Source organism: Melozone crissalis, unplaced genomic scaffold, assembly GCF_028551555.1.
Source record: "Melozone crissalis strain CALT ecotype California unplaced genomic scaffold, PUWL_Pcris_2 ptg000027l_1, whole genome shotgun sequence".
Lineage (NCBI taxonomy): Eukaryota > Metazoa > Chordata > Aves > Passeriformes > Passerellidae > Melozone > Melozone crissalis.
The window spans coordinates 86,817,761-87,106,118 of NW_026535805.1; the positions used below are offsets into that span (position 1 = coordinate 86,817,761).

General features: G+C 41.3%; 7 protein-coding genes across 15 annotated transcripts in view; 2 read left to right on the plus strand and 5 right to left on the minus strand.

The window, feature by feature from the left end:
• Positions 1-8,197, minus strand: part of FAXC (failed axon connections homolog, metaxin like GST domain containing) — a 20,792-nt gene extending 12,595 nt beyond the window's left edge. Inside the window, exons 1-3 of the mRNA XM_054279730.1 lie at positions 7,917-8,197; positions 7,378-7,513; positions 2,043-2,239 (exon numbers count right to left, since the gene is read on the minus strand). Of these exons, the coding sequence (XP_054135705.1) occupies positions 2,043-2,239; positions 7,378-7,513; positions 7,917-8,185 (602 nt within the window). The 5' untranslated portion in view covers positions 8,186-8,197. The remainder of the gene's footprint in view (positions 1-2,042; positions 2,240-7,377; positions 7,514-7,916) is intronic.
• Positions 8,198-20,032: 11,835 nt separating this feature from the next.
• COQ3 (coenzyme Q3, methyltransferase) lies at positions 20,033-26,861 on the minus strand. 3 transcript variants are annotated; one of them, XM_054279731.1, is made up of 7 exons: positions 26,771-26,861; positions 25,740-25,863; positions 25,210-25,362; positions 24,952-25,051; positions 23,129-23,371; positions 21,754-21,913; positions 20,033-20,359 (listed from the first exon to the last, which is right to left on the minus strand). In XM_054279731.1, the coding sequence occupies exons 1-7, from the start codon at positions 26,859-26,861 to the stop codon at positions 20,142-20,144; spliced, it is 1,089 nt and encodes a 362-aa protein (XP_054135706.1). In that variant the 3' UTR covers positions 20,033-20,141. The 3 variants fall into 3 exon arrangements, with proteins under 3 accessions (XP_054135706.1, XP_054135707.1, XP_054135708.1); XM_054279732.1 differs by having other exon boundaries at positions 25,740-25,837; positions 26,771-26,817; XM_054279733.1 differs by having other exon boundaries at positions 25,740-25,833; positions 26,771-26,789.
• Positions 26,862-29,116: 2,255 nt separating this feature from the next.
• PNISR (PNN interacting serine and arginine rich protein) lies at positions 29,117-56,046 on the minus strand. The gene is made up of 12 exons (XM_054279728.1): positions 55,955-56,046; positions 43,702-43,820; positions 42,286-42,471; positions 40,276-40,502; positions 38,433-38,619; positions 37,978-38,168; positions 37,240-37,377; positions 36,133-36,232; positions 35,373-35,426; positions 33,935-34,105; positions 31,311-32,412; positions 29,117-31,072 (listed from the first exon to the last, which is right to left on the minus strand). The coding sequence occupies exons 2-12, from the start codon at positions 43,787-43,789 to the stop codon at positions 31,042-31,044; spliced, it is 2,475 nt and encodes an 824-aa protein (XP_054135703.1). The 5' UTR covers positions 43,790-43,820; positions 55,955-56,046; the 3' UTR covers positions 29,117-31,041.
• A 6,047-nt stretch (positions 56,047-62,093) lies between these two features.
• On the minus strand, positions 62,094-112,319 carry USP45 (ubiquitin specific peptidase 45). 6 transcript variants are annotated; one of them, XM_054279151.1, is made up of 18 exons: positions 112,240-112,319; positions 103,460-103,569; positions 101,221-101,390; positions 98,959-99,062; positions 98,468-98,568; positions 89,699-89,844; positions 88,357-88,452; positions 86,122-86,252; positions 77,390-77,477; positions 74,006-74,087; positions 72,934-73,025; positions 70,897-70,953; positions 69,431-69,574; positions 67,496-68,162; positions 65,709-65,806; positions 65,227-65,313; positions 64,635-64,788; positions 62,094-63,258 (listed from the first exon to the last, which is right to left on the minus strand). In XM_054279151.1, exons 2-18 carry the CDS (start codon positions 103,557-103,559, stop codon positions 63,125-63,127), a joined length of 2,451 nt encoding a protein of 816 aa, XP_054135126.1. In that variant the 5' UTR covers positions 103,560-103,569; positions 112,240-112,319; the 3' UTR covers positions 62,094-63,124. The 6 variants fall into 6 exon arrangements, with proteins under 6 accessions (XP_054135126.1, XP_054135125.1, XP_054135127.1 ...); XM_054279150.1 differs by lacking the exon at positions 112,240-112,319 and adding an exon at positions 109,420-109,565; XM_054279153.1 differs by lacking the exons at positions 62,094-63,258; positions 64,635-64,788; positions 65,227-65,313; ... (2 more) ...; positions 72,934-73,025; positions 112,240-112,319 and adding an exon at positions 109,420-109,567 and having other exon boundaries at positions 69,489-69,574.
• Positions 112,320-114,604: 2,285 nt separating this feature from the next.
• Positions 114,605-117,117, plus strand: TSTD3 (thiosulfate sulfurtransferase like domain containing 3). The gene is made up of 4 exons (XM_054279071.1): positions 114,605-114,683; positions 114,791-114,946; positions 115,178-115,337; positions 116,700-117,117. The coding sequence occupies exons 1-4, from the start codon at positions 114,605-114,607 to the stop codon at positions 116,761-116,763; spliced, it is 459 nt and encodes a 152-aa protein (XP_054135046.1). The 3' UTR covers positions 116,764-117,117.
• Positions 117,118-119,137: 2,020 nt separating this feature from the next.
• CCNC (cyclin C) lies at positions 119,138-135,618 on the minus strand. Of its 2 annotated transcripts, XM_054279579.1 has the most exons (12): positions 135,514-135,618; positions 134,502-134,608; positions 130,902-130,986; positions 130,587-130,656; positions 129,085-129,136; positions 126,473-126,528; positions 125,157-125,192; positions 123,657-123,748; positions 122,460-122,527; positions 122,099-122,178; positions 121,064-121,182; positions 119,138-120,407 (listed from the first exon to the last, which is right to left on the minus strand). In XM_054279579.1, the coding sequence occupies exons 1-12, from the start codon at positions 135,543-135,545 to the stop codon at positions 120,353-120,355; spliced, it is 852 nt and encodes a 283-aa protein (XP_054135554.1). In that variant the 5' UTR covers positions 135,546-135,618; the 3' UTR covers positions 119,138-120,352. The 2 variants fall into 2 exon arrangements, with proteins under 2 accessions (XP_054135554.1, XP_054135555.1); XM_054279580.1 differs by lacking the exons at positions 130,902-130,986; positions 135,514-135,618 and having other exon boundaries at positions 134,502-134,586.
• Positions 135,619-153,705: 18,087 nt separating this feature from the next.
• PRDM13 (PR/SET domain 13) lies at positions 153,706-160,618 on the plus strand. The gene is made up of 4 exons (XM_054280504.1): positions 153,706-153,846; positions 155,508-155,639; positions 155,738-155,858; positions 159,153-160,618. Exons 1-4 carry the CDS (start codon positions 153,706-153,708, stop codon positions 160,616-160,618), a joined length of 1,860 nt encoding a protein of 619 aa, XP_054136479.1.
• The last annotated feature ends 127,740 nt before the right edge of the window (positions 160,619-288,358 follow it).

Below are 288,358 nucleotides of genomic sequence, written 5' to 3' on the forward strand. Positions count from 1 at the left end.
GCTGGGTGTCCCAGCCTGGGGCAGAGAGAAGGTGTCCAGAGGCTGAGGCTCTCCACAACCCCACACTGCTCCCAACTCCAGCCACAGCAGTCACTTCCACATGTAAGAGGCACTAACTGCTGAGGATCAGCCACTGCTTGGCAAAACTAAACACTTCTGGAGGAAATGCTGAGCATCCACCAGGGTTAGCTCCACCCAGAGACAGCACACCACAGGATGTACTTTTCTTCTTTGTCCAATAAATGTACTACAGTATTACTAATTTATGATGAAGCTACTTTACATGCCGCTGGCACAAAACAGCAGGAATCACATTATGTATCACTGCTTTGGAGGCTTGGTTTTATGTACCTCATTCTGCAGAAAGGCAGTCACTGTTTCACATTCCTCACCATGGGACATGAGGACACCAAGAAAAAACCCTAAGCCTTTAGTTGGAAGGTTCAGGGACAGATGTGAAGGGATCCCACAACCACAGATGCAATGCTGTCAAGGAGAAGTATGTCCTACACAGTGAAAGCCTGATTTTACTTTGGTGTATGTACAGGATGGGCAAAGTTTTTCTCCAGGAATTACAGCAGTACAACTGCAACACTTCATGGCTCAGGCTTTGCCTGCTACAGGAATCTGCAAGGTTTAACCTCACCAACACATCAAGCCTCTGGTACAGCCACAGGGACATACAGTAAGACTCACAGTTGGACTTTTTACTGCACTGCAGCAAAAATATATGCCTTGGAGGAACTCAGCTGTGTGTGACTACACAGGAAAGGCAACAGGGATACACAGCCAGGCATGCCCATCTCTGATCCTGATGTGACTTTGTCCACCTGTTAAAACAGGTGCCCCCTCTCTGGACCAGTGCCTGATTTTGCAATACCTGTCTTCCATATCTGCCTAGGTCATGGCCAGCCAGCTCCAGGGAAGCCTGGATGGATGGACAACAGCTTCACAGAGGAAAGCACTGTGTAGCTATGACACTGCAGATGGGTATAACTGATTAAAGCCACACTTCTTGGAAGGCAAAGATCTAATTTCTAAACCAAATCACTTCAATATGCTAACTGAGTGCTAAAATTGTTCTCTCAGGAGACATTAAAAATTATTTGAAGAGCTATATGTGCACATATTGCTGCTGATCTTCAATCAAAATGTGAAAGAAAAAGCAGGCGAATGCATTCAATTAAAAAATCACACACTGTTTTCAAGAAAAAACGTGCAACATAAATGCAAAACTTACTGTAGCAAGGACTTAAATGCATACTAGAAAGTAAACTATTGGGAGAAAGCCTTGTGCCTGCTAAGGGAGCAAATGCAGTATCCAAGGTGCATGTCCAGCTGATGCCTCTATGCCCAAACTGGAAAGGGCACTTAAGGACAGAAATGTAAAGCACAGAGGAAATCACAGGAATTATTTTCAAAGGTGTCAGTAAAATGCATAAAGTCCCAGAAAGGTTCTATTTCTGTTTTCCATTCATGTAAATATTTCAGCTTCTCAGGACACTGTGACTAATACTGGACATTATCAATGGGCAGTGCTGTTAACAATCCATATCAACAATCCATATCCTGTGTTACAGGAAAGGCAATGAGCCATACTGCAATCACTCACACATAATTCAAACCAGTAAAAGTAAGAAAACAATATTCTGGATTCACCACAAACACTGGATTCATTCCTCTACACCCCTCAAACCACAAATACATTCAGCCACCTTGATCTTTTGGTCTTTACTAACACAAGGCTGCTCCTGTACTGAAATCACACTGAACAGAGGAGCATCCCACTGCTGCTTCCTTCTACAAAGCTGCAGTCAAAGGCCTGACTTTACACTGCTTGCACAGCACAGCTTTTCAAGGGAATTATCCCTGGCTCATACCACTGCACACATAAAGGAGCAGCAGTTTCCTAGGATGAAGAGAGTTGTGAAGTTAATAATTGGGTACCCAAGATTTCTGCAAGAGAAAAGAAGCATTTGAGCCCAAGCTCAGGGACACATCTGACAGCACAGAACACAGAAAGCTTTGCCATGCAAGCTTACCAGTACAGGTGCTCCTCCACCATCTTGGTCACAGCTCTGGAAACAGCTCTTTCATGTGGACCAAGGTGTTTATTTAAATTCACTCCAAGTTTCTCTTCCAAAAAGTCAATAATGAACTCGGTGCCAGATACTTTCTTGTGATTGTATTCAATCCAAGGCATTTTCCCTTGAGGGGAAAGTTTTCCATCAAAATAGTTCTAAGGAAAAAAAAAATCAAGTAAACAAACAAATATACAGGCAAGAAAAGCCTTCAGGTTCTGTTTTAATGAGATAAGTATTTTTAAATAATTTTCTGTGTTCTTAAAGAAACAAACCCACAAATCTTTTTTTTTTTTAATAATACTCTAGAATAGCAATGGCTACTCAATCAGAGCAGCAGCTTTACCCTACATAAAATTCAGACAGAATTATTTCCAGGCCCTGCACAGTGTTACATGCTTCTACGCTGAATGTCATGTGATATAATATTATTTAAATAATATTATTTATTATTTAAATACCTGGGTTATTTAAGGGTTGGAGATGCTCAGATCTCCCAGAAGATAGTGCCCGTTATCCTAAAGAAGTTGTAAATCAGGGGACTCACAACTAAATTCAGTACCTGCATGCATCTGCACTTTCCATGTTAAAAGTACCTTAAAAAAATAAATTCACTACCCAACTCAGATGGCTGCATTACCTCCAAGGACAAAACACACAGAGTCACAAACATACATGAAAGGTATATCATTCCAGAAGGCATATCATTCCATGAGCAAAAGGGAAATCTGCTTTTCTGCTTTCTGCAACTTCAAAACGTAGAAATCTCAGACATTTACAGACATACTCATTACAACTGGGTCTCCCAAGAGCCCAGCACAGCAGAGCACAGCACCACTGCATACTGCTATACCTGCTCAGCACAGCACTCACACAGAAGCTGCAATGTGTTTTCCTATGACAAGGCAAAACAGAGATTAGAGAATTTCTGTCTCATGTAACAAGCATGAGAGGAAATGCTGGCTGCCAAAACATGATCAGATATTTGTCCCCAATTCTCTTACTCCTGAAGGCAGAGACACAAGGCACAACCTTTTTCCTTTCTTGTGATTCCCATCCTCACATCCTGTTATTTAGTGAATGAAAACTCCTAGCACAGAAAGCTGAGCAGTAAAGGCTCTGCACTCAATCTCTGGCAGTCACCCCAAGAATTTCAGGACCTAGCTCCTAATTGCTGGAGGTTTAGGGCTTGCAGTTCTGGATTGATGTTTGGGTGTCGAGTATTTACCCTTCCTGAATCCATTTAAAACAGATTAAGGTGCTCTGGCAGCAAGGAGCATACACCAGAACACACCTCCAGCTCAGTCTGAGAGCACCAGCATCCTGGCTGCCCCAAATGCCAATGTGCAATGCACTGGGACCATGCAGCCGTTCCCAAAGGCTCTTCCTTCCGGATGGAAACAAACAGGAACAACTCTGGGAAACAATGCCTTCTGGCTGCAGCCTTTCCTGGGCTTGTGCCCAACAAACAGCATGGCAGGGACACTGGATGATATCATGTCTCACCCACCTCACCCCTGTGTGGGTGAACAAAGCAGCTGAATCCCTCCCACAGAGGCCAATCCCATGGCACAAGCTCTAAATCTGCTGAACGTCTGAAACTGAAAGGAGAGCACTGCCCTGTCCTTCCACCTTCCAAGACCTCTCCTTCATCAAAAATGGCCATTCAGCACTGAAACTGACACATTTCCATAATTTTTCATTGTGACTTTACAAGAGAAAGGTTTTCCTGGAACTAAAAAGCATGTTTAGAAGATCCTAAGCATTGCTGGCTTAATCTTCATTAAGCCCTTCCATTAAGACATTTCCCTTCTTGTGCACAAACACTGGCGGCTTGCAGAAGCTGCTGGACTTGAAGATGTGTTCATTACATCTTCCAATTACTGCAGTCCATACCATTTGCAACCCAGAAAAAAGCAAGTTATTACTCAGCTGCACATTTCTTCAAGCACATATATCTAATACATATAAATACATTCCCTAAAAAGATTTTTGTGTTTCATTACATACGGTTTATCAAACAAAACAGGAAATATCTTTCACTGACCTGAGAAAAATCTTAGTCTCTTGAGAAGTCTGTTGTACTGTTTTTGTATCCACTGTTCTCAAACAGACATTTTTAGGCTTGAAACCTCTGCATCCTTATGGCTGATACTAATTGTTATCAAATATTTATCAATTTTCCACTTGAAAATTGTTCCAGCTGCTAAGCAGGAAAACGCTACAGTATTATTAAAAACCAAAAACAAACCAAAATAATATCCCTTTTCATTCACAGTACATTAAGTGCCTGCAGAGCAACAATAACAATAGCTCTACAAAACCTCATTCATAAGGAATTTACAAAAAGAATGACACAAGGTATTTCTAGGGTAATTTTACAGTACTATGCAGAAGAAATTAGATTTCACATTTTCCATTACTCCCGTTTATGATTTTACATTCACTCATGTCTTTTCCTGAGGAGGCTGCCATTTCCACAGACCTGGCATGAAAACAGCACATTCCTGCTGTGCTAATTATTTATCAGATTACATAAAGGCTCAGCTCTTCATATTCTTGAGGAAATCAAGGAATACCCAAAAGATCTTGATGAGCACACAGACAGGGCTCTTTCAAAGCAAGCTTTACCAAGAAAACCATCAAATGTTTTGAAAACACAGCTAGGGATTATGACAGCCCAGCTGGGGTGGGGCTGCCCAAGCCATTTTTCATGGAAACTCACACATAGATAGGCAGATTCCAGAAAACATAAGCACATGACAATAGTGCACATTTTGGGAGAAATTCAGGTGATAGTAAGGTAGGAATATGTCACTCTACTCCAACCCTCACGTGCCATTAAAGCACGTTGCATAACACAAAGCACAATACTCGACAGTCTGATGCACCAAGGAATCAAAAGTGTAAAAGCTGTTTGAGCACCTCACTGTCCTCTGTTCACCCCGTTTCAGAACCCTCCCTTCAAAGCAGTCCCTCCCCAGCAAGGTGATGACCACTGCAGGTCTCCTGGGACGAGCACCAGCTGCCACCTGCAGCACCTCTCCATCATGGCCCCTGACAGTGTGCAGGGAATCAAGGTGTTTCCTTCAGGATCCTGCTGATCCCCCTTCACACCCACCCTGCTGCCTGCCAGGCAGCCTTGGATCACCTACAGCATCCTAAGGGTAGCACAGTCATGAGGGAACAAGACCAAAGTCTACAGGAAGAGTGTAATAGACTCCAGTCAAGAACAGTGCCCTCTTCAGCTCCCCTCCCACCCAATCCCACAGCAGCAGCCATACTTTCCTCCACTCAACAGAGCCCAATGCAGCACCACACTCCTAACACAAGGACAGAAACCATATCTGCTGCTTCCAGAAAAAAAGAGCTGTGTCCTCAGCTCCACCAAACTTACCTCTAAAACCCTTCAGAGGGTCAGTGACCCCACAAAAACCTTAAGCCCATGTAAGCCGGCACAGCTCAAAGCGCCATCCTGGTGTTCCCAGCACCCACAGGACCCATTCCTGCTCCCACAAAATGGCACACAGAGCATGTGGGGAATCAAGCTGAGTTAAAACCAAATAAACTAAATGTCATGGCTCTAGCTAGGCCAGCTCTGATCAGCCTGAGCTGCCACAGAACAGCATGTGCAGGAAGGGACAAGGGCTGAAGGTAGGCATGTTGCTTTTAATGGTCTCGACAGTTTCGTGTATTCACAGATAGTGAGAGACATGCAACACCAAAAAGTAATGCTGACCTTCAGTACAAAAACTGAAGAGGGGAGGATAACCCTCTAGAAATTCCTCTCCCCAAAAAGCTGTGTGATTTCTGACTGGCATGAGCTCTCCAAACAACTCCATCCTGAATCACACAAATGCTGTGTTATCTTTCAGAAGTGACCATCTACAGCCACAACCATCTTTTATAATGCAGTTTTATTTACCTACTCTGCACCAGAGCAAACCTGACCATCACAAACCTTTGAACTGCATCAGCCATTAGAAAGAAAACAGATCTCACCAAGAGAGTCACCCCCTCAAACGTGCAATTTCTACCCAAATTATTTTGAGAAAAGCAATGTGCACAACGCCCTCCTGCTCCAAGGACATGTTCGAGCTTCAGAATCTTGCAAGTTCTCTAAACCTAAATGAGGAAAATACATCCCACAGGATGGAAGTCTTCCCCTTTAGTACTCCCAAGCATCTGATTCAAATCCCACTGAATTGTAAGAAAACATTAAACTCAGACTTTTAAAGAATTAAGCAAAATGTACTAATTAGACTTTCTTTCTCTTCCAATGTAAAGGAGTTTAGCTGCATATGAAGCTAAATATCAATGGCAAATGTGTTAAAAAAGGTGCAATAGGGTTCGTTTTCCGTTGTACAACATTTGACTTACACAAAACATTCTTCCTAACACCTTGGTATGGAATAAAATGCCAAATTTATATTAATGAGGAAAAAACAGAGGGAGAAGAAAAAAGGAAAAGAAGTCCAGACATTTCTTCTACCTAAGATCTTAGTTATATATATATCATCATTATTTTATCATCTTAAAGGCATTCAGTGCTTAACACACACAGAAAAGGAAAACCATCTCATGTCTCAAAAAGCCTGTGTGCTGCACAGCTTGCCAACACCACAAGATGTGTGCCACACTTGCAGTGTCCCAACTCAACCTCGATGCTAACGGGCAGGACCATGAGATTCAAGTGTCCACTCTCACAGCTTTCTTTGACTGGAGTAGCTTAAGGCTCATTCTCTGCAGGAAGATGGCATGGGATGCATCCAACCACAATTAAGGAGCAGTATTCATGACCTCTAAAAGCAATCCTATCTCACTTCACTGGGGAGGAAGCATTAGCCATGGGAGGTGAAGCAAAAGGTAAGCACTTCTTCCCAGACAGCTTTAGAGATAAGGCCTCCACAAAAAACAAGAACCTGCAGCTGTCTAATTGTGGTGTCTTTAGCATGGTGAAATTCAAGGATCAAATAGTCTTCTGCTTTAGTTTTGGGGTGCTATTTAGTGTTATATAAATTCCAGACTATTCTCCCACTTCAGCATTTTAACATTGATTTAGCTTCGCCAGTTAAGTCTACAGCTGTTCCAGATAATCTTATTCAAGTCATATCTTTAAAGGTTATACACTAAATTTAATTGGAGACATAAAAACGTTGGCAAACCCACCTAGCTGTAGGTGTATGTTTACATCTCCCTGGGTGAGACAGACTGGGGGAAGGAGAGGCAGGACGCCTATGTGCCATTTCACGCAATTACAGAGAGCTGCAAAGCAAAGGCAAACTGCACGACGTACCTGGTAGGGTAAATCAGCCATCCTCAAGTACGTTTCCATCTTCAGGCAGAACGGGGATAAACTCGGAACGCCATTCCTAGGCCTTGAAAACTGATGCAGTATGATAGCATCCTTCGAATCGAGCTCTTCCTCTTTCCTGTCAAAAGAAAAAATTAAAAATATAAAAAACACCAACAAACAAACAAGAAAACCAAGCCAAACCGGACAGGCGCACGATACATCAGTACATTGAACAGACAAAGGAGAAACCGCGGCTCTCGTCAGCCCTCGAGGGGTTTCGCTGCAGGTTTTGGTTGCCGGGTCCGGAGGCAGCGAGGGCCCAGCCCGGGCCACCTGTGGGGGCGAGCGCAGGGCTCGCTGCGGAGCCGCCTCCTGCGCTGCTGCAAAGGGCGAGTGGGGGGGAAAGGAAGGTAAATGGCAGAAGCACGGTGAAGGAGAGACCCCGACCCGCCGGCCCTCGCCATCCTGACCCCTCAGGTGTAAGCGGCTCCGAGCGCCGCCCCGGCCCCGCGGGAAGCGCTGCAGCCCCGCAGCCTCACCGTATGGCCAGCAGCTCGTGGAGCAGGTACGCGGCGGCGGCCAGCAGGGCTCCGCCCGTCAGGTACAGCGTCTTCTTCCACCAGGAGTCGGAGCCCAGCGCCGCCATGGTGCCGCCGCCGCCCGACAGCGGGAAGGCGACGATCTCGCCCCCATAGAAGGCGGGCGGCGGCTCCTCGGGCCCCGCGTACCAGCCCAGCGACAGGCTGCGGTTGCGGCTCAGGTCCGCCACGCAGGAGCGCGGCGCCGCCAGGCCCACCCCCCACAGCATCCTGCGCCCGGCACCCGCATCCCCCGCCCGGAGCCGCCGAGCCCCCCGCCCTGCCCTGCCCGGCCCCCGGGCCCAGCCCGGCCCCGCGGCGGGGAAGGGCCGCGCCGCGCTGGGCGGCTCCGGCGGCTCCCGCGGCTCCCGGGGCCGGCGCTGCGCGGCTGCGCGACCGCCCTGGGAAAGGAGGGGTTGGGATGGGAGGAGAAGGAGAAGGAGGGGATGGGGTGGACCCGGCCGGGTGTGTCCTGTCCTGCCCTTGCGGAGTCCCCGGGCCCGGCAGCCGGTGTGCAGAGCTGAGGGCGAGGATGCTCGGGACCCTGGCTTGTCAGACTGGCCGCGGTCCGAGCATCGCCCTGCTGCTCCTGGAGGAGCAGAAGCCTCGCATTCACCCGGTATTTGGGACAAAAAGAGCCACCCCCCTACGCCTCCGCCCCCGGCCGCAGCTGAGCATTGCCGCTCTGTGTCTGCAAACACCGCCGCGATTTTCTTCTTATTATTCTGGTGCTCGATGAGGTGGCTGAGGAAAACATCCCTGTGAGCAGAAAGGGAAGCAAAATGGCTTCAGAGCAAATCCCTTGTCCCACAAGGTCATGAGATGTTACTGGCACTGAGGGGCCCAGCGTTCCCTGGCCTCCCTGCTGCAGTAGGATCTTTGGGTATCCCATGATGGCATGAGCAAAACTTCACCTGCATTCTGCCAAATATTCTCAGCTCTGCATATCACACCAACCCCAAAACAGCACCCTTTGTGTTTTGGATGATACCACTGCCTAAACAGCCCCTTGTCAAATGCTGTGGTGTGTATAACTCCATAGCCGCTCCAAAATGCTCACACAAGTTGGATATTTTATTACGGCATCAGGCAAGAGAAATTTCCTTATCCTTAACATAAATGCACCAGTTTACAGCATACAGGAAGGATGGACAAAGTCTGTGACCAAGACTTTGTAGATGCTTTACCTCAGGATATGGGACAGGTGGGACAAAGGAGTCAAATGAGGAAGAGGAGGTCCCTGAGCAAACTCATGAAGTTCAGATCCATATTGTGACTTCTCCTAGTGCCAGCAGTAGCCGGTTTTGCGTTTAATTTTTCTGTGCAACATCAATGAGAGCAACTTGAAGCTGTTAGGAGAGGTTTAGGTTGGATGGTAGGGAAAGGTTATTCACCCAGAGGGTGTTCGGACACTGGAACAGGCCCCCCAGGGAAGTCACAGCACCAAGCCTAGCAGAGACCAAGAAGGTCTTAAGTGTGATTCTTGAGGTTGTCCTCTGCAGGGCCAGGAGCTGATCTTCTGTACCCTTGTGGTCCTTTCCATCTCAGGACAGTGTGTGATTCTGTGATTCTATGAACTGTCCCTGCCTCCTACCTGCACTCACCAGGGAAGGCTGCTGTGCCCTGCAACCTTCCTGCAGCAGCTCCTTGCAGCATTTTGTTTTGTTCCTCACTTTGAGCTTGTTGTTTACACATACTCAGTAGCCACAGGCTGCCATGCAAGTATGTGTTCAATACTGTGCTGATACTCTGCTCTCAGGAGTCAGTGGGATCAGAGAGGTCCTCACAGTAAATCTCATTCCACATACAGGTTGTGCCCTCCACTCATCCTTAGCAAGGTGCTGGCTGAGCAGCTTCTGCACAGCTTTTGAGCTATCCCACATGACAGGTGATGCACAGGTAATGAAACAGGAGTGGAAAGTGAGAGCAGCAGCCTTTTCCTGCCACAGCTGATCATTTGCAGCATCCAGTTTTGTTAAATTCTTATGGCAGGGCAATGAAGAGACAGAGAAGAAAAGTGCTCTTTCTCTGCTACAGCACCTGCAAATCTCAGGCCAAAGATTTCTTTCAAGTGGCAGATAGCCTAATAAATCTGGACTGCCACAGCCTGGTTGCTGGTCTCAGCTTTTGTTCCTGCATGGGAATTGCTTGCTGTGTTACTGATAAGAGGGATCCAGTTACAGCTGGGATCTAAGTTTCTGTGAGGGCAGGGAGAGGTCCTGGGCATCCACATCCCAGCTGCTGCCACTGCTTGACTTTCAGAGACAAATGAGTTATCCTGAAATCTGTGTTTTTATCAATGGCCAGCACAAGTGAGACCTGTGGGGGAGAGCAGAGAGGGAAGGTCCTGGTGCAGACCCAGAAAAGTTAGGCAAACCTGGATGCACTGCTGCAGTTTGTGCTCTGAAGATCGAAGCTGTGTTTTGGTGATCCAGCTTATGCCTGGTTGCCCCAGGACTCCTAGAGCAGCACTTCAGCCAGGTGCTTGGCACTTGCTCAGTAAGGGCACTGCTACCCTTCTTTCAGAGGAGAGTTTTATGCTGTGTTAATCCCATTCTGGCTGCAGTGTTGCCTGGCAGCTGCAAGAGCCCAGAGCACAACAATGCCTTCTAGAACAGTGTGGAAGCCTCAGCAACAGCACATGTACCTCATGGTTTGTCAGATACTGATCTGCATGGAAACCCCAGCAGCCCTGCTGTCCTGCTCATAAACAGGATTTTTAGAGGTTGATTATGATCTGCATGGTGGTGACCAGACCTGGCCATTTAAAATGTGCAGGTCCCAATGTCACATCTTGTTTGCCAGAGTTTAACAGCACATAAAGAGCATGGGTAGAACACAAGTATCCTCATACCTGTCCCACACTAGGTTGTCCTGCTAGTGGTGCTCTTCCTTCAGGTTTCAAAGATTTCTGCCAGCAGGTATTGAATCCATTTGGTCTGGCAGTCTGGTAGTCAAGCTTATCACCAGGAAAAACAGCAAAAAGTGTGTGCTTAGCCTGCTTTTTCCCTGGCTGTGGAAGAATGCAATGTCCCTCCCTTCAGGCACTGTTGCCTGTGGCAAATGACTTGTATTACGGAGGATTATTAGCTGGTAGCAATGCCCACAAACCCAAGTATTGTTTTCGGCTCCTGTGCATTGCAGGTGCCACAGTCTGGGTGGTTCCTGAGACATGGTCTGATTTTCCCTCAGAGAGGGAAATTTGCCTCAGAGAGGCTCACAAGAGATGCCCACTGCACTGGCAGCTGCCTCGCTGTCTCACTTAGGGAGGGTGGAAATCCAGCTAATTTAGCATGTTTGCTTAATTGTCACTGTTCACTTTTTTGAGTGGGGAAAATGAGAGCTAAGAGTGATGCACTCAAAATCTGTCTGGCTGCAAACACACACCGAGTGCAGCACAGACTGCAACAGTCATCCCTCAAATACATCACACAGAGCAAAAGACCCAATACATTAAAGTACACTTCTATCTGTAATCTGTTCTGGTCCAGCTGCCTAAAGGAAGAGAGAGTAACAGAATAAAATAAGTAGATTTTTCTAGTTAACATAAATCTGACTTTGTTACATAGCAAGTCAGATTTTTCTTCTGAAGCCTGCAATTTGATTTGGGGGCAGGAAGGCACTTAGAATGTTACTAGATTCTCTGCATTGGCATAAAGACTCTTGATCTTCATTACCTTTTTTTTTCCCTGTAATGTCCTTGAGTTCATTGCACATCTTTAAAAAAGCCTGAGGTTACCATGGCAGGCTGCCCATGAAGGTGGCATCGGGTGGAAACCACAGTCTGAACCCAGTGGTTTGTGATGGGACTTTGTGGAGTGCCAGTGCACAAGCTGTCCCAGCTGTGTTTTAGCTCAGAACTAAGTCAGCTTTTTAAAAATCAGAGCTCATGCTCTGAGCTCATGCTTACCACAGGTTTTAATTCCATGTACTGCTGGGTTTGAAGAGCAGAGTTTCACTCACTAGATCTCCCCTGGGGTTTTAAGAAGTAGGGCCACCCATTTTTCACTTCCCGCGCTGGTGTCATCCGTGGCTCCTACTCACTGTCTCTCTCATTTCCAAGTGCTCAAAGGCAGGGCAGCACAGAGCTTTGGGCAGCTCCATGAGTCAGGGTGGGTTGGTTGTACAGGCTGTTCTGCCTGAAGTGAAAGCACCTTGCTGTGCCCTTGCACAGGGACTGGCTGTCCCCAGCTCAGGCTGGGCTCTCAAGTCATCCCATGGTATGGGAGTGCTTTCCTTCTCTTTGAAGTAGCCCAGACTTACTGAGCCAATGACATAATTTAATGGGTTTTGTGGTGAGGTCTGAGTTTATGAGAGGGTGAAAAAAAGGTTTTTCATCACCAGCAGGCTTCCAGGATCTTTCTGAAACAATCCCTGACTGCTGCCAGGATTGGTTTTGTTGTAATATTAATGATTTCTCAGGGCAGCTTGAGTTTCATAAACATGTCTTTTTAATTATTCAGATAAGAATAGCCAAGGTATAGATGCAAAACAGTAATGCTGTGTTTCAGTTTGGATTTAGAAAAGGAATTAATGATACTTTAATGACATATAAAGGTCCAAATGCATAGAAAATGCAGAACATCAAGAATCTAAACTACTTCAGTGCTATATGGAAGTGTCTGTATGTAAGTCCACATTAAGTGCAATTCCAGCAGTTCTCCAGAGTTTACTTTGCACTTGCTGGGAAACAAAGCCACTTTCTATTGCAACACATACCCTGAGTCTACCCTGAATAATGTAATCCAAGTTCCTTGCTTTCACGGGGGGAAACAAAAAGAAAAAGCTTTGCATGGAACCTCCTGCTTTCTGCAGGTGGAAGTACTCAGGCTGGTAGCTGAGTATAGCTGACTGCTCCTCAGCTATACTGACAGACCCACAGTCTCAAAAATCTTTAGTTGTTTTTAATTTTATTACTCTGTTTTACATAATAGAGTAATAAAATTAAAAAGTAATTTTATTACTCTATTTTATTACTCTGTTTTTTGGACAGCTGGCAACCCTCCCAATGTCATGGGGGTAGTTACATGATTTATAGTCAGGTCTTTCATATAAAACTTTCTCAATAGAAGAATAATGTTGGGAACCTGCTACAGATTGCTTGCCATAGCCTGGTGCAGTGGTTCCCAGTCTTTGTCCATTTATAGGTGCTGTCTGATTTATAGCATCCTTAGAAGTAAGTAAGTATGATTTGCAATACATACTGCCATGACCTGGTTGGCATCTCAGTTCATTTTTAACTAATAATAGAGATGTATGAAGTTTTTGCAGATTTTCTTACACAGATTTCCTTTCCTTACCATATTTACTTTTTTCAAGAGGTCTATATGGTCTTCAGATTTTCAGGGAAAATGAGTTGGTTCAATTCATCTGCCTTAGATTTGCTTGTAAGCGCTAAGGTGGTAAGAGAGGTAAAAGCACTGGCTGCTGCAGACACTGCAAAATGGAGCAGTGTACCATTAGGGAAAACAAACCCTGCCAATCCAGAGCAATCGGGCCACAAAATGGGAAGAGGAGATCATTCCAGCATGACACATTCATCTGCAAATAAACTGTCAGCTGAAAGCAGTGGGATGGGAATGAGAAGGGATGGGAACAGGAGGAGGAGAGACCTTTCCAGAAGCCATATTCCTGAGGCCAAGGCTGTGCTTTCATCTCCCAAGAGCTCTGGGAATAAAGACAGATTGGAGAGACAGTGGCAGAGCCAAAGGCCTGCAGTCTGCATCCTCCAAGAGGGTGAACTGTTGAGCACTGTAGAACCTAGGGGGATTTTGGTTTATTATGAATTTGGTTCTGGAAAAAAATGCTTGTTAAGTAATCCTGTAGACAGAAGCTTTTTCCTTATCTACAGCTGAGATTCGATAAGGGAGAGATGCTGCACAACCCACATGGGAATGCTGCCCTGCCCTCACAGGCCAGGTAAAGTTTCTTTCATTACCTGCCCTGAAGTTTTTCAGCCTGTGTAGCTTCCTCCCTTAGTTATCCTTTCAAGGGACATCATCTCATCTAACAACACCTTCAGAAACTTCACTGTCTTCATCTGGGGCCTCATACTTCTTCTGGAGAAGGCAAAAATAATGTTTCTCCAGAGCACCATCTTCAGCCATAGCAGTGTGACCCAAACCCCACCCTACACACACGTATTTCTTCTTAGCAGACACCTTTGCTTGGCAGCTTTGGCAGGACTTTTCTTACTATGGTGTACTGAGAAATGCTGTTCTGGTGATTTTAAATTCAAGGAATTGTTTTTCCTGGCTGCAGAACAGAGACCTTTGGACAAGTCCATGGTCAGAGAATCACCTCAGTATTCCAAAACTTTGTGCTCTTGAGAGCTTAGATGGTCTTGCTGTTGGGATTGGGAGGGCTGAGAGGAGGATAATGAACACATACGTCTCTTTCACATCAAAAGGCAATCTGGTAGTGCTTTGTTAAGAAAGAACAGCATAGTGGTTTACTGGTTTTTAACATCCCTGAGTGTGGCAGAGACACAGTGCTCAGTGTTCCTGCAGCAGCAGTGAGCACTGGGTGGCTGTGGATGTGCCCATCCAGGTCAGGACCTTCCCTACAGCTGGGACCAAGGCAGGGAGCATCCCAAAGGGTCCCCAGGGATAGCCAGGTCCTGTCAGTTCTGTAGAGCATAGCTTGGAGGTGGAGCAAGGAGGGCAAGGTGCTGAGCTGCCACCTCAGCCTCAGCTGGAAGGCAAAGCCCCGTGTGTCAGTGCTGAGGCTGTGCTCCATCACAGGGCATTTGAGGTACATCTGCTGTTTTACATTTGAGTTGGATACATCCTTCTGAGCTATCCTTTATTGTATGCTTTGTTTATTTATTTTATGTCTGCAGGTTGTGTGTGCATATTCTAACTCAGGAAAATAAACACCATGTCATTTTCTCTATCTTCTACTATTGTAAGTTTTTATAATACAGCTACCATACAAGGCAATGTTAGCAATTCAATCTCCCAGTTATTTTGGGATTGTTTCTGGTGTGGGTTTTTTTTTTTTTTGTTTTTTTTTTTTTTTTTTTGGGGGGGGGGGGTGTTGCTTTGCTGGGGGTTTTTTGGGTTTTGGTTTTTGGGGGTTTTTTTGGGTTTGTTTTGGGGTTTTTTTTGGGTGGGAGGTTCAACATACCTCATGAGAGTCAACAGATTTTTCAGATTTTTTAATGGAACACTAATGGTCTTCACAATCCCTTCAGGAAGAAAAAAATGTTATATCTTTTTAGAACAAGTAAGTGAATATTGATCATATCACTGGAGTGACTCCATGGGGGAGTACAAGCACAATAAAATGGAGATCAAAGTAGATATCCTGAATTCCTAATGCACTGAGAGGTGGCTGTGCAATTAATGCTTGTTTGAGCCCAGACAGGTCAGGTGATTTTACAGTCTAGGTGAAATCCCAACCCTTCTAGCCCTATATTCTAATATAACATGACAGTTTATATTGCTTCATTGGAACACGTGTCAATAAAAATAAAGTTTACCATCAGCACAAACTTTAAGTTATTAGAATTTTGTCATATGACCTGGAGAACATTGTGAATGAGAAATCTGTCTGCAACTCATGATTAGTATGTCACCACCTTTCCTTCTAGGAGCTCAGCAAGGGTATAGGCATTTGGAATGAGGCACTGGAGGTTAATGTGCAAGAGCAAGTGGGAGGCTGTGAACTCCGGAACTTTTATGCTTCAGCCTGACACAGAGCCCCTCTCCATCATCAGCATTTCCATCAGTAGTTCCCCTTCAAAGGCTCACCAGAACCAGACTGCCCTCTCTACACCTCTGCTTCAATTTCTCCTCTCCATCAGAATCATACTTATCTTCCTGACATTGCTCATACTCCTTCTGTTTCTGACTTTTCAATGCTCTCTCCCATTCCAGGCACCACTCCTGGGCACCTCTCAAACCCCTGCAAATGCAGTATCAGCCCCCACGTAGTAATTCATGTTCTGTCTCACTTTTCCTCCGGTCTGCTACATCAGGCTAATTACAGACACTGAGTCTTCTGACTTCTGAACTTCTAGACTGCATGGCATTATTCCTTTCAAGCATTTATAAAAAGTGTATGGAAAATAAGTTTATTTGTTTGTTGCCTTTCTTTTTAATTAAAGCTGAGATTTCAACAGAGTGAAAAACTTCAGAAGCCATTTTCAGAAAAACTTCCTACAAGATATTCATTATTCTTATCTCAGCTCACAGCCACTGCACAATTCCTTTCCCACTCCTTTCTCTCTCTTTTTTTCCATCCCCAAGGAACCTGACACAGGGTTTTAGTGGAAATGTAGAGGAAAGAAATTGTCAAGTCCTGCAAAAATGGTCATGAAATGTCACTGGACCACAAAGGAACAATAGGCAATAAGATGGCATAATGGGAACCATGGAAACTTCAAATTGTATTTTTATTTAAAAAGGGGATTAAATGCAGATCTCCTCTGAGGCTCTCATACTACTCCAGTTGGGCTTGAGCACAATTATTGTGTCAATTATTATCTGAATGTGATGTTCCACACACAGGCTGAGCCAACCTAAAAGCTTACTGCCCCTCAAGGGACTCTTCTGTCCCATTTTCTCCCTCCATTTACTCCCAGTGCTGACCCCCCAAATGGCACTAGTCCTCCACAGTGGGAAAATTCAGCTCCCTGAACAGCCCAACCACCGGCAGCATCCCAGGGAAACACAATAAAATAGGAAAGAAAGCAGAAAAAAAATTACACCTCAGACAAGAATCAGTCTGAGCAAAGAGCTGGGACTGTGACCACATGGAGCAATGTGGGAGAGATGAAACACAACAAGCCAAACCACAGCTGAATAGCCAAGACCACCCAGAACACCATTGTTTGCTCTGCTGAATTTTATTTTTTTTTCCAGGATCAGCTTCTTACTCTGATTTGTTTTGTTGCAGGAATAAATGTCTAGTAATAGAAGAGTCAAGGGTATACAACCAGAAATAAACACAGAGGCTGAAAAAGACCAAGTTCCAAATATTGTTTTTTCCCTATCCCAAGGCAAGAAACACCTCTTGCCTCACCCCTAGTCCTGGGTGCATGCCTGCTGCAATGACATTGCTTTTTTCACCTCCTACCACCACTATTCCTGTAAGCATTCAAGCTATGGCTCCATAAACATGAATAGGCTGCAAAATAAAAGACAAAACATTTGAAAATTCATTTTATTTAAATTCTGTCCATTTCAATAGCATCTATGAAATTTCTGCAGCAGCTGGGCTAAGAGAAGTGTGAAAATGTCATTGGTGTTCTGGGCACAGATTTTAAGAAAAAAGTTTCTGGAGCACAAGTGCATAGTACGTATTCACAGCACAGTACTGACTTAGATTACTCTGTGCCAGTTTGACATGTATGAAAAAGGTAGGGATGCAAAACACAAAAACCAGTTCACAAGTGTAGGATATTTTTGTACTGTTTGTTAGCTCATTAAAATGATTTCTACTGCATTCTATCATTTTTGCATTTAAACAAGGTTGTTTTAAACAGTGGGGTGAAATATAGCCAGAGTAGTTAGGATAATCCCCAGGAGAAGAAAACTGAGGGGTAAGGACTGGGGATGGAGCATATCAGGACATCTGGAAACATACTAAAGGTACAAGGAGTTGTTCAAGCAGTCCCAACTCATTTGTTCACACTGCTCTCAAAACTCTCCCAGTTTGACAGGGCTCCAACACACATGTAGGAGCAGATTAGATGCTTGTGGTAAGGTTTTTGTCAAAACCAGAGGTATCCATGGATAACCAGGTCCATGTGCTTGTGGTTTAAATGCCAGCCATTGTTCATTAGGTACAGGATCCCTCTTGTCAGCTTGGACAGAGAACCCAGGAAGCATCAAAGGGTTTTTTTTCCTATGTGCAATAGAAATAACAGTGAAAAAAGGAAAACACAACACCCTTTCCCTAGGTGTTCACAGTTTAATGAAAAACTAAAGAAAGTAACAAGTAATTCACTTTAGAATTGGACTTAATCCATGTGTGTCCCTCTCAAGTCAGAATATTCTGTGAATCTATGAAGTGAGGAAAACCAGAAAGAATGAGAAAGCCAGGATAACAGCTAATCACACAAGCATCTGGACTGAGGGCTCCTAAATAAAACAAAAATCAGCTCTTTCTGTGACAGTTTTATAACATTATTTTTATTTCACTTGACAAGTATCAAAACAAATCAGTGGAGGAGGGACTGCCTCATGGGGGATGTTTCTTGTCGGCTACATCAGGAACCTGTCCAGGTCTCAGTGCTTTTCAGAGCTGCTGGCAAAATTTGAAACAGGAGTCATACATTGTAGTAACTTAAGTTGATGTTGTTAATTTGGTTAGGGGAACTCACTGGAGCACATGGTTTAACACACCCGAACACAGTCAGGAGCAAAGACTACTGGTTATTTCTTTTGACTCATTTTCTCCCAGCATCACTCCTCTCCTGAAAGCCATGCACCACGCTGCATGCATGACCAATGGAGCAGAGACTCCTTTGCAGGAGAAAGGCAGACAGGGAATGATGTGTTCCTCCTGTGGACAGCATTAGTGAAACCATTAATGAATTGTTGCTGCCAGTTCCACCGCCCTGCTCAGAAACAATGTTTAACACAAAACTTCATGTGAACTCGGAAACTCACATGTAGTGGTAAGAGCTGTACAGATATTCTCAGACCACTTACCTAAGAGAAAATTAAGGGGTGACAATTCAAAACTGCAGCTTATAGAGGTACTTAAGTGTAAAATGAGGATGTTAGGACATCACTGGTGAGGTTCCAAGGTTAAACCACTTCAACTGATGAACCTTTGGAACAATTTCTTTACTGGTGTAGTGGCTTCTCCATCACTAAACTTAAAATGATGATCAATCTTCTTCTCAAAGCCAAGCTATAGCCCACAGAAATATTATGAAGCAGAACTTATTGTCATGGAAGCAATGACAAGAGATGCTACTTCTTAATCTTTATTAGCTATGAATAACTGTTATTTTCATTATAAATTAACTATATTCTTCTGGGCACCATCAAATCCATCAGGAAACTTGGATCTGAAGGCAACATGCAGATACAGCAAAGCAGGAAGAATGCAAATGTGTAAAAAAATCAATGTAGCCCATCACACCTCTACAGCAGGAAAAACGCACAAGCAACTAGAACAGGGAGAAAAAAAAGAGGGGGAAAAAAAGTTTGATTTTCATCCCTGCAAACAAAAACAAGACACCTTTCCAGCAGTGTACAAACTTTGTACACAAACAGTGTACAAAGACAAAGGAGAAGGAAGGAAGGAAGGAAGGAAGGAAGGAAGGAAGGAAGGAAGGAAGGAAGGAAAGAAGGAAGGAAGGAAGGAAGGAAGGAAGGAAGATGCAGTCATAGACAACACATGAAACTTTATTTAGAAAGTTGTTTCATTGTAAATGACTTTTCCTTACCCCAGCTCTAAAACATTAAGAACAGGTATGGCACCTGTTATAGGACAGACTGCTAATGTGTCATCATTCTAGCATGGAGCTCTGGTTGCTTAGTAAAATTTTCCCTGCAGATTCTCTTTATTTGGGCAGAGGGAGAAGTTGAAAAATAGGCACAGATACAACTATCTTTATGGTGAAGGGGCTTTCACAACTGAGGAGCTCTGGTCTCAGAGACTCTTCTTCCATTTCACAATTACAGAAAGAGCAGAAACAGCAGGACTCAACAGTAAAGGTTTGCTATTTTGTTTCCCCTGCTCAGGGAGAAAGGTGTATTACAGAAAAAAGTCTTTGTAGATCTTGAGTGTTTCATATATTTTTACAGAATTAAGGATCTTAAATACTTAAGGCATTTTATTTATTGTACAGCATTGTGGTTTTTAACTCACTCTACATCTATGCCATTATTCTGTGGAGAACTGAGTCCCAGCAGGACTGAAAACACCACCACATAATAAAGTTCCCTCCAAGCTACCAACAGAATAATTTGCATTTCCCTGTCCAACAATTTAAAACTAGTTTCTCATGAAAATACTTATTCTTTAAAAGCTTTGCTCATTGCAATCTTAAAACATTCCTGAGATAGCGGGCACTTGATTTTTTTGAGACCACCGTAAGTATTTGGCCAAAAACAGCACGTGTATTATTGATGCAAACAGGACGCTTGTTGTTGGCAAAGGTTTTATTGTGTCCATCTGAGTAAAAGCTCACTTTCTGTTCTGTGACAGTCCATCAGCACACAGTCAGACAGTGCTGTCTGGGACAGTGCCAGCTGTGCCAGCTGTGCCTGAGCTCTGTTGAACATCTGTCTGAGGCAGGGTGTCTGAGGCGTGTGGCTGTGGGGCAGCCCCGGCCCTGACGGCGTGCAGCGCGTAGTTCAGGCTCGTGCTCTGCACCCAGCTCCAGGAGCCCGAGAGCGGATTGTACAGCATCCCCTGCACGCTCCTCACGGAAAAGCCAGCTGGGAAAGAAAGAAGCCACACAATGCAACAGATGTTCTTAAATATTTTAGGTCACTGCAACATCAAAGCTCTTTAGAACAGCAAGTCTGAAACATGCTTCTTCCTCTGGGCTGGGGGGGACACTGGCCTTTGTCAGACACCCCCACATGCAGTGCCACTGGCATCACTGGTGACAGCAGGTCCTGGCAGTGGCTCTGTGCCAGGCCCTGCCCCAGCAGCAGCTACAGGGCTCTGCTGAAACCCCAGCCTCACACCTCCCCATCTGGCTGACTGGTAACGTTTTCTGGAGGTGGAGACATGCTTCAGATTGACATCACACACCCCAAAATCAAAATCTGAGCACATCTTTGCAAGGATTCTTCAGATTCCCTTTAGGAATGGAAAATGTAAGAAAAAGGCAGATGAATGTCATCAAGGACTCAGTGCAAAGAAAGAGTTATTTATCACTCCCAGCTGAGCAGCACTCAGTTCACTGCATGGATCTGCTGTGCCCAGCAGGATACAGGATGGAAGGCAGAAAACAAACACCCTACCAAAACAAATCACTCCACTGCACCTGCTTCTCCTTTCTAAGGAAGAACTGAAAAAAACCACCGGTATGTGAACTAGTATTAGTCATATTTCTTATGGCATCACTGCAAAGTGCCAGGAAAAGGCCTTGCCAAGAGAATAGCTCCACTCATACTTCAGCTTCTTTGCAGTCAACTAGAGCAAAGTGAAATATTTGGTGAGAGGGTTTTAAAACATCTGTGGTGAAGGAGGGCAATAGGCAATAGGCTCATTGCTTTGTCTATTTTAAAAGCAATCAGACCAGGCTAACTTAATTAGAAATAATTAAAATCAGTATCACAGAGTTTCTCAAGAACTGACTAATGAATTTGTGGTAGGTTTCATCTTCACATTTTAGAAGAAATCTTTTAGTAACATAATATGAATAGAGAACACAGAGCAGCAAACCAAAAATAAAAATGCCTCCTCCCAAAGGAAAGGCAACAAACAATGCAGTGGCAGCAGTGCAGCCAGAGTGCCAACACAGTTAATTCCTCAAACCTGACCTAGAGCTTATGAACCACTTCAGAGCACACATTCTGTCACCAGAACACAATGGAAAACATTGGAGTTTTTTATTTAGGCTATTAAACAGAGGGCAGCTGCAACAGTGATTTTGTTCAAGTAATCACTGCATTCTTAGGATTCAATTTAATTTATTTTATGCAAAACCCAGTAAGCAGCAGTGTCTTTAAACCAGGAACCACACTCTTAATATATGACTCAAGCAGGAAAAGCTGTGTATTGTTGCTAGCACTCACCCCACCTAACTTATCCCTTTGCCATTTCTACAGGGACCTTTTGGAATTCTCTCTCCATTCCCACCATCTGGCCTGAAACTTACTTGATTCCAGGAGACGCTCCAGCTCTTCAGGGGGAACAAATTTCTCCCATTCATGTGTTCCTTCTGGTACAATCCCCATTATTTTTTCTGCAACCACAATTCCCAGGACATAGGACAATTGCGTTTTATTGATTGTCGTAATGAATAAAGAACCTTCAGGCTAATTAAAATATTAAAATGTTCAATTAGAAGAATTTTTTGTGTCTTTTTAAATGGTAAATTTAATCACATTAAGACAAATAATTTGTCTATGTCAAAGTCTACACAATGCAAGACTAAGAAGTAATTTCATCCCAGGATAGATATTTATAACATTTTAATACAAGAAAGAATATAACTTTTCCTAACAGTATGTCTCAGGAATCTTCAAAGAATCAACATAATCAGGTCTTGGGTGGCCTAAAAACTATTCCCTAGCCCAAAGAACACCTAGAAAAGTCACTTATAATATTTTCTGCTCAGGAAATGGATAAATAAAAGGTACTAAAGCATATACAATATCTATTGTTAAAAAAAAAAACAAAAAAAAAAATCCAACAAAGCAAAAAACCAAAATAAAACCACAAAGCGCTTTTTAACTGAAACCAAAGTAAAATGTGAAATACTTCCTTAATTTCTGAGACTGCTGAATGCCATGCCATGCTTGTTTTAATAATTACATGGGCAAAGAAACAAAGCCAGAAACAAATTCTAAGTCCTTAAAGGACTGTTTGTTAGAAATAAGGGATAATTTCTTTGTCCCTAGAAGGCTAAAAGTTACTAGTGTATTCAACTGAAATAATTAATATTTCTTCTGATGACCAGAAAGATAAAGAGATCAAAGAAAAGCTCCCACTTGTGTGCTGAGTTACCACCCTTCTTTTGCAAATGAACTAGTATCAAGATGAACAACAACCTGACTATCTCCAAAGCCTAACTAGGAACCTTTAAAAGCAATCCAGGATCTCTCTCATGTGATGTGATGCTAGTGCTGGAATAAAATCTTGCCTCAGAAACATCATTACAGAGCTCCCATGCAGTCTGAGCCACAGCAGTCCATCAACAGCAGCACTGCCACATTTTCTCTCACCTGTGTGAAATCAGATGCACCCAGATTCCTTAGGGTCCTGATGCAATGCAAACCTGCAATGCTAGGTAATGCCTTAGCACTTTTCTGAGGCTGAGCTGGAGAAATAAATTTCCCCTAACTGTGGTTACTGAATTTGGGAAGATGTATTTGCATCATGGAGAAGAATGGAAGGCACTTCTAGAACATACTTCTGACTTAGTGGATAAATGTATGTACAGTGCAGATGTGTTTTCACACTCTTTTTAAAAAACCACAATAATAAAAGAGAATAAATATTCCCAATAATGAAAGCAAAAACTCTCTTACCTTTAACACCTGAGAGCAACACTTGATAAACATTTCAAGGTCAGCCACATGCTCCACTACTTCAGAAGCTACAATTACATCAAAGGTTTCCATAGACTCTTCCACAATCTCCTCCAGTGAACTGGACTTGTACTGTATTCTCTCAGCCAGGACTGGATCAAATGACTTGTGCTGATCTGCTGTTCTAATGTTGTCCTCCACAGGATCAATTCCAGTAACTGAAGCTCCCAGTCTACCTAAAGGCTAATAAAAAAGAGTGTAATTTATTCTCTGCATGAAAACAATTTACTTAAAGGTTTCTGAAACTTTGCAATGTACATACAAGATGCAGAATTCATCAACACAAGACAAACAACAGTAAATTATGAGCTCTGATCCAGCAGTTTTATTTTAAATGTTTATAAAAGCAAAAACACCTTTCCATTTGGGAAAGGTAGTGTTAATTTTCTTACAAAATTATATAGTGGACTATACACACATCTAAATTGTATTTTAGAATAATTTGTTCTCAATTCATTTTGTTACAGCAAATAAAGATTTCTTCCACTACTACTCTCTGATACAGGAAAAACAAAGAGGGAAAATCAACACAGTAATTAAAGGGGAGAAAGCAATGCCCTATTTAATTACTGTCATTACTTTCTTCAACATCCACCTGTAATGGTAAATCCTCATATCTTTTTAATGGTTACTTAATATGTGATTATCTCTGGGACTTTCTCACTGCTGAGAACTAAACACTGATGTTTACTAGGATAGCATCAGCCTTGGCTGTCACTCAGGTTTCTCCAGTGTCTTCTTACTCCAAGGTTAGCACCTCAGTCATCACCTCTTCTGAAACTGACACAGGCTGTAGAACATGACCACATGTATGATATTCCAACCTGAAATTCACCAGCTGCTCAGCCTGAGAAGGTGATGCAGCACACCAGTTTTGCCAGCATTGCTGGAAGGACCCCTCTCACAAGACTACAAGATTTTGCTCCAAAGAGGAGAAAAAAACAAAGAAAGAAAACATGGGAGAGATTCAGGTCCCTTTGTAACACCTCACTTCAGATGCTGATGAAGTTCCCAGAGTAAGGCAGCCAGATGTGTAACCCTAAATTCACAAACCATCCCCATCCCTAGTTCATTGATGGGACACAGCACTGTTCAGAGCCTGTGGGGACAGTGTTCCACCACAAACAGCAACTTCTCAGTCCCAAGTTTGTGCAGACTTCTCTGGAAGCCACTGTAACATCAGCCCCTTTACCACAGCAATCTCTACTGACACAGGACAGGTATGATTTGGGTGCTTGATGTTATTCCATGCATTTCCCATGAGACCAAATCAAAGGTGACAATCCCCATACCCATGTAAAACACTGAAGATAAGCAGTTCAAATAAATGAATGTGTAAGAACAAGTTTATAATAAAAATTGTTTCTTTGGTAATGAGGATGTCATGATTCCAAGTATTCCTGCCTAGACTTATAAGGTAAAAAAAGAAAAACAAAAGAAGAAATATTCAAGGACTTTTTCATCATTCTTCCCCTCTCCTTTACTTTACAGTGCTTGAAATCTTATTTTCCTGATTTAGAATCTCAATTTTAGAATTTCTCACTACCAACTCCCTCATTCTCTGTAAACTACCACCACTATGCTAACTAAATACTCTATGGGGTTTTTTTTGTATGAGTGCACTGCACTCTACTCAGTAACTAACACATCATAGAAGAGAAAAAGTCCTCCTTGGAGGACTAGAAATTAAGCAGTGTAATTTGTACAATTCAAATACCTTGCACGCCTTTTTAGAAGAAAACTCAGAGCTCACTGTTTCTTACCTCACTCAGCAGTCCTCCTCCACAGCCCACATCAAGAATCTTGACTCCTGAAAGTGGATTTCCCAGATGATAATTACCACTCATGCTCAACAGAGTATCTCTGAAAGAAAAGGGATGTGATTAAGGTCGAACCCACAAGGTGCTTCAATAAATGCTGTGGCTATCTTAAGCACTGGTAATTAGCTTTTTTTACAGTATTTTCTGAGGTCATACAGAAGTAGTACATATAAAAGAAAAAATTTGTCTTCAAAACCATACCTAATAAATGGCACTCTAATATCATTCATAGAATGAAGGGCTGCATATTCTCCTTCTTCATCCCACCACTTATGTGCAAGGAGCTGGAATTTTTTCATTTCCTTTGAATCCACTGATGAGTGTGAAGTGCTGAAAGGTCTCTTCACAGTGAATCTAAATAATGAAAGCTGAATGTCATTAAACCAATACTAATATTTCCTGTCAGCTGAAATATGGGAAAAACAAATACTGCATCAGAAAATGCAAAAAGGTAAAACTCATGTTTCTTTAGAGATTCGAGTTCCACTTGTTTACCAGCATACAGATATTATACATGTATGGGTAACATATCTTCCCAAACAGATGGCTGCATGCTTGTCATTTTTAAGCTGGCAATTAGTAAAACAAGAACAGGCCACATCAAACATTCAAACGTGTGAGATATAAAAACGACTCCACGTGACACTGGCACAAAGTCACGAAGTCAAATTAAATTGTTACAGAAAAGAGCAGCCCTCATCACACACGGTTATTTTAGCTACAATACTTACATGTTGCTTTTCATTTCAGTCAGAGAGACAGGCAAGGTACTACCAAATTTCAGTTGTCTTTTCCTGTTGTAGTTCTGAAGGATATCTCTCAGACCTGTCTGAAAAGACAGATCAGCATGGTCATCTGCATAAATAAAAGACATCCAAATGCAAAGCATCAGCTTTACAAGAAGTCAGAGACAAAACACCTACTTGTAAGAGTGCTGCTATAGCAGAATACTAACCATGCAAATCTTTGCACATTTGCTCACTATTGTACTTAGGGAATTGGGAATTAAATAAATGAATGTATGCTAGTTCACCACCCCTGTACTCCTGAAATGATGTACAATAATTTGTACATAATTTCCACGTTAGGAGACTGAACGGAAAGAGCTTTTTTGCAACTGAAATGTTTCAGTTAGTGTAAATTTCCCCAAAATGTTTACCCTGACCGTGAGCTGTGCACACACACACACACTCAGCAGTGCTGGGTTTATTATGTGTTGGAAAGAGATATACACAGCTGCACACTCATTTTGCATTGTATGAACAGGTAAGGAAACCTAAGCAAAAAGCCGCCACGGACGGAGCACAGACAGGCCAGGAACAACACGCTGCAATTGTTCTCCGCTCCTGCTCAGCCCACGCAGGGCTCTCCCTAGCACGGCGAACACTCACTCACACCCAGCTGCTGCCTGGTCACCAACAGCCCCGAATCACAGCGATGCCTCGCTGTACCCAGAGTAAACCACCCCTGAAGACGATTTTAGGCCGCAGTGAGCGATGGAGCGATCTAGACACCTCCGGACCATAAGGGGCAGGGGAACAACACCTTCCCGTCCGGCCGGCGCCGGGCTGGGAGTGCCGTGGGACGCGGCCGGCAGCTGCCAGACACGCCCGGGGCCGCCGCCAGCCGGAGGCTTGCGGGGCCCGGCTGTGAGGGAGCCGGCGAAGCGAAGCCCCGTTTCACCGCCCCTGCCCCCGGCCGCGCCGGGGCCTCCCTCCATCCATCCCTCCCGCTCTGCCGCGCCCGCCCAGCGCCCGCTCACCGCCTGCAGCCCCCGGCAGCGCGGCCGCGGCCCGCCGGCGCCGCAGGGCGCGGGTGAGCGCTCGGGCCGCCCCGCCGCCCCACACGGCCATGGCCACCGCCGCTGCCGCTCTCGCCCCGCCCCGGTCCGCGGCCGGCGGTGCCGGCTGCCTCGCCGGGCGGGCGCCGGGAAGGTTCCGCCCGGTGCTGGGGCCGGCGCGAATGCCAGCCCCTACCGTGGCACTTGTCTGGACCAACTCTGCTTAAATGTGTGCCCCGTCCTTGCCTTGTCTTGGGACACGAAAAGACCCGCAAGCAGAGGCTCGTTCGGATGACACAGCGACGAGCCCACAGCTTTCAGCCCCCTGCATTACCAAGAAACACACCGGGCTTTCAGGGCACAGCTCAAAGTACAAGAGTCCTCGCTTCGGGGCAGGCTCAGAGGGAAGCGATCCCAGCAGCTGGGAGCAGAACCCCTGAGCCCCAGCGTGGCTGGGCCTGGAGCAGCCCCCTCAGGGGACCCATCAGAGCTGGCCTGGGGCAGCCCCCTCATGGAACCCATCCGAGCTGGCCTGGGGCAGCCCCCTCAGGGAACCCATCCTAGCCGGCCTGGGGCAGCCCCCTGACAGGACCTATCCCAGCTGGCCTGGGCAGCCCCCTCACGGGACCCATCCGAGCTGGCCTGGGCAGCCCCCTCACGGGACCCATCCGAGCTGGCATGCCGCTGCCTCTGTGAGAGGCTGCCGTGTCACGGTTTGCACATCAAGTCCAGGCTGTGGCCCAGGAACAAGAAGGGTTTCTACTTTCCCTGTTCCCTCGCAGGCACTGCTGCACAGGGCGCCGAACTGAGGTGAGTGGCCCTGGCAGTTCAGGGCTGATACACACAAATGGAAAAGAATTAAGCGAGTTTTTTTAAAGATTCGTTTTCTGACACTTTATTGAGCTGCAGGTCCAACAAGAACGCCCAGTGAAAACCAGAGGTGTCTGGAAGGCAGCAGTGCAGACCAAGGCAAAGGTAAGCTAGGAAGCAGCGCTCCGTGCCTGCCAGGCAGATGATCCCAGCCGTGTTCCTGCCTGGCTGTGCAGATGCTGGCATCCACAGGCAGGAGGCACGGCCCGCACAGTGCCAAGGGCAGGAGCATCCTCTGGGCTGCAGGAAATCTGGAGTGCAACCAGTCCTGGCTTGACTTCCCTCTAGTGCCAGCCTGCTTTATGAACTGACCTTGCTTGGTAATACAACCCTCACTCCTTGAAATCTGCCTGTTTACAGGTCTCCTGTAAATACAGTATAATTCATGTAGTAGTTAAAGTCTGGATTATTTTCTTTTTAAAGCTAAATAAGGACTGCTGAAAAGGCTCAAAAAAGCTTGTCTTGACAGCAATTAAACATATGGCAAACCTGCTTAGTATGCACCTGCCTCACTTTTCTACTCACTTGCCTTCTATCCAACAAAGCTCACAGTGCAGTGGAGTTACGAGTCATTAATAACATCTCAGAGCTACTGAAAGTAACAGAGCTCCAACAAATCCCTTATGGACAGTCTCCTTAAGAGACAAAACTAAGCCTTCCTTCAGGGCATGCATCCACATATTTTCAACTTTATTGCTTGTCATTCATTTAGCAAAGCAAACGCAAAATCTGAGCAAGAGAGCCAAACCTTACATTGCCATTGCTTTTGTATTTTTGATTTTACAAATGCTTACAAGCAAGTAAATCCATGCACACTGGCCATGTATTCTACTTAACAGGACAAGCTTGTTTGAAAGTGGCTATTCCATGAGACAGAGCCTCAAATACAGAACAGAGTTTTTGTTATTGTGCCATATTTCAAAGCACATGTAGTTGCTCAATCTTTAAAGTCAGAATATTTACTCAGCTACTCTTTTTGGCCTCTCCATGGCCACAGCTGATTCTTGTTCTTACATGGTGTAGCAGGCTCCTTGGGGCACATATAGACATTGGCTTGGTTGTATTCACCTTCAGAACAATTTGCATGGAAATCATTATTCATTTGATTCCACACCATCCCTCAATTTTTAAAAAAGTTTTCAAGGGAAATGCCTTCAAATGTCACGTCCTGCATGACATTCAAAATCCTATGTATTGCTTTCCTGTAGTGCACTGAAATGTTTTTGCAGCATTCATTTTAAAACGATACATTCCCATTTTTGTATGTATTTGCACATTTTAGGATAACTTCAGGTGTATGGAATTAAAAGAGCAGTTGTTATTTTAGCTTTTTCTGGTGAAAGACATTTCTAAGGGGAGTTTCCAAAGCCCAAAGGAATTTAATGTATGTGATGCTGACAAGAGTACCAAGGTGTATGTAATTACTGAGTGATGAGTAAGATTTCTGAAACAGTTAAATACAGAGATCGTATGCTCTTTTTATTGGCATACAGTCACTACCCATAGAAGTGCATTTGTGTCAAAAAAATAATTTTCATATTTACAGGAAGTGACAGAATTCCAGTTGTTGGCAGAGTATATAAAGCTTTTCATACACAATTTTTTTTTTTATTAGACAGAGAATATAAAATCTGAACTGAAAAATCAAATTCAATGCATCCTGGAAACTGTATTCCTCAACAGCTTTTCTTAAGCTTATTTCTAGTTTCTTTCTGTCTCTCACAAGATGTCCGTCTAGGACATCTGAACTGTTATGCTACCTACTTGCCAAAATTCCTCACTCTTACCCAGAGCCAAGAGTGTAGTGAGATTGGATCAATACATCACTATTTATATTCCTACCAATGCAAGCAAAAGTTGTGTGTTGTAAATTATGCCTTATTTTGCTAATAAATATGACTGCTTCCTCTATGTGAAAGATATAATTGAGGGGGGTGTTATAATTTATAACTGATTATTTATCTGAGACAGTGTTTTGATAAACATGCATGTATTCACTAGCAATTCGCTTGCTTATTAAACACATAGTTAAAATGCATTTCTTTGCCCTGAAGCAGTTCATTTCTGCATCTTATTTATGAAAAAAATTACAGTGGAAAAAAGCTGCATAGCTAAATTTTTATTTAGTTAAATGGATTTATCTATTCATGAAGACATGCTTTCCAAGCTGCCTGTACCAGTACCATTTTTTCTTAAAAGACTGAGCCAGTCAAAGAGAACTTACTTCGATGTTAAGCCTTTTACCTTTTTCACAACTGGTGTCATACCAGACATTTTAGGCACAGATCTCTCCCTGAATTTATGTTCTTCTGTAACAGTCACTGGCCTAGAGTTGGGTATTGTTGATTTGTTTTTTAACTTCTATTATTTCACACTCTCGTTTCTAATAGCAATAGTCAATTTCCTTAAGCAGGTAATCAGTGACCTCTTTCATTTTATGGTAATATTAAAATCAAAAATTTAGTGGCATTGCTAATACATCAGTGTATCAGCTTTACATGAGTCATAATTCTTGTGAACTAAGAACCAGCTTTAATATTCACTATGCATCTAATGCATGTGCCAAAATGTAAAGTTAACCTATTGTCAGTTTCCCATGTGCACTGAGTGATGTTTATAAACATGCTCCATAAAAACATCTACAATTGTGAGATGTGTGTAATATGCCTGAACATCCAAAGATCTCTCTGAAAACTGGGTGAGGAATATAGTTCCAGAGCTCAACACTGCCACATGAGATCAGTTAATTGCACATATTCCTAATGGGGTTCAGTCTGTTTAAGTATAGTTTGTATTACAGTGACCCATATTTTACACAAACAGCATATATATATAACCAGCTAGACCAAAAAAAAAAAAGGGTTATTAAAAAATCTATTACACATAACTAAAGAAAAATAAGATGTCTTTTCTCTGTTCTTCCACACCCCCAATAAAGTAATCTTATAATGTCCATGGATTACAAGTGTTTCATCTTTTTCAAGTACTTTAAAAATCTGTTATACCAAAAAAGCTGCCGTTTTCTTTTTCTTTTAAGTACTTTCTACCATATACCACAAAATTCAGGTGCAAGAATTTTAAACAAAAAAATGAACTAAAGAGCTTTATTGACATCACAGTACATTCAATAGTAATTTTAAGAACATTACAGCTGAAAGAGAATGGCCTGTTTTATAGTCTTAATAAGCACTACCGTTCTTGAAAAAATGTAATACAAAGAAATCCTGTTATTCTGAGCAGCATTTGGAAAAAATACACCTATTTACAAATAAAAAAAAGGATTCTGGTTTCACCTACATAGCCACAATGTGCCTCTATAATGAGACAAGCCTTTTATAACTCATGGAATTTTTAAACATCATAGCACTGGTGCCATAAATTCCTCAGCGTTTACGACGAAGAGGAGTTGTTGATCTGAAAAATAAAGGAAAAGGGGGAAAAAGTTAATTGGAAAAAATAAAAGATCCCCAAACCCACACACACTTTAGGCTTAGTAATTAATAGTTTTAAAAGATTTTCCAAAGTTACTTTTGCCTAAGACAAAGTTTAATAAATACCATACTTGATTAAAAAGGTTCATATGCCGTACACATGAAGACGAATATAAAAAAACTTTTTAAAAGTCAGACAAAGTACTTAAAAAGTATACTACCTTGATCGTGACTTAGACTTGTGTTTGCGGCTTGCCTTCTTACCAGACCTTTGAGATTTCTCCATGGAGCATGACCGAATATGCTTCGATTTCTTAGACTTCTTTTCTTTACTGCTTCCTGGTGATTCAGAACTACTCCTTGCACTAGATTCAGAGCCTGATCGTTTTTTGCTATCTTTGGTAGTAACTTTTTTGCTTTCTTGTCTGGAATCCTGTCTTATTATTTTCACACATATTGAATCACTGCGAGAGAAAGTTCTTTCGCTGTCTCTTTTTCTCTTTAATCTACTGTCATCGTGATTGCCAGCCTTACTTTCTTTTTCCTCTTTTTTGGGCTTATCTTTCCTTTTTTCCTGATCTCTCTCCCTTTCTCTGTTCTTTTTTTTGTCTTTATCTACACCTCCACCCTGCTCCTTCTTCCTTTCTTGATCTTTACCCTCACTCTTATGTTTGTGCCTATTTCCAGTAGGGCTCCTACGCTGCTCCTCGGCTTTACGCTGGTCCCTGCTCCTGCTGCGGCTCGCACGGTTGGCTCGCCGGTCTCTGGAGCGGCTGCCGCTCCTGCGCCTATCCCAGCTTCTCTCTCTCGAAGGACTGCGATTTCTCCGCCTCTCCCCCCTTTCAGCACTGTGATTTCTACTAGATCTTCTCCTTTCCCTTATTTTCTCCCTGCTCCTACTCCTCTCTCTCCTGTTCCTGTGGGAGTAACTCCTGCTCCTACTGCGCCTAACTTTGTGTGACGGCGTCCTACTGCGGCTGTGTCTCTTCTTCCTCTTGGGAGAGGAAGAGCGTGAAGTGCTGCGGCTGCTACCTGAGCTAGTGCTGTACGAAGAACTGGACACTGTGCTGCTACTGCTGCTGCTCCTGCTATTGCTGCTGCTGCTACCACTGCTAGAGCTCCTTGACCCACTCCTTCCTGTCCTCTCTTTACCCTCTTTCTTGAGTTCTACATCAGGAGCGACTGCATTTGGAGATCTCTTCTTTTCATGAACCATATCTGCTTCAATTTCTTTTGCCTCCTGTGATGCTAAGTTACTATTCTGTTCTTTGTTGGTAAATTCATTCATCTCTTTTGAAACTTTTTCATTTTGTAGCTTTTCTTCTAAAAAAGAAGTACACAGGAAATAAAATGCAATTAATTTTGAGCAGTATGTCAGTAATTTCCACACTATTACATTGACAAAACCAAGTTTCCAAGCACCTCTCTAATACTTATAATTAAAATACTGCCACTATACCAACTACTTAACAAACCACTCTCTTTTCTTATAATTCTAGAAAAGTTGTCCTCTTGGTTTAGAAGTAGAGCCCAGTCATTTTAGAAGTATTGATGTTATTCCATGTTTTAATGGCTTCAGATGAAGTTCTCAAACAAACATCCTAGAACACCAGAATTCCCAAATTTATCTACACAAAAGACTTTTTCCTTTTGCAACCTTTCTGCACACCTGATTCTCCCTTTCTGCTTCCTACAAGACTCCTCATCAATACAGCAGAAAGTACTGATGCTTCTTGCCTTTCTTAGAGCCCCATTCATCTGGGTTTGAGGATTACTGTCTGGTCTGCAGAAGCTGTATTTCTCACATAGTGAGACCCTCAGAGTATTTCTCAGAGGTTTCCAAAATAAAAATTATTTTTATTCAATCTAGGATTCTTTGCATCACTGCCAACTTTATCTCCCCATTTTAAATTGAATCCAGAAAAAAATAACTGACATATATTTTTTGCCTAAAAATGGGCTTTTGATGTGGGCCATCATTTCCTGAATTAATTTAGGGAATAAAACTGCATCCAGAAACCCAGAGTGGTCCAAATGGCAGCTAATGGTCAAATTTAACCCAGAAAACAATTCCAGCTGGTCTCTAAGTTATTAGGCAATACAGGCTGAAGCCGGTGTATATTAGATAATGCTGTATTGTCCATTAGAAATCTTTTACCTTTCCAAAACACTGCTACAAATGAGACTCTGCACTAGTATTCTTCAGTATTATGGATATACAGAATCAGCTGCTTTACACCCTGGTTCTGCATTTCTGCAAACAGTCCCATGGAGATGTCTCCACACTGACATCTGGCTTCCTGCACTAGGAGACAGAGGTCACAGGCACCACTCAGACACTCTCCATATGGCTGTGCTTTTATGCATACATCTTCCAACACTCAAAGAGAGACAGGACTATTAAGAAAACCAAAAGTTTGGCTAGTCTAGCCTTTCATTAAGGGCTCCATATGTCCTATTTTCAGGCTTTTAAATAAAAAGTTAAAGGAGGAAACCATCAATTTGAAGTTCTATCATAACAGCACTTTCTCCTCCAGCCTGTGAACTTGGTTCATGACTTCTTAACACTGCATCCATCCTGAGACAGCTCTTCAGCACTGGGATCAAATGTGCTACCACTTTGGCCTACATTGCTTGTACAAAAGGACAAACCTTACCGTGTATGGAGAAGCAGAAGTAAATCACAGGGGTCTGGGTTTTTTAATTTGAATTTAAAATCCATTATTTAAAATTTTAGTTTCAGATTTTTTTTTGCTTAAAACGTGTTTCTTTGTCATCAATTTACATATACTAAGTAGTAAACTCCCTATACAGTGGCACAGTAAGAAGACATCCTATGGTTTACCTTCTAGCTGTTTTTCTAGTAGTAGTTGCTGTTCTTTCTCTTTTCTCCAAAACGCTTCCTGTTTTTGCCTTATTCTGTGCCGTAATTCCTCATCATCAGTATCAGATGATTCAGAGCCTCTGTCACTCCTCTCATCTTCACTGTCTCCTGATCCATAACCACCCAGTCCACCTGCGTGCATAAAGTCCAGTCTATCACGAGGAAAGATTAAGCTTTGTTCTTAATACTTCTGTGAGGCAAAGAGGAGAGTAACACTGCCCTTCCTTCACTTCCTTGTCTCTGAAGAAGTCACTTTATTCTGGTAAGTGCCAGTGCTGTTTGCCAGTGTGTTCAAGGCCCCCGTATCTGCTTTGATGGTCACTGTCTGCTTCTACTCCTTCTGGAACAGCTTGTTTATTTTCAGCAAGCAACCACTGTGACCATGGTACTTTTTCCATTGTATGGAAAGGCAAAAAAGCTGCCTGTGGAGACTGTAACAGTGCCTGCCTCTGTATCAGCAACGGGACAGAAAATGCCTGGGATCTTTCCCAGAAGACATCTCAGCTGCCTCCATAGTCCAAGGCTACAGAAATTCTGAATGCCATATCAATTTTTTCCATATGATTTAGAAAACATTGCACTTTGACAGGTATGGAGATGGAATAGAAACAGACTTTCTTCTCCCCCAGAGATATTTAACTACTGGACTGATAAGGATAAAGTCAGTTTAAACATGACATGGATTTCTTTCAGTCTGAGGTCCTTAGGATCTTTACTGAGTTAGTTCTGAAACATGAATACTTGTGATGACAACATTTTATCTAATTCATCAATATTCCATGTAATGAACACATAACTGATCACTGACACTGCTGTAGTACATTTTAGATGATAAAAGTCATGTTGGAAATCTCTTGCAGTTGTGTCTCAAGCTGGAATTTCAATCTCTCTTTCCTGTGTTGTTTCTGGCAGTATATGATATGGGAGCCTTTGTGTTTATGTAGCTTCTCAATAAGATAATAATTACAAAGATTATAATATTTTTATTTATAGACTTTCACATTACTCTTCTATCAACCTTCCCCTCTGGTTCATATGGATCAAAACAGAAGAAAAGTATGAAATAGTATTCCTTTCTTTGAAGGCTGCAGTGTGCTTCTGAAACTATCGTATTTTGACAAGTAAATTTATCTAAAATTTTTACATATTTTCAAAATTAGGGCAAGATTCTCATAAACTAAATCACACTGCCTAGTCCTTTACTCCAGCAACTATCCCACTTATATATCAGTGGGACCACCTGTGGAACAAACAAAGGTGCTGATAATGATAAAGTTATCAGAAAGTGACCCATACTCCCAGGCAATTAAAGTCTAGTTTCAAAATGCAATTTCTAGAAATGCAAGGCAAAAGTGAAACTCCCCCTTTAAGCCCTCTCAAAAATAAGGAACATACTTACCGAGTCCAGTGAGGGAAGCCAGTGCACTGGACTGTGCCAGCTGTTTTGCAGGAGCTTTGTATCACATCAACAACAGGAACAACATGTTAACACAAATAGCCACGATTTCATAGTCATGAGTCTATGGTATTGTTAAATCTACTACTATTGCTGTTCTTTGGAGGGAGAGAAGAAACATTAAAAACGCATCATCCATTTAAAACCACTTCTAGATTTTCTGACCATGAAGATTTAGAATTTAACTGCAAATTAACAGTGAACAGAAAAAACCCAAATATATACTCATAAATCACTTTCCAAGTTACAGCATCTGCACATAATTTTCAACTTCAGTAGTTACATACTTAGATTAACTCTGTTATGTTAAAATAATCTCTTCTGTAAGTACAATACATGTTAATAGCAAAAGCAAATTAATTACTAATTGAGGACTCAAAGTTCATCTCTTTTCACTTCTGAACAGCTTTGAGATAAAGATGATAGTAGTAAGGAACAGCTACAACTCAAGAGTCATTGACACACAGGTACCATTTTAACTGAAATGAATTGTATGAAAAAAATGGAATAACTCAAGTAACTCACAATACACTGCACAGGACAACAGTACATGATTACTGGATTTGAACTCTACCAAGTTGGATGCATTATACTGGAATTGTTCTTGAGGGAGAACTATGGAGGTTAAATGTTCTAAAGACATGCAAATACAGAATTTTTGCAGAAGAAACTAAAAAGAAAAAACCTCCCAAACCCGGCATACCTTTAGTTGCTTTACGGTGGACATCTTTGGCCACATAATAGATTTCTTCATTTGTGACATCTAAGAGAATCTCTGTCAGCAGCATTTTTGTCAGCATCATCTGAAGAAAATTGCACATACAATTAAAGGCCAAAACATCTTGAACAAATTCTGCATTCAAATTATATCCATACAGCTTCACTTCTTTTGATGACTATGAAAGTCATCTCCTGCACATTTTATTTAATAACTTCTTTCAAAAGACATGACTAAAAAACCAAGAAAAAATTGAAGCTGTTTAAATGTGACCTGATTTCACAACTCTAAAGTTTCTATTTTGACTGTGAACTGTGTCTGCATGTATTGCACACAGCTACCCAGGCACTGATCTTAATGTTTAAAATTATTATAACAATGAATATCTAAATCAGCAATGTACTTAGACTGATTCCAATTATTCTCTCAAAAAATAAAGAGCACTTTTCTGACTGGTATGCTGCCTGTAAAGACCATCAGAGGTTCCTTATGCAGCATTTTATTATTACATATTTTCTACAAAAATTGGAAAAAAATTGAGGTGGTAGCTAGTTCTCCAAGTCGTTTATGTCTGGCTACATGCTCTACAAAAATATATTCATCAAACTTAGTAGAATTCAGGGCCTTAATTAACAAGAATTCACAAGTGTGAAGGTTGTGCAGACACAGTGAAACTGTTGGTGATCTAGGATTTAGGGTTGTAGCACTTCCTTGCAAGAATACATTTCTTAAATACCCTTTCATAGGAACAGAGGCTGAAACACAGATTTGAAATGGGTGCACTTAATCACTAAAAGTCTTCAGAAATTTGTGAAGTGAAACAAAACCTAGAATTAGTAAAGATCAATGTAAAGATTTTAGTCATTACATTCTTTCACTATTGTGCTAAATATGAGTTACATAACTGATATCCTTGTTTCTATAGGAAAGACAGCATTATGAACAGATGCAAATATAACCCTGCTTTACTGCACAATGCATACTGCACCTCTGTTGACAGCATTGGGCATAGAACAAGTGATTTATTTTGATATGCCCGAAAAGTATGAGCAGTTAAACAGAAATACTTAGTGTGAACTACATTATTAATACCATTTGATACTCCTTTTCTTCTTCTGTCATTTCTGGTTCACTTTGCTCCTCTTGAGGAGCTGGGGATGGACTCCTGCTGATTTTCCCAACACTTACAGCTTCTGTGTTTTCAGCATCTTCATCTTCCTCATCGCTGTCCTACAAGTACAGTATCATACACTTCAGGAAAAATTTAAATATCAAGCTCCTTAGTTTCTATTTTTAATAGTCATTTACTTTGTACTGAAATCTGTATTACAAGTTATCATAAAACCATTTATTTTCTCCTTTCCTAAAAGACATGCAGGTACATGTACCTACACAAGCTAAGAAAATACTTAGTTGTCAGTTCCCTGCCAGACATATACTTTGGACTACAGAAAATATAACTGCTAAAATGAAGGCAATGCAAGGTTGCCTAAATTGGCTCAGTTTAGCAAATACAGGTATCTGAATATTTTCAGCTGCTGACTTGGAATTCTGATTTTCAAAGGCTCTGTACATTCCAAAAGGGAAAAAAAAAGTCCAATTTCATCCTTGTTTCTTTGCTATTACAGAACAAATTATATACTTCTACCTCTTAGCCATTAAAATCTTCAAAACATCAAGTAATTATCAACAGAGCAGCAGCGTAACCTTACTTTAAAAAACAAAACCAATGAGGTAATCAGAAACACAGAGTCTCTCCTTCTAAGAGACTAAAAAGTTGATACCTTTCAGGAAATACAAATCTGAGCAAAAAAAGGCCCTTATACTTACAAATTTACTTCTCTGAGGTAACCGTGGGCCATCCCCTTCTTCAGCCTCCTCACTTTCCTTTTTCTCTTTTTTAGACATCTGTGAACGTTGCTGCTCCATTCTCTCTTTTTCTAATTTTTTCTGTTTTTCTCTTTCCATCTTTTCCAGGCCCTCACGAATCCAGGCAGGCAGAGTTCTACGCTTCACAGCATCTACATAAAGCAAGGTTTACAGTTTTGCAAGATGAAAAAACTTCCCCCCACAAAAAGGAATAAAAATATGCCCCAAAATAAAGAAGCAAACCCCCTATCCCCATCAAAACAAGTCCCACATCTGATTGTGGGGAAAAACATTTATAATTGCTTTTTCTTTCCCTGCTCTTTTACTTGCTATTAAAAAGAAAAAGGTCTTCAAATTTTGCAATTCCTTATAAAATACAGCTTTTAATTTTTCATTGAGGAGTGGTTAACATGTACCAATCTGGGGAGGCTCCTGCTTCACAGGCATCGCAATAGGTGACCGCTGTCGATCTCTGAATGAGGGTCTTTCCCTTCGATTCTGAGTAGGTGCAGGAGGTGCTGGAGGACCTGGTGGCCCTGGTGGTCCTGGCTGCCAATAAGGTGGGTGAAATCCACCTTGAGGTGGACCAAAAGCAGCCCCATGCTGAAAGAGTAATGCAGTTTATTTTTCTTCACATGGTAACACTAAATGCAACATGTGAGCAAGTCGGTCTACAAAAATCCATGCAAGTAGGAATCCATGATTTCTATGCTACTGACATCTCTCAATCTCTTTTACTGTGGTCCCCAAGAAACAAGTTTCTTTTAAATATTTAAAGACTAAACTTAGACTTAAGCAAGGATACTTAACAAACCTGAAAGAGCTTCAACCAATCTCCTTTCACATTGTGCTAAACATTAAGCTCTATAATCACCATCTATCTCCATCAGTTCCATGCCAGCTTAGCATCAGAGCATGCAGTTAAATAAGGAGTGTACAAAACTAAGATTTAAAAGTCTAGCTATGTTAGCAGTCTTTTAACTACAGCATGAGAACAAAAAAAGACCAGCCTTTTATTACATAAGAATTTTGCACTATGTACTTTCCAGTAATCCTTCACAGGTCTTATTAATATGATTAAAATATTAAATGCATAATATGCAATTTTAGTACAGATTATGGGTTCTGGGCAATCTCTACACAACCCAAAAATCACAAGTCTTGAGGAATATGTGAGGAGCTTTTTATTTTAATATTTACTGCCCAGAAATGCTAAATGAAACTATTTAAGAAGAGAGTGTTCAGGAAAAAGGGTACACTATCAAATATTCCACTGAGTATTTAAGTGACTAGCACTAAGGCACTACAATTTCAGGCTAAGCATCCCTCTTTCATTCAATGCCAAACAAGTTTTCTGTAGTATTTAGAGAAGCTAATTTTAAGAGTTTGTCCCATGACAATAAACAAAAATTACAATAAACTCACGTATTGGAAAATTATTAGTTCCCTATTTAACAGTGCTGTTCAACAAGAGAATTGTAAGAGGAAAAATAATCTAGAAGATAAAAAATAGCCTAGAAGATAACAAAAAATTTTCTGCCCATCTTCCCATGTATTTGTTTATGAATAGGAGGTAGGTTTTTAGACAGCTAGTTTGTCATTTACATCAGGAGTTCCGAGGAAAAATATTGAAAATAGAGGGAAGATACAAAACTTCTTTGTGTTTAAAGGTCTGTCTAACGTACCCTGCTATTATTAGCAACAAAACCACCTACATGTTTATTATACTATACAACTTATATGCCAGAATGAAGAAAAAAGTGGATGTGGATTTTTTATTTTAGAAATACCATTGTTTATTCAAAGAATCACAGTAGATAGATATGGAAAAGATCAATGGATCATCCAGTCTATCTCCCTGTAAATACAGGACTGTTTCCTGTGGTACATTATCTAGCATATTTAAGCATATATTTCTAAATTTATTTTTTTTCCTTCTCCTCTTTTTTGTTTTTTTTTTAAACACAAAGCTACATAATGTTAATTTATATACTGGAACACAGTGATTCATTTTAATACTGCAGACAACAGCCATGTCTTATTAATACTGTAGAAAAATAAAACCCTTTGGCCTCTGAAGAGAACTGAGAACTTTAAAGTATCTTCTGCCAAGTGTTTGGTTAACATGTATCTTAGCAGATAACAGATCCTCTAGATGTTGGCAGAACTGAAGGAAAGTCGCCGCTAGATGATATTAGAGGAACACATCCACGGGAGGGACTCTGCACGCCTACACTACTAAAGCAACAAATGTTTCACCTGATAGTCAAACTGGTTCACTGGCCCCATTGCAAAGTTATCGGGAGGTGCCCCAAAGTTGTGATTGTTCTGGTTAAACATGTGCCTGTTGTCAGGAGTGAATTCCCCACTGTCCTGGCTGTTGCTGTCTTCCGACGGAGGAACAATTTCCATTTGACCTGGGGGGGTTGGAGCCATCCACTGCTGATCTGGAGGGGGGTGAGGGGGCTGGTGAGGCATTCCCCATTCTGTTCAGGAGTCAGAATACAATTCAATACCAAGTTAGTATCATTTATATGAGTCACCAATCACTCAGTGTTCTTGCATTTATCACAAGGTTCCTCAAAGCATCACAGATGATAAAGCAAGGAAGAATCATCCATCTGCAGACTATATTATACTGTCTCAATAATTTCTTCAACTAAACAAAGGAAATACAAATAGCTATAGCTGAACTAAAACATGCAGTTGGGGGACAGAATTGGACAGGTACAGACATCCTCTAAATTTGTTTTTATAAATTTCTAGTAATACTGAGTTCACCACAAGACTTACAAATTGCTTGAACTTAAAAAACTGCTCCTCCTTCTCTACATCAATTTTGAAAGGAAGGAGCAATTTTACTATTTTGCATAATAGATCTGAAATACCTACTATGGAAGGAAAATGGTGTTGTAAGCAGCACAACCACTGAAACCAGTGAAACCTGTGCTCCAAAGTCTTGAGTCCTGATAATGGATGATTTCTTGGATTGCCCAATATCTAGCACAGGTCCCAGAATAAGCTACAGTCATAAGCCCTCAAACATAGGTTACAATTGGCTAACAGAGTGAAAAGGAATGAATTAATAGCTTGTGTGGCCATAATTTTTGACTGACTCCTTAAAAAGACAAAAATTATGTGCACTATACAGATACTTATAGACCGTGACAGAGCTGCCTTATAACTCTCACCAGTAACAGAATTAGGATTCAGCCTCTCAGGTTAATTCCTACCTTCCTTCCAGTCCTTCAGTACATTTTTCTAATTTTTACTGTCCTTCCCATCTGCATCATAATTGCATCTATTACTGTAGCAACTAAAAAGTGCTATTATAGCTTTTCTATTTCTGTGAAAATTTCTCCTTACTGTACAAAAATACAGCTAGAATACACTCTGCCATGTAGAAAAGTTAAAAATTCTCACATGTGCCTACAGTAACTTGTAGCCTAGTGCAGGTAGGTGAAACCTGATGGCTACCTCCCTTTTATTACACACATATAAGAGCTACCAATAACATATTAAGCCTACTTATATTAAATGTTGCATTTCAATACATTTGGACACTGAAAACTGGGAGTGTTATTCTCTCAACCATTAACAAAATCAAGTATGAAGTGCAGTTTTCCCCAAAACAACTTGGCTCATGCACATAGGCTTACTCTGCTGCTCATACACTTCAAATTGCATTACAGTATAGTGGCATAACCCAGCTTTCAGAAAACCATTTCAGAAAAATTCTTAGCAGAAAATAACCCATTTCTATCCCATTCTTATTACCAGTGGTATCTTGTGAAATTTTAAAAAGAAAATTAATTTTTGGGAAAAAATAAAGCTTGGAGAAAGTAAAAAATACAGAAAATAATCAATACCAACAGAAGAGCATAATCACCTCTAACTTACAATGACTGAAAAATGCTGACAATCAGATACCTAAGTTAAAAAGGGTAAATCCTAAGTATATGAAACGCAATAAACCCATATTTTTCACACGGACTTTTGCTGATCTTCCTTTTTAAAGATTTTTTGACATCTAAAGCCAGCATCAGTTATACTGTGACCTCATTCTACACTTCAAGATCATGCCAGAAGCAGGTATTACACTCCAGAAGAGGCAACAGTAGCTCTCTGAGTAGGAGCTGTGATTAATAAATCAACTGGTAGTTTCGCATTTTGAAGCCTGAGGGACGAGGCATGTTCACACCAAAAAAATCTGACAAGAATAAAATGAAAAAACATGAAAAAAAGGAATGAACAGCAAGGGAAACAAACCTGGCTGCCACATTCTGTTGAAATTGGGATCCCCCTGAAAATTATTATGGTTGTTTGGACCAGACTCTATTCCTGAAATATCCTGTCCGTTTGGCATCATTCCTTGTTGTTCCACCACGTTCTGTTGCCCTGAGGCTTCTCGCTGAGCAATCCATGCTTGAGCTAATGCAGCCCAGTCAATCTGGCCTAAAACAAACAGAGGAAGTTAAAGAGGTTAGAACTCACACGTCTGAAGTTCAACACTGTTTCTCAATTACATGTCTTATTGCTCAAGATAAATGGGCAATATTTACCTTCAGCAAGCACTGTGAGCACCATTTAAACTTATTCACAGTGTACAGTAAAAGAAACAAAGCAAATGTCAGTGTACACACTTGCTGAAGTACAGTTTCTCTGCATATGTTCAAAATGTCACAAGGCAGATTATTTTACATTTACATTAGCACTGAATGGGTGGTAGTAATGCACTTTTTTATATGTGAGCTAATTTTGACATCAGAAATTATTATACATATCCTTATATTATAAATTCATGAAGATTTGAGAGTAAAAAAGATTTAGTTGGAAAATTAGTCTTCAATGTACCCTCTTCATACAATCCTTGTTATAACCCTTGTATTATGTTACAGTTCTCTCTCCCATTCTTTTTCTTTATTGCCATTCCTATCAGTAAATAAATTGCACTCTCAAATAAGACCACTAGTACGTCTTCTCTGCTTATTATCAAATTAGGAAAACCTTCCAGTGAATTTAACAGAAATTAAAGTGACAGTAAAAACTGTGTTCCTGATCACTTTGCCTTAGTATTAAATACACACCTGCACTTTCATCCATTTCTCTATTTCTCTTGATATTATGAATTGTTGCCATCACATTCTCAATTTAAGGTATATTATGTTCTACTCTTTAAAGCACTTGGTGGTTTTGGTGGGGGAAAAAAAATTCAAACAAGAGATCATGATTATCACTGCTGTAACCTAAATCAAGAACTGCATTGGTCTTCCAGTGAGACTTCTTTCTGTATATACAATCTGCATTAATACTTCTGCCACACAGGTACTGAATAAAAAAGCATATTCTCTCAAACAAAGGATTTAGCTTGGCTAAAGAACTGACAGGGATACATGCCTAGTAACAGAGGTCTAAATGTCGATCTGTATGATAAAATGGTGGTAAATTCTGTAGGATAACTCAGGTTTCGTGCTTGTATTTGCGTATTATATATTAACTGTGTGAAAACATTTGTATGAACCTTTGTACGTTTTCTATGTTTTCTAGTTCAGAAAAGCATCATAAATGTATTCTCTTGAGAGCAGCTACAAAGGCAACTATGAGTCATACTCTGTCATGAAGATTCAAAAATTTAAATGACAACACATTAAAAGAATGAATCCACAAAGCTTTCTATATACTTACTTGGATCTTGCTGGTGCTGAAATGACTGCATCCACTGCTGTTGGTTCAAAGGCCATTGCTGCCAAGGTTGTCCACCTTGATCCCACATCTTTTAAGTCTTTATATAGTCTATATTTCAACTAAAAATAATAGTTGTATGTTTAAATAGATGCCCATGAAATATCACATAACTGAAACTTACATAACTGCAGATATAGTTAAGCCTTGCAAAGCAAGCTGAAGCAATGCTGGCTTAATATTTTAAGCTGGAGGAAATGGTTCATCCTTTTGGAGTAATATCTGAAATATTACTGTAAGATTTCAAGAGTCTAGTATGATTTCTCTGTATTTTCACAAAGAAATTAACTACCAAATGATGTTCAAGGAGAGATATGACAAGTTTGTACGACAAGATCTCAACTGGCAATAAATACAATTTAAAGCAAGTCAAAATATAAAAGGCATGATTGGTATCTTTGCCTGCTTCTTAGGGAAAAGATGTGTATTTCTTCAAACAAGTGTCATGCAAGGCTGTTAAGCAAGACAAAAGTCACCAAATGGTAAAACACATTGTTAATGATTGCACAGGAGAACTGCACAGGTACAAGACAGTGCCCGCATGCACGTTATGCATTGTACAGACTCTTTTTAGCTTCTAAATATAACCTTCAAATCTGAGAAAGATAAATAAATATGACCACACAATTACCACATTGCCCCTTAAAATCATGAGAAACAATTTTTGCTGTGCTGTATGTGTCCTCACTGAGCAGGCAGCAGAGCCCCACAGCCTGCCTGCAGTGCAGCTCCAGGGCCAGCTCTGGGTGAACGTGTGAGGCACAGCAGTGCAGGCAGGCGCGCCCCAATGGCACACAGCTCCTCCCAGCATTGGTACCTCCAGCACACACCTAACCTGCCACACATGGAAGACCTGAGAGCAGCCACCTGCACTGCTCCAAACAGCTCCTCTAAAGGCAAAGACTAGGCACAGTTCTGGGAACACTTCTCTCCAGAAGCTGTTCCCAAAAACCAGTACAGTAGGAATGCACTGAGTGTGACCCCCTCTGCCCTTCCCAATCTGTCAAGAACTTCTCAACAGGCTTTTCACTCAATGAATATATCCTCATGGAATTTAACATACAACCCCTGAGTTCACACTGTTCAAACATCAAGCATGTAGGTAGTTTCAAACACTCCAAACTTAAAAGAAAGAGAAAAATTCATTCCCTGAGGTCACAAGAGCAGCGTACAGGACCCAGCCGTGGCTCACAGCCAAGTGCAATACAGAAGAGATGAATAGAGCCTCTCTGCTTCAGAGCAAACCAGCTCAAAGCAGGCAGTGCCACTTGGGTGGCCAGCCAGGAGCAGCCCCAGTGGCCCTGAGGGAGCAGGACACACACACCCCACAGACAGAGCCTGCTCTCTGGAGTGGAACCTGCTCACAAAGGCATCCTGAGCTCGCCAGCTCACACAGGGACTGCGTGACTGCATGGGCAGAGCATCACTCCACAAAAGTGCACCACAAAGAGCTGCACTCAACATCAGAGGCACTGGGCCAAGCAGAGATGAACACAAACTTGTATTTTGCATACTTCTGTCAAGTGAAATCCTTTATCTGAAAAGCTGTAGATCGCCTTTGTTTTGAAACCACTTACTGTCAACACTGTACAAAAATTACACCTGTGGCTCTGAAACCTTCAGCTGCATTTTGGGGGCGGGGGCTTCAAACAAGACCATATCAACTTTGGCAACGGGAGAGCATTGGGCAAAACCTATCTAATACTTTATTATTTTCACTACCTTTTCTTGCCAAACTAAGTATGGAGGATTTTTCCCATTTCATGAATACTTTTATGCTATCCAAACCTTTAATAAGTGAAGACACCGACCTTTCTCTTGTCTCTTTCTTTTCACAATTTTATCTGTACCTAGGAAATTAACTTTTTTATACCAGCTGAGTGTATGGGTGGCTACTAATGCACTTATTGCAACATTTTAGCTGATGCCTTAAATTAGCTCTCCAGGTATTCCTAGACACATATTTCATACACTAGATATGAGGAAATAACTGCAAATACTATTTTCACACTGAAGGAAACTGTAAGTAAATGTTTTTTCCTTCCCTCAGTTCATCTTTTCATCGAGAATAAAGATTCTTTCAAATGTCAAAATAAATTTGTTTACATATTAAAAGTTTTAAGAATTGGGGTTTCAGACTACCACTGCAGTGCACAGCCTCATGGTACTGCTCCCTTTGTTTGCAGCCGTTAAATCCCACTAGCAATAATCAACATGGATTTCACTAACTCCGGTAGCATTTTTTTACCTCAATACATAGTATGTTGCAACAAGTGTGTGGAATTACACTAAAACTCAGCAAAAGGTTGGTTTTTTTCACTAATAAGACTGCTTTGCATATAATTGAATGCAAAAACAATTACACATTTAAATACCAATTTCTCTCATCAAAATGTAACAATATTAAGACCACTTCTACAAATGCAACTAAATTGGAACCTCCTACACACAGTTTTTACGTGGTAGGATTAGATGAGATTTATTTTTACTGGACTTGTTCTATCTCTGTCCTAAAATTTTCAGCATTACAGATTTTTTTAAACATGTTCCAGCTAACACAATTATATATTTATTTCTCAATTGAAATGGACACTTAGTATTCTGCCTTTTTTTTTCTTTACTCTCAGGCCTTGATCCTCACTATGGACAAACTGAAGCACTTCTTTAGATCATTAATAAGGTCTAAGACAACAAATGCCTCCACATCTCAGTAAAACCTGCCCTTAAGACAATAACTGCCTTATTATTTTACAGGGTATTCAAATAAATCTTGTAGGAAAGATACATTACCTTGCATCCTGAAATGGTGACCAAGGGATAGAGCAGTCAGGCAGTGACCTGAGAGAGCAGCAGCATTCATTCCCTCCTGGCTGCCCCATCATGCTCCAGGACAGCGAGGCCAAGGCCACACTCCTGCAGGAAGGGGTGCTGCAGGACCCCCCTGTCCCACTGCAGACCAGCCCTGGCCAGGCCCCCTCACACTCCCTGGGTGCTCCCAGGCACGCCCCAGGTGCTGCACGGAGCTGGGACCCCACAGGCAGTGCCAGCTGTCCAGCCCACTTTGGAAGGTCACAGGCTCTCCCTCAGCGCCAGCTGGCTGCAGGGCAGAATAAAAAGCACTGTTGGGTTTTAGCTGTTAGCACTGATCTGCTGATCCACTGCTCTGCAACATAATATGGCCCACTCTTCTACTTGCCCTACAGAGATTATTTCATCTTATTACTTCTATTCTGGGGAGAGAAATCAGGTGGGGAAGTGCAAAGCAATAGGTCAAGGCATGGAGCTGGGTTCTATTTTGATGCACAACATTATGACAAGACAGCAACAACAGTGCCAAACCCTGAAGAACTTCAACATTTGATTAATTCAATTTATGCCACTCAGAACAAACTAATTTAAAATCACTGCTATTTGAAGCAGCTAATTTTAGTTTGTGAACTGTATTTGAAAGCTTGGTTTCAACCAGAAAGTCCTGGTTTGTAACATCTTAATTCTGTATTGCATTTGTACTTCTACGATTTTCCTGAAGAAATGTCGATTTTCATAGGTTGGTAATTATAAAATATGCTGGCTTCCAAGCACACAGCTTTATTACCAAATTCAGTGTAAAAACACTCATTACTAATCAGAACTATGTACTACAGAAACACTTAAGCAATGACATCACTTTTTTTATGCAACCATACATGTAGAAGCCCTTTTCCAAATATGATGTGAAAACTGTCCAAAATGATTTTTTATTTATTTCAATACATTTTCCTTATTAAGCAATGTTTGCTTTACAGAAACACAAATTGGATACGGAATGAATAAAATTTGCACCTTAAAATGTTTATAAAAGTAATATTATCATACACAGGCTAAAAGAGAAGGCCATATTCAAAATTTTTAATATTGAAGACTAAATGTGTGGCTCAGAGCCATTGAACAGAAGAGGTTACTTGTATAACCTCTCTTTTTATGGTCACCTGCAACAGCAGGACATTGTCATTTTCTGGGAAACAGACTCCCCTGCTTTTTAGTTCTCCATTTATTTTCCTGCATTTTCTCCTAGTTTTCACTAACTGGTACAAGGTAAACATGAAAAAGACATTTGATATAATTTTTTTATCTACTACAGGGAGTCTACAAGCACTTAAAAATGGTTCATTGTCTTCAAAAATTATTTTGCTAAGCACTTCAGTGTCTAATAATTCCATCTGCTTTTAAATTTCAGAGGCTAACCCCAACCTGTTTTTAGCTCCTCATTTGCAGCTGTCATGTTCTAAGAGGTAACTAAACAAGCACTTGTGCTATTTGATGCTACTCTTTTTTACATAAAGGCATTGAAACTTTGTATTCTGCTTGTGAAACTTTACCGAGTATGAAAGGACTCTTCAACAGAATCTCAAGATTGTCCTGTCAGACATCACTGACAGTTTCCTTCCCAATGATATTTTAAAGGTGTCAAAAATCAAACCAGATCAAGTCAAGTCATACAGTAATGAACAAACGAGATGTGAGTTACCAAAACAACACTTTTGAACCTGAGTCCATAAACAGAAAAGGGCACAAACTACTTCACAAAGAACTCACAAAACACAGTGGAGAAAATGTAGCAGTAATTTTAAAAGTACTGCAAGGAATTCAACTTCTATACCAAGGCAGGGGAGGAGGAAAGAAACCCAAAATCAACAAACAATGCCTCTCACCCACTAAACCAGGAACTTACAGGCTTGAAACAACTGGAACCTCTTGTACTAATTAATGTATATGGCAAAAAACAACCTGGGACACAAGTAGTAATTAATAATGGAGACTCAAAATCCTGTCCTACTAACTAAAATCTGCACTGACAAAATTAACTTTGGATGCTGCCACACAAATAATAAACAAGTTTTTATTTCTTACAAGTTCCCAAATCAGCATCACCTGAAAGAAAGGCTTCACCTAATACAATGGACAGCTGAATTTCCCACCAGTGACCTAAGGCCAAACATACAGCAGAGCATCCAAATGACAGTGAAACAAACTTTATTTCCTACTGAAGTTGGAGGGGAGGGAGATGAATACTGGCTAAAATTAACTCAGTTCAAAGGTTAGCAAGACAGTAACAGAGGGGTGCTTCAACTGAGCAGTCTCATTAAGACATACTGGTTCTGACATCACTAGTGCAGGTGCCCATTTTGTAGGCACTTACTTACAAAGGAAAATGCAGATACTATGCCTCCTTCACAATGATGGGTTAAGGTTCTCTTAGCTGTTCTACCCTCCAATTCAATTGGACACAGCCTTTTTTTCTCTCCTTCTCTCTCTCTAGCATACACACACAAATAAACAAAAGAACATCTATTGGTGCTTCAAGAGCTGTTCCCTGATGTCAGATCACAGAACAGGAACCTGAATCTATTAAAAATCTGTTTACCAAGGAAGAAACAGAAGCCAATTCAGGATTCCTTTTGTTTTATACAGAAGCACAATCACATGAGCAAAGCACCCCATCAGCTCACATTTAATCTCAGTTACACGTATTTAACAGATTATGGAAAGTTCACAAGATACCTGAAAATGCTGCAGGAGTTCTTAAGAGCAAACATGTTCTGAAATACATTCTTTCACATGTTGGAGTTTTTTCTTTTTAAATTTCTATTCAAAGGTTGGACTAGAATCTGCTGAAGTCTTATTAAAGCAAATTACTGGTATGAAAATGTGCAACCCTTGACAGGACTGCTGGTGAGGGCTCCACTGCTGATGACGAAAGCTGAGACAGCAATACAGACAGGACTTACCTCGACCACCATCAACCTCTGAGAGCCAACAGCACTCAGAAACATTCAAATGTGGGGTCAAACTCTCTACCACTGTATTTAAACTAACTTCTCTTTGTGTAAAGACAAAGAGCATATTTTTAAAGGCACCTTTCCACTCCCATGCTTGATTGTAACATGCATCTCAAGAACAAATTACACCTCAATGTTAACCTGTTCTTTCAGGGAAAAAAGGCATCTCCTTCACCCTATTTGTCAGCATAATAAGGTATTTTCCAACATAGCTGTATGATGTGTCCAGACACACCACACACTGAAAGCACACATTTAGAAGGTACTTACCAGTAAACAGTCTTGAGTGTTAATTCACAAGCTCACCTTTAACTCTGGGAGACTCCCCAAGCACTTCCCACAAAACACAGCTATCCTGAAGCAAATTACACATTTCCACACCAACAGGAAGCAGAGCACGGTTTCCTGAGAACTTGCCAATGGCACAGTGCTGAGTGAAGGCCCTTGATGTCAAAGGTGGGGCCATCTTTTAGACAAGGCCACCAACAGAACTTGAGCAGTAACAGGCTCACTCATGTTCCTTGGACAACCCTACCTAGGCAGTTTCATGATGTAAACTCCTAAAATCCACTCCCAGTTCAACAGCACTTGTGCAGAGCTAACTGTGCTCTGACCTCTCACCACTGGAGGAGTCTTATGGAGCAAGGCGCAGTCTTGGAAATGTCAAAAGACAAAGCCTGCTTGTCACCCTGGAGATACAATCTTCCTTAAATGCCTTATGACATTGGCTGCACCAGAACTGAAAAATATCAAGAAACTTCCCCTGAAAGATAAGCAGGATCTGTCCCCATACAAAATTTAATACAGCTAATGCATAAACTGAATTGCTCCAATTCATGCAGCCAGTCCAAGATGAGAAGCACAGAGAGCTAGGAAGTTAGCTCAGCTCCAGAAAGGCATCAGGAAGATAACTAACCACACCAAGCTGTCCTGATGAGTGCATCTTGTACACACTTTCTTGCTCCTTCTAAGTAACTCCCATCACTCTGCCAATCTGCTTCTTCCTAATACCAATGTTACACACCATCCTAACCACGCAGAATACCTTAGAGCTCAACAGCTTCTGCAGCAGATACTGAATGGCTTGCCAGGAAATCCATGAAAGTGAAATGTCTTACAAATGAGGGAAGAAGTCATCTTTGGAATAAAATCAAGGATTTGTTAGAGGCTAGACTATCTCAACTCCAAGAAATCAGGAGACAACCTAGGAGTCAAGCTGTCACTAGAAGGAGAGTGGCACACACCTTCTGCTGTGTCCTGAGCTGAAGAGATCAAGGTAAGAAATCCCTACACTACATGAGACATCAGTATCATTGGACCTGATCTTCAGGGCACACCCTGGTGGTTTATTCAACCCTGTAGACAGGCAGACTAAGGATTCTGGAACCTACAGAACCCACAGCAGAAATCAAGACCCTTCTGATGCTGAGGGGAGGCTGTTGCATCAGTTTTCTGATCATGCTACTCATCTTTCCTGAAGAGCAGGTCAATATAAGACACAAGATGGCCTGACAAGTTTTACTCGCAAATTAAACTCTTAACACACAGCTGCAGGAGTTTTTCTGGTGACTAAAGATTTGTCTTGCAGGCATTTCAAACAGGCATGGCATTTAGCAAAGAAATATCCATCATCTAATTGAACAGGGAAGCTGAAAGAGCAGGCCATCATGCATACTTGGAGAATCCCTACACAGCTGCTCTTTGTACCTCAGGGTTCAGAGATGTTCCACATCCTCTGAGGTAACCTGACAGTGCAGCCATGACTTTTTCACTATATTTAGGTCTACACAGTTGAAAGGAAAAACCCCAAGAGGTAGGAGTCCTGGTTTGTAACAAACTGCAATTACTGGTTTTGAAACAGATAAAGGCACATTAGTCTCTGATGTTCCCTGTAGAACCTGGGCTACAGAAGTCATCCACAACACATCTTGAGAAGAATCTCAAAAGCATCACATACTCTGTGGGCAGAGTTTCTTTATCTCATATAGATTTAGGCTCTGAAGGTGAACCTAAAGGAAACTGGAGATGTTTCAGGAGCAGAGCTCCTTGAAATCGATAGTCTGATTTCTTGATCTTTCATGTGGGTGCCTTATTCTAATGTAAGGCTTTTACCTTTCATTCAAGGTAGCTGACACTGACTCTGTGAAGTTTTAGCAATGACTGAAAGCTCATGATCAGTTTCCATGATGAATTCTGTGGAACTGTTCAGTTGCAAGCAGGATAAACCTAATCCTACATTCACCACACCAGGCTCAGGGCAGTTAGTAGAAAGACAGGAACAAGGCCAATTCCTCCAAGAGTTCAAACTGAGCAAGTGTTGCTGCAGAGCTGTTTCTGCCCTCACTTTCCTCCCACTGTGCTACTGCTTCAACAGGGCCATGGTAGCAAAGACATCACCAATGCAGTTGAACTAGGGGATAAATCCTCTGGGGACACAACACCAACAGCTTACATGGCTCTCTCAAGGAATTAGAAAGAGCAGCTCATCCATGGTATTATCAATATCCAACCACACTGGAATCCAAAGTCAATAATGGACACACATGGTACAAACTCCAGAGACATCTGTTTCAAAGTGCTCCCAACTGGAAGGAAATGTAAACTGAGCACTTCTTCCATGACTGTGTCACTGGAATAAAAGATACTTTTCTGTGAGAATTTGTACAAAAGAGGTGCAACTGAAAAGAATTGCAAATGAAAAATAGCTTTGCATACCCAAAGGAGTCCCCCTACCAAGAAAAATTTAATGCAGAAAGAGTGTCAAAAGAATTATCATTATGTGGAGGTCTTAGCATAGGAGACCCAGGTAAGACAGCACACTTCTGCAGGTAAAAGGATGTGGGAGTCTGGAAAAGTGCTGTATCCTGTGCACCCACATAGGAATGAACCCTGAAATTCATTACAGAGGGCCTCAGACACATTCACTCAGAGTCAGAACAAATGCATTCCATCACTCAGACAAACACATACCAGCTTTCATTTTACTTGGGAGAATTAATATTTACTACTATATTAATATTTACTACTGCATTATACTCAGCTGTTGATTAGAAAATCAAGTATTTATGGTGTGTTTTAAGTCTGCAATAAATCAGAAAAGTTACAGTAACTGTCTTGCCTACTACTCTGTTTCACTCACTACACTTTCACTTGGCCAAAGACTTCCATCCATCAGGTAGGGCAGCACCCTAAGCTGCTCCCAGCATTTCATGCCCAGACACCATGCATCTTTCCTCCTCTTGAGAACCAGAAGCTATCTATACCTTTGTGCCTGCTGGGATCTGTTAGCATGATAAGTCAAAAAAAATGTAAAATCTTCCAGCTCACTTACAGTTGTGTATCACTAAAATTTGCTCCACTGCATTTTTTAACATAGAACTGTTCTTTCTCAGACTGAAGAACAGAGGCTTTTCAAATGTGTAACCGAGATCCAAAACACAGAACCAGAAAAAGAACTGATGAAAACACCTTGCTCAGGATCCATGAAGTTTTCCCAGAACTTGGTGGTTCACACATCAGTATGTCTGACTAATATTTACAATGCTAACAAGATGAAGCAGCCTGAACAAAGGTCAAATTAAAAAAAAAAAAGAAACTAAAAGAAAAAAAAAGTACTGTGAAATCTTCTTCAGGGAGTTGCTCCAGCAGTACAGCTTCCAAGGTCTGTCAATCCAAACTTACATCCACATATGCACTGAGCTGAACACAACTCTTTTTTAAAAGAGCAAAAGGACCAGATATTGGCATCCAGGTATCATTTACTTTTTTCTATTTCTAAGGCATAAAGACAAATACATTATTTGATTATCATACAGTACCAAAACAAAATCACTGCTAGAACATTTACTACCACAGAAACATTATCATAACTTCAGCAGTTTAAGACAAAATTGTGCTGGGTTTCGGGGGAAAAAATGTCCAATCTGATTATTTTTTTCATGTATCATTCCACTGAAAATCCTGATGCAGGATTTTCAATTAGCCCTGTAACACAGCATTATTTTTTTTCTGAAGTGAATGGTCCGTCTACAACTTGCTCTGCAATGAACATGCTGTACACAAAAATTAACAATGCAAATAACTAAATAAACAACTACTCCTCACTAGTCATGAGCAGATATTAACCTCAATGATACAGTTATCACTTAATAAGGGATCAGCTAGTGATGAAAGCAAGAAGACTTTAATAAAACCTACCCAAAATATTATTTGTCACCAAAAACAGAATCACCACATACCTCAGTCACAAAAAGAAACGAGACTGGACACTCCTGTTCCCATTGAATCTTTACATAATCCTGCACTTAACTAAAAATCAAACATGGTTATAACTCCACTCTACCACTACACCTTATAAGGTGAGCTAACCACTAAAAAATTGTGGAACTGTGCTAAATTTGTGGACTCTTAAGCCCTACAAGACCCTTGAGCCCAAAGTGTAGAAAGCATTCTTATCAGAGCAGGAGTTTGTATGTGATATGGGACAAAGGAAGCCTTGTCATGGCTAACAGCAGAGATGACACAAGGTTTGCTGCTGCACCAAACAAATTAAAACCAGGAGCTTGTCTGTCAGCAGTCCCAGCAGCTTGTGCCTGGACAAAGCAGAGACTTTCAGTTCCCCTCTGTTCTACAGTCAGGGGAGCTGCAGCTGCATCTGTCACCCCCATCAGAGCCATCTTTTGTGCAGCTGCACTCCAGAAAGAGGTTTCTTACTCCTGCCAACAGTACAGGTGTTGGCTGAATTGCACTGGTATGTGAAACCCTGCCTTTGGAAAATGATGTTGGAATACTGTCTGCTGGCAGACAAGCTTTATGCTTGAAGACCACCATTCCCCCTCTCTGAAAGGTGGCTGACTGTGCCTCAAAACAAAGGGCAACCCTTTAGGGCAACCCTTGTTTCCTGTACCCCACACCTTCCAACAGATTGTTTGCTTGAAAACATTTACATGTGTCAACTACAAGAGAAGAAATAAACAACAACCAAGGTGGCTGAACAATCTCCATTATCATTTGTTACAGAAACTTAGGAAATTTCTGCTGGGGTAGCATATCACAGAATTATCCAATGGTTTGGGTTGGAAGGGACCTTTCAAGACCATCTAGTTCAACATCCTGCATGAAATTATGTTGCTGAAGGTTCTGTCCAACCTAATCTTGGACACTTCCAATCATACAGCTTCCCTAGGAAATGTATTCCACAGCTTCTCCATCCTTATCATTAAAAAATTCTTCCTGATGTTCAGTCTAAATCTATATTTCAGTTTAATACTGTTGTCCCTCACCCAGAGCCCTGGTAACAAACCTTTTACCATCTTTTTCATGCACAAAAGTACCTTTGATTCCTTTTAGGTACTGAAAGCCCACAACAAGGGTCTCCCTGGAGCCTTCTCTTTTCCAGGCTGAACAATCCCAGCTCTCTTTGCCTGTCTTCACAGAAGAGTGGTTCCTGCCCTCGAACCACTTTTGTGCCTCCATCCTTAACCATAAAGCCTAGTACATCCCATTAAAATTCACTTCAACAACTTTGTGGGATTACCTAATGAAGTACAGAGAAACTGCAGCGATAAGTGCTGAAAGCAAAAAGACTCAAACCCATGATCTGCTTGAGAATCCATTTAAAAACACCCTGCGTTTGCCAAGCTACTGGCGCAGGTATCTCGCAAATGCCGCTGTGTGAATTTCAGTTCTCTGGAGCCCTCCAGTGGAACGAACTCATAGGAGCGGCCCCGAAAGCCATGAAACAGCACAAACACCCCAGGAATACATTTCATGTGCGGGAGCCAGGCTGCTGACACAACCAAGCACGGAATCCCAGCGCACACGTCGCTTCCCTAACTGGGTTACGGGCCAGCCCGGGCACACACCGCGCCCCGCGGAGCCACGGGCGCTGCCTCCCCGGCAGTCCCGGCTGCAGCATCCCGGCCCCGCCGGCCCGCGCCCGGCACCGGCCTCTCCCGGGGCAGCGGCAGCGGCGCGGGGCGGCCCCGGGGCATGCGCACTGCCGGCACCGGGCCCGTCCCCACCGGGGATCCCGCGGGGGGGGCGGGCGGGACGGGGGGGGGGGTCCCGGGGGTCCCCAACGCCCCCCCCCAACGCCCTCACCACGCATGCGCGGCGCGCCGCCCCCCCCCCTCCCCCCCCCGGACGGGCAGCGGGGGAGGGCGAGCGGCTCTCGGCTCGTCCCTTCTCGTCTTGGCCGCTGGTTTCCGCTGTGGGCGCCGCCGGTTCCTCACGCCCGGCGAGCAGCTGCTGCTGCCGCCGCCACCGCGGCGCGCAGCGCCCTCCCGGTTCGACTCGGAGCGAAGGGGAAGAGCGGGTCAGCGACACCCGCCGGCCCCCCGGGAGCGCTGGCGAGCGCAGCCCGCCCCGCTACTTACGCGCTCCCCCGCCTCCCGCCGCCGGTGCCGCCGCTCCGCGGCCGCGCTGCCCCCGCTATCACTCCTCGTCTTCACGGACAAGACAATATGGCGCCCGCTAGCGCTCACCCGGAAGTGAAAGGCGTCACGGTGCAGACCCTCGCCTGGCACACTAGGGCGCTGCCTCCGCCATCTTTGCTGAGGGCGGCGCTTCCCGCTCCCCTGGGCGCGGCCGCAGCGCCAGCGCCCCCCCCTCCCCCCCCCCCCCCCCCGCCGCCATCTTTGCTGCGGGCAGCCCCGGCGGCGGGACGGGGAGGCGGGGACGGCTCCGGGCCGGGAACGAGCGGGATGAACCGAGCGGGATTCACATTCCCGCCTGCGACTGTCAGCAGGCCCGTGGGAGGCGCATTAGCTCCGCGGCTCCACGGGAAACTTGTAGTCGGAGTGTGATCCGTGCTTCCAGTACGGAGTCGGCATGAAGTTCATAAAGCTGCATGGAGAAGTTTCTAATGCTGGTAGCTACACCTGTAAGTGGTGTAAGTGCGTAAGTGGACAGGCTCTGGGCAGTGGCCTACACTGAAATACACAATAACTTCTGTGCTGCACAGCTGCAGAGTGTGAGCGTTCAAAGCCAGGCCAGGGTATGGCTATAAGGACAATTCTCCAAGTAGCTTATTCTGAATATCCACATTAACTTCTGTGACTTCTACCTGGAAATTTTCCTTTTATTTTAAGGCATGAAGAAAAAAAAAAATCATCTACAGTAACCAGCTCTTCTTGTATCGACCCTGGGATGATTCCGCAGGCAGGGACTGGGTAATTCCGTTCCTTTGTGTGGAGCAGAGGTTTCCATTAGCTGGCACATTACTTACGGCTGGGATCGCTGCTTCCCTCCCTCAGCGTCACGGATGTAAATGCCTGAAACATCCACAGTCTCTGATCATTGCATAAAGTTATATTAATATTCACACCGAGTAACAAAATCGACTCTTATAAATCTAGAGAAAATTCAAGCAACTTTTGTTATGATTGTCAGTGCCAGTTAGGCTACATATTAGTGTTGGCTGAAGCCTTCTAGATTTTCCCGTTTTTGTCACAGGATTGAGCATGCTTTCCATGGACAGAAATGCTGTAGAAGTTTTAAGTCTCTCCAGTGTTGACTCACAGCTGGAACTCTGGAGCGATGCTTATGGATGGACAAACTTGCAGCTGCCACTGAAACGGCGTGTGAGGGAGTCCCACTCTTGGTCCTGGTTTTATCACAGAATTACAGAACTCAGTTCTCATAAAAGGAACAAACTTTATCCGTGCCCTTTGCCACAGAGGGTAAGGCAGGGGAAACAAGAGGTGCACCTGAAGTGTTCAAGGATATGGATTCATCTCTGGGGAGCTCTTCCACAGGCACTGGTGGTGTGAGACACGACACAAGCAAAATACATTAACTCAGGTGTAAAACATACAGCTTGTTTAAATAACACAGCTTTCCAAATGGCTGGATGTTTTATTTACACATTTTTCTAACAATATATAACAGATGAAAAGACAAAATGAATAGATGACAAATGCAGCTATTCTCTCAGAAATTGTTAAAGCACCTTGGGTAGACTGAAAAACTGATCAGACTTGTGTTTGTTTTGTAAATACAGTCTGCTTACTTAGTAATATTTGGAATTAGAAATCTACAAATGAAATGTACCATGTATCAGCACTGTAGTCAAATTCTAAAAATACTATTTGTTATTTAAATATCAATTTAAATTTGAGAGTAGAGTCAGACTATTAGTTCAAATAGATGAAAAAAGGAAATTAATGAAAACTAGATGAAAGTTTTAACATGCTTGATTTATTGCTCACAAGTATTTTGAACTTAGCAACAAGATTTTTGATTATTGGATTGCCTTTTGTGTAAGTGCAAGCACACATGAACATACCAGGGATTATCTCCATGTATAAATGTCAGTAGAATTAGAACTCAGCTTTGTGGAATGGCTAAATAGGGAATGGTGACCATTGGCAGGGTGGCTTCACTACAGAATACATTAAAACAATTCCTATGTTACACAGCTCAAAAGCAAAAAAACCCTAAACTAGCAAAGCAGTGAGGTAATTTAATTGCTAAGAGGTCACAAACTCACTGAAAATAAACGCTCTTGTTTTCTTTTAAAAGCAACTCTGCACCTTTACATTTTGTGCTAGAAAAATGCTGGAAGCTGCCATAGATGTAAGAAACATTCTTGACACTTAAAAGTTAGTATTTTCTGCTGCTATAAATGATGATGGAAGTATTTATAACTTTATATAAGTGAAATGTACACACAAAGTAGTTTTGAAGTGGCTGCAGTGCATTGCAATGGTTTTATTATAACATAAAAATTAACTTAGATTTCTTATGTAATGTTGTACATAGAAAGTGTTTGACTTGCACAAACAGACATCCATCTGAAAATATATTTTATAATCCATTTACAAAAAAATAGATTACGAATCATTTTGAATAATCACTTTTCCACCATTTCTACAATTTGTTTATACACCAACAGGAGAGGTACAACAGCTAGAACAGCTGGCAAAATAACAGCCTAAGACATGGTAAAAAGACAGAAGCAACAATAATCTAAAATAATTAGACTGAAATGGTTCTACCAAAGAATAGTGGCATTTCTTTCCAATAGATATACAAATCTTTGTACAAATGTATAAATGTGTACAGGGTACAGCAAAATAGAGTCCAGATATTGAAAACTAAGGAGTATCAAATCTTTGTTTAATCAGGGTTGTTGTAACAACTCCCATCTAAACATTATCTTCCTTTCTTACTTAGTGTAGACTTAGGTTATGATGTTGTTAGCTGGAATACAGATAGCTAAAGCTGAGGTATGCTTTTTCATGAAAATTGAATTTGTTAATTATTGTTAACAGAAGAGTTGTATTTAAATGCTTTCTTTGTTCCCATCTAATTCGATTCCTTTTTAATACATCTTAGATTTTCTGCTAAAGAAATTACTTCTTTCTTAGTTTGTTACCAATATGTTCAAATAAGATTTTTATAATGGGTTGAGAATATAGAGGCATTAATTTCATGTCCCTTTATGATTCAGTTTGTGTTAGTATAAAAAAGAAGGGTCCAGAGAAGCAAATGGTGAAGTTAAGACATTTCAGCCTTTTAATGGATTTATAAACCACTCTCACCTGCTACCACTTGAAATGCACAGGCAAGAGCACTTCACTGATGCACACAGAGGGTGCAGATGGGCAAGGGAGGAAGGTTTGGCAGACTGCATGGATTTAATTTTCTAAACAAAGGCGATTACAGCATGTACATTTTGGGCAGCAAAGTTCAGGGTTTGTTTTTCCTTCCCCTCCATTTGTAGCCATCTCTTAGGAGAACAGACTAATGCAAACATGATGTCTGTACACATATTGTAGACAGGTTAGTATAGTAAATCTCCACATCCTTTTTTGCCACTTTTGGTGTAAATGATATATAAATCCAAAGATAACAAAGCTCTTTCTTATAATCTGTGCTAACTCCTTAGCTGATGGAGCAGTCTTCGTTGAGGCCTCTGTTCTGAGGAAACTTGTAGGGGGGTCCAGTTGTCCATATATGTAAATCAGGTACTTCCCATAGGGTGAGGTTTACTTACAGATGAGTGAGGAACTATTTAATTTGAATCCTTTGTAGTTGTTTTACAGGCACTGTCTTGTGACTGCTCAGCAGAGCTGCTCAGGAGTCACAGCTTTGCTCAGGGGTTGTTATTGCAGCCTGTAGGCAGAGCCAGTGGGTGCTGGGGACAGACCAGACTGCAGCTGCAGCAGCTCTTCCTGCCAGAGCCTTGCAGCTCACAGAATAAGGGATGAGATTGGGAACCACTGTATCATGCTTAAGGATCAATGAAAGCAAAGACATTGACACAGAGGCTTATGGAGACCCCAAAAACATAAAGAACAAATGGAGCTGATGAAGAAAGCCGTGGTGCCCTTGTGAGAAGAGAAGGGTGGGATGAGGGGAAAGCCATTTTGAAGCTCTGCCACATGAAGAGCCAGGCTACTGCACTTTCTCAGGGTGGGGGACCACAAAAGTGTGGTGAAGCTCTGTAAAGAGTACATGCTGTCAGCCTGAAGAGATTTTTGGTTGGTAACATAAGACATTTTAAGGAGAGTCTTAAACTTTCAAGCCCTTCACTAAAATTCTGAAAACATACAGCTTTTCAATAGCATTCACACATCTGGTAGTTGCAGGGAACTGCCAGTTCCTTGACTCTAGAATCATATTTAACATTCAGGATATACATATAGGATGTATATCTCTTATAGAGAGATGTATAGATATAGATCTCTTGTTTTCTCAGAATGCTCTGAGCTTCTTTTCCAATTCCTGATAAAGAATTATAAGAAGTCTTCAGTATACACATTTATGTAGTTTCTTTAGAGCCAAACTTTACACAAAATAACTTAGCTCTGTGTAAAGGATGCTGTGACTTGCATCTAAAATTGTGTGTGAAATCTTGCACTTGTGTTGTCATCACAATTGTGATGACCACAAATTGGTCATCAATTTGTTCATTTTGAAAGCATAACTTCACCTATTTCCTTCATTTTTAGAGAATGCTTCCTTCTATCATATTTTCATACCTGTTCCTGACTCAAGGCTTACAGAGTTCCTGCCAACACAGATTTTTATTTCAGCTCAGCACACCTCCTCCAGGAGCAACAGTGATGGCTATCCTGAATAAAGGCATTGACTCTTTTTCATGGCACTTTCTCTCCATGTTCTATAAAATACCTGTAAATAAAAGTAAATGTTCCCTGGCTGTTAATGAGAAAATAATCCTGCCAACATCTTTTATGACATTCTAGGCAGTTACGTCCACTTGGAAAAATTTCAGAAACAGCTTGTAAACTCCAGTTAAAAAGGAGTTTAAAGATTAAACTAGTTAAACAGTTAAAAAGATCACCTCAGGAATTTCCTGAAAGTAGCATTAAAAGTAGGAAGTGACAGGTTAAGAACCTCGTTCTGTTTCTCTCCTAGCTGTGCGGTCTAGGCTAAAAAGTAGAGTCATGCAGGTACCAAAATTCAGTAATTTTCCAAAGTCAGCAAAGAGAGCAAGGTCAGGTGCCAGCTGCTCACTGTGTGCTTCAGGGTGAGGATTCACTCCCCGTGCCCTCCTAGCAAGGTTGTGTCACACAAGTGATACTTAGTTGCCATTTGCTACCACTGTTGCCTGGAACTAATTCTGAGTTTTGATCAGTTACACACAAAGAGGATAAAGTGTGTGTAGGTGGATGAATGGTATGGGAAGATAAGGAGCTGGAAGAGAATTATGGTATTTTAACCAACTCTCATCTAAACATTATCTTGCTTTCTTACTTAGTGTAGACTTGGGTTAAGATGTTGTTAGCTGGAATACAGATAGCTAAACCTGGCTGCTTGGTTTCTGATTTTTACTACTTTTGGATAGACTGAGACAGTTTTAATTTGTACAAGGAAAAAACATGGTTTTGCCCAAAACACATAGCCTAATTTTTATCTAAATAGAGGAGTTTTCCTTTTGAAAATAAAATGCTGTGCAACCAGAGGTTCTCTCCATTATGCCTATCAGTTTTATGGCCTAACAATCCCTAGTGCCTGCACAAGAATGTGCAAGTCATGTGGCTGTAAGATACACCTCAGCAGTTTGAGCAAATGCAATTCTAGCAGGTGGTGCCATTTGCTTATGCAAAAGAGGGAATGCAAGTGGATGAAGCTCTGAAACAGAAGTAGAGAACAGGAGAGTCAGGCAGGTAGGTATGACAACATGTGGTACAGACAGTAATAGGGACAGCATGTCTTTTCATTTAAAAAACATTACCATAAATGACAACAGTAAGCATATATTAACATTTTTTCTCTACCAAAGAGCAAGTCATACAGGATGGAACTGTTACAGAAGTAATTTGTATTTAAGTAACTGCTTATTAAATAATTTAATTACCACATAACTTCAAGCAGTCATCAGGTCTTGACCTTAGAATGTATCTGTTACTCTCTGGGATGGAAATGAGAAATTACCAAAGGAAGTAACACCTCAAAACAGGGCAGTCACCCAGTCTACAGAAACCAGTTCTGCCACTAGCACTCCTGCTGTCCCCCACTGCTGACAAAAGGAAGTCCAGACATGTATCAGAGGGCAAAAGTCATCATTTACTGTCCAACTCACACACACAGTGCAAAAATAATTTATAGTTTATTACTCCTGTGAGAAAAGTATTCAGGAACAGATAAACAAGTTCATGTTTGGAACCAAAAGTTACAGAATTTACTGAATTACGATTTAAACTCTGTACATACACAAGCTTATATGCTGTACATTGTCATAATTGTGAAGTTGAAAAATTACTAAATACAGAAGTTATTTGCAATTCTCTTCCCTAGAAAGTAAAATGACAATATCTATTGATGGATTTATGGTGTGTGCATATAGCTCAGAGGACACAGTTATGCACACCAAGTACATATTTCTATTGAAACAGGAGTACATTGCTATACCAGTGCCAGTTGGAGACAACTGGAAGGGTACTGGGTATCTGAGGATTCACTGTCACTATTCAGAAGCCATGTTCTCCCAATCTATTCCCAGCTCTTATCAGAAAGTGCACTGCAGCACTGCCCAGAGACAGCTGCTGTCACTCCCTTCTGGAGGACTCTGCCTTCCAATTACTACACATGGAAGTGACACAATTTGACAGGCTCTCGTTTGCAGAAATCTTAACAGCTGACACCCAGCCCAGTGATAGGAAGGGTCTGGACTGGATCAGGAGAAGCTGAACACTTTGTATTGTTACTGTACACCAGCAAATCCAGGCACTTAGCTCTATCAGTATTTCTATTCTTCACTGTTCTAGAACTATGGGCAAAAGCTTATCTTTATTATAATCAAAAACAATCTCCCTAGACCTCAGTAGGATAGGACATCATCTTACATTCTAACGGTACAGCATTTTAATGAATCCAGGAATTTTACATGTTTGGCAAAGTGCATACTTTAAGAGAATCATTCAGATATTTATAATAGTTTAACTGAACTTCAGAGTCAAAATATGATAAATTCTCTACAAGATAAAGGCACAATATTTACAGGTACTCTTACCACTGCAGCTTTAAATAAGATAAACTAAATAACACTATCTTCTTTGAAATTAAACTGTTAAGAATTATAGTAATAATCTTTCATAAAAAAGTAGATATGCTTGTGCATTTAGTACTCTTGATTCTGGAACCATCTGAACATGGGCATCACTAACATACACCCACTGTCCTCCTGATGCTCCCATGGCTTCTTTCAAACCTGAAATGCAGAAGCAAAAGAAATATTTTTATTGTCTTTCACAACATCATCAAGCAAATACAGTGGCTATTTCAAAAAGCAAGAGAAGCTTCTCATGTACCAGAGTAATTAATTACTTAGATACAGTCTGCTACTCAGTTTAAAACTTACATATCAAAGAGCACTGTAAGAGAAATTGGTGGAAGACAATGCCTAGGAATGAATGCTGCCATGGCTTTTTTCATATTTTTTTAGAAAGCCTAAGACATTTCCAGTACAGCTTCCAACAGGAAGTTTTACTAGAACACAACCAGTTCTGACATAGAACAAAAGTCTTACTTTAAAAGCTGACCAGTCTGAAATTAAGAACATGAAAAGATCTAATCTGTTCTAATAATCATTGCAAGATAAACATAAGACTGAAGGAAATTTTGATTTCATGAATAATGTAAAAGATTGTCATTCTGAGAAATAAGCTTCAAATGCAAAGTGATACTACACAGCATGGAAAGGATAATGCTTGGTTCCCACTTTCTCCCAAGAAGGGAAACAGTAAATATATTTACCTAACTTTGACAGCTTAACATATTATTGCTGCTGCAAATTTTTCACTAACAGATTCTGTCCTGGAAACTTATTTCACTCTTGTCCTAGGGTGACTTTATGATGCTTGTATCCCCAATCATCTGTTTGCATATCCATCAAGTATTAATCAGAAAGAACTAGTGTGCTGTTCTCAAAATGCCAACAGAAACCCTACACCAAACCTTGCATCTTCCATGAAAAATATTCTTGCTGTCCACATTAAACCAGAGTATTCCAGATTTTTAAGTATTAAAAAATTCCCATCCTAAAATATCTAAGAGACACAAAATGCTCAAATATTCATGAAATGTAATTTAATTTAATGTAATGGATTTGATTGGTGTACTAAAGCATTTTCAGATACCAAATATGCCAAATAATTAAATTTTACCAGGCACAACTTTTCAACAGGATGTATTATTTTGAGTAGGAAAGAGAGGAAAGTTTTCCCTCAATTATCTGTTTAATAGCTGAATCAAAATTCTATTATTCAGTTCTATATGGTATTAACAGCAGAACTAGGATATACAACAACAAAAAAGAATAATTAATAGAATCATAGGTTGGTTTGGGTTGAAAGAAACTTCAAAGACCATCTAGTTCTAACAGCTGTGCCATGGGCAGGGACACCTCCCTTAGCCCAGGTTGCTCAGAGCTCCATCCAGCCTGGCCTGGAGCACATCCTGGGACGGGGTTCTACAACTTGTCTAAAAACCACAGTTATTCTCAGCTAAAAAACTATTTGCTATAAATCCCTGTAGACAGTTACTTTTGGTTTACAGTAAAGGAAAGGAAGCTCTGTTTGTACGTACCCAGAACAGATTTAGTGGCAGAAATGTGCTCCAGCAGTTTCTTGGAGGATGTCCTGACTTTCACATACGCTGCATAATGACCCCCTCTCATTGAGCCACTGTGCTCCACTATTCCATACAGACTGTACAGCACTCTTGCACCATCCATAACATTCTGCATTCCCAGAAACACAAAACAAAGGTGAATTATTTCACAGTAAATTTTACTGGCATGTTAAGCAGCTAGCAGCAGTATGGTTCCAAAAGAGGCAAACAGCCATCCACAGCATTTCCAACAGCAAAACACCTCTATTACAACTCAGTAGTCTTAATAATTTAGTTACCATAGAGGCAGTAATACTTGTCCTTAATGCTGTTATATACACCAACACCACCAGGGCACCACAGCTTAACTAACATCAGCTAACATCTATGATATTCTTGATATGAATGGGATTGTACACAGTTACAGTTCTGATATCAAGACATTATCTGAAAAATTCACTCTACAATTTAATTAAAAATCATCATTATCATCATCATCAATCCAATTTAACTTTGGTCAGGACACCAACTGCTGAAGTACAACAAAAATAAAGACTTGAAATTGTACCTTGCAAGATGCAGCACAGAACGGTGCTAAGTCTAAAATCAGTGGGAAATCCACGTGCCTGTTTACTTTCCGTAGACTCAAACCAGCCTTCAAAAGAAAAAAAAAAAAAGAAAAAAAGAAAAACTGTAAAATGAATATTTTTACGAGGTAGCTTTTTTAAGCTAAGGTGTATCATTATACTGTTAAAATTAACCAAATCCAAGAGTAAGATTTTAACTGATTTAAACCTTCTTTGTTATGTTTCCAATACAGTGCTACATGTAACATGATGGACACACAAGGGGTTTCCCTGGATACATCAGGATGGCTAAATGTAGTCTGAAGGTGTTAGAATAATCACAACAAACACAAGATGTTTCAAACAGTGCTTCTACCAGGTCTCCATCTAAAAAGGCAGTATTGGGACCTACAATGACACTTGAAGAACCACCAGTTATCCACCTGTGGGGCAGAGGAATATACAGGAAGGGTCTGGTTCTTACCTGGTGGAATCTTTTCAGGTGGAGAATAAGAATAGCAGGAACTGAAGAAATCAGCAGCTGTTTCCGAGCATTTGTGTAGACACCTTCCATCTTCTTTTCTGTATTTATGAATATCAAAATAATATGTAAAGTGAAGGCAGTCATATGGAATTTTTAAAGTACTTTCTAAACGTCTGACAGAACAGACCTATGCTGTGATGGTGTTGTACTTGTTAAATAAAACACAAGGGAAATTTTGTGGAGTAACAAAAATATTTTCTCATTTTTCTAGTTATTAATAAACATAATCTGTGAAATCTAAACATTATTTTAGCCATTCTTGTGCAAATCAGATCAGAAGCTGGAAGCCTGTCCACTATCTAGGTCAGCTTGCACACTGAGATAACTACATCTTCTGTTACTATAGCAGCCAACTTTCCTGTTAAAACCTAAAATAAATGGATGATCCCTGCATAAAAACTGGAAGGCACAAGTCTCTTTATCTGTTTTAATGTCCTAATCACTAAGAGTTGAGTTTTCCATTCTTCAACTCTTTCTGCATGACTACATACTTTACACTTTTTAAGAGAAAGGTCTGAGGAGGGCTGTCTGCTTCAGGAAGCTTCAGAACCTGCTGGCTTCAGCATTCAGGATTGGGATATGTGGCCTCCAAACCCCCTATGGTGCAGAGGCACAGAACACAGGGTGCTTACCAAAAGTAGCACAGTGAAAACTCCACAGAAAAGCTCCACAGTAAAAGAGAACCTACCACTAGAATTTGGTTTTGCCAAAAAAATTAATATACTGCTTTTACATATGTTCAAAAGAAAATAGTTCATTTGAGGTATAATGGAGCACTTAATGGTTGATTGGGTGACCTCTTATGTCTTTTGTTTCAGAAGGAAAAAATAAATAATGAGTACTTGTGAATTGATTTTGCTTTTCCATGGTGCCCATGGAACCAAAGTGTTATTTATACGGCACTTATAGTCCAATGATGATTAAAGGTATGACTATAAAATACAAATAATTTTTCTGAATTTACTCATGCTTAAATTTTATCTCTCCAGGTATCTATAAGTGCACAGCAAACAGGCAATTTTTTGTTATTATATGAACTCCCTTTATTGTATTGACAAATTATCAGAAGAGCTTAATTTTTTTATTCTTCTGAAATTCTATATATAAAGAAAGCCCCAATTCTCCAGTCCTTCTAAAGTGTTAAGTTTTCATTAAATTTAAGTTGTTTTTCTTATTCAGTGAACTCTAATGGTCTGCTTGGGCTATACAAGCATTGAGGAAAACACTGTCATAAGAAGGTGCTTCTCTCTCATCTCCATTCTTACAAATTTTTGGAATTTTATTTCTCTCTTCATTGCAACTCTCTTTTTTTGCCTCTTTTTCATACATAATTACATTACTTTCCTGAGTATGTAAGCTACAGGAGCGGAAATCTTACAGCATATATGTCAAAGCTTTGAGGATTGTAAGGAACAGAAACAGCAGCAAACATTAGTATTGAGCAATGCACATACTTGGTTTACAGTCATCTTTAAATTCTTTATCTTGGACAGAATAAAGATGCAAAATGAATTCTATGTTACATCTACCATTATGTTCTAATATAAAAATTAGTCCTGTTGCCATTGCCTGGTGAAGTTTTAAGTTGTTACAATTTTTGTTTGGAGAGACATTTTCTATTTTCTATTTAACAGCAGGGAGGCCCATGCTGGAGCAATGGAAGAGAAGCCAGCACACAGACTTTGGGAAGCAATGCTGGAAATTGTCCAGAGGTACAAGCACTTTACCTGTGGAGTTGGTTTTCTTCTGATACTTCTGTTTCCTTTCTGTGCAGCTCTCACATAAAAGCTTGTTGTTCCCCATCAAGAGCTCTACAGAGGTGAACTGGTAAAGGCAGGACTGAACAGAACATTCCTTTGAGCTAGTTATGTAGCTTTGGGAAAGTGTCTGGAAAGCATTTTGAGGGTTTTGGGATAGTGAGGATTTGCCTACTGAGAACATGGAATTATGTGATAAACCCAATGCTGGATCTCCACAACTTGATTTTTTGTCTTCAGTAATAGGCTCACAGAAGCTAAGCTTGGATATGGAACTGGAAATCATCTCTTCGGTGCTGTCGCTCGGCTTGTGCGGTGATTTAGGGTTTAAGGGGTTCCCACGCCCACCAGGCACGCTGCTGGGGGGGCTCAGAGCTGTTTGCCTGGAAGCACTTTCGCTTTCTGAGGCCTCACTGTCGGCATCAAAGCTGCTCTCGGAGCGGCTGGCTTCCTTCTCACTGCCCTCCGTCTGGCTCCCATTGACAGCCGCCTCTGCACAGGGCTCCTTGGAGAACAGGACACCAGAGCCACCCTCCAGCTCCAGCTTTCTGGCTTTTTCCTGCATGATAACAGGACTTCTTTCTTCTGCCTTTGAGGAAGCTTTTCTGGCAAGCCGTCTCTCATGGTTCAATTGATTCTGTAAATGATGGCATTATTATTTCAGTAACAGAGGGGAGAAACAGGAAGCAGATTTGTAAGCGAACAAATCTTTCACAACACGACAAATGCAAAGCAAATTATTGGGGGTTTATATTGTTCTATATTCTCCATCTCTGTTTAAGATAGCTGATTTCCTTAAGAAGTTTTTAAACTAACTTAGGATTAGAAACCTACATCCCAGTCAGCTAAGTCAGCTTATACTTACTGTGAGATCAATACTTCTCACAACGAATTAATTTCACTTTGTGACAGCTGTACATGGCACATTTGAAGTGGTATTCACTTAATCCAATTTAAGCTTCTAAAAGGTCCTCAAGTTTAAGTTACTCCCCTGACCTCCCACGAGAGGCCTTAGTTGATGAGCAGCTCCAGAAAAAACTCAACCTGCCTAATGGGCATTTGTCATAGAATTAACTGAGGCATCCCTAGGAAGATGTTTGCTGATTTCAATATCATCTGAAGTTGACTTTGTTTTCAATCAAGATTGCAAGAAGAAGTAAAAGATTGCTTCCACAGAAAACTACTCCTATAGATTTAGAAAACCGAACCCACAAAGCTGCTATAATTTTAGGTGATTTGCAAATGTTCATGATTCTTTTCTTGCCTTCTTTTGTTTGGCTACTTCCCAAAGGAAACTAACAACTTTCCTTCCCCTTTTTTTTTCCTTATTTGAATTGGATCAAAATTCCAGTGGTACCAATGGGAATCCTTCCATTAATCTCAATGGTTTGAGTTTGAGGCATTTTCTTCTATAACAATCAGTCTCTGCACTACTTCTTTCCATCCTTTCTTTTGTTTCTACCTCATGACTATTTTCTACTTCTGTGTCTTTCTCTTCTCCTATCATTCTTTTATATTTTGTGTTTTATATGTTGTATTTTATACATTGTATTTTTTCCTCACATGTGTTTAATGTGTTAGGACTTGATGCAGGAGGGTTTTTATGGCATGGAACAGAGCACAGACCCTTGCAACAGTCCCAAAAGCAACATGAACTGAAACTAGCCTGCAGATTCTTTTTCCTTATAAATGAAACCCTGTAACTGAAAGCTAAATGGTTACCAATGACTGTCATTTCTCATGCTTCTAATGATGACCTAAATATTTTAAAACAAGTCCATGTCAGCTATATGTATACTAGAAAATCCCACTGACATGTATGAAAATTCCTTAGAAGTTCTCAGTCACCCTAGAAACCTGAGTTAACTCAGGATGACTGGTAAGTGTGAGTAGTTAAGTTCTTACCTTATCTTTTGTTAAAGTGTGTTTCTTGACAATTTTGGGTTGATTATTCAGAGTACTGATAGAAGAACAATTATACTGACCAAGATCTGCCTCCTGTACACTTTTACTTTTACCTGTTCTTCCCAAGGGCACAGGTTTTGCAACCTAAGAAATTAGACAGGAAATTAGGAAAGGCAAAATGTCCATTTTGTATTCCTTTGCAACCTACAGAAAAGATGAATGCATGTGGATTTTTTCCTTTATATTGGAAGTGTGACCTACATAAAACCAATTAAATGGCCCCCTGAATTGTGATATAGGGCTACTTTCTAATTTTTTTTTAATCATGAACTCACTGTCAGTGTCTCTGAAGGTTCAACTGAAAGCCACAAGAAATAGGAATGATACAGAATTTCTGTATGTAATACAACACAAAATAATCTATTCTACTATTGTGTAAGCACATCCATAGCTGTACAAGATGTGACTTTATCAAAAGGGACACGGTCAGTCCCTGGTGCAGCCTGTGACAACAGAGCTGCCACATCCCCCCCATCACGTTACTGGCAGCAGCACAGTCACCTGTGAAGGAAAGTGCTGGCTGTAAAGTAATGCCCACCCTCAAGCAAGTGCAGCCACTGCTACACAGCCACAGAAATCACCCTCAAACAGAACCCACGAACCTCCCTTGTTACACACGGGAGCCAGGAAGCACAAGGGCCCAGATACTCAAAATGCTCTTAAAGCCTAAACTCCCACAGGCATCTGTGCTCAGGGCACCAACAAAGATGAAGAATTGGTTATGAAAGAAACTGGTGTTTGGAGAAAAACACATTTTGTACAGAAATAAATATTACATTAATTACTCTCCCTTAAATGTAGATGAATATACGCAGGATGGAGGAAGAACCACTCCCAACCCACACCCACTACTCTCAAATGAAAAGCCCAAATCCTGAAAAAATAGCTTATGCCTTCAAAGGAACACAGTTCCTCTGCAGCTAATGGAGGTGATCCATAAAATGCTGAGAACTCCAGAATAAATAAATTCAAATATCTATTTTTAAAGTGTCTCATCCTGTAGGTAAACATCAGCCCAAGGGACTCAGGTTCTCTAGATACAAACCAATAGGTTAGAATCTGACTCTCTGGACCTCCAAAAAGGAAAAAAAGGCTTATAATCATTCTATTTATATAAGTACATACTATTAAATTAAGCTAATATAAGATCTATATATTCTGTGGGTTACTATAGGCATTTGATGCAAGTTTGGACTAATTTAAAGATATATGAACTTATGACATTGTACGCATATATATATAAAATCATATAATGAATAGATGGATAACAGTACATGTCTTTATGGATAAGGTTACATTGTTAGGCTTAAATCAAAACTTTGTATATATGGATAAGTATCTTCATAAGGCTATTAAAAACAATCCACTGGAAGCAATAGGTACTTATTACATATTCTGTTTCTTACCCTCTCCTCTATTATAGGAAGTGAAAGATCAATGAAAGGTTCTTTTACTGTTGAAATCTTGAAGAAAAAGAGAAAATGCACTTAAACACAAAGAAGAGTATATGGGTTTAGTACATAGCTCCCTTTATTTAATCAATTTGTTATCAAAAACTATACAACAAGCTAATTACTTACAAGATGTATGAAACTACAATGAAGAACTTCCCACTAACTTTAAAAAAAAAATATTAAGTCTAATTTTCTTTCTAACACCACACAAAACTTCAGCATGTAAGGTAAAGGGCAAGGCCATCAGTCTGGGCATGAACTGACTTGAAGCAGTGTGGTGCTCACTTTCTCTGAGCTCCAGGTGGAGTTTCAAGTGGGCCCCCGTGGTACCCTTTTGCAGAAAGCTACCTTCTAGTGTCTCCTGATTCTGGACACTTCTGCACAGGTGTTTGAGCTGTTATGCAGCAAGGACTGGTTAATGACAGTTAAGTGACAGGTTCTAACCTCATGCTCTCAGTTAAGATTAAGTCAGCCTTATTGGTTACAGTCAAAAGCTTTGTTAGATTTTTTGACACCATGTACTAATTGGTAAAATAAATCCAATTACAGAGGAAAAGGGACTTGAAAGAAAACCAACCTCTTTTTTTGTACTGAGGTTTCATTTTGCCATATATGAGCTGGAAACATCTTACAAAGCATACCTAAGGACAATCTCTTCCAGCACTTTCCATCTGCCTTTATCACTAAGTTCCTCAGGCTCTCTCCCTTGCTGTTCTTGAATTCCTTCCAAAACTGACTTATCTTACCTCTGAAAAGACTGTGAAAAACAAAACCTTAAAAAAGGAAGTAAAAATAATGTTTTACATTTAAGTCACAGCCATGCCATCAATTACTGTCACCATGTCTCTTCTCTTGTACTTGTGACCCCATCTTCCACCTGTGACACTTGGTATGGACTGCAAGCTTAATTTACCTGTTGTGCCAGGGACTGAGGAATGTTTAGGTTCCAGAAAAGCAATAAATGGGATCAAAAGCAGGCAGCTCTGGTGCCTGCCTGCCTGCCTGGTGAGCGATGTCCAAACAGGGGCTCCTCTAAAGTGTCGCTTTGCATGAACAAACACGTATCAAAAATACCTTGCCAGTGCAGGCAAAGGAAAATGAATGCTAAACTCTTCCTCAAAGGGCTACAGCTAGCATATTCTCAAGTCCTGTGCAGGCAGAATATAAGAAGCCAGCAAAAATAGATGAGACATGCAAAATACATACAACCTCTATTTTTTATATGGTCAAAGTTCTTCATTGGTACTAGTAGCACATTGAAGAGTAATCTGCACATCACACACAGGGAAGTTTACCTGGCACTGCAGGACTGTGCTTACTTTTTCAGATTGATTAATTTACTTAATCTCTATAATATGAAATAGAATGTTTTAAACCAAACACAAATGTAACATTCAATTTAAAAAGTCATGCAATTAAGATTTTTCTCTGTCAAACTTAAAAGAAAATTATAAGGATCATGGAAAGCATTTATGATGGAATGTCAGTAATATTAATTATGAAAGGAATATACTGTTCATTAGGGTTATTATGTTAATTATAAAAAAGATTTCAAAGAAAAAGAAGTCATTTTAGCATTTTCCCACTCATTCTAATTCAAAGTAAGTAATTTCCAATTTTCAGGTGTATCCCAACAGAGCAGGCAGGAGGATTTATGTTTTAAAATAAGTGTTTCAAAAATATCAAATAACATTGGCGTGTAACACATATGATTATAGAATTTGGAACCTCCAGCCTTAAGTCAGATGTAAAATCAAGCCCAGTACTTGAATCCTTTTTGAATTCAAAGGATCCCTCTTCTTAGGTCAGGGAGGATAATGCTTTAAAGAAGGAATAAATAATTTCAAATGAGAAACTTCCAATAAAGTCTTGTTTTTACAAACAAACAAACAAGTATAAAATTGGCAGCACAATTTTATACTTTCAAGACAATGTAATCAAACCAGTATGTGATCTATTCCACATCAAACCAAATTCCAGAATACCTACATTTTCACATTCCTCACACATGACAGTGCTAGTCAATTCACCAACAAAGATCCTATCTATGAAGTTCATCTTCACACCCTCTCTTCCATATGCTGAAAAAACATTGCTTTTTTTAAATGTGAAAAATAATACATCCAATGCCACACTATAAGTACAACAAAATTCTTCCCAAGATATATTATGAAAGCACAATTTTAAACATATTCAAAATGTTTTGAACACAATACAGTAACCAATACATCATATACTGTGTTATCTCAACATTTAAAAATATTTTAGTGAGAAGGTTCCCTTTTATCCTTCCCTTCCCCACCTTCTGTAACAGAGTAATAATATTGCGTCTCTTAAGAAAAAGCTTTTTATATCTCAGTTTTCTTTTGAGTAAATAATATTGCATTGCTTTGATATAGACACTGGGGTAAGCAGAGAGATTCTCACCCTTTCAAAATGGTTTTTGCAACTATAAAGCTCTAAAATATAACAAAATCCTTTTCTAATACATCTTTATGCCTTAACTTTTGCAGATTTGGGAAGGATAACTTACAAAAGATCTTAATCATTAGGACTTTAATTAAAACAAAATCCCCCAAATTAGAACTACTGAATAAACAAACATGAAAAAAACCACAAAAACCTCTTCTTTTGAAAAAAAAAAAGCCTTCTTTAGAAACAGCTGTCTATCTTGACTTTGTAATTGTATTTAGAGTGCTCACAGTACCAGTCAACTGAGAGGAATCAGTTTAATTTATGGAAAGTGGCCTCTCTGAGTATAAAGTAATGATGACTATGTAACAAATATAGAGCAGGCTATTTTAGAAAACAAAATTAAATTCTACTTATTATAAAGAGTTGGATTAACTCTGGGGAGCCTTTCTCCTGGATAAATAGACGCAAGCCAGCACACACTAAGCTCTCAGACCTTTAGGTACGCACTAGGCGGCACTAGAGTAACACAGAATAAAGCCTGGCCATTACAGCACTGCAGATCTCCTGCTCCCAACAGGCAGTTCAGAAAAAAATGGTATTTAAAGACTAGTGCAGTTTTAGAAGTTTTCAATAAAGAGTTGCATACCTTTGACTTTTCTTCTAGTTTCTTCATCTGCTGTCTTAGTAGTTGGGTTATTGAATGCCTTTAAGATACCAGTTTGTATACGCTAGAAGTAAAAATAAACCCAAGTATTTTAAGTGTAAACATTCTAAAAACTAGTCATATTTGATCAGACTTTATCTTGTCTTATTTCCATAAAATAAATGTCATGTAATATTATAAAACTATTGTTGTTATTCACTAACAATGTCAAAACTCCATGAGCTTAACTTTTGTAGATAATCACCCAAAAATTTCCTTCCCTTAAAAGGGAACCACCATAGGGCACCTCACAGGTTACCAAGAAACTAAGAGATTTTCAGTGAACTAATGCTATCAATCTCTCCCACTGCAAATGGACTTACACTGATTAACTAGGATACAAAATACTCAGAAGGCAGCTAAGAGCCTTTCACTAGACAAACTTCAGTGACTGTGTTTGGGCAGTATTTTTATCACTTCTGTTTATTTTCTAACACTGCCAATTCCAGAGGTATGTAAGAAAACCTTAGAAGAGAAAGAAAACTTCTTATGAATTCATGTAAATGTTACCAACTTTTGTTTAAAAAAAAAACTCCTAAAAACTACAGTTTTGAAAGAAGGATGAGAAAGAAGCAAATTCATCAATTAGTTGTAGCTGCCCCTCCAGACAGGAGGTGCTTCTCCCTGTTATTTCTCAACTGCCTGGAAGTGAAGAGGCATTGTATTCCTGGCAGCAGAACTGCATGGGCGGGTAGAAAAGCCCAACCTCTGACATGCTGCAGAGAGGGAAGCAGGAGGATGAATCAGGTCCCCTGACTCCAGCTACTATGCTTTCCCTTTTCCTGGCACATGTCCTGTCTCTCTGATCCACAGACTCTAGTGATATGTACAAGACTCCCTTGTCGGTGCGCAAATGACATTTGTAATTAGATACTGAAGTCACACTTAGGGCAAAGTACCATTCTAAGAGACAAACACCAAACCTTCTGCAAGCAACTCAAACCCTCTGTCCTAACAGGAAAAGATTAATAGATGGCTCTAGTTTCCAGGCAGCAAAGCACACTTCCAAGCCACATATCACTGCAGTGTGAGGATGACAGACAGTGTCAGAGGTTTGGTTTCCAGTTCAGGCACCCATCAGACCAAGTCATACTCCGACCTTATGAGTATGTGACCTGGCTTGTGAATTAACTCCCGCTGCCCCGAGCTCAGCTTTGTTCATCTTAAAGCCAACAATATACTAAAAGGATTAATCAATAGGTAATTCATGAAGTTGAGCACCATAAATGGGTTTAGGGCCATAAGCAACCCTTTTGTTGGGATTAGCGCGTTGAACCATTTATTTAGGTCAAAGAAAGACATAGTCTTTGAATGGGCAGGGTGCTGTGGACAATGGCAGCAGACATTAATCAATTAGCAGCAGGGTTCAGCCACTTCAGGCCCCGGTGTGAAACCATCTCCAGCCCACATTGCTGGGGACGCAGACACTATGTCATCTTTATTGTTACATGGCCAAGTTTTTAGCTGAAAATCCACTTGTGTACACTTCCTAACTTTTTCCTCAGCAATATGAAAAAGTTCGGCGCTGGTGTCAGATACAAACACAAAGTCACACACAAGAGGCAAAAGTATAACAGGATTTTGGTTAGCTCCTATAACTAGTGTTATGTTATGTATTGTATGTATTTCTCATCAAAGCTAAGGGTTTAAAAACAACTAATCCTGGCAGGGATAGGGGAGCAGGGATGGCCGGGCTGCTGCCTGTGCCCAGCTGGTTGTCTGCCATCTACAGACCTGAAACATGGGATAATTAAAAAACAACAGAGAGAGGGAGGGGGAGAGAGCTTTTCCCAGTACTGTCGGTGGCAGAGCACCCCGAGGTGATAAAGATGTGTTTGCAGTCATGCACCATTAGGGCAGCAGTGGGATGTAATTGCAGGGCAGGGTGGCACCCACGGCTCTCTGCCTGTTGATGGAGTGGCAGAAATACTACCCAAAAATCACTGTAAACTCTTACCATCTTCCACCACTCTTTTGAGGTAGGTACTGTAGCTGTCACTGCTCTCTAATAATAAATGATTTAAAAGGCAAATGCTAATGCAGGTTATTGCAATGATGGCACATCCACTGGTGAAGCTGACAGGGGACTGACTTGACGGGAAAGCACAAGCACCTTCTGGAGAAGCAGCTTAGTTGTTGCAATAATCCTGCTTTCTGTGATCCCTCCTTTGTCAAGAAAACATAGTTTTAACCTTTTGTTACATGAAATAAAAAAATAATAAAGTTTCTCTCTGCTGCAAAAATGTAGCAACTGTTTTCCAACAAGTCAGCTGCTTCTGCTGTGTGCTGTGTTCACGACATGATTTTCTAAGCATGAGTGTCAAGGTTTGACTGTTTCTTCTTGCAGTTCAGTTCTGTTTATAGTCAAGAAAGCTGACAAGACCAGTAAATATTCATATTCTGGCAGGATGGGGATTTGTTCAGCTCTACTGTAGTGTCAGGAACCAGGCTCAGACACAGCTTTACATCTTATCTGTGAGATAATTCAGCTCAGGATCACAACATTCACTGGGTTACTAAATGAAAGGGAAGAGGAAGTACTCTGGTACTCTGGTCAGTACAAGATTTAAGGCCTTCCTTTAGGGGAGACCTAGAAAAGGCTATTTACCACAAAATATCATCTGAAAACAAGGGTCCAAGACTAAGTCAGACAGATTAAATCTGAAATGGTCAAAATAGCAACCAAACACTCCCTTTCTTGCATGAACAATGCAGGAAGCACAAATAATTAAGGAAAATAAATAAACAAACAAAAAAACCTATACAGGGACATTTCCAACATAACAAACTGCTTCCATACTTCACATATTTGGATGTAGATTTTAAGAAATGAAAAGCAGAACCTTATTGACAAAGCAAGGAATTCTTCACACTTTCAAGAGACACAAGAAACTTTGCAAGATTTTCCCCTCTCCCCCCACAATTTTCAGTGAAAATTTTTGGTTAAAATTATGGGCAGGCCCTTAGCTAAAAACTGCTAATTTCTGATACATAGCTTTAAAAATTCACTTTGTCAGCTAATGCAGAAGTCCTGCCTTTATTTTCTTCATGTCTCAGATGTCCTTTTTTTCATTTTTTAAAAGGCAAACAACTTGGATTCCTAAAGTTGTCATGTTCCTCCTACTAACTGAAACTTTGATTCCAATCAACTATTTTAACAAATCAACATGAACATAAATAAATATCTTTCAAAAAAAAAAGTTTTTTCTCAAGATAATGAAAATAGACACTCCTGCTTCAGGAATACATCTTTAAAACTCTGGGAACATGAAGAACATTGAAGCAATCACTAGTAGTTCACTTTTAAAAGGCACACAAAGACATTACTTTTGTCTCCTCGATCCTGATTGCATCCAACAGATAGTGCAGAAGCTCCTGGCTGTCCTGCTGCTGGAACCCCTTAAATCGAGGAGCCCTGTGAAAGAAACAGTGAAGAATTTTTAATTATCTTGGGAGATTCTTCACAAGACAATGTCAACAGCAGACACTTTGCTGGGATACAAATAGGTACAATCCCTGCAGAACCTCATGGGGCTTTAGGAAGCTCCTGGTGCAGTAGGCAATTGCTCAGCAAGGTTGCACTTTGACCTGGGTTGCAGTTTGATTCTATGGAGTATGGCCTGACTAAAATACAGATTTGCCAGTAGTCTCATCCATGCTAGCAGCCCTTTCCTGACAGACTACACCAGTACTTCTGTACCACTACTCATTCATGACATTCCCAATGACATGGAAGAGAGAGAAAAAAAGATTTTCCAAGTGCTTAACCTCCTTTGTTATCTCACCCTTTTCTCAATCAAGGAGAAATCTCAAATGTGCATGAACAGTCCTTTTAGACCACCAGCAGCATCCACATCACCCTCAGAAGCGAGAAGAGGAAAAACATCCGTTTCTGACTATGCTCCCATTTACACTGGTGATCTTCTTGGCAACTGCACAGGAGTAATACTGCATCAGTTCTGAGACTGCCACTCAGTAATATCAACCACTACTATTCAAGCACTGTTGAATTCTTTTTTACTATTCACAGCAGCTAAATGTACTCTAAATATCACATTTTTCAGGTGTAGATTACATAGAAATAAGAAAAAATAAACTTATGAGTACATGGACAGATCCTTCAGGTGATCCTTAAAGATAGATCCTTCTTACCCCAGCCAGAAGGCTCCTAATTAACAGTTTGAATCTTCAGGATCGTGCAACCCCAAAAGAATGAATAGTATTCACTATTAACACATCTCTGTTCACACTGTGTAACTGACTGGCCAAACTACACCTGGCCTTCCAGGCAGGTTACCCTTTAGATGTTTAATTACAGTCTTGAACTACTTAATCTAAAATGAGATTCCACAGAACCACAAGGGGTTGGAAGAGACCTAACCCAGCCTCCCTGCCCAAGCAGGGTCCTCTAGAGCAAGTTACTTAGGACTGCAATGGGTAGGTTCCTGAATTTCCAGTAATGCCACCAAAAGGCAGCTGTGACTCTTGCTGCAGTCTGAGGTAAGCACACACAGGTGTAACCACGTGCACCCCTTCCCAAACCTAGCACAGGGGACAAGGGGATTAGCACAGCTCAAACAGGAATTTTATCAAACTGGTAGAGCCAGCCAGAAAAACCAACCACTCACTCAGCTCCTCAATTTCATTAAACACACATTGAACCAGTTTTCACTCTGAGCTGTGGATTGCATGCTGTGGCTAGCCAGTACACAGAGCTGCAAATACCTATTGCTATTTCCCCTGGCACAATGATCTCCCTTGCCCAGCAGAGCTCTTCAGCTGCTCAGGGTTTTGAGGGTTGGTTAGTGAGGCTTCCATCCCACTCATACACTAAAGCTGCTCAGATCTGCCTTAGAAGTTTGTGCTGACAGGAGAAATTACAGAAAACACCCCAGGTGTGCAATGTGCCCACAACAGCAAAATGTAAAGCAGGGCAAGGTGTTGGGGCACACCTTGTTAGGGCACAGCAGACATGGGCATGGCAGGAGGTGATACAGGGTCTCTGCTCTGAACTGCTCCCTGCAGGCACTGTGGGGTGTAACTGGAGAAGGACTGAAGGTGACAACTCAGATAGCTAAGGTCAATGCCTAAAATTAAGTGGAACAAATCTGGAGCTGCATATGCAAAACAACACGTTCACATTTACAAATAAGATACTTTCACATTTCACTTCATGTCTAGTTTTTGATACAAAGTTGACAATATCCCTAGTTAAAAATTATTTAATGATGCTACTGTACTGTGCGGCTCACTATAAAATCTGGATTCAGTAGAGTGGGTGACTTTTTTAAGCATTCATTTGAAATTAAATTTTTTCATGAGCAAGTCAACATCAAAAATTAATTTCAAATTTAAGAAATTGAAATAATCTTTAAAATTAAATAATTTGCTTAATATCCCTAAAATATCATCTTTTCTTCTATTAAAATCACATGTTTAATTTCTAATAAATTTGATTATAAATTGCAAATACATTCTGAAAAGCACTGAACCTTTATTTTGCTTCCAATAAAACACTCAATATACATTAAAAAAATAAATAACATATGTAGCTGCATGCACATTTGCATGCATGCACAGTTTCACTTTTCAATTTGCCTAAACAGTTTTCTCTCATTGAATGTCCAGGAATCTAAAAAACCCCAGATGCCAAAATCGGTTCAATTCTGAGAAATCTGGTTATTTAGCCACAGTATTATCATTAATTTATGAGAAATTTCATGTTTTCCTGAGGCAGTGAGAACCACTGAGTATATTCAGCCCATCTCCTCCAGGACAGGCGCATTAATAGCTCCACTATAGCAAGAAAACCTTCCACATATACATTTTCTGGATCCTGGTACTAATAGGGATTTTGTTATTTTTTGGCACAAAAGCAGGACCTCTTTCAAGAGACACTATAATAAAATGGAAGAAAAATTAATTATTACTTGACAAAGGAGCAAGCAAAAAATCCATCACTGTTACAGGAGGGGTATTTTTTCACTGCACAGACACCTCACAGAACTAAATCTTCAATGCAAATCAGGATAAGGCCCCACACACACTGCAGTGGGAGGTTACAGCAGTGTAACCTCCCACTGATGAGTATACAAAAATCATTTCAGGTGCAAATTAATTTACTAATTTCTATTTCAAAGTAAAATAATTTGCCTGCATGTTTCACACAGTTTTATTATCTTAAATTAGAGAGGAGAAAATTAACTCAGCCATGGAAGTTTTTAATTTTGTTTGGTTTAAGTTTTTTTCATTTTGTTAGAACACAGTGCATTTACAAGTACAAGATTATTTAGGCTTCTCAGGGCCTGTACTAAATTTATATGCCTGATTTTAATGGATGATGGGAATGTAAGAGCTACCTCTTTAAAGGTGAATTGGCAGGTAAAGTGACTTGTAAAGATTCCCTGTAAGGCTGAGTCATTTACTTGGACTGACAAATTATGTCATTTTTAACACTGCTTAAAATATATTTAATCTGTCACTCATGTACAAAGCATGCTATGTAATGTTGCATATAACTCTAAATATCTCATGTTTTGGGTAAAAATATTTGAAATTAGTGCATTTGTTTGGGGGGGGGGGGGAACCACAAGAGGAAACCAAAAAATGACAATAAAAAGAAAGGAGGGAATTTTACACTTCACAATGCATTTACTGAAAACTCCCTACACTTATAAACCAGCATGAAAGAAGAAAAAGGAATTAAACCATGCTGATACATAGAAATCTGACAACTAAAAGATGTGTGCTCTCGTCTCCTTGAAAATGTGCTCCAAGCAATATCCTTGGCGAAACTGGGGACTTGGAGATGGTTGGTTGAGTTGACCGCTCACAGATGTGCTGACATATGGAAGCCAGTGCCAATGCAGTACAACCTGTTGTACAGTGTCAGCAGGATAATGACAGAACAGGTTGAACTCCTGCTAATGGCCAGAAGTGGTGAAGGACAACTGTGACATCTCATCTACTAGCCTCTCGTTGCTCATCTGGAGACCAGTTAGAATTGCTTGACTGTCAGTTAAAGAAATGCTTTTCATGATGATCTACTTCCTAGAATGCTGTAATAGCAAAAACTACATAGTAACATAGTATTTTAAAGAGAAAAGCTAATAGTTATGATTCCTATATTATATTCATTTGAGGGAAAATAAGCTATGCTTAAAAAAGCAGAACTGGGATACAATTAAAGTCATTCAATCATACTGCACAGAGCTGACATACTTTTACTGTTTTTAATAAAAATTTTCTCCAAACTCATCCTTTCAAGAATTACTTTGTGCAGAAGATAGCCTAATACCTTGGATAAATTTAGAAACAACAATAAGCACTTGGAAGCAGAAAACAGCAGATACTATTTGATTTTTTTCCATAAGGCAACATGCACAGGAATCCTGTAATGCAGTACACACACTACAGAGGTCTGCTGGGTAGGAGGTGCCTGGGAGGAGCCCAGTCAAACTTGGGCTTGCCTCCACATGTATGAAACAGATAACACCAGGCACAACTGTGCTATCTCAAGGGCATGGAGAGACAGCACTTTGCTCTCCTATGGATGCACTGGATGATTCATTTCATCTTTTTTGTCTCATCTTCCCCCAAAAGGGAAAACGAGACACCTCTACTTGCACCAGATCTATTCTTTCTTCCTTTAAGTCCTGCTAAGATTTCCAACAGCGCTCTGCTCTGACAGCAAGTTCCATAGGTTAGCTCTATAAAATGCTCAAAAACTCTTTTTTTTTCCCCTGGTTCTAAATCTGTTGCCTTTCAGTTTCACAGACAGCTCCCTGAACTCTTCTGAGGGCAATTAAAGAAGCACAGCTAATTTATCATTCATAGTCTTCTCTTGCTGTCATGTCTTCTTTTCATGTTCTCTCCTGCCTGAACTCCCAATGTTCCCAATGTCCCTGTTGGCATGAATGTTTCCTATTTTTGTTATCCCTCCCTAAGTTCTGGTTAACCCAAATGGAGAATACACTGCCAATGTACCTAATAAAATTACTGGTCTTCTTCTTCATTTTGTCCATAAACTCTGCTTACAGAGTTCACCAGTACCACACATTGAAAATACTTGTGTTCTCCAAAATGCTGCACAGGTCTTCCTTCTAAACAGAAGTGAACATAAAGCTCAGAAACATGTACAGATGATTGCTGCCAACACACACTTCTACATGCAATTTGTCTATTTTGCACTCATAAACTTGTTCCTAAATTAAGAAAACTCTGACAAAGTTTACTGAAAAAAAAAAGCCATACAATCTCTCAACTGCTGCTGCCCAGAGAAGCTGTAATCTCCTCTGTCAGAGCTCCTCAACATGACACAGCACCACCAGCAAGGCACATGGAGGGCATGACAAGGACACAAAATAATCCACAACTACTGGTAAAGGAAACAAAATGTGTGTTCTGCTGCTATTATACTTACATGATAAAAGTCAAATGGGAAAAATAAACAAGCAAAAAAATCTTTTCTAAGAAGATTATTTTTCGGTATCTTCTTAGTTATACAGTATTATTTAAAAAGAAAAGGCTCAAAAAGACTCCTTAATGAGAAAAATCCTGTTTTATTTATCTCTTATATCTTGTATAACATTACCTTAGTTTTCCTTAGCATTTCCTCTCAGAAGTGATAAATGTGGAATTGTTTAGGCTTCCCCTCTGAAACTATCGTTCTGTTAATATCAACAGTCCTAACCACACATGACCTCCATTCTGCCAGTCCCACCTCTGCCTTCAGTTCTACTTTCTGCACATGGGAAGGAAGGATGAATAATGGTCTTAGGAGAATGAAGACCTATGTAGATTTTGTGAACACCAATAAAATCTTTGTTAGGGAAGTATTTTTTCCTGCATGGTAATGTAGCAATAAAATACTACTATTAATAATTTTTTAATGGAGGTTTGAAGCAGCTAAATTCTTGAACTCCTTTCTGGACTTATCACTTACATGCTTCAGCATTTACTTGCTACACAAACCTAAGAGTTCTTCCACCAATAAAATTACTCAATCATAAAAAATAAAGGAAATAAAATTTATGTCCTCTTAATATATCAGTGTTGTGTTAGTCACTAAGTCTCCAGATAAGTCAGAAGTCTGCAGCCCTGATATTCAGCACAGTGGAAAACCAACAGAAGGGCCCTGTAGCTATGCTCACAATCTGTCCTTGCAAAACATCTGACAGCTGCAACACTAACAAAATTAACAGTGGATGAATTAGTACCAGACGCTAAACAGTTGCTATAGAAAGACTCATCCACTTCTTTCTTCTTCTCCCCTTCTTCAACCTGGCTAGTCCACCACTTGATAAAATTAACACTTGGTATCATTTTTTTCTTTTATTATTTAATAAAAAAAAAGAGCACCACAAATATCCTTTCCTACACAAGATTATGACCATCAAGCCATGATCTCTTCAGACACTTAAAGAAGCAGTTTGCAGCTGAAAATGACCGTGCTCCAGTTCTCTTACTGCTCTTGAGCAGTGAACATGAATCCACTTGCATATTTTGGGATCCCACTCAGGGACAAGCTAGAGCTGCAGCTGAACAAGGCAGTGTCTGCACCCTTTTCTATCCTATACTATCTGTACAATCTCCTTCATAAATTCTTTACTGAAGAAAGGTATGGTGACATACTGTATACTTGCACTGAGACAGCAAGATCTGTGATGGGGAAAGAATGAATTAAAAAAAATAAAAAGAGGTTGCAACTGGAGTCAGCAAACCTTTATGTAATATATATAAACCCAAAATATTACTATCAGAATAATAATGCCCTTCCCCATGTTCCTCTCCCTGGTAGCTGTGTCAGTGTAGTTCTTTTTACACATTCATCCTGTCATCTCTTTAGGAAACTTGTTGTTTGCATTTTGCTGGTTGAATAAAGAGTTTGTGCTAATGCAATATGAAGACCATGGGTAGTGCCTGCCTCTAGGATTACTTCATTAACACAACCTCTTGGCAGCAGTCAAGAAGCAGTTTTACAGAGAAAGCTGCAATAACACAGACTTCTTCCTAGCTGAAACTCCTGCAGTCTTGCCCTGCTCTCTCTTGCATTTCAACTTTGATGAAAAATAGAAAGCCAACTTTAAAACAAAAGAAAGAAAAAGGCTTTGTAAAAATGACATGACAGAACACTGCATTCATACTGTTAAAGCTAATAAATAGTAAATGTATTCAGTTTGCAAAGATAAAGATTTCCCATTCTCCTACTTTCACCACTGCACACTGCTGAATATTCTGAAACCCTCCCTTTCTTACTTGTGTCACAAACAATAAGAAAACAATCTAAAGACCAAAACCTTCTGTCATACCTGTCCAGCCCGTTACTGCCCTTGAACATCTAACTTCTCACTAACAGGATGTGGCTGACACTTTTGCTGTTGATAGCAGAGCTATCCTAGAGCTAGTAAAGGATTTGTATCTAAGTAGTGTTCTGCAGAGATAACAAAAGTAAGAAGCAGGGATGAAGGCAAGCGATGGTAGGAGCTAGCAGATACCTGTCTAAATAGCAAAAGTGTGCTGACCACATTAAAATGCTTCAATTTTAGCTGCTAGTTAAAGTGTATGCACATCTTAATGATCAAAAGACAACAACAACAGGACAACCAGATAGCTGAGATTTAATATTGACATTGCTCAATGACTACAGACACACAGAGCAGACACAAAATGCCTGTCACTTCTAAAAATAGCATCCCATCTGAACTGCACTGCATTGTGATTATTTCACAATCAATTTGCTAAGGTGGGCTTCAAAACATGTTTTATATAATTTTTTCCTTTCAATCCTTAATACTAACTGGGAAAAAACTACTAGTGTTATTTAATAATTTTCCTCCCATTTCTCAGCCAAATTTAATTCTTACACTCACATTTTTTGAGAGAGCCTTGAAACACAAAGAGGAGTGAGAAAACAATATAGTTTTCTTCCCTATATAGTTTTCTTCCAGGTAGATAATGCTAAACAAAGAACACTGCTGTTTGACTCAAAAATGCTCTAAGGTAACTTTATACACATTTCCTTTTACAGCTCAAAGAATCAAAAGGAAGACAAGTATAATAGAAAAAATATAATATTAAATTTCTGGAGCTGAATTTTGAGGATAAATAAAAAGCAATGACTTGTTTCCTTACAGAATTAAATTGTCCCTGCTCTATTCTAAAAGCTTTTGTTTTTTTCTACCATATTTTAAATCCATTCCTGCTCACTAAGGTTGTCCTGGAACTCCATGGTAGGAGGCTGCAACTTTCTTCCTAACTCTCATGGTGCAGAATGCTTTAAGTTCCATGCAGCAATACTGTAGCAAATAAATTATCATGCAACATTACTCTTTTTTAAATATGAGATTCATATATACCATCCTCCAGCTACTCTGCTTCTACAGATTCTGTTACTAGTAAGTCAACATTTAAATACTTGTATCAACTTTTAAGTAGGTCTTCTACAGGTGTTTTTAAAAGCAAGGTTGTTTGCATCATAATTGAAAGTACCTACAAAGCACCACTGTAAACATTTTCCACACCAAGAAACAGGAGTTTCTTTAGGGCTTGTAAGCTCTTTGCAATCTGGAGCCATATGCCATTTCAGTACTGCTTCAAGTCCTTACTTGTTAGACCCTTTTTAATTTTGAATTAATGCCAAGGTTAGACATCATAGCAGAAGTTCCCCATTTAAAATCTTATTCTTTTTTACAAAATACCCACATACACTTTGTAGTGTTAGCACAGCTTTATGCTAACAAACAACAAAACCAGGAAGGTAGTCCATTTTCTTCAGTTTTACCATGCCCTCTTCTGCCCCCTCACACTCAGTTTGGAGCCCACTGAATGCCCATGGTTATGAACTGGGCCACACATTACACAAAGAGCAGGTACAACCCTGGTGTGCAACAAGGAGTCCTTCAACTTTAAAACATGAAGGAGCTGCTTTCTGGACTGCCTGGTTAAAATCTAACAGTTTCTTTAGAAAGGACAACAGACATTGCACGCTTAGGAACACATCACTGGAAACTAAAATTAAAAAAATAAGTGAAAGATGAGCTTGAGGACACAATACATACTTTTGACAAAGCTGGCTGAAGAGCACTTTGGGAGACAGAGGACCTTTTCCAGCCTCTCTCATGCTGTGAAGGAACAAGAACATTGCTGAAGTCAAAGGACCCGGGCTGGACAGGTTCACCACCAAAGGATCCTTCAAAGACAAAGGTAAATTATACATCAGATTTCAAAAGTAATGACACAAGACTTCTTTCAAGGTACTTGATACATGATAAAGAGCAATGTAACTTTCCGTCTTAAGAGTGTTTCAGGGTGGTTTTTTTAAATGTTGATGTCAACTATTTGACTGAAATAATTTAAGAGCAGGCTTATTATTTAATGAGTAATAGTTACAAAACCAAACAATTCTTGGTGGTAACCAGTAACTTTGGTAACAAGCATGCCAATGAGCTGGTCTGGCTCTCACAAAAACAAGCAACCTTTGTATTATCTGCTTTACTCCAACCTCCACATGCACTGAAATTCATCTGGAGAGACAACCCAGGTGACCACCTCCATGGGCCAGTGTAAGATCGTGCTCAGTGGCTCTCTGCTACCCAGCCTTAGGAATGGGGCATCCAGCTTCTCTGATCTGTGGGCCACACACTGCCATTTCCACACATCAGGTAGCCACAGAGACACAACCTGTTCCTCCACAAACCAGGTGCTGTGAAAGTGCCAGCAGTGCTTCAGAGCAAGAGCTAATGGCAGATCCCACAGCGCCCTGTGGCACTAGGAGCCAGGCACAGGCTGCATCCTGCACAGCCCCTCTTGGTATGATGTTCAGCCCAGCCAGCAGGTTCTGGGTCTGGAAGGATTAAGCCAATCAAGCCAATTTTAAAGCAGAATTTTAAAATCCTGCACTGCTTACACACCACTTGTTACAATGCCCACAGACCCCAGCTCTCCCTAACATGCTCCAAGGTTCCATGTGCCCCCAGTGCCCCCTACTAGCTGGCCTGACTCTCAGAAAAACAGATTACAAATGCCAGATAAACACTTGGAAAGGGCACCTTGTCCAGAAAGCAGATCCACACAAAACATAAGCAATATGGATACACACAAATATAAAGTATTTGCTTTATATGCACTATCAAAAGGTGGGAAAAGGCCCATTACCAAACAAGAAGCTGCAGGTTTCTGCATTACTATTAATTAGACTACTGCAGCCCTCTTATTCAATGCCAAGTTCTGCACTGGCATACAAAGACCAGAAAACACAGTCTTTGCTCCAAAGACCTTATTTACATTGTAAGCATTGAAATTAAAAATAAATCTTTCAACCTTATGGCTGTGCAAGTTACACATCAAGCATAAGCCAACACCCCACTGGCTCACTAAGCCTTTGGGCAAAAACAAGCTCCAGACCTCTGCTGTGGCTCAGGATAACTTTGTGAAGCATGTTGCTGCTCTGAACTGCCACTGGAGGAAATAAAGACGGCAATGCAGTGAATTGCACACTGTTCTTGCCTGGAGGAGCTATGAACATCACCTACAGCAACACAGTGAAATCATCATCATTTCAGAGGTATCTGAAACAGAATACCACTCCTCTACCCTCACTGCCACCAGAAAGCTCACAGCAAGCAGCAGGGAAAAGAAAGGAAAAAACTAAGAAAAAATCCTCTGTAAACTGTTTGCTTCAGCTAGCTAGAGGGAAAGGAGTATTATCTTTATTGCCAACAACATATAATGAAACCCCAAGTCTCTAAGACATGACCAGGACAGCAGAATATTCTTTGGATAATAGCCACCGGAGACACTTTCCCATATGCCTGCAATGAGTTTGAGGACAAATTTGTTCCTCACTGAAATTTCAATTCTCTCATTTTAATCCCCTGGCCTGTGAAGCATGTAATAAACTTTACAGACCTTATCAATGAAGGGCAGGGATGGACTGGAATAAAACATTTCACAGACACTTTCTGGAGCCAAACAAACTATTTCCTGTATCATACATTCATACTGAAGAAATTAAACGGCAAGTAAAAATAAGCCAGCTGCTCTTTCTTAAGGTAAAGCATTATTTGATACTTCAATATCAAAAAATGTGAAAGGAAGTAATTCCTCCTGCTTCTCTAGGGATGAGTAATGACTTCTGTAAAAGAAACCAGTTCACAGGTAACGTAAACCCACTGAACAATTAAAATGTGAAAGAAATGGGAGAGTAACAGTGTGCTTTTAATGGAGATGTGATTTCCTATCCTTCAGCTTCTTCCCACATTTTCTCAAATTTGTATTTCTCAGTGCACACTTACTAATTGAGAATCTGAAGTATGACAGATTTTTAACTTTGTTCCTTTCTCCTTTATCTCATACATCAGTTCATTTAGTACGTGAGTCTGTGCCAAGTTCTTAAAGAAAGAAAAACACAAAAAAATATGAGAAACATGCTGATCATTCAATTACAGAGTTTCTTTAGTTATATATTCTAGATTCAGGGGTGGACCAAACCAGATACACTTCATAACATGTAGCCCAGGTTTAGATACAACCACTAGAAAGAGCACTAAAAAAATTCACTAACTTGACTGCTTCTAAAATTTTATTTAGTTCCTTTTCTGTAATTTCAAAACAGTTCACTAGTAACAACTTTTTAATTTATATTGAATAACAAGTTTTTTTGGGGTTTTTTTTTTTTGATGAGGACATTATTATCAGAAACCATTTGCTTCTTTTAAACACTGCAGTCCCTGTCATCATGCCCCATGAAGCACAAAGGCTTTGGCACAATGAAAAGTATTATCCTTCAGAATTTAGGAAAGAAATCAACTCAACATATCTCATCTTTGTTTCTTTATTTTTCATCAACTCTGACAGCGGATCACTTAGGCTTCTGTGATGCCATAAGTATGGACAGATAACAATTTGCAGTTTTACTCTCTGTTTGATGAGTTTTGCAATCAACATCATAAACACAAGCTGAGGTGTGCCAGTGTAGAACACCTTTGTAGCAGCTTTCTTTCACTTGCTCACTCCTGCCTGCAGACATAGAGATGTCTCTGCTCAGCTGACAAGCAACAGGATGGTGCAATATAAAACCCACTAAGGCTGCTGCTTTTTTTGAGGATGTTGGATTGGTTGTGCACTAAACATCAATAGATGTGTATTTGTATAGCTCATTCCTCTTATTGTAGTCAGAAAAAAAACCATAATCGATAAAAATAATTTTATAACTGCATCCATAGCAGGGGTTTAAAATCATGCCAATGAATAGTGCAGACATTTACATTATGCACACAGTGCCACTATTCACATCACCAGGATGGTAGATACCCTGCATTAGTCATGACTAACAATGCTGAAGTTCAAATAAAACCATATGCTACAGTACAACCCACACACATATGCAGTGTGTAAAATACTTGGCATTTTCACTTGTTTCATTACTGTGCAAAATGCTAGTGATCCAAGAATTCTTTTTTATTATAACAGGAAACACTCCTTGGATAGCAAGGAGTAAAAACAATTTGAAAAGGACTTTCAGAAAGCAGAATGAAGACCTGTAATACTCAAAACCTTTTCAGAAGCCCATAGATTATACAGACTTAGTATTTTTGAAATCTATTAAGAGAAAGTGGCATGATCTTTCCATCTTACCTGCATGACAGCATTAAAAAAGCAGGTGTTTCCTAAATTATTTATTCCTTTAACTGGAACTGATGCACCATTACCAGAACTTTTTCCTTTCAGTATTTCACTTGTTTCACTGTTTTCTTCACGAAGACGTATGATTTTTGATGAACCTATAATTAAATTATAGATTAATATGACCACAGAACTGCATAGTTTAATCAATTAAGTCCTTTCATTATTATGTTTATTAATTTTAACATATGTGGAAGATACCTTGATAATACTCCAAGTTGCTGTACGCAGTCTTAAAAACACCAAAAACCCAAAAAACTAGACATAACAGATAAAGGCCTGGGGAGTAAAAAATGCCCTCAACAACTACATATATCCAACAAAACCTTCCATAATAATCATACTGTATAAGACTCTAATTTCCACAATTAGACAAGCAATAAATAAAGTAAAATGAGTTATTTATCAACAATAGGCAGCTGAGATATATGTTCATTATAACCATCAGAAACACCACCAAAAGTCTGCTTTTTGGTGCATTTTAAAGGAGGTAGCCCAAAGTTACCACTGAATGCTGCAAGTCTTTATCAACTCTAGTGTTCTGTTCCAACTGCCTTGTCAACAGCCCAAGGCTCATTATCCCTACATGTGCTCCTCAACTCACCTCTCTTTGTCACAGCCTGAGGAATTACTAATGCAATCCATGTACATACAATGCTAGTGTTTTAATTTCAAGTAACAAAAAAATTGATAATACTATGCTATAACATCCACATAATTCCTTGTTTCCCTTATTATTTAAATAGATGAGGGACAGCAAAGTTAGACAGTCATTAACTTGTAGCCTAGAGGTAATGGAAAGACTTGAGATAACAATATTTAGCCTTGAATTCTAATAGCAACTTTCATACTGTCATGGTTGCAGGACTAAATGTGAACATTACTGACATCTGCAGTGTCTTAAATATTGATTAACAATGCACGTCAATGTAAACGAGTTATGGACTTAATAGATGCCAAGAACTGTGATGCTACAATCTCTGTCTTGACATATGAATTCATGTATTTGTTCTAATGAGTTTCACATTGAAGTCTCATTAAAGTGTTCTTGAGAAATAACTAACAGACCTATTTACGTTAATGAAATTCTCATGCCAAAAGGTTCTTTTATGTACACTCCTAAATACCTTCTTGCTTAGAAAAATGAAAAAAAAATATAATTAAATTAAAAAGAAGTCATTAAAATATCTATTGTATCTGGCAACAAGGTTCTGACACAGTCTGCCTGCACCCTACAGAGCCATTGAGGCACAACTATTCTACCAAATTGTATCAGAGTTTTTCAAAACAGAGTTAGAGGTGCTTTGCTGTTTAAAAACATTTTAAAATGTTCTTGTTACCAGTGCTTACACAGCTTTAAATTACTCTCCTTTCCACTCAGGTACAAGGGCAAAGTAAAATATGGAATTCTCCTTGAAAAAGCAGACAAAGTGGTTTTGAATATAATAAACAACAAGCAAGCTGCTCACACCCTTAAAGAGTCACTGTTTTATGGGCTACATGAAGCAACACCTTTTAGCTGGCATGATTAGAAGGGGAATGCTACAGTGTCAGCAGCTCATCCACCCACAGAGCTTCAGAACAGCCACAGCATGGGAATGGGAGCTCCAAGTTATCTGCAATTCAAAGGCACTGCTCTCTCTCAGAAGTTTAATATTATCACTGGAGATGTTTTCCCCTCAGAGAAGTGGGCCATCCAGAGCAGTGCTGGGGAAAAGAGATGGTTAAAAAGAGAAAAAAAAAAGATGGAAAAAAAAGTCAAAATTGTGGAAATAATTTGTGTATTAGTATACCACAGTTGTTGCATTTATCCATCGGCATTCAAAAACATCTGGGACAGCATCTTAAAGTAAACAATGTTCACAGGGCCATCTGGACAAAACTGCAGGCAAAAATTAAAGCATAAGCATATGGAAAAGCAGATTTTTCTCTTCCCTTTAGCAGTACAGGATGACAAATGTCAAACCTAGATCTGTCCACGCTTCACTGTGCTATGCTTTGCAGCACCACCTGGCTCTCCTTGCACAGCCACCAAATATGGACAGCACTGCCACAGCGGACCATATCTGCAGGGCAAACTCGATAAAAGCATTTCACTTCATGGTTAAATGGCAGCTTCACACAAGTAGCAAGGTTCCATTTGCTGAACCTTACATACAAATTATTTAAGGGAGGGAAAACAAAGCCAAGGCATCCAGCTTTGTGATGAGAGCTGGATGAATACGCAATTACAAAACACAAGAAATGAGAACCAGACATCCGATTGCCATGAAGCTGGATAATTAGGAGGATATATATAGGGATAAAGATATATGTATAGGGATAAGGAGAAGTAGTAGCAAATTGGAAAAATGTCTGGATATTGGTATCAAAGTTAGGAACCTCATTTCATTCAGAAGGTTTTAATTACTGCCTTTTGATTTGTTAATAATTTTAAAAACACAATCCACATGACGTTTTACTATGTTCTTTGTACCTGTGAAAAAGTCCTGACAGAAATGTGCTGCTTTGCCATTACAAACATTACCTGCTGCCTTGCTTATAACACACAGATATTTTTAAGTACATATACAGAGCCAGAGGAAGGACAGAAGTTTTTAATTTAACTCTGCTCAATGTCCCTAACTCAGTGATAAATGACAGACAGGCCTGAAGCTGAATGTTTACTTGACATGTGAAGAGTTGGTCAGTCTTAATAGAACATGCTGGTAATGACTGTGATAGCTAATACTTCTACAGATTGGGGCTGGAGGGTCCTTCTGCAAGATTAACCCAAGGCTACAAGCATGTTATTAATCAAAAAGCTAATATGCAATTTTTTAAAGTGAATTTGCAATGAACAACTGTTTCATGGACCCTTGGTGACTCAATCTTGCAATCCTGTAATTCAACGGGCGTGCTTTTGGGTATGAAAAGTGACTTTTAAGCCAGTATATACACAAGGATCCCAGCTGAAGGATTCCATCAAAATCTATGTCATCTACAGCTGCCCACAAGGACCTTCAGCTCCTGGCCTAACAGAATAAAAGAAGTAGTCCAAGTCATTTGTCCACATGCAGTAATATTTGTTATAAAGGACCTTGTTCATATTAATGAGAGCAGGTTGGGTGAAAAGCACAGAAGTAATTAAATTCAGACAGATTTCTGTCATTAGTTAACTCATCTTTTAGAGAATTGACATGGTAACCCTTAAGCTCTCTGCCTTTCCCAGGTCATGTGGACATCAGCCCTAGGCAGGCTGTCCTTCCCCAGCAGGGACAGACACTGTGCTTGGGACTCACATTCAGGCCCTGCCCCTCTGTCAGACTCACCTGCTGTTCTGCTGCAGAGGTGACCTTTCCATACAAGGAAAACTCTCACCTAAGCTGTGCCTTGATCACCAGAACCTTCTCTTCCTTTGACAAAGTGCATCTGGCTGCACAGACACTCTGCCTGAGCACTTCGCCAAAACTCTTTGCCCAGCTCTTCATCTAAATCATCAAACCCTACTGACCATCTCTCCATAGGCACCAGGTCAGTGCCCACCTCTGGTCCCACCATGATATCCACCTCCAACCCTCAGACAGCTGCTTCTGTACATAGACACAGCCTCATGCTTCTGTACATAGACACAGCCTCATGCCTCTGTACATAGACACAGCCTCAAGTTTCTGTACATAGACACAGCCTCAAGTTTCTGTACACAGACACAGCCTCAAGCCTGGCAAAGCTTCCCAACACCACCCTGTTCTCCCCCATGCCAGAAAGCTCCCCTCCCACCAGAGCCCTGGGAAGAAGGGCAGCAGAAGCTGCTCCTCTGCTACAGCTCCTGCCCACAAAGCACCCCTTTCTTGCTGCTCTTCAGCTTTTCTTGTGCCTGCTCCACTCACCTGTGGTCCTGTCCCAAAAGCTCTCTGGAGGCAGAGAACACTGCTCTGTCCCACAGCTGCTCAGCACCAGCCTCTGAGCAGTGACTGAGACTCCTAAGCCAAACATTCGCATGGACAATGATTCATTCCACAAAGCAGAGCCACTTACTGCACCAGGTGTACAAAAACACACGGTGCTGACACATCCACTTGCAAAGGGAAACTTATTGTGGGTTCCCTATCAATTTGTTTTGCCAGCATTTCCAACATTTGCAGCACACATGGACTTCTGCACCGCCTTTGCTGAAACTGAGCTCTGCCTGGGGGTGCAGATGGCATGAAAGCAAGAAGATAAATGACATCAAGGTTTTTTTTCAGCCAGGGGAGTAAGCACGATTGCTCATCTTTTCAATGCAACTTTTTTTTTTAATTAAAAATAAGGGTTCCAGGAATACACACTTTCATTCCAAGGTCAAGCCTTTTCTATTGAATACAACTCTGGTACTTCAGCTGAAGGTCTTCACAGTAAAAGCAAGGTTAACAGACTGTCTTTCTTTTACCAAGTTCTCATCACGCTGTATTATGAAACGCTACTAAATTGTCTGGCACTCTTTTTTTATCTAAAAAATTTAGATTTTTTTTCAACACTGTACCACAATTAGAATCCAACCTTTAGAAAAACAGCTTGGTTTTCTTCTGAAATGGTCACTAGCTTTACATTTTAAAAGTCAAATTTCGCTACTAGTGTTACAACCCTACAAATCAAAGATTCTAAACTGTACTTTCATTTCTCTGAGCCTTGCCACAATGTTATAAACTAGAAAAGACATCTACACAGTGTGGAAGAGCAACCTATTCAAGTAGTGCTTTTGATCCTCTATGCTCAGATGCCTTGTGTTACACCTGACAAGCAAATAAGTACATGGGCAGAAAAGGTGAGAATCTGTGGTTAAAAATGACAGAATGCCGAAAAAAAATTTTTGTCAATGATTCGATTTTCCTTCCTTTGCAAGGAGCTTACTAGCAAGTAAGCAGATTTGAAAGAAAATTTCTGACCAATAACAAAAATGTCTTTTTGCCAAAGTGTATTTTCAGATTCAGAGAATCAATACAATCTGTTTTATTTTGCTACTTAATTTCAAGTAGACAGAATGGTCTTCTATGACTCCAAACTACTTGTAAAAGTCACTTAAGAAAGAACACGATTTTTTTCAATATGATAATTTGTCAATTGCTAATATCCACAACAGAATGCAAATCTGCAAAGTTATTCACCCCACTACCAGTTTTTCCATACAAGTCTACAACTCTCACATGTACTGTAAAATTGTATCTATTTTTATACATTAGTTACAGCCATCAAAACAAAAATCAAGCTGCTAACTTTCACTCACTGGCAAATCCAGGCAGCTGAACTTACTAGAAAAACACCCTTTCCTCTGCTTGCCCCTCCCAACAATAAATTTAACTACAACATTTGAGAATATATCTTCTTCCTTTCCATTCTATTGCCACACAAACCAATTTAATTAACTGCTCTATAAAAAGTATGTGATCTTATGTTTCCACCAACATATAATTTGGCTTTTGTAAAGGAAAATATGCATAAGATTCACCTTTAAGACAGCAAAACAATTTGTTTTCTCCAGTAAATGAGCAGACACACAGATTGCAATGTCTCAGCATGGTTCCTGTGTACTACATGTGCATTATGTCCATGTGAAGCTCACAAGTGTGCCACACAGACAATACTGCACCTGCCTTTCTGTGGCAATCATCACGGCCTGCTAACCTTCTCCACAAAACAAATTTCTGGGTGGTACACCCTAGAAAGCAATCTTGCTTTTTTCTTCCAGCTTGTGCCCAACATGACCTCTTAACCAAACAGACTCCTCCAAAAAAAAAGGGGGAAAAAAAAGAAAAGAGCAGGCATTGCTGGGTACAACAAACCATAGGATCAGATGTGAAAATCACACAGCTGCAAGCATTCTTTTGGGAACCCAGCACTGGGATTTATCTCAATCGCTTAATGTAATTACAAAAGTCAGTCATGTAGTAGTAATGTAATTTGCACATTTTTACAGCTGAAGTGAAGTTGAATCTTTATGAGAGGCTGAGTGAAAAGCAGGGATCCTGCTGCCACACTATTCCACCACATTAGTACCAAATGACAGGCATTTTGCTTTTGTTTATTTTCCAAGATGCATTAATTAGGAAATCTATATAACCCTCTCTCACATGTTTCAACCGATCATTTTATCTTTAAATGAATCCTGCACTTTTGAGAACTGAAAAAAAAAATCCTAGCAGCCCTCATTTGCTACTTAATCCATGTTCATACTGCATTTCTACAGAAATTTCTACGCAATGCTATTTGAATTTTAATGATGCACCATGCCAACCAGTTGTTACAACAGAAAGAAATCCAGACGTAAGATGAATTCTTGTTACAGTGCCACATTCCGCTATGAGAACTGTCTACACTTTGACTGCTTTTTTAGAAAGAAATGGAAAAGCAATGGGGAAAAAAGCACAAGATTGAATTAACTGTCAGTTTTACACTACTTTTTTTTTACAAGTTATTTTTCATTTTTTAAAATTAGCTTATGTTTTTAAGGTGTGAATACACAAAATGAATTTTAAAAATCTACACCTACTAATAATTTAAAGAATGATAACTACACTGAAAATATCAATGGAACATGAAATAAAATGTTACACTAAAAAAAATTTAACCAAAACAAAAGTAGAGTTAATTTTCACAGTAATATATCATGTCCTTTTGTATTCTGGACAACAGCATGAACTACATTTCAATTTCAGATTTTATTTTTTCAGAATACCTAAAGGTAGCCTAATTTAAAGAAAAGAAAAAACCTTAGATTTCTGTAGGGGAAGTACCAAGTCTGTCATTTATCAAAATGAACCAAGAGTGCCAATTCTGGTTGGGAGTTTCCTGTCATGCACACCAGTCATTTATAAACACACGGCTGTTTTCCAGCCTCTCTCAGCAAAGAGCCTGGCCTAAAGCAACGGTCCTGGGCAAAGAGATTTTCTGTCCTTTCCTTGACACTCAGGAAAACCCAACAAATCATCTCTGGCCCAACATTCCCAGAGCTTTCAGGAATGCAATCCAAACTGCTCAACACAGACAGAGTGGAGAGGGTGACAGACTTCCACCTTTAAAACATCACTGGAAGTACACAACACACTTAATGGATTAATCCAAGCCTGCACTGGAGCCTCAACCCTTTCCCAGAATGGAGCAGGAGACGCGGCTGCCCTGCAGGAGCGACCCTGGCACTCTCAGACCTCCTGCTGCCAAGGCAGGCACCCTGCAAGGCTATGTCTAAGACCTGAACAGATTTAAAAAATACAATTTTGGTTCCAGTTACAGCAAAGTTTCCAGTTATATCCACAAACATTTACATGAAATGTAAGCATCTTCGAAACAGAGCACCAAAATTAAACACAAATGCATATACAGCAGAAACACATGCTGCTCTGCTCTGCTATAAATATGCTTAGCTTTCCTGAGTTAGTTTGGAATTTTAGTTGCTTAATTTAAGACATTTCACAGAGAACTTCTAAACTTCTTCATCTGAAAGCTTTAGATGCTTTGAAGTTTCACAAATTTAGAATCTAAACCATGAGGCACAGAGTTGTATCACTCAGAAAGCCTTATCCAGCAGTACAATAATGGAATAAAATAGCTTTCATTACATTAACTGAAAAAAAAACACCACAGCATTTTCATCTGCAGGAAAGCTGCAACACATATTAATCACACATAAATTTGAAACTAAAGCTGTGAATAAAAGTGAAACCACATGCTGTATATTCACTGCTCCAAGAAAAAAAGATGCAAAAGGCAGCAATGTTTCAATTCATTAAAATTGAATAATTCAATATACAACCCGTGACTAGATCAAAATATTGTATTTTTAAACAGACCTTCATTTTTTCCCTCAAAAAATATGTAACATCTCTTAAAACTGGTAGGTGCACATTTAGCTAGAAGAGTACTTAGTGTAATTCTGTTACACTTAGTGTAATTCTATTATCCTTTCTCACTTCTAATTGGTTGATTATCTCTGTTAAAGGATGCAACCAATTGTTTTAAAAGTTTACTTAAGGTGGGTTTTGAGAATCAAATGTGGAATTCAATGCACTTTCCAAGTCACAAGCCAGAAATGCTGCCAAGTGTGTTACAGCAGGGATGAATAACACCAACATTATCAAGAGTAGAGGGCCACACATATGAAGTTCTATCCACTGTCGCATATATTGAGAAGGTGTAGAATGCTCCTAATATAAGAAAATAATTTAATACTATCTTATTTTAATAGGAATGACAATTCTATCAATTAAAACCAAACAGTAAAAATGGACATTGCATCCAACAGCAGAGTACAACAGAAAATCCACTTGCATCTAGAAAACTGTGGAGAACAAGTTTAAATCAGAAAATTTTAAGCTGTTATACATCCATACCAAGAAAATTAAATTCATTTATAGTGGATGTAAAATGTACACTTTGATATATTATTATGTGTTAATTTGTGATTAATTTATTAATTTATATGGCCTTATCATATTTAAGGAAACAACTCCTCTAAGGTAAACTTTCTTTGTTAAATACAAAATTCAGAAAAACTACCCTATAGCATCCAAAATATTTTTAAAATGTAATCATACTGTAGAAAAAAAGGTGACATTATGTCTTGATAGGCATTACTTCCCCAAGAAGTTCTGCAGTTATAAATTACATCATGGTCACATTGTACACAATTTTTCAGCTGTATTTTTAACATGACTCCAAATCTGAAATGCTTATTATAATCTCCAGATAAAACTAATTGTGCAAACTTACTTGGTTCAGCCCTGGCACCATGTTTTTGAAGGAAGTCAACTATCTGAGCCAGAACCTTTTTGTTGCAATGCGTTGACAGCTCTTCATCACACTCATAACACCTAAACAAAAGAAGAAACAAACTGGAATTCAGGGTTATCTGCATGCATGCACATCCCAGCTCTAGCAAATCTCCCAAACAACCTTACACAAATTACTTAAGCTCTCAGTTTCAATTTTTCACACCAAAAAAATGGAATAGAATTGAATTCTCTCATCTCATATATGCTCTTCTATGGATCAGTCCCAATTCACTGTGGTCCTTATAGATTTAAATAATTTCAGAGAATACAAAGGACAAACACATGTTGCCTCCAGAAAGCCTACCTTTCTTCTATAGAAAGCATTCATTTTATCTGTCAGAATCATTCTTTGTCATGAGAAGACACTGCTTTCAGTTATGTGAAGTCCTAGGAACAGGCACACACAAACACCTGCACACTGATTCTTACCATATGATCCATGTGCTGAGGTTGATAACGATGCAATGAGGCTCTGTGCGTGCAGTTTGGAAGTGTTTCAGAGAATGTTGGCCTTCTGAATTCTTACTACATCCCTAAAAATGGACACATCAACCCAGTAAGGAAAGGGAAAAAGAAAAGATGTATTATTAGTAAATACACTACAAAAACTCCACTTTTCAAAACTAGACAAGAAGCTATTCTGCTCTACTTATTTATCATTTGTAAGGATTGAGAGGATTTAACATTCTCATCTTTTCTACTTGGAAAATCACTTAAAAATACAGAGAATTACTACGTTTGCTCTAACTAAACAGAAATAATTCCTAGCTTTTGGATAAGTACTGATTAAATATCAACGTACAAAACCTATAACATTCACAAAAGAAAGAATGTTCTAGTAATTGTGAATGAAACAACTGTGTAGCATATTTGGTCCAGAATATCAAGGAAGACAACAGCATAGGCAACCCTCGCTGCTCAAGAATGTCAAATGCATTCCAGACAGCAAATGAAAAAGGTACATAAAGTGCTTTGTACTACAAAGCTGCTCAGAACAGCTTTGTACAGTATGTACAGAATTGCTGTACATACTACTTATGTACAGCAATTTCAGGAGAAAGCATTTGCAATGGTTCAAGTATGAAGAGAGTGGGACTTATATTCAAGACTGGTCTCTGAATAGGCATTAAGTTTTAGAAGCTGTTAACAGCATGAACATGAAGAAGCACACAGCATTAACCCCTTTTAAAAGAAGCCCTCCTTAACAGAAGTTTTTCAAGCAAGATATATGAGTCTTCCTCATATAGATCTAGTTAACTATCTTCTGAACCCTGTGAATAGCATGTTTCTTTGCAAAATCAAATCTGTTCATATTATACTGGTAGGAGCTGGTTTTCTATACTAAAACCTACTGAAAGTAGTTTTCTATAGTGAATCCTACTGAAATTCCAAGAAAATCATGACATGTTTTGTTCAGGCAACTACTGGCTGAACTAAGCCTGATACTGCCCATAAATTGAATTTTGCTGCATCAAGCAAATTTTTTTATTTACTTCACTCCCAGGGCAGAAATCTGTGAAAGCCCTTGGGGTCAGGACCTGCCATTTTGAACTCTGAGGCCATGATCTGACATTATAACTGATCCATTCTAATGGTTAGTAGCCACAGGAGCAGCATTCTCACTCCAGCACAGTCCTTTCTCCCTGGCTTCAGTCAAATCTAGCAACTGAGTGTCCACAGCACAAGTTCATTCAGCAATATACATGTTTGGTTTCTCATTCATTCCTATTTATGGGAATTCCTGCCAGAGCAGCCAGCTGAACAGATGCATTTTGCAGCCACACAGCTCCCAGAGCCAATTCTCTGTAAGTGGCAAGAGGATGCAGATAAGAACAGAGAAAAGGCAGGGCCATCACTAATTGTGATGCCACACTGCACTGTTGTGGGAACCCAGAACATCCCTCTGGCTGTCCAGAATGGCCAGGACCCCTGCCAGGGGGCTCAGAAGCCCTGGCACAGAGCCCCAAACACCTGTGGCTTTGATTATGACCCATGGAGCGAACTACCAACCTTATGTGAAGATCAGCAAGCCATAACAGTTTAAGTAGAATATTAGTGAAGTTATCACGGGGTGGAAAATTAGATTTTAGATTTTTGGTATGGGGGTTCAGGAGGCAAGATGGAGGGAACTGGGCATGTCCAGCCTTTCTCCTTCTTCTTCTTGGCGTTCATCTTCTGCTGTGATGTTGGTACTTACAGTCTACTCACTGTCTAACACAGGTGATAGGTATTGGAAAGTAATTGTAAACATTGTATATGTAATTTTTAGTATAAAGACATAACACTGCCCCAGGGGCAGGCAGTGTGCCTGGAACTGTCCTGCTGGACAGACCCCAGCAGGGCAGGAGAAAATTTTTTATAGATAAGACGCAATAAACAACCTTGAGACCAAGAAATGAAGAACTCCAACTCATTTGTCAAGCACTCAGGATGGGAAAAGAGATTTTTAACGACTTGGGGTCACAGTGACCCAGAAAGGCCCCGTGTGACACATAAAGCTAACCCTAAACAGTGCCAAAAATTAACAGGAACATGAGGCCACACCCCACTTCCCGAGGAAGCTGAAGCAGGGACTCTCACAACCAAGCACTTGCGTCACACTGTTCCTCTGTAATGAGAAGCCAAACAGACAAGGATCCCCAACACATCCTTCAGAAACTGCCCCTGTGCACACTGAGCACACAGGCTCACCTGGAAGCCACATTTGAGACACAGCCAGATGTCTGAGGGCGCCCCGGGCTCGGCGTCGCTCAGCCTCCTCTCCCTGAGGCACTCGGCGCACACGGACCACACGCTCTGAGCCACCGCTCTCTTCACGTGGGGCACGTCCACGGCCTGGCTCACGTGCTGGCAGGTGAGCCCTGCAGGGAACAACACACGCTCGCTTTTAGACATCCGAAATAATGGCTAGGGAAGAGAGCACGTGGACACTGAAAGACCGTGATCTTCAATTAATTCAGCACCAGGAAAAAAAAACAGCAAAGAATTAAAGTAGGAAAGATCAGCCAGCTGCGCCCCACATACTGAATTTTATGAAGGAATCTCTTTTAGGCTTTCTGTAATGGAAATTCTTTTCAAGTCAATAAATGCCACCTCTTAAAACCAGATAAACTAGTTCGTACAAAAGTACAAGGATTACTTTTGTACAAAACTAATTTCCCTGGTTTTTGACAATAAAATAATAGATAAATCTATTTTTGCATATAACAACACAGACCATTGACCTTTTTCCAACCCATAAAGGAAGATTTTTCAAACACCCATGCATCCGTACTACAACTGCTCATTCTGAATGTGAATATCAACCATTCTTCTCTGTCATAATTTTTTGCAAAAATTTCACTATATCACAGAATAAGCTAAGTTTGAAGTAACCTCTGAAGGCCATCTTGTCCAAGCCTTCACTTAAAGCACTGCCAAATATTAATTTAGATCTGTTTGCTCATGGTTTTGTTCAGCTGAATGCTGAATATCATCAAGGACTGAGGCTTCACCAACTCACAAGAAAATCAGGTTTCTGTCTGACCACCCTCAGAGTGAATATAAAATAAATTTCCTCACACCTGGTCAAATTTTCCGTGCTCTAAATTTGATCTGTTGCCTTTAGTCCTCTCATTGTGGACTTCCTGCAAGAATCTGGTTCTGCCTTCTCTGTAACTACCATCAGGCAATCAACGAAAGAAATTATATTTTCACTCCTTTGGCTAAGGAAAGACATTCCCTTCAGCCCCTCTTCCCACATCATGTTCTCAATCTCCTCAAAAATCTGGAGGGGGTGAACCACTGGCCTCACTGACAAGCCAGCCTTTCTTGTAAGAGAGCCCACAACCGGGCACGGCTCTCCCAAGGAAGTCCCACAAGCGCTGAAAAGATGGAAAGAATCACCCACCTGCCCTGCACTCTCATTAATACAATCCTGCCTACAGCAGGCACAAACAGCACAGCTTGGTTTTATCCAGTGTGTGCACTTGGACCTTGAGGACCTTTTCTGCAAAGCTGCCTTAATCCCCACCCTGTAATGGCATGTGGTTATGCCCAGGTGCCAAACTCTCCACTTGCCATTGCTGAACCCTGAGAAGTTTCTGCCTGCCCATTTCTCCAGCCAGTCTAAGTCACTCTGAATGGCAGACCTATCCTCCTGCTTATCAGCCGGCCTCCTCAATTTGCTGCCATGAAGAGAAGGCACAGCACAGCTTCACAATGACATCAACCAGTTTTCTCAGCAGTTCAGATGCATTCCATCTGACCCCACGGACTTGTGTGCATTCAGTTTGTTGAACAGTTCTCAATCTTCTGCTCTGGACAGTGTTTATATCCCAGAGTCTGCCACTAAGGTCAGGAGCCAGGGAGGATCAGGTGCAGAGCTCACATGTGAAGACAGATGCAAAGGAAGAATTGAGTTCCTCAGCCTTTTCCCACATCCTGCGTCCCTAGAACCCCTGCCCCCTCATACAGCAGGTTTGCACTCACCCTAGTCTTCATTTTACTGCCACTGTATCCATAAAGGCTCATCTTACTTTTTACACCCCTCACCAGACCCAATTCTAACTGAAGTTGCTTTACCTAATCCCTAATCCTGCACACTCCAGACCTCTGCAAAGGCAGCCCAAACCTGCCTCCACCCACTCTGCCATTCCTTCTTCCCTGTGAGCTCAGCTGGAAGCTCCCTGTTCAGCCACACAGCCTCCTGCCACACGTGCCTGACCTCACATGGAGAGGTTGTCATTGAAGATCAAACAACTCTCCAGCCCTTCAGGGAAGTCATGTAGTGTAACAACTGATCATGTCATAAACACTTGACTGGGGATATTTCTGTTATAAATTCAAGCAAGAAAAGTATTTCATGGTACCAATGATTTGTGGCTTTCCTCAGTCAACATGGAAGCTATTAGCCCTCAACCTCAGGACAAACATCCCCTTACATACTTACCTGAAATATCATCTGAAGAGTCCTCATCCTGGGGCCTGTTGGGCCTTTTGCTTCTCTTCGGCTTCTCAGGGTTGGTTCTTGATGGATCTTTCACCCGCATCTGTTGCTTACTAAGAAAGACAAACAGAGGCAATGTTATTGGTTATTGAAATGTTTCACTGAATGCAGCAAGTTTGAACTCCAAAAGCACAAGATCCAATCACACATTCAAACACCACAAACACAGTTTTAGGCTTGGTCTAATTTCAGCTATTGTGTAACAAGGAGTGTTATGAATGTGTCAGGGATGAAGTCTTAGAAATGTCACAACACCAGTTAGACTACAGGACACACTGAACTGTAGCTGTAGGAAAAGGGGACACTCACTTCTAGGCAGAGGTGTTAAATATTTGAGATATTGAGATTTTCTTTATTTTTGTTATTGCAAAGTAAGTTATTACAACTACAACATACCAGGAAAACTTCATCAAAATAAATGTTTCTCCTCCTTAACATATATCCCTCATGAAAGGTTTCAGTCATTATTTACACTTGCAGATTCCCTAAAGGTTTTTGAGCGATTTCACACAGTGTAAGAAAATAAAAGTCTTCCAAATCTGATTAAAGTGTTCTATCCTACAATGGATGACTGACTAGAGAGCAAACTGATCCTTCTGTTAAACACTGGAGAATCCATAAAGATGAAGTCTCCCATAGGAAATTTGTGCCATTAATCAAGAAGTCCTATGAGGAACAGAATTAAAGCAAAGATATTTGCCAGTAAACGTTAAAAAAAATCATTAGACATTTCAGCACACCAGTCATTTAATCAAAATCCATATTGAATCCACTGAAGGACTGTAGCTGTGCACCACAGAGACAGCTGCTGGGGCTTAGTTTACAGTTTGTCTTTTAATGGTGGGGTTCATAAAAACAGATTTTTGTTTCCACATACAAAGCATATGAATTAAAATAGTCAAATACTCATACATTGCAAACATGTGAGCCATTCTGTTCAGAAATAAAATGACATCTTGTTGTGTACCAGAAACAGGCCAGTAATGTCACCAGAGCCACCAGGACCAAAGATTTTTAACTGTGCTACTGCATTTAGGTATAGGAAACTTCTAAAATGCCCTATATTTGGGAATTGCAAAAGGTGTATTCTTACTACAGATCAATCAGTTACTTTTGCCAAAGTTTAACAAGTTTGTCTATTTAAGATTTTTTAATCCTTTCTGTATATGTATTTAGACCTTTGTATTACTCAAGCTCTGAGAAACACAGGAAACAACTAGTATGTTGAATTCAATATTCCCTCTCCTTACTTATCCACTAAGCCAATCACCAGAACAGTCATCAATACTGATATTAGAGCACCACCACCACTGACACCTGAACAGCCTTCCCTGAAGGAAAGCAGGCAACCTGTACCACCAAGCTCCTGTTTCAAGTTCTACACACTAGGATAGACATCCCTGCATCTGCCCTACATCCCTACATACTGTCAGTGCTAGAGGTTTTCTGCATGAACCTACCAGTGAGAGATTTGCTTTGGACAAGTCACATTTTTATATAGTATAAAAGAAATCTTTTTTTCTTTGGAAAAGAATCACTGCTTCCTTGCATCAACAGCTTCATGTTTCCTCAAGCCTTCAAAACACAGCGCATTTTTTTTTTTTACAAAATGCTACATTTACACAGAAATTAGCTTATACTAAATACCATGATGTTCTTAAATTACAGATTTCAAATTTTCCTATAATTATAAAGCCTAGACATGCAAGTAAAAGGCACCACTGAATTCAGCTTTGCTGATTTCATGGGTTCACGATTCCTGTTCATACAGTAAGAAAGGTCTAAATATTCCAGCTCCTGACTATGTATGTTCAACAGATGTTAGCACACCCAATGTCCATCAACAGCCATGCAACCTGGCATCCCTAGAACATGAGGCGGCTCAAACTTCAGCTGTGTCTTTCTGCCTTGGCAGCTTCTCATATATAACCAAGTTTCATGTGAAACTACCCATCACCTCTTGTCACACTGCCACTTAACTGAGCACAAGATTCATCAAGACATTCATCAAACAGTAGGGCCAACAGAGCTGCTGTGAGAAAACACAAGACCTTACACTAAATTATGCAAAGAGTCAATAGCAAAGACAGCAAAAATGTCCTCCCTAAAGGAACATAGCTGTGTTTAGGTGATTCAACATTGACATAAACAATCTATGAGTTCCTTTCAGCATAACAATTTTGATCTCTTTGGGCAGATTATGTAAGACTGTCCAAAGCACAGACTTCACCCCAATGAAAGTCATCTTCATGTCAGTACACTTAGAGAGCTCCAATAAATAATTGTGGGCCCAACCAGCTAAAATACAAACAAGTCTTCCCCTTGTGTGAAATCCTGTGATAGATACAGGTGATACAACCTGGATCAGGGCAAGCACAGCCCACTGCTGGACCCATCTCCTGGGGACCCTGAGGACATGGGGAACAAACAGTGCCAGCTGATAGCCACAGTGACTGAAAGCATGGCACTTCAAGCCCAGCCTAATCAACATGGCATTAGAAATGAACTCTGCATAAGGAGCTGCACTCCCACTGCACAGCCCAGACACTTTCCAGTCTCCTTTCACTAAGAGCAGGCAGAGGAAAAGACAACACGGACCATTAGATAAATTACCCTCTATGGACATACCCACAGACGGACACCCATCAGACAATGGTTACTGACCTGTGAGCTCTTGGAAAAACCAGAGCACATCAAGGACTCAGACAGCCAGGGTTTGTGCCTGATTTTGAAAAGCACAGGAGTGTGATGGAAAGGTAACAGCAATTAGCTACTCCACGTGATCTACGATGCAAGTGTATGTGGAGTACTGCCTGCCCTTTTCCAGCACATTCAGGGACTCAAAACATTACAAATTAAAGAGCCTATTTAATAAAAACAATCAACTTCAAAATCAGAATGCTTATGACAGGAATTTGATTATTATATTTAATTAAGTTAAACAAGGAAAAAACTTAGGATGCTTCAGAAATATTTCAGTTTGTGGGAAATAAAAGATTTGAGTTTTTGTTGGAATGGAAATCCTGAACAAACAGACTCAAGAAAGCATAAAATACAGCTAAGAAAAAAAAAAAAGGGATGATCCATAGCTTATTGTTGGCCACAGGCATAGGCCACTCAGGACAATCAGGCAAAAGAGAAAAGAACAATTCAGACAAAATTAACTTGACACACTGAAGATTAAAAACCATGGTAGTATTCCCATGCTTTGCCTCTTTCCAACCCATTCTCATATTTGTTTTAATATGTCCAATGAGAATTTTCTGTCTACAGCCACCAACTATCCCAAAGGGGAAAGACTCTCCTCCTTTTCCTATGCAGAAAGAGGTCACCACAAATCTTCCCTTGAAGTTTTCTTTTGTGATGGAAAAACAAATACATTTAAGCTTTTCATTTTGTACACATAAAATCAAGTCATGGTGCACATGATATTTGACTAATGAATCTGACAAATAAAAAGAAACTGATTTTTGTAATAGAAAAACCTGAGTTTAGAGGGTATGTTAGCTCTACTCTCATCTCTACTTGGCACACAGTAAAAATCTTAAGTAGAAATTATGCAGTTTCCTTGGGGAAAAAAAACCAAAAAATAGAACAAGTTAGATTTAAAAACTCTAAACCTTTTCTTTTTAAAAAATAATTTTGTACAAAACTAAGAACTAATCCTTCCAAACATGTTCAGATTCTTTGAGCTCAGCATACAAGAGTTTGGAGTGCAATCATCACCATCACTAGCTATTCTCAGTTGACTTCTACTTCTTAAAAGACTCCTAATGTCAATCTTGCTACAAAAAGCTGATTAAGATCAAAACCTCCTCACTCAACTGCTCATTTCCACCATTCTAGAAAGAACAAACCACTTCAAAAGCAGCAGAATGATCTGCCTATCTAATTTTAAAAGCTTCAGATTTGACAGAGTGCCAAAAATCAATCTGCTGAATTTGTTAAGTTAAATCTATGGTGTGCCTAGACTATTTTAAATTTAAGTTATGCTTGCTATAGTCTATATTTAACAGCATTAATATTCCTATATTTAGAAATTTACCCTCTTCATGAAGTATATATTTAGATACTTACAAGAGCTGAATGTTGTTCCTAAAATAAGAAACTGCTATTTTTAAAAGAAATTACATTTTACAGTAATTCAGTAGAACTAAGACCAATAAAAGTTACAAGGCTAGCATGAACTAAAAATCACTTTTCCTTGGGAAACCAAACCAACCCAACCAACCAACCAACCAACCAACCAACCAGGTTATTCCTCTTCACAACATTTTTATGCATGAGAGTTGGAGAAGAAAACTGCCTTCACTGTCTGCACTTCCCAAAACCTTTTCCCATCTTGCACTTCTGACTTGGAAGATGAGTCTCTCCTCGTAGAATGTCTACAGTTCACTTACTAAATGCTGAAATGTGTCACCTTAGTGAGTCTTCCCATGGTGCACCTTCACCATGATGCTTATAAGAAACACAGACCAGACCACCAGTATGTTAGAGAAATAACCTGCTGCACTGATTAATATCATATCACTGCTTCCATCTGCCCAGATCCACTTTTCCCCTCCTCTTATAATTAGGGTGAGAGCTCTTTCAGACATGTGCCACATTTTTGTTCTTGTCTGTGCAATACCTATTACAATGTTTTTCTGATTCTTGATTAACTAGGAGGATCCCAGTTGCATTACTAGAATGCAAACAAGATAAAAATTATGCAAAACCCACCAGCCTATCTAAGCATACTGACCCTATGAAATGTAGCCCAGTGAGTCTACAGAGAATCCCCAGGTACTACTTTGGATATGGGCAATACTCTCCCAGTAGAACTGCCCACTAGCTGTGAAACCAGTATTGTTAATTATTTCATCAGCGAGCTGGAATTCAAAGAAGCTGGGGCAAATACATTTACCTCAATCCCTTGATTCATCTGAGGTAGCCTAAATTCCAGCAGTGTCACTACTTGTCAAACTTTCAAGTTAAAATTGTATCATTTTACATTGCAAATGCAAAGAAAAACCTGGGCAGAGCACACACTGAATACTGGGGGAAATCAGCATTTTCATATGTGTCCTAGGGTGATGTTATGATGCTTGTATCCCAGTCATCTGTTCTGTTTCTGCTGGATATTACGTTCTGTGCCTTCAAGACTGGCTCTGAAGAGTGAATGTTTTGTTTTGGTTTTGCTATCAGCTGCTCCCCCATGGCTGGTGGCAGTACATGGTGCTGCTTTTGCTTTTTGCTTTGCTCTTGCTCCTGCTTTGCTCTTGCTTTTTGATTCTGCTCATTAGTTAGTTTAGCTAATCAGTACAAATTTTTCCCTGGACTGTTTTTACTTTCCCTTTTTTGGAACCACTCGAACCTGCTCCGGACTGGGACCTGGGAACACCGAGAGCTTGCACCTTGTGGCTGCAGCAGCTGCCCCAGCACTGGGGGAACTGATACAGAGCGACCACCCCCAAGAGAGACTTTCTGAATTTGTCATCTTTTTCAGAGCGGTGAAAGAGTGGTGTCACCTGGTATTGTTCATTTTGTGTGCTTGGAGGTGCTGTGCCTGGTAAATAAACGGGTTCCTTCCATTTCTCTCTGAGGAATCCTTCCCAAACTGGTTGTGGGGAGGGGCCATGTGGGTTTGCTTTCTGGAGGGGCTCCCTTTGGAGGTTTTCTCCCAAATTTGCCCTAAACCAGGACAGTATGACTTAACAGAACTGCCCAGCTGTAAACAGCAGCCTTGCACCAAAGGGGAGAAGGAACAGCACAGATGTGCAGATTAAGTCCAAAGATGCTTCGAAACACATCTGTGAAAGGTCCTTGTATGGATCAGTAATGCCAGACCCTCTGCAGAACTGCTACATGTTTTGATGTACACTGCAAATTGATACATTTCGGACATCTGTTCCGAGCATTACCTGTGGCATTTTGCCTTGCTGGCCACTAGACCAAGCGTCAGGCAATCAAAAGAGGCACCACATCCATCACGGTGAGCAGCTGGGCAGTGTCACCCATCAGCAGGCCAGGCGGCTCAGCGCTCTGACAGCCACCGAAACCTCTGCAGAAAACAGGCCCCCGCTGCCTGTGAGAGCAGTAAAAGGACCAGAACTGCTGACTGGTAGTGGCAGCAAAGCTCCTTCCCCTGGAAAATGTCATCTGAAATTCTGAAAGCATCATCTCCAAGATGTCCTAGCCCAAAGGCACATAACATATCCTACTCTGTCAATGGAGCTCCAACGCCAATCCTGACGTATTACGGTCCTAAAAAGGGTGAGACGCTGATGTACTTCTGGAGCAAGGAGTGAGATGGAGGCTTTGGACTGCTAGACACAACTTTCCAAGTGACAGTAAAAATCTCACTTTCAATAATCCACTTCAGCCAGCTGCTCCTGCTAAGCATGTTCTATCAACTTTCATGTTCATATCATCTACAATCCCCCTCGATTTCCTTCTAAAACCACCTGCCACAGAAAAATTACCTCTAAGGATGAACAGAAGCCAGATATGTCCAGAAGCAAAACTGAAAAGACTCTGTAACTGGGTTTATGACTAGAGTATTTTAAAGCTCTAAGTGGGTAAATAGAGTAGCACTTTGATGACATATTTTTTGCTAGTATCTTACAACAAAGTTTTATGGAAAATTTCAGATATACCTGGCAATATCCAGCCCCATAAAGCAAACTCCAACTTTTGTTTATGTTCTTTATCCCACATTAAATGTTTGGGGTTTTTTTATAACATACCAAAAGGGAAAAACATCTGGAAAAATGCATGTGTGGTCCAACATAGGTCTTTCTAGAAAATTAATCCTTTATTAAAAAACCCACCTAAGTACCATTAAAAGAGCCATAGCTTATAACTAATGATGTTGGCTTGCAAGGTAAAACTTTGTATGCAAAAAGGCAGTCAGATGACAGACTGTGCACTCCCATAATATAAACAACAACATTACTGCACCATCACCACAGAAAATCCGAGGGCATAAGAACTGAAACAGCTGGAAAGTAACCAGGGAACTCACAGTACCTTGCTAGGATAACCATGTGGGCAAAAACTAGGGAAAAAGCACTCCAGAAAATAAAGGGCAATATGAGCAAAGGATGAACTTTGGAGAAATGCTCATTCTGTGAATTCAAAGAAATAAAAAAAGAATTGTGGTTGAAGCATGTGTGTGAGACAGAAGGCTGAAACCCACACAATACAATACTTTAAGCTTAGGCTCCTGCTGTACCTCCGCCTAAAGGGCCAAGCTGGAGAAAATAAAGGAAAACGAAGTTATGGCTGCCCATAACTTCCCATCTATTCTGGAAGGGTGTTGTGGCAGCTGGTTGATCAGTAAGAGATAAAACAGTAAGTTACTACTAGTCTGAGCTCTTTGAAAGTCCAAGTCTTGCCATCAAGAACTAAAAATTTAATTCCATTTTCTTCCTCCACACAGACTGCCCCAGTTTGCTTTGATGGCATGTGTGAAGCAGAACAACTTGTCCTCGATCTACAACTGATGCTCAAAACAGAACCCCTGAGACACTAGCTGCAGTTCTGTGAATCTCACAGAAATAAAGCTACAGAACACCAGTTCTTCAATATTTCATGAAGAAATCTGACAAAATATTTACAAATGTAGTAAACATGAGAACAATTTCACAAAGGCATAGTCTGCTTCAAGCTTGCACGTGCTCGTGTCATTACTGTTTATTTTAAAAGCCAGAAAACGAGAGCAGAAAGAATCCTTTAAATACAAGTCTGTTCTTTATGCCTGTATGAGAGGATTATTTCATGGAATTGGGAAATACCTGTAGTTAAAGATGACATACAACTAGAATACAGTGCTACACCTGCAGCTATTGCCATATGCTTCTACGTTCTTGCTATCATCATTCTACTGCACCTACGTTTAATATGATGTTGTGCATATCCTGTTTAATAGTGCAAGCAGCAACACAGGTACAGCAAGGGCAGGACAACGTCCTGAAGTAAAGGACAAATGACAGCAAAATAAAGAAAGAAAGGGAAAAAAACCCCACAGGAATAAAAACAGAGAATCCCAATAATAAACAAAACGTGGACAGTCGCAGCTATGGGTATAGAATGCCACGTCTCAGGCTAAGCGCGAGGACCGGCACCGGGCTGTCCTTTACTCCTCGGGCACGGGCTTGAGGCCGCGGCGGCTGCAGGCCGGCACACGCAGCGCGGAGCCGGGCGGGCACGGCAGCCCCGCGCCCAGGGACCGGGCCGTGTGCTCAGCCCGGCCACAGGCGCTGCCACCGACCGCCCGTGCTCAGTCCGACACACCGAGGGACGCGCTGCGGCGCACGGAGGCGGCCCGGCGCTGCCGCTCTCCTGTCTCGGCAGGGTTAACCCGCTCCACACCGACAGCGGGCGGTCGCCACCAGCAGCTCCTCGCCGGCGACCCAACACGAGCCGCACGCACTTGGCCATCAGCCCGGCGGGAGAAGCGCCGGACAGCGCTGCCGGCAGCGGGGAGGGGCGGCCCGCCCGGCCCGGGGCCACGGCGGGGCAGAGCCCCCTCCCACCGTCCCCAGCCCGCGCCCCGCGCCCGCCCGGTCCCCCGGGACGCGGCTCCGCAGGCCGCGGGCCCGGCCGCCGCCATGGCGGGGCCGATCGGCCCGGCCCGACCCTCGGAACGCGGCGGAGGCCCCGCGACCCCCCCGGCTGCGCAGGACGGGCCCGGCGCCCCCCGCCCGTGCCGCCCGCCCCTCCCCGCGCCCCGCACTCACGGAGCGGCGGGCAGCGGCGACGGGCGCGGCGGCGGCAGGAAGCGGCGGAGGAAGCTCCGCTCCGCTCCGCCCCCGGCCTCGCCGCGCCGCTCCCCGCCCCAGCCGCGGCCCGGGCGGCTCCGCACGAGCGGCAGCGGGGCTGGGGCTGATTCCAGGGCACAACGCGTGTCCCGGGTGGGAAGGACGCGGGGAAGCGGGGCCGCCCGGGAGCGCACCGGGCCCGCTGAGAGGCAACAGGTAGCGACAGGTCTGGCTGCGAGGCACTCTGGAAACTCAGGGCAAAGGCTGGGGTGACCTTCATTTCTGAGTTTTGCTGAAAGAGTTGGAGATGCTGCGCTGGGTTTGTGCCCCTGGGCAGCGCGCTAAGAGGAGCTTTGGCAGCGCGCAGAGCTGTGGAAAGTCGTGCTCAGAGGTTATACAGCGGGGTCTGGGCCCTGCATTTTCGAGGCAGCCACCGTGGGAGGGTCTGGAAGGAGAACAGCATCAAATGTGCATGTCCCCACCGAGGGCACGCAGAGTAAAGGATGTCCAGCACTCGAGGGAGGGGCTACTGGAAACTGGGTTGCGTGCCGCTGGGTTTCAGTGTGGGAGGTTGTACAGAACTCGAAAGTCAAGTGAAGAAGAGGTGAAATGGAGGGAGAGTCCCAAGAGGTGAAATGAAGGAAGCTGCTGAGGAGTTGACTGAATGCAGCCATAAAGACAAAAGGAGAATTGGATGTGCTGCTTCCCTCCTTTTCACCCAGCTGCGAGAACTTACTAAGCTTTATCTGTTCTGACCTCAAATTCTCTAAGTTTTTCACAAGTGAATGCTTCTTATTTCAGCAAACAAAGTGTGTTCTCTCTTTGTGTACATAGTATGATCCAGGGTCAAATCAAAACCATGAAAATGCTTCTTCCTGTGAATAAGTATTTCATATGGCAAGTGTTCTGGTGCTTCACATAGAACGCTTATGGTCCTTATGGTGATACATGCAATAAGTGGAGATTAACTGTGGTCATTATTTTACTACAGATAAAATATACAGCAATTTATACTTCAGAAGATAATTTCTAGACATAGTGTATTATATCCTTACCTTGTGGGAAATGGAAAATGCATTAAACCTGAATTCATATATAGATATACTGCTTCAGACAGACAATTTGCAAATGCCTGTCAAGGAGGCCATATGGAGAGGCTGGCAGAAGGGCAGCTAGTGAACCAGTTATATGTGCCAAGTTCAATTTGTCACACTATACAGTACCAAGAAATATTTTGTTCTCCTTTTGAAAAGGAAAACTCTAATTAGTAAAGATTCAACAACCTACTCCTCAAAGTGCATCTTTTATGAGAAGATCCAGCATGCCTGATTTTAAAGACTAGAATTGCTGGTATGTAACATATCTACAAAGGTATGCAGTAAATACAGAATACTGGTTTAAAATATGTGGAACAGAAGGACCCTCATTTCTCCACTCACATACGTCTTGGCCATTAGTCCTTGTGGCTAGAAGACTGACAGCTTCAAAGCTAAAACTAGGGTTTCAGTTCAAAACCGAAACATTCAAAACTGAAACCAGGGATCATCGACTCATAGAATATCCTGAGCTGGAGAGGACAAACAAAGTTTGAGTCCAGCAAACTTTGTGTACAGTACAGGAAAATTACACACCATGTGCTTCAGAGTATTGTCCAAACACTGCTTGAACTCTGGTGGGTCTAGGGCCATGACCACTTCCTTGAGGAGGCTGTTCCAGTGCCTGACCATCCCCTGGGTGAAGGTTTTCCTAATATCTAACCTAAACCTCCTCTGATGCAGCTTCATGCCATTCCCTCGTATCCACTCATTGGTCATCAGAAACGAGATAGTTGCCTGGACCACATCTCCTGCAGCTGTAAGGGGACGGTGACAGTGGTGAAAGTGGTGCAGGCCAGTGCTAAAATCACCTTTTCTCCTCGACGTCACACTCAGAGGCTGGCATTTTTAAAATTTGATTTGGCTTCAAAATTCCTCATCTCTGTTTCATCGCCCAGCCCTTGGTATTTTCAGGCGTCTCCACAGTTTGGGTGGGCCGGTAGAATTTACCCTGCCCAGGCAATGCAGGGTAGATGCCGGACGTACCGAGGCCGGAGGCGGTGTCTGTGTGACCGGGCAGGTGCCACGCGTGCCCACCCCGGCGGCGCTCCCCTCAGGCGACCGAGGCCGCGGCCCCCGCCCCTGCGTAGAAGGCGGTGCCTCCTCCCTGCCAGCGGGGCTGGGCCGGGCCTGGCTGGGCTGGGCCGGGCTGGACTGGGCCGGGCCGGGCCGGGCCGGGTCGGGACTGGCTGGACTGGGCCGGGCCTGTCCGGGCCGGGGCGGGCAGCCGCCATCGCCAGGGAGCCGGCATGGGCCCCGGGGGCTGGTGGCGGGCGGCGCGGGCCCTGCGGGCGGTGGGCGGCGGCTGGAGCCGGGCGGCAGCGCCCGGTGAGCGGGGGCGGGCGGGGATGGGTCCGGCCGAGGCTGGGCCGGCGCCCGGGGACGGCCCCGTGCGGCTCCGTTCGGCCGGGCTGACCGGCCGTGCCTCCCGCCAGGCCCCGCCTGCCGCCGCCTCTGCGCCGCCGCGGCGCCGGACGTCTCCTACCAGCAGCTCAAAGACCTGAAGAAGGCCAACGTGCTTCACATTGACGTGCGGGAGAGGTGGGAGATCGACAGGTTTGGAAAAATCCCGCAGTCCATCAACATACCGCGTAAGTTGTGAGCGCCGCTGTGTGCAGGCGCCGGGTGTTCCGTGTTCCTCCTGGCTGGAATGCTCAGGTGGGGGTGACTGAGCAAAGAGGAACGCTGCTAAAAAGTTGCTGGCATGTAATGAGGCTGAACTTTTCCTCCAGAGGAGTTAGAAGTCTTGCAAACTTGTAAACCATGTAAACCTGTATTTTTGGATGGAGAATAAACAATTGCTTGTTTTCTGTATTTCCCAGTGGGTGAATTAATGGAAGCTCTACAAATGGACCCAACGGATTTCAAGGAGCAGTATAATCAAAAAATGCCATCCAAGTCAGACCCTGTGGTTTTCTCCTGTTTGGCAGGAACAAGAAGTAAACAAGCGCTTGGTTTTGCCATGTCCTTGGGTTTCAGCAGGTATGACTTTGTGTGTAAGTATGGGATTAATGCTGCTTCCCCCGTGAAGCAGAACACGTACTCACCTCGTGTGCAAGGGTAAAAATTTACAAATGGAATATGAACAAAACAATTGGTATTTGAGTTAGACACCTCCTTTTGTCTCCACTGAACCTGGAGATGCCATTGGGTGTTGCAGCAAAGTGAGGTGTACCACCCTCGGAAACAACCCTTCAGTGGCTCTGCACATGTGCCACTGGTGACGCAAACTGCTGCAAGACCACGCTGCCACTGAAGGGTCCTTCTGCCTCTCAGGGCTCCCTTGCTGAGATGTTTCTTCCTTAAAGAGTTCTGTAAGCACTAGTCCTGAGATGCAGGGAGGTTGTAAAGGCGGAGAACTGCTTGCTTTGGTAGTAGTACAGTCTTAAATAATAGTTTGAGAAACCACACCCTTTGTTGAATTCCACCTTTACAGGTCACTGTTGACAAAGGATGCCTTCACTTCCTGTAAAGCTTTGGATTATTTGCCAGGAGTAAAGCAATGAAGGCAATAGCTGACAAAACAATGAGATGATGATAAAGTGAAATGCAGCATTTGGTTTGCAGAATTGTTAAACCTATCTTTGGAAGGTGCCTCGTTGTCTTGAAGACTGCAGATAAAATTTAAGACATTGGTTATTTGGTCATGTTCTCGCTGAACTGCAATTCAGGAATTGGAACATTCACATTAATTGTAGTCAAAAGTATGGAAGCATGTTCTTGTTTCAGAGTGAAAAATATCCTCCATTACCTGTTTTTCATGATGCCCAATTCAAAGAGTCAAAATTGTTTTGCATAGTGGATTTTTGTTTCATAGAGTTTAGTTTTGCACAGGTGTCAGATGTCAGACCTATAGAGCATGTAGGTTTTCAAGGAAGTAAAGATCAGTGTGCAGGGTTTATTTGGTGACAAGTGAAGTATTATACATAATAAATAGGTGTGTATATCTCCCACTGCTGTGAGTCTCTTCTCACTCTTTCAAAAAAGAACTGGCAACTATTTCATTTACCCAGCTACTATTTCTTACTTGATGTTTGAACTCTAACATTGTAATTTGGAAGAAAAGAGTTACAGAACTCACTGGATGGAAGCAGGCAGTCTTAGAGTAAAAGAAATGTCATTCTGCCTCATTGAAGCTAGGTACAAATGTATATGGTTACAGAGAATTTCTGTGTTTTCTCTTTATTTTAATCTGGTTTTTGTCAGGGTTTGTTTGTGGCATTTTGAGTGTTTAGTTTTTACTTTTGGGTTTGTTTTTGTTTTTTTTTTTTTTTTGCTATGTTCCTCTTTAAGAGACAATATTAAGGACTCTCCTTGAGAAAGGTATCTTCTGCATGTTTTCAGAGTTCAGCATTATGGTGGTGGCTTTGATGACTGGGTAAAACATGAACCTCCAGAAAAGAAATGAAGATGACGGCCCCACCCCTTACCCAATCAAGGCTTCGGGATGGTTTGGAGGTTTTAGCAAACCACATGCATTCTGCTTCCATAATAAAGCTCACTACTGGCTCCTTGTGTAAATGGACATTCACCTTCAAACAGCCATGCATAGCAACTGCTTGGTTTGAATTATACCCAAAGACTATGACACAAACAGAGGACATTAAATTGCTCAACCTTTCAGCCTTTACTTCAGGTTATGGTTTTGGTGAATGCATGTGAAGAGAACCTAAGTGCAAATTGTGTTTACTTTTTTGTATAATGTAGATTATGACTGTTTAAACTAAAGATGATAAGGCAAATAAAATTATTATTTCGCAAATACCTGTGTTGGGTAGTTGGTTTAGAATAGTCAAACTGCAGATATTCTGGAGTCAAGGGGTTGGGGACAACAGAAACCTGCTGCTGGCTCTGTTGTGCCAGGCCTCACCAGGACTAACAATGCCTTTTGAAGATCATTAGGGTCAGAGTGTATAGAGGATTTCCTGATTTAGTTAAATGTACAATTCATCATGTTTAGCTGTATTGATAAGCCACCAGACTTCAGCACACAAATGAATAAAGCCAGGCACTCCAATCAACTTAGTCAGTACTTAGTCATGAGCAGCCAATGCTTCCTTTTGTAGCTAAATTAATGTTTCTTGGGAACACCTAAAACTACATAACCACAAAAAAATAAACAAGTCATTCTGTGTTACCCCAAGATCTATCCTAGCCCATTATTTTCTGTTTGGCAGCAAGTGGTAACAAACATCTGAGGAAAAGTATAAAGACAGGATTAGTATGTAGTGGTACAATCTCCAGGTTACTCCCATTTAAAACTCAGAGTGCTCCAGGCTTTGTATGTCTCAGTATATTTGGGTATTTGTAAATTTTCAACAGAAACTCCCATCAGACACAGCAGTGGTGAGAAATCTTGGCTTTTGTTGTTTCCCAACTTGTCATGTATTCATCAGCTGCTCTGGCTCCTTCTGTCTGAAGTGAGCAGTTGTCACCTAGCAGTCTTTTCACCACCTGTGATTTTTCTAGACCTATTGTCTATTCTGAACTGAGTAGCTGTGGGTTGGTTTTTTTTAATAATTGGAAAATTACTGTATCCCTCTTTTTAATTTTCCCTTTTTATTAATCATGGTAGTTTTTATGCAAGATGTTTCTCAAACTATTTGTAGCTTTTGAAATGAGATGATCCTTTCTAATTTGCTTTCCAAATGATTTGGTTTGAGTTAAATACCTTGTCTGATCCAGTTTGTTTCCTTTGGGATTTTTCTTTAAGTCTTTTTGGCATAGATGGCTTGTGTTTGCTTTGACATTTCAGAGTCACCTGTTGCCATATAATCTGTGAAGAGTTTCAGCTATCTGTCTTTCCACATTTTTATGCACCTCTCCTTTGAAGTGAAGCACGAGAAAGGTGATTTTTTTTTTCTGCATGCTTAGTAGCAAGACTGTTGAATTCACATTATGTTCCATTTCCTGTTGTTCAAAACTACATCTTTTTAAAACTGTCTTCACTGAATCCAGCTCTTTTGACTGCACTTTGTTGCCTTTCACTGTTTTTACTGGAATCAAAGCCTCATCATCCCAGTAGAGAATTGCTTTAAGAAACTTCTAGGTACCATCAAGAAGTGCCTGACATTTTAGCTCTAAGATTTAGGTCCCATTGTGCTTTAGGTGTGAAGTAAAGTCTGCAAAGACTCTTCAGCAGCAAGAAAATATTTAATCACTCTAGCCAGTATTCTTAATTAACTCCCCAGTTCCAAAACATGAACTTTCCTGGCAGATTACATGGTATATGTGAGAAAACCGATGCTTACCTAAAGAACAGTTCCTGTTTAATTACTCCACACAACAAAGGTCAAGTTGCTTTGATTTATTTCTATTCCCCAAGTCCACATTACAAATCGCACATTTTAGACTTCAAGAAATGAAAGCAAAATAGCCAAATTCCACTTCATCAATCAAGTGTCTATAAAAAGTATGGATCAAATGGAAACCAAGTAGCAAAGACCAAAATGTATATTTTTTCCACTTCACCAAAGTATCTGAGGTTGGTTCACATAATGGTTTATGGAAATAACCTGAACAGAAATAAATGCTAGTAGTCTAATGGGCTACATAGAAAAACACTTCAGTTATATTCCACTGGATGACCAGTCAATTACAAAGACAGGTATTTGCAAAAACAGCTGGGGATTTTTTTAAGGGGCCAGTTTTTTGAACCAAGACACATCACAGAGCACACATTTTTAATCTCCCTCCAGGATTTCAAAGCAGTGAAATGTGTTGTTCCAGGAAAACAAAAAACAAAAACAAACAAACAAAACAAAACAAAAAACCAAAAGAGAACAATGTTACTGAACTTTATCATTCAACTTTTATACTTGGGCAAGTTGGCATCATCATTCAAAATAAATTTGTACAGAACTTAGAAACAAAGTTATCTAAAATATCAAGTAATCAATTAAGGCCCATTCCTGTCTTCAGTGGGATATTTTCCTGAGTGAGGAATGCAGGATATGGCCGCCTGTTTGAAGAAATCTCATTTTCTCCAGCACAAAAGTAACCAAGGAATCCCATTTCAGTTATTCTAGAGTTGCTCCTAACATCCCAATTAAAATTAGCCAGTATGAAGCTCACCAAACACTTGATCCTCTTAAATAAACTCTCTAATGAACCACACAAATTCACACTAACAGTGAAGGCAGACTAACAGTGTATATCTTTTCTACAAAAAAAATCCACCATAAAAAACAGCAATAATATCCAGATTTGTACTTGATTGTGAAATATTCTGATTGTACCATATAGTACATTTATTTGAAAAAAAAATCCTAGTATGTTGGGTTGTATTAATTTCTAACACTTGAAATGTTTCAGAAAACTGCAGAATCACTATACATATTGCACTTCTCTGGCAAGCTGGGCTACTGTATCATGGCAAAAACAACCAAGTAGATCTACTGAGGAATACAGCTTTTTTAAACCCAAAAATAGCAACTGACTTTCTTTCCTGCAGTTTTCATTAGAACTGTAACAATATTCTTTACAGGCTTTTCTAGGCATTTGTTTCTGAAGGACTGTGTTACTTGTTGCAGAATCTGTATTTATTTTTTTTTTACTCAACAAAACTGAAGGTAATGGATAGATTCAACATAGAGTGCACTATCTTCCTTCAGTCACAAACAAAATGAAGACAACACAAATCATTAATACAGTTACACTTAGGCCTCAGGTTACTGTCGCTCTAAAACAGTTCACCTCAACACAAATAAAACCAATAATGAACTATTTGTTTTGAGTGAAAAACATTAATCTTTTGCAGCTTGGTTTTAAGTTTGATTCCTTACACTGAAAAATCTTAGCACATTTGTTCCAGAGTCAGAGAAAACGATGTAGTTTTAGAGAAAAAGCTTTCAAAATGCTTGACACAAACAAGCTATTTATTCTTCGAGTTCTTTGTCAAAGATGTTACTAAAACCTTCTGTCCATTTCATGAACACAGGAAATATCCCAGGATGTCTTGAGTCAAAGTGGTCCATAAAATAATTCTTTGGAATGCCTTAAGATTGGCTATAACTAGAGTTCTGGCTACCATTTGGACCCTGTTCTCCTTCACTGTTGAAGAAAACAAAAACATGTATCTTCAATAAGAAGCACCACATTACATTTTTATCTTTTTTTTAAATTAAAAAATACAGTATTCTGAAAGTAATAAAAATCTTTGGAAAGAAAATACTTCAACATATACATAAATAGGTCAAAATATTCTGCTCAGTTTCATAAGAAAATGCAAAGGTTATTCTCAGCATGCATAAATAACTTCACCATATTTATGTGAATAATAAATTCAATATATGCCCATGAAGCTGCCTGCTGAATCTACTTCTGAAGTCAACACTGCAAAGTTCACATTCCATGAGCATGTGCACAGGAATTTGCAAGTGCAGATTCCCAGCAGTGATATTTAATCACAGTAATGAGATACGACACCATCAGGCCCAGTTCCATTGAATCTGGCCCAGCCATGGAGCCTCTCACTGGGGTTCCTTACATCTGCTGAGCTGTATTGATCACATTCTAATCACATTAACACTCTCTCTAAGATAATGAACGTTATGCTTCCCACTGGCTCCTGAACAAGCAGGCTGGTTTTGTATCAGAAACATCTGGGCTGTAAAAACATCCACTACACCTTGAATTAAACATTTGCACATTCTTAAGATCGCAGTGTAGTTTTTCCATGGGAAAGGTGCAATAAGGAAGTACCATACCTGTTTGGAGGTGGTTTTGGTTTAGGCATTTTACTAAGAATAGTAGCCATCTCTTTTCTCTCATCAAAGTTCTTCCACTGCTCATACAGCTTCAGAATAACCCTGATTATTTCTAAAATCTGAATTAGAAAGAGAAGAGAGCCTAAGGTCAGCCACAACAGTGATTTCACCTTTGTCATAGCCCGTTTAATTGTGCAATCAACTAAACAGGCCCCAAGCTGAAACTAAGCAACACAATTTTCATATTATAAACAGAGCTGTCTCACACTTAACCTGGTCCCAAAAAGCATTTAATTAGCTTTTTGATTAGTGTGATAAGGAGTATGACTACTACTTCAATTTGCTTGCTGGAGCTAAATAAAGGTTAAAGAAGCCAACCTGAAAAGTAAAAGAAACTAGTGAGGATGAAGAGCATTGTTAGTATAGGGACAACTGCACCCTGAAATAACCTAATAAACCTAATAAATTAATGAAGGGGATTATTTGACACAGAATTTGCATTAGCAGGGAACTCAATTGAATGATCTTGGTGTCTCCCTGCTTAGCACTGACTGAAGTCACAGTGCTGGGCATCCTCAAAGTGTCAAAAATGTTCTACACTAGCTATACTCTACACAGGTACAGGGAGGAAATGAGAATGGTGTGCTGGCACGATGCTGAAAAGTGAATCAGAAAATCACATGCATATGAACTGAAAAGTCAAACTCATACTGACAATCTTGTGTGACAGAAAAACACTGGGAATCCTTTTTCTGGCAAACAATGTAAAAGATATTTGGTTTATATTTTGGTCTGGAAAATGGCAGTACCAGCAATGCTCTTCTGTTATGTAGTGGTTTTGTCTTGACTTTCAGAGCAGGGTGATAACCAAATAACCTGACATTGTCTCCCTTCCAAAGAGATCTGCCTAAGTGCACAGCATCTAACAAGAGCACTGAATTTTAAGTTCAAACTTCTATTGCAGATATGTAAGACAACCATGACTACCATTTCTGGTCAGTCCATAACAAGTGGTGGGAATAAAAAACAGAGTACCTTTTCCATATCAACAGACAGCTCAGCAAACCATTGCCTTGCATCCTTCTGCTGGACAACACAGGCCACATGTAGGCAAGCTGCAAAGATCAGGTGACATGGATACTGAATAAAGATGCACTCCCAATACAGTTAGAAACATTCCATTTTTTATAAACCCTATACAGTTCAACAAAGGAAACTCGGGATTAATTATCTGACTTTTCTTTAAGGCTTTTAAAGTTGCAAGGCTACAGTGTCAGTGCTGAATGAGACACAACCTGAAGCACCTTATGAGGGCACTCTGAGGAATGCTTGTGATGGGGCAGTGCACAGAATACATCCAGGTAAACATGACCAGGAGACATTACTTGTTACTTACCTAGAGCTATCATGAAAGGAGGGTACAGCAGACAAAGATCAGTTCTGTATGTGTCATTCACTATCCTCCTGTGCAAAAAAGAACTTGTAAGTATCTTCCTATTCACCATGAAACTATATTCCTTCAAAAACTGCTGTTGGTTTACAAATATTTTGTCAGTTTTCCAGATGGTCGAAGCAATGAGGCTGCAGGGCAAAATATCAATGAAAGATCTTTTCCCTTGTAAAAATCTCTTAGCCTTTCTTTTTTTCCCTTATAGTCACAGCAGAAGTTTATTTGGAAACATTCTTTTAGTACATAAATGTCTTTCTGCAGTGGATGTGCATGTATACCACCAAATAATTATCTGTTTCACAAATAAGTAAAGACTAGCATAAAAGTAGTACTTCTACTGTCTTTCTGTATTTGAAACAGTTGAAGAATGAGTTCTGCTAACACAGCTAAAAAACCCTATATATTTGCTTCTACCTCTATTGTAAAGCAGGGCAACCCCCAACATCTGGGAGAAATTATGCATCTGACTCCATGGATATAAAAGGGCAAATTAATTAATTTATTATACTATATTACATTACATCTAAACTGAATCTGCACAAGCACTCACTCAACTCAACTGCCCAGAATCTCGTGACTGTCAGCCAACAGTCCCCACACACATGTGGATTCAATTGGTCAGTGAATCAAAAGACACCAGAATCCAATTACCAATTCTCTTCAGGTAGACAATCTTCCACAATGAATTCCACTTGTGAACAACAAGAGGAGCAGCACTTGAGATAAGAATTGGTTTTTTCTTTCTCTGAGGCTGAGAGAATGTGAATCCCAGAAATATCCCTGGGAAGTTGTGCCTTGCTTTTCTCTGGGAAGAGAAATGTGGCTACAAACCTCCTATGACAATACTGACAGAAAGAAACTTCCTCTACTCGTAGTCACCATTCAGTAATGTTGAAACTGTGCCATTAGAGCTAGTTTAACAAAATAAAAATTAGACCACTGCCAAGTAAAATCATTACAGGGCTAAAGAGAGAATGAGCTAATTCAGGGACATATACCTGCACAGGTTAGCTAGGGCACCCTTTCTATTCAAATATGGCTAAGCCTGCTTGGTTCAGCAAAAGCTTAACCACCTTTGAAGCATAACTGCTAAACACTTGCTTTCTTGATGAAAAGAGGAACTATTCCCATTGTCTTCATTACCATGCAAGAGGTAGCAGCATGTCTTCTTGGCCCATATCTTGCACATATTGGAGCAAAGGTCTATAAGGATGATATACTATCAAACAGCAGTCCTAGGAAAAATGTCATTGGACAGAAGTTAGATTTCAATACAGAGCATGTTGTCAGTTCATATTAAAACATTTGGTTTACAAGTCAATTACTGATTTTTAAGTAGCATTCTAACACCTAGCCCTGCTCTAATGAGGGCAGTGCTCTCTCTAGAATACCATTACACAGCACAGTTGCCAGTCTGTCAATGTCCTTCCCCTAAGAGACACAGAGAGTCACATCTGCAGCACACTGAAACCTCATTTGCTTACAAACCCGTAATTCCCACTTGGAAACACAAAATGCTGCCAGGAAACAGTCTGCTACTAAATACCATACATGGAGAGCATGCCAAAATCATTGATGCTGGTTTGGAAAGAAAGGAAAGAAAAATTCCACTGCTCTCAAATCCCCTCATTTCAGGTCCAGGTAAACAACAAGGAATAATCCTCTTGCTAAAAGCAGCCAAATGTGTGGATACTACAGGGAAAAGCTACATAAAGTTACATGTGCTGAACACTTATGTGAAACACCATTACTGCACACACTATACACTGCATAGTGTACTGGAAAAATAAGTGAATCCCCAAAACATAACTTCTTGTAAATGCAATTACTTGTGCTAAAACTCCTGTATACAAAAGTCAAGAGTTACTGCCATGCAGAGCAGAGGTATCAAGGATTAAATCTAAACAGGAATCTAAAGACTGTATTAAAATTACTTGTAAGTACAAACAAAAACTTTGATCTGATTTCCTCTGTGTTCAGTTCTCAAAACATATTCTCTCATCTGCTGCTTAACTCACTAAGCTGCTGCCTGGTTTCTCACTCCTTTTCTCTGCACTTGAGCAGAACTATTCTAGCACAGCAGTACTAGAGTTCAGTGCTTAACCCATCCAAGTCCAAGCCATATGCAGAAATTAGGCACCTCTTTATCCAAGCCCTGTAAGAAGCCTGGGTTGCCTCCTTTCAGCTACCAAACGCAGCAATGGCATAGCTACTCTCACAAAAATCAGGTATGGCTCCTTTAGTTGAAAGGGTCTGGAAGAAAATGTCCCACTGTGCTCCTTTCATCCACAAGCCTGATAGTTACAGCACCACCTCAGAAAATGGGAGGCCTGAATTCAGTTTCTTCCTCACAGGATTTAAGCCACATCTCACTTCCTAGAAGATTACTCTAATTATTAGGTTGCTATAGACTAGCCTGAGTGGGATAGTAGCCACACCTTCTGCTAGAACACATATATGCAGCCTCAGATTCTTTCTGGCAAAAAGAAGAGGGCATAGTAAGAATACAACTCTTCATGGTCATAACTGGGCATTACATCTAGGGAAAAAGGGACACTGACATCCCAGTCTCTGCATCAGGACTTAGATCCAGTTACCTCTCTCACAAAAACAAAAGCAGATCCACCAAAAAACCCAACCTACCATTAATTCTAAGAGATAGAATTCACATTCTAGTATCTGTAAAGAAGCAAAATCACAGTTAATAAGCAGTATGTTTCAGGCAGCAGAAAGAATTAACTGACACAGAGTTTAACATCAAAAATGCACAAGAATTCTCAACAACTATTTCCAACAGTCCTAAATGCATTTTATCTGAAACTACAAAACCAAACAAAAATAAAATTATTATTGGCTATTGCCTTATCACTATTATAACTCAACTCCAGTCATAACAACAAACAAGTTGAATATTTTGCATCAAGTTTGCTATGAAAGACTGCTTCATTGGCAGCACTTGCCTGATTTGTTTCAACACCTGGTAGCAGCAAATTTTTCTCAGTGCATAAGAACTTCACAGCAATAGAGAAGTTGTTTTGTAGAATTACAGCATCTTCATCAGCTCACTAACTTGTCAAATAGCCTTTCAAAACATTTTCAGATTTAATTTCATATGAAATATTCTGTGCAATTGTAACAATTAAATCAGCTCTAACTCTCAATACAAAAGGTGATGCATTGATGACATGAAGGAAAAGACTGGACTACTTTTGCTATACGAAAGCAAAAGTATATTTTGCTCCAAAATGTATTTCCATTTGTCTTTATCTATAAAATAGCAGTGCAGTTTTATTATAAGATCTTAGGTATTTTATACTCTGATGCATCATTTGGCTTTCTAGATTGGGTGAAAAGCAAACCAACAAAAAAGTAGTATTTGTTACAGCCAGTCTAAAACTATTTAGATGTTTAGCTTTCCAAATTCTACAGCACAGGTCAAAATTCGTTTTAAGAAAAACTACAAAGCTTCTCAGTATTGTGACTGAGAATACCTTGAAAACCACTGGTAAATTTAAAGTACTAATTAAAAACTATTTTTCAAGAGCCATTAAATTTTACAGGCAAAAATAAAACTGCTTTCTGTAAGCCAACTGCTCATGTGTGCAAGCTTGGAAGCATTCCAGGTGCAAAGGCCATTTACTTTCCCTGGAGCAATGTATTTGTAATCAAGAGTATTCAAAAAAAACCTAAATCTCTTTTCTTATCATGCTATAGAAAAACTACCATTTCAGTCATCCTACCACATCACTTGTCTTTCCTGTCAACAATTTAAGGAAAGGAGGTTACATAACATTTTTATTATTTTTAAAAAGTAAATTTCCCAATATTCTATATAAAACTAATCATGAACAAACCTGACATACGAGTATGAAAATATTTTTTTCTTAGTATTTAAAAGAAAGAATTTCCTGCTAATAATTATTTATTTGATCAAGTTGTATTTCAAATAGCATACTTACATGGTTCATCCTATAAGGAAACTCCTTTGGAAAGGCATATGAAAATCTAGTTTTCACTACAGTAAACAGAAAAAAGTATGTTAAAAATAATGTAATTAATACTTCTTTCCCTTTCTATTTATTCATCTGTATATAGCCCTTCAAATCTACCTGGCAGCACAACTTTCAGTTTGTGGCTTTCTATACAAAAGGCTTGTATTTCAAAGAGAAGAGGTAAGTTACAAGATTTAAGATCCTGAAAAGGAAAGAGAAATCCATCTAAAACCCAGATTTGCACAGACACTCAGCCAGACATTTGACTGCTGCTTTGGGCACTATCAAGTGTTCTGGTTAACCACCAAGTAGCTCAGGGACAGCTAACTTCCCACAAGTTATCATTCACAGAGCTCTCCAGCTACTGATGTTCAGGATCTCAGTACGAACACTAAATCCAAATGGAATTTTCATGTGGGATTTTTTACATAGGTTTGATCTTTCAACATGGAAGGTTTTAAAGGAACTAATGAAGTCTTAGAAAGCAAGCCCAAAGGCAGGGTAAGAGAGCTCAGCCAGACTTCTTGCAGGTCCAGAATGTAATGATAATCTCTAATTGAGATATTTAAGTAATCTTTGTGTATTTTACAAGGAAAATGAGTACAGTTAGTGCACTGGTAAGAAACATGCTAATATGCAAAACCAGAGTGATTTCATGTATGAAATGCTGAACAAGAAAAACAAGAACACTTGAAGATGTGGATTAGACTTTTGTACACATAAAACATTTAAAAAGCTATTTTAAGTCCTTGTCATCCAAGGAAAACAAGTACCATTTAACATCCTGGAAGTGGACAATATTCCTTATGTTAATGACAGACAGTATATTATTAAATTATACTATTGCTATTACTTCCAGAAAATCAGTATGACATTCAGTTCAAAGAAAAGACAGCATCAGTCTTCTGGACCAAAGAATTCACCATTTAGACCTAGGGTGAACTTTGCTAGAAAATTTGTTGTAGGACACAAGACTGGGCTACTGGTTGGAAATTTTAATTACTTCAAGAAAGAGAAGAATTAATAAGAGAGTTTCTCAAGATGTATGCAAACTGAAGATGTTCATGGTAAACAAAAAAAACCAATTTGAGAAAGAAGCTAGGGAGAAAAAGCATTTTTCCCACAAAGCAAGCTGCAGACACAACTACTACACAGAGCTGTCGTTTTAGTGAGATGTGTTAACAGAAGAAAAACCTCTTGAAGAGGTTATTGAAAACCAGGCTAAGATCATCTTCCTTACAAAGGAAGCAAGTGTTATTAACTTCATGTTGTTACTGAGCTAAAAGCAAACAAACCTCTTAAACCAGCCACTATTACATTAGTCAGCCCTTTTGTTAGCTTTTTTTTGGTTTTACTTGTCTCATCTTTTCTTGCCTTTGGTATTAAGGCCTCCCAAAAACTGCTGTGTGCTACTGAAGCAACTCTGGTAAAGGAAGACCAGGTGGAATAAAAGAATAAATGCTTGGAGAAAGCCTGTTGCCTGCCCCCACTTCCATGAAATGCACAGTACTCATCAGGGCTGACAGGACTTCTAGGTGTGAAGGAAGAGCTGTGAGGAAAATCTTCTATAGGGTCCTGAGACTGGAATTCTGAGAAACAGCACAGCTAAGAACCAGATGTCTAAGTAAAATCAGCTGCCACATATATACCAAAATCCATCTAACCATGTCACTTATGCATCAAAACTTCCAGACAATGGTGCTTCTGATGTAAAAATAGCAACTCTCAGTGCTAAACCCAGTACTGGTCTTGGTCATGCTGGCACCAAAGATGTGTTTCAGCTCCTGGTGGCAGAACTGTCACAGGGCCAGCCCCATGGACTGATACACTGTGTGCATCTGGAGGCTGCAGATGCAGCCAGTCACCTGTCCCCTCAACAGCTGACCTACATTTGGCAGAGCACAGGCAGAAATTGCCCATTGAGAGCAGCTGGACCTTCTGGGTCAGATAACAGCATTCAGCTAAGGAAGACATCACTTCAAGAGTTTGATGGATGACATGTAGGTTACATGAACTGGCAAATACAAAGGCAAGTGGGAAAGATAGAGGATTAAGTCATTACAGTGTAATTTTATTGAATTTATTGTGAACAATTGGTCATAAAATGTATTTTTAGAAATAAATACCATGTGCAAAGACTAATTTTATGATGTGGAAAAAAGGATTTTAAAAATTCTGAAGGTATACAGCCTACCAAAAATTCTTAAAACGGGTTCTTTCACAGAGCCATACCTTTTACTAAACAGGCAAAGTTGTAAATTTCCAATTCTATCTTTGAGTAGTTCAGCATTCAATTTACTACTCGAGGTTGTTTATAAATTTCAATAGTTTTATTTTATGACTTTGTTTTCATTTATGCTTGGCATAAGTTCCAACCATAATCAACCAAAACTAACACAGAACGGACTCTTCTGTCTCTGTATTTGGAAACAGAAGCTATTTATTCTAAATGGTTTTAACTGGCTCTTTAAGTCCTCCATGATTTGACAAAAAGCTACCTTTTAAAAAAAGCAAAGAAACCAACTGATCTCCCTACAGAGATACTTAATTAGAGTGTAATGAAAATTACTGATACTTACATACAGAAGTAGCAGCAGAAATCAATCTTGTATTTGAAACAACACCAAATTCCTGAAGAAAAAGAATGGTAAATGAGGTGAACCACCTGAAACACCACACACACACACTACTATCAAATTAAAATAATGGCTTCTTACTAAACTGGGCTTCCTTTTGCAGTATTGTAGTATTTGGCTTTTTACCCCACCCCTTTTTTTCTTTCCTTAAGGTAAACAGGGCTAAACTCTACCTAAGAGTTGCTTCATTGATTAGTTTCTTGGTTGTTTGTGAGGAACAGTAAAGATTTATGAAAGGTACAAAAGCATCAAAAGCTCAGCTGGCTAACATTCTTTTTATAAAATAGAGAAGACAGCTTCAGGGAGGTTATTTTTTTCCTTATCCCATTTAGAGAGAAAACTGTCTTTAGAAGCCTGCCATTAACTGCCCTTTTTACTTATGTTTTTGTGAAGTCTTAGCTCCTGTGCAGAGACAGTCAGCAATCTGAAAATTTTTTTGTATAGAGTGTTCTTTCAGAGAAGTCCATAGCTGAATCAAGAGTGCTGCCCTCTAAAGCTGCAGAAGCTTTAGGAAGGCTACAAAGGAAGGAAGGCTGCACAGACTTCTAATTTAAGGTACATCTATGTATATACACTCTATGTCTGTGCCTGCTTAAATGCTCATTTAACAGGTTGATAAAAAAGCAGTCTCTCCAACACTCTCTCTTTTCCTTGATGTCTTCCAAACACTGAAGAGTGGCACAGTACTTGTACAGACAACAGTATCACATGTCACCACTAGTTTTAATAGGACTGTTTCTACCATCCATTAAGTATTTGAGCTCCTTCTGTAAAACTCCTTAGTGCTGACATATCATAAAGTGGCCAATTTGACATTTTTCCATTACACAGACACTTCTCAAACAGCTGTAAACTTGCTGCATTACAGAGGACTCACACTAACTCTTGGCCACATTCAAAGGGGAGCACTGATGGTGAAGGCATGGAGCTCTTTCAATATGACTCCTAATGGGTCAGTACATTATAATTTCTCAAGGACAGAGCACGAGCTACAACATACTTTTAATCCAAGTAATGAAAGTGTGGTATACTCTGAGGATCCCTTGCTACATGAAATAGAACAAGATAATTAGGGGAAAAAATTCCCATTATGTTTTAAAGTTTGAGTGAACATAAATAAGGAGAAACACACCAGAAAGGAGACACTGATTAAGATATACACAATTTAAGATACAGTGTATGTAAATATTTCAACATTGTATGACAGCAAAACAGCCATTTAAAATATTTTTTTCAGTTTTCAGAGGCACTTCAAGGTTAGTAATTTAGACAAATTTTGAAGGCCTTCTCTGTCTCCTTTTCTTAAATGCTATAGAAATCTATGCAAAAAAGAGAAGGTTTAACCCCCAAAGCATGAAGAAAGACAAAAAATTTGAAAGTCCTAAACGTTTTCTTTCTCTCATACATCACATAATGTTACATTAAAAAATTGTAATACTTCATACCTCTACTTTGGATGCCAAAAACACACACGTAGGAGCCATTAATACTGGATCTATACTTTTTAGGGAATATCTGAAATGTTACAACAAAATTATAATATGTTGTTTCATACATGTAGAACGATTAATCTATTAAGAGCACCACACTTCCTTTTGAAAAAGCAAAGCTTAAGTTAACTTTATTAAAGCATAAAAGCTTTACACCATCCAGAAAACAAAAGTGGCACTGTTTTTAATACAGAACTGCATTTTTAAAGGGCTACCAAAATGTGCCTAGCAAATGTTTTATTCTTGTACCATCATAGTAAACAGTCCTACCTGGCATAGAATCTCTTGAAGTAGACTGTAGCAGTGGCAATAACTTGTTGTCTTAATTTAAGATGTTCACCTAAAGCCTGGATAACTTAAAAAAAAATGAACAAAAGCTTGAGTTGAGTTTTTTTAAACAATTTGACACCAAATAGCAAAGGGTCTCAAAACACAGCTAGTGCTGGGGATTCTAAGGAGCAGCACCACAGTCTTCTCCCTCTGTTGCTCTAGAGAGACAACACACTGCTGCAAACCTACGGACCTGCAGGTGAAGAACCGCTGCCTCCTGAAGCTTGGGGACACCTTCAAAAAGGAAAAGGAACTTGGATTCATTGTGTACAAAGTGAGTGTGACCTTTAAGAAGATGACAGCACAAACCTCAGAAGGGTAAAGCTCAGGTATTCCATATTAGAGCAAAACAAATTCAGACACAGAAAGTATAAATCCTCGGCTCTTCACTGCCACACAAAATGGATGGTATTTTTTCAAATATGTAAAACTGCCAACACAAACACGGTCATTACATTTGGCAGAGGCAGCAGGTGTTAAAAAAATGACATATTTAGTCTAGGGAGAGGGGGTGGGAGACCAGAGGATGCAGTCAGCTGCTCCATCACGGTGGTCCTCTGCCAGTTGGCCAAGAAACAACCCTGGTGTCATCTGTGCAGGTAGCTCTTGTTTGGCCTCCCAGGCAAAGGAAAGGTGCCAAGCAAATTAGATGCATCAAGCTGGGATTAAGAGCAGGGGTTGATGTAAAGAATGGCACAGTGAAACATAAGGCTGTTACTTGTTATTTTTCCCATACTTCTGCACCGCCATTATTCTGAGAACGGCTCGGCTCTGTGAAGACTCCCTCTTCTTTTTTTCCTCCCTCATGAGAAATGTCAAAAACAGTATTTTAAAATACACTTAAGTAGATACTTAAAATATGTACAGCAAGACCATGACAGTGACCACTGGTGGGAAAAGCAAACAATTCTGTTGTCAATCACCACTAAATTCTTAGTCTCTACTTAAACACTGAAGTTGAGAGTTTGCCCATGCTGTTATCATGTATCCCCGGTGAACACAGGGTACACATTTGTCACCCACTGGCAAGGCCCAAAGCAACAATAAATCCCTGCCTGTGTCACATCATTCTTTTTCTAGAGAAGAATACCAAATTGGGACTAGTTTGACAGTGACAGTAGGACAAGCAATACTTCCAAAAAGGATGTTAAACCCAGTCTGCAATGTCTGTACAAATATTAAACATTTGATCAGCATATCTTGGGAGCTTGGAAAGAATTTCTGCCTTTAATTTGACCATGGGGCTAAAAAGCTGTCCTACTACTAGGGCATCAGAAAAATTCAAGTGTTAGGCTAAACAGAATTCTCCAAATATGTCTCATACTCCCATGGGATTTTCAGCAATGGTTAGGCCATCTGCTGTCAGAGAAAAATCAAGTGTGGTTTAGAAGAAAAAAATGGACAAGAGCCTAGAGAGACTTAATGAAATGGAAGCTTGTATATGCTGGGAAAAAGTCCAATGCTTAAAATTATTTTAATATTTGAAAATATTAAAATTTGAAAATATTAAAATTTGAAAAGAAACTGTAAGATCATTTATTCCTGCATGTTTAGAAAGTAAGCAGTTTCAGCAGTTTGGGGTTTTTTAATAAAGGTTGTTTAAAATCTGAGTATTTTTAGTAGCCTCTAACACAAACATTACTGCTTCTGCCCAAAACCAAAAAGGGAAAACAACTAATACACTTCTCAACCAAAACCAGTTAAGGCTTGGTGATCCAAACAGAGAAATCAACATCAGTTTATTTTTTCCAACTACTTTAGAAGATGATCTTTCCTTCTCTTCATAGCTGCAGGGAGCCATACAATCAGTTAGTGATCTACTGCACTTGTTTTCCAATGAGAAAGCAGCAGGAAATTGCCCCTCTCCATGCAGATTTTAATTGCTTTAGGGAACAACCATCTCCTGGGCTGACACACACTCAATGTGACATGCTGGGGCCAGGCCTCAGCTGCTCTCAGGTAGTGCAGATGGGAGACAAGGGGGGACCCAAAGCAGGGTCTCTGTTCAGAGGCAGCAAGGACACAACACATGGAGGGTTTGAACACAGGGAGCTCTGCCTGAGCACAGAGCAGCCCTGCCCTCTGTCCTGCCCTCTCTGCTAGAGAGGGGAGAAAGCCCAGCACCACTCACTCCTGCACTGTAGGCTGTGTTTGTCCAGGCACAGGGGAGATGCTGGCAGAGCTGCTCTCCAGCTGCCCCCAGTCACTCACCTACCTTCAGGGGAGGCAAGCAGTGCCAAGGAAAAGGACCCTGGGAACCACAAACCATAACTAACAAACTAACTCATTTGCTTTGTAAAGCTTTGTTTACCCAAGAAAAACAAGTGAAGTGAAACATTTAAAAGGCTTATTTCACAGTTCAAATTAATACTAGTGAAAATTAGCAAAGAAATACAGTTTTAGAAATATCCATAACTCTCCTTCTGTCTCTTTTTGTATTAAGAAGTCAGACACTTGGTTTTAACCTCAAGAAATTTCAGGAATGTCAAATGGGTAAATCATTGCTAGCTTGATTTCCTGATGCCCTACAAGCAATAACACAGAGGTATCCATAGTGATCGTGTTTATAGCATATGCAATTGTTACAAAAATAGCTGAGCTAAGAGAGAAGCAATGGTATCTTTCACAGATACCATTCCAGCACTGACATAAGATCTTCCAGTGGCTCTGGGAAAGTCACTTCACTTCTCTGTCACAAGTCTGGCCAGATAGCTGAAAAAAATAAGCATTCTCTACTTTAAAGGAATGCTGCAATAAATATATAAAGAGCTGCTTGCAAACAAGTTACTAGTTAGCAATATCCTTTGTGTAAGGAGATTTTTTTAAACTACTGAACAATTGCACAGAGAAAATTTTAAGTGCCTTTGTAATCTGATATACTCAGGTGTGGCCATTCATATGGATACCTAATGCTTTGCAAGATCAAGTGGATCTTAGACAACTTCACACACAAGTCCCAAATTCTTTGGGAGAACAGGCTGCTTGCCAACAGCTCTCAGAAACTTGTTGACAATTTGAGAGCCACCTGGTACTGGGAAATCAGTCAGAAGACAAAACACGGGCTGTGTTGCAGGTTTCAGAGAATCTAAGTGAACACAAATAACAAGATTCCAAATTCTGCTGTTTAACAGGATGGCACAGATCACCTAAAATATTTACCCCACCCTAAGAACCTCCCAAAAGCCCAAGCTGAGTACTAATGCTTGACATTGAGCCTTTAATACACAAGCTTAGAAGTTTCTGCTTGCTTCTCCTCCTTTTATGTTTTGATAAGAACCTCTTGAAAATACGAAAATTTACTGTTTCATCCTATCACAGGTTAAAATGTCATATATGCAGCTAATTAGCCTGCAAGGTCTCCTAGAATTGTGTTAGTACAACTAACAAATTGTTTATATCCCACAGCTTTGTTAAAATAGGCTGTGAAAGTATATGTAATACAACAATGAAAACATTTCATTCTCTAAGCAATTCAAACCTCCGTTTAGACATGGCACATATTGCACAGATTTTATGGCAGAAATAAAAAAAAAGCTTTACCATTAGTAAAAAATATCTGTAGCTTCCAATATTCTTCTTCAGTCAGAAATTTCAAGTCTTTCTGGCGTTCTTTCAATAGATCTTGTTTATCCAAAATCCATTGTAAGCTAGAGGAATGGAAAATAATTTCAGCAACTCTTTTATCAACATTATACTGTATCTCCTGTACAAACAGACTATGAATTAAGGCTCGGGGATAAAGAGCTTGTGGCCTTAAACAACGCCACAAACAATCTCCTCAAGCAACTGTTCTTCAGGATTTTTGAAAGTTAGACAACTGAAAACAAAGCAACAAAAAACCAGAAACCAAACAACAAAGCATGAGCTACCAGGGGCTGAGATGAGCCTCTCCCAGTAAGATGGCTGTACGGATCTCAGACCCCGGGAATCGCTAACAAGGTTTATGCTGCAGCCATTTCATCACGGCACCATTCAAACCTTGACCATGCGCTCAGCATGAAGTGTTCCAGAGCAGAATCAGAGAATCAATCAGGTTGGAAAAGACCTCTGAGGTCCAGTCCAACCCCTGACTGAACACCACCCCGTCAACTACACCGAGTGCCACGTCCAATCTTTTCTTAAACACCTCCGGGGACGGTGACTCCACCGCCTCCCTGGGCAGCCCGTCCCAGCATCAATCCAATATCAACTTCCTGATGTCCGCCCAAGCCGCCGAGGCCCGGCTGCCCCACGGCTGGGGACCGGTGTGTCAGGGACCGAGCTCCCGCACTCCGGAGCCCGGGGAGCCGCGGGCACCCACACCGGGACACGATCCCTGTCCCGGAGCGCCCAAACGCCTCCCGAGCGGCGGCTGAGCGGGGCCGGCCCAGGCTGTTCCCGCACCCGGCCCGGCTCCCTCCAGGGTCCCGCGGCGAGCAGGCCCCGCCGCCCGCCCGGCGCTCCCGGGCCTCCCTCCAGCGCCGTGCCCGCCGCCCGGCCCGGCAATGAATGGCCAGAGCGCGGCGCCGGCCCGCAGCACCCGTGCCCCGCGCCCCGCGGCCGCGGCACCCACTAGTGAGAGCTCTGCCAGAAGTTCCCGGCCATGGGAAGGAGCGGAGCGGAGCGGGGAGGAGGCGCCCGGGCCCGTGATGCCCCGGCCCCGCCGCCACAGCGCCGCCGCCCCCGCGCCGGCAGCAGGAAGGAGGAGGCGGCCGCCGCCGCCGCCGGCCGGCAACACGCGGCACTGGGAACCGTTCCCCCGCGCGCGGGTTCCGCCCGCCCCGCCGGCCCCCGCAGCCCCCCTGGCCCCGCGCCCCGCTGGCTGCCACAGGGACACGGACCGCGATGGGCCCGGAGGGAGGCACCTTCCCAACCACCCGGTCCAGCCCCCGCCGTGTCCACGGACACCTTCCCCTAGGCCAGGTTGCTTCGCGCGCCGTCCAACACGGCCTTGGGCACTGCCAGGGATGGGGCAGCCACAGCTGCTCTGGGCAGCCTGTTCAGTGCCTCACCACCTTCACATGGAAAGAATTTCATCCATATTTCCAGCCCAAATCTGCCCTCTGTCAGTGCAAAACTGGCTGCTTCTCCCAATAAGGTCCCTACTGTGAGCAGCCAGGAAGATCCAGAGCTTACTTGTCTTGTGCTGCCTCCACCTCACCTAAATCTCCCTTTAACTTCCCTGTTCCCAAGTTTTCATGGCTCAGCTTGCTCCGTGCTGGAATTTTCCTCATCCGAGAGAGCCTCTAGAGACATTTACTTAATAATTCTAGATTTAAACTACAAACAGGACGTTCGTGGGCCTGCTTTCTTTCCATGCTCCTTCCTGTGGTGCCTCTCAGCTTCTTAGTGGGATCTGAGATGTATCAACACGCGTATTGAGATGTATCAATACCTTGCACTTGAAAACTTGGGAACTGGGAAGTTAAAGGGAAATTTAGATTCTATTTAGAAATGATGAAGCAGAGAAGGAAGATGCACAGAGGGTAAAGTGATGTCGTGGCTTTGAAATTATATTTTCAAGTGTTGTGTTCACAGTGAAACTACTCCATACCTCACATGACTCGCACACTTCCCTGTCCCCTTGTCCCCTCATCTTCCTCCCAGCCAACTTACCTGGGGGTGGCTGGAGCAGAACTGGAGGCACAAAAGGTGAAGACCATGGACTAAGAGGAGAACAATTTACTGGAAACAGCAATGAGATAAGAAACAAACACTAACAGCAACAACATTAATGACAGAGTGTAGGAGAAAACAAAAGTTGTCGCTCACCCTGTGGAAACCCCAATCAATGCCCAACCACTCCCTCTGCAGTGCTATCCCAGCCTCCAATCCAGCCTTTTTCCTGCCCTGTCCCTAGAAAATGGCAGGAGGTGGCATAGAATAACCTCTAGGTCCTGGCTCTGGCCTTCATGGCTACAGCAGAAATTAAGCCTGTCCTGGCTGGAACCAGGACAGATGGAGCCAGTGGTGTTTCTAAATGCCATTGCTGGCAGAATGAGACACTGTTCTGGCATGCCAGAGAGACTCTAGGTCTGAGACCCTGTTTATACATAAGAATGTGGAGGAGGGAGGTAGAGAAAAATATTTTGCAAACCCTTTACCTTTCTTTTCTCAGTGCAAGGAGACACAATGGAAACCACAGGCTGGGTTTGTGGGGAGTCTGTGGGGACTCTCTGCCCTGACACCTTTCTCCAGAAAATATCCAGACTTTGCAGGGTTTGGGAAAAGGAACTTACTCTGCTGTGTCAGTGTCACAAAGAGGTGAACCAAATTGCCAGCAAATGCCCTGGATCACAGCGACCCACAACCACAAACACATCACATACAGCATAGCACAGCACCAAGGAATCAGCAGAGAGAGAGACAGAGGCTGCTGTATAACAGAGAAGCTTGTCATTGCCTCACTGAACATGCCACAGCAACCAAAATAGCAGCAAAGCTCATACTTCTGGTTATCACATCAAGTGAGCATCTCTGGTTTTTTCACCATCTTTCTCTACCTGACCTCTGCCTTTCTCTTGCTCTGATTTAGTACTTGTGTTTTGTTCCCTCATGGTGGTGATTTGTGCTTCTGCACAGTCAACGGCTGGATGAATATGAGACATCTGTGTGCCCAGGTGGACAAGAAGGCTGATGGCATCCTGGCCTATATCAGAAATAGTGTGGCCAGCAGGACTAGGGCAGTGATGATCCCCTTGTGCTCAACACTGAAGAGGGTGCACCTCAAGTGCTGGTCAAGTTCTGGGACACTGAAGGGCTGCAACTCATCCAAAGAAGAGTAGTGGAGCTGGTGAAGGGTCTAGAGCACAAGTCTCATGAGGAACAGCTGAGGGAGCTGGAATTGTTTTGCCAGGGCAAAAGGAGGCTCAGGGAAGACCTTATCACTCTACCGCTTCCCCAAAAGGAGGTTGTAGCAAGGTGGTGTCTGTTTCTTCTCCCAACAAACAAAAGATAGAACAAGAGGAAATGGGCTCAAGTTGCAGCAGGGAATTTTTAGATAAGCTTTCTTTACCAAAAGTGTTGTCAAGTGTTGGAACAGGCTTCCCAGGGAAGTGGTGGACTTACTATCCCTAGAGGTACTTAAAAGAGATGGGGATGTGGCACTTGGAGACATGGTGGTGGTGGACTTGGCAGTGCTGGGTTAACTTGATGATCTCCAAGATCTTTTCCAACTTCAACAATTCTATGATTTTACACTGCAGGATGGCAGGAAATAATTAGTAGGGACTGGGCAGGATATTTACCATAGCTATGGTAAGTGCTGCACTGGGCATAGGAAACAGCTCTGCTGGCCCTGTATCTGGCACCATGGGGCTGTCTAATCCTGCTGGAATGGGAGCACTTGGCACCACAGATTCTTGCCAGCTCCCCCCCCCAGACTGTCTCTTTCCCAGCAGGACAGACCTCATATTGCATGACCCATTTCTGGCAGCAGACCACACCAGACCAGAGCTATGGAGAGGGAAACTCTCCCTGCTCCACAGACCCAAAACCAGAGAGAAACAAAGACCCCTTGGGGTACATATTGCCCTGCAGTGGGACACCCTGCCATGCTGGAGATCCTCCCTGCAGAATGGCACCCAGGGGACTCCCAGTGCTTTAGAGGGGTCATTCTCAGCCCTGCAGCATCTCTTGAGCAAAAAGGCAAAGGTTCCTCTAGACTGGGCCATGCTGGGGATGCCCATTGCCTGCCCAGCAGGCCTGCAGCTGGTGTGGACCTACAGTGCAGGAGGGCTGAGGGCCGTGTGGGGGTGCCACTGTGGCTCCATCTCCCTGGAGGCGCAGCTGGGAGGTGCTTTCTTGGGCAGGGGCATGGCAGGGGGCAGACAGGACAGAGCTTTTTCCCCTTGACATTGCTTTTGAACCTTTCTTTTCCAGGAACTGTGTGGAGGATCCCTTTATTTACCATGTCCTCTGCGTGTGTGTGTCAAAACAAGCAGACAAAGATTTCATGAAGCAGATGTTCAGTGCTGCTGTGTGTGCTGATGTCTCCTGCTCAGCCTCAGACCTGGCTGCTGCTCTGAGGGACATCCAGATATAGGATGAAAAAATCGCAGCCAAGAACCTGCAGGTAAAATTATACTTTGTCATATTTGTGAGATGAAATTATCTGTCAGCTCTTGCTGATCTCTTCCCCCTCTGCCCCCCTAATAAAAACCATCACAAACATATTGAATATACTTAGTAGTCCATTGCTAGATATAAATATACACAGGATAGTTGGATAGATTTTTTTCCCCCCCAACATATTTTTCTTCCAATCCACATCTTATAAATAGCATAATAAATAGGATGATACATGGTCAGTTTTTTGTTCATGGGTCCTCCCCCACAATTGGAAATACAATATTTTCTTTATCTCTTTCCCTTGGATGCACACAAAAACAGTCTTTGCTGATACTCTCAGGTTTTTTACATGTTTACATATTCATCTAATAACTGAAAACAGCACATATCTTTTCACATATCTGACAATAAGCATTCTTGTTTGCCCTCTGCTGTTTAATATCCCCTCAGGAAATGAATGAGTGGTACGAAACCAGATTTACTGACTTTAATCAAGCTTCCACAAAACATGCTGAGAATGTGAGACATTTCAGGGAAGGAACAGGGAAAAGAAGTGTAAGTGGAATTGAAAACCCCTTCCAGCTTATGTTATGTCACTTCCAATGGAAGCCTTTGTTATGATTTCACTAAGTTAGGTAATGTGACAGTTGTCCGATATTTTTCCCAATAATGGTGGTCTTTTAGGCTATATTCTGCAACAAGCGAGGTGGATTGGAGGAGTGGTGACCCTGGATGTGACTCCATGTGTCAAACCAGCAGCAAGTAGCCACAAATAATATTTATACATATGAAATGAAAGTTCAGCTGCTCAGTAATGCATATATCTGAACGTAAGGATCCTGTTGTTTTGAATGACAATGTCAGGGGAAAGGGATTTATATGGGAGAAATTTTATTTGAAGCACCATCACAGACACTTCCACTTCCACACAAAAGGCAGACTCTTGCAGAAGCAACCATTTAATATTTTATGTTGAAGACATTCAGGATAATTTCATTAGATGGGGGAAAGACCTTAGAATAATGAGGGTTTGGTTTACAGCATGAGGATAAATAACAAGGGACAGAAGTGTTATTAAAACCATCAGGTTGTGAAAACCTCTTGATGAGGATAGATGGTTCAGCCACCTTCTACTGACCTTTGCTTAAAACAAATTTAAAAAATCAGCATTCCCACATAGTAGCCTGTTATTTCAAAGGGTTTTCCTTTCTGGATCACAGACACTGGCATTTAACCCCACCTCCTCTCAGTAAAACATGCAGCAGGAGCATATGCAGGATGGAGTATCATATCAATGTTGTGTTGTTTGGATTTTTTTTTCCTCCTCTGGCCAGCTTGAAATGCATTCTCTACTCTGATGGCTCAGGCTTTCCATGCAGGGAGTAGCCTGTGGGTCTGGATCCTGAGCAGCTCACCCTGCCCAGGCTGAGGTGGTTACTCAGGCTGTCCTTCAAACCCTGGAGGTCACACAGATCAACCTGCAGGCCAGCCACCCACTCACATGGGACATGCGTTCCATCAGGGAGGGCTTTGCCTCTGGGGTCTTTCCCAGAGTTGCCAGGGTCACTCCATTGGGAATCTGTGCTGGGACATGAATAATGGACTGAGGGTCTCTTAGGTAGCCTGCACCTCACAGGGAGAGTTTGCTTCTCTCACCTCTTCCCAAGCATTCAGTTAAACAAGCATTAAGCTTGGATAATGAAAGGATAATGAAAGCCTTCCTTAGAAGTCAGGAGGCTGACCACAGCTGCTCTCCAGCCAGGATAGGAGATTTCTCTATCCTACCTGCATCCCTGGGTGCCTCTCTGCACCCTAAACAACTTTTCACAGAGTCATTAAGATTGGAAAAGACATCCAAGATCATTGAGTCCAAGCTTTGACCAAACACCACCATGTCAACAAAACCATAGCACAAACTGCCTCATCCAGTTGTTTTTTGAACAGTTCCAGAGAAGGTTGCTCCACCACTTCCTTGGGCAGTCTGTTCCAATGCTTAACCACCCTTTCAATGAAAAAACTCTTTTTGATGTCCAACCTCAACCTCTCCTAGAGCAGCTTGAGGCCATTTCCCTTTATCATGTCATTAGTTGCCTGGGAGAAGAGACCAACCCCCACCTTACTTCTACCACCTTCCAGGCAGTTGTTAGGAGTGATAAGGTCTCTCCTAAACCTCCTTTTTTCCCAGGCTGCACATCAACCTCTCCTCAAGATTTACTCTCTAGATCCTTTACCAGCTCTATTGCCCTTCTCTGAACATACCCCAACACCTCAATGTCCTTCTTGTCATGAAGGGCCCAGAACTGATCAAGGACTTGAGGTGTGCCGAGTACAGGGGCACAATCACTTCCCTGCTCCTGCTGGCCACACTATTGCTGATACAGGCCAGGATGCCATTGACCTTCTTGGCCACCTGGGCACAGTTGGATCATGTTCATCCAGCTGTTGAGTAGCATCCACAGTTCCTTTTCCACTGGGCAGCTTTCCAGTCACTCTGCCCCCAGGCTGTGGTGCTGCTTGGGGTTTTTGTGACCCAAGTACAGGGCCCAGCACTTTGCCTTATTGCACTCCATAGAGTTGGCCTTGACACATCAACCCAGCGTATCCAGAGTCTTCCTACACTCCAGCAGATCAACACTCTCACCCAATTTAGGGTCATCCACAAACTTACTGAAGGTACACTTGATCCCATTGTACAAGTAATTGATAAAAATATTAAATGGGACTGGCCCCAAAACTGAGCCTTGGGGAAACCCCACTACTGACTGGTCACCAACTGGATGCAACACCATTCACCACCACTCTCTGTGCCCAGCCGTTCTTAACCCATCAAAGCACCTGTCTAAGCCATCTGGCCCATACCTGGCCAGATCCTCCAGGAGAGTGCTGTGGGAGACAGTCTTGAAATCTTCACTGAAGTCCAGGTAGACAACATCCACAGCCTTTCCCTCATCCAGTAGATGAGGTCATAGAAGAAGATCAGGTTGGTGAAGCAGGGCCTGCCTTTCCTAAACCTGTGCTGACTGGGTCTGATGTCCTGGTTGTCCTGTAAGTGCCGAGTGATGGCACTCAAGACAATCTGTTTCATAACCTTCTCTGGAACAAGGCCAGGCTAACAGGCCTTTAGTTCCCTGGATCCCCCTTATGACCCTTGTTGTAGATGAGCAACCCTCAGGTGTCTGGGACCTCTCCAGTTAGGCAGGACTGATAATAAATGATGGAGAATGCCTTGTTGAGAAGAGAAGGAGAAAGTGAGTCTGTCTCAAGGGTGTAGATTTTTGCACTGAGCTCTTGGCCCTTCCAGAGGATATGATACTGCTGTGAAAAGGAAGTGGATCGCAGCCCATCCACCCAAAACAGCAGGGATGCCCCCTTTGCTGCTCCAGGCTTGCACAGGGGCTTTGCCCACTTCCTCTCCTTCTTTTCTCACTACTCCTCCAGGTTTTCACTGCAAAACCTGCATTTTCCCCTGGAGAGCAGCTCCTCCACCTTCAACCCGAGCCTCCCGCTATTGCAGCAGTTGTGTCGCTTTTATTAACTCGAATAAAATGAGGAACACTAATTTTCTTGCTTGACTCGGCCCTGTGGGACCTCGGGAGCCGGATTTTCTGCACGACTTCGCGAAGGTATCGGATAACCTTGAAGCAACCCGGCAGGCAGGCAGGAGGGGGTTGCGGCTCCTGGTGAGCACCGCAGAGCCTGGCCCGAGGAGAAACCCACCCCCTTCCCCAAGAATCCTCTGACATTACAGGAGAGAAATGAGCGGAAAACAGAGAAGCGAGTTAATTAGCTGCATCTTCCCCGCATCACGCTTGAGAGATGCTTTCACAAGGGCAGGCTTCGCTCTCTATCTGGTAACGAACGGTTTCTCTCCAAGCCAGAAACTCAGAGGGGATTTCTGGATCTATATAAGTAAAGAAAAACTGTACAACCGAAGAGAGAAAATGTATCCCTGTCCCGTTATATAATTCTGTCTCTCTATTCCCCTGGACAGATTTCATATATCAGAAACGCATATATATGTATATATATATATATATATATATATATATATATATATATATATATATATAATGCATATCTTTTCCACCCGGTTTTGCGGGCTCCCTAAGGGAATTTGAGAGATTTGAGAGACTGCTGTCTTCTTGCCCCAGGTTCAAATGGCCTCCAACACAAGCTGCCTGTGGGGCGGGCCCGGCGGGCCGCAGGACAGGGATGCCGCAGCCTGCCCCCCGCAGCATCCATCCCGCAGCCTCTCCGCACAACATGCGCGGCTGTGCTGCGGACCCCGCGGCTCCGGGCCGGCTTCTCCTCCCACGGACAGACCGCGGGGGCAGCGCCGATAAGGCTGATATTGATAGGAGTTGAGAGACACGGAGAGCAGGGCTCGCTTTGACCACTGGCACAACCGGGCGGGGTGACAGCTTCAGGTGGGCTGTGATGAAAATCCAGATATTTCCTCTCCTGGTAGCTCATTCCAGGTGATATGCGTATTTTTGATTTCCCCAATTTCGAAAAAAATACTTTTTTTCTTTGCAAGGTTAAGTACTGGAAAATCTCAGCGCACCGGCTACGGGGCACCCAGACTGTAGAAGGGGCTGTCCTTTCTCAAATAAAACTTGTCGGGAGTTGCAGGGGTTTGCGCAGGTCGGGCAGGGCAGGGACCGCAAGCCGCAGCGCCAGCGGGTGCGGACAGCTCGGTGTGGCCGTGGCAGCCCCGTGCCCGGGGTGCGGCCACCTCGGGGCTGCCTGGAAGGCTCAAAGGGATGAGTGGAAGTCAAGTGTTCCTTTGTGGGGGCAGGCGTTTGCAGAAGGTCCAATCCAGCACTCATCCGAAAGCTGTTCCTGTACCTGGGGGTGAGCCCTAAAGCCCGGGGGCTGCTCTGGCTGGCTCGGACTGTTGAAAACCTTTGCTCAGCGGCAACCCAGTGTGCGCAGTCGATTTTTTGTTTGTTTTGGTTTTGGTTTTTGTTTTTCAAATACCTCGGGCACGAGTTTAGAAACAATAGTGGCAAGTCCTTTCTCAGGCAGAATACCTATACGGTGGGCATCCTAATTCAGCTTTAAAAACGATGACACAAAAGAAGGGATTAGTTCGACTCTGATATTTTGAGCCCAGCAAAGCTTGATTCAAATCCGGTTTTAGGTGTTCATTTCACAAATAATTTAAGGAGGTCAGCTTATTAAAAGACCCCCACGCTAAATACCAAGCTGTGATGGAAATATTCAAAGATAAATAGGTTTTTTCCCTCCCAGCCGTGGAAGAGCTAACCCTTCGGTATGTCTGTGCCCGAAGTGTGCATTTGTTTTACCGTGTGAGAGATGCAGAGTGAGACAGAAACTCTAAGGTTAATCTGTCTTCTTCTTCTAAATGCATATTTGAATATTTAGACTGAAAGATGATGACACTGGGGAAGCTGAGGGCAACGGTCTACAGGCAAAAAATACTGAATAAATTTTATTTAGATTTTAATAGCACAAACAATGAACAGAAAGAACAACATTACATCTGCAGGCTGTTATGAAAAATTGTTTTTGACAGGTGACACCTACAAGTTTCTTTGGTCCTATAACTCCAAATCTGTCAAAAATGATGCATATTTCAGCGTCGGAATGTACAATGGCAAAATAAACAGAAGAAAAAGAGCTGTTCTTCGTGATGTACTTGATAAACCCTAGATAATCTGGGCTTAACCTGCTGCATTCAGCATATGTAAATCAAATCTAGTATCTTTTTTTTGGGTTAAAAAAAGATAAAAGTAAAAAAAAAAATAAAGGAAAAAATAAAAAGGGAAAGAAGAAAAAAGAAAGTCAAGTCACAGGGACCAGAGAAAGACCTTTCAGTTTGTCAGATTCATTAATTAGAGCTGCACATACTAGAAGATGCGTTTTCCTGCTCTGCTTCCCGCCCCCACCAACAATTTTACCATGAGGGAATGTTTACCAGAGTGTAACGAACAGTTTCCGATGGCTGCATTTTTGCTAAAGTTCTATTTTTTTTTCTTCTTGCTGATAGTCGTGTCTTGAAAAGTCGTATCTTCAGCACAAAACGCTGAAGCCCTTAACAACATTATATGCGCTCATTAGGAAGTCAGCTCTCCTATAGCCCCTTCTCCTACTCGCTGGCAAAACCGATCTCTTTCTCCATTTACACTGTTACCAGCCAGCCAGCAAGCTCTGCCCTGCTCCCTGGTGCCGCTGCACTGAGAGATCTTCCTTCCAGCAGCTACCGTTTTTGCATCCCTTTCTTTCTTCCGTGCCAGTGATTTATTTCCCCTGCCTGTCCTCAGATCAAGCGCTGGGTTCGGCGGGAGCCCGACAGGCGAAAGCGCCTCCGTTTGCGCCTCCCGACTGCCGAACCGAGGGCATCCGCCATGGGAGAGGGCAGGGCGCCTTTCCCCGCTCCTGTCCCGGCACTGATGGCACTTGCTTCTCCCGAGGTCTTTGGCATCCGCCTAGGAAACAAGCTCCAGCTATGTCCTTGCTGTTACCGTGCTATAACTGTGCCCCTCGAGGAGAATATTTACAGAAATTAAGTGCCTTGTTTTACAGCTGCAATTCTTCTGTAAACACAGAGCTGATTTTAAAAGAGATGAACCCCTCTCAGCCCCCATAAGCTCTTCAGGAAAATGCAACAAATTCATGTAATTCTTTTTTTGCCTTGAGCTGAGCTGAGCACAGCAGAGAAGTCCTCTGAGGATGAGGAGGGGAGCTTTGCGGGATGGGCTCTCTGCCTGCGTGCCTTGGCTTCTCCTGTCGCTGCACAATTTCATCCCTGGAAGAGATTCAGGGTCTGGCTGGAATCTATCAAGCTGTCAGAACGGATAGAGACATTCTGTGGAAATGCTCAGAGAAGGGTACTCCCACTGAATATTTAAAAACCCCAAATAATTAAAGCCTAGGCTGAAATAAAAAGTCAATACTAGGTTGCCTGCCTCCAGGTGGAGGGAACCTGATTTAAGTGTTACAACCGCTGTCTTTACAAAGCCTGACTCAGAGAGAGCTCAGATCAGAATACAGCTCCATGAATTGGATTCCAGGGGATATTTGATGCTGGAGGACGGGGAGGGAGGGAAGCACCCCCTGTTTCCTCACCCTGCTGCTCCCCGGAGGGCAGGAACAGCTCGGTGCCACGCAGATTTTTGCGGGTGTTCCCTAAGACATTGGTCCTGTATACGTTCGGTAACCTTTGGCTTTTCCACGTGTTTTTCACTAAATAACAGCCCTGTCTCTCAGGGACGGTCAGGAAGGAGATGAAAGGCCTTCATCCCTATGCTCTTATCACGAAAACCATGGGGAAAAAAGGATCACAGTGACTCGAGCATATCAATTTATTAATAAATCCCTGGGTGTGTTTACACATGAACATCCTCGGGTGCGTGTGTACGGACTCACAGGCAAACCGGCATCCTTGCTGCCTCTCAGGTGCCTGTGACACGGCTACTGTAGCTGTACACAGTGGCACACAGCTCTCCCTATAACCGGAGGAGCAGCCTCCAGGCAGTGGCGCCTCCTGGACATCTGCGGCACCTCGGGGGTACCGGGCAGCCGGGACAGAGCCCCTGTTCCCCGCCCTGGCCCTGGGCCGCCTTTTTCTCCTCAGGGAGGGGTCAAGATTTGGCTCGGCAGGGGTAAACACGGGTTTACCAGTGCTGGCAAACCTGCCCGGTCCCCCGCTCCGAAAGCTGGGGCAGCGCTGCCGGCTGGCGCGGGGATGCCCTTTCCTTTTTTATTTAAATATCGTGGCTCTCTCGGGGCGGAGGCATGTCAGGGCTGGGCTTTTCCCTTTTCCTCCGGCCCTTAGCCGACCGTAGTTGCTGCGAAATTATGTCAGGGGCTTTTACCGGCCTCAGCGGCGGCCACTCGGCACCGCTGCAGTGCCCGTGCCCCGCACAGCCCCACGCACCACCGGGCCCGTCGCTCTTTGTCCTGCGAATACGAACGTCGGGCACCCGGCGCTGCGGGAGGAGACTGGGAACAGAGGGCTCTGTCGATGTCCTCTAAACCAGATCTTCCACTTTCCAGGAGCGGTATGCAGGGGCAAACACGCCCTGGAGAACCGACTTCAGTTCCGATCTGAGACTTCAGCAATATCTGGTGTTAAGAGTCACAGCGCTGCTTTCCAGGCCAGCCGAGCCTCGCACGTCGCACACCGAGCCCTGTTCAAAGCTGGAAACGGGGCACCATGCCCAGCAGCCTTCGGGGACACTCCCCATTTCCCCTCGCCACCCGGGCAGCCCCACGGCGTGTGGAAGGTGCCCGCATAAGAGACCAGCGCGATCAGTGGCGAGAGCAGGACCTTTCCCACCGCCACGCAGAAGCCTACAGGTATCGCCAGGGCATTTCCCGCCGGGGAACGGAGGGGACACCCAGCTCAGCATCACTGTGCAGATACAGTCGTGTCTGTACCGCCCCGGGGTTGCCGAGCTCTGCTGGGCGCCTCTGCGGGCACACGGGCTGTGCCTCCGGCCGGGTGTTTTGGCAAACCCGCCCCGTCGGGCCCATGGCTGCTTTGCAGGGGAGAGTGGAGAGGGTGAGAGCAGCAGGCGGTCACCAACCAGCTCTCCGTCATCATTGGCACAGAGCAGCCTCTGCAAACAAAGGCCAGTAGCGGTACAGGCTCTTCTCTGTCTGTCTGTGATGGGATTAAACATCGTCTTTCTGATAACTGACCGCAGAGTTTAGAAATCCCTCACCTAATTATTCATTTTCTCACCACGTTTTGGGCTACTGCCCCCCGACGGCCTCACCCACGGGACAGTCACAGTGTGGAGGCCAGGCCGGAGCTTTGAGGTTGCCTCTCGCTGTGGCCCCACAGGCACAGAGTCCGCAGCACTGGCAGGATGCTCTGCGGTGCACGGCTGACATACAGACGGACAGATAGACGAACAGGCAGGGCAATAGGTGGTTATGGACGTGAAGCAGCTTTGGTTAAAAACACGGACTGACGGCGTAGTTTGGGTTGGAAGGAGCCTTTAAAGAGCATCCAGTCTGGGCCGTGGGATATTCTACTAGATCAGGCAGACCCGAGCAGGGGGTACAGCCCTCGGCCATCCCTGTTGCAGCAGGACGGCATCCCAAACAAACCTCATTTCCCAGATGTCAGCCTGGCCTGAGCAGGCAGTGGTGTCTGCCTGAGACTTGCATTTCCTCTCTCTGCCTCCCTTCCCCTCCGGGAGCCCGTTCATTCGGCTAGAATCACCCAAGGAAGATTTTTCATGGGGTTTTTCACTCCCGTGTAACCCGCAGTGTTTCCAAACCCGAAAGCAAGCTGGACACGAGAAACCTGAGGCTTGCTGCCCTTCCCTCCGAAGGGAAAGCCGGGCCAGGGCTCTCGCCACTGCCCACCACTGCCAGTCCTTGTCCCCGGCAGTTGCCACGCTGGCAGCCCCACAGTGACACATTAGACTGGTCATTTTCTGAGTCTCCTTTATTTCCTCAGTTTCTCCCTGAAATCTTTATAAATCCCCCTTTTCCAGGGGGAGTGTCCAGGCGGGTGGAAGTCTGAGCACAATGAAACCTGAGAATTTCTGTCACTCTCTGCATATGGTCCGAAGTGCTTTAATCCCAATTAGGGGCGGCTGACACACGGTCCTATTCATCCCAATCAGCTCTTGAATACATTTGCCTAGAAATGAACTTCACAAATAGACTTTCTCCTAAATGTGCCCAACAGCAAGGAAAATCGAATTGAGGCAGGGGCTCATTCTGAGGCGATCGAGGGAGAAAAGGTATGAATTTATAAGGTACACCGAAACATTGCAATTCAGCAACAAGTTTACTGACTTTTATTTGCACCATGTCAACCGAAAGAACCAAGAGATACGGTGGGGGTTGCGGGAGAAGGGGAGTACGGTTAAAAGGCAACTTTAGACAGACTTTGAATACTTTATGCGGCAAGCTTCGCCTCCAATTGAAGTTGGGCTAAAAAGAAAAAAAATCTCAGCCCCTACACTGGAATTTTTAACGAGCACAAAACGTGTTTGGATCCGATCTGGGCTGACGCTCGCGATTAACAATACGAATACCAAATCGAGCTCCTGTCATCTGCCCGGATTCCCATAGAACCTGAATTACTATTCAAAAGCTGCTTTAATATCCCACCCGCATCTCGTCTGCACCGCACAGCTGGTTGGGGGCCGCTCGGCCCCGCCGGTCGGCACCGCCCGCCCGCAGCACCGGGCACCAAGCACCGGGCACAGGGCACCGGGTACGATCACCGGGCACCGAGCACCGGGCACCGAGCACCGAGCACCGGGTACCGATCACCGGGCACAGGGCACCGGGCATGGAACAGCGGGCACCGAGCACCGGGCACCGGGTACCGATCACCGGGCACCGAGCACCGAGCACCGGGCACCGGGCACTGAGCACCTGGCACAGGGCACCGGGCACCGGGCACCGAGCACCGAGCACCGGGCACAGGGCACCGGGCACCGAGCACCGAGCACCGGGCACCGGCAGCGCCCGGCGGGGCGGCAGCGGCTGCTGCGGGCGGCGTCAGGGGGGAGGAATGGAAGCGAGGGAAAGGGAGAGAGGAGAGGAAAGGGTGGTAGAGAGAAGGGGGTTTGAGAAAGAGCGGCTGAAACTAGAGAAGGTGAGCGAGATCGAGGGAAAGGTACTCGGAAATAGCAGAAGGGAAGGGAAGGGAAGGGAAGGGAAGGGAAGGGAAGGGAAGGGAAGGGAAGGGCAAAGAGGAAGAAGAAGAGAAAAGGGAAAGAAGAAGAGAAAAGGGGAGTAAGAGAAAAGGGGAAGAAAAAGAGAAAAGGGGAGAAAGAAATGGAGAAAAGGGGGGGAAAGAGAAACAGAGAAAAGTGTAAAAATTTTATTTAAAAATAAAAGAAAGAAAAAGAGAAGGAAAAAAAGCGAAAAGAAAGAGACGTTCAGAGCACATTGGTCTCTTCGGTTTAAAGTGGATTTCCGTGTTTCAGGGTCTCAGCAAGCCTCCTCCCTGCCCTCTGCCCCGTGCCTTGCATCCCTATCCACCTGCCGCGGAGCTCGGGCCCGCTCGGGAGGGCCGGGAGCCTCGGACCGTCCCGTCCCGCGGCCCGGGAAGGGCAGCCCTGCCGGGGCAAAGCCATTTGGGAAAAAGGTCACCCCGGGAGCCGCCGGCTGGGCCGCCCCGCCGGAGTATGGCCGGCTGAATGAACTTGCAGCATTTAGTTCCAGCCTCCGCTGCGATGCTCTGCGGCATAATGAGCCGGGCCCTGTATACAGGCATTCATGCTGGTCTGAATGTGGTGTTGAACCTTCTCTGTGCCGGAGCGGTTTGATGGTTTGAATGGAGCTCCCTGGTGGGACATTGCTCTCTGCAACTGTGCCTCTTTGGATGACTGTTGTTCCTTAACATTCATGCCTCATTATGGGGCAACCTGTTAAATCAGGGAGAACAGTGTGCCAAAGTGTTACTCAGGGGCACCGGCAGTTCAGCGGTGGGCATAAATAAGGGCCGCCGAGGAAAATAACTTTCATCGCATCTCTGGGCAAAAGTGATCTCTCTTTAATGGTGCCTCTAGTAGCCCGGTTTAAGTATATAAAGAGCGATAGTGGAATGTTTTGATTGAGTCTAAACATTGTCTTTGAATAAAGCTGAAACCATGTAATTAATGTGTCTTTTTAATAAGGGACAATACGGTCGTTCAAGCTATTTAATTTCATTTAATTTTCCATCCCATTTGCTCCAAAGGCTGCTTTTACTTTTAACACCCGGCCTTTCATGCTGCATCTTGCTCCAGTGGGCACATTAGATCGGTTTCACCCTTGCTTTTTAGGGAAGGAAAAATAAAAGAAAATGTGGTTCCTTTCCTCTTTTGTGGACAATTTATTTCACTTGGGGAACTTCAACTTTGAGCCACAGGACAGAATAAAAATTGGAGAACTGGTGTGAATGCTTCCAGAGCAAGGGCTTTTCTTTTCTGAGTGGATGGGAACCAGCCACAATCGGCTATATTAATAAATAACTTTCCTCACAGTCGGCCTTTACATGGTCCTATTGATAAAATTGTTCGCGTGTCGTTCACGCTTTTTGACTCATTAAGGCTGGGAGGGAGCGGCTCCCGAGGCGGAGCAGTAGGGTACCTTGGTCGCCTTAAAGGCCCTCTCTCTACCTCTGCGGAATTTCAAACCGGTCTCATCCTCGAGCGGCCAGGCCAGAGGTTACAGGGACATGTTCATGGCTTAAATTTATTGCTCTCAACTTCTTGTTTATCCTTTTCCCCCCATTCATGCCGCTGATCAAAGGGGTCATCTTCAGTTCCCCACATCCTCTCCCCCCTCCTCTTCCCAGCGCTGCCGGAGTGAGAACGAGCCCATCCCCGCAGCCGGGACAGTCCCTGGCGTTGCACCCCGGAGAGAGGCGATCGATGCTCGCTGATGCTGCAGGGGGAAGGCGCGGGGTGGGGCACATTTATCTCCCGCGCTCACCAATGCGGACCAGCACTGAAAATCCACTCACAGCCTGCGCGGACTCGGTGCCGGCCGGCAGCCCCCGGAGCGGGCGGTGGCAGCGCCCGTCCCGTCCTTGTCCCCGTCCCTTCCCGGTGCCGCCCGTCCCGGGCAGCTCCGCGGGCAGCGCCCAGGGCGGGACGGGCCGCCCCGAGCAGCCCTCGGGAGCCCCGAGCTCCGGCGCTCTGCAGCGGCGCTGGCACTCCAGGGCTCGCCCCGGCAGCGGCCCCGGTGCCCCGGGAAGGCGGCGGCGGCACCGGGCGGGCTGGCAGCGAGCGGGGCCAGCCAGGGCAAATATCGTCGTAGCAGCCGCGGTGCCTTGCCAGGCTGAGCTCTCAGTGCTCTCCGGCGCAGGGTGAAGGGTAGGGAGAGAGGAAAGGAGAATTTTGCGGCCGCCAGCTGGTGAGAGGCGCCGGTTCAAATCGCTCCCGCTCCCCGTGCGCATCCCCGTGGCCTTTGCTCTCACGATGCCACTCGTGACGGCGGAGAACAAACCCAGAGTAAAGCTCCCACACAACCACATCGAAAGCGACGTGCCAAGGCTTATCTTGCAGAAAGCGGGTTACTTGAGAAGAGCCCGCTCAGTTACCTGGCATCTGTTGGCAGATGTACCTCTAAGCGTAGCTTTTTGGCTTTCCTCTTGAAATTTATTAGGGCTGACTATTACAAAAACGCCACGGGGGAAAAAACAAAAAGGAAAAAAAAAAAAAAAGAAAAAAGAAGAAAAAAAAGGGGGGCTCCATCTCTGCCATTGTTTCCGAAAGCAGTGGATAAAATCTCATGTGCAACTTTGCAACTTCTCCAAAGGAGATGGGTTTAGAAATCTTTTTAGGGTGTTATGAGGCATGGAGCAGAGAAAACCAACCAGCAAGAATTAGATGGGAGTATAAAAGTGAAAGATTGCATTTGTTAGTGTCCCTCTTGGTGTGACAGGCACATCTGAACTGTTGTATGCACTCAAGGAAAAAAGTCGCACACTTTTCCTTGTCAGCTCCCGTAAAATTCCTGGGACATTTATCCAGCCTGAATTATAAGATGACTTAATCCTAGCACTTCGTTGTATCTTAATTAAAATATTTATGCGAGGAGGAGGGACATAGGCGCACACTGTTCAAATATCTTCGTTCTGACTTTATTTACAGTTGCTTTTTGCAGGTAGCACCTCCTAAAGCGGTTTCGGTGCAAGAGATTTAGCGTATGGCAAGGAACTTGTGGATGTAATAAAGGAGGAATCCAGCTGCACATTGTTTGCTAGATATCTGTGTTATCTGCTGTCCGTGCCTGCCTGTTTCCTGGTGGCTGTATGTCTCTATTTCCTCCTGTCTCTATTTCTTAATCGCACGAACTACAGACACAGCTTCCCCGGCGCTCGCAGGTGCAGCGGTTTGTGTTTTACAGGGGCTACGGCGGCTCATATTTAGTGCTATTCATCCTCCTTAAGGATCAAAGCTCTTCTGAAACAGATTACTGGCCTGAAACCAAACCACTGAAATGGTAATATGGTCGTTCTTAAAAAAAAAAAAAAAGTGTAGGTATTTTCTGGTGTTTTCCCATCAAGTACCTGCCCAATTTCTGTATGGCACACGCCGGGAATCAATAGAAGTTAACAAGTCCTCAAAACATTCCCCATCTCTTTGTTTAATCTCCTTTACAATAAAGCCAAGGGAAGAGAATTAAAAATCTTTGAAGTATATTAAACCTCAAAAGGCTCAGCCAAGTAGACTTAAAATAGTCACTTATTTTCCAAAACTGGTTTGTCGAGGAACAATAAAAGGAAGTAAAATTTATGGAGAAATTATACAGTGGATTTGTCACTTAAAATATCGTAACTGTCTCGGGGACAATACCCCATGCTGAGGATTAATGGTCCCTCCAGACCTTTGATTCACCAGCGCCTTTTCTTTGCCCTTGACAAATTGGATTTTTAGGAATGGGAAGGTCGCCTGGCCCATTGTCTGCCAGCCATTCACTCCGCCTGATTATGCAGGAGGGTTAGGGAAAGGCTCCATGTGACCCTCTTGGATGGGACTCCGCAGCTGCTCGAGGAGCCAAACTCTCTCACCGAACTCTGCGCCCCAGAGCATCCCCCTGCCAAGGGGTACCCCTCCTGCTCCCGTTGAAAAGCCGGCGTCCTCGCAGCGCCGCGTCACTCTGCGGGCGGAGATACGCCTGTGCTCATCCTCCCGCCGCCCGCCGCTGTCACTCCGGCCCCCTTAAGTACTTGGGGTTCCCGAGCTCGCAGCCAGCGGCAGCGATGCAAAGCAGCAGGGCTCCGGCCATCAGCGTCAGCGCCGAGAGCTGCATCCCGGCCGGGCTGCGCCTGGGTCCTGTGCCGGGCACCTTCAAACTGGGCAAGTACCTGTCAGACCGCAAGGAGCCGGGACCCAAAAAAAAGGTATTTTCCTACGGTCGCTCCTGCACCGCTGGACTTTGATTATTCGTTCACTCGGGGGAAGCCGGCTTTGGGAGAAGAGGCTGCTCTTCCCCCGTCTCTCTTCGATCCTTCCTTCTTAGAGAGAGCCAGGAAAGCAAAGGGAAGCATTTCCAGAACGTCCTGAGATGTCTCCCCGTTTTGCCAGGAGAGCCTGCCCGCTCGTGCCCTCTCCGCCTCCTCCCCAGCTCCGGGGCCCCCAGCCCGGCCGATTCCGGGGCGAGGCCAGAGGACACGGGGGCTCTCCCGGAGGAGTGGGCGCTCCCCCGCCTTGGACACAGACGTGCTGGAAGCGTCGCCTGAGCTCCGTGCCCGCTGTCGGAGGGCCCTGGTCCCGCACCCAGCCCCCGCCCCCCGGGGCTCCGCTCGCTGGGGCTTTGCCCCTTTCCCTGGCCGAGCCGGGACGTGCCACGGCCGGTTCCCCGCTCCGGGAGCCCCGGCGAGGCGAGGGCACGAGGCTGTCACAGCCCCCGGTTTGGCCCGGGAAGGAGCAGGGCAGGGCAAATGCACCGATTTATTTCTGCCTTTGGCTCGGGGTCGTGCACCCCAATCCCTCTTCCCGGCCGCGAGTCCTTTGGCTTGGACCTGAAGGGAGCGTGGGGCGAGAGGACGGACCGGGGCTGCCCCGGAGACGGCGCCGGGTGCGGGTCGCAGGTGTGGGGGCAGCCCAGGGCAGCTCGGCCTTCCCGCAGAGCCTCGGGGGTTCTCCTGCCCCGGAGCCGCAATCACCCGGGGATGGCACAGCCGGGCACACGGCTCCGGGCTCAGCCCGTGCCCGAGAGAAGGAGCGAGCAGGCGGCGGCCAAGGGCTCTCGCCCCGTCCATCAGGCTCTTCAGGGGCTGCGGATGAGACCCCTCCTTTCGCCCCCCGGGCAGCCGCGGCTCACGCGTTCCGCTCTGATTTTTAATGCACTTTAATTGTTTTTAAACGCTCTGCCAGCCCACTCAAATTTATTTCTCATCTGGCTCCCTTGGTTTCTCGCTTTAGACTGCTTTGTTCCGATGACTTTTATTGCACGGTCATTCAGGGAATGGGCACTTCATTTTCTCTTTGTATGGGCAAGCAGATTATGAAGTATGGGGCTACAGGGACTTTGTAGCCAAGCAGAATCTTCCCCCCTTTCCCCCTCCCCATCTCCCGACAAGTCCTGCATGTCGCAATGCTTTTGCACGGACTTAGATACAAAAAGAAAAAGAAAATTAAAATCGTACCTGGGTATTTAATATAGCTTTAAGCGAAATGTATCAGCTGCAACTGGACAAGGTGCGTTTGGATCAATGCTACCCAAGGGGAAAATCCCGTTTTCCCTCTCCGGGCACGGGTTCTTCCATCCTTACGCTGCAGAGCTGCAGCCCCCGCTAGGGCAGCCGCATCTCTCCCAAGGCACCTGCGAGCCGGGGAACGTCCTACCCAAAGGTGGGTGAGGATGGAAGCGTTAAACAGGGGCAAAAGGAGATGCTCTCGCCGCTGCTTTCAGCTGCGATGCTCAGCCCCCTGCCTGGTGCGGGGAAGCAGCTCGACGGGCCAGGCAGAGCGGGCAGGCAGGCAGGGGGACGGGTAAGCTTTTTGCTCTTTTTGTGTTTCATTTCACGTGAAAATGACAGCAGTGCCGCCTGTTTTCCAGGTGCGGATGGTCAGAGGCGAATTGGTGGATGAAGCAGGGAGCTCGGCTCTGGAATGGATAGGGTTAATCCGAGCCGCCCGAAACTCCCAAGAGCAGACGCTGGAGGCTGTTGCGGATCTGCCAGGAGGACAGGTACCCCACTCGCGGCTCCGGGCTGGCAGGGCACCTCTCTCCGCCACCTGCCTCCTCTCTCAAGCCTCCTGAAGAAGTTTCCTTTCTTCCCTTTCCAGATTTTCTACCGGGCGCTGCGAGATGTCCAGCCGGGAGAGGAGCTCACCGTCTGGTACTCCAACCCTCTGGCGCAGTGGTTTGACATCCCCGTCACGGCCACGCCGACGCACGACGAGAAAGGTACAGATGCGGGCACTCATTTCAGAACAACCAAATTAAATGAAACAAAACAAACCCTCTTTAGCTGACACCTTTGACGGGATCTCAAACTGCGGTAGGCAAACGTGGGCCCTCGGAAAAATAAATGCCAGTACAGCTGCCGTGAATTTAACCCACCACCCTTTAAACTAAGGCTCCATCTGCTTACATTTAAAGGGTGATCTATTAACTCGGTAGCGTATAGAAAGGCCCCCGTGCGTCGAGTTGTTCCGTCATCGGGCCGATTTAATGATTCTTTGATAGGCAAATGGGGTTTCTGTGAAACATCGCTATAGTTGGTATGCGAGGCAGCAAACTGGCTCAGCTCAGCTCACCCGATGCTGTTCCTAAAACATCGGGTTTACCTTCCGTTCTCAGAGTTTCAGAGACTCTTTGCGGGTTCTCTTGCGGGTAGATTCACGTAGTAAAGTCAAAACTGGGCAGTGCTGGGCAATCCCTGTAAATTAGAACATATTAGGAAAAAGGTTAAGTCGGCCTCAAATCACCCTGAGGTCAGTATGTGCAAAGATGTTGGGAAGCGGAAGACACCGGTCTGGGACGGCTTGCTTCAATCCGCAAACCTATTCTTAGCTGGAGTTACACCGGTGTTAACAAAATGATAAGGTGGCATCGCATTAAAAAAAAAAAAAAGACCAGGGAAAGAAAGACGGAACACTTCAGCGTTCACTTGTCGGGTTTCTCTGTCGGCGGCCCCCCCCTTCCGCTGCTCCCGGGCCCGGGCGCTCCCTGGGCCGTCGGTGGCGGCCGCTGCCGGTGGGCGCTCCCCTCGGGCTGAGCCCGCTCCGCGGGGGATGGGGGAACCCCAGCCGCTCCTGCTTGAAGATCCTTCAGCTGGGCAGTGTCCTTCAGCCGGGAAGGGAGCGAGCGCACGGTCCGGGCAGGAGCTGTCCCCTCCCTGTCACGCTGGCCGCTCCGCAAGGTGAGCAGGGTCCGGTCCCAAGGGACGGCTGCGGGAAGGCCAGGCTCTGGCTATTGTATCACATCGCGCAAGAGCCCAAATCCCTCCTTGTACCAAAACTACACCCGGAAAAGAAACTCTTGGTCACATTTCTGTCCCCGCCACGTCGAAGTGCAGTGAGGCCATGGATCTGCCGAGAATCGTCCCCTGGAAAAGCCTCACGAAGGTTCGGTAGCAAGGAGGACTCGCGGCTGTGTTGAGCCCCACTCTTCTCCAGCAGCCCTTGCTGCGGATAGGTACCAGTGCTACTCGGGGGAAAAATGAAGAGAAATCAGGTCTGCAAGAGGCTCCCAGTGTGCGGCGTCTTCCTCGCCCCGTCGAAACAAGGCTGATTTGCAAAGTGACCCTACGGATCTGCTGTGTCTTCCGTCCCACAGTTTCCAGACTGATTAATACAGACTCAGAAAAAGTGTATCAGCATGCTGAAGTGCTCTTCTTTTAATGATCACATGCTGAAAAAAAAGCCGAAAAGTCAAACTAAACTCCCAAACCCCCACCAACCGAAAAATGACAACGGAAGAAACTCGGAGAATTTTTTTTTTTTTTTAAAGCACAAAACGAAAAAAACCTAACCAAATCAAAATTTTGAATTCTTCTGTGTTTGACTCCTTTAATTTGGGTCACCGTGGTGAGAAAGAAGTGGGTTTTGGTGGGAAGGTGTGATAATTTTATTTTTTTTTTAAATCTTTTCCCTGGAGCCCTTCTTGTTGAACGGGAGCTGAGCCAGGGAAGCGCCGAGCCGGGCTCGGTGGCGGTCGGGAGCCGGTCCCGACCATCTTTCTCCGAGGACACCAGGGCCGACCCGCACCGCTGAACAGACCCGCACAGACAAACGAAGATAGCGGAGGGGTGTCCGTGGCGGGCCGTGGCCGTATTCCTCTCCATCCGTGCCGCTCCTTTACCCCTTTTCCCGTGCACGGCAGTGGGATTGCCGCCGTGGTTCCTCCTCCCGGGGCTGCTGCCTCTCTGGAGCCCGGGCAGACACAGTCCTGTCTCTTCCTCTCCTCGACGGGGCGAAACACAGCGCCCAACGCCTTCACAATGCTGCAGATCCCGGGGCTGCCTCTCCACGGCTAGCGAGGACAGGCTGCCCACGGCTAGCGAGGACAGGCTGCCCATGGAGGCGAGCTCACACACAGAGATACACGCAACAGCGTGTGATGCTTCCACGCGAGTTGGCACACGAGTTTCCCGCGGAGACCGAAGATTCCGTTTTCCACCCGCAGCGGACATCGACTGATCCCTGTCAGAAGCCGGTGACAGGGAGGCTGGTCACGGCCATCGCAGCCACCCCGGCGACCCGCCCTCCCCGGGTGCCCCGACAGACGAGGGGCACGACGCAAGGTCTCACCCGTGTCCTCCCCCACGGGATTCCCTGAAACTTGAGGAGCTGCCCCAGGCCTGGAGCGGGCTCTCATTTTCATGCGGCGCTTGGGATCACCTTAGGCGTATGAAACTGAGGGGTGAGGGTCAGCTGGGGACGGTCAGGGTGGGCGAGAGCCGAAAGGGAAATTCAGGGGCTTATCAGCATAGTATGGTGACTGGGAGAAACGAGAGAGAGAAAGATGGGTACAAACAGACAGAAAGAGAAGAAAAGAGGGGAGAGAATGAGGAGGGGAAGAGAAAAGGAAAGGGGAAAGTGGGGGAAGGAAGGAAGGAAGGAAGGAAGGAAGGAAGGAAGGAAGGAAGGAAGGAAGGAAGGAAGGAAGGAAGGAAGGAAGGAAGGAAGGAAAGAAAAGATTACTAGGCAGGTGGCTACAGAGGCGGCGTTTCACCGTCGGGGCTGGGGAGATGCTCCTCCTTGGGAGTGCCCTCCTTGCAAGCCAGGCCAGGAGGGGGAAAGGGGAGTCTGAGCCTCTGCAGTGTCGGGCAGCCACCACAGCCGTGGCCACCGAGGTCTGTTCCGCTTGAGAGAAGTCGAAATGGGACGGGGTACAAAGGGCATTGTCCTCTGAAAGGGAACGATTACATATGGCCCATACATATCGGATATTGTCTCGCCGCGTAATGAGGGGCTCACGATCATTAGATTGGCCTTTGTTCGGTGCAGCCGACTCCCTGACATACGCTACCTCCTCTGCAAACGCCAACAGATGGGCCCTCCGACAGACGACTCGCGGCAGCAGCTGCTCCCCCCGGCCCTACGGCGCCCCGCTCGCGGGAGCTCAGCCCGGACCGCGCAGCGCCCGCTCCGCTCCGCGGCGCAGCATGGCGGGGGCGGGACGAGGCGGAGGGAGCGCGGGGAGGCGCGGGGATGGGCGGCCGCCGCTGACGGGTCCCTCCGCTTGTCTCCGCAGGGGAGGAGAGGTACATCTGCTGGTACTGCTGGAGGACCTTCAAATACCCCAACAGTCTCAAGGCCCACGTCCACTTCCACTGCGCTCTGAGCCACGGCCGGCCCTTCCTCCATCACGACCACGGCCGGCCCGCTGCCAGCGCCTTCGGCCTGCCCCCCAAGGAGCTGCCGGCCGCCTCGCTGCGCGGCCACCCGCCGCCCGGCTGCGGCCCTCGGGAGCCCGTCAAGCGGGAGGCCGTCGTCGCCTCCCCGCCGCTCGCCAAGGCGGCGCTGCCCAAGCGGGCGGCGGGCAAGGAGGAGCAGGAGCGCGCCCTGGACATGAGCGTGGGGGCCGCCCGCGGGCCGGGGCCGCTGCTGGGGCCGGCGGGCGGCAACGGGCTGGCGCTGTGCCCCGGGGCGCGCTCGGCCTTCCGCCCCGCCGGGTCGCTGCGGGAAGAGGCGCGGGGCGCCGCCGCCCTCGGCTTCTCCAAACTGCTGGGGGGACTGAAGGCGGGACGCGCCGCCGCCGAGGCGCCGCCGAAGTGCGGAGCGCTGCCGGGCGAGGCCGCCCCGCAGGCGGCGGCGGCGGGGCTGGCTTGCGGCGGCGGGCTGCGCGCCTTCCCGCTGCTGTCGCCGCTGGAGGAGGCCTCGGCCTTCCGGCAGGTGGAGCGGGGGCTGCCCGCGGCCGCGCTGCCGCCCGCTCGCTACCCACCGCTGCCCGGCGGGGCCCTGGAGCGCTTCGCGCTGCCGCCCTTCGAGGGGCTGAAGGCGTACGCGGGGGAGTGCGGGCTGCCGGTGATGCCGCTCACCGTCTACAACGGGGAGCTGCTCTACGGGGCCGCGCCCTACTACCCGCTGAAGCTGCACCTCGGCGGCCTCCTGAAGTACCCCGAGTCGGTGTCGTACTTCGCGGGGCCGGCGGCGGGTCTGCACGCCGCAGAGCTGGGCTCGCTGGCCAGCATCGACCGGGAGATCGCCATGCACACGCAGCAGCTCTCCGAGCTGGCGGCCGAGAAAGGCCGGGGGAGGCTGGAGACGCTGCCGGCGGGCGCGGCCGGGGCGGCCGGAGGGAAGCCCAAGACCGGGCACCTGTGCCTGTACTGCGGGAAGCTGTACTCCCGCAAGTACGGGCTGAAGATCCACATGCGGACTCACACCGGCTACAAGCCACTCAAGTGCAAGGTCTGCCTGCGGCCCTTCGGGGACCCCAGCAACCTCAACAAACACATCCGCCTGCACGCCGAGGGCAACACGCCCTACCGCTGCGAGTACTGCGGCAAGGTGCTGGTGCGACGCCGCGACCTGGAGAGGCACGTCAAATCCCGGCACCCGGGGCAGAGCCTCGGCAAGGCGGCCGAGGACAAGAGTGACTCTGGCTATGCGCAGCCCGAGCAGGAGCAAAAGACTGATAACGAGAGCGATGTGGATGTCTGCTTCACCGACGACCAGAGCGACGCGGAGAGCGGCAGCCGGCACCGCGAGCAGTGATGCGGGAGGCGGCCGGGGCGGGGCGGGGTGAGGGCAGCGCTGCTGCCCCCCTCGCACTACTCCGCGCTCCCGGGGCGGTCCCACGCGGGGCCGCGCCGCGGAGGAGCGCGGGCTGGCGGGCAGAGCCGCCGCCGGGGCGGGCAGGGGTGCGCGGGCGTCCCCGGGGTCCCTCCACGGCGTCGCCCCCGGCTCTGCAGCTGCGGTGCCGCCACAGGGGCGGGAGGGAGAAACCCTGGCGGGCCCGGGATCCCGCTGGGCAGGCACCGCATCCCCATAGGAGCCTGCATTTCAGTGGCCATATATTTTTATTGTACCTTTGTGTCGAGAAAATTGTGCCTTTTGGAAACGATTTTTTTTCTATGCGCTGTCCCATCACTTGCTCCAGCGGTCTGAGCCTTGGGGCTCAGCAGCAGACCCGGGTCTGCAAGCGCCTCTGGCACCTGTACACTTTATTTGACACCTCACCTGTGCTTGCTCGGGTCCTAATAAAGCAATACCAACAGCTTTTTGGAAAGACAGAAAATAAAAACAGTCAACAAAACGCCACTCTTGCAGCATGGAAGAGGTTCGCATAACAGGTGCACCATTTGATCAAGTTGCAATTATTTATAGCAGATAATATTTGAGTAACAAATGTAAAATAAATATTGAAAAGCATGACTCTAAAAGCACGCACTATATAATTTTAAAGGAAATACACTCTCTGTTTGGTAGAATACAAATGTGGTGTATGTTTGTTTTCTAATGAACGATGTACAGTGGATACAGTATTTTGGTCTTGGTTCCAGTTTGTCATGCGATTTTTTAAAAAAAGAAATAAAGTTACTGACAAACTACTGTTTGCCTAGTTGTTCGCTGAGGTGCTGTCAGCAGGATCTCGTGTTTCTTCGCAGTGCTTCTGATGATTGGTAGCTCAGACCCATCTATATACAGCGTCTTTGGGTCAAGCTCTAAACAATTTGCCTCTGAATATGTCGCCTGAGCATTTTCCTTCTCTCACTTAGCAAAACCAAAGGGCAAAAGTCCCATGTCCAATCTGTTCTTCTTTATGCCTAGGATTTTTTAATTTTTTTTTTTCGTTTTGCACAGGGCGAAGGCAGAGCTGTTAGAGGTTGGACATTATTAGGCTGTTTTTATCCGTTTGCACTCGGTCAAACGTGCCACTTTTGCAAACACACTTCTTTAGAATCGTTACTTTTATTTGAGGGAAAAACCTTCTTATTCTTTGGTATGAAAAACCTGAAACGAGTTCAACTTAAAAAAAAAAAAAAGAAAAGACTGTCAGAAAATTCTGTTTCCCCTGGCAGCTCCTCCAACTCACCAGGCAAAAAGATGCAGCGCTGCCGACAGTGACCCGCCAGCTGTGACCCGCCAGCTGTGACCCGCCAGCTGTGGGGGTCTGCCCGCTCAGGTCCGAGCTGCGTCTCTCCATGTGCCCGCGGGCAGGCGGAGTCAGGAGGGAGCCCCGCGTTTTGGTTCGGCGTAGCTCACAACCCTGAAGCAGAGGGTAAATCTCTTTGACTGCTCGATACACTTAGAAGACTGTGAGGATCGAGCCCTGTTTCAGTCCAGGGTGTAGGCGACGCAATGTAAAATACAAACGAATTACTTTCAGTATCTGCAAGAATTTCAGACACGAAACTGATCCTTCGTTTGCTCACTTAAGGCTATACCGCGCTTGACAGCAATAGGAAGTGGGAATTCAAATGCCAGTCTTGAATTTCCTTCAAAGGTTTGAGGCTGTAGCGTTGTTTGTTTGTCGGCTTTTTTTATTCCTTTTTTTTTTCTTTTTGTCCCCCTCCCCCCGCCCCGCCCCCCTTATTTGGGCTTGTGCACCCACTTATTCCATTCATTTTACCCCAAGACAGAAATTGTCTTTCTGACACGAAAATAAATGGAAACCTCTTTCCTGCAAATAGGGGGATCTTTTTAATCTCTTGGCGGAGTTGGAAATCCTGTTGTTATTCATAGCACCGTCAGCAGAACCTGCCTGTTCTTTATTTCAATACATTTGTCTGCTGCTTTCCCAAAGGAAGGCACCCATCGTGGAACTGCTGTCGGGGAGGGATGCACCATGTGTGCTGTGAGGTCGTGGAAAGGGTATAATAATTCAACTGTGATACGGGAAATATCTTCATGTCTGTAGAGTCTGTGGATGTAGTCAGCAGTAATGCAAGTGAGTTTAGATTTTGAACTGGTTGATAGTAAAAAACTCAGGGAGTACTTGATAATTTTAAACAAGGAGTTTTAATGGAAGTGTTCCATCAAATCGTATTATTTGGGCCATCCTCATAAAAAAAAAAAAAAAAAAAGGTACTCCAGAGAGTCAATTAGTCAATTTGTGGGAATTAATGGTCGGTATATATAATACTCAGTATTAGCGTTAAGAAAAAACCCCAAAACTGAACTAAATCTAACCAACCTCAAATAACCAAAGCCGAGGAAAAAAAAAAAGGAAAAAAGAAGAAACAGTATATGGTTTGTCTGTGTTGGTTTTTTTTTTTTTTGATTGCTATGCAGCGGCTAAATCGAAATACAAAGTACAGGCAGAGACACGCGGAGATATTATGCCCCACTCACGATTAGGGCCCCATTCCTGCGAGGTTCCTAGCGGAGCAGCACCCTCCGGCGAGCCCTGGTGCACGGCCCGGGGTGCAGGGGCCCGGGGTGCACGGCCCGGTGTGCAGGGGCCCGGGGTGCACGGCCCGGGGTGCAGGGGCTCGGGGTGCAGGGCCCGGTGTGCAGGGCTCGGGGTGCAGGGTTCCGGGGTGCAGGGCCCGGTGTGCAGGGTCCCGGTGTGCAGGGCTCGGGGTGCAGGGGCCGGGGTGCAGGGCTCGGTGTGCAGGGCTCGGGGTGCAGGGCTCGGGGTGCAGGGGCTCGGGGTGCAGGGCTCGGGGTGCAGGGGCTCGGGGTGAAGGGCCCGGTGTGCAGGGCTCGGTGTGCAGGGCTCGGGGTGCAGGGGCTCGGGGTGCAGGGCTCGGTGTGCAGGGCTCGGGGTGCAGGGGCTCGGGGTGCAGGGCTCGGGGTGCAGGGGCTCGGGGTGAAGGGCCCGGTGTGCAGGGCTCGGTGTGCAGGGCTCGGGGTGCAGGGGCTCGGGGTGCAGGGTTCGGGGTGCAGGGCCCAGTGTGCAGGGGCCGGGGTGCAGGGCTCGGTGTGCAGGGCTCGGGGTGCAGGGGCTCGGGGTGCAGGGCTCGGGGTGCAGGGGCCGCCGGAGCTCCCGCCGCCCCGAGCGGCCTCCGACCCGGTACGACTGCCCCTCGTGAGGAGCGCTGCCTGCTTGGCGTGATTGTTAATTCCCCCGTTACATTTTTAAAACTAAATTTGACCAAATTTTGAGTTATTTTATTCAATTGTGATTTATTTTGTTTCATTGTCCCTGTCAGGTCAGGGATGAGGCGGCAACGTTCTCCCGAAACCTCAGTGACCTGGAAGCCCGGGGCGCAAGCAGCGCCAGGGAAAGCAGTGTTTCAGGCGGGTCAGCAGCCGCAGCCCCGGGGTTCCGGCGGGCCCCTCGCTCCTCGGGATGGAGCTCGTGGATCGGCGGGGGCAGATCTCCGGCTCCCGATGCTCTCCCGCTCCTCTGGGGCGGGCTGAGGGTCCCGGCCGCCGCCGCTTCCTTCGCTGCCGCTCCCTCCCGCAGCCCCGACCCGCGCTGCCAACGCGGGCGCTGATTGGCTGAGCTCCGCGGCGGCCCGCGCTCCTATTGGCCGGTCCGCGCGGCGCGGCCCCACACCGCGGCGGCGGCGCTGAGGGCGGTGTGGGCGCCGCGTCGGGAGCGGCTGCGGGAAGGGTCGGGAGTGGCACCCGGCTGCGGGAAGGGTCGGGGGCGGCTGCCGGAGGGGTCGGGAGCGGCACCCGGCTGCGGAAAGGGTCGGGAGCGGCTGCCGGAGGGGTTGGGATCGCCCCGTGGCTGCGGGAAGGGTCGGGATCTCCCCGCGGCTGCGGGAAGCGCCCCCCGGGGGCTCGTGGGCCTGCGGCCGGGCCGGTTGCAGCTCCTGGGCCCATTGAGTCATGTGCCGGCTATGGCGGTTCCCGCGTCCTTGGGTTTCCCTGCGGGCAAATTTGGGTCTGGAGGGTGGTGAGAAAAGTTCAGGTCGCAGGGTCGGTGCGAAGCTGGTGCCAGCCAGCCTGGGCACGATACCCGCTGGATTTTGTGTTCTTAGCATCTCTAGGTCCACTTACCATTGCTTCTGGCTGGCTGCCATTTGAAGCTAGGAAAAAACTCCAAACCCTCAGTTTTTACCTTCTGAATTTGTAATTATTGATAGCTGCAGTAAAACTGGTATGTCCTCTCCATTTTTATAATAAAGGAGAAAATAATCAACCACATTTGCATGAAAAAATGGAAAGTGTAGGCAAAAAGAATGGTGCTAAGACTGAAGAAGGATTAACTCCTTTAAAATATTACTCAGTGAGATGCTTGTCAAGGGCCATAGACATTAAATGACAAGATTTCTCTGTTTTATTTTCTATGGGAGGACTCAGGTTTTTTGAATCAAGTTGAACAGGGAATAATGAAGGGTGCATTTTGTGAGTGAAGAATGGAACATTATTTGCTGGTTGGAAGTCAAGAGCCAAGAAGAATAAATAAATTGAGATGGCTTTTGGACATTATTAGAAACTAGTCTAGGCATTTTGCAAACTGGTCTTTCAGTTTCCAAAAATTCACACTTGATCTCAGCTATTGCAAAAGCAATTGATTTCAGCATCCCATTTTTTAAATTTGGGAAGTAGTTTTGATGATTATTGACTTGCCCTGTATTAGCTTCTTCTTAGAATCACCATCAAGAAATCTGGATGTGTCTGGAAGGGGGTGCATAGAATTGCCAAGAAGTAGGTTGTAAGGATCTTGAAAGCAATTTTGGTTTTCAAGCAAACTTGGTTTTGGCACAAAGCTCTGTCATGTATCTTACTAGTTAATGCTGTAATTACTGTTGTATCCATTTTCTGAGGATGCACATGGGAGATGAATGGTGCCCTGAATGATCAAGCTGTAGGGCAGGGTCTCACAGACCAGGGATCTAGGTCTTGCTCTTCTAAACTTGCTAAATGGGTTTGAACACAGCCTTGAGTTTACAGCTTTAAACAACCCCTAAAATTATCTGATTTTGCAAAGGTGTTGAACACCTGCTCTCCCAGTGAAGTTAGTGGGACTGATTTAAAATCTGCCAGGCTCTTGGACATGTAAGTGAGATAGATGTAGTCTGCAGTAATGCAAGTGAGTTTAGATTTTGAACTGGTTGCTAGTACAAAACTCAGGGAGTTCTTGATCACTTTAAACAAGGAAATGGCTCTATACACTTAGAGGAATATAGTTTCAACGATTTTTGTTTTAAACTCATATTTTAAACCCACACACCTGATTTAATCAGAAAGCTCAGCTTAGGTATGAAAACATGTGTGTTCTTAAGGGTCCTTTTCTACAGCTGCAACTCTGGTGTTGCAAATAAAGGATTTTTTGATCCAGAAGAACCTATGAGTTTGTTTGGGTACATTCATGCTGAAGATATTTCTAGGGAATATTTTTTTTTCACTAGAAGTTATGTGCTTAGAAGTACATTTTGAAATGGCCACTGTGTTTTTAAGCTGTACTTTCAGTATAGAAAAGAATCCCCACACCTGCATCTGAGGAAGTGAGCAGCAAGGCTTGGATTTCTATTTCCTATGTGCCAGGGAGACGTGAGGATGGGAGAAAAGCTAACTGCACTTGGCTTCAGGTCAGGGAATGGTGTAGATCAAGAATTCTGTCTGAAAAGAGCAATTCTGCACTTGACTGTGAGCAGTTACTTTCTGAATTTTCACCTGAAGGTAAAGTTCAGCATGTCAAGGTCATGTTCAAGCTCACTGCAGTTCATTGGACCATAACAGATAAAATCTACAAGCAACAAAAATGCTTTCAGGTATATTCAAAGTCAATCCAATGAGAAAAGATTCCCTACAGCATATGTAATGCTATAAACTTGTATTTTACAAGAATCAGGAGAAAGTTTCTTAACAACTGAAAAAAATCTGTAGCTGAGGAAACAGGTCGCTAGATCTGAGGTCTATATTAATCTATGTTCAGAGCTGAAATTCTGAAATGTTATGGAAAGCTATGAGCAAAATTCATAAAATTCTACCTTTTTATGTAGAAAATTCTACATTTTTATGTAGATTTGCATATGTGTGTGGCTTTTTGATGTTTAAGTTTTGATTTTTTAATCTGTTCTGTTTGGAATGCATTATCCTGTTTCAAGGGTAATGAAAGGGCTTATATTTATATTCTTTTTTAGAAATTGTAGACTGCTTGCTTCCAGTGACAGTGATTTAGCAGCAGGTAATTTGAAGTCCTGATCTGAAATGGAGTAAGTGTGATTTAAAAAGACATCATCAGTAAAGTGAGGTTCAGAGTGCCAAGGAAACGTTCATCACTGTTCTGCTGCTTGCATCAGTTCAGTTTCATTGCTGATGGCTAAGCAGCTGCAATGAGAGAACTTTAGGAAGATTGGGAAGAGGTGAAGTCCTTATACTCCTTTGTAGTTTTTAAAACCTGCTGGTGAGTCAGAGCAGCAGAGGCTTGTATTTTAGCTTTGGAGCATATAACTGGTTCTTACAGCATGAACAATTTTTATTTGCTCTACTCAGAAAATTGGAGGACTAAAAATATGTTTCAGCTCTCAGTCCTGTTTTTCTGTGCACTGTTTTTTCTTGCACTTACCTGTTTTTCAGTAGTCTAAGCTATGCAGTAGCTCACCAAAACAAATAACCAAAAAAGCAGACCGTGTACTTTTTTAGTATACTTCTTGAAAAATCAGAGAGGCTGAACACTGGGGTTTTCAGAGGTGCTCCACCAAAGATCCTGCTAGCAGCAGCATGGGCTAGAGAGTCCTGTTGGGAATGCACGTTTGCAGCTAAGCAACAATTTAGAATTGTGTCGGAGTAGCTGCATGGCTGATGGTTGGCCTCCAGTTTGTGCTTGTTATTTCTCCAGAGAGCCCCTCCCTCCTTGTGGAAACAAGCAAAACTGATGGAAACAAGGAACTATGGGGACCTTCAGCCTCTGGTGTGAGTTGAGGCAGGATTCTGGTTGCAGCTCACAGTGCCTGTGGCTCACAGTGACAGTTGTCTTTGTCAGTGCCCATAAGGAAAGCTGCTTCAGCTTTGCACAGGCCAGAATTCACTGCAACAACACACTGAAATTTTGTGGTTTTTTTTTTTCCCTTTCTGTTTATAAAGCAGAAACTTAATTTAACATCACTTTGTTTTGTGTTGCTGACAGGCAGCTAGCTAAGAATGATGCCTTTTGGACAAAGCAGAGGGAGGAAGCAAATAATTTTTTCACTGCTTTAGTCTAAGAGATCTGAATTGTAAACAAGTTTGTTATATTAAATTACTTCAGTGGTTCTGTAACATTGTATGCTAATATCAAAAAATGCAGCTTAATTATTGAAGAAATGAATGACAGTTAAATTCCTGAATCAGTTAATTTTAGTTTCATGTGGGGCAACAAAGTTGCTTAACCTTAATTTCCTGAGGTAGCCTTTATAGGTCTCTATGCTTTGCCATGATCTTCCAAAACATTTAAAAATAGGTAGAGAACCTTAGAATTTCAGAAGGATACATATTTTTTTTTAATAAAGGAATAAATAGGAAGGAGTTATATGAATGCATAACTTTTGTTCCTAGATGAAATTTGTTGTAATATCTCATGCTTTTGTTATAGCTAATGAAAAAACCCCAAACCTGTTTTAAGGGGATATATAAAATAGTTGAAAAATATAATTATCAAAATAAAACCCTTCACAATGATGCAGACAATTTTTTGTCTCAAATATTACATTCAATATTTATCTTAAATGAGAAGAATTTACATTAAAACCATAACCCTTATCTCTGATTATATCTGATTATATCTCTTCCATAAAGGTCTGATTCGCCCCACTTCAGATGAGACCTTCCTGCTTCTTGCTCTCAGCTTAACGTTTTGGAAATAAAGGAATTTTAATGTGGTGCAGAAACTAATAGCAAATGAGAATCCATAGTTAGAAGGATTTCCTCAAATTATTCTTGTAAAATGCTTGTCGTATTTAAGGTCAAGTTGCACATTTATAAAACAAGGAATACATTTCACTGATTGAGATGTATCATGTAAGAAAACAAACAGATCCTTTGCTTTTAAAATGCCTTCTTCCTTTCCGCAGCAGATGGTGCTAGATTGTGAATATGTGTCAATTTGATTTATTTATAGTCTGAAGAATGTACGGTGAAAGACATGGCATGTACAATGTTCAGATAGACTACACAGCAAACTGATCTTTATAAACTCATTTGTTTTGGCACAGTCTTCTGTGGCGTGCATGCTTTTCCTGATGTCTCCTCTGCACCCTTCCAAGACTTTCAGAATTGCTATCGTGCTTATGAAAGATGTCGAACCTAACGAGCCACTGAGTGACAGAACTACAGTCAGCTCTAAAAGGCACCTTCTAGGTAAAGAATAGTTAGGGTAGAGGTAATAGTAGTTTAGACCAACTTCATTTATCTTTTGTACTAGAGCTTGTAGTGTCAGCAGCATCCCAAAAGCCTGGCAATGCTCCCAGTCCAGGTCTGTGTGTTAGCACTCCTGGACTCAGTCATACCAGGTACAGCTATGCTGCTGAAAAGACAAACATCTACAGAAGAGTGCATGTTTACACCTGCGCTTAGACTATCTATCCCCCAACAGGTCTTTGGGCTCACCTAGAGTGCCTGCCTGCAGCCTGGCACCTAAAGCTGCCAGAGGTGAGAGAGCTGCAGGATGTCAGTGCACAACTCGCAAAGCACAGAATGCCACATGGCTTCTGATGTGATTCTGCCCTGTGCTCTCCTGCCCCCATCCAGCATGAGCCACTGTCAGAGCACAGTCAGCTCCAGTCACATCACCTGTACCTCAGCATAATTGGATTTGTTGGCTGAAGCATTACTCAAGGAGCTTGGTGTCTCACTCTTGAGGGATTACAATGGACATTTGGTGTCTAAGTTTTCAGGGCTCTTTGGAATATTCCAGATGCAACAGTATGCAAAATAGGTGGTTTTGTCCCTTGGTAGTGGGAACCTTTGTTAGAGTCTGTTAGCTTAGATCCTGACTTCTCTTTTAGGAAGTGATAGATCAAGAAATATGCAAAGTTAGAGCTTATTTGCCTCATCCAAGACCTTGAGGATGAAAGAGACAATGTCATTGCAGCCTTTCCAGAGACCTTTCCTGGGCTGGAGAAATACCCTTTTGGGATCCTTCAGGTGCTGATTAGAAATTCAACAGAGAATAAAAGCTTGCTCAAACACAGAGAAAATCTAGTACATATTCACTAAGACATTCTCAAATGTCATCCCAGAAGTCAGGTTCTGAGGTCAGTACATTGGTAAGTATGAAGAATTGTTATTACTAAATTAATGCATTAGTAATGCAGTTTCCAAAAGAGTGAGAGAATGTTTAATCCTATCTATCCTTCACTAGAAGTGGTTACTAAAGCAACTGCAGGAAGTTTCATCACTAAACTAGAGCTAGTGTCAGTATAACCAGATGTTGCTGTAATTCCTAATAAGTGAGGCTTCAACACAACAATGGCATAATTATTTAGTGACTCCACAGATGGGGAAAACAATATGGAAAATAGTCCAGAGTGTTGGATTGCCTGAGTAATTTTCTCAGAAAGACAAACAAAGTGTTGCTCAAATTCATATCTTATTAAGGCTTTTAAATATCATTGGCTCAGTTTGAATGTTTATGGAAAAAATTCCTTGTACTATAGCTTCCCACATACAGTTCAGACTCCTTGCTTCAAGGTCTTGCACAAATTACTTCCCATCTGTCTTTTCCCCCTATCTTCTGGCCCATTTCTTGCCTGCCTTGTCTGGCTCAAACTTACCCCTTTTCCTACTTCCCACCTCTGATTTCTGTCCTGGTAATAAAAAAAAAAAATATATTTTTTGAATTTTGCAAGTTGCTTTATGGGACCACAGGCATCTTGTTTTCCCTTTTGAAGGAGATTAAAGTATAAAAACAAAAAATAATAAAAGAATATGTGTGTTCTGTATGAAACTTGCCTGAATATTGAGAATGGACTACATGTAAGTAACAACTCTACTTGGTAAATAAAAAGTGCTTAACTGTGCAGCATACTCATGCTGGACCATATTATATTGTTAACAACGGAAATCATCTTACACCCTGACCGAGTTCTTGTCAGGGGATTGGTTGGCCTTTGAGAACAGGGAAGGTATCACAGAACCTGACTAAAGGAGAAGAAAAACTTAGGAGAAAAACAACCAGTAATGGTGCAGAGCTAAAGCTGGTTGGTGCAGATATTGTTGAGGAGTTACAGCACCTTATGATTACACCCTGGATGTCATACATGAAAGATTTCTGAAATCTTAAATAGAAATCACTGACAGCTTTCTTCAGGCCCCTCTCAGCAGAATTAGCGCTTTTGCACTCTCAACTTGAGTTAGAATTTAACTCAAGTTTTAGCTCTTCAGTAAAAGTTTGAGTTAGCTATTCAGTGGAGTTAGCTCTTTTGAAGAAGTCAAACTGCTTTGTAGTCTTCATTTGAGTTACTGGGTGACTCAAACTTTTAAGTCCTGACAGGCAAGATTTATTAATTTGGGTCCTTTGCTTGGCTAACACATAGACTTACCTAAAGTCAACTTGCACTTTCCCCCTTCCATCTGTTCCCAAATAGTTTTTAAAGCCATTTTTTTTTCATGCCAGGTGATCTCATTCTACGTTTTCTATTGTGAAACACTTCAGAATGTCCAATGGCATCAGTGTCAAGTGTTTTGTTCTAGGGTAGGCTCTTCAGGTTTCTAAACACTGTTTAAGCAATCTTAACTTTGTTTCTACAAAATTGTTATATACCCAGAAGAATTTCATTGCAAACATGAAATAACTTGCCATAACTTTTTTGGCTATAATTCTGTTTTTTTCAGATGTCTTCAAAATTAGCCCATTCAGGAAGATGTCTTAAGTGTGCACAATAATGGAGCACAATATGCTTGAATGAATAATTTCCAGTTCCGCCCTTCTGTAGCTCCAAGCTTTGCTTTGTGCCCATTCCTGCTTGTCCCCATGCCTGCTTGTCCCCATAAGAGATGTTCTTTCTCCTTTGTGGATTCTTGTAGAAAAAACATTGCAAAGTTCCTGGGAAAAGTTGGAGGACAATTATTTTTTTCAGTGTTTGTTTTGCGTAATGGGGTAGCTTGACTGAGATCACTCTAACAGCTTTTTTTCCTGTCTGCCTAGCCAATTAGTCCTCAGGTTTTAACAGCTGAGAAGAAGAGATCTTGCTTTTGTGGGATTTGTTTCCTCTGAGAGAAATCTTCAGGTCTTGCTCTGTTTCCCTGCATCTCCTGTCCTCAGCTCAGTGGACTAAGCCTGACTGTCTGTAAGTGACCGACCTCAGGGTGTTTGACACCAAGAGGCAGATCACTCTCCATGAAATAAATTAGATAATCATGGGGTATTAAGGAGGTATTAAGAGGGCCTGCTCTCTGCCCATGATCTCTTTGAGTAAGAATTTTGCTATCAGACTGCAGTAGGGGTTTCTGGCAAGAATAAAATATGTTGTATGTGTTGACATGTGTCTTGTCCCTTGAATCAGTGCCCTGGGGAAGGACCTTAGCTTCAGGATTCAACCAAACATGCACTAATCAGAGAAGGCCCCTGATTCCCCACCAGCCTTGGCCATGTCCCTGGGTAACAGTGAGCACTACTGATGTGGAGCCAGGCTCACGGGCTTCCTCTGAGGAGAGGGAGCTCAGGCTTGGGGGCACATGCTGGAGAGATGACAAATGAACACCATGAGATGTGACAGTGTGCCTCATCCCTGCAGGAGCCTCCTCTGTTGGGACGAGCCGGTTCTGTAGAGCAATCTTTGCTGCTCTGTAGATCTTATTAATAATTCAACATGTGGGGAGAGGTCTGAAAAGGCTGCTGATCTGCTGATCTGTACTGTTTCCAGTGGTCCTGTTCCCTAGCCCCTGGTTTATAACAAAAAGTAATCTGTAATAAAGTCTGCTATAGAGGCTGTGAAGATGCACATGGTGTGGCAATGGCTACTGAGTCCCCAGGACAGGGACACTTGCCCAGTGTGCAGTAAGACCTCACAGGACCGGTGAGATGTGTTTGAGACAGTACAGATGCGACTGAGACCCTCCAAAAGTGCCATGCAGTGTGGGTAGAGGAGGATGGTGTAGTCATGGAGGCATTTCCAGGGACAACTCAAATGAACAACCTGCCAGCAATATTAAAGTGATTCTTCTGGTTGCAGAGAGGGGGCAGAGCTTACTGCCATATAGATGTGGCTAAGTTGTTACCCTGTACCATTCACATCATCTGGGGGCATGGTTTTGGGAAAAAGAGCTAAGAACAGTTCTGGAGGTGTGTCATGTTTTGCTTTGCTCTCTCCAGTGGGAAAGCTGTCAGCATCAGCCCTGCAGACTCCATCCTTTTCTGCCTCCATCCATCCTCTCCCATTTTTCTGAGACACAGCTACAGATGTGGTGCTGAAAGGAAAGCATCGTCCATGTGGAGCTAAGTTGAGATGGTGAACACCTTTCTATGGGTATAACACCTCTTTTGTATGCTTTCATCATTAATATTGCTGCTGTTACTGTGTGTTCCTTATTTAATTGCTTTTTGCTTTCAGTAAATTGTTATCTCAACCCATAGTCTCTGCTTTTGTACCTCTCTTACCAGAAGGGGCGAGGGAAGGGTGTGGCTTACTTGGAATTTAATTTCTGGTTGGTGTTAAAGCACTGCAGTGACCAACAGGACTTAATATCTGTTATATTTTCAGTCTGCAACCAAGTGACTAAGTGCCCCATTTCCCAAAACTCTCAGAAATGTTATCTTTTTGAGATTTTATCTTACTTTACCACAGTAAGGAGGGATTTCTTGACTTCTTCATTTGTTAAATTCTCATTTTTATCTGTTTGTGTTCAACTTGACTTAGTCATATTCGCACAGACGTTCATCTTTATATCAGGTGCTGCCTTAATTTGTTCACCAGCTATCTGCTTTTGCAATTTATGGACTTATCAGGGTAACATTTTCTCTGCTTTTCCTTTTCAATTCCCTGTGCCATTATTTATAATCCCTTTAAAATTTCTGCTCTGGTTCTGCAACCTTTAGAAATCTAGATGAGGATCCTCTAAGAGCTACTTTTTCAATTTTGTGTTTCTTATTATAAGTGGATTCTGAGTGAATGTTGCCATAGGCACTACAATACTGCATGTCTGACTCAACAATCTCAGCTTTGTTAAATGATAACAAGAAACCACCAGTCTGAGACTTTTTAGGAAGAAAAAAAATCTAGGTTTTTTTGAAGATTTTTTAAGGTTCTCATGTTTGTTCTTTGGGTTTCTTCAGCACCATCTAATAACTCTCCCTCCCCAGTGGATAGGTTATTGAGAGCCTAGCATCTTTGAGCAAATAATTGACAAGCATTAAAAAACTTCCAACTCTTGCAAACTGCTAAGTCTGCACCATTAGCAGTTCTTTTCTTATTTGCCTCTTTTTGCCTTTTCCCTTCTAGATTTATTCTCTGGCTATCCTTTCATTCTGGCCACCAGGAACTGTTCTTTAGCAGTTGGGAAGGAGTGCTATCAGTCAGCTCACAGGTATCAGGGGCTCACCCAGAGCATCTGGCTGGTGAGGCTGTTGTGAGCCTTCCACCCTTGGTGTAGGGGCTGCTGAGCTGGGCTGGTGCAGTATCTCAGTGCTGAATGTGGAAATGACCCTCCCAGCAGCAGCAGCATTCACTGCCCTCCTCTCTCCTGTCCTCCTTTTGTCCAACAGGAGAAACTAGCTTGTTCCTTCATGGTGGTTCCCTTTGTTTCCGTCCCATTCCAGCTCCTTTCTGCAGCAGGAAGAGCCTAGCCCTGGGTTCTCTTCTTGGTGGGGAGCAATTCAGCTGTTTCTGCTGTAACCAAACATGTCATCATTCAGGAGGCCATCCAGTCCAGCATCCTGCACACAACAGCATTGGTGCAGGGTCATTCAGGCCAGGTTGCTCAAGGCTTGGGAGACTTGGTACATGCAGTGGTACATGCTGTGATCTGTCTGATCACAGAAGAATGAGAAAAGAATTTCTTGCATAGCTGTTTATCTTGAAATCAGCAAGGCATCTTATACCATCTCTTACAACATATTTATTGAAGAACTTATGAAGAATGAACTAGATTAATGGAAAACCATTTAAACTGCTGGTCTTGTCTCCGTTCTCGGCCTGTTGTCTCTGCCTGGTTAGGCGTAGGATGGCCTTGAGGCAGCCCGCCATCCAAAGGACGAAAGCCCTCTTCAGATTTTTCGGTCTTCAATATTGTTTATTAATTCTTATCTACAAAGTCATCTCCCAGCCTGACAGAGGTCCGCACAGCAAGACAGCCATGGGCACACTGACCTCCCTCTGGGCGGTCGTCTATTTTTATACTAAAAACTACGTATAAGATATTTACCTTTACCTTCCAATACCTTTTACCCTTATTAACAAGTGCAGATTTAATGTGAACCAATCCCAAAGTGCCAGCATCACCATCAAAGATGGATGACAAGAAGAAGAAGAAGAAGGACAGGACACGCCCTAATTCCTCCATCTTGTCTCCTAAAATCCCCCTGTACCAAGATCCCAAAACCTGTGTTTTCACCCTGTAAATAATCAATTCCTTCACCACTTATCCCCAAGTGATCCTCTCGTCCTCATACAGGTGACACATCCCTTGCAGGGTCAAAGTCCAACCACCAAGCACTTCTGGCAACGTTCCAGGACTTCTGAGCCCCCCAAGGGTTACCTCGGCAACTCTGGACATCAGAAGTGATGTGCTGAGTTCCCACAGACTTGAAAGGTTATGATCATCAACTTAAAGTCCAGCTGGAGGCCAGTTACTAGAGATGTGCCTGAGGAGGCCAATAATGTTAATCAATAGCATTTTAATTAATCACCTGAACCACAGAATCACAGAATAACCTGAGTTGGAAGGGACTCTCAAGGATCACTGTGTCCAGCACAGCCCTGCACAGCACCATCCCCAAAAGTCTCACCATGTGCCCGAGAGCATTTTCCAAACACTTCTTGAACTCTCTCAGGCTGGTGCTGTGACCACTTACCTGGGGAGCCTGTTCCAGTGCCCAACCACCCTCTGGGGAAGGAAACCTTTCCTGATATCCAACCTAAACCTCCCCTGACACAGCTTCAGGCCATTCCCTGGGGTCCTGTCACTGGTCATCACAGAGAAGAGATCAGTGTCTGCCCCTCCTCTTCCTCTCACAAGGGAGTTGTAGACTGCAATGAGGTCTCCCCTCAGGCTTCAGGCTGAACAGACCAAGTGACCCCAGATGGGTGTGATGCAGTTCAAAAGGACCTTGGCAGGCTCAAGAAACAGTCTCAAAGGAGTCCCATTAAGTTAAAAAAATGAAATGCCATGTCCTGCCACTGTGAAGGAACAACATGCATCACTACATGCTGGGGACAAACTGCCTGGAAACCAGTTTAACAGGAAATAACTTGGGGTTCCAGGTGGACAAGGAACGTGATCCAGCAGTGTGCCCTCACAGTGAAATGGCCAAGAGCCTTCTGGCCTCCATCAGGCACAGCATCAGCAGCATGGAGGTGATCCTTCCTCTTTAATCTGCCTTGGTGAAGGCCCAATGCAAGAGAGACAAGGCCTTGCTGGAATGCAGCAAGTGAAAGATTATGAAGGTGATCAAGAAAGAGGAACATCTTGCATAGTAAAGGCTAAAAGAGCTGTGGTTGTTCAGCCTGAAGAAGAAAAGGCTCAGGAGGATCTGATCAATGCATCCATATGCCTAAGAGGAGCAGCTAAAGAAGGAAAAGCCAGGTGTAGGACAAGAGGCAATAGGCACAAACTGAAGCAGGAAATGGAGTGATCATGCAAAGATTCCCTCTGAACACTCATCTTGAAACTGCAGCCTGTCAGTTGGGCTCAAAAGCAAGAATTAGCAATTTGTAATGGCCTATCTTAACACCATTCTTCATATTCAGATACACATTATTTTGTTTGATTTGCCACCTTCCATGTTTTTTTTTTTATTATGACTTTGTTATTATATACAGGCTTCACTTTCATAAAACTTCAGTCTCTGCCTCTCTCTCAGCTCTACTCACAGGTAAATGTCTTTTGTCAAACTGTAAATACCAGGTATTGCTTATTCCAGCTAAAGAAGACTGGTAGATATTTCTGTGCAAAACCAGAGATGTAAATAAGGGGCATTTTGTGACTAAACAAAGAAAAAGTAATTTATTTGTAAATTTGTGTTTGACGTGAACCCAGTGAAAAGGTCTTATTGAAGAATCTGAGAGGTCTGTGAAAACTTTTTCAGGTACTCACATACTTGTAATATCTAGCATGTGTATCACAGAACTTGATCTATAAGTTGTGATTTTTTTCTGATTAACACATGTAAATCTGTAAGACCAGCCTCTGTGTCCTACAGCAAATACTGAGGGTGTAGTCACAGACAAATTTAAACTGCTACTTTGAGTTTTAAAATACAAGATAAAAACTATTCTGATAAATCACTAAAATGTACACAGTTTTACTCCAAGCTTTTTGATGCTATTACAAAGAAGTGATAGTTTCACAGAAAATATTTAACACCATGTGTAATCACAAGAGAAAAAGCAAGGCAACAAAATTATGCTAAATCAGGATGTTTAACAATTAGCCAGGAAGAAGCCACTTTAGTAATCTGAGTCAGCTAAGGATAGAGACTCTTCCCATCATCAGTGGAGCAAGTGGCAGATTTTCAAGAAGTCGGGTGCATGTGTTAAAAGAAAGTTTATTTGCTATAATAACAAAAGTCACCCCATCACCAGCATTTTTTTTAAAAAAGTAAAATGACCTTGCCTTAAAAATTAGGTATCTTTCCCACCCCCTCATCCCAGTACTGATGCCTTTGTTTCCCATTGTTAGCTCAGATCTAACCTGTAGCTTCCTGCTGGGAGAGAAAGAGCTTCTGCCCTTGGGAGAGAAGTGGGAAGCATCTGGTGTGACAGCATGGACCAGAGAAAGGAGTCACAAGTTTGATGGACTGCCATTGGAACTGGAAAGGGTCTCTGTCTGCTCTTCCACATTTTGAGTTATGTTACTTTTTTTGTTTGGAGCCTTCTGTTGCCATTGTGGCCCAGGGTAGCTCAGGACAGCAGGAATCCCCTGGACATCAGAGCCTCAGGGCTCTTGAGGAGATGTGTGTTGTTTTACATTCTGCCATCACAAAACGTCTTGGGGGACTGGATATTTACCTCTGCATTTCTTGTGCTTTCTGGCTGTTTTTATCCATTTATGGAAGCATTACCAGTAATAGAAAATAATTTGCCTTAAAATAAATAAAGTTTCTGGTGGACTCAGTTATGACACGATGATATTTATGCACCTGATTCCAATTCCTCTCCCTTGAAATACAAGTCTTTCTCTCTTCTTTGTTCTCTGTATCACTCCTGCATCACTCCTCTACATTAATAATAATTAGTACTGATTTTCAGCCTCCAAGATATCTAGAACTGTGCACTGTGGTGAAGTATATATCCTAAATTTGCTCTCTAAAATCTGTCTAGGCTGTAGTTCATAGAGATTTGTGCATCTCCTAAGAGATGTTTATTCTTTATTTTTATATTCTGTCACTAATATGTTCCTACTGTTGCTTATACTCAAACATTTGAGATTGTACACGGGAATGAGTGCTTGACTAAGTGTCACAAATAACATTTATTTCATGAGTAATGACAGCAGGGAGCTGTTCTTGTTCTTTTCAGAATTTTGGTGATCTCTCTATGTCTTATTTTAGGCTTGTTGCTGGAGGTCAGTAGTTCACAGACATTTTCTGAACAAATGAGAAACTGAGAAAAGTTGAGAGCTTGAAATAATGTGTCAGAGATGATAGGCATAATTTATTTCTTCATAGTAGGAAGATAGAAATTAATAATTTCTCAACACTGAAAAAGTTCAGTTTGCAGTTTTCAATAAGAGATCTTTTTCTTGCCACTTGCTTCATGCTGGACTACCAGTTCTAATAAGGAACTTTCAGTATTTGCATCTTTGTGATTCTTTCCGAAGCACTAGCTCATTTGTTCTTAATAACATTACTGAAAAATACCAGTAATTATATAATGGCTGTAGAAATCACATTTTAAATAAATGAAGAGAGAAATGATTTTTTTTTATTATAACTCTCCAATTTATATGTAATTACCAGCTATAAAAGAACCTTCCTGGTATGCATAATGACCACCTTTTGTCCTTGCATGAAAAGTCGAGGTGATTTCATTCAAGGTTTTGTTCTCTTCAGCTTATTCCTGGCTGGTTGGGGAGACAGAGGCAGCTGTTTTTATGACAAGTCACACAGCCCTTTCCCAGACTATTGAAAGTGTTGGTTTGAAAACCAGCTGGGTGTATTCTCAGTCTGTCAAGCCCAGGCCATAGAAACAAGGATCCTGGGCAAACTAGTTGAAATGTGCCATTGTTAAAAGGGAGCTGTTCTTGATGTTGTTTTTTAATGTTAATAGAAACTAGAAATTGCTAATTACCTGTAACTGCTATGATTTAAGAGTAATACAATAGGAAACACACAGACAACATAAAGCGACACACGTTGTTTTTCCAGTTACTTTGGGCTCCACTAGAGATTTGATTCTCTGCCATCTTTTGTATAAGTACATATAAAATTCTACAAGAAAAAGATGCAGGGCTAGTCTTGCTGTATCAGTTGTTATGTATTATCTGCAAGATGCAGTAGAATCCATAATCAGAATGAAAAATACCTTTGTTTTTTTGAACAGAAGGAGAAAGGTTAGTGTTTGTGTAGCACCACAGGGACCTTTATGACAGAAATTTGCCACATAACTGACAGAAGATGATGATACTTTTGGCCTTCATCTTATTTGGGCTGGAAGGATGTTGCTCAAGATGGAAAATGTAGAAAAAGATGGGGTCTACAGATGATACACTCATGGACTGCAGAAAATTGTAGTCACTGGGACAAAAGGAAAATGCTGGACATAATTCTTGTGGAGACATGAGACCTGGTGCTGACAGCAGCCTGGATACATAATCTCAAGGTGAAAGTGCCTCAGGTGACTGAACATGAAGGTGGGAGGGTTCCTGTGCAACAGTCTCTGTAGCCTACAGTAGGTTTTATACTTGACCCACATGTGAGAGTGCTCAGAAACAGCAGTCCCTTTGTCACCCCTTTTGTGATGGCATGGTATTACAGGTACAGCCAATGATGGGCACAAAAAGGACACCTGCATCTGTCAGCTTGTCATGAACTTAACAGCGACTGAGATGAGTGCCTGCTGAATTTAGTACACATATTTGTGGAACAAAATTTGCTACCAACAATGCCCCATATTCTCCTTCAAAAAATAGGGAAATGGCCAGATGTTTTTCCTGCTTCAGTGTCTATCACAGGTTTTATTCTATTCTGACAGAAATATTCCCAAGAAGGTGGACAAGAAGAAAAAAGTGTCTTGCTGCAGTGCTATTTTTTCCAAATCTTGGTTTTAATTTGGAATATGGGTGAGTGAAGAATACTGAAGCTTCACTTGGTTCTTCTGGTGTTTTCATCAAAATTTCCCCAGGCTTGGGATCTGAAAATTGCTCTTTAAATCACATGAACTTTGTTTTGTACAGTGTGCTTTTTGAACAGTAAGCAATTTGGTCAATGATATGTCTACTTTGTCAGGGTAGACTTCTTATGTTGTGGCTGCCAGACAAGTGATATGAGTGGGTACAGAAAGTGAAATTTCAGTTGAACAAGTAGCAATAAAATCTAAATGCAGCAACATCCAATATCTAACTTTTGGTCCTTAACTGTCTTTCTACAGGTATGGGTCTTATAGATTTTGAAATTTTGTTTCAAGGCTTTTTCTTGAAAGACTAAATCTAGTCCCAGATCTGAAACACAGAAAGGTGGAATAAAATGTTTAGTTTTAGTCACCACAATGGTTGAGAGTCTGGTTTTCCGTGGATTTGGATGCTTTTCTATTCTTTAATCATCCCCATACTCTCTATTTCTCTGCAATAATTTTACTTTCACTTTTATTCTCTACACTTCTTTATGGTGCCTTCTACATGTCGCCCATAGCCCATTCCCCCTCCTACACTGAAGCTTTTCTTTCAGCAGAGGCAAGCTGCCCACACAGAGGTGTCTGTCCCAAGGGAGCTGAGCTGCATTCTGCTCTTCCTGAGTGTCATCCCTAAGCCTTGGCTGAGAGAGCCAGGGCTCAGTGCTGAGGCATCATGAGTGCTAAGCTTAGAGCTGATTCTTTCCAGCAGCTGAAATGAGCTGATGTTAGAGGGAAGTTAAACCTGACTGGGAATGGAATGGTGCTTTCCCATAACTATAGGTCTAAATTGCCAGGTTGGATGAGGCTCTGAGCAGCCTGGTCTAATGAAAGGTGTCCCTGACTATAATCTTAAAGGTTTCATCCAACCCAAACCATTGTAATCATTCTATGATTTGCATTTTGCTGCAAAAGCAACTCTTGCTTCAGTCAGCTCCTTTTAGCTCTGAAGGAAACACAAATCAGTCAGGAAACACAAATTACTGCAGGGGTCTGACATTTACTTGGCAAAGGCATTTTATGTGGAGTCAAATTTGAAAGGTATGGAAGTACATCAGCTGATGGTTGCTGATTCTGCTGCTAATGAAATTGCTGTTGTTGAGGTTAGAACTAAAAACCCATTCATCAAAATATATGGGCAAAAGGATTTGTCATAGATGTTATAATAAAATCACTAAATATTTAACAGTCCAACTTAATGTTGAATTACAAATCTCTTGTTTTCACCAATTCACTTGTTTTATTCAGTTATTGGTTAACCAAGTGGACTATGTAATGATCAGGGGATTTACAATATGTAATTGGCTCCTGGTGATAATGTATATCTATCTAGCAAGTAGCTGAATTTTCTCCATCCAAATGCATGACATTTATTATCTTGATGGATGTGTAAAGATAATTAATTGAGGCAACAATGCAGTGCAAAAATTCCGCTCAGCTTATATTGGGAAAAAAAAAAAACCTCTTCACATTTCCATATGTTTTGTTCCAAATTTCAGTGTAAACCCATTTTGTCTCTATCCATTGGGAAGATTTTATAACTTGAAAATGAGCAATGGTGAGTCTGGGAGGTGATGACTGAGTGGATCACAGCCTTGAGGAGTCCAAAACAAGTGTGGTGGTAAGTTCTTCACACTATGATTTTGGGTGGTCCAGACAGCACGGGCTCTCCATAGTACTTCTCTGTCAGCTGCATCTTGCCATATATTTATATTTCCTGCTTCTCAATTACTTGCAAAGTATTGAGAAGTTGTGGGATTAACAGACATAGTTGAAGTGATAAGATGTAAATGTATGTGTTGTCTGCCTACTGTGACAGGCTGTTGTCGCATCATCTCCCTCAAAGGCTTCCTAGCAATGATGCTGCTTTTGAGAGCCCTGTCCCGAAGGAATCTGCAGGAATCTGCAACCACAGCTTGTAATGACCTTCTGTGCTGGAAGAGAGTGGGGAACATGACAGCTTCTTTATCCCACCTTCAAATCTCTGAACACGGGACAGAAATAATTGCTTATCACCAAACAGCAAAAGCATAGGAACATAACCCATCTAAATAGTCCTAAAGCAGTACTTTCTTTTTCACGCCACAGAGAAACTTGTCATCTTGACCATCAACAGCAAGTGAATGGTAAATTTAATACACAGTAGTGCATGCTAAAGCCTGCAGGTAAATTACTGTCATATTTGTAATAATTTACTTTCTATTTAACATACTGGAGTTGTTCCAAGGACATCTTTTCATAGAAGAAGCAGATGTTGATGAAGTTTTGCAAAATTTAGGCTGTATTTTTTTTTCCTGAAACATTTAATTAGCAGGCATTAACACAGCCAGACACTTGAAATGGCACTAAAACAATTGTTAGATATTAAACAGCACACACATTCAACTTGTGAATGGAGTAATACTGAAAAGCTTGAAAATATAAATAAATTGCAGTGTGTTTAAAAAAGAAGTTTTAATTTTCTTCCAAGGTTTCTTCCTGTAGAATTTGAAAGGTGGGAGAAAAAAGTTCCAATGAACACCAAAAACTAAAAGAAAATGAAAGAAAGAGAAGATTGTTTCTCTGAATGCCAAGAGCTTATTATTGTGTCTTTCACAGATCAGAAAAAGAATTGTGACCTATGTTCTATAAGATGTATTGAACTGCTGTTATTGTTATTGGAGGGAGAGTGGGACTCTGAATAATCTTGTTAAAAATTTGAATGTGAAAAAAGAACCTAAATAGTATTTAAAGAAGTTGGTAACAAGGACAAAAAACTCAGCTGTACAGTAATTTTTACAAGTTGTTGAGTGTTTACCGCAGTTCCAACAGGTGATTGCAAAAACTTGCTTTTCTGAACTTTTCTGAACTTTTCTCTCTGCACTGAGAGTACCTGAATGACTGAAACAGGAGCATGTCCCAAAGGGTCTTGATGCTTTGGGATATAGCTCAAGGTGTCCCTTGAAAATGCTTGTTAGTAGCAGCCTCAGGTGTAACATTCTGGATGGATCATGCATAACTCAGAAGGAAACTTAGATTGCATCACCTAAAAACATTGACTTCACAGTTTTCTACCATCAGTTAGTCATCATTTCATTAGTCTTTGTCTGGAACACTCTTATATTTACATACCCTTTATAGACATCATTAATTATAAAAAAAAAAGAGAACATACAGATACATAAAAGATATCATAAACCTACTTCCATAGAATCAAAGATTTTCCAAAACATGCTGAAAAGTTTTTTATTTGTGCTACCTCTGGATAAATAAGTTTGGTTTATAACTGTTTACAAGACAAAAAGCAACCTTCCCCTAAGTGATATATTCCTAGTAATCATAGACAGTAATCATAATAATCATAGTACCTTGCCCTATTTAATCATAGTACCATCATAGACAGGATTTCTATAGAAAGTCTTTTATACAGTTACAGGTCTGTACTATGAGAAGACTAAATCCTGAAATATATTTCCCCAAATGTCCTCTGTCATTTTTGGCTCATCTCCTAACTTGACCTAACTTGCAATCAAGAACAAACTTCTTGGAAATAAATCAACAAATACTGAATGAATCTGTCCATGGCAGAACCCCATCATCCACAACAAGAAGTATATGTGCACAGATTTCAATAACTACCATGGTAAGTGTATTTCACAAGGGAATCACAAGAATCCAGGAGTGTTTTGCTCATATAATGCTCCCACATAATAAGCCAAATACTTTAACAGAATTCAATCCCAACAAACTAGGATTAATTAATACAGAGAGCTGAGAAACAACTAGTTACCAAGCAAACACTTTGGTGAAACAGCCAGTGCATCTTTTACATTTTAGTCCTGATTTACAAGAAGGATGTATGTAATTCTTTCAAAGCACAATTCAGGGAAAAAAGTGTATATTTTGATGGATTCTGGACATAGTGGATATGATAAAAACAAGAATTACAGGGTAAGTTAGTATTGCAATTTGTTCAGTTGGAAAGAATGAAAAAGCTGGAATTGACAGTTGTTAATGTGTATGTAATTCTAGAAACACAGCAAGCAGTCTGCTAGAGAACAATTTGTTTGGGGTTACCATAATTCTTTTAATCAGTTTGGCAAGTAGACAGGTAGTGAGAGTTGTTACCCCTGGATAAGGATGGGGATGTTATCAAGAGGACAGGAAATTGATGGTCTCTCCATGACAGGCTCATGAGGAGTAAATAGTTATTTGCCACTTGTAAAAGATTAGCCCTGAATCACCGTATGGAGAAGAGCACAGCAGAGCCTGTGTGAAACCACACAGCGTGGGATTTTCAAAACAAAGCACTCATGTGGCAAAATAAGAGAATAGTTCATGCACATATTATTATGAGAAATTAGCATATGTAGTACCATTTTCACACTCAACCCATGGGGTTTAGAAAGAATCAATTATTGCCAGCACCTGCTTTGGATAGCAGTTTTTTTCAGCTGCCCAAAAGATCATGCAAATGAATCGGGAAACTTATGTTTCCCTTTATGAGCGTGGTGAGATGGTGGTTGCCTGCTGGCTAAGGTGAGTTTTGGAAAGGTCACTGGGGATCCTGGGGCATGCATTTTGTAGGGGAAAGAGAAGTGTACATTTGATGTGCTGAGCTCAGAGGAGACAGCTCTGGCCACAATCAGGGTCAAATGTTCACTTGCAGGTGGAAAGAGCAATGACCCACTTAATTGTCAGATGAGGATTCTTCTTCTGTACCTCTTATTTTCTAATTTGGAATAGAGCTGTACCAGGGAGTTATACAGCTTCTTGCTGGACAATGTCAGAGCACTGCTACATCAGCCTGACCTTTGCTTTTACCTGCCTTGATGCCATTTCAGTTGCTGGCACTCAAGTAGTTAATTTCTTACTGCACCGTAGGTTGGTACTGTGCAGTAGCTGTCCCTTATATAGCACCTCCTGATGAATTCACCAGGAGTGGGACTGCTTATGAAGTGACCTTCTCTCGTGGCCTTATTTTCACTTCAGCAGTGTCTGAACTCTGAATAAATCTCAGTCATATTTGCTTCAAGTAAGAACATTTCAGCACAGAAAATTCAGATAGTGTCACTCAACATATGTCTTTTGCTCTCAGTCATGATTTTCCTGTTGCAGGATTTGAGATTTGCAAATGTTTCCAGCAGCAAAGAAACCCAGGTAATTGGCTTAGACCTTCTGCCCCTCCAGAGAAAGACTGCAAATGGGCAACGAGGGAATAACAACATCCTGAGAACTGGAGAAATGTCTTTTGAAATGATAAAGTGGAAAAGATTGGCCGTGTCTGCACCAGTAAACCAAACAGGACCAGGGTACACGGCCAGCTGCTCTGTTGCAGCCATCTGCACTGTATTTTCAGTGTGGCCTGTGGCAGGGCTACTCCTGCTCCAGACACCCGGAGAGGGGCACAGAAGTGTCACGCTGAGAGGCGGCTGTGACTTGCCCAAGAAGCCTCGGCTGCTCTGAGCGCATCCCAACAGCTGCTGCCACACCAGGCTGCTCTGGAGACCCAGGAGGACTGGGAACCATGAAACAGAGCAAAGTTCTTCAGTCTGTAAAAGAGAAGCAGGCAATACACGCAAGGTGGTGCCTGAAGGCTGGCATGCCCATATGAAGTCACAACATACATTTTGATAGTTTTCAAATACACACCAGATCATTAGTTACCTTGAATATTTTCTGTACATTGTAGGCAAGTTTTGAACAGGTGCTGCCATTTTAAAGTTGCCATGCTGGTTAGCCCCCTTTTCTACCTTTTTTGCTCGGTTCTACCTGAGGCAAATAACTCCATATTGCATAGGAAAAGATTTGTCAAATAACTTAATCACCTCTTCATATAATGACAAAACAAAATTGGCAAAGGAAGCTTGTTATCAATCTGGGGTACTGGTAAGCAGATATTATGTATAATGAGGCTTTTGTCTTGCAGCATTCTGAAGATCATCTTGAACCCTTCCTTGTGCTTCAGCAAAGGGACCATCATGTCAAATTTTCCTTTAACGTTTTTTCTGCACTCCCTGAAAAGAAATTATAGGTTGTTATATGGAAGCTCATTTGAAGCCTCAATTTTCTTGAGTGTCCCGCTCTTGTGGGGAGTACCAGGTGTGCTCACAGACTGTGGCCTTCAGGTTCAAACTCAACTGGCATTCTACAAGTCTTTGATTTTTTTCCCCTTCTGCTGAAGAGGTAGTGGTTGTCTTGACAGCAAGAACAAAGCTTCATCCTTGTACTTTGATGTGTAGCAAGGTTAAAATAAATCCAAAACAGCTTTCAAGAAACTGAGTATTTTTTTTAAGACAAAGGTTGTAGTAAAGGCTTACATTAAGATATATAAAAAATTGTTGAGTTTATTCAAGGTATTTTATTACACTGCTCACTGTAGCACATAAAGATGCCACCTATAATAATGTATGCTCTGCAAGGTGATTTTTGAGGTGTAACACATTCTGGACTCAAAATGATGTTATGCTCTCAGAATCATATCCCAAAGGAAGAGAGAAGAGCACTCAAAAATTAGGTTTGCTTAAGAGGTACACATATTGAAAAATAACATGATTATACTGAAACCAACAAGAGGAATCCTGGAGTGCTGGAGAGACTAAACAAGCTATTGAAAGAGAAAAGAAGCATTTTGCCTTTCACCGTTTCATAGAAATTCCTTCATTGGAAGGCCTGGTTTGCAGAGACTCATGTTCAGCTATTCTGTATGGGTAAGAAGGTCAACATAACATTGTAGGAAGTATTAAAAAACCTGTTTATGACACTGGACTTTTAAGCTTAAAAAAACCCCAAACAATTGTTGAATGACCCACTGTTTGCTCAATTTGAAACATATTGGACTCTACAATGAAGCTGTATTTGTAGATAAAAACTTTTGGTGAAGGAAGAAGTTACATATTAATCAAGTTCATTTGGTACTATGAATTTACACATATCTGAGTAATTATTTTTGCAAATATATCTTTTTTGTTCTTTCTCTGCTGTGGCCCCCCTTCCTCCCCCCAGCTATTGTAGTTACTTCAAGAAAATAAAAATAAAACAAATGAACTAATAGTGAAAAGAACTAACCAAAATTTCATCCACCTCTCAGGTGAACTGCTGTGAGAATAAAATAATCATATGCCTTGTTAAACTAATTTCTCTATCATGTAACTGAAAAGGAAATCCAAGAGGTAGAAGTCCATATTGACATTCAGATCTGCATCTGTTAGAAATCAATGAGTACTTTCTTTATTATTTATTTATTACTATGATATGTTGAGGGACTGTATCACATAATATCTTAGAACAGGCACCTGATCATCTTTATATCACACCAGTTTCAATTGTTATGATGCGTATGGGATCTGCATTGGTGCAGCCCTACCTTGAATATTGTGTGCAGCTTTGGCTTTTGCAATATAAGAAAGATATAAAAATACCAGAGAGCCTCCAAGGTGGGGCTGTGAGGATGGGAAGGGAAGCCTTGGGGGAAAACCCTGTGAGGAGCAGCCAAGCTCACCTGGTCTGTTCAGCCTGGGGAAGAGAAGACTGAGGGGAGACATTGCAGTTACAACTTCCTCGTGAGAGGAAGAGGAGGGGCAGGCACTGATCTCCGCGGGACAGGAGCCCAGGGAATGGCCTGGAGTTGTGTCAAGGGAGGTTTAGGTTGGATATCAGGAAAAATATTTCCCCAGAGGGTGGTTGGGCACTGGAACAGGCTCTCCAGGGAAGTGGTCACAGCACCAGCCTGACAGAGTTCAAGAAGTGTTTGGAAAATGCTCTCAGGCACATGGTGAGACGTTTGGGGATGGTTCTGTGAAGGGCTGTGGGCTGGACTCAGTGGTCCTTGAGAGTCCCTTCCAACTCAGCTTATTCTGTGATTCTATGATTCCACAAAACATTTGTTGCTTTACAAGAAAGAACATTAATTTCTAGTGCAACAGACTTACATTTAAAATTAGTTCCTCTAAAAGTAGCAAAAATTATGTAATAAACTCACGAACACTGACTATTGTTGGAATATTGGCCAAAGTTAGGGACTACTTAGAGAAAACTGGAGTACTGACTAATGTTACCCTGAATGCTGTGCAGATGCAGAAGTTAAAATATATCTTTGGATTGCTCTTCTTGCAGTGAGGAGAACTGCTATTGATAAGCAAAGATGAATGTGTTTCATGGCTGTGCCAGGGACCTGCAAGTTTAAGACCATGATTCCAAACAAATTGTCTTCTTCATAGGATCCGTTATCAAGATGTAGGTCCAGGATGGTACATCTAAATGTGACAACACCAAAAACCAAAGTAAAAGATTGTATTTTACCTCCCTGCTGGAATATTATGCTAGCAGAATAATTGTGACAAAATGTGAGAAAATGTTTCCTCAAAATGTAGGTTTATTAACCTAAGAGGGGCTGAAAATCACAATGAAACCAAGAAGAAGAATGATTTTTAATGACTATTGTAGAATTGTAGACTGTTAGAAAGAGGTTATGAATGATGACCTCTTTAAGTTATAACCTCTATAAAAGGCTTCATATGCAAAGGACCTTCCAGAGTAGGCAATATTTTATAACAAAGCAAAATGAAATAAGATGAAATGTCAGATGCTTGGATAAGAACACAAATTCTTTAAGTTCACAGATGTTACTTCTGGTTCACTTGTTTCATAAAGAGATTTAACTAATTCCTCGTGTGGTTTCAGTGGTCACAGTATGTTACCAAAAGCAGAAGGGTCTGATCCTCATATTAAACATTACCCTCTTTCCAGTCATGCAAATAAAACTTGTGAGTGGTGTTGCTTATAGCACAGAGCTCTCTCTTGGTGCTTGGAAATTCAGCAACTGGATACTGCAAATTTACGTTCTTGCTGTGTAAGAAGAGATTTGGAACACATTTTACTGTGAAATTTAGCTATACACAGGCCTGTGTGCAGCTGTGTTTGTATAGTTTGCTGTCACTGGTGGTTTTCTGCTAATTTGTGAATTGCTCAAAGAAGCTGGTGCTTGACTTTATGGGAAGGAGGGTGGTTTGAACATTATTCATTGTTTCAGTTACACTTTCTATAAATACTGAAAAGCTTGTCTCGTGCTTACAAATGAATTTCAATAGCATGTTTAGAAGAAAAATGAAAATGAAAATCAAATAAGAGTATCTTGAGCCTCTGTAAAGCAGAATTTTCCCATGCATACCTCTGTACCAATGTGTTTCTGTTCCACCTTGCATGTTAGAAAACTTGCCAGCCAAGTTCAGGGTCTTTCTTCATTTATTTGCCACACAGACAGAAGTAAAAAGACAAATAGGAAGGGTGATTCTTTAGATCCCTTGGTGACCTTCTATTAAGTCAAAAAGAGCATGCAGACATATACAAACATTAATCTGTATTTAGAAATTAGCATACTGGATGTGGAATACCTTAGAAAGAAGATTATATCTTAGAATCAATTCCATTTATCACTTGCTGAAACAAATATAGCTGCTCAGTAGAAGCTAGATTATTTTCTAATAAATGATATTTCAGTTAATAACTGCAGCTTAATCAGACCAACATATAATTAATTTTCATTAGGTTCCATCAGTCTCTTGGAGACAAAGGTTTAAGGAAATTCAGCAGTTGTAAGATCAGCTGGTATTTTTTTCCTTGATCAGAATTTTTAGAGTTTTAATTTGTATTATTTCTATGTATTATCTTGATGTCCCCTCTTTGTAACTGCATGCAATTATATTGAAGAATATTAAGAGGAAATATCAGAAATCAGAACATACCATGAGTCTCTTGCATGACCATAAAGAACTGGGTCACAAGACTAAAGCATTTTCTTGTAGATGGTCTTGCAATTTTTCTTTCAATTCTTTGAAAACCCACAGCAATAATTTGAAGTGTTGATAACTAAAAGCTAATTTGTTTTACAATAATCTAGAATTAATATCCAAAGATCAAGACCAGATAAACTGTGTAGACATGTAAGTTACAAAAAAAAATTAATAAACATAAGATTATGACTGTGGATATTCTTCAAGCAGTAATGAAATGAGCTAAGGTTGTACATTTAGATGTAATGCCAATAGCAGCCAGAATCTGGAATTATTGCCATATAGCAAAGTTATAAAATGGTGCTGGTATTTGTAAGAAATTAATGACTTAGATTTTTGTTTCCTCTGAAGAATTCGTGATGGCACAAAAAAACCCCTACCACCTACTTCCGCAAAAGATGCTGTTTTGTTTCTTGCTATCTTTGGAAGATGCCAGCCATGGGACACTGCTCTGTGGGAGACTTGCCAGCTTTGATGCTCACACAAATGGTTATCTTGGTGGGAGGACAATGGGCAGAGCTCAGGGAGTGCAGAGTGTGACACTCCCATTTGGCAGGGTGGCATTATTGCCAGCCAGCTGTGCTGTGTGTGCCTGGGCTGGAAGGCCAGCTGTGCCCGTGCTGCCAGCTGTGCCCGTGATGCCAGCTGTGCCTGTGCCCCAGGGCAATGGATGGCTGAAAGCACAACTGTCCTTCTGTTAGCCTCATGGATGGCCTGGCCTTGGATGTTGGGATGAAGGCTGTTTTCAATCAATTTTTTTTGAGTTTTTCTCATTTGCCTGTAGAGTCAGACTCTTGAAGTTGTTATTTTCACTTCTTTCACCTGCATTTTTTTGGGGGGGTGTCGCAGACATATTTTCATTAAAATCCTTTCTTAGGATTTTTCCTGCTGAAAAGCTGAGAAGCTTTAGCAACAAAATGTAAATAATGGTTATCTGCTGCTGTGGAATGCAACAGGTGCATCTATGATTGGCCCATCTTGGATGTTTGCAATTAATGGCCAACCACAGACCAGATAGCTTGGACTCTCTGTCTGAGACACAAACCTTTATTATTAATTCCTTTCTATTCTTAGCTGAGCTAGCCTTCTGAGATGAAACTTTTCCTTCTATTCTTTTTAGTATAGTTATAATGTAATATATATATATAATAAAATAATAAATCAAGCCTTCTGAACATGGAGTCAAATCCTCGTCTCTTCCCTCATCCAAAGACCCCTGTGACCACTGTCACAGGGGGGCTTTGCCTGCTATTAAATACTCAGTGTTATCTCACTATCCTCCTTCTTTAACTTAGTTGAGGCTAACTCCCGTGCTGGTGAGTTGTTCAGCCTTGACTGAGTTACAGAGTGACTTTCTGCAGCTCTTGCCAGCAGCTGGACACCAGGCTGAACGAGGCTGCTGCCGCAGTGCTGGCTAACAGCGCCCCAGAGCCTCAGCCCATCTCTCCATCTGCTTGCTGGACCTTTCCCCAGGCAGAAGCGTGCCAAGGACTGCCCTTTCTGTGGCTCAGCAGTTGATGGCTCAGCCAGTGCTGTTACTTCCACCACTTGGCAGGGAGTTACAGCACAACTGCAGCACTCCCATGGCAGGTTTGCTTTAATTGCTTCCAGTGCAGTACAATAAGCATGGAGGGGAATAAGTGAACAGTTGCTGTGTGGCATCAAACTGTAACTTTTGTTTTGTCTGTATTCTCTTGCTAGACACCAGGCAAGGCAGACAAACATCTCTGCTCCTCTCTGACTGCCACTGGAGACTGGCTAGTCTGTGAATGAGAATTATTTTTACTAAGACTGTGAGAATCGGCCAAATTCTCTTTCCCACTCATATGCAGTGATAGTAACTTCACTGGGAACAAAATAGTTAATCTGGCTGCAGGTGGACACAAGAGGAGGGACACTGAGGCTCTTCATCTGTGTGTGTGGAAGCACTGATGCATGTTTGATTTCTCCAAATAAACAAGGAAAGACAAATGAGGGCAAATCCTTTAACTTGATTGCTGGTTTAGATGTGTGTTAGGGATACAGGATGCAACATGGGATTTTCTTAGGAGTGAATGCCTTCCATCCACACCTGGGGCCTTGTGGAGCACACCTGGGGGAATCAAGTATGAAGCAGTGTGTAGGATACTAGCCTGAAGGCAGGGTATGTCTAAGAGAAAGTGAATTAATACTCTAATTTCCAACATAGTCTAAGTATGTGCTTTTAATATATGTGTGAAGTGTCATACCAGGCAGTCTGAGGGAGTCCACGGTGGCTTGGCATACTCAGTTTTAAACAGCTGAAGAAAAGGTTCCTGTTAGACAGTGCCATGGAGGACTCCTGCTTGTCACCAGCAGAGAGACAGGCTATGCCTGGTCCTTCTGCAAGCAAGGAAAGGGGAGATACTTCTGTGCACAACCAACAGGCCGGTTAACATTCACAGGGAATGGGTGAAGACTTTTGCCAGAGCTCATCCTGCCTTGTGGCAGTATGCGGAGGTCACCTGCCAGGTGATACAGGTACATTTGTCATATATAGGCACCTATGCCTGATGTAGTTGTAATAGGCTTCCTTTGTAATTGGTGGGTGGATTACTCTGTTTGGATGATTGATTGGGATGTGGATGTTTAGAGTGTAGATGTTTCAGGTTAGAGGACATAAAACCATGCTAAAGTGTCTAATTGCATTCTGCAATTTAAAGTCACGCCAGGATGCAATGCCATTGGGAGATTTTAGTTCCAAGGGTTTCTTATCAAACTCAGCAAATGAAACTGCTGAAACTGGCACAAGGGAAAATCCCAGCTGGTATGAATTATATATACAATTATATGCCATTCCCTGTATCTGGAGGGGCTTTACCTGAGCTGCAACTGAGCAGCCACAGGTACAGACAGTCTCTTCCTGCTGTTTAGCTCTCTTCCCACCACCCTTTAAGGTCACACAGGGAAAAAATGGAAGGAGAAGGGGACTCTTTGCTGCAGAAGGACTTCCCCCTGTTCAGCATATGATGCCTTGGGTTGTGAGTGTGACAAGTCTAATTTTCTTTTGTGCTCTAAAGATCACCCATTGCTCAAAAATTGTGGGCTGTAAAAATGCCCGTGTGTGTTGTGAACTATGCTGGACACATATTCTGTAATTATTCTGTCTCCCATATCTGTGTGAAAACTGCTCACACAAAAAAGGCTCTGCAATTATGTAGCTACTTTCTCTGTGAGTGTTCTTGTGTTCTCGAACAACTTTGCTAATTTCTGAGTGGTATATTCATAAGCAAGATAATAGAACAGAGGACTTTTAACTGGGGTCTATTATGTGTTTTTTCCATCTGTTTGTGATGAACCAGAAAGAGCTACGTGTTAGGTCTTGCCTTATGGCAAGTCCTGATCTGCAGTTGCTGTTTTCCCACACTTCCCTAAGCTTCCCTGCACATCCCCGCGCACAGAGCAGATGCCGGTGCCGCAGCGGGCCCGAGAGGCTCCTCTGCGCGCAAGGGGCCCTCACACAGCCACGTCCTCGGGTCTGGCCTCCAGCAAAGCCAACCAACCAAACAAAAAAAGCTGCTTTCTCTTGACATCAGATGATCTGAAACTGGTTTATCGATTGGAAAGGCAAAAGAAGCACATGAGATCATCAGAGGGCTGCTGCAGGCCTTGCGGTCTCCGCAGCCTCCTCGGTGAAAGGTTTTGGAAAAGAAAAATAACCCCAGAAAGGGCACAATGTTTTTCCTACTTTTCAAGTCTAGCAAAAAGCAGCAGTGCTGAGGAGACCCCACAAGGAACAGATAACATTTTCTCTTTTAAAAAAGGATAAGGGGTAAAACAAGTAGTAAATTCTCTTTCCTTGCATTGATGGTGATTGCTCCCTCTCCCCGGGGTTGAAATCCTGCCATATTAAAATAATTGGGAGTATGCCATTAATATCAATAAGGCCAGGTTTCTACAATTTTATTCAGACCTGGACTCTCTTTTTGGCAATTGGCCTCATCTCAAGCTTTCCTACAGGGAGCCATTCTCTTTGCATTATTTTGCTATCCCCATCCAGTGCTACAAGCTGTCTGTCAGAACTGCAGACTATTGACAAAAAACAATGAAGCTGATAAATGCATTATTAAAAGACCAAAATAATTTTGGACTTCTCTTTCTTTTTTCTTTTTTTCTCTTAGAGTATTTCAAGATTTTTTTGTAGCCTTTTGGTAGGTTTTGAGTGTGAGGTAGCTGAAATTACTTTCATATGCAGCATCATGAAAATAAAACTCAGTTCATTTGTGGAGTTACACTTGCCTATAGAAAAATTGCATGACAATTTTTCATAAAAAGTGCATATTTATAACCATAAAATAATCTACCATATAATTTTAAATACTGTGTTGTAATAACAGGCGTGATATATGTTTTCTTCCTTCCTGTATTTTTTTTTAAATTACAAAACTTTATATTCATACGGACAGAATATTCAGAAACATGTATTAATTTAAAAATCTGTTCATTTTGCTTCTCATTTTTCCCATGCAGGTTTTTTGAGCCAAATTCTGCTTACATTGTCTCAACAATTAAGCTAAAACTAACTTCTGTTTTTGTATCTGTCTTGTGCAAAAAAAAAAAAAAATCTATACTCCAATACATTTCTTGGCATTTTATATCTCAGACAACCAAAACAATAATTGTTAATATGGGTTTTAACAAACCAACATTTTTTATCCCTAATTTTTTAAATCTTAAAATTTTTTATCCCATTTAATCTACATAATGCACTTTTTAAAGACTTAAATCTCACCCCTATGTAATCTGCAGCAAAATCTGTATTTATTTATTTCATGCTGCAGGATCATGCATAGATATTTACATATATTCTCTCTACTGAAGGGGTTTCATGGGTCAGCTTTTCATTTCAAATTGGTCTACCAATATTTGTAAGTGGATGTTAAGGTAACCTGTCAAGTTAATGTTTTCTTTGCCTTTTTAGAAGCCTAGTCTTGGGGTTTGAAATTCACTAAGTAAAAATACATGGACCAAATGATAATTTTTTTATATCTATAGATTCTTGAATATTTGTTTTTCAAATTTATCCATTGCTTGGCACTTGTTGTTAAAGACAGTATAAAATCTTTCCAGTCTCTGCTTTAAAAAGTAGCTATAAGGAGGAAAACATGACAAATATCTTGCTTTTGTGACAACATTATTACAAGTCTAGCAGAGGTCTGGTTCTACAGTCCTGAGAATTTATTTTGTACCAAAGCTCTTTGAATACATAATGAATGCTCACAAATGAGAACCTATTCAGACGGTGTGCTATTGAGTCAAGTTCATCAAAGTTAAAGCAGCATGTATTTTCTGAAAGCTGTAGATGATTACACACTGGTCTAACTTCAATGAGTTCTGATAATCATAATTTCCTGCAATAGAGTTAATTAAATTATCTTCTGCCTTGGGGTTCCTTTTCTTGCACTAGTATGATTGTAACATACTCTATTATGTTACATTTCTGCCCAGAAGATTCTACTTAAGAGAAACCAACCCAACAACCACGTTTGTGGCATAGATGTAAAATATTTCTGTTTGGTGTATACTTACTCCTTTACTGTGCTCATCTTAAATGGCACCTGCCAAAAGCAGTGGAGAGCAGGCATCCCCAGAGTGAAAAGGGGCAGGACAGAGAGCTGCCTGCCTTATCTCTTGGAGAGCTTCTGGGGATGCCCTCCTGGCCCCTGAGCCTGCTGCCAGCCAAGGGCACGGGGCAACTCAGCAATGCTGGTGAGGGTAGAGAGGCTCTGCTGCTGCTGTGCTGCTGCCACCCCCAGAGACACTGCAGCGCCCAGGGCTGAAACTGCCCGCTCAGGATGAGTGCAGGGACCGAGGTTATTCGCTGCTTTGGGTGGCAGCTTCTAAACTTGGCAGCTTTTAAACTGTCCTCATATCTGCAGCAGAGCTAGGGGACTCCTACTTTGAGAATTCAACACCTCATTTATGAATAGTGCTGCACTCCGCAGCTTCATCCTTTGAGGGAAGAAGAATGTTAGAAAAATATTCTATTTACCATTATCCCCAGGTAAGTAAAAACAATGGTTAGTGTAACTCACGTGGCTGGGAGAAGATGGTATAATAACTATGGAGAATTTAATGAAAAATTGATTTCCTGAGGTTCCTATATATACTTAATGGATGACTTGCCAGTTGCTGGACCTCCTTCTCCAAATCTGATGAAATATCATGCTTTTCAGCTTTTAATTATTAGGAATAATGCAATAAAATATCTGAGTCCATGTTTGATGTTATTTTCAAGCTCACAGCCCAAGGAAAAAAACAAATTTTAGGTAAAAACTTGGTGTATTTTTTGTTGCAGATTAATGTTATTAATAGTCATTAATTTTAGGAAATATTGAAGACTTGTTTTTTCATTGTTGTGATTCTAACACAAAACCCCAACCAAATTTCCTCAAGTGCATTTGTCTGCATTAACTGGAGCTTCATTGGAAATTATTTTAAGTTACTTGCCTATAATTGTGTTATTCTAATGATAAGAAACACATGCTGTTATTTTTTTTTATCAGAATTTGATTCTTGCTCCTGTTTACACAGTTTTCAGAAAATCATGAACAAATTTCTTTAGTATTTGCTGTGATTACAGAAAGTATTAGTAATCTTCTGGTGGGGGCTCAGTTCCATGGGCTTTTGTGGAAGCAATAACAGCTTGTCCCTTGTCAGCCATGTACTACTACGTTCACAAAATTGTCTACCTATGGAATTACACTAATACTATATAGAAAATAATGGGTAAAGCCAGATGCATTAAAAATATGAGAAAATTTCAGCCTCTGACCTTGTTTAAACAGTTGATCTCTGAACTTATGGTTTATGACATCCTTTGTCAAAATCCTATAATTGATAAATAGTTTATCTTTCTCCATCTGTTACACTTCAAGAATTCTTAGACTCGAGTGGCAGTGGAATATACACAGTAAAATACTATTTGCAGTAAAATTTTTTTTGATTTATTAACTCTATTCCTAGCTCACCTGAGATTATTTTAAGCTGAAGATACAAACACATAGATGTATATATGTAGTCCAGTTGCTGCAATACAGAGAGCAAAGCTCGTTTAATTTCTGGGGGGGTCTCAATTTAGCAAGAAGTCGATGTATGACTTATTTCTGAAATGCCCAGCCCTCAGAAACTTCACCACATCCCGCTGCAGTGAAAACCCATATATTGTAATATTTGTTTTGGAAATTTGTATATTGGCTGACCATATGAACATGTTCTCATTGCCTGCTCAGGCCTTTGAGCAATTTGCAGCCTTTTGTTATCAAATAAAGGCTCCCTGAGCCTCCTACTTGAGCACTGAGTTTACCAGCTGCTATCCACTCCTGGAGCTCATTAGGGGCCTGCTGTTCTGCTGAGAACCGCTGCACATGCTCTGCCCCGCGGATTAGCCTGTTGCTGCTCCTTAAATTACCTGCTACAAAAGGTTGCTCTGCTCCTCCATAGAGAACTACCACTCTCATCCTTTTTGAAGAGGCTCTATATCATGATCTCTCTGACTAATTAAGGTCTGCAGACAAGCCACAGGTTGTTATAGAGGGTTCGTCCCCATGGTTGATATCAGTGAGATATTTTTGAATTTTGTTTGTGAAGGATTAAAGGTACTGTTTTTCAGAATCATGTCCTAGAAAAGCCAACAAAAACCATACATATTTATGTAACCGTTTAAAAAATGCTTCTTGATATAGTAATATCTTAATTCTTCTCATCAAGCAGATTTAATGCTATGTTACTTCTACTTTCAAATGTTATTTGGGAGAAATTTTATAAATGCTAGAAGTTATTTTAAATATGAGGAATAAGTTGAATTAGCTTCCGTGCATCTAGAAATAATTCCTTACTAATTACAGCCAGAGATGTTTTCATAGAATTCTGTTTGGAAAGAATAAGGCATTTAAAAACCAAAATGTTGACCAGGATAGGTCAATTGGGAAATACTGTTTTTTTTTGTTTTTCTGAGCTTCAGTTCTGATGGACTTATGCACACATATGCATAATTTAGAGTGCCATGTGGGAGAAAGTGCAGAGCAGACCTCCCTGCTGTGTACAGAGTTCACAGTTCCCAGTGAGTTACTGGTCCTCACATACTGGATCATGTTTAAGGCACTCAGAGGGATTTTTCTTGGTTGCTTTTTGTCATTGTGGTTTATTATGTGATGGATTATGTTGTGTCTGTTACGTAATGAACTTCGATATTTTCAGTTTTCATTCCCAGACATATGATGCTTATGAATGAACAGGAATTAGTTGTATTTCTAGTAAGGTAGCATGTGTTCCACAGATATCACATATTGATCTGGGACCTTGTCTGGCAACTGAAGAACTCAACACTAAGTCCAGTATGTTGTGCAAGCATCGTTATATGCTGATGCCAGTAAAGAGTAAAGAGTTGCTACTTGCCCATCATAATGGAATTATTTACATGTAGAAAATATCAATATTTGTAATATGTATTTCTAGAGTGTGTTCTTCAGAGAGCCTCAAGTAATGAATAGGGAAAGAAGAAATGAATATATCAGTAAGGAAGTAAGTTAAGGACCCTTTTTATAGGAGATTACTGATTATACAGCTTGTTTTCCCTGCTATTCAGTATGCAGATGTGAACCAGTACTGTCTGAACCCAATCTATCTTGGCACATAGTAGAATAGTCTTCTATTAATTTAGAATGGGACAAAAACAGCATTGGAATCTTTTGGGGAAGTCCATTTATATTATCCAGTAGCAGTCAATGGCTCTATTATGTGTTCTGCCATCTGTTCAAAACACAACCAAACCCAGCCATCCCTTCCTCCAGGATCTCACAGCAGTACCATGAGATGTACCAGCAACTCTGTACTACACATGAGTATAAATGTGTGTTGAACACTAAAATGGTTGAGAAATTCTAACATATAAATGGTTGAGAAATTTCAATTGCAAGGAAATTACTTCATTCTACATGTTTAGTAGTGTACATGGTTAGCATCAGCATTTGGTGACCCCAAATATCTATTGATGACAGTGTAGTCTGGCTCCTCATGTACAACATTCAAAGATGCACATACAGTGATCTGTAGTTCAGACTACAGCCCTTGCTTGAGCAATGTTGTATTTCTGAGAAAGAAAATCACCCTGAGATCTGCAGGAGGGATGACACAGCAGGACACAATAACACAGCACTTGTGATAACTTCCAGACACTGATGATCAAGGAGCCAGTGAAGGGAGACGCTCTGATGGACCTTATCTTTTGCAATAATGGAAGCTTGCATGAATGAACAAGGAGCTGCTGAGCTCACAAGGTAAATGTAAGGAAGAGCTGAAAGGAAGGACAGGTGATTTGGAAGGAATATACAAACATGGTCTGAACATGCAAAGATGAGGTTTGGAAAGCCAAGTCCCTGTGGAGCTGGATCTGGCAAGGGACAGGAGCAAAATGGGCTTCTGCAGGTACACTGCAGTAAAAAGAAGACTGGAGGAAATTTGGGTTCACTGCTGACTGGACCAGGGGACCTGGTGACAAAAAGACATTGACAAGACTTAAGTTACTCAGTATCTGCTTTGTTTTGGCCTTTATACTGGTAAGATTAGTCTTGAACTGAGATAATACAGTACTGTGTGGGAAGAGCACAAAAGCATGCACAAATAATTGCTTTATTGAACATTATTAATCTCAAAAGAGTTTTAAAATGCAACAGTCAGTCCCGTCAAGGAATGGATGTTCCAGGGAAGTAGGGACAAGTTTTATTTGCAAACACAGTTTCCACAACAATATGCACAAAATGGGACATTTTAAGCAGAAATATCTGTAAACAACCATTTGTGCATACATTTGTGATGTTTCCACATGGCAGTGTATTCCTGCTTTGTGTAGATGTCATGACTTGGAACCAAGAGTGCTGGTGAAGCAACTTCTTGAATGACAGCTCTATGAAAAATAGCTCCTTGGTATGTGTGCTTAGTTAAAAGTCTCAAGGAAAGAAACAACTGGGATGTGATTGCTGTGGGCATGGCTACAGCAGAAATCTGCCAGCCCAAGTCACTCTGTAAATGCAGTTCTGAACCCCAACTTATTGTTACAGGTCCAGCCAGCAATCCAGTAATTATATGGCTGCAGCTGGCAAAGCTGACTGACATTTATTTGACTACAGAACAAAAATGTGTGAAGCTGGTCTAACTACACAGGCCCATGAGGATGTCTTTAAACAAAATTCACAAGGATAAATACAAAATCAAATTTGAAGGAATGTATAGAGCCCATCTAAAACACTGTGGCCACTGGGATCTAATGTGATTTTTCCAAATTCTGAATGGGTGAAAATTGCATGCCTCTGCTTTGGAAGTTTTTCTGACTGAAATACATGCTCCAGGCTTTTTTGCATTTCTTGCTGCCAGGTTCTCACTACGAAGATTTTTTTTTGTTTTGTATAACATTGTTTTCTTATTTGTCACTCATGCAGCTATCTCCTCCAGCTCCTGACTTTATTACTAAAAGAAGTTCTTGAATTAAACCCCAACAAACTACTCTGCCTTATGTCAGTTAGCATCTTGCTGCTGGTGTAGCTCTGCCTGAGCTACATCATCAGATATCCTCAGGAGCAACATTTTTTCTGATTTTTTCCAGGTGGCTGTGAGTGGGCATGGCTCAAACCCCAGAGGTGGAAAGGCTCCAGGGTGTGCCTGCTCCAGACTCCACAGCCTGCCCTGCTGCAGGGGTGACAGCCACCAGCTGCTGTGGCCACAGGAAGGTTCAGAGTATCCAGCACAGAGTCATAATGGTGTCTTAATGACAGAGCATTCTTTCTTTTTGTGCCCATGTGGGCACATCTGTTTGTAATAAATACAGCCAGGTTGTTGGCTGTGCATTTACCTGTGGGTAGAGTATAGCATGCTCTCTCTTCTAATGGGAACACAGTCTGAAAAAATATGTATGAATTGAGATAAGGAAATATGGAGGAAACATGAGGCTTCAGCTCAGAAATCATCAATGGGTTCATGTGAGATGCCTCCCTTTCCTCACTTCTTGGTTAAACAGCTTTAAGTCCTTCACCTCCCCCCCCAGCACTCCTCTTCTTTCAATACTTCTAATATGAACAAATTGAACTGTTGAAAGTGAGTACCATGAAATAAATCAATTTTGAGCAGGGATTAGAGTGGGGCAATATCATCGATCAGGCCATTGTGCCACCAGTGGGCAGAATGAGGTACAGGGTGGGAAAGCAGCCATTGCCCTCAGACTGTCTTCACTGGCATCATTAAAGAAACAGGAGTGAAGCAGCAAGGCTGAGAGAAGAAAATTATCTTGGTCCCTGAAATCAATGAAAGTCAAAGAATGAAGTCTAAGATGATGTTTCATGTTGCAGGAGAAGTAGCAGCAGCAAATTAACATGTAGGAATGACAGTCAAAATGATAATCTCAGGAGTAATCTCACTTACAGTTTTCCACAAATCTGAAAGCATCTAGTATAGTCAGGAGAAAGCTGTAAGGACCAGGCTATGAAATCATTAGAACCTGAATGAGATATAAACCCAAGTGCCAATTTATCTGTGCATTGTCATGCTATAGTCAAGAAATCAAGTCCAAGAATTCAGTTCCAGTTGTGTAACATTTAGGACAAAGATTAAATATTTCAGACAGAATGCCATAACACCTGGCTAGGATTTTGTATTGGCTGGAAGAAGGCAGATGCAGGGATTGAGGGTGTACTTTCAGTTTAGATTAAGTTGAGAAAGGCCATACAAAGTCAGTCCTATCCAGCTATACTGGTTGTAACAACGGCCAAAAGAAGATGCCACCTGGGAAAAAAAAATTGCAACAGATCAAGCATATGGTGATAATTTCCTGAAGAAAAGTGGAAAACAATGAAGAAAAAAATCAATAAAAGCTGGAGGAGAATCTCATGGATTGAGGGAGAAATAGAGGGATACAGCAGATGAGATGCTCCAATAACTGCTACTCTGTGTAACGCAGTGAAGTAAGAGAAGGTATGTTTGAAAATTTGGGGGAAATCCAATGCTGAGGAGGTGAAATTGCTGGTAAGTGCAGGAGGAAGTAGAGGAGTCCACACTAATGAACAGTACATGATAATGGCATTTGCTTTCACAAATAACTATTCACTGACAAATGAAGCCATGGGATGGCTAACATGTTCATGAATTTATAGTCTTTTCAGCAAAAAGAAGCTTGGAAAGGTATTTAGAACATGAAAAACTGCTTGGAAATTCCTTGAACACTTTATGTTTGGACACTTGTCAGGAAGGACGTCAGAAGCCAGTCTCAGGAAGATGAAGTAGGAGGCTGATTTGGTTCTTTGTTTTCGTAGTTCAGAAGCCAAAATGATCCATCTAGTTTGAAAACATGATTGCATGCTAGAGGGAGTTGAGTTTAGGGAAAGAAAGAAAAATAGTGGCCCAATGCATGCAACTTTGTGTGCAGGGGCTGTTCTGAGGAGGGATACAGGGGAAGCACTGGTGTTGTAAATATATGTAGTTGACATTTTGGGAAACTGGAGAGTAATTGAGGATCAATACTAAGACAGATGAAGGAAGAAGGGCACAGGAATGCAAATGAGAACTGATATTGATAGGGCAGCTGGAGGGGCTGGAAGCTGGAAGATCACAGAACCAGGTGCAGAGAGAGTGTTATGAGAGTAGCAAATGTCCTGTCCCACCTCTCACGGTGGTGACGGTTCTTTCTCACATAATGAGATATAAATTGAAGGAGAAGAGATGACCTATTTGTGTACAGCATCATAAAATCCCAGTGTTGAAAGAGTAAGGAACATTGCAATGGAATCCACAGGTATGCTCTTTTTTGGAAGAGAAACTCAAAACAATACTTTTGCTGTTTGAGTGAACTCTGTGACTTCTATCCATTCCTCCCTTGGTTTTTTTTCTTGGTAAGCCACATGGCAAATCCTAGGCTGGATAAGGAGATTACCAGTTATCATCACTGTTCCTGAGAAACAGCAACTTTTCACCCTGTGAGGCAGATTTATGAACACATGACTCCTAAAAGATTCACCCAGAGGTGAGTTTGGCCCTTTAGGCCATGCCAGACTCTGGTTTAACAGCTCTGGTGTTCTGGGACCAGGCTGGAGGAAGAAGAAAATTTGGTCCTTTTCAGTTTGTAACATCTATTTTGAGACTTCATCCAGCACAGCTGCACAATTAGTGTTCAACAAAGCAGTGCTAATTATTTACAGATGCATCCATCACAAAAGCTCCTGACATTCAAATTCAGAGTTTCTGGAGCAAGTGAAGGTGGTAGTGACACCAGTTAACCCCACACAATAGCATTCAAACAAGTAACTTCAATTTTATGTTAATGCCTGCAGAGTTGCCTCCTTGGGCATTGAATCTCAGGACAAGGTACCCAAGCCATTCCATGATTTTGGGGTGTCAGTGGTCCTGATGCTCTTTTCAGGCAGCAAAAAGACCAAGGGTGGAGAATCTACTCCAGACATATCAGTTTTATTTCTTTTCTGTGCTTGGTCCTAAACTGGAAGGAAAAGGGAAACTTCTGGAATTCATCACCAAGATGCTTTATACAAGTAGACTGAATGGAGAATTGGATGATTTTGAAGCCTGACATCTTAAGGTCTGGTATGGAAAAATGTCTGAGTTTTCACAATGGTTGCTTAAAAGTATGCACTGACATTTAGGATATCTTAATTCTATCCCTCTACTTGTGTGAGATAAGTAATTGGCTTCTGACAAGTATATAAGTTCTTTCTGCATGAGGTTGGCAGAATTGGTATAAGGCAGTGGACTAAATTCCCAACAAAAGTGCATTATTATTCTACACTATAATGAAATCCTCAAACAATGAGTGAAAATCAAATTTTTAAAAGCCCATGATCTTTATTTCTTAGTCATGTTTTGCTGGAAGATATAGAAAATAAGTGGGCTGTGGGGAATCAAACCCATTATCACTGAGTTCAGGATGCGATCTCAAGACACAGAAAAGCAAGGTTCCCACTAAACAAAGCCATGATATCCTAGATTTTATTTTTAAAAATCCATCAGTTTTTGATTATTGTTATTGTGTTAATCCAAACTGTTCTTGCGCTTTCAGTTGCTTTCCTTGTGGGCTAGACTGAGATGGCTGGAAATTCACACTCTCCTTTTGGCCTCTGGCTGGGGGCTGACTGCCATTCCAGGCATTCCCTGTCTGTCCCCCCTGCCTGGGGGATCAGCCCTGGGGCCAAGGGGGTGGGAGAGCCCTGGCAGGGCCAGCCCCAGCTTGCCTGCCGAGTTTGCTAGCCAGCCTGTCAGTAACGCCAATGGTGCTGATGTTTGCTGTGAAGCAGACACCTGCCTGCGAGGAACTGGGCTGAGACCACCAAACTGTTTTAGGTAGGTCAGCGAACAGCTGTCTGCTTGTGTAATTTGGTCCTCCTAATTTGGAAAGGGTTCTTATTCAGGGAGGGAGCTGTTTGCCTGCTGACGAGCTCACACGTATTATGTTGTGCATAATGTGCGTGATTAACGCTTGTTTATTGGAGCAATTGTGCTGTGGGGAGCAAGGGCGGCTTTTCTTGTGTGGCAGGGGGCAAGTGGCAGCAAGCTCTTCCCCCTTTGGGAGAGGCGCTACAGCATGCAGTGGGAAACTTTGTGCATCTCGAGCAGCAGAGTTCCTCCAGCCACGTGGCAGAGCAAACATTTTGTTGGAATCAGCTCTCCGGGTTGCACACAGGTGGCTGATTCAGGTTTGCAGGTAGAGAACAAGGGCGGCTTTTATTGCTTTGTTTTGCAGTCTTCCTCATATATGACACAGACTAACTGGCCACCTGTAAAACTTCTTGGGGTAAAAGTTCTGTAGCTACTTTCAAAATTTGCCTTTGAACCTCAGGGAAAGTCTATAATAGCATTTTCAGTACTTTTATGAGCATTTTTCTTTGCCTTAAGCTAATTTTGCCTGTGGGTGACTATGCATACTAATGATGTGAGAATCACAGCTCTCCTGCCCTTTTATGACAAAGCTTTTGATACAAGGAAATGCTAATTGCAGTCCTGCAACTCACTATGAGTTTTAATCTAATATATCACATTTTCATGTGTTGTATTTGCTAAAAACCTGGAGGGTATTTTAGGTTTATTTCTGTTAATACAGTGTTTTACTGTAGTGCAGAACACAGTGCTCAGAATTTGCCACAAAATTAAAGAAGGAAAAACAAATATTCTGATACAAAATTGCATTAAAATTTATTCTTATTTGATAAAGATTTGATTATCCAATTGTATTGTTTTCCTGTGTGAAAAAAATTCAGATTCAGTTAGTAATGTCAACATCCACTCTTATATGGGCATATGTGTTTTCCTTTTTGTCTTTTCCTAGCTTTATAGGACTTAAAAAAATGGGGAGAATACTGGAAGAAGTTGTAAAAAAAGAACAAAAAAAGAGAACACATTTTATCTCCTATTTACCCATATGAGGCATCTAGCTACTCAAACCCAAAGCACACACGAAATGAAAATTCCCTCCTCTTTTCCTACCAGAAAACAAAGTACCATATGAATCATTACTCCATGAAAACACTTACCCTCCATTCACTTGCTGTTGCATTGTTTTCTTTAGCACTCCACTCTTAATTTAAATTGACCTACCCACTAATAGAATTTAACTTATTTCACTCAGCCTGTAAGATACACCTGCAGTTCTCCCTCGCCTTTCCTCTGCAGGGCTGGAGAGCTTTCCACCTTTTTTCTGCCTCCCCAGCTGTGTGTTCTCACCCTCCTCCATGGGAGCCTGTGCCCCCCTTCAGCCCTGCTCCTCCCATTGTTTCCCCATCCCAGCTCTCAGCTGGAGCTGCCAAATGAGCTATTTAAACCCCTCCAACACTTAGGAGGAGGAAAATTTTGTTTTGCTTTGCTTGGGACCGGAACGTTTACCAGACTCGGTTTAAAATAAGTTGAATAGTTTGTGTGGCAGAAAAGGTGACAATTGGGAAGGTGCTGGTGGTGGGAACTGGAGGGGAGTGGGTTTGGGAAGGAGGGAAAAAGAGCATCTTGGTGTGCTGGTGACGGAGCACAGCAGGAGGGGAACCTTAGTCACAGATTCTCTCCCCATGATGCAAGCAATCTGAGAACAAGTTACAGAAAGGGGCTTTGGAGATATGGAAAGTGTTATGACAGAGGTCTCATGACAGGGTGGAAGAATGAATAAAGAAAAATGCAGTTTAGATACAAGGGAAAAAATAAAAAATGAGAGGCTGGTAACATGACTATTAGCAGGGACACGATGATTATCATAATGATGGGGGAGCAGTTTAGGAAAGCTCTTTAGAAACTTGATTCAAAGAAAAAATATTTGCTTTGAGTTTTCCTAGCTGCTGATTAAAATGAAATAAAAAGCAAGTGGATTTTTTAGCAGAGTGGATTTTTTAGGTAGCAAAAGGGATCCATGGTTGATATCAGGAAAAAACATCTTCCAAATCTCTAAATCTGGAAAAATGAAACAAACCATGCTGAGAGCATCCCCAAATGCACTTCTGACTACTCTCCCATGGGATCATCCCATGGGCGACAATTGGACCTTGTGTTAGACCTGGTCACAGGCTTTTTTGTAGTCATGGGAAAGGAGGTTCAGTAACCATGCCCAGGTGTTGAAAACAAACATGCTGACAGCTCTGCTATGGCACCCTCTGAACAGGGCAACTCTCTATCTATCCCAGCCGAGCTGCTTGCTTTTGTAACTGGTTACCTGTTGGATGAAAGCCAGTAAGGTAGGGTGGTCTGTTCTTAATACCAGCAGTTAGAAGGGCTCATCTGACTTCTGGGAAGTTGAATTCTTCCCCCACTATTTATTCAATTTGTTATGTAGGTTGGGAAAAGTCTGTTTATCTAAGTGCTGGTCCAGACTGAGGTAGATGTTGTGAATGTGGTATTTTCTTGTCTCTCAAGTGTGGTCCAGCACTCAGGACATGCTTCTAGGACAACCCTTGTGCATCCTATCTTGCTCTTCCTTTCTTACAGGAGGTGTGTGATCCAGATCTGGGTCCCAATGCAGGCCCCTGTGCAGGTGATCTCCAGTTTGTGGGGTTCATTGGTTTATGGGCCTTGGCTGGCTGCAGCTGTGGGCAGTGACATGAGAACAGTTGCAACAAATGCTGGAAATCACACAGGAAGGAGAAGGAGAAGGACACCACCCAGTTTGCATGAATGCTGCATGTTTTGTATGTATTTTCTGAAAGGAATGAACTGATTAAAATCAATGAATGTGAGTTCAGGATATACTGGTTGTCTATCACACCACTCATATCACTTCATATTCTTCCAAATGCAGCTGAATGGTCTGCCTTCTGTGAGGATGAATACTGAAGCTATGCTGCTCCTCAGCTGCACGTTTTCATTGACTATGGTGGTTGGGAAGGGCACACAAATCTTTCCATGGCACCACAGCCCTTCCAAGCTTACAGTGAGTTTCCTGAACCAGCTGCATTCAGCTAATGCTGCATTCAGCCTTTTAGCAGCTGTCCAACCACACCTGCATCAACTGGGCCTGGTGGGAAAATAAACCTTTTTAAAAAGATGGAAGTAAAAAGCAGCTTAGCCCTTCCCCAAGCCATAAGAAGCATTCCATGGGTGAATTGAGGACAATTTTCTCACACATTTTTCAAGGTACAGCCTGCTGTATTCTCAGGCTTCCCAATGCACAGCTTGCATGTGTGCACACAGCTGCTGCTGCACGGCTTGCTGCAGGTTTAAACCTGCAACTTTGCCTCTTTGCTCATGAGTTTACAGCCCAACTGCTCTCATGTGGTCTCCATCTTTTATGACCCCTGGTTTTTGTTTTTGTTTTTCTTTGCCAGCTGCCATGGGTCCCTCTGTATTAGGCAATCCTGCCTTAATTGTGTCTATTTTTCATTTGCTATATGGAACACTCACTCTTGCTGTTCTTTCATCCTCCCAGTCATTTTTAATTCTAATGTCCAAGCTGTTAATCTTAAACTTATAGTCAGTCCCTTAATAATCCCTCTGTTGCTGAATTTTACTGAAAGCTTTTGAAGAAAACCCTCCCCAGTTTTTCCTTTCCTGTATGACATTTTCTTGATTCCCCAGAGAAATCCTTTTATGCTGATAAAAAAGATCTTCATTTACATATCCTATCCTACCTTGTACTTTGTGTAGTATGCTTTATTATGATTCAGTAGTTCTTTATTGTTTAATTTATTTTACCTGGTTCTAATAAAATACCCTGTTCTCATCTCAGAATGTTCTTTTAGCTCTGAAACTTACTGTAGCTTCTTCCCAAGTTCCTGTTTTAAGAAACAATCCCTAATATTCACTATGCATGACAGGAGAAATGAAGACAAGGGAGAGCTCTTTTCAGCCTGTGTCACCAACTTAGTTTTATATTTTCATAACTTTGGTCATTAAGCAGCATTTGATAGAGACAAGAATATGAAAATTTAAGTGCCACCATATGGCACTTAAGTCAAAGGCTGAGTGAATCCCATACCATCTTCTAGATCAGCAGTAGATATTGAAGGAAAAGTGTACCTGAAACACTAAAATTTTTATGGGCTGATCCCATCTTTTGTGCATCCTCCAAACTTCCAGAAGATTCTAGGTTAAGGAGTACCTCAGTCAGAATCTGGACCATTCTACCTAATAGCCCTGGTGGACTTATGTCTGACTTTGTGTGAGGATTATTGGGAGCAGAGTGGGAACACTTCTGTGTCCAACCTTTGTTATAGCAAACAAGATCTTCAAAACATAGCTTGAAATTATGTAGCCTTCTTTTTTTGGGCCTTTGTGACCTAACTCTTGATTGCCTTTATTGAGAGAGAGAAGCCTGGACCTTTTTCCATTCAGTGCCAAAATGAACAGTATGGTGGTAGGAGAGACAGCCTGAGGCCTCCAGCATCAACTGCTCTGAATTAAAGGTTTCCCTTGTCACTGATTACCCAGTGTTTGGCTATCTTGTGGTGGCTTCAAATTGCCAGTTTATTGTCAGATTAGTAGGTGTGGGGCTCCATTGTTAGATCTAGGAAGGACAGAAGGTGTTAGAAAATAATACTGAAATTAGTGTTTGGGGACAGGGTGATTTAGATTGTGAAAAAAGATCACTGAACAGCTGCAGACTAACCTCTGTATGTATGTGGAGCAAATAAGTTTGCAGCCAGATCAGCTATCTGGTTCAAGATGGTTAGGTTGGAATAAGTAGCCAGAGCATGGACAGGTCTGAGATGGGGAAAGCAGAGCAATACAACATACTGCAGTTGGATTCTTTGCATGTCTGGATGGGACTGGAAGAGTGGTCACACAGTGTTCCCATCTTAATTTCATTCTCTAAAGTTGGACATCTGTGTTGATATTTCGCTTAAAAATACATGTGCTTCCAACTAGCAATGTCTAGTTTGTTTCACTCATGCTTCAGGGCTAGTTCAGATCAATAGGTTTGTTTTTGGAGTTTCTGGCTGCAATAATATTTCCCCCCAGCATTTGGCAACTGCAGATGGCATTTTAGGTAGCTTTTCTAACACAAGGATCTTGTGCCTTCACTGGTTCTTTGTACAGGCCACTAGACATATAATTGCATGAATTCCTTTGTGTATTATTCATTATTATCAGTCACACAAACATATAATTTCCTCCATAAGCTACCATGTGACTCAAAATAAGAGTCAATTAATTGCTATTTTTACCACGGCTGAAGTTCAGTCTTTATTACCGAATGATCTGTAAACAAAATAACTTTTCAGCATGATTACAGGATGTTTCAAGTTGTTCGTTTATATAATATTAGTTAGACAATTTAAAAAATAGACTAGAAAAGGAGCTTAATGTTCTTAGTTCAAATTTAGTTTAAATCGAATTTAAATTTAAAATAACCCATAAAAACATAGCTGCTATTGCATTGCTGTATACTCCCTGCAGTTTGGAATGTGAAGTTTCACCCAATTTTACATCAGTGTATTCTCATTTAGATAAAACTGCATTGGATAGATGCTGTCTGATACTAAGAGAGTCCAAGAGATCTGAAAACTGGTTTTTCCCCCCCTTCCCCCCCTTTTTTTGCTTCTCATCAAAAGCATCTCATGTTTGCTCAACAGGTTGTGGATAAGATTTATGCATGTAAAATGTCAAGTAGCTTTTGTAAAGTCTTTGCAAACCATGATTAAGGCAGAAATAAGAAGGATACAGACATTAAAATTACATCCTGAGCAGAAAAATAATTTAAGTTATGGTATACCCGAGTGCTTTAATTTATAAAAAAAACAGTGAATACCTATGTCAGCTTCTAGAAGCTCTTCAGTGATGCTGGAGTTTTGTGCTCCTGAATATGCATTCTAATACTAGGAGCCCTTAAACTCTTTTGGAGCTTATTAACTCAGGGCTTTTTGTTTTGTGTTTTTCCCCCTGTACTGAACATCAGTATGTAGAGGCTTATATTTTAGATCTCACTTTATTCCTAAGTCCTTCTGGGATCTGCAAACCCATAGCCCAGTGCACAGACCAAATGCTAGAGCTCATGAAGGTTTCCCAGGGCAGAGGCAACAACACCCACATACTGAGTCCCATATTAATCCAGCAGCAGCTGGCTTTGAACTACAGCAAAACAGAAGTTGTGGTTCTTCCTTTATGCAGAGGTGCTCAGGCACATTGGAGAGAACCTATGTCCAATGGCTTCTTCTTTTATCTGCTGATATAAGCACTTACATTTCTTATCAGTCCTGTCTCTTTCTGTTTTGCCTATTCCTGCTTAGCTCACTGACTGGATAAAAGGTTGAGGTGCTTCTCTACAAGTCCTCATAGTAGTGAGGTCCCCATGCTCTGTGAAGGCCCCTGGCTGTGAATTGAATGAGGAACATCAACCTGTTTGTGGATAACACTTCATCTCCAGTGTGGGATAGTTTAGGCATAAGCTGATATTTTCAGCTTGTCCTGGCAGTTCGCTGCTCGTGGAGCAATCTGTTTGAACAACATGTATTGAGGTAGCAAAGACTATGTGCAGAAATGTTTTCATTTTTATCAGGTGTGTGTTCTTGAGCTGAATACCCTCCTCATCCCCATTGACAACAGTTGCTTTGTGTTGCAGAATGCTCTCAAAGTGCTCAATCTGGTTTCTTCTGCAAGAAATGAAATCAGGAACTTGCTCCAGGAGGACACATGGTGTTCTCAGACCAGGCTGGGATGCTGTGATGTGAGCCCACAAAATGCACATTTTGCAGTGACTGGGTTCCCAGCATCAACTCTTCCAGACTGCAGACTGGCGCCTGTTGGGTTGAAATACAGACATAGCTCATGAGACCTTGTAACTGTGTAGAATACTATAGACCTTGCACAGGAATGGGAGAAATTCAGGTGCCTTGAAGCTGCACCTTGCAGAATTTAGTGTCAAAACACCTCAATCCTTTTTAGCTGCAGACCTAAGTACATGTTCATTGGCACCTACCCATACAATTCTGCTATTCAGTTTACCAAATGGAAACATTTGTGATAAGCACATGAAAGAGAGATTTACAGTCTACATTAAAATCTTTCATCAGGAAGAACATGCTCATTAGTGCAATATTCACTTTAATCTCATCTTTTTCTTCTGCTGCTGCACACTGCTCTTGCATCAACACTGATTAGCAGCTAGAAACCTGGCCTGCTTTTTTCTTACTTGAGCATCCTGTGGGTGGGGGATGGACCTTAACTGTTGGTCAGTGAGGCTCTCTCTGCATTACGCTATTGTTGTCACTCACAATGTTTTCATTACGAGCTTCATTGTTTAGAGTTAATTTCCTGGCTGTTGCAAATTCTATCAGGATGAATTGTAGCAGAAAGGCTTGTAGATTTGATTTAATTTCCTTTGCCAGAGAGGGTGTAAAATTGCTCCCAGTTCTGTTTTTGTTTTAATGTGGGCTTTTAGGTATTACTTCCCAGATCATTTGTATCTCAACAGAACTCCGATCAAAACAAAAGAAAAATAATTTTTTTCCCATTGGCTGCTTAGTCATCCAAATGTTTTGTTCCTAGATCTCTTGGTGAAAATACATGGGAGATCTTGGAAAGCCACTTGCCAGCCATTTCTTAACAGAGCTACTGATTTTCTCTCTCTGTGTGCTTGTGTGTATGTCAAAAAGGAGATTTTTTTTTTAAAGTGGAAGGCACTTAGTTCTTATATGTGGTTATGCTACAGAGCTCATCAGCTCTCAAACATTCTACTATCCTTCGTGACAAAATAAATTATTTAGTGCTGTAAATCTAAACATCCGAGTTTAAATCTGGAGATAGTGCAGATTCTCATCTTTTAGAGCTGATGTTCAGTGGGCACTTGTGAAAACTATCTGTTAAACCACAAGTTAGACACTTTCAGAGGGGTTACTCATCTGTGAACGTGAACATAGTAACAGACAATAAAATGGGATCTGAGAATGACTGCTGCATGTTTTTACAAAACAATGGGAATGTATAGACAAAAGCCCCAAGTTTCAAAGCTGTCATGGAAGGGTATGACTCTTTTATGACTAATTTTCAGCATAATCTAAGATGTGCCCCCTAACTAAATTCTACTCCACTTATCTAGCAACTTAGAAACTATCGTAGAAAAGGCATTAAGGTTTTTAAATGATTTCAATCATTAGGTTATTTTGTCTTCCTTGGCCTCTTAATTTTTTGAGGAGATGTTTCTATGCTTACATGTGAACTCCTTTAGATCAAAATGCAGATATAAATAGTTGTGATTAATTTTCCTCATTAGCTGAATGCCATCTTTTGCTGCTGTTGATTTGGGACTCAATATTACATTAAATGAATTCCATCTGCCCTGGGACAAGCCACAGCAGTTACACAGAGATATCTCAGGTTTGAATGTTTCTCCTAAGTGAAAGCACCCGGGTGCATGCCGAGCAATGCACCACTCTGGCTGTGTCCCCCAAAAGCTTTCTGTAAGTCACCAAGCTGCAGCGTATTTCTTTGCATGCAGAACCTTTTTTCTTACATGGCTTTCAAAAACTTAATGTAAAAATATATATAGAATCAACTGGCAGCTGACTGGCTGCTGCACATGCCACATTTGTGATTGCAGGCGAATGCAGCGCTCCAGGAAAGAAAACCCACTCGTAATTTTGGCTACTGCCGGGCATGGCTCGGGCATCACTCAGACTTTGCTGTGCAGCTCTGTCAGGCACATCAGCCCTGGTTTGCAGCACTTCTGGTCTCCCATCCCCGGGGCAGTGGCTTGCAAATGGGTTGAGATAGGTGCATAGAAAGGAGGGGAATGTCACCAAGTTTCTGCTACTACTTCGCTGCCTGAAACCTTGATTTTTTTTTTTCCTCTTTCTTTCCTCCTTTTTTTTTTCCCCCTACAAGGCAGAGGAGGAGACCTTTAAATTAACAATAGCATTTTAATCAATTGCAATCTGATCTGCAGTGAATGTGCTTTGCAGAGTGTTCTGTCTTAAAAAAAACTAAAGTATTTCCATCTACTAGAGCCACTGGAATAAATACTTCACATAAAAATGAGCTCAGTGCTGATTTCAATATTTTCACAACTTATAACACAAAATTTACCCATAGGAAATCTCATCTGAATAAATATCAAAGTCTTTGCCACACAATACTGAAATTAAGAGCAATAAATTTTCAGAGGAATTACTATTTAATGGTTAGAGATCAAAAGTCTCACAAAAGGAGAAACAGATTTTACACAGGTTTTCTGTGTAAAATTTAAGTTCTTTGTGTATTATTTAAGTAATTAAGGGCAAGTCCAGAGCTGGGCTTTACTTGATCATTGAAGTCTTAAGTTTGTTGCCCATCCAGGTGTTGACAGCCCTGTTTTGCGGAGGGTGACGAAGTAAAACCATTTGATTTAAAATTTCAATGCAACACTTCTAAAAAATTTTCCCTGTCTCAGGTTCTTAGTGGATTTATTTTCATTTATACATGGTGGAGGGAGTTATGGGAAGGCAGTGGGCAAGTGATGCAAGCAATGATCCAGTGAGCTTGCTGGAGGCTTTTTTCAGTTTGGATAAGCTTGTACCCAAGGTTTGAAGGTGTTGGTCATGTTATAAATGACATGTTTGAGAGCTTTGGTTGCACAGACAAAGGACTTGGAAAGAGCTGCTGCAGGAATATGATGTAGAGCTAGAATGTAGACAATGTGTTAGGCACTGGTTGCAAAGTGTGGCTTTTTCTAAATCTTTTTGGTCTGCATATCTCTTTGTAACCCCACAAAGAGCTCAGAACACACCAAAGGTCAATGACAAACTGCTAATACCTCTTGTTGACAAACATGTTCAGCTTTCATTCTTTAATATGCAGATGTGTGTACCTTGTTTTGTCAATTTCTGGTTTAAAAAGATTTTGCCTGGTGTGTTAGAAATGAATCTATCCACAGTCTGTGTGAGCTGACAGCAGATTTACCAGGGTTATAAGATTTGGTGACAATTTTTTGCTGGCTAGCAGTTTTTTATTGTATACAACTTGATGGTGTAAACCACTATTTTACAATTTATTATCCAAATATCTCCTTATGCACTGGAAAAAGTGAAGCTCAAATACACATGTTCATTCTAGAACTTTGGATTTACTGGCTTCTTCTAACATACCACACTTAGTGTTTGTGGAAACAGTGGAGCCACCAAGGACGAAACAGAAATGCTGCCCATCAACTTCCCTTTCTAATGAAGAACAGGGGGAAGGACTGCCCTTATGGATACATCAGAGGGGCATGTGAAAGCCTCTCAATTAGTGTTTTGATAATGAGGCTTCCTCCCCTTCTTCAGTGACTTCCCTGAAAATGGAAGTGCAGCGTGAGACAACAGTCTGAAAGCTGTAGTGCCATACCATGTAAAAAAATAGCTTTTTTTTAAAAAAAGAAGGCAGGACATATTGCAATACTGTGCATGCTGTCCATCCAAGTGCATCCTGGCTGGAACCTGTGTCCTAGTGAAGCACTCTGACTGGCTTGTGAGCAGGCACACAGCCAGTGTAACAGATGGAGGTCAGTGGAGCCAGCCAGGGGACCAGGCACTGACTGCCCATGGAGTGTGCTGGGTTCCCACACACAAACATCCACAGGCAGGGATCTCACGCACAAACATCCACAAGCAGGGTTTCCAGACACAGACATCCACAGGTCTCCTGGTTACCCCATGGTCACCTACTGGGACAAGGCAAAGATAAAGAAAATGGCTTTAGCAAGAGAAGCAGAAACAGGAAGATATGAGGAGTGGTTTCTGTGTGGGTTACATCAGCTGGGTAGCTGTGGTGTGTGGAATTACATTTTAAAAAGTGAGTTGTGTTCTGAAACCACTGTGAGAACTAGGCAGGCAGGGGAAGGACTAGCTCTCTTCAGAGGAGATGCATCCATGGTGATAGGGTCTGTCTGTAACATATTAATGAAAAGAGCCTGATTTCCTGACTGTCTTTTGCCCAGGATACGAGACCAGTAAAAGAAGACCAATCTTTTAGCACTCCCACTCTTAATAGGCTGATCTTTACTTAATGCTGTTGGTAATGAGGACAGACTTGTGTTTGTAACAATAATTTTAAACACATGTGATAACCAAACAGCAGTAGAAACCAGCTGAACTATCATGCAAGGAACTGAAAATGAGGATCAAGATGAACTGCCACCATAAAGGGAGAATAAAAATGCAATCTGTATAAAGGTCAGCTAGTTGCTTGCCAGACTCACTTGGTGCATCCTGCAATAGCAGGATCTTGTCATTTGCAGAGCAATGTAATAAAAAGCAGTGTTATTTTGCATTTGGGATGCTACACAAATACAATAAAAAATAGTCAGCATTTCTTCTTTGACTGGCTTTTGAAGGGCTTAGAATTGAGCCATACACATTCTCCCTGATGCAAAAAGGCTTTCAGTGAAGCAGAGTCCAGCCATTGCATTTTTAGAAATTCTTGTATTGTGAATTGCAAGAGTCAAAAGAAAAGAGCAGATTGAGTTGTGTTTGACAGACAGCACAGTCAGGACTATGAAGCTTCAGAGTCACTGTAGCTTCCCCTGCATCACGCACTGGAGAATGGGCAGAAAACTGATTAAATAGTACCAGTGCTTCACCAGGCAGATGGTCAGGCAGAGGCCAAAGCCCTCTGTCCCTCACTCCCCTGCCTCTTCCAGTTCCCAGATGAAAGTTGAACTGGCACAGGGGTTGCTGTAATTTGCTGCTGGTATAGACCAGCAACAAATTACTCCCCTGAGGAACAAGCAAGAATAGGGAAGAGCATCTCTGAGGCATAAGACCTCCAGCATAATTCCTTACGCACCACCCATCTCTCAGGGCTATGCCCAGAGGCCCAAACTACCCTGTGGAGGATACTTCTGAGGCCACCAGAGAGAAGAGAACCTTTCTCCCACCTCCCGAAATTCCCTCTCCCCTTCTGAAGTGTAATCAGTGTAGATAGATGTCAACTTGATTACACTTGAGAAAAACTATATTGGTACGTGCCTTGGACCTCAGTGTAGGAGAGACACACTCCAAGCTTGCTGGCTTGGAACAATACCTTTAGCTAAGGAAACTTGCATCTTCTTGCTTTTCTCTTTTTGCATTTTTATATTTCCCAGAACTTTGGAGGCAAAGGGCCACCTTCCAAAAATGCTTTCTGTGCAATAACTGGTAAAGCAAGACATTACTTGGTGTGACTACTAGGGTCATGATTAAATCCCAGAGGTAATATATTCAAATAGGCAGCCAAAATAAAACCCTGATGGTAAGCTCTTTTTACTGTGAACTTGTATTTGCATCACAAATCATATAGCTTTAACTGTCTGGAAAAAACTTTCATTTGTATTTGAACATAGCCATACTTAAGGACAGACCAGTGCTTTTGTTCTTATGTTAAAGAGATTTATATGCTACATCACCAAGGTCAGGGGTTCCCACATCTCAGAATCATTGATGCATTTATGATCACTGTTTCCCTATTAGGATAGGATACACAGTAATTTCCCACTGAAAAAAAGACAACTGGTGGTGGGGCTCATCTGAGCAAATGTAGATGCTTGCAGTGTAGGTCCCCAAATCCCAGTAAAGCATCCTTTGCACTTAAGGGTCAGTGGAGAAAGATAAGCTTTTCTAGGAGTGATTTATTTTGTTTTTAGATATTTGTAAAATATCAGACTTTTGTATAAAATAAGACTTTTTCTTAATGTGCTGTTGGCTGCACGGAGTTAAGGGTGAGCAGCTGAAATGTTTGCATTACAGTTAAATTGCCATCCTACTCAGGGAGATTAAAGATTGCAGAAGAATTTAGGTGTTTACAGCTGAAATGTAGATACTCAGAATGCTTTTCTAGTTGCCACTTCTCCTTGGGGATACCAAGAGTTCCCGAGGACCAAATCTCTAAATTTGCTGAAGGCAAGCGTGCCTGTCTGTGAGGCACCTTGACTCCCAGTGACATTCACTGCCCTAGGCTTCCCCTGTTCAAATGAAGAAAAAAAGCAAAAAAACATCAGTCAGGACAGAGTTTAGCTCTGAAGTATTACACAGTATAGGCAAAGACAGACAAAATATTGTCTGAAAATCCAGAGACAGAGGTTTTTCCGATTTTTAAATAATTTAATTTTTTTGGATTGACTGGAAATTCCTCAAAAGTAGAATTTTGTAGTGATATTTTGGTTTTGGCTCATTTTGTTGAAGTACATGCTTTCCTCATGTAAGAGTAAAAGAACAAATCTTTTATTTATAAAGGACAGTGAATACTGTGTATTTTAGCTACAATGGCATTTGATGCATGCCCATACATATCTGTGTATGTACATATACATATAAAACGTACAAATATTTCCAAATGCTAAGCACATTATAAATGATAAGAAGAGAAGGACAATATTGCATTGACTCCAGTAAATCCCTGGTGAATATAGAAGCCTGGGAAGGCAGATTTAACAGGTCTTACCACTGTTGTTGGTAACTTGTGGAAGGTAGCAAGTGTGGAAAACATGTCACAATATGATGACCATGTGGCTATTCCTGTTTTCAGGCTCCATGATAATTTTTAAAGATCTCTAACTTCCTAATGCCTTTGCTGGCTTATTGTTAAAAATGGTATTGAGTAGATGGTAGGACTTGGACTCTAAGAAGGAATTTCATGTCTAATTCCTGATAGAATCTATTATCTCTCTTTGGCACGCAGCAAAGCGGTCTGAGCTGTTAGATTTCTTATTTATACTCCAGCAACAATTGTTTCTCCTCTCCATCAGCCTACTTGAGAGAATAGAGAGTTCTTACTGGTGGCTGTATTCTTACTTTGGTGCAGAGAGGTTTAGTGGGAAAGTGACCATAAGTCTCCTTCTTTTACCCAGTGGCTCACTTTTCCTTTGGGGTGTCCAAAGTATCCTGGATTTACATGCAATTAGTCAGGACGTTTTTTTTGTTCCAATAAATCAAACTCTGATCAAGAGTGCTTTTGTGGGTGACAGCTGGTCTCATCTGATCAGGGTAAACAAAAGGGTGAAATGACCACTTGGTGCATGGAAATGTTTGCAGGGAAAAGATGTTCTCAAAGCTGCTTTTTGTACAATACATAATTTTAGACCCTGTTATTTTCCCATGATTTTACAAGGACAAGGGAGAATGACTTCAAACTGAAAGACAGTAGGTTCAGGTATAAGGAGGAAGTTCTTTGATGTAAGACCTTTGCTGTAAGTTCTTTGCTGAGGCACTGGAACAGGTTGCCCAGAGAAGTTATGGATGCTCCACACATGGAGGTGTTCGAGGCCAGGCTGGATGGAGCTCTGAGCAACCTGATTTAGTGAGATGTGTCCCTGCTTGTGGTAGGGAACTTGGAACTACATGATGTTGGATGTTCCTTCCAACCCATTGTATGATTCCATGATTTTATTATTTTCCTATTGCATTGTGGGTTTGATAGATTTTTTTTTCTAAAGCAAGTAGAAAGAAGTACTTCTGGCTTTTGATAAGAGAGTACAAAACAGAGGGTCTGAATTCTGCCACTCTCAGTTAACACAAACACCACCCACCATGCAAATAATTCTATGTCTTTTTTGTAAAAGTACCATTTAAAACTAATTTTTAATTAGAGTGAAATGCAAATTGAAGAAGATAAACATCACTTTCCTTGAGGTTAAATACAGTAAGATTCTCCTCCTGCAACCTTTCCTCTATCTCCACTTTTATTTTTCATTTCACATAATTTCTGCTCTTGAAGTTATCCTCTTCTTGTGCATGAACAGTTCACTTGTAGGTTGTGTATAGAGATTGTAGAAGTGGCTCCTCAGAAATGTCAGGGTGGAAACAGCAGTACTGGTTTCCTGGAACAGGGAACAGTCTGAAAAATAGCAAAGAATTGGCTGAGGGAGAGGTGAACGAGGAAGACAGTGTATGACAGGGTATGGAGGGTCTTCAAGGCTAATGAGAGAGGACTTGAAGCTTTGCTGAAGAATGGCAGGCAATAGAGGGATGTTGTTGTGCCTTGAACAGGATTTTCTCTTTGTCACAGGAAGCACTTACCTACATGGGCTGGCACAAGCACCTTCCTAACTCACATCCCTCTGGACTGCAATACAGGCCCTCAGCCCAGTGAGGCAGACTTGGTCCTGATACCCTCATTTTAAGGAGGTTGTGGTAATCTCCTGACTGAAAGGGTCTTCTCTTACACAGAAAACAAGATGAAGCTGAGTCTCTTTGCCTTTTCCTTCTCCAACTCACAGGAGAAAAGAATCAGAAAGAGAATCAAATCCACTGAGATCCAAAACTGGTTGTTTACATATGTGATAGTCCTTCTTCTTTTTTTCTTTTTCCCTGTGAGTCTGCTTTGCCAGACCAAGTGTGTCTTTATTGAGACAGTTCATGGACAACACTTGTGAGGGTTGGAGCTTCCTGACCTCCTCTCCTTCAGTGGCATGGAGTGAGATCTTATTGCTTATTCCTGGATGGACGGTCTGGGGGAAACGGGAGTGTTTCTGAGACCGGAGGGAAGGGTGTTTTTGACTTCTTAACAACAGACAAGAAGCAGGATGAGAACCTATGGAAAAAGATGATTAATGTATCCTAAAGTGGACTGTAACAAGAAGGAGACAAGAATTGAACCGCTTTACATGGATGGCCAAAGGGTCATGCAGGAGTTTGGGAGCCAGAGAAGTCAGACACATTTGATGCCTGACCACAGCCTGAAAGTGGGAAGAGTGTCATGGGACAAGAAGGATGAGTGGGAACAGTTCAAGTGTTTGCTGCCAGCTGAGTTCCATCTCACATGCTGGAACCTGGCAAACATCAGGCAGCCAAGGAGCTCTCAAAAAGAAATCCTTTTAGTTTTTCTTATGAAATATTTTTATTTTAAAGGCATGATAAAGTGTGAGAAATTGTTTGTGAAACCAGCTTGCAAAGTTTTTACTTTTTCTTGGTTTCTCTCTAAGAACGGCATTTGTTAGAGTTCTTGTTGTACACACAACTGGACTAGAAGCAAGGAGTTGCTTATTTATGTATTGATTTAAAATTCTAAATTAAAGATGAAATTCTCATGAGAAGGCTGAAAAAAATTGTCATGATTTCCATTAAAAACCCAAACTGGTGGAAATCTCACTATCTAGGAGTTTTGTGAATAAAATCAGTAAAGTAGCTGCAGCAAAAGAGTAAATAAAAGTCACTTTAATAGCTGCACTTCTAGACACTTAAATTACATAACATTATCCATGTGTGAAGAGCTGTATTTGTACATGCTGCCACTACTGAAACCTTTATCTGTTAGAATCCAAGCTGCTGCTGTGCATAAAGTCCTCTGTGAGGTACACCCATGTGTTGCCAAAGCAGCAGGAACGTGTGCACTGATGTTGATCCAGAGGAAGCCTAGGGGTTCTTCCCCTCCCTCTTGTACGCTGATTATTTCTGCCAGGCCCAGGGAAATGTGTGCGAGCGCGCGGGGCCGTGGCTTGGTGACAGGATGTACATGCAAACAGATAGCTTCCATGATGCTCAGAAGTCCTTTTTTCCTGAAGGTGCCGTGCAGCAGCATCTTTGAGTTGTAGGAGAAGACAAGCATGGGGCAGACGGGAAGGAGCCGGCCCCATTGCTCTAGGGCTGGGGTGGGTTGGTGCACAGCGCCCCGCTGAAACGAGGCCCAGAAACACTCCTTCTCAAGCCCTGGATGTAAGGATGTCAAAAATAAACTCTGTAAATATGCCAGAAAGAATGATACTTTCATGTTTTTATGCTAAAAATGGGTAAGGGAATTGTCAGGATTCTTGTGAGCAAAAATGATAATGTATGACATTAAATATTGACTTAAAATATCTGTTTTGCCACCCCTTTCTATTATTTCAGTATGCAGTTGCTTGAAGGTAAAGTATGATTTTTCTGTCCCCTCTGTAATAATATATAATACATCAGAACAGAAGTACATTTTCTACATTTTCTAAGTCTTGTAAAAATCAATCCACTTTCTCTATTCAAACGTGAATTAAATATGTCAGATCTCGTAGCAATTATATTTTTGATCTTTTCATTGTTCATTGTTTATGTCATGGAAGTTTTCTGGGAATGTTTTACAGGCTGAAAGCCTGATTGGAAAATTGTGAGATGTGAGGTGTTTATTTTGAGTGTTTAGTAGTGTGCTAAGTAATGACACTTGCATAGTCAAATCTTTAAATTACTAAAGAAGTGATGATGTTGTGGGGATAGTATTTACTGGTAGGATCAGTAAGATGCTGTATGTGTTAATAAGTGACAGGAAGAGATATCTTCTGTCTTGCACTGCGAATTGCACAGTTAAGTCAGCAGTGAATGAGTTTTCATGGTAGATATCCTGTAAAATGTGTTCAGCTGGGAAATGTGTGTCACAGTCCAGCCAGATATGAACAGAACTTACTTAGCGTATGGTAGATGCAGTTCCTTACCTGATATTTTGTTTACTGAACTGGGTGGTCATAGGAAGTGACTAGGACTCATTCAAAATAACACATTTGACATGCACATGCTCATTATTCTATTTAAAACACAGCACTGAATGCATTCTTGTGCATGATGATATCTTCTCATTCAGATGGTTTCTGCTATTCAGTTGGTTTTAAGGTAATAGTTATTTTTACATAGAGCTGCTTCTGTTGAGAAAAATGCTCTTCCTTGGCTGTGAGAATGTGTGCCAAGCAACCTTTAGGTTTTACCTGAAATAAGATATTAGGACTTGGAGCTGTGTGTGTGCTGTCTGTGAGCACATGCATACACATGGGCACTGGCATTGTGAAACAATGCAAACACCACAGGCGCAGGCACAGACAGAGAAAGAAAATTATTCTTCTCCTGCTTATTTTCTTGGCACTTGCAGCTTGGTTAGATGTGAGATAGATGGAACATTTGCATCTTCTATCTGCATAATGAGTTCTATACAAAATGATTGCAGCTAATGCAAAAGACAGGGTGGCATGTTTTCAGTTTTAATGGGGACACTCAGAAAACTTCCAATCTTTCTTGACATTTCTTATAGCAAAATAAATGTGGTCTAGGTTGGAGTGTCTATTATGAAAATAAGAGAAGAGCAAGTCAATTATATTTCAATGACTGAATAGCCAGGGGTCCTCATTAAAATGATCAGAAAGGCTGCAGTGTTGCTTTCTTGTATGTAGGCACTGATTAAGTTGTATAAGAATGACATGGCCTTTTTGGGAGAAAAGCAGAGGATGCCGTGGTCCCTGGCCAGCCAGCCAGAAACCGTTGACACTTACAAAAGTGAGATGCGCGCTCCATCAAGAAAGGGAAGTTACTACTTATGGGGTCATGGACTCCTGATGTATTTAAAAATAGTTGTGGCTGTTTTATTGGGCACAGTCAGAGAAAGCTCTGAATTTGCACTAGGCTGTATGAAAATGCCTGCGGTATGGTGGTGATATGGTATGTTTTCCTTTCCGCTGGCTTCGATGAAGTATACATAGCTTAACAGAATAGTACTATTATTGCAACCTCTCAGGATTTGAACCTTTAAGCAATATTTTAGTTATCAGTTCATTACTATTCATTTCTTAGAATTTAAATTCTTCTTATTTGCCAATTATTTTTTTGGTATAAAATGTTAGGAGAAAAAGCCTCGGTAATTTTTTCCCGGGAGAGACTCTATCCTGAAATGGTAAAAAAAATATTTGCTTAAACCTCCTGAGGGTTTGCAGTCTAAGGAAATACAGTATTGCCTAAGATCTACTAATCCCAGACCAAGTGGCTGTAGAATTAAAAAAAATGTATATTTTCCCTTTCAGGTTGCTTAACAGACCTTATATATTTGTTTTAAAATAATGCTTCTGCAATTATATTTTATACAATTTCACCTCTTTTAATAAGGTGATTGCTATGAAGAGATATATGTTTCTAGTAAGGATTTATATACATTAAGGTTTTTTTTTTAATTTGGAGAGTGCTGTAGAATGTTAATATTTTACATTTAAGAGTGACATGAAGCAAAACAAATCTTATGTGTTAATTACACTGTCATGGTTTAAGTTTCTTCCCCTTTAAATTGCATCACTGATAGTTTCCAAAGATGAATTGATTAATAAATGGCAAAGTTTAATAGTGATGTTATATCTATTAGTACAGTGAAGTTTTGAACCAGTATTCATCTTCTGCCGAGCTGGAAATACACCTCAGCATTTTCCATTTTTACTATCTGATTCAAGTAAATACTAATGCAACAAATAAAACCAAATAAAATCTCTGCTATTTCTAACTGCAAGTACTAGCTAATCTAAGCTTGTATTCTAAGTCAAATCACATCATACATTGCTCCATCATTAAAAATGATGTTTCATTATAAAAGAAGACAAATAGAGTTTTATATGTCTGCTCACATTTTGATTAAATCATTTTTAGTCTCAAGAAATCCAATAGCAGGACACACGACAAGCTAAATACATTAACGTATCAGGTACTTAAAACTAATTGGATTTACTAAAATTAGCTAATAATGCAGCTAAATAATGATGCTCTTCATTTTCAATTCAGGAGCTCAGTAATGGACAAGGGAAACTGCAAGTGCTTGCAGTCAACAATAAAAGAATTGGTAATTTTGCCAATTATTATGTAGCACAAGATGGCTATTTAAAAAGTTTTCATTTTTATTTACATACATGGCATATAAAGAGGCAAAAAAGTGTCTCTGCCTTATTTACTTAAAATGCATGAGTGACTGATTCATTTCCATATAATTTCTGTGATATTTTCAGTCTTTAAATTGTTTTAAATGGAATTCACTCAGCCATTAATTTTTGTTTAGTAGATGAAGAATCTCATTGTATTAAAAAGAAGTCTGCTTATTTTTCTTTTTACCAGTTAGCAATATGTAATAAAACTGTAAAATTCATATGCCCTATTTTTTTTTTCTTTTGCAGCAGGAATAAAATTCATAAATAGCAACCAACTGATGAGTCTGTTTTTGTGTAAGGAGAGATACAATTATTGATGTAGTACCTGGGGTATGAACACATGATTATGGTGCTTGATACTTGAATTTGGTTTGAAACACCTAGATGTCTTTTCTCCCAATGCTTTAGTGGCTAGTTTAATATATCTTTTCAGCAATATGTAGTACTAAAATTCTGTAGTGACTGAAGAAGACAAGTAGACTTATTTTTTGAATAAAACTATGAAAAATTATGAGTCAAAATTTTGAGAGTAAAGCTTGAGATTTCTTAGGGTGCTCTGGTTTTGCTCTTAGCATACGTAAACAAATTAAAAATATTCTTCAGAGTGATTGGGGAGATATTTTTAAGAACTTGGCCATCCATCTCTAATTTACTTCCCTAAATTTATGATTTGTGTGTATTTTTTTTTAAATGAAAGCAAAGAATTAAAGTACTACAGGTCTTTGAATGTAATTAGTGCTATAGTCACTGCTTTCTGAAAGTGAATCAACAGCAGCAGACCACAGATGTCAGGTATGCAGGCTGCTCATCTGACTGATAAGTCCTTCCAGACTGCTTATAGTCATCTAAAAAATCACCTTGGGTTTGATATTTCTGAAGGGAAACATATTCCATAAGGAGGACATGGTTGTACTTTGTATGTAGAATTTTCAAGAGCAATTTGCCTTCTTTCAGAAGCAGAATTTCCTACATGACCTACTCAGGTCTCCACAGATATGCTTGAAAGAAAAAGAGGTTTGCAGGAAACATTTTGTGTTGTTATCTGTTTCTTTATTTAAACTTTATTTTTTCTAGCAAGAAATGTAATTCAGTGCTTGCATCATGAGAAGTGTGGTCTGTGCGTTTAACAGATTTAAGCAAGATTAAGAGATTGAAGTTGAGAACAAGTTACTGTATGTGAATTCAAATGCAAAATATCCTCATTAGAATAATTCACAGGAAATTCAGCCCCACTGCTGTGGAATCAGAACTGGCCAAACACGGCCTAATGTCAGCAATGAACTCTACTTTAACCAGCCTTCCAACCTGGGTATCGTCAGAGTAATTGGTCTTTTAGTTGATTTGACTAACTGACAGCCAAGACACTAATAATTACCTGTGGCAGCATTGATATATTTTATTCTTTTACACTGTAGCACAACATCAATGAATATATTTTAAATATTCACAGGAGTTGAATGTTCCGATTATAATTTAAATAATTATTTATGGAAATATAATTGCATGTCTGTGCCTACAATGGAGAGTTTCTGTAATTTGATTAAAAAGAGAACAACAGCATATCTGCCCATCTAATTTTGTGGTTAAACTATTCATGACTTATAATAATATATTAATTTTGTCAATTTGTTAGGGTATCATTTCAACTTTTTGACAAGCTTTCATCTTTATTTAGCTGAATTCAGGCTCAAGACAGTGCTTACTTAATAACTTATGCTTTATGAAGCTCTTCAAGAGCATGATATTCTCACAACCATCCACAATTTCCTTACATTGTGCTGCTGAGGCTCTTTAACATAGCATATTTCTGTGTGAATGATATACATAAATATAAAGCATATGCATGTTTGTATGGCCTCAGCAGAGTAGAATTGTGCTGCAAAGACTTCCAAGACTCACATATGCTGGAGAACTGATTTCTGAGGTAAGCTAGAGACAAGGACCCACTAAAACCTAAATTAATACTGCTCTGTGTTCCTGTGCAAAATAGTGGTTTGAGTACTGTGTTTTGCTCTTTACTAAGGAGATGTATTTGCCTATAAACACTATTAGGGAATATATTTTAGTGATGAATGAATAGAAAATAATAGACTGGGTAAAAACAAGCAACGTTTTAAAATTTAAACTATTTAAAATTACTTAAATTTCCAAATATCATGTTTCCGTTATGGAACTAGAGATAGTTAATTTTAGAAATAATATTTTCATTTCTGAAATATTTTTAGTATGTCTCTTTATCTCTCAGGCTATCTATAATTTGCCTTCTACTGGAAAAATAGCATATATTTTTCCTGTACACCTTTGTGCTATCCTTCTATTCTAACTGTCCCATTTTTAGAACTAGTGAAATGTAGTGATATTGGATCATTACTTGTTTGCCATGTCTGAATAAAATGTCAAACTACTTATTTCCTAATACTGGTTAACAAGTGGTAAAAGTGTTTATAATTCTATGGTATAGCTATACAAATTGCCAATATCTTAAATATTTTTGTGTTTAAAAATATTCTCTGAAGTTTCTTTTCAGCAGTATTTTGTTACTCCTGAGAGTATGTTGTTATATTTTAATTACAAATATTGATTAGCTGATTATATTAAAGAGTGAAAATTTGTTGAAAAGTTGAATGAGATATTTAGGATAAATGAGGAAAATGATTACCATATGTTTTAGTGTTATGTGGAAATATTTAAAAAAAATGGACTGAAAAACCATAGGTACTTTATCTTGGAGATATTTCAAAATCTAAGATGAAGACTGTTAAAACTGTTCCAGTTACTGAAAACAGCAACTGAAAATATATTTAATATGCACAAGTGTGCATAGATTGCTTCAGTGTTTAGTTTGATGTATAATAATTATTTTTATCTACTAATATTTATTTTTTCAAAGTCAGAGAAATGCTGCTATTGAATAAGTATAATTCAGGCATAAAAGCTTTGTTTTTCTATCAATGCATTTCAAAAGAAGCCTGATTGCACTGTCCTTATAATAAATATTTCCAAAACTTTCTTTTAAATGGAGACAAATAATTTCAACTATATGATAGCTTTAGTATAGAAGAGGTTGTGTTTGTTTTATTTGGTTAATCTATTTGATTGGCCCAGCCTGTCATTACAAGTTTCTGAGGGCAAGTTATAAGATACCTTCTAGCATGTATGATTATAAGAGGTCTGTGTTTTTCCCATTAATTTCAGAATATTCTTTCAAAAATATTAATAAATTAGGTATATTTTACAGATTTTTATAGAAGAGAAAGTTATTTAATCTTTCAGTGTTTTCAAAGAACAATTCATTATAAACTTACATCTTATCCCAATGGACTTACATCAGAGTGAAATGGCAAAGTTATAGCTCAGTTACCTAGATAGGAAATGAAATAAAAGTATTATCTTTTCAGTATATTCACATTCCAGTGATAAATAATTTTAACTAGATGTATAAAGAGAGTACATCCAGACACATCATAACTATAATATCATAATCTAATTTTTGTGTATTGTCTCATTGTCCCTGAAACATGCATTACCAACTCTAAAAGTATAAATTACACCTTGGCTACTCAGAAGGTCAAAAATTAGAATTGGTTATGAAATATGTAGGTGTTTTCAAATAATTACTGCAAATGTGATTTCTTTTACTAGGAAACAACAGAAATGCCTTACTGCCAATGCTACTTGACTTTTTATTATCCACTCAGAGGAAAACCACAAGATAGCTGTTGGCTGAACAGAGACCATTATAGTAAAATTTAATTCAAGTGTATGATGTAAAAATGAGAGAATCTTTAAAATAAAATTCAGGTAACTCACCTGAGTTTGTTAAAAGTAAGCATATGTTTGCAGGTCTGTTGTTGACATTACTGAATAATTCTAACAGTTTTCAATTAAAGTCAGAAATAGAGCTTGTACAAACAGCCTGTTCAAAGCCATTTGCAAAGGTTATTTAAAATGTTTTGTTCTCTGAATGGTGGATGGAAATGGGCTAAAAAATGCTTAGTGAAATATCAAATAGGTAAATTTGTGTTTCAGTTATTACTGTCGGGCTTTTTACATATGAGTAGTTACTTACCTTCAGCGCAGAGCCCTGCTGTTTTCCTGGGATTCCTGCTAGCAAGAGCAAAATATGGATTATGATACTTAATGTGTAGGTTAATAACTTCAGCTTTCAGCCCCCAAAACATTTATCAGTTTATTTCTTCATTTCAGTTCCTGTAATTCTGCATGGGTCAATCTGCCAGCCACATATACATTTAAATCTATCTGCCATCCTTCAGCTGCTTAGCTAAACACCTGGTACTCAATCAAAATCAAAAAATATTCCGGTATCCACATTTGCAAAGATTCACAGAAAATTTACTTCACATGTAAATAGTATTCTTTTCTACTTTCTCAGTACAGGGGACTTAATATAGTCAGGGTCTATTTATGGATACTAAAATCTCCACCCCTGCCATGGCTCTATTTCACTGTAATTCTTTGGAAAGCTTCCTCATATCACCTTCAAAATAAAATATAGATTTTGAGAAATAGACCTTGAGTATGAATAGATTTGAGCTGTTGGATAAATGGACGAAAACAAGAGTGAAGTGACTAAAGGAGTCCCTGGAAAACAAGAACAACTGTGAAAATTATTTCAAGACAGTATGCAGCTCATATTTGTTGGTGTCCTAATTAAAGAAAGTGCCGTAGCAAAATGTAATGCCTACATTGTACGTTACCTTCCTCAGTCTTACAAACCTTTACTTGGGAAAGTGAGGCTCAGTAGGAAAATAAGTGTCTAAGGAACCCTAAAGTGTTTGGCTATAATTTGGACTAAGAAGGAGATAAGGATCTCTGCTTAAAAAAAAACCAAAAACACACACAAAACCAAAGCAACCCTTTAACCAATGTTTTGGCACTTATTTCAATGTAAAAGTTTTTTCTGACAGGAATACAAGGCTGGGAGCAAGAAAATGAACTCCAGAATAATATTTTTTTCTTGGAGATTTTCCTGTTACATGAAATTCTGTTGCTTTAATGAGTTAACCATTGAGTTAACTGATTATTTTCTTTTTTCAAGAATATATGTTGTCCACCTGAAAAACAACAGATATTTTAGAAGGCTGTCCTGGCAGATCAGCTACTTTCATGTCATATAGGACTTCCTAAACAGCTTGGATTGTAAAGGCCTTTGTAAGCAACTGAAGCTTTCAGAAATAAAGAATCAAAGAGATGTTTGGTGATAGTGTTAATGTTATTTAATGTTATTTAAAAGTAAAGAAATTTATATAAAATGGCTGGTTATATATAAAATAAACCAGAGGAGATAGCTGTAAATCTCAGGCTACTGAATTGGCTTATTATGACAGTGAATTTGGGTGTGGTAGGAATGCCATTTCTGATCCTCTGAACAATATCCCTGTCCCTGTTCAAGGTCAGCTGGAGAACTCCTTGCCCATGTCTCAGCTCCCAGAGCTCTTGGTAGCTGTGGCTGACAGGCAATTTCTACCCTGCTAATGACCTGGTGAGAGCAGGTGGTCACACACCAGCTCAGGCCCCCGTCTCTTCTCTCTGAACATCCCTACCCAGGGATTTCTGTAGGGATCTGTATTGCCCTGCCTCCACTACCTCAGGAAAAAGCAGGAGCCATGATGTAGCTCCCAATTGCAGCAGGTGACCTGCACAATTCTTCCATCACCAGTGCACCTGCTGTCACTGGCATGAGGACATTGTGTCTGTAAGAAAGCAATTCCAGAACAGAAAACACCTGGGTCAGCTGGGCACAAGAGCAATGGAGATATGCTTCTCTTTATGGTTAATAAAGAAAGACATTCTGAAGAATAAACTACATAGCTCTGCCACAGTCTCACCCTTTTTTTATTTTTTTCTTTTCCTTCCTTTTAAAATATGCTGATTATCAGGCTTTTTTGAAGACTGTTTGATTTTTTGCTAAATATAGCCAGATAAAAATGGGCAAATTCTGTAAAAGAACATGGGAGCATCTGTGTTTCTCTAGTTAGTGTCCTGTGTATGAGAGTAACAACAGAGGGTACTCTGGGAGGAGTGTAAGTACAGGGTAGTCCTTCTCCCAAAATTTTATTTTCCCTCAAGAAGCAATTGAAAACCATCTTTTTTTTTTTAAATTTTTTTTAATCCTATCTGCAGGCTTGGAAACATAATGTTTCTTCTCCAATTTAGATGTAGCAATATCTGTCGTTGCAAGGCCAGATTGTTTTGGTTGACTGCATCAGCAGTTGAATGTGAAGACAAGCCATACATTTCAGAGAGGCCAGGAGTGTCTGCCTGCCTGTCACAGACATCTTTTCACTAAAATCCTTTCACTAAAATCCTGCTGGAGCTGAGAAGTTTCAGCAACAAATGTAAACAATGGTTATCTGCTGCTGTGGAATGTAACAGGTCCACCTGTCATTGGCCCATCTTAGATGTTTACTATTAATGGCCAATCAAGGACTGAGCTCTCTCAGACAGAGTCGGAGAGAGCTCCTTTGTTATCATTCTTTTCTATTCTATTCTTAGCTAGCCTTCTGAGAACTTTTCTATTTCTTTTTTAGTACAGTCATAATGTAATATATATATCATAAAACAATAAATCGAGCCTTCTGAACATGGAGTCAACATTTTCGTCTCTCTCTCATCCTGCAAACCCTTGTGACCACCGCCACAGCCTGCCTAAGACTGGGGGGAAACCTCTGCATGAGAGTGTCCCCTTCCTGCCATATCTGATGAAGATGTTGAATACTTTGGTGCATGTGGCCAGTGAATTGAGCTCTGAACACCCAATAGAGTTGGATGGATCCAGGATGGCCAAGCAGGTGCTGTGAAAATTACTGAGCTCTTGGCAGCTCCAAAACTCCCTTCAAAACTCCTGCCAAGGATTGTACAATTTACTGTTTGAGCTGTCAGTCTGCAGTGTGTGTCTTAGCCTGTCAGCCTCTCAGAGCACAAAAATTCTCCACTGAGTCAGAGCAAATCCATTTACCAGAGTTCTTTTCAGTTGTAATTTATCTGGTTAAGAGGGTGAGGAAATAGGGTACAGTGTTATTGTCCCATGGAATTCTTCATTCTTCAGTAGTTTGTAGTTCAGAGAGTGCCAGAAACCCAGAAATAACATTTAAGAATAAATCATAAACTACTCCAAATGGATTTGATTGATGGATTTATTTTTCTAAATTGCTAAATTGCATCTTGCAGCAGGGTTTTCCATAGCTTTAGCTTTCATTTTTAAAAGATCTTTTTGTTTTGAATTTGCTAGCTGTGATTTTATGTGATGTTTTTGAATTGAAAAAGGCAAACCCCCACTGTTCCCAATTCACTTAGATTGCTAATACTTTTTTACCCTTCAGTAATTTCTCTTTTAATTTTCTCTTTTGGAATCTGTAGAGCCTTAGTTCAGTTTTTCCTCAGAGAGAGGTTGTTATATTTGGTTGCTTCTCCTCTTTTGATCCATCTATTTATTCGATTTTCTCTGTACCTTTATCAGTCCTTCTACATTCATTTTCTACCTAGGACAACAGCACAGAATCCATTAATGATGTGAATAATTAATTTATAAAGTGGTTGAATAATCTCTCTGTTTTCTAATCTTTTCTTATTAATTCAATTTTTCAAATTCACTTTTACATTTCTACTTAGCATTAAGCATTTTTTTTGGACAGATCTATTTGTTATAATCATTTTCTAAGAGGTACAGCTCAAATTTGCAAAAAAACATAAAACATTTCCTAATGTAATTAGGAAGTTCAAGTTTATGGAGGCAGAGGACACAGGACATTTCACTGTATTATTGTTTAAAACAATAATATGGGATAATTCCTTGATGAGAATTACACTGTGTTATGACTTGATGAGCTGGTAATGAAAAACGCTGGTTAAAATAAAATACTTGTGGATCCTTGTTCACAAGATGAAACAATTCACACATGGCAAGGCCACCAGAATATGAGGTGCAGATTTGGTAATAACTTTTGCAGCTGTTTGTCAGAGTGTTTAAGAACCCTTAATACACCTGCAGAAGCTGGCCCTAATCTGGAAGATTAAGACAGTTTCTTAAAAACTTTAAAAGTTGATTTTTAAACATAGTAAAGGAAAGGTATGCCTACACAGTTGGAAGGGATGAAATTTGCCACCTGTGATAAAAGTTCTGAGATGAACCTTCAAGATTTGCATTTCTGGAATTTTACTAAATTAAATTATTTTGCACTTTCTGTGGCTATATGAAACATTAAGAGTCCCATGTAGTAATAAAAGGAATATTTTAAGTCTTTAATAAAGTATCCATGACAGAGCAAAGGGATTTATGTAGTGTATGGTCTAAAAACATTCTGGAACTCATCTACAGTGTAAGTGGCATAAATTCCTATTAAAAGGGGATACTGTAGATGAATAAAAAGTTGTTGATTTAACCTGTGTAGTACAGCCCTATGGAAGGAACGCAAATAAAGAGATTTCTAGTGTGGAATTTAGATAATTTCTAAATTGCAGTGTACAGTTGCCCGGAAACCTCTGGTTTTCAAAATGTGTTTCATGGTAGTCTAAAAGAGCTTTTCCTCTTCAAACTATAAACAAGGATGAAATTATCTTCTGCTTAATTGCTTGAAGATCTTCGTTTGTCAGGTTTCCTCAGCTTGTTAGGTGTGCATGCCAATACCTTGACTGAAACCCTTGATATTTTTATTCCACCATGTTATTTAGATGGTATAAAAGAGTGTCAATGATCTCTTACTTTTTACATTGCTCCTATAAGAATAAGAATTTACTTTTCAGTAATTTACAAAGATGAGTACTTTAACTGAACTCAGTATTTATAAAAATATAGTATTGTTTGAATAACCTGAGCTCTAAATTTCTAAAAGCAGTTCATTTTCTTGCTCCTATCTGGACAATAATTTTTTTATTAGTTTTGATGATGAAGAATATTTTGGAAGCTATTTATTTTCAGAAATATTTCCTCTTCCTCTTATTATTTTTAAAATTCTTGAGTACTGTCTGATTACTCCTTATGCTCAGAAAGACATAACATACCCTGGACCTGTAAACTTATTCCAGGGAAATTCAGGCTACAAAACCAAGTTATTTTCAATGTTTCCACTTCTCTGAAACTTTCTTAAAGATCCAGGTAATGCTGACTTTGCATCAACTATTTAATTGATTTCTGTTATAGATGAGTATTATTTCCTTAATATTTAGCTTAAGTTCTTGCTCTTGCTTTAAGACAAAAATATGAAAGACAGTGTTCTCATAAGAAGCAAGGTGTTTGAAGGAGGAGGATATTAAGAAAAGTATACAAAACTTGAGGGCTCTTGGTAAGCTTTAGGAAAAACTGAAGTTCTATGTCTGCAGAAATATTTTTCTTGTCTTGGAAAATTTATTCTCTCAAAGAATTAATAAGATGTAATTACACAGAAATTCTGTTCAGTATATCTTTAATGACTAACAAATTTGTGACTTTTTTAAAAAGTGCAAAGTGGTCAGTCTATTATACCAGGCTGCAGACATGTCACTTTAATGATATCTTTAGACTTTGGAAACAAAATTACACAGCAGAAGGATGACACATACGGAGCTGAGCACAGAACAGTGGCTCAGTAAAGCCACAACCACATGATCTGCCAGAAGCTGACCTCATTTCTGAATGCTTTTAAATTATATGAATAGTTTTGAAAGGAATTTGGAAAAATAGCTATATGCATATTCAATTTCTGTTGCCTTTTATTTTCTACATGCTTTATATTTTTACTGATTCCATTTTTTTCTTAAATGAACTGCCATGCATTATATTTTCGAGCAATCAGTTGCAATTGTTGGTCTTTAGACGATGCTAGCTACCCTTAAATCACACATTTGTTGTGCCCATAATATCATCATGCAAATGATAACTCTTAGATCTATTAATATAGTGAGCAAGAATCTCCATTTAAAAATCAAATAAAATTTACTGCTTGTATATTTATATTTTCTGGGGAAGGAGGAACAACTGTCTTCCCATTAGTTTATGACTTTCCTCTTTTCTACTGTGAAATCCAAACAGCCATAACACATAGCCATAATTAAAGAATATTCAGGGTCCAAGTGGAATCTATGTCCTGCTCTTTCTAAATTTAGATTAAAAAACACAGCTACAGGAAGGGGCTTTTCCACCTTTGGGCTATTCAGCAAACCTTTGTTATTTCAGTAACATTGATAGATGCAAGTTAAAGGGAATGCAACACGCTATTACTATAAAGAAAAGATTCAAAACCCTAAATGAAGGAAATAGTTACTTAGAACAGCTCTCAGCTGCCTTTGGCATGTCAGATTGCTTGGTTCTTGGCTTAGTGTTTTGAGGAACGTTTCTGGATGAAGCAGAGCCCAAGTCACTGACCTTGAATCAAAGCACAAGGGAGGGGAGCTGCCCCTCTTCCCACTGCCCTGCCTTTCTCATTGTGCTCCCAGCAAAATCCAAAAAATCCACATTTACACCAGTCTCTCCTCACTCTCTTTTGCATGTTTTGCTTGCCACTAGGAAAGAAACTAAGGAGGGAAGGGCACACTCTCATGTGGGTGCTGCCTCTACCTGCTGACCTCAGGGACAGTTTCCTAATGCTGCCATGAGCCACTTTCCTATTGATCCATCTGCACTGCCGGGCAATGCTAAAAAGCTGATTAAATCTCCATGTCATACCTAGATTAGAAAAATGGACAAATTCCAACTCCCATATATGGGTAAGGCTGAGGCCTTTAGTAGGATTTCATCTCATTCAACACTTTGGAGAGGAAAGGTAGGAAATAAAATTCATTGGAGATCTTCAGGAGTGTTTAAGAGCATTAGAAACAGTAGAATTGAAAGTTATAATCTTTGCTTCTCATTTCACTCACCTACCTTGAAAGTCCAGACTGTCATGTTGTACAACCTGCTGGAGGCAGATGCTAGTGTTGACCTGGAACACAAACAGCCCAACTTTTTTCATGGTTTAACAAATAAGGAATTGCACTTGAGAAAAATTAAAAGCAGTCATGAAAATTCACATTTCTCTAGTCAACATAAACAGCTTATTTCTTTTTTCCTTTGTGATTGTGTCTTTGCAAGTACTTACACCTGCTTGCAGAGATTTTTTGGTAATATGTGGTGGGGACAGCTGGGACTAGCAAAAGCCTAGATTGAATGATTAAATAATTAAATCCTTTAGAAAGATAAAGAACTGACTGGGGTTAATGGCATGTCTGGAAAAGGAGTCTTTCCATGTTGTGCCCTGCCATTCTGGTTTTTCTTCTACCTTCTTGCAGCTGCAGTTCAGACAAACCTATTTCTGTGCCACCAAAACTGTTCAGTGAATTATTTCTGATTTCCCCTTGTACTGGTTTTGGCTGGGATAAAGTTAATTTTCCTTACAGCACTTCCAACAGGGCTGAGTTTGCCCACAGTTGTGGTCTTTTCTGTTTCTCCAGCTGTCCTGACAATGAGTAGGCTGGGGAGGGATCATAGTTGGGAGAGCTGGCCCCAGCTGACCAAAGGGACATTCCATCCAGCATGGTGTCATGCTCAGCATAAACAGCTGGGGGAAGAAGGAGGATGAGAGGGACTTGCATAGTGGTGGATTTTGTCTCTCCAAGTCTAGAAGGAAGCTAGGTGATCTTGAAGATCCCTTCCAACTCAAACCATTCTATGATTCTGTGATTACATGTGGTGGAAACCCTGATTTCCTGGGGATGGATGAATGAATTCTTTGTTTTTCTTTGCTTGCATGTGCAGCTCTTGCTTTACCTGTTAAACTGTCTTTCTCTCAACCCATGAGTTTTCTCATCTTTACACTTTTGATGATCTCCTCCATCCCACCGCAGGGAGTGAGCAGGCAGCTGTCTGAGGCAGAGTTTCCAGGTGGGGTTAGACCACAATACCTCTTTAACACATCATAAAAACCTAATGGAAAACCGGCAAAGAAACCAACAAAAACATGTGCAAGTTTCCTCCTTCCCAAACCAGGCTCAAAATGGTGTTCTTAAATGTGCTGAGCCAAAGGAATGAGTGAGGTGCTCAGGGAAAGCAGCTCTTTGCAGGCAAGTCTGATTGGTATTATCCTTCCAAACCCATAAGTTAACCATGCAAGTGACTCATTAGCTATCACAGAGGAAGCTTTTCTTCCTGCTCGTACAGAGCAAGTGCCTGGGGTAGAAAATACGAAGACAGCAGCTGGAGTCACCCTTGGGCTGTGTGGGCTGGTGCTGCGTGTTCTTCCCTCATGGAGCCCTGTGAATCTGCTTATCATTGCTTGCTTGTAGTCTGTCAGGAGCATTAGAAAGCCACAGAAAGAAAAGTTCAGCTGGTGGGGGCAGTCCAAAGTGAGTGGGTTTGCTATGGGAATTCGTGCTCATCCCAACCAAGCAGGAATGACAACGAATTGCTTCATGCTCTCCATGGCTCTTAAAAGCAAAAGAAAATTATTCCTTTGGGAAAAGATGGTTGCAGTGCCTCAACCATACTATAAAAACATTGGATGTAGACCCTTCCCTAGAGGTGTCACTTATCTGTAATCTTCTTCTGTATGTTTGTATGACTCAAGAGGCTGTATTTATATCTTATTAACACTCTCTATAAGGTGCTCCTTTCTATCAGAAGAAATATTATCTATATGGAAACCTCTTCAGCCTCATCCTTTGTGCAATTTTGCAGAGGTTCTGAAGGGTATTTTGTGTAATTGTGACAACTTCAGAGCTTCCTTCTCATACCTGAGGGGACGCATTGCACCTTTAATGCTAGGATCATGGAGTTTCTTCATCTGTATTCTCTGATTAAAAAAACCCCAACATGTTCTTGAATATCATTCAAATGATTCCTTGCAAATTTAGATATGAATAATAACATCTTTAAATTTTGGTGTCAGCTTCCATTTGAAGGTTTTAAATAATCTTAAAAACTTCAGTAAAATAAACGGAACAGCATTTTTTTTTCAGTTAAGCATTACTCGTGTTCAGTTCCCCTGGTTGGGGGAGTGGCAATGCTCTCCTGGAAATCTAAAAAGACCTCTACCTCCAAAATTGGTTGCAAAACTGGTTGCAAAACCAACAAATGCATGTCAGTGTTAGAAGCTGAGCATACCTGGAACAGAAGAAACTTCCTCTGATTCCATTCCCAAATGCAGCAGCAAAAAGAACACTTTTGCTTCACTAAAATTCTGTTTCAGAGTTTCCATCTTAACTCACAGAAGATTCTCTTAAGCTGTCACAAAAGACAGATCTGGTCACGTTTGCATTATTTTACTGTATCCAGATGATCATCTAGGATTTAATATGCTCCAAAGGAATCCCATGCTTCTTCCCTTACGCCACTCTGATACCATGTCATCTTTATGAAATAAACCACTCCTATTAAAGATGGCATTATATATATGGTTCAAAGGTGAATATTCAGAAATTACATTTTTCAATTGTTTCTGTGGTAAATATTTGATACAGAAATAAAAAATATTCTGCTGACCTTTGACAGTAAATTTGAATGGATGACAAGTTGTGAAGTTTGGGTATTTTAAAGCAGACACACTCTCTTAATTATTTTCCAAACAGCAAACTAGCAGCTATGTTTTGTGTCATTAGATTTTGTAAGGTTTTGTATAGACAGGTGTTCATAGTGTGGGGGCTACAGGGGTGGCTTCTTTAGAAGCTTCCAGGAGGATTGTGTATGGGGATAATTCAGTGAGGTGTTTTTGGCAACTCAGACAAGCCTCCTTCATCCTGAGGGAGTCTGTACTCTCCATTGGTCCATTTCTGGGTTGCTCACTTAATTAAAAAGTGAGTGGTTCTTTGAAAAAAATGTGAGATTTACACTTTGTATAGGTATGAGAATTTTTGTCTCGCTTTTGGCATGTAGTCCATTGAGGAGGACACATTTATTTTCAGTGATCAAGTAACCCTTTGTATTAGTTTATCTTCTTGCTTTATAATGATTGAGCTCACCATGCAGTTTCTTTAGTGAATAAACTGATACCATGCTGTTATCACCATTGCTTTGTCAGAAATGGTGATGCAGACCACAGGCAGAAGGATTCCCAGGTCTGCTTACTCTGACATAATCAGAATGGACAAGAGGAAATACCTGACTGAAGGAAACAGATTGTCAGAACTCTTCAAGAGCCAAGAGTATTCATTGCTTTGTGTTGCAAACCAATAGTGGGATTCTGCAGGTGGAAATCTTCTGAAAATCTGGCATTTTCTTGCATATTTCTCTTGCTTACAATGGAATTTGAGTTGTCTTCTTTTGCTTTTTCTCCCATCTTTCTTTCCAGCTGTTTATTTTCAAAGTGACTTTGACTTTGCTTTTATATCAACTTGCTTCCACTCTGGTGTAAGACTACATCAGCTAGAACACTCTTTCTTTTCGAACTTTTTAAGCACTCTAGTAATCCAAACATTACTAATAAAAACTTAAATAACTAAAGTGTTATCCCTGAGGCCTGACAGCATTCTTTACCCAATCCAATGGTTTAGATGAAGAAAGGTGAAAGTAATTCCCACAAAGCACTGGAAATGTTAGCTTTAGCTCAGACATCACATTACCACACACCATCTTACACTCTGAAAAATGCAAGGAGAATTATACAGGCCACATACACATTTTTGCTCTAATTTCCAATTAAATTTGATTTGACCTCACTGGCAGTTATGAAAATAGTGACTTAGGCCACACAGTTCAGTCAGGAAACAGTGCTGTAATGAATTGTTAATTCCTTTAATGAATTTAACTACTTTAGGTCAAAATGAATATGGCAATATGATGTCCACATGCAAGGACATGCATGGAAAGCTGATGAAGTTTATTCTCAGATTTGCCAGCTATTATCCTCAATTTGCATTTGGCTATAGTAATCCAGTTCCAACTATATCAATGTCTGTCAAGCCATCTTGCTTTACAGTTGATATAGCACTATCTCCATGTTAAGCACGGAGTTAATATATCCTGGATAATAAGGATTTTGTTTGTGTCTGATTTACTATCCTGTCCCATCAATGTTTTTCATGGCTGTTTAGCTTGACTAATGACTTCCAAATGACCACAGAAGACAGAAGTCTCCCTGGGTGTCACAAAGTGTGTGTGGGGTTAATTTCAAAAAGCCTGTCTGAATTGCATTCATGCAACTGTTTGACCTGTCCGTATCCTCGGGACAAAATGTGTTCAAGTAAAAGGTAGTAACAGTAATCAGGATTTAAAATTGAAGTTTTATTGCTTTTTGGAAGTGAAGTTCAGTTAATGGACTTTTCATTTTTTTTCCAGGTCCAAAATTGGAAAACTGCTGGCAGTGTCATCCAGATTTGGTTTGGTGCAACCTGCTCTGCAGTGCTTCTTGGGAAGAAGTCATTTATAATGTTTTTGGTTCTTTCATACATATATCACAAACTCAAGTGACTGCTCTGTGTTTTAATTTATTTTTCTATGATCCTATTTATTCTGATAGTTTAATTATGATTTAATTAATTTTGTCATGTTCTGCATTAATTTTGATGTTTTTTTACTATTACTATAAGGTATATGCAGCCTGAGGAGAGGATTATTATCAGTGGACCTTGTTTGCACAGAAGAAGCAACAAAATCCATAATTCTGGTGCATGGACCCAGTGGTATTAGATTTATGTTGAGCATTGTCAGTAAATTCCCAAGGTATTCTGCAGTTTGCCTATAAAAATTTGTAGCCAGTCTAGGAATGAGAAAAGACATCATTGACTTTTTTGTATTTTTTTTCTTTTTTTAGATGAAGTAGGCATGTAGTTTAAACACTGACTCCTCAATACCAGAATTTTTTATACCTTTGTTAAAACCTAGAAAATGCTGTGGTCATTAATTAGAAGACAGTTTTTTCCCACTGGTGAAAGTGAGCTTCAGGATCTTTTTTTTAGTTAGTTTTCTATTTGTAGGACATTAGATCTAAAAGATATCAACATTTTAGCCCGTATCTTTTGAGAATTAATAATTTTGATGCAGTATTACACATTTGTCACCTAAATCTTGTTACTTGGCAAGACTGCATTCCTAATGTCAAGGTTTCAATATTAAATATAGATTAATTTTGTCAATTGTGATGTTGACAAATTTAATTGACCGTAATTGTCAAAATTGCTGGTCATTAATTTATTCTCAGATTTTCTGTGTGAAAATATAAACCTGCAAAAGTGTCATTGTCAATTATGGTCCATTTGAAGTGACCTAATTAGCATTGTGTGATGAACCAACACATGGAAAAGCAAATGGGAGGACATGGTAGGGAGATAATTGAATGTGACACGAATACTAATACTGACTTTATACTATTTGAATCATTAAAACACTGTCCAATGAAAAGTACTTAATTTAATTTCATGTTTTTATATTCTGGAACCGCACAGAAGGATAATGAGGAACACCTGAATTCTTTCCACTGGAACAAACATTTGGCAGGACAAATGGAATAACTGAAATAAAAATGGTACCCCAATTTTATTTTTAGCAATGAGAAAGCTGGCCAATATTCTTTAGGATTCTGACTTCCTGCCTTATTTTGCAGCATTTTCCAGACACAAGCCATTCCTGGAAAGGAAATAGTTGGTTACAGACTCATTTTGCACAGGTGAGTGGGCACCAAGAGAGGAGGAAATCTGGAATTCATGCCATGCTGCCATATCCTCTTATCACTAATGCCATGAACCTTAAATTATTGTACCAATAGACAACTGCAAGAGCTCAGCGTTTCTTTAAGCCTTATTAAATAGCAGGTCGCTGCCACTGAACCCCCTGAATTCACTGTTTGGTTTTGTCTCTTTGTGTGAGCTGCGTTCAAGGCTGGGTCTGTCTGGGATCAGTGTTCAAGAGCCAGACCCATATAATCCTCCCTACTACTGAATTTGTAAAGAGAAAAGGGACAACCATTTTTGGAGGCTTTTATCTCTTGTTGGAGTTGTGGAAATCCAATAAATGTAATGATTGCTGCAAAGGCAATGTCTCCTGCTGGGTGAATACTGGCTGGGTGCTGTTCTTGGTGTGCAGAGCCTTTAAGGAACCTTTCAGACTCAGACTTGAAACTGCTTTTTCACTCTGTGCTGCAGGAAGGGGAAGTGCCCTCTGGGATGAGTAGTGTGCAAAGTCAGGAGCACAGGGAGTGCAGAAGTTACAAGACTGAAGAAGACTCAGAGGAGAAACAAGAAAAGATAAGACAGGACATGAACAGAAAGGTCTTTACTGTATTGAACTTAAAGCCCTTCTGCTAAAAAAAGTGTGTTAAAATGCTTATAGAGGAACAGAGGGAAATTCCTTAAACTGCTTTTGTATAGATATATTTAGAACAAACATCACTATTTTCCTTCTACTTCACATGGCAAACTTCCCCCTATAGGTTTTATGCTGGTTACAAACATTTAACGTTAAAAATAATCTAAGTTGCACTTGCACATGGCTTTGAAAAATTCAGTGTTATGAGCCACACACTAACAGAACTAGAAATCCTATGCATCCACTTAAGGCCTCTGCTTATAAGGAGGAAAATATAGAAAACACTCTTTATATGCATAGCTTTTGTACAAATATTGAAATTAAACTTGGGTTTAACTGCAAGTTTTGGTGACTAAATTGTTTATTCTGCCTAACACACATAGCTGTCATATCTCTGATACACCAAAGACAGAACCATTTATTCTGCAAAAGGTTTTTCAGAGAACTAATTATAACATCAAGTGGGGTGGTGCTCAAAATAGAATGAATGAGAAATAATGAGAAAAACGAATCCAATAATTATTTAAAGTAGTGGGTGTTAGCTTCTCCTCTGATCCTGTGGTGGTGGTAGCTGGGAGTAGCTTCAAAGTAACAATACACATGCAGACATTGAGGACATTTGTATTCTCCTGTTCACAATTTAATGCATTACAAAAATCTGGTAGATTTAGTCTGTTTTTCAATTAGACTAGCCACTTACACATGTAGTGCAAAGCTCTCTGTACTGTTGTACTGGTCAACAAAAGAAAATGATTAAATTTTGAAAAAGCACCAGATGAAACTGCTACTACAATAGGCATCAGTAATCAGAGGCATAATCACGTTCTGCTGCAAATCTGTAGCTGTAGAATGAACAGAAATACATGCTCAGCTTTGAAGTCCATTTTCATGCAAAGATCAAATAGCTGTCATATTTATCCCTCAGTTTTGAAGTGTAAATTTAAACCAATTCAGAGACGAGGAGTTATTTACTGTTCCTCTGTGGACCTGTCCAGAAAAAGTGACAAAACTATTTCTCTGCAATTTTGGGGACAAGCACATTTGATGTGAGAAAAAGACACCAAGGTGATTGCTTTACAGGTGTTTTATGGGATGGCATATTCCTGGAGCACTGAGCTGGTGGTTTCAGGGTTTCCAGTGCCTGTGTAGCTCAGTGCTGCAGCAGCCCATATTTGATTGAACTGACTTATGATGGAACTCCCTGACCTGAAGCTCAAACATATAATTGTGAGCATGCATTTAATAAGTCCAGGTCCAAAAAGCCTGCAAACCACTGCACCAAACACCCCTACACCTCTCTTAGCTGCCAGCCCTCTCTGGTTGCATTCTCATTTCCTGTCCAGCTGCATTCACGTTGCTCAGGTTCTGCAGTACACAGAAGCATTTCTCAGCTACAAATATGGCATAAGGGCAGATGGATGGCTGCCCCTTATGAGGCAAATGGGGCTAGGTGAGAGGGAAGGAAGCTAGCACATCTGTGGGAAAGGAAAAGATGAATTTTATTAATTTTTTTTAAATTTAAGGTCATCCTGTTGAAGCCTGGCCTTTCAACTCTCACAGAAAAACATACATGATAATAATAGAGCAGACTTTCTTAACACTTTGAAAGCAACCTCTGACAAAGTGCCTACACAAAATCCTATTTGGGAATGAGGTATCTCTACATACCCAAGTTATCTATTTCAGTAGTTGAACCTTTTTAGGAAAGAGCATTGACTGAGAAGCTTCTTTGACTGCTTTGAGTGAGACTTACCTGAGCATAACAGGTTTTTAATAAATAAAGATAAGATTTTTCCCAAGCAAAATAGAGCATCCCTACTCAGAATTGCAATCGGAATTGTTCCCAAGCCTGCACTTGATCATTAGCTACCTAACTGTGTGTTTAAGCTGTCTGTCTGTCCATGCTGTAGCACCAGCAGGGAGAGTGCTGGTTGGCATGGACCAAAACCAGGCTGGAGAAGATGCTGATGACTTCAGCAGCATGCACAGCTGCAGGGCAGTGCTCAGGATCATGCCCTGTTCAGTTTCCTAGCATAGACATGGAGGGGCTGGACCAAACTACCCAGAGGAAAGCCAGCAGGACTGATGAAACAATGGTGAGAAATTGAATCAGCACGTCTGCTAACAGGCACCTTAATTCCAGAGGTGTTAGTAGCTTTGGCATGGGTAAAATGGGACACAAGGCAGAAGGAGACTAATTGGAAGTTTTCCTTAGAAACTTAGTCCTTTGAAATCAACATTAAAAAGTTCTAAAGTTCTGTTGGGACAATTTATGTAGTTTTTCTGAAATGAGAAGTGTTTGTGTTCAGCATTTTCAAAGTATATTTTACTGTAATAATTTCTCCTTTTAAGAAGAAAAATGTATTAAAAATGTTAAACCATAAAATGGTTGATACTAAATGTGGTAATAAATCTGCTTCAATTGACCATAGTCAATATTTCACTGATAATCTCTCAGTGGGAAAAAAAGAGGAATTTTTCAATGTTGATCATTCAAAGAGAGATTGTCAAAGAATATTCTCTTTGGTATAATAAAATCCCATCAGATTCAGAGGACAATTTTCGACTCAACCCCACTAAAGAAAAATCAGCATCCCCTGGTGTACTGATATGCACATAAGATTTTCTTGCAGGTGTCTTCCTCAGTAACCTGGTTGCTGTTGCATTATGTGACCTGGACTGTTTGGACCTGGAAATGTCTCTAAGTTCTTAGCAGACAAAAAGCACTGTGAACAAATTACAAGCAAGCACAGGTTCACAGATTTTTTTCCTTTTGTGATTTTTTACATCCTGAAAGGCAAGATATAGAATGATTACACTGAAAGTAATATCACCTACTAAAGTGATGACTAGAATTCCATAAAGCTTGTGCATTAGACTTTTAGGTAGAACTGTATTTTCAATAAATGATATCTCTACCAGCAGGAAAGCAAACTAAGGACTTGTGCCTCCTTGAATTTATGATTAAGCTGCAGTGTTGTGAGATCCAGGCAGTTTTAGGCAATTGAAGACTAGCTTCAACCAGGCAAAGATGTAGTCCTGAATTTACTCAAACCATTCTTGCCTAACAAAAATCAACATGAAAACTTTAAAAATAATGAGACTCAAAAGGATTCTGATGACTCACATTCCACAATTTCAGATGATAAAAACAAACTGAGATAGGAATTCTTGATTTTAATATAATATAAATAGAAAGATGGACTAGATAAAACCAGCTGAACACTAGTCTGTCCTCAAGACCTAACAGGGAAGTAATAACATGCTTTTAAATATGTAGCAATGACTTTTGGCAGATATGCCGTATACAATTCTACACCATAGAAAACCATTGGACTTGATTGACTATTTAATCCATTTCTGAAAAACCATCACTAAAGGATGCTTATATTGCTAGTATATATAGTGCATTATATAGTTAGCCAGAATGACACAGGACTGTCAAAATGCTGGTTGCTGCAGCACTGATATCTAGTTAGCTTCCTATGTCCAGCTGTGGTAAGTATTTTAAAAGTTATGTAAAAATTTTGCTGAAACTTGCTGCAGATTTTCTTCTGCCAAATATATATTTTGATTATATTAATATATTAGATAATTATTATACTAATTAGTCCTAAGCAAGAATACCTTAAAATACAATGGAACAGCATAACTGCAAAAAGACATCAGTTTTGCAAATATAACAGAAAAGCAAAAGGCATATGGAAACATGTATTTTTTATTTGTTATCAATTCCTTAGATCTCATTAGACATATATAACTTCTTTCAACAGCTAACTCTATTCCGTGATTTTATGTGAGTTTGTTCCAGAAATACAATATTGAAAGTGTAACACTGGCTGGGTTGATAATATTCTGACTAACAAATCATTTGGTAAAATCACACAAGCTTTATGTCACATTCAAAAAGCTAAAACTCAGTTATGTCAAGTCATTGAGCAGAAAATGGCAGATTTATGGAAGTTCTGTAGACATAGTAGCAAAAAGATAGTACAAAAGAAACTATATGAAGCATTATAAAGAATATTGTTTATATAAAGAGTAATGGCTTTGTGTGGCTTGTATTAGAAACAAAATTTTAAATTCTTCACTGTTGCTGGGCTTGCAAGGATTGCAGGATGAAGAAAGAGGCGAGAATCTTGACTCCATGATCAGAAGGCTGGATTTATTAATTTATGATATATATTACATTAAGACTATACTAAAAGGAATAGAGAGAAAAGTCTCAGAAGCTTGCTATGCTAAGAATAGAAAAGAAAAGAATAAACAAAGGAACTCTCTCTCATGATGTCCCAGAGAGAGCTTGGTCTTTGATTGGCCCTTAATTGTAAACATGCAACATGGGCCAATCACAGGTGCACCTATTGCCTTCACAGCAGCAGATAACCATTGTTTACATTCTTTCTCTGGGGCCTCAGCTTCCCAGAAGAGGGAAAAATCCTAAAGAAAGGATTTTTCACAAAAGATGTCTGTGACACTTCACTATGCCTTGTTCTATGCACATTTTTATTAAAAGAAAGACCATAAGGTCTTATTAAAAATATTCTCACTTTTTCCCCTTCAGAATACCCCAAAGCATATGATACTATCAGCCTGAAGTTTCCCCTCTAGCCCTTCTGAATCCTCTGCTGCCTCAGTTAGACCACATAAACTAAACAATGTAAAGATGATTTTAATATCTTCTGAGTCCACTTCCTGACATTAATTTTACTAATTAAAAGGCAGTCTTTCATAAACACAAAGTAGAAATGTAAGTAATACCATGCACACGTGCAAATGTTTTCACGTGGTCTGTGCCTCACCATGGCCTCTGTTTGCCTGAGGAGCTGTCCTTTTGGAAATCACATATAGCACAGAAGGACTTTAGAAGGGGTGTAGGTAAGACATAATGGCCACCTGCCATTTCAGGTGCCTAAATTCATTACTCATATCCCCATGCTCCCAACCTAGTTGATACATTGTCCTGAAAATGCCTAAATGCACATACAGTTATTTCCATCATTTTGTGACTTATGTATCTAAATTTTGTCACTAGACCTATGCAGTCATATGACAATGTCCTCATTTTAAGACTATTTTCTGTCCCTTTTGTCTTCAAGGCCTGCAGAGAATCATAAAATATACTTGTATCTGAATAATAAAATATGCTGGTCTCATTTTGGAGGCTCAATCCAACAGACTTCTCACAGAAGGAGTTTTTAAAGTAAATAGCAGTTAAAAACCACTCAGACAGAATCTATAGAGGCTGGGCTGAAGATCCTTCTGTAAAATGACCTGAACTAATGTCTCGCAAAGATGCATGAAATGTGGAAAAAGTGCTCCCACAGCTTTGAATTGCTCCACTTTGCCTCTTTCCCCAGCAATCCTCAGGAATGATCCTGGGGGTGAAGAACCTGCTCACCTTTCAGGCACTTTATCAAAATGCTCTTCAATAACAAACAGCATGGTTCCCTGCTTAGACACTGGGGTGTGGTACATGCCTTTGAAGGACCCCAGATGGAAATCCCAAACATTTTTCCACCTTTCCAAACTGGGTCCAGACAGTCTCCTCTAAATTTGAGGATCTTCTAACTTCTAAGAGTTCTCTTTCTTTCTTAAAGTTCCTTCAGGACCTGATACACGTTCTTGGCATTTTTCACTGGATACCCTGATGCTGATTTTGTGGCTCCCATTTGCTGATGCCTAGCCCTAACAAAAAGTTATTGCAAGAGTACTTGAATCCAAACTAGAGATTGTGAATACTGCTAATTAGGTGCCAAGAAGAGATTATTCGGTGCTAAATTCTTGTGGAAATTGAGCCCTCATACAGTAAAGAGTAAGCTCTAGAGACATTCCCAGTTGAAAACTAACAATGCTGTGAACAGGCTGTAAACACCATATTCAAACTGTGTCTGGGACCTCTACCTCAAGAATCAGGCTAAAGAGTCCAATAAAATGCTTTTCTTTCAGTCAACAACCAAGACTGGGTTGTGTGGAAAAAATAACTTTCGAAATTTAACACTGACTGTGTCCTTCATCAACAGATAAAATTAAGGGTATATGGAAAACCTTAATTCTGGGTTGCATGATTTTGGGAGTGCTGGTTTTATGAGCTTTTCAAGTCTTTTCAAGGTAATCTTGTATGTGTGTGCTAGAATATATATAATATCAACAGTCCTTTTTGGTCTGTCATGTGAAATTGTTTCAGAACAGGGGCTTTAGTATTACAGCAGAAAAAAAATTGTTATTCATTTTGTATGATTTAAAAGTCATCTCTGATTTATTTATTCCATTGCTCTGGCATGTTGTTAGGCCTTTTTTAAGCTTCAGTGTTATGTCCAGTGACATTGTCAACTGTGTCATGACCTAAGACAAATTGTTCTTATTTCATCTGCTAGTACCCCTTCTTATGAGTTAAGCAGCATTATGTACCAGAGGGAACAAGCACTGACCAGAAAAGTTGCAAGCCATATTTACATGGATAAGTGAAGTTCCTTCCTCATACAACATCCATGTGTTCATTGAAATCTTAATTTACCCTCTGAAAGGTGACAGGGCCAAGAGGAGTAACAGACATGTGAGTCCTTCCAGGAACTTGTCTGATGGGTAGCAGTGTGATTCCTACTATCAACTGAGTTGCCACTGACCTGAAGCTTACTCTTTAGTTTCCAACAGACTTCCTTGCTGATGCCAGACACTCTAGTAGCCTCAGCAAAGCTTTACATTCTGTCAAATTAGCTGCCAGAGTCCATCTCTCTGGCTAGGCAACAAAAGGGCCATTAAAAGATAACAGTGCAGTACAAGTCTGCTTTCCTAGGCCTGATGCGCTGGCTGGAACAGAGCCCTGAAGCAACTTTTTGGATGGCTACTACAAGGATATCACACCTCTATGAGGTTACACCACATTTTTGTGGAATATGAAACCTACTTCCAGGGCTGGCCTTACATTCTAACTGGCTTTCAATGGCCTGAAATACAGAGAGGTTTGGGATGAGGATCCAGTGGAAGAACTGCAGTGCTCTCTTAGTGGATCATTTACACTGGGACAAAACCAGTCTGCACAGAGGACAGACTTCTCAGGGCCCAGATTTTAGTGAGTCATGACATTCACCATAAATGTCACCATCATCTGCTCCTAATGAAGAAGCAACAAAGTGCTTTGTATTTGTCTTCTTAAATACATGAATTTGTCTGTCTGTGTATACCTGTATGATTGAAAAAGCCAGAGAAGACAACTGCTGCACTGCACACACTTCTGGCCTGAAGAAGAGGACAAGAAAGGGTTGGGAGGAACAGTACAGTGTAGAAAAATGGCAGACGGAGAAAAGAGGAGGAGGAGAAAGAAAGCTGGGAATATAAAAGAGAGACTGTAAGAAAAAAAAGTTACAAATCTGCAATGATGAATCAATATATAAGTGGGAAAATGATCCAAGCCGGGAAAAGTTATGGTAGTAGGTCTGGTAGTGACATCTTTGCCTTCTATTCCTCTGTTTGTCTTGGATCTATCTAATGCCTGAGAAGAAGATTTTTGCTGTGAGGATGGTGATGCACGGGAACAGGTTGTCCAGAGAAGTTGTGGATGGAGATGAGCACGGCTAGGCTGGAAGGGGCTCTGAGCAACCTGGTTTAGTGAAATTTGTTCCTGCCCATGGCAGGGAGCTTGGAACTACGTGATCTTGAAGGATCCTTCCAGTCCAAATCATTCTATGATTCTATCATAACAAATAAATACATTTGGAAGAGGAAATGTGGCTCCAATTTCTAGGGCCTTAACTGGTTGAGTAAAACACTGCAAAAGAAGATGATGAGGATTTTGAAGGAAGATACATCTTATGTGGTTACACTTGAATGAGACTTTGAGCAAAATTCCAAGAAACTACTTTTATATTAAAAAAAGTGGCTGTTGTTGACAAGTGGAGCATGTGGTGGAAGGAGATTGTTGTCAGTGTAAATGGTGGTTACTGGAGATTGGCTGTCACTGAGATGAAAATGAGGTGAAAAGGCTTCAGTTGGTGAAAAATGACATTGGCAAAATTGGTTTGTTTCAGCTGGAGGGGTGCAGTGGGAGTCCCTAGCTGTCAGGACGTGCTGTTCAGTAGAGTGGGTTATCAGACAAATATTTCATTTGTTGAATATTCTGTTAAGGACACAGATAATGCCATTAAGCCTATCCATGAAGAGCCAATAGAAACATTAATAAGTCATCACTGAGAGACCCTTTGTGCACTGTCCTTGTTCCACACACACAGCTCTCAGTGATGTCAGCTCTTCACAGATCCAGCATGGCTTGTGACCCTGAAGTTTCCACATTTCTAGTGCATTACTTGTTGGACAGTGAAAACAGGCAAAAGCTTAGCTTCTTTGGAATTAGAAACCAGAGGCATTATTGGGAGACAATCAGAAAGCAGGGGCAAGACACCTTAGAAAATGCTCAGATTTAGCCTGAATTGAAAGATGGCTTTCTTTGCCATTCTGTTCCACACAGTCTAAGACACTGGGCATGAGCAGAAATGCACACCTGCACCCCAGATTGTTGGCATTCAGGGCCAGCTGCAGTGGAAGCTGCTGCTGGGGGCTGAACTGCTCCTCTTTCATCCCTTCAAGGAGCTTCACTGCAGTACTGCTACATCTTCTGTGGAAAAATGAGACTTCTGTGCTGAGGAAAATTTATCAAGCTTTTTTTCTTTTTTTTTTTCACAAGCTTTAAGTTCATTTTGAGCAGGATTGTAAGCCCAGACATTAAGACGGAAGTGGCTAGGTGTGTGTTATTCAGTACAGCCCAGTTCTCTGCACAACCAGAGTGGGTGCAGTGATGGAGCTTGCCAGAGCACGTGATCATCCTGCCAAGAGCCATGAGCTGGCTATGATGTGGACAACTTTAATGCCTCATCTTTTGTTGGTATTTCAGTCTAGACTCCTTGACAGCTTATGTTACTTAAAGCATTGGGAGGAGAACCCTCCCCAAACTTTCTGACAGCAGAAGACTTTTTCTGTTGTTTGCCACATTTGTGTCTCCTGTAGAATAATACTGTATACAGAGGTGGAGAAATCCAGGGGGTGGGAGGTAACACCCGCTCCAATTTACCATCTATCCCGTCCAGCTGATACAGAACTGCCATGCTGTGAGTTTGCTCTTGCACTGGATTGTCCTTATTCACCCTCTCTACACCTTTCTCCAGCTTCCAGGCAGGGGCAAGAGCCTGAAAATGTATGGATATGTGGATATAGCAGAGGTTGAGGGCAGGCTAAAACTCCTATTCTATGAAGGCTGTATTTATTTACTGATTGATGCTTGTGGTAGCCCCTAAAAAGATTAAAAACTATGAGCATCAAGCCAGTGAGACACTGACAAACATGGCTGGATGTTTTTTCATTCAGGATTCCAAAATGTCAGGCCATTCTCATGCTGGGTTAGTGCCTGAACAGTTTTCATTGTTCAGGTGCCTTTGGAGCCTTGTTTCAAGGTGCTCACTTTCAGCCTTGGGAAATGAGCTGCAGCAGACCTTTGTTGCAGTATTCCCCAGATGCATTGTGTTCTGCTGTCCTTCCACACAAATGTGACATTTGCAGTGATAAAGGACAAGTAGAAAATTGGTAGGAGATAATTATTACCTTGTTAGGCTCCAGTTCCAGACCTAAGGAATTTCAAGGTGTGACAGAAGCAGGGATTTTAATGAAGAATAGAAGGTGGGGGACAAAAGCCTTTCTCATAGTATCTTGTCAATAATTTCTGATGGTGAACTTTTTATTGCTGGTTTTGATTAGAAATACTCACTGATAATTTTAGGTGGTTTTCAGCAACCTGTTAGGATTAATGTGATCCATATATGTACAAATGATGATGAACATAATGTTGTTTTCATATCCAGATGTCATTCACAAATGGGCACCAACAGGCTGCAGAAGCTCTCACAACTGCAGTGATGATAGGAAGCTGTGGAGGATACAACTTCTCCCCCACTATGCTACAAGATAAAGGGAGGGGCTCTGAACAGGGATCTTCATCCCACAAATGCCTTTGACATCAAGTAGAGCTCTTCCAAGAGCAGGAGTAAGATTCTTATTGCGCGCTGTTTTTTACTGACAAGGATTCAATGCAAGATAATTTCCTGTGACACAAAGCAGGAAAAAAAAAATCAATTAAACATCAGAGTTTGAAAGGAATGGTATTCCTCAGGGCCAAGGAGTTAAAAAAAAAGACAAGTATAAGACAAAAGTAAACTTAGAATCTGGTCTGTATAATATCAACTTCTCTCCTTAAGAGAGGAGAAAAAAGTTACAGTCCTGTCCAAGTAATTCCTTTCAGGAAAGGCAGCTAGTCACTTGGAGGAGGCATTTGTGAGGTAAAAATCACACTTAATATTTCAGGTATATTCACAGCTTGCAGGAATCCCCAGGACTTGAAAGAGGCCATACATTAAAATGTTTCATGAGGTTTCTCCATGATCTGTGGTTTTGTGACTCTAGTTAATCACTTTCCAGGACTGTGTCTTCTCACTCTGAAAAGGGTGATGTTCTTCCTCCCTTCCTGAGTGTTTTCTAGGCCAGGTTCTTCCCATAATTGCAGGTGGTGTGTGTTAAATGTCTGTAAGGTGGATGACACCTCTTGGAGTAAAAAAATTTAGCTCTAGACCTGCTCATAACAGCCACTATCCTTGAGGTATATGGAGGGGACAGAGGTGTAGGATGACAGAACCCTGCTCTGTGGCTGAGTTCTGGGGAAACACAAATTCCTGACAATGGCAGAGCGTGGGGAAACCTTGGGGATGCATTCAGAAATCATCCTTCCAAGCACAGAGATCAGATTCTCATTGTCTCACTGCTTGGGTGAGCCCTTAGAATAGGCAGACTCAGCAGAGCTTTTTCTATAATTGAAACAAGTTGAATGAACACAGACCTACATGTTGACAGCGTATTTGTACTTTCATGGGTTTGCTCTTTCCCCCTCTTCCATTTTGTCAAAAAGAACAGTGATGCTGACTGATTATGCAATTGATTCCTATTTTTTCTTAGTAGAAGTGTTACCTACAAGCTTATTTGACAATTTCCCAAAATGCTGATAGATCTTGTTGCAAATGGGAGCAACCACCCTTGAGCAGGTAAGGCAATAAAAGTTCAGGCAGCATTTTACTGCCACAAGCAAGGCAGAGAAAAGAACAACTGTGCATCAAGCAGGAAGATGAAAGCCATGCCAGATGTGAGTGGGGACTAAAGTATATTACAGCATGCATTTCCATGGCAAGCTAAAAACTCCCTGTGTGAAGAAGCATGGAAATAGTTCTAAAAAATTATACTTCCCTGTGGATGCCACTCTCAGTTTTCAAACACTCTACTCATGAGATACAGTATTACTTATGAATGTTAATTTAAAGGGTTTTTTTGTTTTGTTTTTAGTGATGTTTTGATGTTCTGAAGACCTGCAGATGTGCTGCACATTAAAGTCACAAACTCAGGACTGCACAGAATTAATTGAGAAGGCTGTCTCAAAAGCAATTATACTGTTTAACTGTATTATTCACCCTCATGTAAGGATTTTGATGATGTCAAAAGACACCAGCTATGGTTGTGGGAGGTCAGAGGCAACTGCACAAACTGCTGTCTGTCCTAGGATTAACCAAGAATCGGCTTGGTCCCTGGCATAAGACAAATCAGCCCAGATGCTCATAAGGGGGCAACGCATAGGAACAAGGCTCCTGGAGCTAGACAGGCTGCTGCTCTTGTTTTCCTTTTGCTGCCCCTCACTGAAGGACCCAAGCTCTTTCTTGACATGTCTAATCTGTGTCTATACCTATACAGAGATTTTGAAAATAGATGCATCATCCTGCTGCAGATATATAAACAGATTGGTAGGATCACCATGTAACAGATGTAAAAGTCAATCTTTGTAATCTAAATATTTACAGATATGTTTTAGGCTTGCTTTTAAAGCATATTCTGTGTAAATAGAGCAGTGTTCATGAAACTGTACAGCATATTGTGTTTCATGGTAGTTTATAACCACAGGTTCTTGGACTAGGAAAAAAATTGGAGAATAAGTGCATTCAAATAATTTTCAGAGATTCTTACATTGACTCATCCCTGTCTATACTGAATTTTCATCTGAAAACTGTTCTAATGTTGTTATACCTGTTCACTGTTTTAATATATTTCACATATCCAGAACAATTTAGGATTGTAGGATTTACTATTGTATGTTTCTGCTCAAAGGTGTTGGATGTGAATCTTGAATCACAAATACCGCCATAACTCAAAGCTTCTCAATGCTTCTGAAACCAGAGAAAATGGGAAACTTTATGCTGAGTTATTTTAATGTGATACTCAACTATTGGTTGCTGTGTATGCTTCTTTTCATGGGGGCAAACTGTTGTGCAGAAACAAATACTCTACAGAGAGAAACACACTGAGCTGAAGAGCACAAGCATGGTGGTGGTGAAGAGAAAATGCATAATCCTGTTTCATGCCCATTTGCTGCTTGAATTTCCCTGTGCTGGCTCAAAACCCCACACAGCAGGCACTTTCAAAATTGACCATCCTTTCAGGGAGTCTAGTGTAATGCTACTTAAGTAGGCTTTTCTGAGCTGAATTATCTGTTTTGATTTTATGTTTGGCTCCAGCATTCATATAACTGTCTCTCTAGGCTGAAAAGCTCAATTTCCCTACCAGTCATGCTCTCTTTGTACCCTTTACTCACTACAGATCTTGGCAACCTTTGGCAGCCTGCTCCTGGCAGCTGGATTTTCCTTTTCTGCCAGGTTCTATTCTTTGGAAATTCTTTAAACCAGATAATTGCCCGGGAGGTCAAAAGGGAGAGTCTGAAGTTTCTTTACAAATTTAAATGAAAATGGTTAAGCTAAGGGACCTCTCCTGTGTATTCTGTGAAACGAAAGTGACGAAGCTGGTTATTTGACTTCTGTCTCCTACCTGATCTCAGATGCAGTTGATGCTCCTTCCAGCAGTTCTGCTTTGAGAGATTAAGACAGATTGACCACAGTCTATTTGCTGCTGAAGGAAAAAAGGAGCTTCCAGAAGCACTAGGCTTGCTCTCCCAGCACATTCTCCCAGGAATGCTACATGGTATGTCTATGACTTTCACCATTGTGCCTTTGGAATTATTAATGAAAAGGAAGCAGTTTGTTTTCCTTATAGATCACAATCTGTCTTTGCATAATAGGACATATTTAGGTAATAGAACAAATGTGCTTTGCAAGGGTTCTTTAACACAAGGTCTGCTAAAGTCCTTCTAAAAATTCAGTAAAACCACATGACTCAGAGAAAGAGAGATTAATGCATTCTTTTTACTGCAGAAACCAGTCCACTGATATGAGATAGTAGCTTGCAAAAACTCCCTGCACATTTGGAACAAACCCTTTACTTCTCCTTGTAAGGAATTTTGAGTTCTAATCCTTGTCCAGGATATGGCTTATGTGTCTCTGAATAAAATTAAAGAGGAAAACTAAATACCATTGTAAGTAGAAACCTGGTGCCACCCTCTCAGTCATTTCTGGAAAAAGCACCCTTAGTAAGGGCACCACAGTCAGGCTACTTTGTACTTCCCCCTTATCTTATCCCATAACTCTTGGGTTTCTTTTCTGCACTCCTCCTGCCTGCAAACACCATGTCCCACCTTCCTCATTCCAAACCCCCTGTGCCAGACTATATCCCTGCAGCTGGGGAACCTGGAATTTCACTAGGAATTAAATCACTTGATGCAAACAATCAAGTGACAAGACTTTGGAGCACCTGAAATTCAGGATTCCTGCTGGCTAAGATGGCAATAAAAGGATGCAGCCACCCATTCTATCAGCTGTCTTAAGCTGAACGCGTGTCTGATTTCTTTAACTTTAAAGCAACTTGGAAACTATTTTGTCCAGATAAGAATGGCATTTCAAACCCTCTGCACTAAAAAAGCATCTAAACCAGTATTTTTAAATGCAAATCAACCCAGGTAAAACCTTGGATGAAATCTTCAATGGAATCAATTACATAATACAGCTGATATAATAAATATGATATAATAAATATAATATAATATAATATAATATAATATAATATAATACAATATAATATAATATAATATAATATAATATAATATAATATAATAATATAATATAATATAATATAATATAATAATGATATAATACTGATAATATAGTTGCTTTTTGCTAATTAATGACTAATTAACTTCTAATAAAAACGTGAATTTTATTAGAAGGGCATCTAATAAAATTTTTACAGGTGTGATCTCATTTAGAGCCTGATTCAGCTGTAGAAAAAGCTATTTTTATGGTTGTTGAACAAGAGAAGCAGTGGCTTTATATCAAACATATATGGCATGCAAACCCAAAAGATAATACAGATTTTTAGTGTGAAAAACACCATTCAATTTTCTTTTTCCTAAATGAACCAGTTTCTAAATTTCAAGGGACCAATACAGCAATATATGTATTTAATTGGCAAACGGAAAGGAACCAAAAAACGCACAAAAGGATGAAACGAAGCCTGGAAAAGGCAGCTCAAATGCAAGCCGAGAGCTCCATCTGCTGCGGGGCTGCGGCGCGGCAGAGACTCTGCGGAGCCACAACGAGCTGGGATTGTAAAGATGTCCTTGTTAATTAGGAATTGAAATAAACCTCTTCCTATCTCCCAGTCCACTTATTTTAATTTTCCTCTTCTATTTTTTTTTTTTTTGACCTGGCACCTTGAGATTACTACCAGCACCTGCATGATATTCTTCTATCTTGAAATGTATGAGAAAAAATTTCCTACCTAGTCCTGTGACATAACCCCAAACCTCCCTTGGGCTTCACCCTCTCCTCAGTTTATTTCTTCATTTTCATGGGCAAAGGTCTTTTGTAAAAGCTGCAGTAGACAGATGTCCTGTCTACTATTCTGATATTCTGTATTCACCAGCATCTCTCTCCTCTGCCTTTTGGTTTCCTGGTGCCTTGCTCAATAAGGACATATTGATGACAATGCAGTATTGCTGTCTGGCAGGTCCTGTACGAAACTGAGAATCCTCTCTCCCTGTGAAAGGATCCAGAGAATCCTCTCTACCAGTGACAACCTCCTTGCATTCTGAAAAGTGAGCAGAAGGCTCTGACAGTCATCTTAGAAATGCGTACAATTTGTAGCAAAATAAATTGTAGTTCATGCTCTACTATAACCCCAACTGAGTACATAGAGAGGGATAATCTGAATTTTGGAAATATGCACGAATCAGAAAGTGCTGATCTTGCCAAAAAGAACAGAAAGGATAAGTGGAATATTTTCATGAAGTGTTTGCTCTAACAGCCGGACTTGTAAGTGCTCACTTGAGATGGACCTTGTGGATAAGTACAGATTTATTTACTGACCATGTTATTTGTTGCTATTCTTACTGCAGTGCATCTTACATACCTAGGTCTGCATTGCGTCTCAGTGTGGCCCAATAGATTTTTATGGTGACTCAGTCAGTATTGAGGTTTCTAGATTCACACTACAGATGTTTTCAGGCTGTTGGCCACAGACTGGCTCTAGTCTGCTCCCATGTGTTGGGGGATGGGTAGATATAAGTCCAATTGTGTCAGGAACCCACGTCTTAAAAAAGGAACCCACTAGGCCGCGGCAAAATATCCAAATATGGATAACATTGTAAACAGACCAGTGAAGAGATTTTTGATTTTATTTCCAGCACATCAGTCTCATAATACAAAAAGGAGACATGACAGCTCACTGATCCACCCCAAAAAATGTCTCCCCCAGGAGGGCTCATACAGCAATACATAAAATCATCTCAATCTAGAGTTCAGCCAATCACACACAGAAAACACATATTGACAAGCATTCTATCCAATCTCACAAAGTATACGTAATCGTAGCTAAAACAAAGACTGGTTCATAAGAGACAATGAACAGAGCTCTATTCATGCTAACCTTCTAAAGATATACATTAAATAACCTTGTTGCCATCCTAAAACCAATTCTACAGAAACCTATTGTTATTTGTCACGTCTACTGCTTGGGAAACTTTTCTGCTTGCATGGGAAACTTTTCTGCTTGCATTTGCAATGCTAACAAAACTTCAGTCTGAGGCCTATACTTTTTTAACCATTTCCTAAAAACCCTCTAACCTTATGGATTCCAACACCATGGACTGGCTCCCTGTTAGCAGCTGAGTCACGCTAAGTCACTGCTGGGAGGAAATTCCCTTATTTATTTACATCCCAAACTAAACCCACTCAAGTAGGATGTTCTCCTAGTCCTGTTGGGTTGGACTAGCTGTTTTTTAAAGGTCTCTTCCAAGCCATTCTTTGATTCTAAGGAGTGCTCGAGACAGCTTTGGCATGTCCACCACAGGGTGTTAAGTGGGGATGCCTGTGAGAGTCACCTAAAACCACATTTCTGTTGGGAAGTAAAATGCTAATCCATGAAGTAAATTGATGCACAAATAAACCTTCCACTGGAAAAAGTCAGCATTTAATTCCAGATATGGTATTTTAAAAACTTTGCTAAGCATAATGCCTTGCAGAGTGCATGTTAAAGAGTATTTTAATTCTATTTGTGTTCCTAAGGGCAAAAATGGATTTTCTTTCTCACTCTGCACTTTACATGCTCTTTCTATGTTATAACAGAAAACAAATAATAATCCCTGGAGAATTTTTTGCATTAAATTTAAGCCATACTCAGCTTGAGAAGAAAGATGGAGCTATAATATTCAGTATAGCTGGATCACCTATCCCTGAAAACAAGATTTTGTTTCTTTGAGCTCAACCCTCCTTAGAGCAGAGTGCAAGCAATTGCACAGAGGCTCTTCTCCCTTTCTTCCATCTTAAAGTAAACAAGGGTTTGTGATAGCTCTATATAACTGTATACACCAAATTGTGACAGATCCTGGGGACAATAAAAATTAAATGAGTAGGAATGACTTTCAATAAAATGGATGGAATAGTTATGAATAATATCCTTTGTAATTATTTTTATTATTATAAGAATTGAAAGTGTCTTGGTGCTATTATTAATTGCTTTCCCATCCATTATTTTAATTCCAGAATAAATATTAGAATACTACATATAAATGTAGACTTTTTTTCCTTATCTCCTCCTCTATAGTTCTTGTCAACCTACATTTTATACTAATAAAAGAAACTTAATGAAATACCATCTACTAAAATGGAAACACAAAGCTTTCCAGTGTCAGATACACTTATAAACTCAGAAACCAAACTGTGATTTTGTCCTGTAAATTTCATTAAGCTTGATGACTGCTTTAGGAAAAAGAGCATAAACTTTTCAATTTCTTATAATTTAAAGAGTTCTGGAGTTTCCGAATCAAGAATAAGGTTGAAGGAGAAGGGCCAATAAATAAGACATTTCTGGATATTTTGTGTGATGTTCAAACAGACGTCTCTGCACAGAAGCAACCCTTGAAGTCCCCTCTGATAACAAAAATTATTCAGAAGATCCTGCTAATCAGCTGAACAGAAGTTTCTCTGTGCAACTCAGCAGAGGAAAAACATCTGCAGCTGTACAAGCAAGGTGGTGGCAATAAGAATTGGGGGTTCAGTTTACCTCACTACTGGACATTACACAAGAAAGAAAAATTATCTAGAACATAAAAATGAGGAGAAAAAATAATTAAAGACTTGAAGATTATTTCATACAGCCAAGAAGGTAAATCTATTTGCTTCATCCATAAGAAGACCAAGCTTTTCCTCGGAAAGAAGGACTAACAAAGATTTTAGTAAAGATCTTTTCAATTCAGAAGACAGAAAGGGTCATAAGAATTAATGACTGGAAGCTGAAAATTGGAAAATTTAATTTGGGAATATAGCAGAATGCAAACAATGAGAGTGAATATCACTGAAACAAACTACTAAGAAAGAAGTGGATTTTCCATAATTTTAATTTTTATGAAGTAATGCCTTATGTATTATTCTTCAGAAACATAATTGTTTTTATGCATATTAATTTTTTCTCTGATTGAAAGCTTTGATTTATTTTTCCTTTGAGACATATCTTCTATTATTTCCCTTTTTTTTTGTTACTTGTTTATAGTGAAAGTTGACAAGAATTGTACTTTATAAAGATAGAAAATGAGAGCATTGGGCTAAAGTAGTTGTTTTGGTTACAGTAGGAAGAAAATTTATGAGAGCTGCTATATAAAAGGAGTTATGTATACCTTAAAGCTTCCCTCTGAGGAATGGGATGGCTGGAAGTTAAGTTGGAGCTACCAGATGTTGAAACCTTCTTTGAGTCTGTGTTGAAATGAAATCTCATCACAATTTTTATACCTGCTAACAATTACCCTTTACCTCTGTGAGAAAACTATTATTGCAGTCGCCTAAATTGAGAAACCAGAGTGAATGGAATAGAGAAAATGCTCTTGAAATTTACTCAAGATGATTCTTCAAATGCAGGAGTTAATGTGACAAAGTCACAGTGGGCTTGGCCTTTGATAGAAAACCCTGCTAGATTTTGAAAGTATTTTTTTAAAAGAATTTTTGATGATCTTTTCAAAGAGCATCATCCAGTAGCAGCAAACTACAAGAGCAGAACATTGACCAACTTTTTTTTCTACCTATGTTTCTCTCTTTTTGAATGACACATTATATGGATATATTATGATACCTGAGATCTTTATTTTATGATATTTTCAGTCTTTATCACAGCAACACATCTGTGCCAGAAGCTCATAGACCATCCCTAGCTGTTCTCAGCAGTGCCTTCAAACAGGAAACGTGAGACATTGTTAGCTGACTCTGGAGACACTCACAGATATTCACCAAGTCATCTCTACCTCCTCCACTCCAGAGTGGATCAGTGTGTGTTCATCAAGATATGTGCTAGTCCAAGCCACTGCTTGCACACAGTCTTCAATTTAAGGGGATGGAGATAATTCCCCTTGTGGAAACAAGCTACAGCATATGTATTTTTCATTCTCTTCTGTGGATATTTGTTCTGCAGGGTGTGCAGAATAGCAAAGCAGGAGCAAATGGAGCCATTGTGCCTATTCACTGAAATATTTGCTCTTTGGTGTGCTATGTGTTTTCTGATTTTAATGCCCTGTGACTGTGAAAACAGATATGGTTTTCTCAGCTGTGAGAGAACTCTGTGCTCTATTTAGGGAGCAATGGGCCCTGTAGCATCCTGGGGCATTCCTGCCACAGTGAGGAAACTCTTAAACTGCAGCTCTCAAGAGCAGAATTCCTGGAAATCCTGTACCTCCTCCTATAAAGTCTGAAGACCCTCTCCAGTTCTTTAGCAGGACCAGATGCCTCCTCAGACCAAACTGAGTCTTTCACATGCTTCAGGAATTCAAACCACTGCCAATTTTGCTGTGTCCATCAGCACATCCATTGAATTCATTTGGAGACAGAGATGTTCACCTGTGAGGAAGAAACTGATTATTTAACTTACACCATGGATCTGAATTCACTGGCCAGCTGACAGGGCAGGGCTGCAGTTCTGGCTGGCCTAGGGACATCACGGCTTCTAAGTCTCAATCTACTGGTATAACATCCTTCTGGTTTAAGTTGTGTTAAGTATAAGAAAGGTATCCTACTCAGGCACTACTTATCTGGATTTAGGAAACTGCTGATTTGAAATTGTCATGCATGTTATTCAACAGTCATTCATTGTGTTCTCTCCTATATTTTTGAAATGTGTTTGAAATACTGTGTTTTTAAAGAAGGCAACACATTTCAAATGCTCAATGACAAAACCAAGGTCCATACTGATAAAATACTGATGGAGGAACAGCTGTGCTGAAGTCAGAGTGATGGGTGGAAGTGGGAAGGACACATTGCATCTAGGCAAGGATACTGGGTAAGAGCAGAACCTTAGGAAAGAAACTGCAAGAACGGGCTAAACAGAAAGAGACACTTGCCTTTATGCTCACTCCAAGATGCCGGCTTTTTGAATGAAATGCTGCACCCCAGGTAGGCTCTGCTTCCATGCCTTTGTCTCTTTGCTCTTAACATCCATTTAAACTTTTAGCATAAAAGTAGTCCTTATTTGGTAATGAGCTTCATGGCCAAACTGCAGATTAAAATTCTTATTAAAAAAAATACGTTACTTGCTAATTCAATTTAGTAGTTCCTAATTCCAAAAAGAATCAATGAATAAGTATTCAGCAAATTTTCAGTATTATAAACAGTGAATAAACATTCATTAGCTATTTTTTTTGCTGTCTTTCTACCTTTCTACGCTATATAGTGTCTTTTATATCTATATCTATATCTATATCTATATCTATATCTATATCTATATCTATATCTATATCTATATCTATATCTGTATTTACATCCCTTTGTTGAATCCAAAAGGTTTATCTGACCTTCCCTTGTCTTCTGTCCTGGAACTGGGACAATGTTATTAAGCACTGCCACTCTCATATGACCCCTAGAGCCATTCTTGCTCTAACCCCTTGCTTAAAATCATCACAGAAGTAAGATGGCTACACCATCATGAACAGAAAGAAACACACAGTCAGCTCAGTAGTGCTTGGTTTGCACAATGATGCAATTTAAATTCTTTGATATTTCAGGACAGGGAAACATGCACACGAAATTCCTAGCCACTCTTTACAAATATTTCATTCAATTTAAATTCTTTTCTTTTGGTTAAAAAAAAAGATCCAAGGGAGGCAGGTTGCCTTGGAATTACAGCAAAAGATGTGTTATTTTGTTGGCATCTTTTAGGAATTTTTGTTGCCATCTTTTAGGAATTTTTGAGTTGCATGTTAAAGCAAAATTGTGCATCGGCAGAATTGATGCTGGAAATGTTACAGGTCTTTATGACAACCACAATGTTATCATGTCATGATAAAAATAAGTTGGAAAGATGGGTTTGGTAATTGGTCACAAGAACCAACATCCAAAGATAAAAATGTCTCTTTATGTGCAGGGTACATTGCCCCAAGCTGGTGCTACTGTGTAATTTTTTCAGATTTAAATTCTTGCATTGACAGGTTTTTCTGAAGAACTGCATTTTTGATGCTAAATGCTACAGAAGCTCCTGTAGAAGGCAGCTAAGGAAACATAGGGGCAGGCATGATAGAGAAAACTGAGGACAGCAGAGCCTAATGGAGCACAAAATGAATTTTGTCTGCCAGAGGCAGCATTTGGTGACAAGGAAAATTTGCAAGTATTTTGAGGCTACAGAATTTGGGACCTTTAGGGCTCTGTCTTATTAGCAACATGGTTGCTTAGTCCAATTACACAAAACATTTCAGCCAACTAATTAACACCGAATGACAATAGAAATCAGACAAAGGGCAGAAAATTAATGAAGAAAAATAAAAATAAACCTGGTTGGAACAGTCATATTTGCAAGAACACTCATATACAAGGAATCCAAAAATTTCTAGTAACTGTAGATATTTCCTTCTTTTTTATGCTCTTTTTTCAGACATGACTGAACAGATGCTCAGTCTACATGCAAGAACATTTCCTTCTTCAGCTGCTGGGAAATAAGTAAACACAAAAGTTATACTGAGGGCATTTAAAAAGCTACTAAAGTTTAGAAACTCTGAAGCTATAATGGGACATTCCAAATAACAGAATAGCTAGTAAACTGATAGTATTAAAAAAAAAAAAAGCAATAAAGCTTAAGCATTACTTAAGATATAGAGATTAACGGGACAAACAGATCTGACAGCAGAAAAAAGGGGAAGAAACACAGAAGAAAAGGATACTGAAAAGTAGCAAAGAACAGAAAATAGAGTAAACCAAGAATGAATACAACAGATATACATTCTAGTTTTCACTGAAAGCAATGCATTTTCATGCAGAAGTGTCACTATCATAAAATCAATACCACAGTGATGTAGCATAGTCAAACTAATACATATCAGCATTCCTTTTCTTCTGGTTGCAGATACAACCAGACTCTTATTGACTTGATGTTTTACTTTGGATGGAAATTTGGACCTCAGAGCACTGATCCAACCAGCTCCTGCATTTTATTTGAAAGTCATTTTAGAAGTATCTAATTTACCCTGGTGATGTCATGCAGCAAATTATTTCCTCAGGAACTAAGTTCAAGTGTGGACTGACAGTCAGTTTTGAGTATCTAGGTTTTGTTATTGCCATAACAAGATTTATGGCAAGGTCAGAAATGACTTAAAGAAAATATTTACAAACAGTACTAATGTCAAATGGCTCTCCTCCTTATGTAAAGTTTAATGAAAACACTCTTAATATTGATTTTACCTTGCATGAATGTTCTCTAAATCATCAAAATCCATTCAGGCACTGTAAGCATATATTTGTTACACTAACAAAGCATTGCCTGGTACAATTTTGAAGTATTTATGGCTATCTGAATGTCTTGCTATGCATCTATCATCATAGCATATTTGAGTTTCTTTTGAATATAATAATACATTTCAAAATCTTGACTACGAGGAAAATCAGAAATATCCTGTTAGATACATATATATATAAATATATATATTTTTCTTTTCAGCTAGCCTCTCATCTTTAATTCCATTTCACAACTTTTACATAGATAATCAGAAAAGGATCAATAAGAAAATGGTAAATCTTTCACAATAACAAAGAAGTTTTATAACCATACTTGGTCTTGCCATTCATTTAGGAATATAAAAGAAGGAAATAGCAGAGTTAATAGGATAAAGCTGACTTAACAGAATACTAGCTCTCCTTATTGATGAAAACAGAAAATAGGATCTTCCTAACTTTTTTTAGCACATGGAATGGAAACAGAGCTTGGGAGAAGAATGAACAAACCAGGGAGAGGCTCTAGTTTTCAGTGAACCATCCATTGTCTGTGTGAGCAGAGCTCATGCAAACCCCCACTAGTCCTGCTCCCACCTCTCACTAGTCCCTTTTCTGGCCATACTTGAAAGGAACTTTTGTCATCAACAACCTGGAGCACCCTTCATAAAGGACTCATGGATATGTTGGACGAGTCTTGCCTACTCCAAGCTGTTTAGAGGAGGTTTTCTGGCAAAAGTAATGAAATGTCCCTGTCTCAATCTCAAATTTTTTTCTAGACAAGATGGTAAACTGGACCCTAAGTTTAATTTGTGTGGACCCTAAGTTTAATTTGTCGAACTGTTGTTTGCTAGTGCCATGTGCCAGGGCACTGAGGGGCAGGAGACTGGCACTGCTGAGGAATTGCTGTGGCTGCTGCAAGATTTTTGGTGCTGTAAGTCATGTGTGAAACATGCCTTCCACCTCGGTAATGGGATCAGAAACTTAATTAAAAGTCTGGAACTTCTTATTATAATTTCATAGGTTAAGTCTTCTACTTTTATAGGAAGATATCAATTTTACGTGTGGTGTGAAAAAGCAGGGCTTGGGAATTTCAGGGCATGGAAAGCAGCTTGCTGTTCCAGATGGTTTATAAAGTCTGACAACACTGTTTCACCCTGTAGAGCAGTTTTTGGAAACTGTCCCCAGCTTACCAGCTGTACAAGAATGCAGTGACAGAAGGGAATACTTGACATATTTATAAGCAAAATTTAAATTACTTCCTATCCTTAGGGGAACAGATAAGCATCTCCAGTCTAATATGATGCTATTAAACGCCAGAAGCAAAAAGATGCACGATGGATCTCTCAGTGCATTTACACCTTAAATATCTGACCGTGTCCTTGTTTCATTTGTCACTCAGTCCTCATCATTGCTAATTAGGCACCTGGCTGCCAGCAGCCCTCCTCCTTTCTGCCCCATCCCAAGGGCAGAGGCAGAAACTGGGGCTGGGATGGGGAGTTTAACTCCTCAGCCTGAGTGACCACCGGGTGTCGCTGTTTGACAGAAAAAAACTTGGGAAGGCTGAAAACCTTCCAATGCCTTCTCCACGTGGATGCTACAAGATGCAGATTTCATTCCAAAATCCTCTTCTCCATCTGGCCTCCTATTGGATGGAGTTTTAAAGGATATTTCAGAGTGGGATGATTCTGTTTTAAATAGATTTTGGAAAATACTTTCATTTTTAATACCAAAGGCAGGGGGAAAATGAGAAAAAATAAGGTAACTTCTGAGAATTTGGGATGTGCTGTGCTGCTAAAGTTTGTCAATTACATTTATTTACTGGAATAATAATCAAAGTTGAAGATAAAAATAATGCTGAATTAATATGGAAAACCTGATCTTCCAGATTTTCAACCTGAAGTATTAGATTTCTAGTGTTTCTCAGGCCAACACTAAGCATACTGACACTTTTAGTCAGATGTCAGATTTGAAACTGGCCAAAAGTATAGAAAAGCTCTTCAAGAAAAACCTTCTTTTAAAAAGCTTGGGGATACCCTCTTATTAAAACAAAAACCCCAAGTCTGGTACTCAAAAAAGGGAATTTAATGGTACAACTTCAGAGTCTTTTACCCAGATGATGAAAGTAGGAAAAAAAAAAATTTCTCTCTTAACAGATAATGTAACTGAATGCCATGCCCTTATAGTGAACAGTTGAGAAGTACAACCAATTAATTAAAAAAGGGGTAGTAACCTAGAAAAGGAGGATAAATTAATCCCAGGAAAATGGGAAAATGAAGACAGTACCTCAATGAAATGTACATTCTGAGTGGAGTAAAATCATTGAGTGTGATAGAGATCAAAGGATTTATTGCCTCCTGTCTAATAGAAATGGAAGGATTTATTGCCCCCCAAACCTGCGGCTTCCAGAAGAATGTACTTACCCCAGTGTCTGCTAAATGTGGATAAATTCCTTCCCTCGCAAGCTTTCTAAAATGTGGAAAGATTTACTTTCTTCTGAACAGTCTGCCTCAAATAAGCAGCTACAAATTATGCCGCAGATGGTGCTTTTTCCTTCTCTTTAAGGAGAAAATTTCACGGAGGAAGCCTAAAAGCAAGTAAACATTTTTTATGGGTTTGAAAAAAGAAATACAACTTAGACAATAACATCAAATATTATGTATCTACAGAGGCTGGTTAGAAAGACTTTTGAGGTATTGTATTACTTGAAAACAAGGCCATGTAATATGACAATTCAAAGGCAAGGTCATCAAGCATATGGCTATTTCAGTTTGTAATGAATTTGATAATATTCTAAAATAGTTATGTAATGTAACCATGATGATCTAAGGGTATAACCAAATTAAGATTTGCAGGGACTTAATACCTTGTCTACTTGCACTGCTTGGAAACCAGGCAAGACTTCAGACATCCATGATCTGCTTCAGAACCAAAAGAAATGGCAAACAACAAGCCACAATTTTTCAGCTTCTGTTTCATATTCAGAAAAAGGTTTGGGTGCCCAAAAGCAAGTCTGTATTTTTCCAGCTACATCATCGGGCCAATAAAAGATATTCACTCTGCCCATAAATCTTTCCTTGCTATCACTAAAATGTTAGAATATGTTTAAAGCTTTCAGATGTTACTGGTTGTTATGTAATAAAGAAGTTGATTATACATAAAACATTGCTTATGTGGAATAGCAGCCAGGTTCAAAGAATCAGTAACTTCAGAGACTATGAGGATAAATGAGAGCTTGATCAAAAAATTGAAGCCGAAGCTGAGCATTCCTCCAACTAAGCAATTTTATCTACCGTCAGATTTTCCAAATCAATTCCCAGCTGCCAAGAGTTGTTAAAAGCCAGAAAGGTGGAAGTGCACAGGAGAGGGACTTGGTCAGGATTTTATTTTTTTAAACACTCAAATTTGTACAGGAATCCTGAAGTTGTGGTGATACGCACTGTGAAGCAGTTTCACTGCTAGGATGGGTCTCTAATAGAACAGCACCAGGATGCCTGGTCACTGACTCCCACATGACTCAGACTTGAGCTTGAGACACCCAAATGGAAGCCCTGAAGGTGTAGCTACCAATCTAATTCCTCCTCCAGGAGCTGTAATAAAAATAGCTTGTGTCAAAATGTTAAAGAAGAAGAAACCAGAGAGAAACCAAGCAAAATCCGTTTGAACATTGTGAGCAGTGGCTGCTTGCAGGTAGTAAAATGTATCAGTGAAGCCAGGAAAGGACTGAGCATGTTTGAACCTCAGTGTAAACCAAGGGAAAGGGCTGGCACAACTCAGCTGAGGAGCTGAAGATGGCAAGAGAGGAAAACTCTGGGCTTTCCATGTCTCAGGTGAGTATTCCTGAGGTGGCTGTCATTTCTTTCTATGTCTATTTCTTTCACATTTAGAAAGGCATTGTGGTTTGAGAAAGGTGCCTCCCAATTCAGTGTCCCCACCATGACCCTTCCAGCCATGAGCTGCTGTCTTGCTCCACCTTCTTTCCTCTCCCCCTCCCATGAGGGTGACTGGAGAGCAGAACTGGGGACACAGAAGGTGAAGATCACGGGTTAAGATAAGAACAATTTACTGGAAACAGCAATGAGATAAGAAAAGGAACAGTAACAGCAGCAATACTAATAACAGAGTGCACAAGGAAGGGAACTTTATTGCCCTAACAATAGGCAATACCCTTCATCTCCCTCTGCCATGCCACACCACCACTCCCTTCTGGAGCACAACTGGGGCCGTGTTACCCTGACTAGAAGGAATCCCTTATCACTGGAAAGGACTCCCTGCCCCCCATCCCTGCCAATGACATGATTCCTTGGATAACGGGAGGTTATTACCTATGGACTACTGCACATAGCAGCATATGAGAGCAGCAAAGATGGCAAAGCTGCCAAGATTGAAACATGCAGTGGGATGGTTAGCAGAATGGAAACTGGAAGGGACAAACAGGTCTCTTCCATGGATTTTTGAAACAGAAATATACTTCCTCAGAAAAATAGTTCTGGTGTTACTTACTAGAAAGTGCCCTGGGGCCTGGATCTTCTTGCCTCTTCCTTCTCATTTATGCTTTTGTGGGGCCTGACTTTCCCGTGAAAAGCACTGGTAGCATGAAGCCTTAAAACAAATTATGCAATAAAGACAGGGAAAAAGACGTTTTAATTTGCAAGTAAGTGTAGGCACACCAAAGAGCTCCATGTGGCTAATCTGTCCTGCTAGCCTTGTAGTCACACCTGAACTAGTTTGTGAAGAGCTAGCACAGATATCACAGAGCTACCTGGCAGTGTAAACCTACCCCTGGAGCAATGGGATGATGCTGTCCCATTCCACTGCTCTCACTGGTACAGGGACATCTAAGAGAAGAAGAAAAACATCTGAAAAAAAACAAATAGGCACAATTCCCACCTCCTATTCATTTGCTGCCAGTCTGAACTGATAGTCTGCATAGGTATTGTGGTAAGCAGCTTCCAGACCATGCTGTGTTTGCCTTGACACTTCATTATAGGTCTCACAGATGAATAGAAGTGACACTGCTCTAAAGAAGCATTTAGAAAAGCAAAAGCTAATATTTGCTTGCTGACTTGCTTGTTTATACTTGGAGCAGGAGTGGTGACACCTGAAATCCTATTGTTGTCTAGGGAGCAGTCAATCAAACTTCTGGAACCTCGACTCTGGTGTGTGGTGAATGGGCCCTGGTTGGCAGCCAAACTCTCACACAGCCTCTCACACCCTGCCTTTGCCCAGCAGGGACAGGCACAGGGGATGGGAAGAAGGAGACTGAGAAACCTCATGGGCTTTTTAGATCTCTTGTGGTTCAAAGATTCAGGAAAAACATGTGTGGAGGTGGGAGGGAGTCATAAGAAAGCGGGACAGCAGCGTACTTGGGCAGCTGTACAGAGGCAGAGCAATGGCCTCACTCCTGCATTCCACACTGACCACAGCTTGTGTCAGTGAGATCACAGCCAGCAGGGACAGCACAGTGGGTGGCTTTGGCCTGTAGTCTGTCAGACAGCAATGTCACAACCATTCTCATTTGGCTTTATGCTCTCCTTTGATCTCCTGTCAACAATGGTTATCCATTTTCCATGGGACAGCTCTCCTGAAATCCATTAGAAGGGCAGCAGTGATGAGGCACCTCCATTTCATACAGCTTCCCTGTCCCTCCTGCAGCTCATCTGAACCTGACCTCAGCTGCAGCTCCTGGAAGTGGAGCTCTTCCCAAGGTGATGTCCTTGCAGGCCACTGTCCTCAGCAGCCTGGGCAGACACATGTGCACGTGGCCTGGTGCAGGGCTGTGACAGGCACAGGGTGTTCAGAGGGCAGGTGGGACTTTCCAACGTGAAATGAAAATCTCTCTCCAGAACCTTGCACCTGAATCACCACCTTTTGTGGCACCGAGCATACAGCTTGATAAAAGCCTTGACCTCTAAATGTAAACAAGAATCAGATTTGAGAAAATAATGTTTCAAAACAAACACTTGGAGTTGTCTTCAAGATTCTATGTAATATTAAAATTGAGGAGAAATTGCATTATGGAAAACTACATTATATGGGTTTATGTACTGTCTATACAGATCTATTGTGTGGCTGTGCTTATGTTTATATATGTACACACAGACACATAAACATTTCCAATCGGACCAAGGGAGAAACTGAATTTCAATACAGATTATTTTTCAACTCAATAAGCAGTAGTGATTTTTTAAACTAATTTTTGAGTGATGGAATATTTGTAAAAACATATTTCTCTCAGCCTCTGTGAGCACACTAGAAAATTTTGATGACAACTGTAGTCCAAATGGCAAGGTCCTGTTACAAGGAATTCATCACAGATGTAGTCCTTAGGCCAAATAATGACCAAAAGAAGACTGAAAATAAAATGTTAAGAAACAGCCGATACATTTTAATTTATGAAATGCAAACTGGGCACGATCAGTAGGTTCTGACATATATTTACTTGCTAGTAGCACTGTGGGCAATGCTGGAACCAACGGTGAAAACTTTCAGCTCCAATCCCCCTCCCCTTTGGCAGCTGTTGGACATCATTTCTCAATCAGGTCCACTTCTCCAACACGTCAGTGAGCTTCAAAACTTTTCTCCAGATGGCTACTGAAGCTGTGAGCAATGACTGCAAGCTGCATATTAAATGTCTAAGCTCCTTGCACAAAGCTTGAGTCTGCAAATCCATGCAACCTTGTTTGTCCTGGGAGGCATCAGTGGGTGGATGCAGCTGAGGCAGGGAGAAGGCAGGATGAAGTGTGTAGGAAAAGGACAATGCAATATCAAACCCCTGAAAGCAAAAGGATTATCATTGGTTTCTACAGGATTTGCAGCAGGTTCAACACCTTATGTGACTTCACATAGGGGCTGGCCTTCCAGGCTGGGCAGAGCCTCTTGCCTCAAGAGCATCCTTGGGACCCTCTGCTCCATGGCACACATGGCCATGCAATGCTGTCTTTGCTCAGAGTATCCCGGCTTTCTGGGGATATTGCCAACTTTTCAGATGCGTGTAGCAAAGATTGTGCATCTTTTTCTGCTCCTGTCACAGCACTTTTGACAGTAAGGGAGAGACAAAGAGCACACTTTGTGTATTCTCAGGAAAAATGGTGATTATTATTGCATTTGTACTGCTGTGAGGTCCTGGTTCCTGAAGGTATTATGTAAGCAGGGACCAACTTTTTATCACTATCAGCAAAGCCCATGTTTTCCTAAACTCATTGTGTATGATCTTGTCTCAGCATAAGATTCCTAGTAGATGGTCAACTGAACTTCTCCCTGCCAACTGTTAAATGCTGTTGATCATTTATCTGCAGATTGTGACGTGAGTTTAGGCACTTGAATCACACATGGATATCTAAATGTGGAAACATAACCTTAGGTGTTAAATTGACTCACACTCACTGTTCTTCAGAAGCTTTCTTGTGAGTGTTAAGCAGTTATTTCAAATCACACTTGTACTCTCTCTCCATTCCACCCCTTCCAAACAACCAAAGTAGGCAAATAGCACCAATAATAGTAACTTCCATCCAGTTGTGTCCTGTCTCAGTTACAGCACACACATTCCCAGTCACTCTGATTATAGAAGACTTCTGAATATCTTCATCATAAAGTGAACCTATATTAGAAATACTTGTCAAAGGTGTGGTGGGACCTCTTCCCTCCAGTGTGGATCCGTAATTTTCAGTGCAGTGTGTCCAGATTTCCCTCTCTCTGAAGCATGTGGTGTTGGGTGAATCTTGGCCACCTGAAAATTTTATCTGAAGCTTAAATATCCAGATAGGACAGAAATCTCTATGGTAAAGGGAAGAATACAGCTGTACCACCATCTCACAAGGTGAGAATTAGTTCCATCCATGTGTTGTGTGGCTGTTTGACTTTAACAGTGTTGTGATCAGACTCAATTAACTTCAGAGAATGTTCAGTGTTTGGTTTGTGGTTCTCAGATTTTTACTCCAGGCTCTCCCTGGGGATGCTTACTGGATATGACAAAATTCTACTGAAACAGGGAAAAGATGTCCAAATCTGAAGGAAAGCTTGCATATCCAAATACTTCTCTGCCTTATTTTGTTCCCCATGCCCCCCAGCTGAATTAGTGGACCATTAGTTTTCCTACAAATCTTTGTTTTGTGAAAAATTTATGTCCTCACAGCAATCAGCTCACAACTGTGTCCCCTGCAGGACAGGCACAACAGTATAGAGTGTACAGACATTTTGGTGCCTGATAGCTTGCATGTTATTTGTTGAGTTTCTATTAGTTACCATTATTTTATTTGTAGTGTTTGTTTTTTAGAAAATATTTTCTTCCAAGTAGGAATCTGATTCAAGTCAAAACTTTATGTGGAGACAAGAAGAATGTCTGCTGGTCACACTAACTTAGGAGAAGGATGCTCAAGAAAACCATGTAGTTTATACAAATATGAGATTAAGAGCACCTGTGACCTGAGAGCTTCACTTCAGCTCTTGTTCTCTAAATAATTTAGGAATCCAAGAAACAGCAAATGCATCATGTCTGGTGGTCCTGGGCTGTTACAGATTTTCTGAGTAGATCACAGTGATCCAGGAGTCCTTTAGTCAAATTATTACAATCTGTGTTTCTGTAAGATGTAGCCCATCTTTTCTTTAGGTTTGAACTACTGCTCTCCAAGAAAAGCTTTGAGTAATTTCAGACAAGTTATTTCACTGTGATGAATTCACTATATTGTGATATCTTCTGGGTCTTATGTAGCCCCAGAACAATTTATTTGCCAGTATCACGAATCAATACAGTAGTTTTGATCTTGCTATTGAATCTAAAAGCATAGTATGTAGAGGGAAAATTCCCTTATAGGACGGACAAATAATGTACAAATATTTCCTGTGTTGCAAAGAAACATTTCTGAAATTCCCACCCTTTTCTGAAGCCTAGGTAGGCTAGAGCAGACTAGGAAGACAGACCAGCTGGCTGCCCACAGGAACTCTCTGGTGGTGATGAAGAAGCCTGCTGGTTATCCTGCTAAACCGTTTGGAAGTGACAGCTTGCAGACTCTTGGGATGTGCAGACACACGAGAGAGGAGTTCAAGCCTGTTGGAAGCTGGTAACGTCTGGATGAGGGGGAGAGGGGATGGAGTGCAATCTGTGGTGTGGCAGAAAAGGGAGAGTCCTAGATTTCCAGCCAGGCTGTTCTGTGTTTCCTTCTTTCTCGATCCGATTTGTTGTGTATCAAAAGTAGTGAGTAGAATACTTGATACCACAGACACCTAAACAGTCTCTAAGGAGAATACCCATCACTGATCTCTCCAACCATGTTCCTTGTCAAAGCCACATCCAAAACTTGGCTGGCTCCTCTATCCTCAGCATTCAGACTGAGGTGTTTATGCTACACAGGTAGCTTTGAACCTCTCATGTCAATCCTGTGACAGGCCCAGCAAGAACCCTTTGGGCACTAGGTCAGTTCTACTTGATCCATTCTTTCAAGTGACTGGAGAGCCATACCAAACTCTGACTGGTAAGCAACTTGTAATTTGTAACTAACTTGTAAGTAACTTCTGTTTTGGATATTATCTGACATCCTGTGCATGTCTGATCCCTCTAAGTTCTCAAAAGACAGAAAATTTATTAGAGATTTATTTTGTGTGGAAAGGAAAATCAAAGGGAAAATAAAAAACCCCAAGGGAAATCACAGAATCATGGAATTGTAAAGAAGCTTGGGTTGGAAGGGACCTTAGAGATCATTTATTCCAACCACTCCTCCCTGCTACCTCCCCTTGCTCTTCACCCTCCTTCTACCCCCTGCCCTTTTCCCCTACCCATAATGGACAGGGATGCCACCCCCACTAGAGCAAGTTACAGTTCCATCCAACCTGGCCTTGAACATTTCCAAGGATGGGGCATCCACAGCCTCTTTGGGCAACCTATTTCAGTTCCAGTTTCATTACCCTCTGAGCAAATTTCTTCTGAACATCCAATCTAAGGCTCCCTCCCTTTTGTTTAATACTAGGCAACAAGCATAAGCATAACCACAGCAAGGACTTTCCAAACAGAAACTCCATTTTACCTAGACTCACGAAAAAAATATAATTATTTTCAAAGTCACAATTCTTTCTCATAAACTAAAAAAGTGAGCTTTCAGCAGTGTCAGCTACTTGCTCAGCATGTTTTAGGCACCACCTCGTATTTAACAAACAAAAAACCTTAAAAATCTAGAATAACCAGCTGGTATTTGCCTGTTCTAGCCTTATTAAGTAGGTCATATTTCCCAAGCCTCAATATGACCACAAAACACAAAATGCATCTTTTATTTCCAGTATGAAATACTATTATTTTAACACAGTTTAAACTTCAATGGAAACCACAATTTGCTTAAGTGTTTGGTAGTGCAGTTATATATTTATTTCGAGGGATAGTAGTTCGAGGTTTTTTTCACATGGGAAAAACAGTTTATATTGCAAAGATGAAAGAATCTCCTTCTTATATCTGGACCAAATGAGTGTGTTTGCACGTTCACCAAAGCTAGTCCAGAGGGGAAAATGTAGCAGAACCTGGTGTGACAAAGGAAGAAGTTGCTAGTTCAGAAATTGCTAATATAGAAATAACAATCTCAGAATAAACCAAGACAAGTGATCTACCTTGAAATATATGTCAGATCTAAATGCAAAGAACTATGAAAAAAATAAAGAAATCCATTTTAGGGATGCAGCCTCCTGAAATTCTGCATGACTCTAGTGCTAATTGAATTTTGGGTTGTTTGTTCAGCACACCTGGTGTACTGGATGATGCAATGACATCTAGGGGGAAAATAATTAAGCATATTCAAATCACTGCACACTGACATAATGTTTGAATAGGTGATGCTAAAATATCTCTGTCACACAGGTAGGTGATGCTGCCAAGTGCACTCTTTGCTAACTGCAAAGCACTGCAGAATCGGCCTACAAAAGACAAGCAACCCTATCTGTGCCCTTTTTTCTTTTCATTGTTGTTGTTTGTTTTTTGTTGTTTTGCTTTGGCTGAACACCAGGTGACTCTGAGCACTTGCTGGTTTTGTGCTTGCAAATGTGGCTAATAAAGAGTGCTGGAGCCTGAGGGCTGTGTGAACACTTACCACCAAGTGCACTTATCACCTGGCTTGCCTGCCTGGGCACGCAGCAGGTGGAGCACTTCACTCACATAATACACACCAGTGGGCCAGCACCAACGCTGGGGCACAGGCAAACACTGATGATGTAAATTATTCTCAGTGCTACACTTTTGGTTTTGTAAGGCCCCTAATGGGCTTTGTTTTTATTTTTGTCACTGGACCCTGTATGCTCACCGTCTAATTGGGTGATACTATTTTAATGGTGTTGGCAAGACCAAATGCGCTTGTAAAAGCTTGTGATGCCTTTGCACTTTACAGCAATATATTACTGTTATTTGTCCAAGGAATGGTCTAAATCTGACCATTTTTCTCCTAAAAGAATGAAATGTTGAAGACATTAAGAGCTTTAAAAGTTTACAAATTTTGTGGAACTAAATCACAACTCAGTCTTTGGAAGTGGATCTTTTGTCAGTGTTCCAGAGCTGCTAAGACATTTTGCTGGTGAGCTGTAGTTAGTGCAGTTAGAAGTAATGCAGGCTTTAAAAATGGAAATTTAGAAGCCCATTATACAGCTTTCTAAGACAGAAAAAAACCCAAAACATATGCCAGCACTGTAAAAGGCAGTTGTTATACTGCTAGACAAATTAATGCAAATTAGAGGGGAGAGAAACGGAGCATGAAAGATGGAATATGACACAGATAAAATCTGAAATGAAAACATACAAGAAAAAATGAGTCAGAAAAATCTTGAAAGAAACATTCATAATAATTTAGTGAAGGGAAAGAACAGAATTGCAAGTGACAAAACTGTGATTCCAAAATGCTTTTCCTCTCACATCTTTCAACCTGCCTAGTGGCCCACTGCTGAGAGTCACACTTGCTGCCTTCTGCAATTCCCTGAAGTGCTATCAGCTATGGTTACTGCATGCATTCAAGTATTCGCTAATCTTGAGCCTTGTCCTGTTAACTTTCACTGGTATATGAGACATGAAACTTGCTGAGATGTTCTCCTGGATTTAGGCACCTAAATTCAACTAATTTTTAGGACAAATAAAGCAGTTCAAACCCTGTCCCCTAGTTCTTGAAGTGAGAATTTGGTGAACTGGAATCCAAAACTCAGGAAACAAAAAAAAATAAAATCCACATTTCCTTTTCAGCTGCTGATTATCCTTAGACCTCTGACTGCCCCAGTGCAAATATCCAAATGTCTTGTTTAAATCCACAGCTAATCAAAATTCAGAAATTCTTCATCAAGTTATGAATTAAATTCAGACTCCCCTTTACTTTGCTCCTCTGTTGGTCTTGTTTGCAGAACAAACTGCACACTTGCCTGCCACTAGGACAGGATACTCCTGCACAATGTGAATGTAAGGGCATTTCTCTGTAAGAGTATCTGGAAAAAGAAATAGTGCCTTAGATTAATACGGGGGCCAGACCACTCTGGCCCAATGAATCATGATTTTTTTCTGTGAAGTGGCACAGCTTCAATAAGAAGGATGGAGAATCTTTAAGGCAAAAAGCACAGCCTGGCTGTTAGGGCACCATTTTAGCAGATGTCCTCTGCCTCCACAGGTTGCAAGAAGAATTGATTTCAGGTCTAGGTTCCTGGACAAGTTCCAGACTGGGAAATTGAAACAATTGTGGAAAACCATTTGAAATGGAGAAGTAGCACTGCTCCTTCCTTTACTTTCATGCCTGTTATGGCTGTAAAAGGCATCTCTGACAATGATGACATACTTGGAGCATAAATGTTGGTTCAGCCAGAAATTAAAGGGAAAAGAGGTGAAATAAAAGCAATCAGCCAACAAACCTGTGTGTGTGTCCAAACCAGCCTGCTGTTTTAACTTAGTAGTGCTCAAATATCCCACTTAAAACCCAAATTAAAATGCCACAGAAATTGTTAAGAATTCAAGAGACAGTAGAAATGTTTGTTTTGATTAAGATAAGGACTTACATAGTCCAGTGCTCTTCCACTGATCAACAGCAGTGGTTAAATACATACTGTAAAAAATAGAACAACTATACAAATGTTTTACACAGTATACAGTTCTGGCTTTGGCTACAGGAATCAGGATTTCTGTAGAGAAAGAAAAAAACCAAAAAAACCAACCAATGGCTTATAGGACCAAAAAGAAGGAAGAAAAAGATTTGAAGGATGAAAAAACCCTAATATAATAAAGAAATGGTAAGACTCAAAAGGCAGAAGTGACAATCACTATTTTTCTTTATTTAGAGAGATGAGTTTGATAAACTGGTAAAAAAGAGGATTAAAATCTTTCTGGCATTGTCCTCAAGAACTCTGAAGACCATCATAGCAAAGTTGATCACTACTTGAACAATCTACCAAGAGAAGCAATGTGGAGACCTTCTTAGAATTATAAAGATGCTTAGGTTGGAAAAGACATCTAAGGCCATCAAATTCAATGTTAACTTGCACTGCCAAGTCCAGCACTAAAACTGTCCATTTTGAAATAATAATTTTTGAATAATTTTTTTCATGTATACATGTAATTTTTGGGCTCTCGCTTTTAAGCAGAGCACTCTGTTATATCTATCCCTTCCAGTATCAGAATAAGGACGATCTGATATCTTATGCTTGGGTATAATATCTGTCACTTCCAGCTTCTTCTGTACCAAAACTATTACTCGGAAGTAGATATTACCCTTTATCACACAGTACTAAAATCCTTATCTCTCTGCCTGCAGATGTTTCTGCTGTGTGAAAGTGGGGGACAGGAAGCATGTAAAGGCTTTTGATGATCCAGTCACTAGGCTGGCAATTGCAGCAAAAATAAGCCCTCTACAGGCAGCTTTCCCGGCAAATAGCTCTGGGAGTGTGCTAAAGAGTTCTCATAGCCTGGCTGTAACAAAGGGTGCTGGTGATGAGCGTGCTCTGCTAGACAGAGGTCTGTAAGATTGGTAACCAGCAAGGTTCTGACATTGAGATACCATAAAGAAAAGCCTTTGGTTTTCTAATGGGAACTTTTTACAGAGAGTTGCAGCAAGTATTGTGTGTCAAAATATGACTGCAACAACTGTCCTTCCAGCCGCGGTGAACTCATAGTAAAATTTCATTAGATATTTGTAATACTTCAAGGGACATTTCCCCCTGAACTCACCTGACACGTTGATAGATTAAATGACATATAAGTAAAAAATAGGTCATACTCTTATAGTCAGCTGATATCTAAAACCTATAAAAAATCAGCATACATATAATATAGGAGTTTGAAAAATTCATATCTGTAAAAGAAAAATATATCGGGGTAATGTGCAATCCATATGCATGCCAAATCAGTAAGATATTTGAGCCTCTGTGAATGTTAACTCATATGCCATTCCTTTTCCTTTTGACCCTGGGACCCTGTAGTGAAGAGGGAAGTAGTCTCTAGTTAAGCATGTCAGCTAAAGAAACCCAATTATCCAGGTTCATTTCAGATGACAATGCCTCAGAAATGCATGAAGTCCCTTGGTTTGGAGACATGTTAGGAGGAAGAGGACAGTGTTTTTTTGTTTGACTATGATCATGAGGAGAGAGACCTTGCCTTCAGCTCTTCCAGGCTGGCTTTCTATTGTCACTGCAAGCATGGGAATTTTCTGGACTGTCCCATGTTATTTATGTTTGGCTTCAGAAACCATGGCAAAAAAGGGGAGCTCCTCAAAACGAAGATGATCACATCTTCCCATCCCTACCAATACAACTCTAAGGAAAGAGGATTTTGGTTTAGGGGTAGAAATTGTAATCTCATAAATCTGCCCTGCACTTTACTCACTGTACCAAGTTGCTTGTTCTTGGCCACTTTAAGTGATAACTAAAAGCAGCTTACAAAAAGCAAACCACATGAAGACTATAATCACACTTTATTCAGCCAGAAAAATTCACTTCTTGGATATAATTTTGGGGACTGGGTGACAAGTTAGGTTATTTGTTCCTGAAGTGTCATTTACTCAATTATATTTTTTAGCTTCCTTGCTACCCATTATATCTCTCCCATCCTATTACTGATGTACATATGTAGAGGACATTTTACAAAGGCAGAGTACAATTTCAAGCACCAGATTGACCATATGCACACAGACTGCCTGTGATGCACAAGTATTAATGCTGCTTTTCAGAGTGACTATAATTAATCCATTATGAGCGGGAAATGCAACATGTGCTGTATATGTACAGAATTGTTGTGTCATTCATCTGCACTGATCTATTGTTTTTGGAAACCACTGGGTCCACGGAGCAGCCACAATGCATTTTTTCCTCAGATTGCACAATAAATATGGTGGCCTCAGGAAAAATCAGGCCTACCACTAACAGTCTCATTTTCTGAAAGACAGTTACTGTTTGAGGTATATTTTTGTTCTCAAAACCTGTAAGGAAACAACTTTGAGCAGGTTGTTCTCAAAACCTGTAAGGAAACAACTTTGAGCAGACCAAAGCCTGCAGCTCAACCTGATGTTAGAGACAAAATTGTTAGAGACAGAAACAGTTCGCCAGGTAGGCCTTGCCAGAGGACAAGAGAAAAAACATCTATTTTTGGTTTTGGATCTTAGTTCTGTACTGTGGGACCATGGAATTCAGATAATCTCTTTAAACAGCTCTGTAAATTGCCAGGCCTTCTAGAGTTCTGACATCACTAGAAGCCATTCCTTCTCTTCAAGATGTTGTGGTTACATCATTCTGTAGTAGGCCTCCTGGAGGCTCCAGAAAGGGTTGTGAACCTACAAGAGTAGGGAAGCATTTGATATCTGCCACCATTTGTCTAATAATTTGTCCTCGATGTCCCCGTTGAATGTTCTCAGTAACACCCGTAAGACATTTAGATCTCCTTCTGAGGAAGCCACTGTGTGTGTTTGACTTGCATAAGAGGAAAAAGAAAAGGAGAGGGGAGAAAGTGCAATACAGAACATTAAAATAGGGTGACTTCCCACATAACACACTGCAGCTGAAGTTGTACAAGATATTCTCTGCATAGGTTAGAAAGTTTGATCAGTTTGCCCCAAATATTTTTTCTCCTAGAAATACCAACAAAACCAGTGTTTGACATATTTTGGCAAACTAGCACTGACAGTGGACACAGGTATACTTGGTGAATTACATGTCTAAGTGTTTGAATAGCTCATGTGGACAGAGAGAACCAGACAATCCAGTGGGTCTCTAGTCAAGGGCATCTGGCTAAATTTTTATAGTCTGTGATATATAGGAATTTTGACTAGAGCACCCAATTGCTAGTTCTGGACTTGAATCTAGCTGTATGTAGGAATGGCCTGAGGCTGTGTCAGGGGGAGGTTTAGATTGGATATTAAAAAAAGGTTCTTCACCCAAAGAGTGGTTGGGCACTGGAACAGGATCTCCAGGGAAGTGGTCACAGCACCAAGCCTGATAAATTTCAAGAAGTGTTTGGACAATGCTCTCAATTTGGACAATTCACACAAGGCAGAGTGTGAATCTTGGGGATGGTGCTGTGCAGGGCCAGGAACTGGACTCAATGATCCTTGTGGGTTGTCTCCCACTCAGCATATTCTACCATTCTGTAGTTGAGGTACGTAAAGCACAATCCTGAGGGATTTCTCTGGTGGCTGTATATTTGGACTTTTCCTCTCGTTGAGCATCAGCCTCAAAGCTGGTAGGATCAGCTAAGGAATTCCTCTGGGATAAATGACAAAATTACTTTGAGCACCTTGGCAAAAAGAGAAGTAGGACATAAATTGCTGAATATTTTAAACTTTTCAACAGACTACTATTTAGCTTATCTCTGTTTTCATTCAATCTCTTCTTTCACAACGAAACCATAGACTTTTGTTTCTTCTATGACAAGCATTTTAAACCACCTGAAGTTCTCAGTGACATAGAGATTAACGTGACTCCTGGATTCAATTTTAACTAAAAACAGCAGCATTTTGGTCTCATGTGCTGTGCAATCTTTTCTCTATTTGTAGAAGAATCTACTGGATACAGATTCAACACAGTATCTTTTTCTGACAAAATAAGAAGTAATTGTCCTTTGTAATAGCAGAGCATATATTCATGCTTACAAAATTACTACCAGCCAAATGGTAGTTATGATTGTTTTGATTCCCCATGTAGCTGCCTGCAGAAGAAAATAGATATCTTCACTATTGTTCACATAATGATAAAACAGTTATATGAAGCTGTGGTCGAGATGATTCACATGGAACTGCTGGGTAAAATTATCACCTTCAGCTGAACTCTAAGGACATCTGTTAGTAAAACTGCCTCTGGTCTATTCAGTTTATCATGCCAGGCAGCAAACTCTACAAGTTCAGGACTTGCTTCAAAAGAGGATCAGTGTTTTAGGCAGTTGGAGGGAGATGTGCAACAAAAAGAAAAAAAAAAAACTTTCCAGTTATCCTTCACTTGGAATTGCATAGAAGACAAAAATAATTTATTGTCTTTTTCAGTGTCTGAATTTCACAGAAGTTTTAGATACTTCCTTTATGGAATTAGGCTATAAACAGTGATAATTTAGTTGAAATCACAGATTTATGTTGAAACATAGTAAATGGAGTAAGACATTTTATAAGGTTTCAGCAATCAATAGACACATGATGAGACTGAGAATCTACTTAAACAATAATGTTAAGTGCACGGTGAGAGTTGTTTAGCTGACATTAGTGGAATTAATTGTGTTTTCAAGCGAAGAACTGGTGAGGAGTCTGACAGAGAGCTTGTTAAAATTCAAGGTGAGCATTTAATTTGTTTTTGAATAAGTCTTTTAATGCTTTGCTTAACAGCAGGACTCCATACCTTTTACCTGGTTCACAACTCAGGAATAACTACTTGCTACTATTAAGTTCTTATCTTTTATAAAGCTCCATCATTGATAACTCATTGGGCCAGCATTATTGACATTCCATAGCAATTTTTGCTGCATCTTGTTCATGCTATGCAAAATGTTCATCCAACTTTGGGTTTTTCTGTTGCATCTGCAGTCCAACACACTTTATTGAGAAGCAAGCCTTGCCAAAAGCTTGTCTGTACATGAAAAATTGCTTCCATAAAGTCTGAAATAATTACCAGCTGTGTCTTCTGAAATTCTAACAGGCTACTATTCATCATTATTGAAGCTGGACTTTGGATTCTTGTACCTGGTGGGTTTTTTTACTGAACACATCTATTTTTCCAAGTCTTTAAAACTTTTACAGTCATTGGATTCTGTGAATATGATGAAAATCAAATGGCCTTTTTGAAGTGAATTTAATTTATTTGAGTTTTCTGATCAAAAACTACTGGTCTGGATACATACTTGTGACATACAAATTCATTTAAACTTTTCATATCCTCAAGTTATAGAACACAGTAGGGAACATTCTCTGATTATGAACAGAAAACTTCCAATATGACATTCTTATTTTTACATATGTATTTAAAGCTATGCAGATTGCCTGTGAAATGAAGCAACTAGCTTTCTTCATTTATGAATATCAGTGAATATTCAATGTTGAATACACACAACACTTGTAAACCTTACTAGATTACAAGGTAATCTTAAATGAGTTGGACAAAAATTTCTTGGCCATTCACATTAGGGCAGCTCCTTGCAGTTTTTGAGTCATGAGATGCTCCCTTCCCAGATAACATGCACTTCCAGTCTTTTAAGAGCACATTTGCTCTGAGACATTGTACAGTGATTTATAGCCACATATATATAAATATATATTTATATATTTTATATATGTATATTTATACCTCTCCCAGATAATAAGAAGAAAAGAAATGTGGAAATAATCAAAGCTTTAAGTTAGGAAATACGGAAAACTGATAAGGGAAGCCATAGAGCACAGGCTGGCAGGGTTTCCAAGAGTGAGAGGGTGGGGATGAGAGTGGAAAGGGTCATAAAAGTTGGAACAAAGTGAAGCAGTTTATTACAGCAGATAAAAGACACTGATTACAGGAAGAAAAAACTCCCTTCTGTAGAGAATGCTTAAGAGCAGAGATTTCACTTGCTGCTGATTCATCTTTAATTTGTAGAAAACAGAAGTCTCTCTAGGTTTGCCACTGTCATTGTAATACAGTTTCTCATATTTGATATCAATTTTAAGATTAAGAATCTTTAATTTGATCTAGTCCTCTGTCCACTGCTCCAGAGGGGACTCACAGGATGCTGACACAACTCAGATGTGCAGATATGAAAGACAGCATTGATCCAAAAGTTTCATATAGGCTTGAAAGAAGTTCCCAAGGGAACTGAAAATAGTTGAGAAAATGCTACGTGAAGAAAACATCTCATGTTAAGAGCTTAAACTATTAATTTGGGGAATTTTAATTTTATGCCTTCCATGAATTTACAGGGACAATGATAGGTGGATCACAAGCATCATCATGTAATAAAAATGGCAAGTATTCTAAAAGAGACACATAGGTAACTCATCATTTTAAGGGGATGACACAAATTACATTGAATTTACTTTACTTCTCTTCAGATAATTTTTTTAAGACAATAGGTAAGGAACTGTATTGGCCTCCAATGTTTTTTTGGAACCAAGCAATTATGGGTATATAAACTACATCTCAGCTACTAACAGCAACAGTATAAAGCCCAGAGGGATTACCTTATCTCATAAGTAATTTTGGAGTATTGTAAGACAAGAGCATGTTCATTTTTGTATCCTTTTCCTTATACCACATTCCTTTACCTTATTTGTCTTAACATCTGCCTTTTCTTTTAAAATCTTGACTAGAAACCAGTTGCTGAATGACATGGGAAGACTTCTGTACCCAAAAGCATCATTATAACTGTAGGTGCATTAAAAGTTGGGAAGACATTGCAGCGTGCTTGAAGTATGGATATGAGCAAAGATCTAAGATGAAAAGTTTGTAGAATAGATTTGAATGTCTCAGATAAGTTTGTCTAGTTAAAAATAACCAAAGACATAATTAAAGAGGGATGTTTGCAACAGATGTTTGCATTTTGGATACCACTGGGGACGATATGAAAATAGGTGGTCCAAGCTTTTTTTAGTTTTAAGTGAAACACTGCTGCCTTTTCAGTCAACCTTTTCCATTTTTCCTCTGGCCTTTTTTTTTTCCTGTATATTGAATCAGCTAGATATTTCTGTCTATTCTTTTGAAAACTGAAAATTCAGATGATTTTGTGGAAAAATTGTCCTCTCTTCATCCTGCAGAAAGTGGTAGTAACAAAAGTTTGGTTTGATTTACCTAGAAAGTTACAAAGACTTCCCACAGACTTGGAATAAAATAATTTTACAAGGAAAGATGCCATAAAAGAAATGTTTTAACGACTTCTGTATTATAAGAATAAAAATAGAAATAATTTTCAGGTATAAGACTAAACCAAGGCAAGACCTAAAAACATAGGTGTGTAGGGGACACATATGGCTGTAAAACCTTATTCTTGTTTCCTGCTGCAAGAGAAATTCCTTTTGTCTTTGATTTTAGTCAGCAGCAGAACTGTAGGAAGGAATCACTACCATAAAATTGGCAAGCTTTTTCTCAGCTGTATAACAAAGAATACAAGGGATGTTCCACACCTGTAATTTTCAGTCATAGAGATTTTACTCTTATGATGTTTAATTGTTTTGTCTTCCAGAAAAAAAGAGTTTTCAAATGTACTTAGGTAAGGCTGCTATGCAGGCTGGTATAGTAAATCCTTCAAAATTTCTGCACCCACCCAGGTCAGTGGTTTGCTCTTTGAAGCTGAGGTTGTCTTCAATGCAAGGGTTCAAAAGAATTGTTCATATAGAGATGTCTGCTTTAGAGAAGGCAGGATCCACTGTTACTAGATTTATGCCTTATTGCAACACAGATCTATCCAAAGGCATGTCACCAATTTTTGAGCACGATGGAGGAGAAGTTCTAGCAGATCTTGAAATTACTTCAAGGAAACTTTTTGCCCTCAACACTGACTTTGGTTTGGTATCTATTTAATCTAGACCATAGTTTAAATGAGTTTAAACATTAAAAGGATGCTGCTGCATCTCTGTGTGATGCACTGTTTTAACTGGGTGAATAAGAAAACATTCAGAAAAAAACATGACAATTTGTGTCAGGAAAATTTAAGGAATTATGAACCTTGGTTTACTTCCCTTTGCTCTGATGAGTAGAAGCAGGCATGTACATGTGTATAATACTCCATGGGTCTCAGCCTGACAACAAGGTGAGGTTAAAGAACTCTGGGAAGTGTGAAAACAGACAAGTGATTACTGCTGTTTTTGCTGATTTTGAAGGGGTTGAGGGAAAAAAAACCTCTTGCAGAGGAGTAGTAGGTACCACGGTGGAGTATCTTATTCCATGTCATTGTTGGTATGTGCAATGTTTGAACAGCTTTAGCTGCAAAAGAAAATATCTGAAAATCAGAGTCGATAACCTGTCAGTTACAATAAGCAGCTGAGGACACTTGGCTCATGCAGCCTGAAGAAGAGGCTGAGGGGAGACACCACAGCAGCCTCAGCTTCCTCAGGAGGGGAAATGGAGGGACAGGCTCTCACTTCTCAGATCCCAGTGACAGAACTTGTGGGAATGGCCTGAGGCTCTGTCAGGGGAGGTTTAGGTTGCACATTAGGAAAAGGTTCTCCACCAGAGGGTGGTTGGTCACTGGAACAGGCTACCCAGGACAGTGGTCCCAGCTGCAAGGCTGACAGAGCTCAAGAAGCATTTGGAAATGCTCTCAGGCCCCTGGCGTGATTCTTGGGGGTGGTTCTGTGCAGGGTCGGGAGTTAACTCTGTTGGCCTCAGGGGCAGGACTCAGGCTCTGAAAATACTACTCTAACTTTGCCAATGCAATCTGGAAGCAAACAAATTAAGCATGTGAAAAACACCAATCACTTGTTTTTATAATTTTTAAAAGTTTACTAGTAATAAAATGGTTAAAAAAATAGTAACACAATTAGAATAATAACAATTTGGACAAATTGAATCAGGACAATATGAGACAACAAATACCAAGAGTTACGGACATCTGGGTACCTTTTTCTGGGCAGCACAAGCCCAAAAAAGGACACCCGTTAACAAAGGATTAACCCTTAAAAGCAATAGCCTGTTGCATATTCATACACTTCATACATGATGCATAAATTCCATTCAAATACAGAACTCTGTCTGGTCATCGGCAACTTCTTCCTCCAAATCCTATCAGCGCCTTTGAGGTGGGAAGAAGTTCATTTCTTCTGATAAGAAGGCAATAAATTCTTTTTCTCTGAAAGATTTAGGTGTCCTCTGGCTGCTATCTCACTGCAAGTCTTTTCTTTTAAACAAAACATCTTACATAGCATAGTTTCTCTTTTAACAATTTTTATAACCTAAAACTATATTTAACACAGTACTTAAGAGAATTAATACAGCATTATTTTCTAACACAACGCGTATAATGTTCATTTTAATATTTGTGAAAAGCCAATCATAAAATACATGCATTTTTCACAAGCATATGCCACATAATAAATAAAGAGTTGCCTTTTTTGTTTTTTGCTTTTTGTTTCTTGTTTTTTGTTAAAGTAACAATTACAAGGCTTTAAAAAATATTGGCAAATGCTATTCGGTCAGCTCTTCAGTGCAAAACTCACAATAGCTGAGACCTTGACATCAAAACACTTCATTTTAATATATCTACAATGCTTAAAAATTTATTTTCTTTCATTTTTCCTTTAGAAATGCCAGTGTGTTCTGCAGAATAATTTTTCAAAAAATGAGTTGTTCCAGGAGAACTGATAATGGTTAGATAATGGTTGAGATCTACCACTTGTCACCAATTACTTGCAGCATTATTTGTTGAAGCTAAGAGGCATTGTGAATGTCATAAAACTGAGCCAGGCAATGCAGTGTCAAGATTTCTGCATCTTAATTAAATTTTATTTGATCACCATGGAAACTCCCCATCATACAGAAATAACCAGACAAGGTGAGATTTCATTATGAGCATTCTTAAAAAAAGTGAAAGTGCCAACTAAGGCCATTTCTATGCAAGAAGATTTTCTTAGAGAAGCTGTTTCTTTGCCAAAATATCTACTCCTGTGCCTTCCTACTCACACTGACAGGAATTGAAGTTTATTTACTTGAGATTAGTCAAAATTCCCTCAAAGGGAATATCCTATCATCAGTTTACAGATATTAGTGGGATTGGGTGTGAGGAGCTAAAAATGAAGCTTCAGAGATGTGTAAAGTCAAAGGCAAAGAGAAAAGAAGCACAAACACCAAATCTGGTGGCTTTAGAACAGCTTAAGGCTGATGTATTTCTGAATCTATTTAATACAAAATATGCCAACAGTCCCAGAGACAGATGCTAGGATCTAAGGATAAAGACCAATTGCCAAAATCTGGAATCAGATACATCCAAATGATTGACTGGGTACACATATTTTTGTACTGAAGGTGACTGTTGATTGGATAGTCTAGAGAGACAATATATTTTTTGTCTCTTGATAACTGTGTATTAATGCTTTTTACCTTTTTGAAAAATACTTCAGCTGAGTACAGCTCACATTCTGTCAAACAGAAGTTACAGTTGTAACTGGAATTAATTTAAAAAAACCTCAAACCCAGTCTAGCAGTCCATTCTTGTTCTAAATTTTTCTAAATGTGTTCTGCCTACAGGAGTACAGTTTCAGTACAGTTTCTATACTGAAAAAACACGGAACTCACACAATACAGATTAGTAACAATAGTATAAACTCATTGCAAAAGTCATATATAGTAGCTTTGTACACTCATAAAATTGTTCTGAAGTAAATCTCTTTTAACTCTGACAGCATAATATTTTGTGAAGCAGTACGCTGTCCCTGATGTAGCACTGATGTCTCATTGAGTGTGACTTCAGGGACTGGGAATTTGTATTTACTTTTGACATGGCTGAGATTTCTGGGAAAATAAAAACATTTTTCTCAGATTTATAATGGTGTTTTGCATACTACTTATATATACAGATTGTAAAGTTGTGAAGATGACACTGCTGTGTAGATGTCAAATTCAGTTTTTCAGTGCTAAACAATGATAAATTTAAATTGAGCCATCACAGTTCAGTAGACCAAATTTAGTTAAAGAAGTGGCAGCTGCAAGAAACCTTTGGAAGCAGAATACCTTTTCTCATAAGTCAGTCATGACTTGGATATCTGAATCCTACAACCCTCACTCAGGTCATTGATGTAGGTGGTGTGGGCTATTAAGACAACATTGGCTACCAAGATATTGGCTGAGAACACAACTTCTGGAAAACTGCCTCACATGTTCCATGGTCCACATGTGGCTGGTGGACCTGCCTTTCCCTTCTCCTCATCTTTGGAAGGCCAGCTCTAAACTCTGAGAGCCAATGCTTGGCCAGCCTCCATCCCTGCCTGCACTTCTGCATCCCCTGCTCTCAGAACCCGTTTTGCTTGCTTGAACAACCCAAGCCTTCTGTAAAGAAGATTGTCAGTTATCTTGAAAACTCCTTTTTATAAATCCACACTCTCTTTCTCACCTTAATGATCTTGACATTTTTGGTTGTTCTGGACTGGAGATTAATTTCTTGAACAAATGTGGATCTGTCTTTCCTACATGAGCTGTGGGGTCAGTCTGCACACCACCAATGTGTCCATTGCAAGTGGGGTCTTGATAGCAAAGCTCCTTAATAGGCTTGTGGCTTGTACAGAAAGATTGACCCATTTTCCAGCACAGCTAAAAGTCACTCCAAACAGCATAACTCAGGAAGGCAGAAAGACTTTTTTTACTGCTGCAAATCCTGTCCTTTTGGGGTTTGTCAGCTTAGTGGTATCAGTAGGCCAGCTAGTCAAGCTGTGCAGTGCTGTCCTGGGCAGTCATGTACAATCCCTGTTGAGGGTGTCATAATTCTCTACTCTTAAAAAGATGGAGTTAATCTGCCCTTATGAACCTGGGCACATTACTAATGTTTTTACTGCTTTTTTTAATAGCCTCTCATGGAATTTTTCTG

What these genes read in the sequence shown, in the direction of transcription:
- COQ3 (XM_054279731.1), bottom strand. Translation starts at nt 26,861, where the DNA reads ATGGCCGTGTGGGGCGGCGGGGCGGCCCGAGCGCTCACCCGCGCCCTG. An exon ending in ACTGAAATGAAAAGCAACAT is followed by an intron (nt 25,363 to 25,739) that starts GTAAGTATTGTA and finishes TTCATTATTTAG; the next exon opens with ATTCACTGTGAAGAGACCTT. An exon ending in ATTAGAGTGCCATTTATTAG is followed by an intron (nt 25,052 to 25,209) that starts GTATGGTTTTGA and finishes CTTTTCTTTCAG; the next exon opens with AGATACTCTGTTGAGCATGA.
- PNISR (XM_054279728.1), bottom strand. Translation starts at nt 43,789, where the DNA reads ATGTGGGATCAAGGTGGACAACCTTGGCAGCAATGGCCTTTGAACCAA. An exon ending in GCAGGAGCCTCCCCAGATTG is followed by an intron (nt 38,169 to 38,432) that starts GTACATGTTAAC and finishes TGCTTTATGTAG; the next exon opens with ATGCTGTGAAGCGTAGAACT. An exon ending in AAGAAAAGGAGTATCAAATG is followed by an intron (nt 36,233 to 37,239) that starts GTATTAATAATG and finishes AATTTTCTTCAG; the next exon opens with ATGATGCTGACAAAAATGCT.
- USP45 (XM_054279151.1), bottom strand. Translation starts at nt 103,559, where the DNA reads ATGCGGGTGAAAGATCCATCAAGAACCAACCCTGAGAAGCCGAAGAGA. An exon ending in TCAGGATCGAGGAGACAAAA is followed by an intron (nt 74,088 to 77,389) that starts GTAATGTCTTTG and finishes TTTTACTTCTAG; the next exon opens with CGTATACAAACTGGTATCTT. An exon ending in TCTGTGCTGCATCTTGCAAG is followed by an intron (nt 64,789 to 65,226) that starts GTACAATTTCAA and finishes CTGGGAATGCAG; the next exon opens with AATGTTATGGATGGTGCAAG.
- TSTD3 (XM_054279071.1), top strand. Translation starts at nt 114,605, where the DNA reads ATGGGCCCCGGGGGCTGGTGGCGGGCGGCGCGGGCCCTGCGGGCGGTG. An exon ending in GAGCCGGGCGGCAGCGCCCG is followed by an intron (nt 114,684 to 114,790) that starts GTGAGCGGGGGC and finishes GCCTCCCGCCAG; the next exon opens with GCCCCGCCTGCCGCCGCCTC. An exon ending in ATGTCCTTGGGTTTCAGCAG is followed by an intron (nt 115,338 to 116,699) that starts GTATGACTTTGT and finishes GCATGTTTTCAG; the next exon opens with AGTTCAGCATTATGGTGGTG.
- CCNC (XM_054279579.1), bottom strand. Translation starts at nt 135,545, where the DNA reads ATGGCCGGGAACTTCTGGCAGAGCTCTCACTA. An exon ending in TTTTGGCATCCAAAGTAGAG is followed by an intron (nt 129,137 to 130,586) that starts GTATGAAGTATT and finishes CTTTTTCTTCAG; the next exon opens with GAATTTGGTGTTGTTTCAAA. An exon ending in TGTCTGTTGATATGGAAAAG is followed by an intron (nt 121,183 to 122,098) that starts GTACTCTGTTTT and finishes TTTCTAATTCAG; the next exon opens with ATTTTAGAAATAATCAGGGT.
- PRDM13 (XM_054280504.1), top strand. Translation starts at nt 153,706, where the DNA reads ATGCAAAGCAGCAGGGCTCCGGCCATCAGCGTCAGCGCCGAGAGCTGC. An exon ending in AGCCGGGACCCAAAAAAAAG is followed by an intron (nt 153,847 to 155,507) that starts GTATTTTCCTAC and finishes CCTGTTTTCCAG; the next exon opens with GTGCGGATGGTCAGAGGCGA. An exon ending in CGGATCTGCCAGGAGGACAG is followed by an intron (nt 155,640 to 155,737) that starts GTACCCCACTCG and finishes TTCCCTTTCCAG; the next exon opens with ATTTTCTACCGGGCGCTGCG.